This window comes from Diabrotica virgifera, chromosome 6 (genome assembly GCF_917563875.1).
Source record: "Diabrotica virgifera virgifera chromosome 6, PGI_DIABVI_V3a".
NCBI classification, from domain to species: Eukaryota; Metazoa; Arthropoda; class Insecta; order Coleoptera; family Chrysomelidae; genus Diabrotica; species Diabrotica virgifera.
In genome coordinates, this window is record NC_065448.1 from 140,285,406 (window position 1) to 140,529,198 (window position 243,793).

Genomic DNA, 243,793 nt, shown 5'->3' on the forward strand with positions numbered 1-243,793 from the left:
CAGGTTATCCCGGGCTATTTTGTAATTGTCACCTGTGAGTGGGATATGCTCGAGAAGCGTCAAAGGCTCGGAAGTTAGAAAACTTTTGAGGTAAATGAGTTTTTCCAGATCACTTAATGTAGTATCAGATCCTATTATTGTATCAAAGGTCTCAATGAATGAATTGTATTCAGTAACTAAGCCACTAAATGGTTTTAACTGAATACGAGGGAGGTTTACTGTTCGTTGCCTAGCCATAGACTGTGAGGTTAGAGAAGAATTAGGGTCAAATTGGAGGGAGGGGGTAGCAGTCACATTAGAACTTTCAATGACCTCTAACCTTTCTTCCAATAGAGAAATTGTATCCAAATATTTATCAAAAACCACAGAGGAATCAGTAGAGGGGGTAGGTTCCTCGGGGATCGTCTCCAGCACATTTTGAGCATCGCGGAAAAGTCCGTAAGAATGTTTGAGTTGTGAAATTATTTCACGAATTTTATATTTGTTTAGAGAATTAAGAGTTGTGGGAACCGAATCAGCCAACTTGGTTATATCAAGTTTTGCGGTGAGCCTCTGTCGGTTATATTTTGATCGGTCAGCCATGTTGCGAGAATGTGAGATTAGATAGATTATTTGCAAATGTCTAAACCTATAAATCGATGCGAAAATGAGAGAATATGTACAATATATTATATATTACACGTTTAATAGTGTGAGATTGGCTTAATAGTATCACCCTGTATGAGCGCAGATTAGTATATGAAATGCAAAACTATAAAATTTCAAAATATATGCAATTTTCCAAAATGGGTATTTTTCAGCAAGTGTGAGACACCCTTAACAAGTATTTAAATTAATTAAATTGAAGGAAAAAACAATTATTTATTTTCTATAGTTTTCTAGAAGTGTAAAATGAGCTTAAGCGAAGCTAAATGTAGCAAAAACTTACAATTTATGCAAGAAAACAAAATTATTTTTAATAATTTTTGTAACCTGTGAACCAGGCTTAATCGGATTCAAAATTATAAATTTAATTTAAATCAAAAGGTTGAACAAACAATGTTAAAATTATAACACCCGTACTATCAGCCAAGAAATGAGTACACTTTTTGTATACTATAAACAGAAAAATATATTTACGAAAATAAAATAATGTAATATATGCAAATATTTTTTCATACAAACAAAACGACTCCTTTATTTGAACAAAGCAAGTAGTTTCTGAAATTGCACGTGTAGACCGGGCTTAACAACCTACCAGCTATTGTAGAGACGTGCTGGGTTAAATACTGAGAATTTGAGTGCAGAAAGAGAGGAATATTTTATTTTTGTGCCGGGGCGGCGTGGCTTGGAAATTTCCAAATGCAACAGAAAGACACTATAAATGAAAAACCGTTATTCTCAGAATAGAGATTATCAAAATATGCAAATACGAAGGACCTTGAGGATTTAATTAATAAATAATTAATATGATACGGCTCGATGGAACAGAAATGTTTAGGCAATACGTAAAGTATCCTTAACAATAGTAACCTATACTTATTGTACGGTTATAGAGTATATTCCCATAGGTAAGCTGGTTAAGAGTAGATAACGATTTTTCATATGTAATTTAAAGTATTATCTGCATAAATGGCACAAAGAATATTTGCTACGAGAGGTATATGGTTCAAAATGCATACAGTATCACGACTAATAAGTTATGTTCACATACATGTAGAGTACTTACAGTTTTATTCCTTGATGACGTGTCACATCAGAGCTCTGATTGAATTCCATAATCCATTTGGTTCATTTGTAAGGCACTCACTAATACGCTAAATAAATCATCGTCGATAATACTGAGCAGATTGAATTATCTGAGCGGTATAAAACGATAGCAAAAAAAAAGCCGGTAAAATGCGGCCTTTTTACGAATAGCGGGAGCGTCGATAGATTAGAGATGATTCTCGTTAGGAAGCTTTTGACGATCTGCCCCGGCGAGGGGTTCAAATGCGAGTCTCAACAATAACCTGGAGTTTCCAGAAAGGTTACATAAATACTACTTGAATTTTAAGTAATCAGTAGTACAGGGGCGTAACTAATTATTTTAGTGAGCCGTGTATAATATATTTATTGTACACTGCTTAAATTCGCTATGGCGCATTATGTGTATAATTGCGAAAAAAACATACAAAAACAAGTATTCGCATTTTACGTTTTTCAACCATTTATGCTACACTTAGGACCTTCATATTTCACCCTGAAAAACTTTATGATACAGTAAAATAGTACTGTAAATTTCATTAAGAACGGTTTGATAGATTTTGCAAAATAAATTTTGCAATCCAGCCTTAGCAAAAATAATTCATTTTTTAAAAATATTACAGGACTAAAAATAAAGCAGATAGCAAGTTGAAACTTTTTTTGCGTATAGAAGTGTACTGTACCTTTTATTTGCAGGTTGCAAAATTAAAATCGATTAACTACCACGGTGTCAGGAATTTTTTTAAATAAACATTAATTATTGGTGCTACGCGCAGGACAGCGGATAGTTTGCTCTGATTGGGCATTCCAACGACCTTTGATAATGATTGATACATTTTAATTTTTATTACATTCGATATAAATAAATAAATTTGTTTATTACAAAATAAAAACACATACTCTTCCCTTGGAAATAACACTTTTTTTAGCAAAAACTTTCTTTGTTCATATATTTTAACTTAGAGAATAATAGTACATTGTTTACCGGGTAGGAAAAGCTTAACATTCCTGGACGACTGTGAAGATTGCTAAGTCGAGGCGCAAGCCGAGACTTAGCAACACAGAGTCCAGGAATGTGGCTTTTCCTACGAGGTAAACATACTATTTTTCCGCAAATCGTTTAAAATTCGACAGATATTGATTGATTTAAAAAAAAAACGCGATAATTTTATTCCCAAATAAATGGTGCTTTGAAATTCCTAATAAAATTACTTGGGTTACTATGGAAACGTATTGAGGTTGAATTGTCAAACTTGACGCTTATAAATTTAATTGCTGGTGTTCTCGAAAGTAAAATGATAAGTGATGATGAAATTTCCATTCCTGGGACTCCTCCAGAGCTGGTTGAGGCAGTGAATACTGCTTCATTAGAATTATTGCCAAAGAAATCAAGAGAAAAGTACGAAAATGCATACAGACGTTTTATGGATTATCGCATGAGTAAAAATACGAGTTCTTTCTCAGAAAATGTTGTAATGGCATACTTCCTAGACCTTTGTTTAAAGATGAAATCTTCAACATTATGGGCCAATTATTCAATGCTGAAGTCAACCCTTGGACTTAAACACAATGTAGATATATCTACATACTCAAAACTTCGTTCTTTATTGAAACGGCAAGCTCAAGGTTATAGGGCAAAGAAATCTAAGATTTTAACGAAGGAAGAAATTGAAAAATTTATCCAGGAAGCTCCAGATAAAGAAAATTTAATGATTAAGGTAATTTACAAGGTTTTAATAGCAATGTGTTTTCTATCATTTATGTAGAACACTAACAACTGTACGGAAATATCATTTCCTTACAGTAAGGAAATGACATTTCCTTACAGTAAGGAAGTCCTGAATTTTTCTTCAAGAAATTTTGACAGGAATGTCAAAATTTCCTGGCGATTTGCGGAAAACAATGTTCCGGACCATTTTGAGTGGGATGATAACTCAAATATTATTATTTTAGTTATTTTCAAGCAATTTCAGCAAAAAAATTTGAGTCACCTCTCAACGTCCATCTCAAAACAGATGCGCCCTGGACTATTTGTCAACGTTTATTTCACAAATTTGTGAATTCCCATTTTGAGTCGAAAGAATACATGATAAAATTTTTTATTTCTTGTGGTAGTCTTTTGTGAATATTTTTTATCTGATAACAATATTTCAACGCTATCAGGGTCATTTGCTGAAATAATGTAATGCGATCTTTTTCCATATCACAGTTAGCGTTATTATTTAAATCTATCTATCTTATACTTTTGTTCAGAGTACTTTTTCTCTTTGCGGTTATTTTTGCTGGCAGAGTTCCAATCTCGTTGTCAAAACAACAAAAATATTCACCAGTATTTTCTTCTAAATTAAAATCTCAATTAGTCAAAATTCGTGATTTTTAATTTTGGTTTGCAAAGCAGCGTTTAAATGAAAGACATAGTGATTTAACATACAAAATATAAAATTTTTTAAATAATTTTGATTCACCAATGCAGAAGCATTAAATTTAAAAAAAAAGTGGAAGAGTGTTATAATATTATATAAAACACATTAAAAATAAACGAGGTTTATGTAACTTTTACTACGAAAGTTGCTACTATGATAATTATTTATGACTACTTAGTTAGGTATCTGAAAGAAATGCTATTATCATATTATACTGCATTATAAATTACTATAATATATACTGTATTATGATTAAATTGTTTATAGTATTGCTTTTAATGTTTTCAATCATACTTATACAGGGTGTCCCAAAAAGATTGGTCATAAATTATACCACACATTCTGGGGTCAAAAATAGTTCGATTGAACCTAACTTACCTTAGTACAAATGTGCTCATAAACAAAGTTATAGCCCTTTGAAGTTACAAAATAAAAATCGATTTTTTTCAATATATCGAAAACTATTAGAGATTTTTTTTTGAAAATGGGTATGTATCATTTTTACGGCAGGAACATCTTAAAACAAAATTATAGTGAAATTTGTCCACCCCATAAAAATTTTATGGGAGTTTTGTTCCCTTAAACCCCCCCCCCCCAAACTTTTGTGTACGTTCCAATTTAATTATTATTGTGGCACCATTAGTTAAACACACTATTTTTAAAACATTTTTGCCTCTTAGGACTTTTTCGAGAAGCCAGTGTTTATCGAGATATTTTGAATATTTATCGAGTCCACCACATATTTGTATATGGTTAATAGGTCTGGATCCCGCATATGAAAAAAAAAGTTGATTAATAGCAAGCTGAAAATTTGTTAATAGCTTAAGGGTGTCTAGTCGGATAAACTTTGATATATGGGAACACTGGATCAGGGGCAGTTTTAATTGTGGAACAGGTTAAAAATTTGGAACGGTCACACCACGAAAACGGCACATTTATTTTGTCCGACAGAACAGACTTAAACTCTCCTAACAGAGATTAAACTCTCATGCAAAAATCAGACTGCTATTTATCACCAAATGGGCGTTCTAATGAGTGGAACATGTAGAATATGTCAAATGACAGGAATTATGACAGGTGATAAATAGCAGTCTGATTTTTGCATGAGAGTTTAATCTCTGTTCGGTGAGTTTAAGTCTGTTCTGTCGGACAAAATAAATGTGCCGTTTTCGTGGTGTGACCGTTCCAAATTTTTAACCTGTTCCACAATTAAAACTGCCCCTGTTCCAGTGTTCCCATATATCAAAGTTTATCCGACTAGACACCCTTAAGCTATTAACAATTTTTCAGCTTGCTATTAATCAACTTTTTTTTCATACGCGGGATCCAGACCTATAAGTACGATTATAGGGACCTGTTAATAATCTGAAAATGTATTTATAATTTACATTTTTAGGTATATTTTGAAAAAGAAGCCACATCTCGATAAAAGGTGACTTATCAAAAAAAGTATAAGAGACAAAAAAGTTTTAAAAACACTGTATTTAACTAATGGTTCCACAATAATAGTTTAATTGGAACGTACACAAACATTTGGGGGGTTTAAAGGAACCAAACTCCCATACAAATTTTATGTAAATATATTAAAAAAGAAGCTGCATCTCGATAAAAACTCACTTATCGAAAAAATACTAAGAGGCAAAAATGTTTTAAAAACGTTGTGTATAAATAATGGTACTACAATAATGAATTAATTGGAACGTACACAAAAGTTTGGGGGGGTTTAAGGGATCAAAACCCCCATAAAATTTTTATGGGGTGGACAAATCTCACTATAATTTTGTTTTAAAATGATCCTGCCATAAGAATGATTCATGTCCATTTTCAATAAAAAATCTTTAATAGTTTTCGATCTATTGAAAAAAATCGATTTTCATTTTGTAAATTCAAAGGGCTATAACTTTTTTTATGGGCACATTTGTACTAAGGTAAGTTATGTTAAATCGAACTATTTTTGACTCCAGAATGTGTGGTATAATTTATGACCAATCTTTTCGGGACACCCTGTATATTATATCAACACTTATAATTTTTGGAATATTCTCAAACTAACCTCAAAATTTTTATTGCCTTACAATGCTCATGTTGCTGATATACTTTTATTATAATTCACTTACCACAGAATTTATTCCTACATAATTTAACAAATTTTTCACTTCGTTTGGACTTCATTTTTATAAAACAAACTTATGGTAGGGGAGCAAAGTATGCTAAATGTGCAGTCACTCGAGCGCTTTGGGGACCTATTGGGTTGTGATTATTAGGTCCTAAAACCAAAAAAAGTTAAATAAAATTTTCCATTTTAGCGGGCGCTTGCCATTTTTTAATTTAATTTTCCATTTCCATTAATGGTTTTTTCCGATTATAGCGCCATCTATCCATAATTAGAAAAAATGTTTTGAATAAAAGTTACTTATTTTTATGCAGAGAATCCAAATCTGCAATAAAAAATGGGGGCTCCCATTTAAGATTTTAAAGTAACCCCCCACCCCACCTCCGCGTGGGGTCGCGTTTGGTACCATTCGATATATTTTTCAAAAATATTAAATAAGTGTATTTTGCAGTTTTTCGATCTGATGTTTATTTTGGTAAATATCGCGTGATTTGTATTTAAAATTTTAAATTTACCCCTCACCCCTCTCTGTGAGGGGTCATGTTTGGTATCTTTCGATAGATTTTTGAAAAATATTGAACGTGTAGTTTTTAGTTTTTCAATCTGACGTTCATTTCGCGAAATATTCGCTTTTTTCTTGTGAAACTTTGTGACTTACCAATTTCCTTACGCCCCGCTCAAATCGTCAGATTTTTTAAATATACACTGTTTTGCATGTACTTAACTTACCTTATCTTAATCTGACAATTTCGAGTATTTTTAAGGATAGATTTTTTATTTCGGGCCCCCCTAAACGAACTCCCCTGTGTTAAGAGCCAATATATGGCAGAGGTACATCTGCAGGGTACCACGTTTCTCCCCATATGATAATCTGACGCGCTCGAGTAACTGCAAAAATCCCCGCTTGGGCTCCCCTACCATTATAAAAAGATAATAATCACATTGTTCTATGGTTTTGTCAATTAATAAGTCAGCTTTCTTGCACGTTCCGTCAGAGTTAAGGCCATCGGTATATAATTCGCAAATATTTTACGGCTATCCCTACTTTTTCTGTCTTTCCACGTCAAATTACATGTAATAAAATTCTCACTGGTATGGATATGTAAACTTTACTTGACAATGTCATCATTAACTTTAAAGATGGCTTTTGAAGGTTCTTGGATAACTGTTACTTGTATAATTAGTTGCCTTAATTATTGATTCAGTTAATTAATATGATAATTTTTTCACTAACTATGTATTCAGTGATTGTAGTAATTTATCTACTGTACAACAAAAACTAATAATCAATCGAGAAAAGAGGAAACGTGATGATAAAGTGATTTTTTTTAGTAATATATTGTCACTATGAAAAGCTTACAATTTTGAACATATTTAACAACAAAATACTTGGATCACTGAATATATCCTGGTGTATTCTCTGCTTTGGATCTTCCATAAATAATAAATACTAAATAATTTTTTATTAAGTTCACGTCTTAAATCAATTATTTATCAAATACACTATCAATAATATTTAAGGAAAAACTCAAAATATTCCCGATGCCATGTCAAATATTTAAAATTGTCACTGATTGTCACTGTCTGACTGACAATATACTGAAAATATTCTATTCTACTGAGTGCGTTGTATGACAAAGATAGATTTGGAAAATATTACCACGGACATTGTGTTCGTTTTTTTTTTTGGAATCCTGAAAAAACCAATAAATATTTTTGAAAAATTTAAACGCAGAATGAACGACTAAATTATTACCGAGGGCCGAAAGTCCCTGAGAATAAATAAAAAGTTTATTTTTAATAAGATATTTGAAATTAAAAATAAGACTAAATTTTCTCTTAGTTTTTCACCCCTGTAATTTATTAAAATAAACATTATAGAAGTTCTCAGGGATTATCGGCCGTCTCTAAAAACGTAATCTTTCATTCCGCGTTTAAATTTTTCAAAAATACTTATTAGTTTTCTCAGGATTCGAAAAAAAAATGAATCTCATTTGAATAGCATTGGAGCAGAAACCCATCCCCTTAAGTCAGATGCAGCAGCGCTTACCAACATAGTATGCATATCGTGAAGTGGCAGTAGTAGAGATGACGTGTAAGTTAATTTCATCGAAAAATTACGGAAAAAATGTAATATAACTTATTCTGCTCGAATTAATCTTAATATTAATTTTATATTTTGAGATAGAGATCTGTTCTGCCAGAACAAATTTCTAGTTTCCATGATAGTATCACGAGGTTTTTTCTTGGTTTTCCTCGTGATTTATTATGGAATCACTAACACGGAATTACTAACATGAGAATTTTACTGCCGGATTTTACTATGATTTTTTCTGAAAGATATTCTTAAGGTATAGTTAATTTCTTGTAATCGAATGAACTATCTTTCAAATAAAGTCGTTCCAGGAACGCAACTCATAAATATTGGCCATTTCATTGTAAAGTCGTCTATTTTAAAATGTTTAATATATGTCTGAATTGTCAATATGAATGAGTCAAATAAAATTAAATTATTAGAAGGATTTTTTTACCAAGCAACATAAACAAAATTTGTGTAATTTATTAATATTTTGTATATCGATAACGATTTCCGAAGTGGAAGGCGAAACGTCAACAAAATAATTTTCCAACTTGTGTGGCTTATTTCCTAAGTAAAATAATAAATGGCATAAAGATGCCAAAAAAAATAGCTCCAGAACAATATTAAAAAAGAACCAAAGTAAAACACGTCTCATTTCAAGTAGCAAAACCTATATAAAAATTTTGCTGGGTATACCCTAAGTCAAAAAGATGACCAATGCAGCAAAATAATTTTACTTTAGGTACCTTGGAATCACAAACCTGAAAGATAAAGATCACAACTTGAACTTTAGTGGTGGTCAGATGACATAAAACAAATGGTGGACCGAAATGTACCTTCTCTTCTGATTATAGATTGCACTTAGTTTAGTCCCCGTAAAGACAAATCGTCGGTATACTGCGAAAACCAGGTAAATGACAAATTTTAAAATATTGAGTTAAGTATACCAAAGTTCTCAGCTTTTTACGCTCTACATCCAGGTAAAACCCAGTAAATGATACGACTTACCATTCAGCAGATAATTTGTGTGATAAGCAAATAAGTTACACATAACCAACTTTTTATTTTCAAGTAAAACAATATATCGCTACTTACTTCCACAAAATTAAAGTTCTGTTGCATGTAAAACCAAGTAAGCGCACATATATTATTTTGCCGGACAACAATATATTTCTACTGCTGTATACCATATTCAGTAAAAAGGTGATAAATGTCTTTAATACATTTTACGTGTATATTTTATTAAAATTTCTCATTCATATCGACTGGTAAAATATACAGTAGGGTGGAACGAAAAAAATGTTTTAATGATTTCAAAGTGTAATAGTGATAGAAAGTTGTCTATAGCCATTGTTAAGCCACAAAGAAAATATTTTTCAAAACAAAATATTTTTAGAGGTGCCGCAAAAGGGTTGAAAATCAGAATTTTTAGTTAAATTTTGCGAATTTTGATGATTTTATTTTGGTCAAAAATAGCTATTGTAATGTCTTAATTCCTATTGTAAATGATAAATACTCACTATAAAACTACACTTTATAGATAACTTTAGTTTTAACTTCCAACAATCCAATATTTATTTTTACTAAAACTGACAAATTTTGAACTAAAATTCTACATTTAAAGAAGTATTTAGTAGTAAATGTTTATTTCATTCCTTAATATAATTTAACATTCTTAGTAGCAGATGAAAGCCAAGACGTGACGAAAATGTGTATTGGTAGAGTTGACAAGATAGTTTCAAAGGTTCTGGCAACGAGGGAGGAAAGGAGGCAAAAACTAGTACAGCAGGATTTGAATTACAGACAAGAATCAGTAGCTGATGGTAACACAACTGTGAATATTACATGTGTTACATGCTGATGATCATGATCAAAGTTACGAGCAAGAATTTATTTATAATTCCAAAAAGCCCTCAAGTTCTTTAAGTATAACTAAACAAATGCGAGTAGAACTGCCAACAGTAGCTTCTATCTGTGACAGGACTGGTGTCTCAGATGCAGTCGCAGCAGCAGCAGCAATCACCAGTGCTGTAGAAGATGTTGGTACTATTATGGAAGATAATAAAATTAAGGTAATTGACAGGATGAAAATACGTCGAGCACGGTTGAAAAATCGTACAAAAGCCACAGAAATTAGCTTCACTCAAATTGGAAAAAACGCTGGGTTATTCTTTGATGGAAGAAAAGACAAAACAATTAATCAAGAAAAACGAGCGAACAAATTTTACAAAAAGACTATACTAGAAGAGCACATTTCAATAGTAGAGGAACCTGGATCAACCGTCCTAGGGCATATAACTCCTGCTTCCGGAACAGGTGAAGCTATAAAAGATGGCATAGTGGAGCATTTTCTAGGTGACAATTCTTTGAACATTTTCAATATAACAGCTGTCGGATGTGATGGAACTGCCACTATCATCGTGTTAACAATGGGGTAATTGCTTTAATCGAAAAAAGCCTAAATAAGCCGCTGCAGTGGCTGATTTGTTTGTTCCATACCAATGAATTGCCTTTGCGTCATTTGTTTTGTACATTGGATGGAAAACTAAAAACCCTAATGAATTTGAAGAGGTTTTAAGCAAAGAACTTGAAATCTGTAACCAGCTTCCTGTGGATAATTTCGCTTCCATACAAAACAACCTATTCTAGAGATTAAGGATGATCTAAACACAGATCGAAAATAATTAATTGAAATGTGCAAAGCCAGTGGCGTATGTCCTTCTGATCTTTCTTTGAAAACCCCTGGGAAATCAGCTCATTCACGATGGCTTACGTTGACTAATCACATTCTTCGGTTAAATGTTGCAACAGAGAATCCTTTAGATAATTTGAAAACTTTAACTATGTATGTGATGAAGGTATATGCCCCAGTCTTGTCTCATATCAAACTAAAACCATCTTGTGTAAATGGATCAAAACATCTGTGGGGACTCATCAAATTTTCACGTTAGACATCTTTGTGAGAAACATCTCCAAATAACTGATCCAGTAATTCAAAGTAATGATTATTTCTCTCACCCAGAAAATATGCTTCTCTACTCTTCTTCTTAAGAGAGTTAGTATAGGTCTACGGCGACTTTTGAAGGCAAGATCGGAACTCATAAATGGTGTAAGGCACTTTGTTGTCTCGACGCTTAACTTTATTGCCAATGACTACATTGATATAATTAACTGGACGGAAGAAGAAATTACTCAACCTCCTATGACAAAACATATAATTGACGAGGACTTAAAGTATATAAGTGAAGCAAGAAACCTAGTTTTCAGGTGCAGTGTGTGGATTTTCAGTGTTTTTCCTGTCATACACAGACAGTGGAAAGAGTCATAAAGCTCGTGACTGAGTCATCTCTTTGTGTCTATGGTATAGAAGCAAGAAATAGCTTTGCTAGAGCAAATATTGCTTCCCAAAAGATTATGCCGAAGTTTGAGACAAAAAAACAATGTTTTGAGTCTTAAGAGAAATATTGTAATTAAAGAAATCTTATAGCAATGTGTACATATAGCAATGATAGCAATGTTAACTATTATTAATAACAATATTTGACTAAGAAATGTTAGCTATGGCACCAGGTTAAATATATAAAATATTTGAAAATTTCTGTATTTTTTTGTTAAAAACCTATCTTTTCAATGCTCTTGCGGCACCTCAAGATGAAAACCTAGAACAAAAATATTTTGTAGTTTTATTGTAGACATGAAAAGGCAACTTTCGAGTGCTATTAGAAAGTTCTTTGAAAAAAAAATTTTTTTCCTATCCTTTCGTTCCACCCTAATATACAGTGTCAACTATGTTTCTTTGAATGGTCAAGAAGTACAGGTATGTGAGAAGTTTTTTTGTAAGACACTTTGTATATCAGCGTCGTTAATGCAAGATGTAAGAAAAATGAATATGCTATGTTGTTATGCAGATGCGGGAAAAAGAGACAAGCATATACTGCCAAATAAAAAAAGCAATGGAAACCAAAAAATTGTGAAGGCTCATATTGAGTCTTTTCCAACCATGGTCCCAGATTATATTCGCCTAAGTTCGAAGCGTAGATATTTGGACAAAAATTTGAGTATAAGGAAAATGTTTCAACTTTATATAAATGATTGTCAGCTGAAGGAACCGGAAAGTATTAGCGAAATTACATACCGAAGAATATTTTCTAACGACTATAATTTAAGCTTTTTTGTCCTAAATAAGATCATTATTTAGTTGGCAATAAATAATATTTATTAGCCCTATCATATTATGATATGGTTAATCGAACTAAGAAACCGGATTTAGAAAACAGTTACAGACAACATCAGAAAAGAAAAGAAGTATGGAATCTCTAAAAACGAAATGATATGAAAAACTCTAATCAACAACGGAATTTTGATCCACAGGCTATACTACAGATTCCAGATTAACTGGACAATTCATATATTCTTACCAAATGTAGCTTACCGTTTTGGCTGGTCAGAAATTAACGGTAGACGAGGAAATTCTGAAATAGAAAGCATTATACTCAACTAGTTATCAAAACGTGTCCCAGAATCTGTAAGCAAGTGAGATAAGTGTATTTTCTTATACCTGCAGAGGACAGTATCGTAACATAAATTTTAGAGTCGGGACATTCTTGTATGGAAGTTGGCTCTATACATAGCAGCATCTAAACCGCTAGAAATCAGGTCTCTCTATGGCATGCCAGATTACTTGCCTGTTTTTTAAAAATACAAGGGAAACTAAAAATGTCAAGGTCCGTGATAGAATAGTATGTATTGTATATAACTATACAAGTGTAAAGATTTTAAATAGGTACTACGACTTTTATGATTTAAAAAAATGGTCACACACTCTAATTAAAAACCGATCAAAAGACCAAAACGGCGAAAAAATAATGTGGTTAAAGATAAAAAGATAAGATTCGTGAAAGAAGAGACAAACAGAATTCGTTTCAATTATGACGCGTCACCAAGCTTCATTTCCTTATTGATACTGCACGGCAGTCAACAAGAAAAAAGCAAGCTGAGTTATCAACTAACATAAGCATGCTTATGTTAGTCGATAAAAACTTAAGCAACATTATGATAGAACTTCGCCAACTAGCATAGCAAAAAACAGAGATTTGTTACAGCTATTTGATAAGGGAGTGATACCGGAGGAATATATAACAGGTGGTATCGTATTTTACGATGCCAATGGCATCTTATCAGATCCTGTTTTTAGTGACTAATCTGACGAGTAATACGCATAGTAATATTATTTTCTTGTATCTATCGCACGTTCAAAACAAATTTGATTTTTCTATAAAACTGCCTATTGTTTATGTAAATAATATTCATATAACTACAAACAGCTCTGAATAAAATGTTCAGGGAGAACCAGTTAGATGTTATAATTATCGACTAATCCCTTAAAAACATTGTTATTAACTAGTTAAAGCCTCATATTCCGATCACAGAACTACAAAATATTATATTTGGTTTGTTATATTTGTTATAAATGTGTTATTTTAAGGGTAACTGATTAATTTAGATTTACAGGTAAAACCAGGTAAGTGACCGCATCTCCATCTTAAATTTAGGTTTAATCAGCTAGATGTCTTAACTTTTTCAAACTATTGATAGAATATCATTTCTGATATAAATATGCATCTTTCACTAGAATACCGAATATCAAACACAAGTTGTCCTCTTAATTCAAAATGAAACACTAAACTTTAAAAACGTTTTTTCTCGGTTTTGGTATTTCGGCATTTACCTGGTTTTCGCAGTATACCGACGAAATATTCTGTGTATGGTCACAGAGAGTATAACTGCTCTGTCGTTTATTGATACTATTAAAACATTTAGCTTACTCAAGGGTGATATCTCTTCATCGTGAAAAATTTCCCCGTACGCTACTGTTATAAATAAATTTAAATAATATTTACCTACCAATCCATCATTAAATAATAATATGAAATCTCTACGTATCCATTTCTATTGCGTAAATTTTATCTGCTTCTAGTAATTACCAGCAGAAAATCTATTACGGAAGAGCTTTGCCTAGTAAAGTGATATGTAACGAACTGGCGGAAGAATGGCTGGCGTGTATCAAAACTATTTACAATAAAAAACATGAATAGGAAATTGCTCATGATGGTTATTATATGTTGTTAGGAACGAATATCTCGTGGCGAGATATTTAAGATTAGAGCTTCGATTATGCTCGTGAATGAATTTAAATTGTTTAACATTTATATAATGCTTCCATTGTAGTAATGAACCGTATAATTTTATAATTAATGGAACATTAACATAACTTTTATTGTTTTTATATTATAGTTTAAATATTTTTTATTTATTTATAAATTAAATATATTTATGTTATTTCTGATACACTTTAGTACTTTCTTCTTCTTCTTCTTCTTCTTCTTCTTCTTCTTCTTCTTCTTCTTCTTCTTCTTCTTCTTCTTCTTCTTCTTCTTCTTCTTCTTTTTCTTCTTAAGGTGCTTTCTCCATTACTGAAAGTTGGCTATAACTACACCAAAATACTCTCTATCTTGAGCTGTTCTTAGTATTGAATGTGTGTCCATGCCTGTCCAGTCACTTATGTTTTTCAGCCAGAAGAATTTTCTTCTTCCTTCCATTTTCCCTTCCATGATGAGTTGGAAAAAGTTGTATCATTCTCTTATGTAAATATGTCCTAAATAACTCGTTTTTCTATTTTTTACAATATTTAGGTAGTCCATAATATGTGGTGAGACCGCTCCCGTCTGAAAAAATTTCTGATTCGGTTTCTTTTTGGATTCCTATTAAAAATGTCCCCTTTAAACAAATCTGAAGGGTGCCCGGCGGAATTTTTGGGCAGAAATTGTTTAAATAATTTTTTTAAACAAATATAAAAGATCACGTTTTTTTGCCCTGGAGCATATATTTTTAAGTTTTGTGGGTTATTCTAAACAAGAAAGGTATTTTGTAATTTGTCTTGAAAATTGATAGTTTTCGAGTTATAGGCGATTTAAAATCTGAAAAATGCGAAAATACGCATTTTCTAGGCTTACAAACTCATATTTAAATTAGTATTTTTGAGGTTGTCAGATACTCAAATTGAAGATTAAACATTCAGTTTCAAGATTCTGAAAAGTGATCGCATCTAACCTTAAATTATACCTTTGTTTTTTAATTGTTCAATATGCGTGTTTATCCGATTTTTTTTGCCGGTGCGGCGCGCTCTATTTCAGAAATCTCCTAATTTTCTCCGAAATATATTTTTTCTAGATTCTTTGGGATATTATAAATAAAATAAGTTTCTTGACATTTCTCTTAAAAGTTAATGGTTTTAAAGTTATAAGCGATTTAAAATCCAAAAAATGCCAAAAAACACATTTTCGGATTTTAAATCGCTTATAACTTTAAAACTGTTAACTTTCGAGAAGAATGTCAAGAAACTTATTTTATTTAGAATATCCCAAAGAATCTAGAAAAAATATCCGCCGGAGGAAAATTGGAGATTTTTGAAACAGAGCGCACCGCATCGGCAAAAAAATCGGATGGACATGCATATTTAACAATTAAAAAACGACGTTAAATTAAGGTTAGACGCGATCACTCAGGCTCACGTAGACCTGAGATTTAACAAAATCCCGAAAAATAAGAATTTAACGGGGTCTTTTTTTAATGGCATGTACTATATTATATCAATGAGCCAGTCACAACATGACTACTATATCAAGTATAATAAACATTTAAAGACCGTAAAGTCCATAAAATATCAATAACGAAGAAAAGTTAGTTCAGTTGCTGTTAAGACATAATTTAAGTACTGAAATTAAAAAGATGGTAGGTACTAAGCTGAAGTAAGCTAATTATAGCTTCTTTTCAACATCATAGGTGAGTTCAAAAACGATCTACAAAAATTTCATAACAATAACAGTAATATTAAAAATAATAAACAAGACTGTGAGGTCCTCAAAGTTCCATAGCAATTTTTTTCTTTGTTGTTGTCTTCCGCGGCTCTCTACTCAATTCGAAAGCTGCCTTGCTATGTACTGTCCAAGTTGCTCATCACATGTTCTCTATATACATATTATACATACATACACATATACAAACATATACTTTTAATACTTGACAGTACAAAACTATTTTGGTACTTGACAGAAACATCACCAATGTATTATAAATACTGTTTGGTCCTTTAGCTAAGATACTAAGGGTATTAAACGGAGCCGGTATCTTACACGTTTATGTAGCAATCTTAAGTTTATCGGGTTCAAATTGCACGATCTCGGTGGCCAGTTGAAAAGCAAGAAGGAATAATTATTAAAAAACCAATACAGAAGTAAAAACTTCGAGATGTATTCTGGTATAAAATCGCTTATTTAAAACTATAAAATGTCATGGATTGCAAAACGTTTTCGTTCTATACAGAACATCTTCAGTGCATCCTGCCGAGTATTTTGAAACTAGCAAACTGTAAATAGTGTTAACCTCATTGTATATGGTTTACATAATATAATATATTAAAATTTAATGACTACAAGTCGATGTTGATAGATAAAGTGGAACACATGCTAAAAGGGTGCCATGGTTCCCTGCTCGAAGATGCTAGGTACTTGCCAATTCAATGGGCACAGACCAACTTTGGACCACAGTTGGATTCCAGCATGTGTTCCACTTTATCTATCAACATCGACTTGTAGTCATTAAATTTTAGTATATTATATTATGTAAACCATATACAATGAGGTTAACACTATTTACAGTGTGCTAGTTTCAAACTACAGTGGAACCCCGATAAGTCGGCCCCCGATAACCCGGAAGTCCGGCTAACCCGGACCGATTTTCATCAGACAAAAATTTAACAAATAAACAATTTAACAATTTTATCAAATAAAAATGTATGTAGGCCAAATAATATTTCAGAGATAATGTGTATTTGTGTAATTTGAACACATAAGTACAATAGTAGAAATGATTCATGCACACGGCGGCAGCCAGAGCGACCGTCTCAGCTTATCGGAAAGAACAGACACCTGTCTGTATTCCTTTTTCTTTATTTATGTCAAACTGTCTTAGCATTGTTTAAAAAAGACGTGACTATTTAAAAATTCTTGTATTGTGTGTAGTACAGCCTATTAATCACTTCCGTTCTGTAATGTAATCGTGCTTCAGATTGTGTTTGCTTTGTCTACGTAATGGTAACAAAACGTAAAAATGTTGCAGTGACAATGGAAAAGAAACTAGAATAGAAACATTAGGTAGGATTGATAAAGACGAATTTTTAAAATAAATTTATTGCAGCATCATAATATGATATTATGCTACCATAGGTCTGGATCCCGCGTATGAAAAAAAAGTTGATTAATAGCAAGCTAAAAATTTATTAATAGCTTAAGGGTGTCTAGTCGGATAAACTTTGATATATGAGAACACTGGAACAGGGGCAGTTTTAATTGTGGAACAGGTCAAAAATTTGGAACGGTCAGAACACGAAAATGGCACATTTGTTTTGTCCGACAGAACAGACATAAACTCTCCGAACAGAGATTAAACTCTCATGCAAAAATCAGACTGCTATTTATCACCTGTCATAATTCCTGTCATTTGACATATTCTACATGTTCCACTCATTAAAACGCCAATTTGGTGATAAATAGCAGTCTGATTTTTGCATGAGAGTTTAATCTCTGTTCGGAGAGTTTAAGTCTGTTCTGTCGGAAAAATACATGTGCCGTTTTCGTGGTCTGACCGTTCCAAATTTTTAACCTGTTCCACAGTTAAAACTTCCCCTGTTCCAGTGTTCCCAAATATTAATGTTTGTCCGACTAGACACCCTTAAGCTAATAACAAATTTTCAGCTTGCTATTTATCAATCTTTTTTTGTACGCAGGATCCAGACCTACCATATTATGGTGTCGGTACATCTCTACAGTATGACTGAGTTTTTTACCAAGAAATGAACAAAACTCTACACTCTATACAACTATACGTAATTTAGATGTGTACTGTGCATATGTGTTTCATGTTTTTGTAATTGTAATGGAGGTTATTTATTAATTTTTACTATATTCTCCGGCTAACCCGGATTTTCGATAACCCGGATCGGCCGCGGTCCCGATTAATCCGAGTTATCGAGGTTCCACTGTACTCGGCAGGATGCACTGAAGATGTTCTGTATAGAACGAAAACGTTTTGCAATCCATGACATTTTATAGTTTTAAATAAACGATTTTATACCAGAATACATCTCGAAGTTTTTACTTCTGTATTGGTTTTTTAAACTATGGTATACAGCCAACTATTGGGATTTTCCCATTGATTTGAATAATTATTGTGAACGGTGAAGTCATCAATGATTTGCGATATGCGGACGATACAGTACTCCTAGCTTCTAGTCAAGAAGTTCTGCAAACACTACTTGTTCTACGGGCTTACTTTATGGTGTCATTTACTGGACTGTGAATAAAATCGATCTAAATTGGCTTCACACTTTTGAAATATGGTGCTATAGAAGAGTTTTAAAAGTTTCTTGGGTGGAGAAGATTCGAAACTCCACAATACTATAACGTCTCAGCAAGACTACTGAGATTATAAAAAGCATCAAGCAGAGAAAGCTGGAGTATTTCGGACATGTAATGACAGGTCCCAAATATAAGTTGCTGCAAAATATTATGCCAGGAAAAATAGCAGGCAAATGCAGTGCAGGACGAAGGAGAACCTACTGGTTGAAGAACTTGCGAGATTGATATTTTATTGATACAAACATGCTATTTAGGGTGGCAGTGAACAAAATTAAGATAGCTATGATGGTAACCAACGTTCTGAAAGGACATGATACATAAAGAAGAAGAAGGTGGCCAGATCACATCACCTTCACGCTAAATGACCATTTCCTTAAATGACGTAGCGCCCTCCTGTTGAAACCATGTGTGGCTGGTGTCAGTATTATATGACTCCCACCCAATGACTTTTTGGGATGCATTGGATGCTCTTGGATCTCATCTGGAATGATATTGTCCCAAATTCGACCATCCTGTTGACGTACTCATTCCTACAAAAATGGGCTTCGCCTCTAAAGTTGATTTTCAAGTACCTTCAGCTCCTGGGTCAGTTGAAGTTTGTAGTACAGGACCAAGTCACGACATGAAATTTACCTAGGTGTGGTCTATGAAAGGCCATGTCTTTGTGAGCGATGTGAATTCAACTATTTTGATTGTATAGATCTTATTTGATTGTATACTAAACTACTAGACTGAAATTTATTCACCACACTGTCAATAGTCCACTCAGTAGCACGATTAATGAGACCGTAAAATGAATAAAATGTTGCCTGAACAGAACACCCATTTTACTTTTGCACGGGTTATTGAAAGCTATATCCATGGTGATTTCACGAATCGGACTAAATAAATGATAGCTCATTTGACAGATGTAGTTACAATAACGGCGGCTACCAATTGTCAAAGCTCGGAATTCCCTATGGAAGACTCGTATTAAACACTTTAATATTTATATAATGAATTTTAACGCTCGTTTAACATCTGCACATTGGTAATTTGGGTTAAGCCTACCAAATCTGCGATAATCTAAAATGCATGAGACCATTATACCATTAGGATAAACTAATTTCCGGTATGTTATACAGTGTGTCCACGGATGGGGTGTCCAAGAGGAAAAACTTCTTTATTTTCAATTTTAGCGAAAAATGTCATTCTTGATAAAAAGTTTTGCTTGTTCTAAAACCCCATAAAACGAAATAAAATTCAAGTTTTTCAAATCCTGCTTAACTTTGTAGCCAATTTTATGTAAATCCCTATAAATTTTTGCACTAAGCTCGAAATTGTAACAATAAAAACTTAAGAGAATAACCCTTTCGCTTCTTTAGATAATGAAGCCAGAATTTTTCGTTCTCCTTGAAACATTTAATTATTTATTAATTAAATAATTATTAATCTAATAAGTTTAATAATGACATTTATCACAAGATAAATTCTTTATTCAACGCTTAACCACGCTTAACGTTGTCGAAAAAAAAAATGACATTTCGCAAATTATTTATCGGAGTTGACAGTTAAGTACTAAGCTATATTGTGGCTTGGCAACACTAGATTATTGTTACGATTTCGAACTTAGTGCAAAAATTTATAGGGATTTACATAAAATTGGCTACAAAATTAAGCAGGATTTGAAAAACTTGAATATTATTTCGTTTTATGGGGTTTTATAACAAGCAAAACTTTTTATCAAGAATGACATTTTTCGCTAAAATTGAAAATAAAAAAGTTTTTCCTCTTGGGCACCACAACCGTGGACACACTGTATATTACTTAACTACTTAATGCGGTTTTGAGAAACGCAGCCTAGGTACATATTATTTTACGTTGGAGAATTATTTGCAATTTTGCATTTATATTTTTGTCCCGAAATACCAAACTTATTATAGTAAAAAAAATAAATGTTTACTCATAATCACTTTAGCATTCGCAAGTGATTCATTCCTAATTTTTTTTTGTATGATAATTAGAGTAAGGACGAGAATGAATTGGCCCGCACGTATTTTTGTACGTAATTTTGTATTCATCATTATAGTCTACTAATAGTCTGAGTTTTTTTAAGAAAAAAATAGTACGCCACTGAAATATTTCAAATAAAAATTAGTTTTGTATTCTACGTCTAATTTGTGATAAAAAACCTTTCTTGTCTTTTTTCATATGGTGCACCGTTTTTATGCAGAAAAATAAAACATCTTGACGCGTACTTTTCATTTTTTAATACATTATCAAAAACTATCCAATATTCAATATAATAACACTAAACTAGAACAATAACAGAAAATATTACTAATTAAATTTTAAATAGGTGCAAAGCTACAATAAATTTTCAAAATGATCTTATCTCCTTTACAGGTAACAGAAAAATAATTTTATATTCATCATTGACGCGCGTACGGGCCATGGTCTGAATTTTTTTTAAGAAAAGAATAGTAAAAAATTATTTTTGAATTCCTCGTTCAATTTCCGACAAAAAATATTTTCCTTTTTTTCATACGAGGCGCCGCCGTTTTTATACAAAAAAATAAAACATCTTAACGCTTACAAAATATTCGAGGTAGTTTCCATATATATATATATATATATATATATGTATAGAAACTTAGTTCAAATACTTGGTAAACGTTAAGAGGTTTTATTTTTTGCATAAAAACGGCGCCGCATGTGAAAAAAAGGCAAAAAAGATGTTTTGTCGTAAATTAAACGAGCAATTGAAAAATGATTTTTTATTTGACATATTTCAGTGGCGTACTATTTTTTCTTAAAAAAATTCAAACCATTACCCGTACGCGCGCCAATGATGAATATAAAATTATTCTGTCACATCTAAAGGAGGTCATTTTTAACATTTGTTGTAGCTCTGCACCTAGTTAAAATCGTATTAGTAATATTATCTGTTGTTGCTCTAGTTTAGTATTATTATATTGGATAGTTCTTGATAATGTATTAAAAAATGAAAAATACGCGTCAAGATGTTTTATTTTTCTGCAAAGAAAGGGTACACCACATGAAAAAAAGACAAGAAAGGTTTTTTATCACAAATTAGACGTAGAATATAAAAATAGTTTTTAATTCAAAATATCTCAGTGGTGTACTATTTTTTTCTTTAAAGAAATTCAGACCATTACCCCTAGGCGCGCCAATGATGAATACAAAATTATTATATGGATGTCAAAAATGCACAATAACTACCTCTTAAAACACACCAAATTTCATTTTAATAGCTCAATTATTGGTCTTATAGCAATAAATAGATATTGGCATTTTGAAATAAAAATTTCAACACCCCGTATCTCGGAAACGAAGCATTTGCGGACATACGTTTATAGAGCAAAATGTCATTATTTTTTCATGTAGAATTGCCCCTAAAGTTTTTCAAACTTATTTACTAACACCCTGTATCATGTGACAGACAATCGTTTAGATCATGTGACAATAAACCAAGCATTATTTTGCAAGATATTATTTATTTTTGTATTGAAATATTTATAAAAACATCGCATAATTAATATTTGATAAGAGATTGAAGGTCATTTTATTGATATTGCGTTTTTAATTATGCATACCGTCATTGCAGAAAACATAATATAGGAAGGATTACTTTTCAACTGACGTGGAATAAAATATTTCTAAGTATATTAGTAGTTTAGTCCTGAAACTACACATAGTTTCAAAAGTTATGCATCACCTAAAATTATGTTTACTTTCATAGTTAATTTTTTAGTGAACAGATTAACAGATTCCGCTAATTTTTTATTATTTTCAATTTTTCTTTGGTGTTTACACAGTTGGGCAAAGGTTTACTCAACCTTCTTTTTTGAACCTATACCGCGTGGAAAAAAGAAATGTTGTTCTTGTGTTAATTGTGAGACACCCTGTAGGAAGGACAAGGCATAGCTATGGGTATACATCGAAATCGTATTGTAGTTTTGTGAAAGTATACAAAAACATTAATTTGATTTATTTTTATGTCTATAAACTAGGTAAAATCCCCAAAAACCCCCAAAGAAACAGCTTTTTGGATTTTTTAAGGGGGCAAACTTTACGGAAAAATCTAAAAAAAAAAATAAAAACATAGTGTTTGTTAAAATACACAAAATAGAAAAAAAAAAGTCCTCCAGCCACGTCCAAAAAAAAGTTACACGCTTTTTTCAAAAAAAAATATTTTAAAATTTTTTTGAGGTTATGTATACTCAACCTACTGATTTATAAAAAACAGACATGATTTGGAAAATCCTTAGATATGTTTATGAATTTTTTGGAATTTTAAAATTGATTGCATCCCACCTAAAAAAAAATAAAAACGAAAAATGAATTTTTTGATGGTGGGAGAAGGGGAAGGGGGTGGAGGGATAAAATTACGCTGAGCCTAATTGTTTAATCACATAGAACTTAAAAAAATCAAAAAAAATTATTTCTGGGAGTAACTGAGGGTACTTTTTAATATATTTATCCCGTCCATAAGTGTAAAGTTTGATGGGCCACTGTCAACGCATGTGCCACTAAAAAGTGACGGCACAGTGTCCATACGTTTTCTTTTAGGTTCTCCTATTCAAGTTATAGGGTCTTATAGTACCTAAAATTATTAGCAAATTTCACCTATACCGGCTCCTAGTATATTAGTTTTTTCATGATTTGAAAAAATGAATGCATTTAAAACACATTGGCTCCAAATTTTTCGCCTACGCCTTTAAATGTCTATTTTAATTAAGCCCATCAGAATCAAAAACTGCTAAATCCTAAATTTTTCATTCTGCTAAATCCAAATTAAAGTACAAATTTCTGAAGATGTAAAGGGCATGCAGAAAAATGGCAAATTAGTGTGCAATTTTATGATATTCATTGATGCTCCTTTGATTGAGAAATATCGGATACTTTTTGGAAAATTGACATTTTTAATGTTTTTTTAGCCTCCTGACAAAATTTTACACCATGGATCTAGCAGGTTTTGATTCTATAGGCCCCTCAATTGTAAAAAAAGTTATGGTAAATAAAGACTTATGTATGTTTTCATCATAATAATATTATGTACTATTTTGTGGACCGTGTAAAATCATAACCCACTGTATTTTTAGTGCGTAGCCTACCCTAGTTATGTTTCTTTCAATTAGCTCCATATATTTAAAACGTGATGTTGGTATAACAGTTAATTATTTTTGCCTAATGACACACGTACATAGCTAAATATAAATATAAACGGATGTAACTTTTAAAAAAACGTGTCCTTGTTTTTTAACTATGTCTATATTTTAAAATAATTATAGATATAATAATATTTAACCTACATATGAACGATTATATAGAACATTTTTTTTGTTCCAGGTACCTACATCTTAATAACTTATTCTTATCATAATATTTCGTAAGTATTAAAAACCCTGTACAGTAGTTTATTGTGTTGTTTCTTTAAAACGGCTATTATACTTTTATCGTCACAGCATACCTTGATCGGTAGAACTGATTATGTCAATCGAAAATTGGGAGCAAACCTTTTACATAACAAGATACTACTTTCCATCTGTGATATGTGTAATGGGCAAAGCCCGACTGTGTCGTTTTGTATAGGTATATACTTTCGTTTTTTAGCATCTAGTTAATTCTATGGGAAATGAAGGTAGTTCCACAGTTAGTCCGAATTATTCCACCAGTATATTTTTATAAATATACGTCGTTGATTTATGATAACTAATTTATTTCAATATTAATATACGAACTTGAAACCAAAAAAAAATATATATGTATACAGCATATTTACCTAATGCTTGGACTATGTAATAATAATGTATTATATATATTGTTATATTTCTATTTGATCTGAAAATTAAATTTTGATAATTATAAGCAGAATTCAATTTAATATAAAATATTTTCAATTTTCTCAGCCACGGGCATATAAATTTAGAACAACCTGTATACAACAAATTGTTATATTTAATTTTAAGAAGTGATTAAACGAAACTCGGGACAATGCGCTTAGAATAAACAAAGTGAATGGCGCGTACCATTATCGTTGTTCGCGGAAGGTTCGATCATTAGCCTATGCTAAATAAAACTCAAGTGAAATCGATAATAGGTCATTATCGTTGTTCGCGGAAGGTTCGATCATTAGCCTATGCTAAATAAGACTCAGTTGAAGTAGATAATAGGTCATTAAATTTTGTAAATAGTAGAAAGTAATTTTAGAATGGGAATTAACTATTTTTTTTGGAAATCCATTAAGCATATTTAGAAAGATTAAAAATTGGTTTTGAGGAATACTGCGAATGAGAGTTGGTGGTGGAAGGTTGATTTGTGAATCTGGAAGGGATATTTAGAAAGTAGGTGAATGACTGAAAAGAGAGAGCAGAATGTTTTGAGCTGTCGAGAAGTGAAGTCCAGTAGTAGACGGTAGTGTACGGAGAGTGAGAAAGCCGGTGTAGTTCCGTGAGTGTGGAGTATTTATCGTGGAACGAGAGGTAGGCCAGGTTGAGAGTAAAGAAACTCCTTGAGCCAAGAGTGTCCCGGTAGCTGATTGCAGTTTCGAAAAAGGTAGAACACAGCATCACGACAGAAGCAGGAACGAGAGCTATACGAGCTAATCTTCAAAGGAGAACATTACTGAAAGCCAGGACGAGGTTTTGATCGCAGCCAAGGATAGCAGGAAACGGGTCTTGTGTGAAGACATTCTCAGTTCACCAGAAAAAGGTCAGTCTCATTTGTTTGGACATGAATGTATGGGTTTTTCGTATTAAATACGACATTATAAATTGAAGAACATAATCAATAATATCAGAAAAGCTTCATCAAACTTAAATAGAATTGTTGCTAATAAATCCTAATAGTTAAATGTTAATAAAAACTTTCAATTGGAAACCAAAAGGAAATAAGATTCCCATTTGTAAATGTTATGTTTAAGAATAATAAGATCTAGCACATATTAAGAAATGATTGCCATTTAAATAAAATAAACAATATTTTGATTATAATTGTAACCCATATGTGTGTATTATTTTACTCTTTTCTTTCCTATCCCGATTAGGAACCATTGAGAAATACTGAGAAGCCACGTAAGTAAGTAATTAATTTTATAATTCGCCCTGAGATTGAAAACATATTGATATGTGATCTGGTTAATTAATTAAATTATTATTAATGCATTGATTAAATTAAATGACAAATAAGAATATTATCTCATATCAATAATCAAGATCACATCAACTGTCGTCCAACGTGGAAAGCATTGTAAAGTATTTCTAGTGGCAAATTTGAAGGATAGAAAGAGTAAAGCCGGTATTTGAAAATTTATATGCCTGTGGTAAAAAGTGAGATACTTACATTTGATAACATAAAATTTTAGATCTCTTTAGGTACAAATTTTACATAACTGTTAATATTTTATTTTTACGATATTTACATTTGATATATTTATTGACAATTTATAATATTTGGGTGAGAAAAAGTCGTCTTGGTAACATACTAGTAAAATTTCATATTTGGCGGGGACAGTACTTCTTGAAAACAAATGTCTGTGACAAGAAGCCAAAGCAAGGACAACAAAAAACAAAAAGAACATTCAGACCAAGAAGATATTTTAGACACGACAATCATGGCATCAGAACAGCAAGAATTATCAGGAATAGATAAACTATTACAACTTATGCAACTCCAGTCACAAAAAATGGATGAAGCAAAACGAACAATGGATAAAAATCAGGAAGAAACATCAAAGAAAATGGATGAATCACAAAAAAAATGGATGAATCACAACAAAAAATGGATCAAAAAATGGATGAAACACAACAGAAAATGGATAAAGTGGATCAAAAAATGGATGAAACACAACAAAAAATGGATTAAACACAACTAAAAATGGATGAAACACAACAAAAAATGGATGAAACACAACAAAAATTGGATCAAAAAATGGATGAAACAAAAAGAATAATGCAAGAAAATCAGAAGGAAACAAAACAAGCCATAGAAGAGAACAACAAGAAAATGGAGGAACGCATAGAAAAGTATGAAATGAAAATTCAAGATAAAATAAAGGAACTAGAAAATTTGGAAAATAAGTTGGAAAATGCTATTCAAGTAGACAGAGAAGAAGTGGAAAAAAGAATCACAGAAATAGAAAAACAAGTCACCGAAAATCGGACGCAACAAAATGTAGGAGAAAGAAGAGAAATGGTTATACATAGCACAGATGACGTGAAGATAAGGTTTGGCGGGGATGTAAGAAGATTACACCCAGTGCCGTTCATAAATAGCCTGAAAAAGAAAATACAGCACATCGGAAATTTCGAAACAGCAAAAGAAACTATCAGAAACCATCTCAAATATGAAGCAAGCCTATGGTTCGATTGCAAAGAAGAAGAATTTGACAGTTGGCAACAATTTGAACAAAAAATTTTGAATTATTTCTGGGGAAAAGTCCAACAATTGGAAATTAACAAGGAATTGCAAAATGGGAAATACAATAATAGGATGGGTATATCAGAAAGGACATATGCATTACAAATTTACTATAACGCAAAACATTTACAATATAATTACTCATCGGAACAATTAGTCGAACTGATTGCAAGACATTTCGAAGAAACGCTGGAAGACCATATCACATTGCAAAACTACAAAGACATAGATAGTTTATGCCAATTCCTACAAATAAGAGAATCACGTTTAAGAGAAAGAAAATCAAGAAGGTCGCGAGAAGATTACAGGCCCCGAGAAACACAGGATTACAGAGATAGAAATCAAAATAGGAGGGACTATACAAGACGAGATTTTAATCCCAGAAGGGAAAACGAAAATAGAGACAACGGAAGAGGAAATTATGAACAAAGAAATAGGCAATGGAATGAGGACAGAAATCGAGAATACCAGAATAGAAACACCACACTCGCAAATCAAGAAAACAGAAATAATGGTAGACAAAATGAACAGGGATATCGAGAAAACCGAAACAGATCCGACAGACCAAGATAAAATAGAAGAGAAGTAAATAATACCCAGACAGATGAATATGACGGAGAGAGACATTATGACGAAAATATAAACAACGATGAGCAACCGGCGTCTTTTCACGACGGCGCTCACTAAAAACCAAAAATCAAACAGGAATCTTTTGTAACTCCAAGGAGTTTATTAAATTGGCAAGAAACAACGAAAAGAAAAATGGAGTTAATTTAAAATTTGTAGATGGATTTATCAACGAGAAACCAATTAAAATTATGATAGACACTGGATCTGAAATAACATTGGTCAACAGAAAACTAATAGAAGAAGTTAACTTAACAAATTTAATTTACAAAATACCTAGGGTAAATTTATTGGGCGCAAACAAACGGACATTGGCAACTATAAATGAAGGCATACGAGTAATGGTACGACTGGGTAAGAAGATGTATGCACTACAATGTGTAATAATGCCAAACATGTCACATGACATGATAGTAGGAGTTGACGAATTGGCAGAAAAACATGTAGTGATAGATTTTAAAAATAATACGATGAATATAACAGAAGAAAAAGAAGAAGAACAGGACAAGGAACAGGAGAAACAAAATACGGACGAATCAGGTAAAGAACAAACAGTGGAAATGAATTTGGCAACGAAGCAAGGACAATGAAGAAAAGGGAGAAAAAGTCAGAAAAATACAAAAGAAAATGAAACCTGTGGCTCCTCAAAAGAAGAGTTGAGCCCAGAAGAAGAAAAATTGAGAGTATCAAAAGCAAAAGAAAACTGGGATTCCTCAAAAGAAGAGATGAGCTCAGGAGAAGAAGAAATAAAGCTAACAAATGAAAGCGAAAAAGATATGATCGAAACAGTGGCATTTGAAGAGGAGGCATATGAAAACGAGGATACAGAATACACGGTAAAAGTATGTGAAAAATCTGAGGAAAAAGACAGAAGATTGATATGGGAAAAGGGAAAGACAACATAATAGCCGACACTCTAACACAGGATGAGGACACTGAAAATAAGGGAACAAATACTCTACAGGTGGGACTAATTAGAGTAATACAAGAAGAAGGGGTATAAGACGTAGATTAAAGTAAGGAAATATACAGGGAGTTGGTTTTGCCTCGAGAAAATTTATTTAAAAATGCAGATAAATTTTATCGAATACAAGGCGGGGATTTGTTATATTTCTATTTGATCTGAAAATTAAATTTTGATAATTATAAGCAGAATTCAATTTAATATAAAATATTTTCAATTTTCTCAGCCACGGGCATATAAATTTAGAACAACCTGTATACAACAAATTGTTATATTTAATTTTAAGAAGTGATTAAACGAAACTCGGGACAATGCGCTTAGAATAAACAAAGTGAATGGCGCGTACCATTATCGTTGTTCGCGGAAGGTTCGATCATTAGCCTATGCTAAATAAAACTCAAGTGAAATCGATAATAGGTCATTATCGTTGTTCGCGGAAGGTTCGATCATTAGCCTATGCTAAATAAGACTCAGTTGAAGTAGATAATAGGTCATTAAATTTTGTAAATAGTAGAAAGTAATTTTAGAATGGGAATTAACTACTTTTTTTGGAAATCCATTAAGCATATTTAGAAAGATTAAAAATTGGTTTTGAGGAATACTGCGAATGAGAGTTGGTGGTGGAAGGTTGATTTGTGAATCTGGAAGGGATATTTAGAAAGTAGGTGAATGATTGAAAAGAGAGAGCAGAATGTTTTGAGCTGTCGAGAAGTGAAGTCCAGTAGTAGACGGTAGTGTACGGAGAGTGAGAAAGCCGGTGTAGTTCCGTGAGTGTGGAGTATTTATCGTGGAACGAGAGGTAGGCCAGGTTGAGAGTAAAGAACCTCCTTGAGCCAAGAGTGTCCCGGTAGCTGATTGCAGTTTCGAAAAAGGTAGAACACAGCATCACGACAGAAGCAGGAACGAGAGCTATACGAGCTAATCTTCAAAGGAGAACATTACTGAAAGCCAGGACGAGGTTTTGATCGCAGCCAAGGATAGCAGGAAACGGGTCTTGTGTGAAGACATTCTCAGTTCACCAGAAAAAGGTCAGTCTCATTTGTTTGGACATGAATGTATGGGTTTTTCGTATTAAATACCACATTATAAATTGAAGAACATAATCAATAATATCAGAAAAGCTTCATCAAACTTAAATAGAATTGTTGCTAATAAATCCTAATAGTTAAATGTTAATAAAAACTTTCAATTGGAAACCAAAAGGAAATAAGATTCCCATTTGTAAATGTTATGTTTAAGAATAATAAGATCTAGCACATATTAAGAAATGATTGCCATTTAAATAAAATAAACAATATTTTGATTATAATTGTAACCCATATGTGTGTATTATTTTACTCTTTTCTTTCCTATCCCGATTAGGAACCATTGAGAAATACTGAGAAGCCACGTAAGTAAGTAATTAATTTTATAATTCGCCCTGAGATTGAAAACATATTGATATGTGATCTGGTTAATTAATTAAATTATTATTAATGCATTGATTAAATTAAATGACAAATAAGAATATTATCTCATATCAATAATCAAGATCACATCAATATATATATACGTCATTTAATGTTATATATGTCATTTAATTTAATCAATGCATTAATAATAATCTAATTAATTTACCAGATCACATATCAATATGTTCTCAATCTCAGGGCGAATTATAAAATTAATTACTTACTTTCGTGGCTTCTAAATATTTCTCAATGGTTCCTAATCGGGATAGGAAAGAAAAAAGTAAAATAATACACACATATGGGTTACAATTATATCAAAATATTGTTTATTTTATTTAAATGGCAATCACTGCTTAATATTTGCTAGATCTTATTATTCTTAAACATAACATTTACAAATGGGAATCTTATTTCCTTTTGGTTTCCAATTGAAAGTTTTTATTAACATTTAACTATTAGGATTTATTAGCAACAATTCTATTTAAGTTTGATGAAGCTTTTCTGATATTATTGATTATGTTCTTCAATTTTTAATGTGGTATTTAATACGAAAAACCCATACATTCATGTCCAAACAAATGAGACTGACCTTTTTCTGGTGAACTGAGAATGTCTTCACACAAGACCCGTTTCCTGCTATCCTTGGCTGCGATCAAAACCTCGTCCTGGCTTTCAGTAATGTTCTCCTTTGAAAACTAGCTCGTATATAGCTCTCGTTCCTGCTTCTGTCGTAATGCTGTATTCTACCCCTTTTTCGAAACTGCAATCAGCTACCGGGACACTCTTGGCTCAAGGAGGTTCTTTTACCCTCGACCTGGCCTACCTCTCGTTCCACGATAGATACTCCACACTCACGGAACTACACCGGCTTTTTTCACTCTCCGTACACTACCGTCCACTACTGGACCTCTCTTCTCGACAGCTCAAAACATTCTGCTCTCTCTTTTCAGTCATTCACCTACTTTCTAAATATCCCTTCCAGATTCACAAATCAACCTTCCACCACCAACTCTCATTCGCAGTATTCCTCAAAACCCATTTTTAATCTTTCTAAATATGATTAATGGATTTCCAAAAAAAAATAGTTAATTCCCATTCTAAAATTACTTTCTACTATTTACAAAATTGAATGACCTATTATCTACTTCAAATGAGTCTTATTTAGCATAGGCTAATGATCGAACCTTCCGCGAACAACGATAATGATCTATTATCTATTTCAACTGAGTCTTATTTAGCATAGGCTAATGATCGAACCTTCCGCGAACAACGATAATGGTACGCGCCATTCACTTTGTTTATTCTAAGCGCATTTTCCCGAGTTTCGTTTAATCGCTTCTTAAAATTAAATATAACAATTTGTTGTATACAGGTTGTTCTACATTTATATGCCCGTGGTTGAGAAAATTGAAAATATTTTATATTAAATTGAATCCTTTTTATAATTATCAAAATTTAATTTTCAGATCAAATAGAAATATAACAAATCCCCGCCTTGTATTCGATAAAATTTATCTGCATTTTTAAATAAATTTTCTCGATGCAAAACCAACTCCCTGTATATTTCCTTACTTTAATCTACGTCTTATACCCTAACTTACTATCTACTTCATGTAATTCTGTCTTTTATTCGTGATATTCTTCACACATGTTTACCGTGCATTCTGCATCCTCGTTTGCATATACCTCCTCTTCAAATACTACTGTTTCAATCATATTCTTTTCACTTTCATTTTTTTTAGCTTTATTTCTTCTTCTCCTGAGCTCATCTCTTCTTTTGAGGAATCCCAGTTTTCTTTTGCTTTTGATACTCTCAATTTTTCTTCTTCTGGGCTCAACTCTTCTTTTGAGGAGCCACAGGTTTCATTTTCTTTTGTCTTTTCTGACTTTTTCTCCCTTTTCTTCTTTGTCCTTGCTTCGTTGCCAAATTCATTTCCACTGTTTGTTCTTTACCTGATTTGTCCGTATTTTGTTTCTCCTGTTCCTTGTCCTGTTCTTCTTCTTTACTATCGAACCATAGGCTTGCTTCATATTTTAGATGGTTTCTAATAGTTTCTTTTGCTGTTTCGAAATTTCCGATGTGTTATATTTTCTTTTTCAGGCTATTTATGAACGGCACTGGGTGTAATCTTCTTACATCCCCGCCAAACCTTATCTTCACGTCATCTGTGCTATGTATAACCATTTCTCTTCTTTCTCCTACATTTTGTTGCGTCCGGTTTTCGGTGACTTGTTTTTCTATTTCTGTGATTCTTTTTTCCACTTCTTCTCTGTCTACTTGAATAGCATTTTCCAACTTATTTTCCAAATTTTCCATTTCCTTTTTCTGGCAATTCGTTATTTCCTTTATTTTGCTTTTGATTTCTTTTTGATTGTCATCCAGTTTTTGTTGTATTTCATCCATTTTCTGTTCCATTCTTTGTGACTGGAGTTGCATCATTTGTAATAATTTATCTATTCCTGATAATTCTTGCTGTTCTGATGCCATGATTGTCGTGTCTAAAATATCTTCTTGGTCTGAATTATTCTCTTGGTTTGAATGTTCTTTTTGTTTTTTGTTGTCTTTGCTTTGGCTTCTTGTCACAGACATTTGTTTTCAAAAAGTACTGTCCCCGCCAAATATGAAATTTTACTAGTATGTTACCAAGACGACTTTTTCTCACCCAAATATTATAAATTGTCAATAAATATATCAAATGTAAATATTGTAAAAATAAAATATTAAATCAGTTATGTAAAATTTGTACCTAAAGAGATCTAAAATTTTATGTTATCAAATGTAAGTATCTCACTTTTTACCACAGGCATATAAATTTTCAAATACCGGCTTTACTCTTTCCATCCTTCAAATTTGCCACTAGAAATATTTTTCAATGCTTTCCACGTTGGACGACAGTTGTTGTGATCTTGATTATTGATATGAGATAATATTCTTATATGTCATTTAATTTAATCAATGCATTAATAATAATCTAATTAATTTACCAGATCACATATCAATATGTTCTCAATGTCAGGGCGAATTATAAAATTAATTACTTACTTTCGTGGCTTCTAAATATTTCTCAATGGTTCCTAATCGGGATAGGAAAGAAAAAAGTAAAATAATACACACATATCGGTTACAACTATATCAAAATATTGTTTATTTTATTTAAATGGCAATCACTGCTTAATATTTGCTAGATCTTATTATTCTTAAACATAACATTTACAAATGGGAATCTTATTTCCTTTTGGTTTCCAATTGAAAGTTTTTATTAACATTTAACTATTAGGATTTATTAGCAACAATTCTATTTAAGTTTGATGAAGCTTTTCTGATATTATTGATTATGTTCTTCAATTTTTAATGTGGTATTTAATACGAAAAACCCATACATTCATGTCCAAACAAATGAGACTGACCTTTTTCTGGTGAACTGAGAATGTCTTCACACAAGACCCGTTTCCTGCTATCCTTGGCTGCGATCAAAACCTCGTCCTGGCTTTCAGTAATGTTCTCCTTTGAAAACTAGCTCGTATATAGCTCTCGTTCCTGCTTCTGTCGTGATGCTGTATTCTACCTTTTTCGAAACTGCAATCAGCTACCGGGACACTCTTGGCTCAAGGAGGTTCTTTTACCCTCGACCTGGCCTACCTCTCGTTCCACGATAGATACTCCACACTCACGGAACTACACCGGCTTTTTTCACTCTCCGTACACTACCGTCCACTACTGGACCTCTCTTCTCGACAGCTCAAAACATCCTCATCTCTCTTTTCAGTCATTTACCTACTTTCTAAATATCCCTTCCAGATTCACAAATCAACCTTCCACCACCAACTCTCATTCGCAGTATTCCTCAAAACCCATTTTTAATCTTTCTAAATATGCTTAATGGATTTCCAAAAAAAATAGTTAATTCCCATTCTAAAATTACTTTCTACTATTTACAAAATTTAATGACCTATTATCTACTTCAACTGAGTCTTATTTTGCATAGGCTAATGATCGAACCTTCCGCGAACAACGATAATGATCTATTATCTATTTCAACTGAGTCTTATTTAGCATAGGCTAATGATCGAACCTTCCGCGAACAACGATAATGGTACGCGCCATTCACTTTGTTTATTCTAAGCGCATTTTCCCGAGTTTCGTTTAATCACTTCTTAAAATTAAATATAACAATTTGTTGTATACAGGTTGTTCTACATTTATATGCCCGTGGTTGAGAAAATTGAAAATATTTTATATTAAATTGAATCCTTTTTATAATTATCAAAATTTAATTTTCAGATCAAATAGAAATATAACAATATATATATATATATATATATATATATATATATATATATATATATATATATATATATATATATATATATATATATATATAATCCTAAACCCATTTACCCTAAGGTGTCGGGTGTAATGTCTTTAGTTAGTTGCATGCACAATTTTTCTCCATTACTTCTTATTCTTTGCTTGGTTTCTTGCTTGTCCTTTGCTGCAAAGAACAAGCAAGATAATAATGTATTGCTAAATTTAATTATTGTTATTTTTGAATTTAAACATGTTATTTATAAAAAAGATTATTCCCTCCAAAAAATATGTGAGAAAGATTAATCCATAAACAATAAACATTAAATTTTGCATTAATAGACATTGTGCCCTAGTAAGTCGTATATCTGCCAGTTTCATCAATTATTGCTTGACATCTTCGTGGCATACTATCTACTAAGTGATCAAAAGAATCCTGAACAATTTTCCCTATAACCGTTCTAACAGTTCCCTAAGTTGCTGCAGGGTCTGGAGAGGCGGTCGTTTGTAGTATGTTCAATGGGATTGAGGTCTGGAGAGCGCGGGGGTAACGGCAAATGAAAATCTCTGCTTTATTCGACCACTGCAGATCTATATTTAGTCGAGCATTATCGTCGAGAAAACAAATATTGTCCCCAATTGCTGCTTGGAAATTAATAATAGTGTGCTCAATAATGTCTCGCCTGAATGTAAAATCTCACCATTCCTAGTGCCCCGGCAAAGGTAGAGATCTGTTCTTCCACCGAAATAGACTCCAGGCCAAGCCATATGCCACCTCAGTGCATGTATCCATTGTAGTCAGGTCTATTATTTGACACATGGAAAATATGACTTCACATTTTTTTAAACATTTTAAACGTAATTATACTATTTTAACCCTTAAACGCCCAAGGGTGGGTAAAAAATATCCACCTAATGCGCATTTCCTTGTAATATACATATATTATTTATTACGCGTTCTAAAATAAAAAATATATACAGAGTGGGCCAAAGAAAACAGTCCACCTCGATATTTGGCAGTATTTATAAGATTTTAAGGAAATGACGAAACAGGTCGATTTTTGATCTAAGGTGACACATTTTTACGGTACTTACATCTGTCATTTGTCAATTCCCTCCCTTCCACTCCCCCACCCCTTATTTTTAAATAGGGAATAGGGGTCGTGTGCTAGCTCATTTGAAATCTTATTCAATTCTCTCTTCAGTAATACTAACATTGACATAATTATTTATACAGGGTGTCCAAGAAAAATTATTTTGAATTAAATTAATTGACACAAAAAGAAGAATTTATATAATTTATTTACCTCAAAATGCATTCTACTGCTGACAGAAAACATAAAAAAATATTTATTTGATAAATAAACATTGTTTGTAGCTTAAATTCAATATTAAACCTACCAAGAGCAGATGAGTGGCAGCTTGAACATTTAAATTAAGCGAAAAGCAATGATTATTTATCAAAAAACATTTTTTCTGTTTTGTGACAGCCGTAGAATGTATTTTGAATTAAATAAATTACATCCATTCTTCTTTTTGTGTCAATTAATATAAATAAAATATTTTTTTCTTGGACACCCTGTATAAATAATTATGTTAATATTTATATTACTGAATAGAGAATTGAATAACCTTTCAAATGAGCTAGCACACAACCCCTATTTCCTATTTAAAAAGAAAGGGTGGGGGAAGTGGAAGAGAGGGGGAATGACATATGCATGTACCGTAAAAATATGTCCCCCTTAGATCAAAAATCGACCTGTTTCGTCATTTCCTTAAAATCTAATAAATACAGCCAAATATCGAGGTGGACTCTTTTCTTTGGCCCACACTGTATATTTATTGTTAAAACAACGACCTTTTATCAAATGTTAATTTGGTTCTACCGATATTTTTGAAAAAAAAATAATATCTTAAGTTAATAAATATGGGTGGGCAGGCAAAAAATGTTCACCCTTGGTAAAACTTGTTAACAAAGGATTCTATATAATTTCTCGTTGGCAGGGATTTGTTTAGAGTTGTCTCTCCTTTTAAAGGAATTGGTTCATCTCGCATTTCTGCATTTTGCTTATTTACAATTATTAACCACCCACAATCGAATATAAAAAACGTTATAGATGGGATATTTTCCTCCAGGAGTTAGGCATCGAACTAACAAAGGTTCTTGTCCAACCAAGGTCTAAGAATCTGAAGGTGTTGCATCTTCACATTGTAGTTTCAATGGAGGATATCTTGGGGTAAAAACTTAAGGGTATAAATGAAGCTAAATCTGCGATAGACCTCACACTTCAAAAACGCCGTGTTACAGTTGCGTCAAAGAAGCTGTTAGTAGAAATGAAGGTGCAAAAAACAGTCAAAGACAACCACCGTGTGTGCGAAGTGCACACACTTATGCGTTACCATGCGTTATCGATGACATGCATACGAATCAAATCAAAAATTTCTAGTAAAAACAATGTCTAAACTAAGTTATTACTGTAAAAAAACGGATGTGACTACTACCCCACCGTACGATTTCACCGTCGCAACAAAAATGTGTCAAAAAAATTTTGTGATGTTATTCTTTTTCTGATAATAGCTATATATTTATTGGTAATAAATGTTACTTTTACTACCGTAATTACTTATTTGATATAGATTAAAAATACAAAAATAATGAGTAAGCAAATATAGTATCATGAATTTCTCCATGTTAAAGTTGCCGGACGTAAATATTAACAGGAATTTAAAAAATGTCGTTTATGTCAGCTGCAATAAGTGACTTGAATGAAAGTAAACCTAATGAATTCAGATCATTTTGGTTTCCAGATCATTTTCCAGACATTATCTGCAAATATACAGGGTGAGTTTTTAGTGCGGGATCGGTCGATAATTCCATTACGGTATAGAATATCGAAAAAAGTTATTTAGAAAAAATATAGGCAATGATATTCTCCACACTTGGAAAATATGTCCATTTCTACAGGGTGGTCAATAACAGCGTGGTATATCAAACATATAATTTTTTAAATGGGAAACCCTATATATTTTTTCATATTTATATTCCCCTTATAATTCTTGTTCATATAATATAGGGTTTTGCATTATTATACAGAGTATTTAACAAGTTATGACCATTTTTATTTCGAAATCCCTATGAGATTAACACCCTGTATATAAAGAAGTAATTCATAGACAATAATTTGTTTTATGTAGTAAGGTAAACAAGATACTGTAGTTTTTAAATTAAGTCCAATTGAAATAATTGACGAATGTTTGTATACAGGGTGAACTACAAAACCAAATTACGATTTTCTCTATTTTTTTAAAGGGATCACCCTATATTTTATTTTTCAAAAATATTGTATTTATTATACTCTTTCATTTTTATATAGCATTCCCTATATCTAAACTTATTACTTTTCTTTCAACTTTCGGGAATACATTCAATTTTTCTAGTAGAAATAAGTTGGTATTGAATGATAATTAAAAACAAAATTATTTTTATTCAATAAATAACTAACACAAAATATAAACCATAGCAATATGCAATGAATGTATCAATAAATGTGATATTAAGGAATTATCATATTTCCCTAATATACAAGAATCATACAATTCCTACAAAAAATATATTGTGTATAATAAAATTACAAGATTATTTTTATTTAATAAACAACTCACACAAAACATAAATTAAAAAAATATACAACTAATTTAATAGTTTTTAGATTATTATATCAAAATCATTCTAAGCCAAGAAGTTTTTAGTAACACATTCCTAATTGCAGATTGTGACCCGCAGTTATTAATAATATAATTTTCATATTAAATTTCATTAATATGCATCAAGAAATCCCTACTTTGTTAACACTCAAACTAGGTGATCTATAAATGTTTAAGGTGATATTGTTAGAGATTATGTGATTGGTTCACATTTTTTGTTGGTTGAGGTTTTTATACGACGGTGCTCCAGTTCTTCCAAAATTGATTTTTTTCAAGTGGGGCTATATAAAAAACCTTGTATACCAGAAGCATCCAACAACGCTTGATGATATGAAAAATAGAATAAAAGAAGCTTTTAATAATATTGACTTACAAAAATGTTAGAATTGTGGCTCGGTCATTTGAATATCGGTTACAAAATTGCATATACGTTGAACGTGGTCATTTTCAACATTTACTTTAGACTTATACCCTTAACATCACATTAGTTGGTACAGTCATTAAATTTTGTTATGGTTTATTATTTTTTTGTTAGTTATTTATTGAATGAAAACGTTTGTTATATTATTACATAATACTTATTTGTTAAGTTATTTATATTTTTAAGAATTGAATGTATTCCCGGCAAATGAAGAAAACTAAAAATATCTCAGAAACTAATAAGTTTAGGTATAGGAGATGCTATATAAAAATGAAAGAGCATCATAAATACAATATTTCAAAAAAAAATAAAATATAGGATCTATTAAAAAAAATTGAGAAAATCGTAATTTTGTTTTGTAGTTTAAAAGTGCTTATAAAAATGAATGTTCTACTAAAAAATTCTTGGCTTAGAATGCTGTTCATATACCAATCTAAAAACTGTTACATCAGTTGTATATTGTTTTGATTTATGTTTCATTTATTCAATAAAAATAATCTTGTTATATTATTATATACAATACAAAGAATTTTACGATTCCTGTAAATTAGGGAAATATGATAATTTCTTAATATCACATTTATTGGTATATTCACTGCATATTGCTATGGTTTTATTTTGTGTAATAGTCCAGAAAGCCACTGCGGATCTGCTAGGAAAAATATTCTAATTCGGATTTTTTGCACAATCTTACTCAAAAAGGACTCCTTTTTAACAAATTTGCATGTTGCCAGGACCAAAAGGTGGTAAAAAATTTTTTAAACGTTTTTTTTTGTTTTTTTCCTAAAATTATTTTTTTGCATGGAAAAAAGTTTTTTTAGGTTTTTTGGATCATTCCAAACAGAAAAGATCTTTAGTGACTTTTCTCTAAAGTTGATAGTTTTTGACATATAAGCGATTAAAAATTGAAAAATTGCGAAATCGGCCATTTTTAACCCTCAAAAACTATATGAAAAACTGAAAATTTGAATGTTGCCAAGGTAGGTAGACATTCTATAAACATCAATTGATGAAACCCCGAAGAGTTTTTTGCAATACAATATTCCAAACTCCTTTGTTTTTTAATTGCTTTGTTTTTTAATAAAAATCGACCTCTTTCGGGATTTTTCCTTAAAGTTGCCTCTTTACGAAATAACGAATTTATTCCTTTCATTTGCACCATACTGTTGGTGGAAAATAGTGTCGCACACGCTTGATTAGCAATTAAAAAACAAAGGAGTTTGGAATATTGTATTGCAAGAAACTCTTCGGGGTTTCATCAATCGATGTTTAAAGAATGTCTACCTACCTTGGCAACATTCAAATTTTCAGATTTTCATATAGTTTTTGAGGGTTAAAAATGGCAATTTTTCGCAATTTTTCAATTTTTAATCGCTTATATGTCAAAATCTATCAACTTTAGAGAAAAGTCACTAAAGACCTCTTCTGTTTGGAATGATCCAAAAAACCTAAAAAAACTTTTTTCCATGCAAAAAAAATAATTTTAGGAAAAAAACAAAAAAAAACGTTTAAAAAATTTTTGACCACCTTTTGGTCCTGGCAACATGCAAATTTGTTAAAAGGAGTCCTTTTTGAGTAAGATTGTGCAAAAAATCCGAATTAGAATATTTTTCCTAGCGGATGCGCAGTGGCTTTCTGGACTATTAGTTATTTATCTAATAAAAATAATTTTGTTTAATTATCACTCAATACTAACTTATTTCTACTAGAAAAATTGAATGTATTCCCGAAATTTGAAGAAAACTAAAAATATCTCGGAAAGTAATCAGTTTAGATATAGGAAATGCTATATAAAAATGAAAGAGTAGATTAAATACAATAATGTTGAAAAATAAAATATAGGGTGATCCATTTTAAAAAAAAAATAGAGAAAATCGTAATTTGGTTTTTTAGTTCACCCTGTATACAAATATTCGTCAATGATGTGAATTGGACTTAATTTAAAAACTACAGTATATTTTTTATCTTATTACATAAAACAAATTATTGTCTACGAATTACTTCTTTATATACAGGGTGTTAATCTCATAGTGATTTCGAAATAAAAATGGTCATAACTTGTTAAATACTCTGTATAGTAATTCAAAACCATATATTATATGAACAAGAATTATGAGGGGAATATAGATATGAAAAAATATATAGGGTGTCCCATTTAAAAAATTATATATTTGATATACCACGCAGTTACTGATCACCCTGTAGAAATGGACATATTTTCCAAGCGTGGAGAATATCATTGCCTACATTTTTTTTAAATAACTTTTCTCGATATTTTATACCATAATGGAGTTATCGACCGATCCCGCACTAAAAACTCACCCTGTATGTACATTCGTAATAATATACTAATCTGTACTTTTATACACTATGATTGAAAAGTCAGAGTAGTATTTACACGTTTGGCAAACTCATAGACAAAAGTTAACCATATTGACAGATGATTACTTACAAATTTTATTGACTTATTGTTTTCACCCAATTTTGAAAAAATGTGAAAACTTTGAATTATCCACGTCCGTCTGTCCGTCTGTCTGTCTGTACGTCTGTAATCACAAATACTCGGTCAATATACCAGCTAGAATGACAAATGAGGTGTCAAATGAAAGCTTATAATCCAAGGATGGTACTAAAGGTGAGATATTTGACGTAGGCTGTCTGTCCGTCGAACAGTGGTTCCAAATGCTGAAAACGTGGTCGTGAGACGAAGAAAAATGTCCCTATCTAGGGATTTTCATGTTTACATTTGTTTTATCATACTATCGTAGAGTCGTAATACGCACGTATAAGGATCAGACTGGATATATTGTGGCTCATAGCTCAGGAACAAGTGAGCCATGTACGAGAGTATTTTGGCCGGCAGAGAAACTGAAAAGAACGCTTATATTGAAAACGCTGTAAAACGTTTTATAGTTTATCAATTTTATCAGTGTAAAGCAGATTCTTCTTTTCAAGTATGTAGTAATGTAAGATGTAAGTTAACTTAATATTTAGTAACAATAAATATCTTAAATTTGTTAATGCATAAATAGTGAAAATATACTTGAAATAATTAAACTTTAATAAAGATACATTCAAAAAGTACAAAATTCTCCATAATTCTGCGACTAATTTTTATTAATCTTAAAGTATAATATGTAGTAAGAAGATACAGAATCACTTTAATTTAGCTGCCTATAACTGCCTATGCATTGCTGGCAGTTGTTTGAATATAAAAGTGGGAAATGAGGCATATTACATGATTCTGGCAATTGTTGAGTATGTTTGGGCGGTTGTACATAAGTAATAGTTTCTGGATACCTACTGCACTTCATAAACAAAATGTATTGGTAATCATCAATTTTAAAACACCCTTATAATATAAAATTTTAAATAAATATGCGTTTAAAATAAAATTTTCGAATTTATTTCGGCCTTATTGGATCCACCATTTTGTTTTTAAAAATAGTAATGTTAGATTTGTGATCAGGGACCTTAAACAACCAAATTTAATAAAAAAAATTGCGTTTTGATTGATATTTTCGATTTCTTTCCGCCATGTTGAATCCGCCATTTTGTTTTTCAGAAAAAATGTCAGATTCGTAATCAGCGATGCCAAAAACCCTTAAAAACGAAAATAATTCCGAAGTGCATGAACAATAAACGCTTTTAAAGGTTCATGACTACGTTTTCGGCATTTGGAACCACTGTGCGTCGGTCCGTCCGATCGCGAATATAACTCCTTCGTCATTATACCAGGTAGAATTACAAATGAGGTGTCAAATGAAAGCTTATAATCCAAGGATGGTACTAAAGGTGAAATATTTGACCAAGGCTGTCTGTCCGTCGGTCCGTCCGACCGCGAATATAACTCCTCCGTCATTATACCAGCTAGAATGAAAAATGAGGTGTCAAATGAAAGCTTATAATCCAAGGATGGTACTAAAGGTGAGATATTTGACGTAGGCTGTCTGTTTGTCGGTCCGTCCGATCGCGAATATAACTCCTCCGTCATTATACCAGGTATAATTACAAATGAGGTGTCAAATGAAAGCTTATAATCCAAGGATGGTACTAAAGGTGAGATATTTGACCGAGGCTGTCTGTCCGTTGGTCCGTCCGACCGCGAATATACCTCCTCCGTCATTATACCAGGTAGAATTACAAATGAGGTGTCAAATAAAAGCTTATAATCCAAGGATGTTACTAAAGGTGAGATATTTAACGTAGGCTGTCTATCCGTCGGTCCGTCCGACCGCGAATATAACTCCTCCGTCATTATACCAGGTAGAATTACAAATGAGGTCAAATGAAAGCTTATAATCCAAGGATGGTACTAAAGGTGAGATATTTGACCGAGGCTGTCTGTCCGTCGGTCTGTCCGACCGCAAATATAACTCCTCCGTCATTATACCAGGTATAATGACAAATGAGGTGTCAAATGAAAGCTTATAATCCAAGTATGGTACTAAAGGTGAGATATTTCGCCTTCGAGGTATTCGCCCGACCGCGAATACGACTCCTCCGTCATTATACCAGGTAAAATGACAAATGAGGTGTCAAACGAAAGCTTATAATCCAAGGATGGTACTAAAGGTGATAACTTTGACCTAGGCTGTCTGTCCGTCTGTCCGTCTGACCGCAAATATAAGTCCTCCGTCATTATACCAGGTAGAATGACAAATGAGGTGTCAAATGAAAGCTTATAATCCAAGAATGGTACTACAGGTGAGAAATTTTTACTACTTAATTTTTAATTTTAGCAAAAATGACTCAAAATTATTAAATTCGTATATCAATCCACGCAAAGTTACACGAAGAATTCAAATAACATCTTCCAGTTCTACTTTCGATTACTTTGGTGGAAAACCTAGAACTTACGAAGTCCAATTACTGGTTTTAATTAAATAAATACTTACCAAACCAAAAATACAATATAATATCAAAATAGCTTTTAAAAGAACTGAGTTTATTAAAGTAAATACGACTGACTATTAAAATTTAAAAACTCTACCGACCCTAACCCAGTTTCACTGTCAAAGTGACAGAAATTAAATCTGTCAGATTATAGTTGACCAGCACGATTACTCGAATAGTAGTTTATACAATTATTATCTCTACTGACGTTGAATGTTTTTTTAACAATTACATTAGAAGTACAGAAATAGTCAAGTGTGAGTTTAAATTTTCTACTTAATAATTAAGAGGCGCTCAGAGCAACAGTGGCCTAACCCACATCCCACAATTTTACCAAAATGCTTTTATTACATTAAAGTTATGCATTACTTAAATATTTTCATATGCAGAGTGGCTCAAGCAACCATTGTTTGAGCTACTCTGCATCTGAAAATACTTAAATAAGGGATAACTTTAATGTAATTAAAGTCTTTAGCCAAAATTGTGAGATGTGGGTTAGGCCACTGTTGCTCTGAGTGCCTCAATTAATATAACTACGTTGAACAATTGTATCGCCGTTTCACTCTGTCAATTATAAATATGTAACTACGTATGTCTTGGATAACATTTTTGCTTAGTAGACAACACTTAATAATCTATCTCTCTCGTTTGTTATTTATAGAAAAAGGCAGCAAATCCAAAATATGTGTTTGATATGATCGTTCTTGGGTATTCTTTCATTTTTCCGACTGTATGTGTGTGGCAAACACAGTGAAAACATTGTGAGTCAGATTAGCCTTCTTGTTTCAGGCTGCTTTTTTTAATAGTTCAATAGTTTCGTAAGGTTTGTACATCGTTTATAACAATATTTTAGACAATGCTGTAAAAATATGTTAGAAATTTTCGAGGTGGACGTTTTTTACCCACCCTTGAGCATACATGGAACCTACACATTGCTGGTCACTTAAGTGTTAACGAAATAATATGTACATTCTAAATAATCTATTTCAAATTTACTTTTACATTTATAAGCGATATCGCCGCTAATTTTCTCGAAATAGACAACCTAAAATGTTAGCAAGTTCAAATATTAGTGCACGTAAGGTGTTAACACTAAACATACTGATCCCATACTAAACAAGACACTATACAAACTTAAAACTTGAAAAACTGTAAAACTGAACAAAATCGTGGGGCTTTAAGCCTCGTATTCACTAGTGATGTTGAAGAAATAACTATTCGTTACAAAGTACTCGTTACTTACGAATACCGAAAGTAACGATTACTATACAGAGAGGTAAATTGTTACTTTGATTACTCTGATTATTTCGTTACTTCGTATCAATCGTATCAGAGCGAGTACCTATTTTGATTTTGAGTATTGTATCTACTCGGTTGATATCAGTTATCAGTATCTCGGTATCAGTACTGTTAACTAAAATTTTATCTATGAAGGGCGAAGGCTATGAAGAGTTTTACAGTATTACAGGCGCTGTGAAGTAGCTGAAACAGAGGTAGGTATATCATTTAACAAAGCATGCACCCAGAAACAGATGTCTATACCATTTGTCGAGGTAGATAATTCACAAAATTTCACAGATATTAGTTCTTTTGAAAATAAAAATGCAACACATTAGATTTTAATAATAAATACACACTATTCTTATCAGGCCTAGAAAAAAATAGCTTAGATTGACGGGAAAATATGTAGAAATGATAATATTTCTAGACTATGATCATCAACTTTAATTTTACATGTAGGTATGGCATTGTTTTTATTATACCAGGGCATTTAACACTAAAAACATAGGAATAAATATATTTTTAAATATAGTAGGTACAGAGAGACTACTATATATAGTAGGTACATAGGTGCAACTTCTACAATAAAAAAATTTGTGGAAATGCATTATTACATTTAAAGTGTATTGGCGGTGTGCAAGTACTCGGAAGGGATAAGCGAAACGATCGTGCGAGAATAGCGGAGAAATATTGCAACTTTCTTAAATAATTCATATTGTCAATTGAAATTGTCAAATTGACGTACATTTCATACCTATTGTCATTTAAGAAGAAAAAATATATATTGCTTCAAAATATTGATATGATATGCAATTATTATATAAAGCTAAATTTAATTAATTGTATTTTGCTTCCAGTACTGCATTTTAATAACTAATTTTATTTACTACATACAATTGTTTACGTTTCAATAACATAACCTAAATCTTATTTTTTCTTCTTATTATTTTTTTTGGACTATGGCCTTGACAATTATCCAGTAACCAGGGCCATATGATTGGCCAATATAATTTAAAAGTGCGAATAAAAGTGCCGAGCGAAGAAACCAGGTGCCGCTTTTCCGAACTTGCACGGTCCCAATAAATCGCATCGAAAAATGCATAAACATGTTAAAATCAGTATATTAATATTTTTTTATTTCGGGGTATTTGGGGTCACTGAACACGAATTTGCAATCAGAACCGACCTCCGAGGCGCCTCGGTGCCCAGGGTTACTGCTAAGTTGCGTCATCTAAGGTTTCGAGGGTTTGTTTTTGGCACTTAATTGATTCAAACAGATTACTCGAGATTACTGGCATTGTGGAGCAGCAATGACAGAACAATTACGTATCATTTAATTTCTATCCATTAAATACATCTGTGAAGGTCGTTATATCGGATCTTATACTTATACGAAATACTGAGAAATGCGATTCTCGATATGATTACCGGTACTCAAATACAAAAGTAACAAACGTAATCAAAGTAATCAAAGTAACGAATACTTTAAATGATTACTTTATACAAAAGTAACGATTTGTAACGAATACTCGAAAGTAACTATAATCAACATGACTAGTATTCACTTGTAAACCACGTTGCATGGCGGCCTCGCAACGGTCTCGCGACCGACGGCGACGGTCTAAACTTGAGAGATAGAAATGGTCCAGAGACGCCGATCTTTGTCTCGTCTAGCGTCTACACTGTGATGTTAATTTTTGAGTCTCATCTTCACCAACAACCATGGCGGACATTGGTTTGTGCGGAATAACTGCCTGTTTGGTAATAATCTGTACCAAAACTTACAAAATTTAAATTATAGGAAAATGTTAGATAATTTACATAAAATTAAAAATAGTAACAGACTGTTGTACATGTTGTAACAGCATTAAAAAAAAGTAAATTAAAAAATTAAGTTTTTCGTTATTTTGTGTTATGACAGTCATACACATTTTAATTTTTTTCTCTTATTGCATTGTAGAATTTCTTGAAAAAGAAAATCAACGTTTCCGAAAGCTTGAATATTCAGATAATAGTCTTTTTTAAGCTCCAGTCAGGTTTTTTTATTTCCTGACGGTAAGAGGTAAGATTAATAATAATAATTATGTAATAAGGTTAATAATTGATGGATTCGACCGTTACTTGATGGAAGTTCATTTTATCTAATAATAAAACCCTGAAAACGTTTGTTTTCTATACTTCCACAGAATTTATTATAACTAAGTGACTACAGCTGTTTCGGCAGAGTGCCTTTCTCAAGTGATATAGTTTACAATGTGTTTACCTTTTTAAGTCTTCAACTGAAGAGGTTGAGAAGTGGGGAGCTGTTTGTCTCGAGTTGGGCATTCAGAATTATATCTGTATTTTTCAGTTTATTAATTTCCATAGATTCTAAAAAAGATAGCTTAAGACCTTTATTTTGAATATGCAGAATTTGAAACTCTTCATTGAAAGAATGATTATGATCTAGAAGGTGAAGTGCGTATGTAGAAGTGTCTGTTTTTCTATTGTTGAATGCCCTTTTGTGTTCTGCTATCCGTTTGTCAAAAGTTCTGCCAGTTTGACCGATGTACGTTTTCGGACAGTCACCACACGTTAGTTTGTAGACACCACTCTGTAGTTGCTTTCTCTTTCGGCTTTTATTGTTCTTAATATATTTACTTAAGTTGTTGTTAGTTTTGAAAGCTGGTGTTACTCCTTTCTTTTTTATGTATCTGGCTATTTTTGTTGTTATCGTGACAGACAACTTGACCAATTTCTATCATATATTAATTCACTTCATAATAATATTGAGTTTACAATAGAAACAGAACATAATAACTCCATAAACTTTCTAGATGTAACGATTTCCAGACTACACAACAAACATGAGTTCTCCGTATATCATAAACCTACCCATACTGACACAACTATACACAATTCATCACCCCATCCTACACAACACAAATTAGCAGCCTACCATAGCATGATACATAGACTGACAGAAATTCCCATGACAAAAAATAACTTCGAGATAGAACTAAACATCATTAAACAAATAGCAGTAAACAACGGCTATAACGAACAAACAGTTAACAAAATTTTAAACCAAAAACTCCATAAGAAAGCCCTGAAATTAGTGTATTCACCACCACAGAAAGAACCCAGTACCTTCTGCTCTCTCACATATACTGGCAAGATAACAACAAAAATAGCCAGATACATAAAAAAGAAAGGAATAACACCAGCTTTCAGAACTAACAACAACTTAAGCAAATATATTAAGAACAATAAAAGCCGAAAGAGAAAGCAACTACAGAGTGGTGTGTACAAACTAACGTGTGGTGACTGTCCGAAAACGTACATCGGTCAAACTGGCAGAACTTTTGACAAACGGATAGCAGAACACAAAAGGGCATTTAACAATAGAAAAACAGACACTTCTACATACGCACTTCACCTTCTAGATCATAATCATTCTTTCAATGAAGAGTTTCAAATTCTGCATATTCAAAATAAAGGCCTGAAGCTATCTTTTTTAGAATCTATGGAAATTAATAAACTGAAAAATACAGATATAATTCTGAATGACCAACTCGAGACAAACAGCTCCCCACTCCTCAACCTCTTCAGTTGAAGACTTAAAAAGGCAAACACATTGTAAACTATATCACTTGAGAAAGGCACTCTGCCGAAACAGCTGTAGTCACTTAGTTATAATAAATTATGTGGAAGTATAGAAAACAAATGTTTTCAGGGTTTTATTATTAAATAAGGTTAATAATATATTTTCTAAAAAAGGAAACATTTTAATTCCTGGGTTTGTCAAAAATTAACCGACGTTGCAGGTCGTTGCATCAAGTCTCCCATTTCAATCGGGAGACTTTATACATGCGATTTTTGGTCTCGCAACGGCACGTAGTCCGAGTTTAGTTTCGCAACATCCCTACTGAGACATTCTGAGACACGTTTCTTAGACTAAAATCGAGCAACGTGTCTATTGGTATGGACGTAGCTTTTAGGAATAGGGCTTTTCATTCACAGTCATTTGTTTCGAGCTTCTGTCATGTGTCACATAATATTAATATATCTACGTCATACGTTATTGATATAGCCAATGATACAAACAAAAGACGTATGGCGTAGATATATTAATATTATGTGACACATGACAGAAGCTCGAAACAAATGACAATCGATGAAAAGCCCTATAAGGAGAATATGAACAATGTTCAATGTTACAAAAAATATCTTATCTTATGCAAACCAAAATTACACACCATAATCATTTCACAAAAACCAAAATTCTGAAACAATTCCATTTTTACAATAAATTTAAAATCAAAAACCAAAAAATATCAGGAAACTTGTAAACCAGGTATGTTGGTATAGTCATTTTAAATTTTCTCACGATATATCAAAACAGTTTTGTCGAATTAACACCATTTGAAATGGACTCACATATCCAATTGATCATTTAATTAGGTATATTATAATTAATTTCAAATTTGAGAAATCGATTGATGGTATTTTTAATGAAGTGTATCCAAATATGTATGTGATAACGTAGACACTATTGCAGGTTAATTAAAAATTGTTGTAATATTTTAACATCGCAGGACCCTCAGGCGGTAAATCGTGAAATTTTATCAAACACTGCGTGTAACGCGGAACAAATTATAATCTAATTCTTTAGAAAGTTGAATTCTTATTTAATTATTTAACTATTAAGTAATATCGCCCTAATTCAAAAATGCAAGTATTTGGTGGAATAAATTATTTCATTCATTCAAAACGATTTTGTCGCTTTTAGTCCAATCAACAGCCATTTTCTCATGAAATTTTGAGAATCAAAGTCGATTTCCTTGAAAATTTGGATTTAGACGGTATTTATAAATTTTGTCAAAATCTATCCTACGCCGAAGCGGGCTTTTACCTGGGGGTGAAAACAACCCCATCTAGATGAAAATTGATTTAATCAAAATAACTATGGCAGTCAATATACTGACCAATTCTGAGTAAATTTGCTCAATAAATTTTTTTGCAAAGTTGATACTTTCCTAGTTATTAGCGATTGAAACTATGGATTTCCTATACTCAGTGGAAACTCACGTTGTACCTATATATATATATATATATAACCGTTTTTCATTAATAACTTAATTTTAGAGAAAAAATAATTAAGAACAAAATAATTGTTAGATAATAAAAAAAATAAAAATGTTCGCGTCGGGAAGACCTATGTAAACCCAATAACGACTGAGTTGTTGCTCTTTAAAGGATGGTTATTTTGGAAGAACCTCGAAATGGAGAACCTTCAATCTCGAATAACTCGAATGTGGTGCAATTTTTTGGGAAACTTTTTTTTTGGCCCTTGGGAGCTATGCCCATTTAGCCAGCACCAAATCCTAATCCAGCACCAAACTAAAAACATCCGTAAAAAAACATTTTTTTTAGCATCCGTGTACACTTGTATATGGTTAGGGTATCTAGCAGTATATAATTTTTAAGTATGCATTTGCTAAGTAGCATATTTTCAGAGTATATCGGAATTTCGATTTTTGAGATCTCTAAGGACTTAAAAAATTCGGACTTCGGTGGATTTTTAATAATGTTACTAATATTACAAGTATTTCGAAAAGCTGTGCATAAAGTGGGAGACGGCTTTTTTGACCAATACTTTATTGTTAGATCGAAAGTGTTTAACATAGAAATTTTATGGATCAAATTCAGATCTTTTATATATGATTTTAGAACAAACTTTTCCGCTAACATTTGTTTTCGGAGATCTAAAGGAGGTTCCAAAGCTTCCGCTAGCAAAGGTTCATTAGGGGTAGAGCACATAGCCCCCAAACACAGTCTTAAAGCAGCGTTTTGTATCACCTCTAGTCGTTTTAAAATGTACAAACTAGCCGATCCATAGAAAAGACACCCATAGTCCAAACCTGACCTGATGAAGGACTTATAAAACACTAAACATGTTTGTGGGTCTGATCCCCAACATGTTTTTCGAATAAGCTTTAGAAAGTTTATTCCTTTGCTAACCTGTTGTTTCTATTTTGTTAATGAATGGTTTCCAGTTCAGTTTCTTGTCTAAAATAATGCCGAGATAAGTTACTATATTCATAGAAGAATGTTCATTTCATTAATGCTGATATCTATTTGTGGTGTATTGTGTCTTGTAAAAAACAAAATATTTTATTTTTCTGTTGATAGTGAAAAACCAATTGAATTAAATTTTGCTATGAGTGCATTTATGTTTAACTTCAGATTCGGTTTACATTTTTCGAGATTTTTTTCAGTGTTATATATGACAAAGTCATCAGCATATTGTATGATGTTATAATTATTAGTTTTTACATGCATTTCTCTAGTAAATATGTTAAAAAGAAGAGGAGACATGACGGAGCCCTGTGGTAAACCCACCGAAGCTAAACGGGGGCCTATTAATGAGTTGTTAACCGACCTAATATATATTTCTCTCTCCAATACCATTTGGCATAACTTATTGCAAATTCTAGGAGGAATTTCTACATTTAATAGTTTTTCCCGCAATATTAATGTATCTACACAATCATAGGCACCTTTAATGTCAAGAAAACCTGCTCCTAAATACTGATTTTTCGAATAACACAACTGAATATCTAGAACCAAATGGGATACTGCATCTATAGTACCGCAACCTTTTCTGAATCCAAATTGTCGTGCAGGCAAATAAGAATTAGAATATAGATGAAATTCAAGTCTGTATTTAATGATACGCTCAAATGTTTTACAAACATATGATAGTAAGGAAATAGGGCGGTAAGAGTCGGCATGGTTAGGATTTTTTTAATGTTTGAGTATTGGGAGTACTATAATTTGTTTCCATATAAATATCTCAAGTATAAATAATTTTGCCCTGCTAGATAAATACCAGATCATATCGTAAGTGACGTGGTCCAAACCAGGAGCTGAGTTGTTTGAGTTTTTTAATCCAAACGTCAATTCATTAAAACTAATTGACTCGTCAAATTTTTAATATTATTGCATACGTAATCCGGTGAAATTTTTTGGAGAAATGGTTCTTGCCATTCGAAATTGTTACATTTATAAGTAGATATTGGGATTCTCTTCATTTTTTTGGCTTGCTGCCAAAGCTCAGTTGCTCAGTTTTTGTTCAACTTAGTACAATACTGCATCCAGTAATATTTAGCTTTAGATTTTAAAACCAAATTTTTATTAGCTATTTCCTTTTTCACAAGTAGAAAATTTTCTACTGTACTATTATTTTTATACACGCGTATCATTTCTTTATTTCCAGCGGTGGATAGAGTAAAGATAGTGATGATGATATCCAACCTCCGATTAGGAGACGGCACTTGAAGAAGAAGAATCATTTCTTTCCTTCGACCGACTGCAATGTTGCATTCCTCGTCCCACCACGGTGGCGGCAAACGTTTATTTTTAAAAGGTTTATTAAGAAGGATTGATTGATTAGCCGCAAATTCGATACCTTTTAATAGAAATTCGTATTTTTCATTAGTATTGAGTAAACTAGGCATATTATTGTAATATATGTCAGAAAAGTAATGGATTGTTGCCAATTGGCCTTTTTTGTATTCCATTAAGTTTTGGGATATATTGTATCATCCTGTGTTACTACAGATAAATTAAGTTTCATGATAAAGGAAAAATGATCGGAACCTAGTGTGTCTGACTTAACTGACCAGTCTATTTGGTTCACGATATCTGCAGAGCAGACTGTTAAATCTATTGCGGATTTGTAACCGAATCTAGAGATTTTTGTCGGTGAACCGTCACTGAGGAGAACTAGAGGTGACTGATTTAAAGTATTAACAAAATTTGCGCCAGAAGTATTAACTTTGTATGACCCCCATAAATCATGTATTGTTTAAAAGATGGTTATAATTTTTTGTTGATACTGTGATATTAGGTGGGCAGTAAAGGGATATAAAAGAAATATTAGAATGTTGCATTTAACTACCACTGAACATGCTTGTAAACCCTCTGCAATATTGCTTAGAGTGACTTTGTTAAAACTAAATTTATTTTTTATTAGTATTGCAACTCCAGTAGTGCCATTAACTCGATCTTCCCGGACAACCGAGAAGCCCGAGAACTGATAATTCCGGTTTGGTTTAAACCACGTCTCGCTAATCAAAGCTATATCAATTTTATACTCATACAAGGCTTTAATTAAACTAAGTTTATTAGACACCGCTGAACGGGCATTTCGTTGTATAATATTAAGTGTGTTAGTACTCGTCATCAGATATGTATATCTTCGGCTTGTTCCGATGCAATATTTTTAATATAATTAATATCAATGTTTGAAAGGTCCTTGACAGAGTTAACTTCTTTAATTACCTTTTGAAATATAACAAAGAAATACTTTATGAATTCATCTCCAGACAAATCTGGTACGGGTTGTTCTCTAGGAGGAATAGTAATTGATTTTTCAGGACCAAAGCTAAAAGGAAACATGGGCTGGAATCTCGGATCCACTACGGGAGAAGCTTTACGTTTTTTCTTGGGATTTTCTTCTGCTGACGGGTGTTCTCGTCTTTGTGAACTAAGCGAAGAAGTGGATGCAGAAGTATGTGAAGAAAATTGTTTTGATTGAAACTGAGATCTTACTCGGGGTTGTGGAAGGGAGGGAAATTCTCTATCTATTGTGTTAGACAACAACTGGAAATTGTTCTGCAATTTGAGGGAGTTAGCATACGAAGTTTTATTGAGACGTTTTGCTTCGGAAAATGTTAAATTTTCTTCAGCCATTTTCTTTTTAATCTCATATTGTTTCATATGGGTTGGACAATATTTTGAGATTTATTTGTGTGTGCTAGTTTTGCAGTATATGCAACAAGTATCTTATTGGTCACGACAAGAATGTATGTCCCCTTTTTCTTTACTGCAGTTTATGCAAAGTTTTGTTGCACTACGACAATGCTGGGCCACGTGGCCATATTTCAAACATCGACAACACTGAGTCACCCTCTACCGGGCATGAAACAGAATTAATATACAGAGAGAGTCTGTAAAGTGGAATAAATTCAATATCTCAAATACTAATTGTTTTTTTGGAAAATGCTCAGACCCGTCGATTAGTATTTCAAATTGTCCTTTTTGACATTCAATAAAAATGTATACAGGGTGTCCCAATTTAGAGATATGACGTCATCGTCGATTTTCTTAAATGGCAACACTGTCATTTTGATAGCTAATTTGATAGGGTTTGTAAAGTTATACATAACTGCAAAATATCAAATTTTTATTCTCTACCATTTACAAGATAAGAGAAAATAACAAAGTTATATCTGTAATTTGGAATATATTCAATAATTAAAATACTAACTGTTTTTTTGAAAATGCTCAGACCCGTCGATTAGTATATCAAATTGTCATTTTTGACATATAATAATAATGTATACAGGGTGTCCCAATTTAGAGATATGACGTCATCGTTGATTTTCTTAAATGGCAACACTATCATTTTGATAGCTATTTTGATAGCGTGTGTAAAGTTATACACATCTGAAAAATTTCAAATTTTTATTCCCTACCATTTACAAGATAATAAAAAATAACAAAGTTATGAAGAACAAGAAGTAATCAAATAATAATTGAATTTATTTATTTCAATTAAGCAAATGCTCATAACGTTGCCCATTGACAATTGGACAATAATTGAGGGCAACATTATGAGTTTTTGCTTAATTTATTGAAATAATTAAACTCAATTATTAGTTGATTACTTCTTTTTCATAACTTTGTTATTTTTTATTATCATCTAAATGGTACAGAATACAAATTTGAAATTTTGCAGTTGTGTATAACTTTACACACCCTATCAAAATATCTATCAAAATGACAGTGTTGCCATTTAAGAAAATCAACGATAACGTCATATCTCTAAATTGGGACACCCTGTATAAATTATTATTATATGTCAAAAAGGACAATTTGATATACTAATCGACGGGTCTGAGCATTTTTCAAAAAAACAGTTAGTATTTTAATTATTGAATATATTCCAAATTACAGATATAACTTTGTTATTTTCTATTATCTTGTAAATGGTAGAGAATAAAGATTTGATATTTTGCAGTTATGTATAACTTTACAAACCCTATCAAATTAGCTATCAAAATGACAGTGTTGCCATTTAAGAAAATCGACGATGACGTCATATCTCTAAATTGGGACACCCTGTATACATTATTATTGAATGTCAAAAAGGACAATTTGAAATACTAATCGACGGGTCTGAGTATTTTCCAAAAAACCAATTAGTATTTGAGATATTGAATTTATTCCACTTTACAGACTCTCTCTGTATATGTGCTTTGGTAAAACATTTCCCTCGAATGTAACAATCCCCGTTGGTCTCGGAACAAAAATTGTCTCACCATTTGATATAATTTTGCCAACGGGGATTGTTACATTCGAGGGAAATGTTTTACCAAAGCACATATACAGAGAGAGTCTGTAAAGTGGAATAAATTCAATATCTCAAATACTAATTGGTTTTTTGGAAAATGCTCAGACCCGTCGATTAGTATTTCAAATTGTCCTTTTTGACATTCAATAATAATGTATACAGGGTGTCCCAATTTAGAGATATGACGTCATCGTCGATTTTCTTAAATGGCAACACTGTCATTTTGATAGCTAATTTGATAGGGTTTGTAAAGTTATACATAACTGCAAAATATCAAATTTTTATTCTCTACCATTTACAAGATAATAGAAAATAACAAAGTTATATCTGTAATTTGGAATATATTCAATAATTAAAATACTAACTGTTTTTTTGAAAAATGCTCAGACCCGTCGATTAGTATATCAAATTGTCCTTTTTGACATATAATAATAATTTATACAGGGCGTCCCAATTTAGAGATATGACGTTATCGTTGATTTTCTTAAATGGCAACACTGTCATTTTGACAGCTATTTTGATAGGGTGTGTAAAGTTATACACAACTGCAAAATTTCAAATTTGTATTCTGTACCATTTAGATGATAATAAAAAATAACAAAGTTATGAAAAAGAAGTAATCAACTAATAATTGAGTTTAATTATTTCAATAAATTAAGCAAAAACTCATAATGTTGCCCTCAATTATTGTCCAATTGTCAATGGGCAACGTTATGAGCATTTGCTTAATTGAAATAAATAAATTCAATTATTATTTGATTACTTCTTGTTCTTCATAACTTTGTTATTTTTTATTATCTTGTAAATGGTAGGGAATAAAAATTTGAAATTTTTCAGATGTGTATAACTTTACACACGCTATCAAAATAGCTATCAAAATGATAGTGTTGCCATTTAAGAAAATCAACGATGACGTCATATCTCTAAATTGGGACACCCTGTATACATTATTATTATATGTCAAAAATGACAATTTGATATACTAATCGACGGGTCTGAGCATTTTCAAAAAAACAGTTAGTATTTTAATTATTGAATATATTCCAAATTACAGATATAACTTTGTTATTTTCTCTTATCTTGTAAATGGTAATGGTAGAGAATAAAAATTTGATATTTTGCAGTTATGTATAACTTTACAAACCCTATCAAATTAGCTATCAAAATGACAGTGTTGCCATTTAAGAAAATCGACGATGACGTCATATCTCTAAATTGGGACACCCTGTATACATTATTATTGAATGTCAAAAAGGACAATTTGAAATACTAATCGACGGGTCTGAGCATTTTCCAAAAAACCAATTAGTATTTGAGATATTGAATTTATTCCACTTTACAGACTCTCTCTGTATATGTGCTTTGGTAAAACATTTCCCTCGAATGTAACAATCCCCGTTGGTCTCGGAACAAAAATTGTCTCACCATTTGATATAATTTTGCGTTTAACTCTCTAAATTTCAGTAATAGCTACATGTGATAAAACATTTTTAAATACATATTGTTCATCAAAGGTGGTGTCAACGTGTTTGACAACGCCTTTTCTAGATAATAAGTTATTAGGTATACACGCTTTTAGGTTTTCTTTTCAAGATTTTTATTATTAATTAAATTATTAGCATCTCTGATAGTTTTTAATTATACTCTAATTCTACTTTTTCCTATACGGTCTATCTTAAGAATGTTTTGAATAGCAAGTTTTTTGTGGAGAATATGTGGAAAATTGAAATATTACGGTCATTGGTACTTTCAATGAAAACATAAACAAAGTTCGAGTAAATATGTGGTTTTTGTAAATTAAAACCTTACTTTTTTATTGCAACGTTTGTTCAGAACTGCTTTCCTTATCGCTGTTGTTTTTACCGCTGTTGTGTTGATCGGTGTTTTCGATAATCATAGAATCCTGTGTGTCGTCAAATTCTTTCCCCCTGTGTCGGGGGAGAATCGTCGGACATTTTAATAATTCACCTAAACTTATTCACTGATATTCACTGATTCGTAAAAATAACGAGTGAAGAAAGATATTTATCACACACTACACTTTTAAAACAAGAGGCACTGTAAATCACTGTTCACTGGTCGACTCTCGCAAGCGTACTCGACCAATTGGGAAGACTTAAAAGACATATTTTAAAGTTCATTAAAAACCTCTTAAATGAGATACAATAAAGACAACAATAAACAATATTTTAAATCTAAAACTTTTCGTCAAAAGAGACTGATTTCTGGTTTTCCATAATTCCAAATGTTGTTTATTGTTTCATTTCAATTATTTTTATTTGTTTTATTACAGTAAACTTTGTATTGGAGATTTTTCGTCTTCCTCGTTTTTACGAAAGATGTCCCTCTTTTGCGTCTCAAAGGTGGAATTATTGCATCTTGGTAATTTCCCTTAAATAGGCAGGCTTGTTGATGTTTGATTAAGAGTTGTGACTGCATAGCTCCACTGATGACGCCTGATAGGTAGAAATAGCTATCTGGAGATGGTGGTCCAACTCTGAATCAAATAAGAACAAAAACTGCCTTTCCCCCTTGTTCATCTTTACTCAGATATTTGAGTACTCGAAACTGTCTTTCGGCTCTTTTCCTAGACGAAAAGAGAGCAGATACGTGACCGTGGTCCTTTCTGCCTTCTTCTATACAGGGTGTCCCGGAAAATAGTGCGTTCCTTTAAGGTATGGAGAGAATACACAAGTTGGAACAAAAAAGTCCTATACCATTTTTTTCTAAAGTTAACCGTTTCCAAAAAAAAGTTAACATTGTTTTCCATATACCTGTATTTTAATGTTTGGGAATTTTGATAAACTGGCAACATCGTACGCACTACGGAATAATAACATAATAAGAACTCGTTTGTGATTGTGATTAACAGTATTTAAAATAATCCAACCTAATAGTAGGTAATGCTTATGTATTTACTATTTGTTTACTAAAATTATTTTCTTTTGAAATGTATTGAAATACCTATTGCATAATTTTAAACGAATTACACATCTTTTAACATAAAAACACATCTTTTAACTGAACTAGTATTATGTATTTAGTAAGGTTTAAATGGATTGAATGCTGAGTATTGCTGAGGGCTTTAACTTAATTACATAGTTTTAATAGTTTACAGTGGAACTTAAATACACCAGATAATGTCTCAGTAATTTGTTTACTTGTGAACTGAAATAACTAAGTTGTACTTACTTGAAAATAATTATTATACCGAATAGATGTTTCAAATAACCTTTCACAAACACCATTCATAGGTAATAACATAATAGGTAATACACTCACTATTCGAAAACATTTTCGGCATTGACACTAAACAGGATTCTTTAAAACTATCTGTTTACTATCTATCTTCTATCTATTTATTTACATATGACTGTCCGACTGTCTATGCTTAAATTTGCGTACCGCACATAGTTGTCAGATTTAAATTTGCCTACCAAAATACATTTTAATTTTTTGGTCAAACGGTTGAATTTAGAAAAAAATGTTATAAGAGTTTTTTGTTCTACATGGTGCCTTCTACCTATACCTTTAAGGAACGCACTATTTTCCGGGACACTCTGTATTCGTCGTCTCCGTGCTTATCAATTTTTACAGCCGGAGATTCAGGATATAACCAGAAAGCAGTTTCATTTGACGAAAAGTCTTAGATTTAAAATATTGTTTATTGTCTCATTTCAATTATTTTTATTTGTTTTATTACAGTAAACTTTGTATAGGAGATTTTTCGTCTTCCTCGTTTTTATAAAAATGTCATTGTCGACTTAATCAACTATTCTAAACTAAGCATTCCAAACCAGTTAAATCACATGGATCGTATCAATTCTACCTAAATAAAGTTAATTTCAAGTGGGAAGCCATTTATTTCTATTAGGATTGTAGACAACTTTAAAAGATGTCTCCTAAGTTTTCACAAAAAATTGCACCACATTCAAGTTATTTGAGATTGAAGGTTTTCCATTTCTTGATTCTTCGAAAATAGCCATCTTTTGAAGAGCAATAACTCAGTCGTTATTGGGTTTTGATAGATCTTTCCAACTACAGTATCTTTGGTTTTTATTAGCTACAATTTTGTTCTTAATAATTTTTTCTATAAAATTAATTTTTTTTAAGTTATTTATGAAAAATGGTTATAAAACGTAAGTTTTTTCAAAGAAAAATCCATAGCTTCAATCGCTAATAACTTAGAAAGCATTAACTTTAAAAGAAACTTTTATAGAATATAATTTGCTCATAACTGGTCAATCTATCGACTTCAATAGTTATTTTGATTAAAAAAATTTTAGTCCCCTAGATGGGGTCGTTTTCACCCCCTAGTCAAAAGCCCCGTTCGTCATAGGATAGATTTTGAAGAAGAAGGTCAACCGAGCTTGAATCGAAATTTTCATTAAAATCGGTGTTGATTCTCAAAATTCCACGGTGTTACAGTTTTTTACCGCTGAAAACTGGTCTATAAGCTGTTGATATAAATCTGATGTTAAGTTTTTGATCTGATTCACTCATACGTAAAAAAACTAGTTTAGGTAATTTGAAAGCGTCTTGTGTGTAGAAAGACACCAATTCGTTTTCTTTTCTTTTCTTTTCTTTTTGTAAAAGAGTAATCTTCAATTTATCTTACACAATCTGATAATCTAAGGTTGGGCAGAGTAGATTATAATTTATGTGTTTGTTTTCTGGGTTAGTTATATTAATTGCCAGAACGTTCCTGTTGATGCTGTTATAATATCGGCATTTTAGATGCTTATTATTAAAGGCCCATTAGCATAAATCTTCGCTTTTAACATTTCAATTAAAAAAGGCTCACGTATTTTAACGTTTCGATGTGTTAATATAAATGTATAAATTTTACGTTATCAACTTTACACCACGAAGCTTACTTACATACTTACTTATTCCTCTTCGCTATATGCGGAGCATAGAGCGTCAACTGTCTGTCTCCATTCTGTCCGATCCTTTACACTGATTTTTATTTCTGTCAAGGTTTTCACAATAGCAGTAACTTCTTTCTCGACACTTCTTTTCCACGTTTCTACGGGTCTACCTGGTCTTCTCTTTCCATGTGGTGTGTATTCTAGGGCTTACCTCGCTATATCTGTGTCAGGTCTCTTTAGTGTGTGCCCCATCTAATTCCATTTTCTTTTACATATTGTCTTAGATATAGGTTCCTGGTTAATTCTTGTCCACAACTCCTGGTTTGATATTCGGTTTGGCCAATAAATGTTAAAAATCTTCCTTATGCATTTATAAATATGATCACCTGCATCTGCCCGATACATTTTCTTCGCACTTTCCAAGTTTCTGCTCCGTATAATATCACAGTCTTCACGTTGCTGTTGAGTAATCGTATTTTGCTTTTACTTGTCATGTGACGTGAAGACCACATTTTCCTTAGAATTTTAAATGCGTTTTGTGCTATTCCTATTCTCCGTTTTACTTCCTACTCCCTCTCCTTTGTTGTTCAAAATGCTGCCCATGTAGTTAAATTTGTCTACCGTTTCTAATTCCTTGTCTACCAGGAATATTCCCAATTCTATTGGTGTATTTATTTTCATTTTCAGAATTTTTCTGACGTTTAGTCGGACCTTCTTCCCTGCCTCTTCTACTTTTTCAGTTTTGCGTTGCATGTGTTGTCTTTTTTCTGTTAGAAAGCAATAATATCATCAGCAAGTTCCAAGTCCTCAAGTTGGTTAAAAACATTCCATCTAATTCCAGTTTTATTACTAGTAGGTAGCTTTAGACATGATCCAGTCGATTATTATCAGGAATAAGGTCGGAGAGAGCACACAGCCTTGCCTTACTCCTGTACAAATATATATGTGTTCTGTTAAGTTTCCTTCGTGGAGTATGCGTGCTGTGAACCCTTGGTAGAACAGTTTAATAATTCTGATATACTTGAGAGGCATTCCGTATTTCTCTAGTAGTTTCCATAAGTCTTTGCGATCTACACGATCAAACGTTTTCTCGAAATCTATATCGAGAAGTTCACATATAGCTTATTCTGCCACTGTAATGATTGCTCTATAATTATTCTCATCTTACAAATGTGGTCAATGCAGGATCTTCGTGGCCGGAATCCAGCTTGGTTTTCTCTTACAACTTTATCAAATTCATTCTTTATTCTTTCAAGCATGATTAGGGTCGTTATTTTGCTTGTTGTGCATAGCAGGGTGATCGGTCTCCAATGTTCACAATTGCATGTGCCATGTCGCCTTTCTTAGAAATTTTTACAATTAAGCCTGGCGTCCATTTTTTGGGTAGCTCTTCGGTTCTCCAAATTTTATTTAAAAGTGTGTACAATATAGAGGTCGACGTTTCGATGTCTGCTTTGATTAATTCAGCACGGATATTGTCTATTCCGGTAGCTTTTACTCTTTTTAATTGTTTAATTGTGCATCTTTTATCTCTTCATGGGTGAATTCTTCGGTGTTCATGTTTATTGGCTGTCTGTTAGGTTCCGCTCCTATTTCGTTTGTTACATTCTGTTCTTCATAAACAATCGGCTCTGTTCAATTTTATCAAACACTGCGTGTAACGCGGAACAAATTATAATGTACCTAATTCTTTAGAATGTAGAATTCTTATTCAATGATTTAACTGTTAAGTAATATCGCCCTAATTCAAAAATTCAAAATTTTTGGTGGAATAAATTATACATTTCATTCAAAACGATTTTGTCGCTTTATATTAAGCTGTTGATATAAATTTGATGTCAAGTTTTTTGATCTTATTCACTCGTACGTAGAAAACGAGTTTAGGTAATTTGAAAGCCTCTTGTGTGTAGGAAGACACCAATCTCTTTTCTTTTCTTTTTGTAAAAGTGTAATCTTCAATTTGTCTTACACAATCTGAGAATCTAAGGTTGGGCAGAGTAGATTCTTATTTATGTTTGTTTTCTGGGTTAGTTATATTAATTGCCAGAACATTCCTTTTAATGCTGTTATAATAGCATTTTAGATGCTTATTATTAAAGGCCCATTAGCATAAATCTTCGCTTTTAACATTTCAATTGAAAAAATTCCCACGCATTTCAACATTTAGTTTTGTTAATATAAATGCATGCATAAACTTGGATTAAAACATATCGAGATGCAACTTTATGACGCCATGAACCAATGCACTACCACTATGGCGCAAAAGGAAATCAACAATTTTATCGTCTAAAGAGTACCCCCTTAACCCTTAAACGCCAAAGGGTGAGTAAAAAATGTCCACCTAATGCGTATTCCCATTATTACGCGTTCCAAAATTTTTCAAAGAATATTTATTGTTAAAAAGATAACCCTCTATCGAATATTAATTTGATACTACCGACATTTTTCAAAATAAAAGAAATATCTTAAATTAACTATGGAGTGGGTTCAAAATGTCCACCCCTGGTAAAACTTGTTACTAAAGGTTTCTGTATAATTTCTCGTTGACAGGAACATAACCTACATAATTATCGACGTCGTAGGACATAATTATCCTCGACAGTGATGAGTAGGAAAGGAAGAATGTGGAGAAAATCGACAAATATGAATTATTGGCTTTTACTGGTATTTTAATTTTGATGTATATCGTAAAGTTGTAAGATTTGTACATCATTTATATTAATATTTTAGAAGATCCTGTGTTTACTCTGTGTTTACTAAGCATAAGATTCTTAAGTTTAATCCATTTCTAACATTTGTAACAACCCTTGTTGGCGTTTAAGAGTTAAGGTAGCAAAAATGCCCTCACTCCCCAAATGTTTTTCATTTTTTTTACACTCTATGTGATTAAAAATTAGAGTCAGCTCAATTTCAACCTTCCATTCCCCTCCCCCCTCCCATTGCCACCCATGTATATTTTTATAGACCTGTAGGTTGAGTGTACATCACTTAAAATGCATTTTTATTTGTTTATTTTCTTTATTTTTTAAGCATATAATTCTTTTTGGACATGTCTGAGGTATAATTTTTTTATTTAGTGTATTGTATAAAAAACTATATTTTTAATTTTTTTCATATCTTTCTACATGAAGCTATTACAAATAATCCCAGGACAAGTAATCACGGACAAAAAATCCCCGCAGATTTTCCTTGGACAAAAATTCCCAGACAAAAGATCCCCTCAAAAAATCCTCACAAATAATCCCCATCCCCACAAATAATCCCCGGAGGAATAATCCCCGGACAAAAAAATTCCCACAAAAAATTCCGGAGAAATAATCTCCACAAATTTTTTTTGACAAAATATCCCCACAAACAATCCCGGACAAAAAATCCCCAAGAAGTATTTGCTGCATAATAGTTCTATAAAATATCCCCTCAAAAAATCTCGAAGAAAACATTCCCAAGAAGAATTTGCTGCCGAATAGTTTTCCCGCGAATTTTTTGAAAACATTTTTATGGATGCCTACAGAACCTCAGTTACGTTTTTTTAGTGGAAATTTCAATTATTTTGATACATATAGTAGGGGTGCCCAAGAGGCGATTTTTGCAGTTACTCGAGCGCGTCAGATTATTATATGGGGAGAAACCTTATACCCTGAAAATGTACCTCTACCATATATTGACTCCTCATAATGCAGGGGAGTCCGGTAAGGAGGGGGGGGCGGCGGAAAAAAATATCTATCCTTAGAAAAACTCGAAATCGTCAGACTAAGTAAGATAAGGTAAGTTAAGTACATGCAAAACAGTGTATATTTTTAAAAAGATCCAAAGTTTCACAAGAAAAAAGCGAATATTTCGCGAAATGAATGACAGATCGAAAAACTAAAAAATACGTGCTCAATATTTTTCAAAAATTTATCGAATGATACCAAACACGACTTCCCACAGTGAGGGGTGGGGGTAAATTTAAAATTTTTAAATACGAATCCCGCGATATTTCGCGAAATGAACATTAGATCGAAAAACTGAAAAATACACGTATTCAGTATTTTCGAAACATCTATCGAATGGCACCAAACACCACCCACCACGGAGGTGGGGTGGGGGGTTACTTTAAAATCTTAAATGGGAGCCCCCATTTTTAATTGCAGATGTGGATTGCTTACGTAAAAATAAGTAACTTTTATTTAAGACATTTTTTCGAATTATGGATAGATGGCGCTATAATCTAAAAAAAACCATTGTTGGAAATGGAAAATGAAATTAAAAATGGAAAGTCTCCACTAAAATGGAAAACTTTATTTAACTTTTTTTGGTTTTAAGACCTACTCTTCACAACCCAACAGGTCCCCATAACGCTCGAGTGACTGCACATTTAGCATACTTTGTTCCCCTACCAATACTACATACAAAATCTTATACTGATATATCTGCTCTCTAATGTTGTTTGCCCAGGACCGATAAAGATGGAAGGCAGTAGTAAACGCGCCAAAAACTCTCGAAGAGTTATAATTGCCATTGATGATGATGATGACTAACTACTTTTGACGTTAAATTTACAAGAAGGAACAGGTTTTTGTACTACAATCAAGATTTTCTTCTTTTTTTTCCGAACCGGCCATTATCGTCACGAAAATACCATGTTTTGAACAGAGTTGCAACATGATTCCCACAGCCTTAGTTCATTCCCCATAACTTCCACGATTTTTGAAAAAAATTCAAACTCAAAGTAAGTTATCAATCGAAGTAGCACAGAAAACGACAATAAATATCGTCTTCATACCATCAGATTGACAACAGGTGAAATACTTTCTTTGGTTATACCTCCTGAGATTTTCAAACTTTATAAATCATTCAAGATGCCGAGGAAATTAAGATGAGAGAATTTTAAATAGTTCACAACTCATCTGCTCAGCGTGGTAAAAGCTCCAACAAGAAAGATTCCTTAATACTCAAACAAAAGAGTAAATGAATTACAAATGTTTATATATTTTTAAATTCAAACTCTTTTATCATGTAAAATTTGAAATTTTCGGCATGGAGTTGGAATTGGAATTCGAAATTTGGTAGTCAAAATTCATGATTAATCTTAATTGCTTAATCTCATGCACTGAGACAGAAAAAAATCTGCGTCGATTGCATTCACGTAAAAACTTTTAGAGAACTATTCGGCAACAAATATATTTCTTGGGGATTTTTGTGCGGGATTTTTGGTGGGGATTAATTGTCCGGAATTTTTTGTGGAGATATTTTGTCCGGCGATTATTTGTCCGGGGACTATTTGTGGAGATTATTTGTGGCGCTTTTTCGTCTGGGGATTTTTTGTCCAGGGATAATTTGTGGAGATTTTTGTCCAGGGATAATTAATTTGGGGCATTTTTTGTCCGCGATTATTTGTCTAAACCTCTTCCATAAACATTATTTTTGGGGATTTTCTCCATCTTATGGACTTCAAAATAGATCAAATTGGGGTTTTTTATAGGTTCTATATAATTTGAAGAAGCTCCTTGAGAACATTGAAAAATGGAAGAAACACGTTCAAAGACTCCAAAAGCGTTGGGGTTTTATGGGGTTTTTGGAGGGTTTGAACGTGTTTCTCCCACTTTTAAATGTCCTAAACGACTCGGTTACTTCAAATTATATCTAAACTATAAAAAAAATTTGGTTTGATTTATTTTGATGCTATAAGATGTACAAAATCCTCAATAACACCCTAAAAAATAAGCGCACCTTACGAAAAAATCTAAAAAAAATTAAAATATAGTTTCTGATAAAATTATTTTAAAATTATTGCATTCCACCTAAAAAAATAAAACGAACAAAAGACGTCGTTGGCAGTGTGGAGTGAGGGGAGTGGTGTAGAGGGTTGAAATTTTTTTTTTTTTTTAACATCCCATTTATTTACAATCTGTAATAATGATTACAATAAGTAAATTGTTTAACAATTAAAAGAGACTTGCAGGAGACTGTCCAGTGACAATAACCTATAAAATCATAATTTTAGTACTTAACAAAATTATTTGTGACTAATAAATAAAACCCTATAAATAAAACTCTATAATAAATAAAATATTTTTGAAAATTTAAAATTTAAAATCTTGTTCGTAGATCGCTTGGAGTGTGGCGCTTTAGCCTTCTGTTTGCCTGGGGTCTCATTAGGTTCTTCGCTAGCCTGTTGGGGTGGTTTTGTAGTCGGATGTCGTATTTTTGGGCGTAACTGGCAATTTCTTCTTTGACAGTCTTCATTTGGAGATCACGATTGATGTGTTCATTGGGCATGTACCACGGTGCATTTGTGATAATGCGCAAGGTTTTCGATTGGAATCTCTCCAGGATGTCGATATTGGATCTCGACGCAGATCCCCACAGTTGGATACCATAGCTCCATATTGGCTTAATCACTGCCTTGTATACTAAAATTTTATTGTACAAACTCAGTTGTGACCTTTTTCCTATCAGCCAGTACATTTTATTGAGTTTCAGACCCAACTGTTTTCTTTTCGTGAATATGTGTTTCTTCCACGTTAATCTGCGGTCCAAGTGCATACCTAGGTATTTTACGTCATTCTTTTGTTGTAGTACTTGATTATTTATTGAGACGGTTGGGCACGTATCTTTTCGATTAGTGAACGTTATATGTACTGACTTGCTTTCGTTTACTTTAATTCGCCATGTTTGTAACCAGATATTTATACTGTCGATATTTGTCTGGAGCAGTTGCGAGGCGATGTACGGGTTTGAGTGAGCTGCAATGATTGCTGTGTCATCTGCATATGTGGCTGTGATGATGTTTTGGCTTGTAGGAAGATCTGCTGTGTAGAGTAGGTAGAGAACTGGTCCAAGGACACTACCCTGAGGTACTCCAGCGTTGATTGGATATAAGTTAGTGCACTGATCTTTAACTTTTACAAGGAAATGGCGGTCGGAGAGATAGGACTTGAGGATTAGAAAGTAGTTGAGAGGAAGGACTTTTCTTATTTTGTATAGCAAGCCAGTGTGCCAGACTTTATCAAAAGCCTGCGAGACATCCAAAAAGGCTGCAGAGCAGTATTGCTTCTCTTCTAAGGCTTTGTTTATGGAATTGCAGACTCGATGAATTTGCTCGGTGGTAGCATGTTGTTGTCTAAATCCAAACTGGTGGTTGGGTATTAGCTGCTTTTCCACGAGGATTGGCTGTAATCTGTCTAGTAAGAGTTTTTCAAAAACCTTTGACATCACTGAAAGTAGACTGATAGGTCTATAGGACTTAACTTCTTCTACAGGCTTGCCTGGTTTGGGTATTAAGATGATTTGTGCCACTTTCCACAAAAGGGGATAGTAACCAGTTCTTAAGATTGCGTTAAAAATCTGTGTCAAATATTGCACGCCTTTCTTGGGAAGTTCTTTTAAAATTCTTGCAGTGATTAAGTCGAACCCTGGGGACTTTTTCGGATTCATATCTGTTTGGATTTTGTTGAAAACTTGTTTGGCTGTGAATTTCTCCAACGGTGCTTCTAGTTGGTATGGATATTCTAAATACAATTGAATATTATCTTCTGCATCAGAGTTGTTGTTTTGGGCATGTGGTTGGAACACTTCCTCCAGGTATTTGGCAAAGACTGTAGCTTTTTCGTTGTTACTTTTAGCCCATCGTCCGTTACTGGCCCGGATAGGCGGATTAGAGAGTTGTGGTCTGTTAATCTTTCGTGTTGCCTTCCATAGCGAGTATTCGGAGGTTTCCGTAGCAGATAGATTTTGTAGATATCGTTTTATGTCGTTGTTTTTATTGTTGTTTAACAAAGTTTTTAGTCGCGCTGTAGCTTGGTTTAATCTATTTTTATCCTGGGGTGCACGGGTTCTTTGCCATACTTTCCTTAGTCTTCTTTTTTCTGCGATTTTTTCTTTTATTTCGTTGGGTAAATCTTTGTGTATGATTGTTCTTGGTTGTTTAGGTGTTGACTGCCAACCAGCTTCCTGAATTATCCTACTTAATTGATTTACTGCTTCGTCAATTTCGCCATCCGATTTTAGTGGGATGTTTAGGTCCAGTCTCTCATCAAGGATAGCCCGGAATTTAATCCAATTGGTATATTTACTACTTAGATATGGTGGAGGTTGTGTTTCGAGGATATTCGTAGATATCATGACCAAGACAGGAGAGTGGTCGGATGAAAGATCGAAACAAGATTGTGCTGTCTGGGATTCAAGTGGTATTCCTTTAGTCACACAGAAATCAACCAAATCTGGAATTTTGTTTGTGTCTGTGGGCCAGTATGTGGGTTCGCCAGTAGATATGTATTTAAGGTTGTTGGTTTCCATTGCCATGTATAATTGCCTACCTTTCGGAGTTATTAGCCTGGATCCCCAGTGAGTGTGTTTTGCGTTATAATCGCCGCCTGCTAGAAACCTGTTTCCAAGTGTGTTGAAGAATTCTTGGTATTGATTTTTGGCTATAGTATGTCGTGGTGGACTATATATTGCAGTTACTGTTAAAGGACCGTTCCAGTCTTCTATGCTAATACTTGTTGCTTGTATATAGTCTCTTTTAAACTTATTTAACTCGTGGTGTTTTATAGATGACTTAATTATGATTGCAGTTCCTCCATGTGCAGTGCCATCTGGATGTTTGGTGTTATATATTGCATAGTTGGGAATTCTCAGATAGCTTCTATTTGTAAAGTGTGTTTCAGATATTAACATTATGTCGATGTTGTGTATTAGTATAAAAGCTTTAACTTCTTGAGCATGATTTGTTAGCCCGTTGGCATTCCAAATAGCTATTTTCAAGAATTTGATCATTTTGTTAATTTAGTGACGACGGTGGTGAGAAGGTTTAACAGTGTACCCATTTGTTCCATCAGGACTTTTAACATATTCTTTAGTTCAGCCATGTCATTTTGAGGCGGGAGTATTGGTAGTAATTACTTCTGTTTGGTTTGTATTACTATTCGTAATTTGTTGTGAGTTATTAACGATTTGGGCGTAGGTAACTCCTGCTTGGACATGTTGTGCATGATTAATTGGCATGCTAGGCCTGGGTCTAATCGTTGGGAATTTTTTCGTTTGTAGCTCCTTGTATACCCTGCAACCTTTGTAGTTTGCTGGGTGGTCTCCCTCGCAGAGTACACACTTGACGTTGGCACTTCTTTCTTTATTAGTGCATTGCTCTGTTGCATGATCCCCTGTGCACTTTACACATCGTGGTCTAAGGTGGCAGTATGATTTGGTATGTCCGTATCGTTGACATCTAGAACATTGTGGTATCTCTCTTTTCTGGTATGGTGGTTCAATTTTAATCTTATGGTTTAATAGGAACTCAATGTCATATATATTTCTATTATTATCAGAAGGTTCCAAGTCGACGAAAAATAGTGATAGCTGATCTTTAGTTTTAGGGTGTTTGATGTTCCAAATGTTTCTAACAGTGTGGCCTTTCTCTTCTATTTCCTTTTTTATAAGATTTTTGTCCATCGAGTAATGCATGTTCTTAAGAACAACCCTGAAACTGCGCTCGTTTTTTATTTGATAAGTATGAAACTCTGTCTTTTTTTCCGATAGGGCTTTTGTTATTGTACTATAGTAGTCAGCAGATTTCGGCTGAAGTTTAACTTGATCGGAGCTAAGAACTTTTAATTCGTAATTATTTTCAGCAATTTGGTTTAGTAATTCGATAAGTGGGGGTATGTGTTTAACCCCCTTAATAAATATTGGAGGCGGTTTGGTTATTTTCTCTTTTTCACTTGTGCTTTCATTGTCATTTATTTCATCATCTTTTGACTCGCTATTAAGTGCCTCGAATCTGTTAGAAGTGGTAGTCGGCGAGTTCAGCCAGTAATCGTTTATTTTTGTTTGCTTTACAATTCTTTTGTCTGGACTAGTTCGATGTCTTTTGTTGGAGTTTTCGACTGTTTTCCATTCGGTTTGATTTAATGAGGTGGAAGGTGGGTTAGTATATTGGGGTTGCTTTAAGGGTTGAGAGTAAGATGTGTTTAATGGTTGAGAAATTTGCATATTACCTTGTAATTGTTGATCAGTGCACATTTGGTATTTTGGAGCGTACGCCACTGGCTGCTGACTAGTACCCATTGCGTCGCACTGCATAGGTTCGTTAGATTGCAGAATATTCCGATTTATCGCCGTCGAAGCGGAATCCATTTTCGCTTTTTGGGTTGAAATTGCGCGGAGTATTTTTTTAATCACATAGAACTTAAAAAAATGAAAAAAATTGAATTCTGGGAGTGGAGTAATTTTGCCCTCACGGGGATATCCTTTAACTACGTTAAATTACCTAAATGCTGCATAAAAATTCTGTTGCCAAATATAATACGTGCTTATTCGTCAAATTCCAAATCAAATATTATATCAACGTGAAATGCCAAAAAAAAACAAGGAGCAAATTTCGGGGTAAAAAAAAGGCTTCATTTTTATTTTTTTATAAAAGTTTCTAGCATCAAAGCTACCTGAGTTATGCTTAAAATAAAGTTGGTACCTTTTATTTGGAAAAAAAATCGTGAAAATCTTCCCCTATTTGCACACCAAATGAAATTAGTCGTTACCGCTTTACAATCTACCTCCTTTACTTATGTGTTTCTTATATGATCTGTAAGTTTCACCGGTTCAAAGTGCTTATTTTTGAAAGGGTTGTAGTTTACAGGGCTTGAATGAGTCACTAATGACGAGTGTTAGGTTAGTCACAAGTGTATCCAAATTTGGAACAACCATATCTTAACTATTTTTTTGCTTACAGGAAAACAAAATAAAACCAGCATATTTATATAGCAAAACCTACATTTTTTACTGTTTGAGATTTATCATATCACTGATACTTTTAAGTTGTTTTGAAAAAAGGGCATTTTTGCTAAAATTAAATAAAAATTACTATAAGCCATTTTTTTTTAAATAAGCACTTCAACGAGTGAAACTTACAGATCATATAAACAATACTCATAAAAAAAGTAAATGGTAAAGCGACAACGATTAATCATTGCATTTGGGGCACTAAATAGGGGGAGATTTTCACGATTTTTTTACCATAAAAAAGGGCCAACTTTATTTTTAGCGTAACTTAAAAAAGTTTTATTGAGTTTCCTCTGAAAAGTGCTTCATTTTTTGGTTATTTCACGTTGAAATTTTCGATTTGGAATTTGACGAACGTATTTTTATTTAATTGGTACCCCCATTTGCATATTTAAAATATGCCTCACTGTGTTTAAATCCAACTTTTAAAGACGCGCGTGTTTTAAAGTTATGGCAACAATAGTTTTAGTTATTGATCTGACCTGACATAGGCAAGCGGCACACCGCTAATTTGAGGCTTAGAAATCGAAAAAGTTACCATGATAGGTGAATGGCAAATGTTGGTCATTCTTTATATATTCGAGGTTGCTGAATCCGAATATGAAGTTTATTTTTATCTAGAATTGGTGGAACATGTTCAAAATTCAAATTTTATGTAAAAATGCGAAAAATAAGTTTTGAAATCTTTTCTTTTGAAAATTTTACTGTGTCATCTTTGAAGTATTACGATATCAACGAGCTTTGTTCAAAATGTTTAGACAAATTAAAAGAGGAGTTGTTAATTTTTAAACATTTTGTCGTCAGGTTTAGTTAGTTTCATGTTTACTTAAAAAGTTAAGTGTCAAATTTTTTAGTTTTTAGTTTTAACTAACACAGCAATACAATAAATATGATTCATGAAGACGTTTTCTGGAAAATCTCAAGTAAAAATATGCAGTGGGAAAAAAGTTATGTGGCTTTACAGACGAATCTCACTCCCGCAAAAATACGCTTATTTCTCGAGATACTAACCACGGTGTGAAAAATGGCTAATTTTCATCTTATTTTATATTTTTGATGGTACTGAAAACGAAAATTCGGTTTATTTTGAATTTTAGATGGGGGAACATTGTCGAAATTTTACCCTAAAAAATAAAAAAAGTGAAATTTCTTAAAATTAAAAGTTGCACCATTTTTTTATAATACTTATTTATGAAACAGTTCGTAAAGTATGATTTTTTCGAAGGCACGCGATTTTTAGAGCACGAGCGACAACGGAGCGAGTGCTATACATCGCGTAAGTTCGCAAAAAGTACTTCACGCACAGTTTCATACAATATTTTATCTATGATGAACAAATAAAAAAACTGTAACTCTTCGTCACTGGAATTTATTTCTATTCTACAATTTTTAGAACTTTGACATTTAAAAATTCTAAGTTTCAAACCACAAAACTGTCAAATCTTTTGTCGTAATTTATTGCTCATTATGTCATCACCATGACAACGCGAAAGTTAAGGATATTTGATTATATGAATGTGTGTCAAAAACAGTGCGAAAAAGTAAGTCCCATTTAAAATACATTGTTACTTCACGCACACTTTAAACACTTCACGCTCTACTATCTATAATGACAGATTTCACAAACTAAAAACTTATACATAATATGACATAGAGTAGATAAAACATTTTATTCTATGAACCCAATATTTTAACATCAACTTGATTAAAAAGCCAAATTTCAAATTTGGTCACTCAACTTTTTCGATTAAACTTTGCAATTTAGGGATCTACATATTTTGCTTTCAACAATTCATAACTTTTATTATAATAAAACAGAAAGATTGAAACAGATACAATTGCCTTCAGGAAGGTAACAAATATATACTATTATTTCAGAAAAAAATATTAAAATTAAACAGAGTTGTAGCGAGTTAAACGCAAAAAAAGTGACTTCATTTTTTATTATTTTTATGGTAAAATTGCGATTGTGCCCATGTTCCCCCACGTAATTCAAAATAAACCTAATATTCGTTTTCAGCACCATCAAAAACATAAAATGACCAAAATTAGCCATTCACCACACCCTGGTCATCACACCACACAGTATCTCGAGAAATAAGCATTTTTTGGAGTGTACCACTCGTCTATAAAGTTACATAACTTTTTTTCTATTGCAGACTTTGACTTAAAATTTTCCAGAAAACTTTTTTATGAACTATATTTTATTCCAGTGTTGGTTAAAATTATAAACTAAAAAGTTTGTTACTTAACTTTTTTAAGTAAACATTAGACTAACGAAATCTGACAGCAAAATGTTTAAATATTAAAAACTTCTCTTTTAATTCGTGTAAACAGTTTTTACAAAGCTCGTTGTTATCTAAATTCTCGAAAAATGACACAGTAAAATTTTCAAAAGGAAATATTTAAAGCGACCAAAGATACAGCGAAGTAACGTTGAAAAATAGTCAACATTGATTTTTCGCATTCTTGCATAAAATTTGAGGTTTGAACATGTTCCACCAATTGCAGATAAAAATCAACCTCATACTCAGATTCAGCGACCTCGAAAACATAAATAATCACCAAAACTGGTCATTCACCTGGAAGTTGATTTTCGTGGTCGGTATAACGGAATTTTAAGGGTTGCTCCCGCTCGCTTAACAGGAGTACATACCCTGTAACGTCAAATAAATCAAATATGAATAAAATATTACTAAGAAATGATTCAAAAGCTTTATTCAAATATTTGAAAATCTTAATATTTTAACACGTCCTCTGCGTATATTTTTTTAAGTACTTCTCCCACAACCTGAAATAATTTTTGTAATGTAATGTAAGTGACCACATGTCGCCTATCGGCGACATCAGCACTCAAGAGAGAAGTCGCTGATGAGCGACATACGCATCTAACGTGTTAAAAAAATGTAAAAATTATAGTTAGTATTTGAAATATTTATACTTCCTTTCATTCGATTAGAGGAAATGCTGTCCAAATTGACACTACCGACATTCTCGGAAGATTTTTGGAAGATCTGCATCTGTTACCATTTGCTCTTCCATCCATTTAATGAATTGGTCGTATTCTTTTTTATACGCGTCTTCCGATTTGTGTGGTATTAACCGCGATTCTGCCTTACTATCCGAGTAATCATTGTTAGAACTCATTTTTAAGCAATTAAATTTTTAAGCGTATTATTAGCTCTTATTTCAATTTGTTGTAATATTATTACATTATTTCAATAAAAAAATAACAAGTATTCGTGGATAAATGGTCTTTAAAACGAAAACGCACAAAAAATCGCGCGTGTTTTAAGACCTTAATATCAACTTATACTTTAATATACACTATTTCATGAGCAACAACTGTATTATTACTGGGTCTATAGAGTTAATGAATACTAGGGATGGGAAAAACCTACCGGTTTAAACCTAAAACCGGTTTTTTTACTTCGCAATAACCGGTTTTACCGGTTATTTTTTTGTCCCGGTTATAACCGGTTTTTTCTTTTTAAAGTAAAAACCGGTTATTAGGTTTTTACGGTGATTAGGATTAGGTTAGGTATTATTTTTTATCCCAATCATAATTATTATTCTCAAGTAATTATTCCCAACAAAACCATAATTCAAATTTTATTTTATTTTATAAATACAGAAGCAAACTGAAAGTGCAATCTCACATCAGCCAGAAGCAGTTATTTTTATTATAATATTTCCTTGAAAAGGTATCTCTAATCATAATATTTATATAAGAAGTGTCTGTTTGAATTAGATGCAAACATCATCCATTTTTCACACTAAACTCTTAACTCTTGACATTAAAAGTGGTTGAATGACTTTTTCTGATTACCAAAAATAATGCTCTGACTATGCATATCGTATTACTGATTACGAATACGAATCTCCAAGAATTTCGCTACGTTTTCAAAACGATACATGCATACAGGAAGTATTAAATGAGTTAAAATGTACCTATTCTACAAATATATACAAACGTGTTAAAAGTAATACATGATAATTTTTTTTTGATGGTAATAAAAATAAAAGATAAATTGCATTATCCAATTTAGTTTTAAGTAAAATGGTTATGTTGATATTATTTTTTTTAAATCCCATTTCAAAGAGGGAAATTTTTTATAAGTTGAAATGGTTGGGGAATTTTTTAAGTTTGGGAGGAGAGGAAAATTGGTGGGTATTTTAGATAATAAATAAATATATTAATTAATAGAATAAAATGGTTTTATTAAAAATTATGTTTTATTTATATTGATATTGATGTTCTTTCGATAGTACTAATTTTGATCATATTGATATCGAGTCGAATGGATATCGCAAACTAAAGTGCATTGTAAATGTAACTTTGTAACCTATTGGATTAAAAAAACCGATAACCGGTTTTTTCAAAAACCGGTTTTTTTCGACCGGTTATAACCGCCAGGTTAAACCGTAAGCAAAAAAACCGGTATAACCGAAAACCGGTGTTTTGTCAAAAACCGCCATCCCTAATGAATACACCATATTTTTCGTTTTTTTTATAAGATACATTTTTGCTATGAATTTTTTTTTCGATAAAATACTTACTTTTTGAGTTATTTGCGAAAAACAGCCTAAAATTGTGGTTTTTGTTAAAAATTAAACATTTTCACTCGCAAATAACTCGAATAGTATTGGCTATATAAAAACTGAAAAGGTAAAAATACGCTATAGAACAAAAGTTGCTTAGAATTAGTAAATTGATCCATTTTCAGACTTGTTTTAAACGTATGTTTTTCACCATCGAAAAGAGGGGACTGTCAACCCCCTAAGTAAAAGCAACCAACGGCATTAAAGTCCAACTTTGAAGTAGAGGGTAAGTAAAACCTAAATAAAAATTTTCAAGCAAATCTCCAAAACAATCATTTACCGATATGATTGCTAAGAAAATCTTAATGCTGACAAAATTTATCTCAATACGTTCTTTAGATTTTCATCATAAGTATATAAAATTTAATTAGAGTGTATGATCGTAACCTGAAAGTAATGTTCTTTAATGAATATCCGAAGGTTAGTTATATAGTCCAGGCTGTATCGTCGCCCCCATTAATTAAATTATTCTGATTCGATTTTTTTGTACAAACTTACTCAAAAAGAGGTCCTTATAACAAATCCATAGGGTGACAGGCGGTTCCGTGGTCAAAAAAATTTTTAAACATTCTGAGCAAAAAGTTCTAGTGTAATTTTTCTCTAAAATTGATTGTTAAAATCGTTGTGAAAAACGTTAAAATAGCCATTTCAAGGCTTAATAACTCGTTTAAAAATTATTATTATGAAAGTCAGGAAGTGACCAAATCAAAGTTTAAATTCTCCCTCTAAAAGATCCTGAAGAAATTTGTGTCATTGTATTACTTATTTTTAATTATTATTAATTTAATTAAGCTGTTATTTTTAATTATTAAAAATGGGCGCTAAGCGTGTATTAGGCGGCCGTCAATGGTGAGTGCGTAAAAGATGCACCATTCCGGCCGTCCAATGGTGCATCTAACTCGCACTCACATTGACGGCCGCCTCAATGCGCTATTAGCGCTTATTGTCAACAATTAAAAATAACAGCTTAGTAATAACATAATATTAAGTAATATTATTGGCTGTTATGGACTGGGCGATAGAAATGAAAGGGGAGACTATTTCGCAGATTTTTGCAAAGAACATAATCTATGTATAATGAATGCCTTTTTCATATTACCTAAAAGGAGATTATATACGTGGAAATCTCCAGCAGATACCCCCAATAATATCGTAAGAAACCAAATTGACTACATAACCATCAGTGAGCGTTACAGAAATGCAGTAAAGTCTGTAAAAACCTATCCTGGCGCCGATGTGCCATCTGATCACAATCTATTGTTAGCCGAAATAAAACTAAAACTTAAACGGATAAAACAACAACGATCCTCTAACAAACTGGATACCGATTTTATTAGAAACAACAGTCAGGAGATTTCAAACAATTTAGAGAGCAATTTTGAGAATAGCGAACAACAAGAATCCATCGAGGATCATTGGAACCAAATCAAAACGATTATAAGCAACTCAACTCCAAACTTCAAAGAGAAAAATCAAAAGAAGCAACAGTGGATGAACGATGAGATTTTTAATTTGATGGAAAAAAGACGCAAATTTAAGAATCAAAACATCGAAATGTATAAACGCATTAATAAAGAGATAAGGACTAAAATACGAGCGGCAAAAGAAACATACTTTGAAAAAAAATGTTTAGAAATTGAAGAGTTGCAGAGAAAACATGATTCATTTAATATGTATAAAAAAATAAAAGAACTCACCGGTCAGAACAAAAAATATGCAAATAACATCGTTGATAGAGACGGAAAACTGATTATCACTGATTTGGATAAAATAGACAGATGGAAAGAATGCATTGAGGAACTGTTTAATGATGAAAGGCCCGAGCTTGAAATTAACGAAGTAGTTACAGGACCTGACATAACTATGGACGAAATTGAACAAGCAATAAGATTAGCAAAGACCAGAAAAGCGACGGGACCAGACGAAATACCGAATGAAATAATAAAGCTCTTCGAAAATTCAGGTAAAAGATCTCTCCTTCATCTTTTTAATAAAGTTTATCAAACTGGCTATATACCAACGGATTGCCTGCTGTCGACTTTTGTGACGATACCTAAAAAAGCAAACGCGAAAAGATGTAGTGACTACCGAACCATTAGCTTGATGAGTCATGTTTTAAAGATATTTCTACGAATTTTGCACTCTAGGATGTACCAAAAAATAGAAGAACAGCTTGGTGATACACAGTTTGGATTCCGCAATAACCTTGGGACCAGAGAAGCACTGTTTAGTATTCAGGTTATGGTACAGAGATGCAGAGATGTCGGACATCCGGTTTATATGTGTTTCATTGACTTTGAGAAGGCCTTTGATCGGGTAAAACATACGGAAATTATTGCTATTCTTCAGAAAGTGGGTATTGATGATAAAGACCTACGCATTATCAAAAATCTTTACTGGCATCAACGTGCAAACATCAGGATTGGCTGGGACACGTCTGAAGAACTTCAAATACGAAGAGGAGTAAGGCAGGGCTGCGTTTTGTCCCCACTAATACTTAACATCTATTCTGAGTTTGTTTTCAATAAAGCAGTGGATAATGCTCAATGTGGTATCAAAATGAATGGCGTCAATATTAATAATTTGAGATATGCGGATGACACGGTGTTAATTGCGAGCAATTATGAAGAACTTCAACATCTGATTAATAGGATTAAGTACCACAACGTGTGATGAATATGGACTCAAGCTAAACACCGCAAAGACCAAGGTGATGGTTGTCAGTAAGACGCCAATACAACCGGAAGTAGTAACAGCTTATGGTGAACAATTAGAGAGAACTAACAATATCACCTACCTTGGTTGTAATCTAAATGAGAACTGGGACATGAGCAAAGAAATTAGAATACGTATAGAGAATGCCAGAGCTGCATTCTTTAAGATAAAGAAACTTTTATGTGGAAACAACATTACTTTGAATCTTAAAATTAGATTAGTGAGATGTTATGTGTTCACTACTCTTTTGTACGGTGTCGAAGGTTGGACTTTAACAGATACTCTTCTCAAGAAATTGGAAGCCTTTGAAATTTGGGTATACCGAAGAATCCTACGAATAAGTTGGGTGGATAGAGTTCGTAACGAAGTTGTTTTGCACCGGATGGGAAAAGTCACAGAAGTCGTCAGAACAGTTAAAAATCGAAAACTTGAATATTTTGGCCATGTTATGCGACACCCAGAGAGATATAATATACTCCATTTAATAATACAAGGCAAGGTAGACGGAAGAAGAGGGCCAGGTCGAAGAAGAACGTCATGGCTTAAAAACCTGAGAGAATGGTATAACAGATCCTCTGCATCCCTTTTCCGAGCTGCCGTTAACACAATTGCTATAGCCAATTTGATAGCCAACGTTCGATAATCGAGCACGGCACATGAAGAAGAAGAATAAAATAATGACAAAAATTTCTTCAGGATCTTGTAGGGGGGAGGTTTAAACTTTGATTTGGTCACTTTCTGACTTTCATAATAATAAGTTTTAACCTAGTTATTAAGCCTCGAAAATAGTCATTTTCGCATTTCTCAAATTTTAAATCGCTTATAACACAACAACCATTTTAGATAAAAATACAAGAGACATTTTTTGCACTAAATATTATTATTTTTGTGAATGTGTTTAACAAAAAATTGTTTAAACATTTTTCCCCCAACGGTACCCTATGGCACCCTGTGGCTTTGTTATAAGAACCTCTTTTTGAGTAAATTTGTGCAAAAAACATCGAATCGGAATAATTTACCACTAGGGCGACGATACAGTCTGGACTAATAATCTTTTTCAAATCTCAAAAGGTGTAAAGATATTACCATATTATGCCACAATTTCATACAAATCTTAGTGATTAATATTTAATTAAACATTTATTCAAGAAAGTCTAGATCAGTGTACGTTTTGATTATTTAATTATTTTATTAATGATTAAAAACCTTTTTTAAGTCACTTTAAAATAAATTTAATTAAAAGGTGTTGAAATAGAGTGTTATGAATAAGTGTTATAATTATATTTGGCGAGCAGGTGGTTTGATAAAAAGTTGTTATTTCTACAGGGTAATTAAACAATTTTCTGTTGCGATTTTTTTCTTTGCTTAAAGTTAAATATATACCCATGCGGAAAAAGATTTCCTGTAGTTGGCTGTATTGGGACTGTGCAAGTTCGGTAAAGCGACACCTGGTTTCTACGCCCAGCAACATTATTCGCACTTTTAATTATATTGACTAATTATATTAGTCCTGGTTACTGGATAATTGTCAAGACCATAGTCCAAAAAAATAATAAAAAGAAAAAATAAGATATTATTTTATTTTTATTTTATTTATTTATTTACGGGAAACCCCCATTAACAGAATAAAAACATAAGTTAAATTTTTAAGACAGGTTAGATCTTATAACTAGCTATATCCAAGTTAAAAAAATTCAAAGTAATTATAATTGTATCAGACTTAATGAATTTAGATCATTGAGATAACTAGTACATAGGCTATTTTTAAAATAATAATTTTAAACTATTAAAACAAAAACTTTTAAAACAAACCTAATACTATGTAATACAAGATAGGTACCTCTTTAGTTGGTTCAAACTGTATTTAAATAAGTCGATCTGCAGATTATTGGCCAAAGGCATGCATCTGTCAAGAGTATTATTCACACCATAAGTTGTTCTATGAAAGGGAATTCGAAAAGTTGGTTGTTGCCTTAAATCACGACGTGGTATGTGGAAAGTAACATATTCTAAGATATTAGGACAATCTAACAGACCATTAACCAACTTAAATAAGAATATTAGTGAAAATCTATCTCTACGGATGCTTAGTGGAGTCAATGAAATGTGTTGCTTGATCTCCATGTAATTATGATTAGCTATAGTAATTCCACATTTAAAAGCACACACTCTTAAGAATCTATGTTGTACTCTTTCCAAATAAATCATTTGATTTTGAAAATAAGGAGACCAAATTATTGAACAGTATTCCAAAATTGATCTGACCAAACAACAATAAACAAACCTGACAGTATGAACTAAAAAGTATTGTAGACCAGGGCGCATCTGTAAAAATATTAGTATATTTGGACGTTGAGAGGTGACTTAAATTTTTTTGCAGAAATTGCTTGAAAATTACTCAAATAATATTATTTGAGTTATCCTCCCTCTCAAATAGGTCCGGAACATTGTTTAAATAATCAAAATGTCAAAAAATAAAGGAAAAAATCGATTATTTTCTTCGTTTTTTGATTATAACGTTAAAAGTATTCATTTTCGAGAAAAGTTGTACTGACATAAAAGTTGCGTAATTCAATTTGCTACAATATAAAATTGGTAAACAATTTAAAAAATAGTCATCCTTGTTGCAAAATAGCAATAATTGCGAAAAAAACCGTACAAAAACTAGTATTCGCATTTTACGTTTTTCAACCATTTATGCAAGACTTAGGACCTTCATGTTTCACCCAGAAAAACTTTATGGTACAGTTAAACAACACTGTAAATTTCATTAAGATCGGTTTAATAGATTTTGCAAAATAAATTTTAAAATCCAGCTTTCGCAAAAAAAATTCATTTTTTTTTAAATGTTACAGGAGTCCAAATAAAGCAGATATCAAGTTGATTTTTTTTGCGTATAGAAGTGTACTGTACCTTTCATTAGCAATTTGCAAAACTAAAATCCATTAACTACCGCGGCGTCAGGAATTTTTTTAATAAACATTAATTATTGGTGCTACGCGCAGGACAGCGGATAGTTTGCTCTGATTGGGCATTCCAATGACCTTTGATAATGATTGATACATTTTAATTTTTATTACATTTCGACATAAATAAATAAATTTGTTTATTGCAAAATAAAAACACATACTCTATCATTTGAAATAACACTTTTTTAGCAAAAACTTTCTTTGTTCATATATTTTAACTTTAGAGAATAAAAGTTTATTATTTCCAAACATATGCAATTGTTTAAAAAATATTTAACAAACAATAATAAAATTAGTTTGATTTTTGTGGTATTAAAATACAACAAAATGTAGAGTAAGAAAATAATATATTAGATAAAGATTGAAAGAAATTTTGGTGGAAATCAACTTGTGTGAATCGAACATCGCTGTCCTGCGCGTAGCACCAAAAATTAATGTTTATTTAAAAAATTTCCTGACGCCGTGGTAATTAATCGATTTTAATTTTGCAAACTGTAAATGAAAGATAGAGTACATTTCTATAAGCAGAAAAAAAATTCAACTTGATATTTGCTTTATTTTCAGTCCTGCAACATTTTTAAAAAATGAATTTTTTTTGAGAAAGCTGGATTGCAAAATTGATTTTGCAAAATTTATTAAACCCATCTTAATGGAATTTACAGTGTTGTTTTAATATATCATAAAGTTTTGCTGTATAAAATATGAAGGTCCTAAGTGTAGCATAAATGGTTGAAAAACGTAAAATGCGAATACTTGTCTTTGTATGTTTTTTTTTTGCAATTATTGCTATTTTACAACAAGGGTGACAAGGGTTAAATTTTTAACAAATTCTGTATTATGGGAAATTTAATTACGCAACTTTTATGTTAGTACAACTTTTCTCAGAAATGAATAGTTTTAAAGTTATAATCAAAAAACCAATAAAAAAATCGAATTTTTCCTTCATATTTTGACATTTTGATTATTTAAACAATGTTCCGGACCATTTTGAGTGGGAGGATAGCTCAAATATTATTATTTGAGTTATTTTCAAGCAATTTCTGCAAAAAAATTTGAGTCACCTCTCAACGTCCATCTCAAAACAGATGCGCCCTGGACTATTGGCAATTTCTTAGCACAAAACCAAACACTTTACTACTCTTTACAGCTATTGAATTAATATGATTTATAAAAGTTAATTTCTCATCAATTATGATTCCCAAGTCTTTGATAGTAGTAACATATTTAAGTGGTTGATTATCAATGACATATGAAGACTGGTATTTGATTATTTTACGTGTAATAGTATATTATTCAACGAGCATGTAATGATGGCTATTACTCACGATGTTGAAGTTTGCGACACAAGCCGTAGGCGAGTGTCGTAATTCATCAGAGTGAGTAATAGCCATTACATGCGTGTAGAATACTATACTTTTTCTACGACTTTTTTTTTATTTTACTTAGTAAAAAATTTAATTATCAGCTACTCGAGATTTAAATTATTATAATTTACAAAAATACAAAAATGGTTGCCTACTATTACTAAATTCCTATTGTAAAAATACAACTAGAAATAGTCAATATAAGTTCTATTCGTTTCCCAAAAATTATAAGCTTAAATTATTTGTACTTACTGTCAGTGAATCTAATAAATAGGAAATGGTTGTTGTCGGTGGACGTATTGCATAATATATAGTTATAATGTATATTTACATTTAACTATATAGGTCTGGATCCCGCGTATGAAAAAAAAGTTGATTAATAGCAAGCTGAAAATTTGTTAATAGCTTAAGGGTATATAATGTTTAATTAAATGTCATAATTCCTGTCATTTGACATATTCTACATGTTCCACTCATTAAAACGCCCATTTGGTGATAAATAGCAGCCTGATTTTTGCATGAGAGTTTAATCTCTGTTCGAAGAGTTTAAGTCTGTTCTGTCGGACAAAATAAATGTGCCGTTTTCGTGCTGTGACCGTTCCAAATTTTTAACCTGTTCCACAATTAAAACTACCCCAGTTCCAGTGTTCACACATATCAAAGTTTATTCGACTAGACACCCTTAAGTTATTAACAAATTTTCAGCTTGCTATTAATCAACTTTTTTTTCATACGCGGGATCCAGACCTAATATATAATATAATAATATATAACTATACATAATATGTTATAACATATTTAACACAATATAACTTGACAAACAAACACAATATTAGTTATAAATTCCAATTAACATAAACAAAATGCGCTAATGTCACTGTCACTAAATTAAATGATAAACGTCAAAATTATTAGTAAACAAGATATAAACGTACAAAATATACTGACATTGTTACAGTTAAAATTCCTTTAAAAAATTTTCAAAGTTAATTATTGGTATAAATTACAATAATTTTAAAAGAGGCATGCGACACTTGAATCTAATTTCAGCCCGTGAGTAATGACCCGTGAGTAACTTCAGCCCGTGAGTAACGAATTATTACTCACGGGTACAGTAATAGGTGCTATTATCTATGAAAAAATAGCGAATAATGAGCTTGTTATTAAACGGTCGTAGAAAAAACTAATAAAACAACATATTTTAACATTGAGATCCAGCTTATTAACCCGACACCAACAGTTTAATTGGTCTAAATCATTCTGTAAAAGCAACTGATCGTCTGGGCCCTCAACAATCCTCCAAAGTTTTAAATCATCTGCAAATATTAAACAGTGACTATGTTTAAAACAATTAACGATATCATTAACAAAGACATTGAGCTTTAACAAGATTCAGGTTATGTTATTAAAACGTAAACAATTGTATGTAGTAAATAAAATTAGTTATTAAAATGCAGTACTGCAAGCAAAATACAATTAATTAAATTTACCTTTATATAATAAGTGCATATCATATCAATATTGTGGAGCAATATGTATATAATTTTTCTTCTTCAATGACAGTAGGAATGAAATATACGTCAATTTGACAATTTCAATTGACAACATGAATTATTTAAGAAAGTTGCAATATTTCTTCGCAATTCTCGCACGATCGTTTCTCGTATCCCCTCCAAGTACTTGCACACCGCGAATACCATATATTACAAAAACGACAAAATCCTTTATAAAAGGTATATTTGTTAAAGTCCCTAAAAAGGGCTACATCACAGAACAGAACTAGTTTTCGATCGGATGACCGATTATCATCAGTGTTTACGTGAATCTAACATCTTCTTATTCAGGTGCCATCTCCTATACGGAGGTTGGCAATCATCATAGCTATTTAATTTTTGAGGCAGTAGTTCTAAATAGTTGTTTTGAGCTGCATCCAAACCATTCTCGCAGGTTCTTCAGCCATGAATCTAACATGCCAACCACCAAAATAAAAACTATGTGGGTAAAAACCCTTTACAATTGATCCATCATAGGAACATAGATGAAAGATATGGAATGAAACTTGGATGTTTAAAATATCCAATGTTTGATGCTCTAAGTACCATTGAGCTCGAGTTTGGCCTGTTCATATCATGACTATATGGTAGCAAGTGACCATCACATATTTTTTATTTTGGTGGTTAGCATGTTAGATTCACGTAAACACTGATATGATCGGTCATCCGATCGAAAACTAGTTTTGTTCTGTAATGTAGCCCTTTTTAGGGATTTTAACAAATATACCTTTCATAAAGGATTTTATCGTTTTTTTTTAATATACATTAAATTAAGTACTTAACTATTCAGTCATACAATGCATTCAGGATTCCTTCAGTATTAAGAAGTAAGACTTTCAATATTACTGTTTTCACTCATTTGAAAAAATTAGAAAACCATGAGTTATCTGTATCTGACTATCCGTCTGTAAAGCGCGTGATACACACGCAAACTTTAAGTACGCGGGTTTAAAGATCGCGGACTTACTCGGCTCACCGTCGGTGATACACGGCAGACTTAAAGTACGCGGTTTTAAAGATCGCGGTCGCCGTCGGTGGTTTGTGCTATTTAGGAATTTTATCGTATTACAATATAGTATTTTTACTACAAAAGCAAGATTACGTAGGTCAAAATTTCTGACGTAAAAGCACTGTCAAAACATTAGAATGTGAAAAAAAAATCAATGGGAAAATCCCAATAGTTGGCTCTATACCATAGTTTAAAAAACCAATACAGAAGTAAACCACAAAGTAGACCACTGAAGTGGTCTTTCAGTTGGTCTGTGCCCATTGAATTGGCAAGTACCTAGCATCTTCGAGCAGGGAACCATGGCACCCTTTTAGCATGTGTTCCACTTTATCCATTAACATCGACTTGTAGTCATAACATTTTAACATATTACATTATGTAAACCATATATGATGATGTTAACACTATTTACACTGTGCTAGTTTCAAAATACTCGGCAGGATGCACTGAAGATGTTCTGTTTAGAACGAAAACGTTCTGCAATCGATGACATTTTATAGTTTTAAATAAACGATTTTATACCAGAATACATCTCGAAGTTTTTACTTCTGTATTGGTTTATTAGAATGTGACTTTTCATCATGGACACGTTAATGTCATTACTTGTCAGATATTTTTCTTTGTTTTTTTTTACTATAAAAATAATATCTGGCTATAATTCTTTATTCTAATTAATGATGTCAATCGGATTTCATCAATTGACGAAATATATTAATCATATGCCAAAATATTTGTTAATGTTAACGAAAATAATGATATTCCATAACATCGATGTTTGTTTATACGAAGCTGAAGAAAAAGGTTGATGGGTGGTCGTAAATCACTTCGCACTTGTTAATATTTTTGAATTTAAACGTATATTGAGTAAACTAGATATATAACAGTATTAAAAAATAAAAGGTTAATATGTGTGTTGCTTCTCTGAATGTTTTGACTCGAAATGGGGTTCTGGAATCTGCCTTTGGTGAACTTCAATCCCCTCTGCTTGAGAGCGTGGGGTAGTAAAAAATGAACCATATATGTATTAATATTAGCCGCATTGGCGTACTGGTTCGTATTGTCAGATATCAGTATAAATGTGCGTAAACATAAGTCCCCCCTTGAAACCATCGGGTTTCAATTGGTTACTTACAGTAAAGTCACCAAAAACAGTCAGATCCTTTACATTCTTTGTACTAGTAATAAAGCATGTAAATGTAAGTAAAATAGTAATAAAGTAGGATATATACAAAAACGAAAGTAAAATAGCAAATTAAAGGTATTTAAAATAAAGTAAATTTAAATTGTTCAAAGTAAAGTAAAATCAAAATTGTTCGACGAACAGTAAAATTAAAATTGTTCAAATAATTGCTCACTACGCTTCACTGTCCGAGCTAAATAGTAACAAAGCGTAGAGTCAGTAAAGTTAAAATTGTGCAAAATAAAATAAAAAAATTAAGATTGTTTAAAATAAATGTCTCACTGCGATTCACCTTGAGACGGTAACACGCACAGCTTCACCACAGGTCTCTTGAAGATGCTGGATGCGGTCTTCACCGTCACGGAGCGGATAACGCCGTCCTTACCGGGATGAGTTTCGAGGATGCGTCCGAGCTTCCATCTCAAAGGTGGTAGACCATCTTCTTTGATCAGAACCAATGTTCCGATATGTAAGTGTTGTTGACAGTTCTGCTTCCACTTTACTCGTTGTTGCAAAGTGGAAATGTACTCCTTGGACCACCTGGTCCAAAAATGTAGGTGTAGTAGATTGTATGTGTGCATAACGAGAAAGTCTATTTTCCTTGATGTTGTAGCTAATTAGGTCAGGGATTAACATAAGGGTGTCTCCAATAAGGAAATGTGTAGGTATCAAGGCAGTAGGATCACTATGATCGGAGGAAAGAGGACAAATGGACCTTGAATTTAAACGTGTTTCCACCTGACACAGAAAAGCGGTAAAATATTTGTGATTTTAGACATCAAGGGTGTTAGAATTTAAGAAGTTTTTTTATCTCGTTATTTGCTCCAACAAATGTGCTCCCATTGTCTGAATATATTGTTGTGCATTTACCTCGTCTAGACATAAACCGACGTAGGTAAGGCTGCTAAGAAACAATCAGTCGTTAAGTCGCTTACAACTTCCAAATGGATGGCCTTAGTTGCAAAGCAAACGAATAATAAAATATATGCTTTGGTAGTTTTGAAGTTTCTTCCCGTCCTGTCACGATAAAGGAAATGTTCCAGCATAGTCAATGCCGGATGTAGAAAATACCCAGATAGAAATAAGAAGAAGTTAAGCGTGAAAATTGATTTCCATGAGAGGAGATTTGTCTCTTAGATTCAATTGATAAGTGAGGATAAGTATTATATCCAAGCAAGTACAATTGTTGTAGAGTCGTACCCATTGTACGTGTTCTCTAAATTGAGTCTAATTGTAAATTGTAAAGTGTAAGTTGTAAAGCGTAAATTGTAAAGTGTAAATTATAAGTAGTAAAGGAAGTAATGAAGTAGTAAAAGTATTACAGAAAGTAAAAGTAATACAGAGTACTATATACACTCTAAGTAGTAGTATTAAAGAAAAAGAACACCGGATAGTTGAAGTTCGTATACGGTGACGCTCTTAATTGAAGCTACCTTTATTTAGGAGCAAAATAAGTTTAAGATTAATTTTCTCAAGTTGTGTCAGTACATCGTAGGCCAAACGCATACTCCAATGCATCACAAAATCTATGCAGTTGAATGGAGATATGATTTTGGTAAAGAAAGGTGTGTGTATTTTAAGATCGTTAAGTATGGACAACAACTGTGAGCTGTAGTTTGACCACAAACTGTGTAGGTCATGGGGCAAAGACTCATCCCATGAAATCTTTAATCTCCAAAGTTTTTGAAGTATAATTTTAGAAGTAGTGGTAAAAATAGTAAATAATAATAGTAATATTAATAGTAGTAAGTTGAGAAATTGTTTTGTAAAGTCCACCCAAGAGGAAAAGCGGTGTAAGTTAATATGTTGTTTGGTAGAGTCCCCCCAAGAGGAAAGGGGATGTTTGTAAGAAATTGATAAAGTAAATATACCGTCTTGTTTTGTGAAGTCGTCTCCTTGAAATAAGTTTCACAGAATTTGCCGTAGTGTGTATGTGTTTCGTTGAAGTCAGTTTCAGTCGAAACGTAGCAATTCTGTGCATCATTAGAAGACTTAGTAGCAGAAATAGGGCCTGAAATAATCCAACCCAGTTTAGTTTTGTGTAACATGGGACCATAGTTGGTTCCCAATTTAATTTGACCAATGCACAGTAAGTCCCAAAACGTGTCCGCACCAATAAGTAGGTCAATATTGGCGGGTTTGTAAAAAAGTTTGTCTGCAAGAGTAATATGATTTGGGATATTCAGAGTGGCAGGGTCACATGAAAATTGTGGCGTGCATCCTGTGATGTTAGGCAGTATTAAGCAAGTCAGTTTCTTGTTAAAATCATTTATTGTCGATTTCATTTCAACAGACACACAATAGTTAATGTTTTTGTGCATTTGAGCGATACCAAATATAGATGTGTTAGTCTTTGTTTTAGGCAATTGTAAAATGTTGTGTAAACGTTGACTAATAAAGTTAGATTGGCTAGCGCTGTCAAGTAAAACTCTACAATCGTGTAGATTGCCATTTTTATCAGCTACTTTAACCATGGCAGTAGAGAGTAAAATTTTTGATTTGGCAGGTGAATGACATGTTAAAGAAGAATAGTTAGAAGAAGTCTCGTTGGCCTGTGGAATGTCAATAGGAATGTCAGCCTCTACAGAAGTTTGTTGAACTGGCTGCTTTGGAAAATGCAACAGAGTGTTGTGGACCTTACCACATTTCTTGCAACCGGAAGAGTGACATTGTTTTGTGGAATGATTGTTGTTTAGACAATTAATGCACAATCGTAAACCTTTAGCTTTATTTAAACGTTCAGAAGGTGTTAATTTTAAAAATGATTCACAATGGTAAATGTTATGTTCATTGTTACAAAAAACGCATTGTTTTGTTGCGTTAGTAAGAAATGTCTTTGTTTTTTCCCTTTGTTTAAAGTTACTATTAGATTTATTACTTGACTGTTTGGTTTCGGTTTCCAACGTTTGTAGCATTCGACATTTATCTTTTAGGAAGTCAGTCAACTGAGAGAGTGTGCGAATTTCGCTAGCATTAATTTTGTTTTCCCAGGAGCGTCTGGTAGCGTTATCGAATTTGCTGGCCAATAAGTATATTAAAATATCATCCCAATGTTCGGTGGGACGTTCCAAAACTTCCAAAGCATTTAAATGTTTTTGTAACCCGTTTAAAAGTTGCCTAAGTCCAGTGTGTGACTCGTGTTGTAATGCCGGTAGGTTAAATAAAGATTTGATGTGAAAATTTATTAGAAATTGCTTGTTTTCAAACCGTTCTTTAATAAGCGACCATGCTACTTCATAATTTGCATCACATATTTGCAACGAGCTGATTGTTTCTGCAGCCTCCCCTTTTAAGGAGAGCTGTAGGTAATGGAATTTTTGGACATTTGCTAGAGCATCGTTTTCATGTATTATGGATGAAAAACTGTCACGGAAAAACATCCAGGTTTCCAGGCTCCCGTCATACGAAGGCAAATTCAGGATAGGCAGCTTTACCGAATGTAGAAGGTTGCCCGCCCGAGAACCTGATGTGCTAGCACTGTCTTGATGGTCGACAGGGTTATCAGGAGCTTTAGTGTTTAAAAAGTGTGTTACCTCGGCCATTAGCGCATGAAACATGTTCTCAAAACTACATCGTTCTGGCTCATGAAAAGTTCTATAATTTTCATCACACTTACTGTCCAAATTTTCGATGATTTGTTGAGCTTCTTCAAATTGGTCAATCAATTTTTCAGCCCTTACAAGCCTAGCATTTAACTCCGTTAAATCAGGCTGATCTTGTGTTTTAATGGTGTTAAAGTATGCGCTAAATCTCGTAAGGTGATTTTTGATAGTTGTTCGTTTGTTCTGTTCTGTTTGTAAACGCTCTGATTCCTTTTTGTTTTGTTTTGACATTGTGATCAATATTCAAATAAAAAGATAAATGTAAAAGGAAATGTAAAATGCAAAAATACCTACTATAATATTTGTTAAAGAAGAAGAAAGGTGTAAAATAAAATGTAAAATAAATTATAGTATGTACCTAATGTAGATAATGTCAAAAAATGTAAAAATTGTAAAATGCAACAATTATAAAATGTAAAAATACCTACTACCTATAATAATTGATAAAAGAAGAAGAAGCGTCTAAAGAAAAATATAAATGTAATTAAATGTATTATTGTGTAATGATTCGAACCCAACGTATTTGTAAAATAAATGTTTAAATAACCCTTAAAAAATGTTTGTAAAGTTTGTGAAATAAATGTTTAAATAACCCTTAAAAATGTTCAAAATTCGAAACTATAAATATTTAAAATGTCAAAGATAAAAATGACACCCCGTCTATGACATAAAAAAGATAAAAATGCAGTTTGCCCGTGAAGCAATTAAATCTTTTAACATAAACTCAAAAATGTCTTATCGTAAATAAAATACCACGTTTCTGTTATCAGATTTCAGTACTTATAAATCAAGATATTTTAAGGGTAGGTATATGAAAATGTGAACACTGACCTTTTTTAAACTGGGCGTGTCTGTCTGCCTGTCTGCGATCACTAGGACACTGGTAATTAATTATATATTTGCTCGAAGAACCAAAATGTTTGTTTATACGAAGCTGAAGAAAAAGGTTGATGGGTGGTCGTAAATCACTTCGCACTTGTTAATATTTTTGAATTTAAACGTATATTGAGTAAACTAGATATATAACAGTATTAAAAAATAAAAGGTTAATATGTGTGTTGCTTCTCTGAATGTTTTGACTCGAAATGGGGTTCTGGAATCTGCCTTTGGTGAACTTCAATCCCCTCTGCTTGAGAGCGTGGGGTAGTAAAAAATGAACCATATATGTATTAATATTAGCCGCATTGGCGTACTGGTTCGTATTGTCAGATATCAGTATAAATGTGCGTAAACAATCGACTCTAGAATTGAACTTTGTGTAGCACAGCTAAAATACGACACCAATGATATTAATTAAATAACCAAAAACATTTATTATTATCAATAATATAAATTTTCTAAAAAAATTATTTAAGTTCAATATTCCAAAGATACTAATTTTAGTTAAATATTTTAGACATTCGTACACTACTCTTACATTTAAACGCAAATGACAGTTCAGTGTTGCTGGTTGCGGTCAATTATGCTGTGAGCTGTGAAATAATATATTTTAATGATTATACCTCCAGTTGAGTCCGCGAATCTTTACCCGTGCGTCATCATTTAAAGCATACGAGATAAGTAGATGATAAATCGGAAATTGAAATTTACTAAACGCAACAGCAAGTCACTTACTATCACTTGCTGTTGCGTTTAGTAAATTTCAATTTCCGACTTATCATCGACTTATTTCGTATGCTTTAAATGATGACGCACGGGTAAAGATTCGCGGACTCAACTGTACACTATGATAATATTGTTGCTAATAAATATATTTCGGCAAGTAATGAAAACCAATTGACATCATTAATTAGAATAAATAATTATAGATATTATTTTTATAGTAAACAAGAACAAAGAAAAATATCTCTCACAAGTAATGACATAAACGTAACCATGATGAAAAGTCACATTCTAATATTTTGACAGTGCTCATACGTCAAAAATTTTGACCTACGTAATCTTGCTTTTGTAGTAAAAATACTATACTTCGTATCGTATCCTATCGCTCGCGGCTCGCGGCTCGTGGCAGAGATACATGTACGGGTTACGAGTAAGATTTCAAACTTGTTGGATCGACGGCGTACTTACTCGGCGGTCTTAAAGTACGCGTACTTGCTGTGATACACGCGCGAAAAAGGTCGTCGAGCCATAAGTTCGCGTACTTACTCTCGTGTGTATCACCCCTTTAAAAGGGGTGATACACACGATAACACAACTTCTCCGTCATTAGACCAGATAGAATGACAAATGAAGTGTCGAATTAGAGCTTATAATCCAAGAATGGTATTAAAGGTCAGAAATTTGACCTCGGACTTTCGGTTACCGGAAGTGCATTTTCTAAGTCGCCGAAATAGTACAAGCGATATATTATTCGGCTCACCTTAGGAAGACAAGAACAAATATATACTTTCAGTTTCATTCCTGTCGGTCCGTCCGTCTGTCTGTCTGAGAATATAAGGCATCCGTTATTAAACAGATATAATAAGGTGTCGAAGAGGGCTTATACTCATTCTATTGGTGGGTACTGTTTTAAAGTTGCCGACATAGTACAAGCAATTTATTATTCGACGCGCCTTAGCATGAGAACAAATACATTATACTTTCGGTTTTATGCTTGTCTGTCGGTCCGTCCAGATTTCTGTCCGTACATATAACTCCCCCGTCATTAAAACAGATAGAGTGACAAGTAAGGTGTCGAATGAGAACTGAGAATGTTATTGATACATTATCCATTAATTCGAATTCCGGTTTCATCTTGAACATCATCCACTGCTTTTTAAAAGATTGTATCCGAATGTGTTGAACAGTGTAGTGGTGATAGTGTCAGTGGCGGCTGGTCCTATGAGGCAGGTGAGGCAGTGCCTCACCAGTATATCAATACACTATTTACGTTATTTCTTTATCCCATCATCAAATCATTAAATACAATTTAACTTTTTGAAATTTGTTAGATAACTTCATTTTTCTGATAACGAATAAAAATAGGTACGGCCCTGATCTCTGTAGTCCTTGTGCGAGAAAACATCTCATTTTCACTTTCTCAAATTAATGGTTACAGGAGAGGCATGCTTGCGCCAGCCTCTCATGGGTTCTATATCTACAAAACGGGCTAGACCGAGCAACAAGAAAATTCAACTTCTGAGAACAATTCCGAACGCTGATTCAAATATCCTGCCTGAAGCATGCCTCAGTAGTGTAAAATACGATATAATATATAAGCGGTGTGCAAGTACTTGGAAAGGGAAACGAGAAACGACCGTGCGCGAGTCGCGGAGAAATATTGCATCTATCTTAAATAATTCATATTGTCAATTGAAATTGTCAAATTGACGTATATTTCATACCTTCTGTCATTGACGCAGAAAAATTATATATTGCTCCACAATATTGATATGATATGCAATTATTATATAAAGGTAAATTTAATTAATTGTATTTTGCTTGCAGTACTGCATTTTAATAACTGATTTTATTTACTACATACAATTGTTTACGTTTGCTAAACATAACCTGCATCTTATTTTTTCTTCTTATTATTTTTTTGGACCATGGTCTTGACAATTATCCAGCAACCAGGACTAATATAATTGGCCAATATAATTAAAAGTGCGAATAAAAGTACAGAGCGTAGAAATAGAGGTCGCTTTGCCGAACTTGCACGGTCCCAATAGGGTTGAACTGCACCGATCTGTTTAATGGATAAAAATTATTGGATATGTAATTTAGTATGTTAACAATTATAAAAAGCAAAAAAGCAAGAGGTGTCCGATTTAATTTTTTTCTGACTATAATTAATAATAATTATTTAATTATTAAAAAAATACTTTTTCTATAAAGTAAAAAACATTTCGGTCCAGGCAGATATTATTTTAGATTTTTTGGATCATTCGAAATAAAAAACGTCGTCTTTTGTAATTTTCTCTTAAGTTGATCGTTTTCGAGTTAATAATTTAAAACCGTTTGATCTTATATCGGATCCTCTTCTGAGACTTTTTTCGCGATAATGATTTAAAACTTTATATGCCAGTTTTTAAATTATTATACATTTGTGTTGTTAATAATTATATCAGAAATACAGCTGCATAGACACGATTTAGTAATTATGGTAAAAATATCAATTGAAAAATCATTTATAAAATCACAGGATGAGAACGCTTTTATAGACGAGGTAATAGATCATTTTTCAGAACAGAAGTATCGCAAAGTTTCTTTAATTAATAAAAAAAAAAGAAGTTAGAACTCAGTTTTCTATTTACCATTTATATTTTATGAAATTTTTTTACTAAAATAATTTCAAAATAGGAAGTGGTTCCAATATATGAATTTTACGAAATAAAAGGCAGATATCGAGCATTGAGTTTTATTTAATCTTGCTCAAGTATTCTTTCGCTCCTAGAGCATCTTCAGGGGCATTTCGTCAAAAAAGGAAGGTATCCTCGAATGTCATTAATTGTCTGAAGTTGTGGCAACTTAAATTAACATATCTAACAAATACTTAACTTACACAACACTGTAACGTACAAATAGATACATTTATCTGTTTGTACCACCATCTTCAAAATGTATAAGTACCTACCAAAATTACCTGCATTCAAATTTATCTGTTCGTCCTTCGTGTAGTGTACGTTAAGTATTTTTTAGATATATGTTAATTTAAGTTGCCACCACTTCAGACAATAATTAATCACTTTCGAGGATACCTTCCTTTTTTTACGAAATGCCCCTGTAGATGCTCTAAGAGCGAAAGTATACTTGGACAAGATTGAATAAAACTCAGTGCTCGATATCTTCCTTTTATTTCGTAAAAAATAACTTTATTTTATTTATTTACATTTTATTATTATAATTTCATAATAATTAATTTTCTTTTACGCTTTTTATATAAAAAAACAAAATTTAACCCTTAGTTTATTTAACATAAAAATTAATCTTATAATATAACAATAATTTGTTTCTTGATTGTTTGTATTGCCCTATATTCAATAGGATTTACAATATAAGATTGGTTCTAATATTAAATTATCACGTGTTTTTTGGTATATTGTTTGCGTACAACAATTTCATTTTGGCAACTGATTAAACAAAATCAGTTATTGTCCGCTCTTCTCATGTAGTTTCTAATATAAATTTTGCTTAATATGGCTGTACAACGCTGATGAGACCCAGGCAGGAAGGACGAAATATCTGATGGATACTGTTTTGATATGTGGTATTAGTAATTATTATTAGCTAAAAAACTAGTACTATGAGTATGAACCTATCACAGACTTGGCCAGAAAATAATTTGTCTCTTTCTAAATACCACGTAAAATGGTATCCGAGCTTTCGTTTCTATTTTTGCCAATAAAATATTTATTTAATATAATTTGCAAGGGTTAAAATAAATACAGCAATGTTCTGTAGAAGGCCTCGCGTTATGACGTCACAAAATTGACCTTTCGCTCATTAAAGAGAAGCTAACCACAATATTATTCATCAAGTGTAGTGTGCCTCACCATCTTGTACTATCACTAGCCGCCCCTGGATAGTGTACATCCATGACGGACCCACGTTTGGTTTTGATATCGTCGTATTCTCCTTCCTCTGTCCGAGTAGACAATGTTTGATTCCAGTAAAGATTGTTAATAATTCTTAGATTACAGATGTTTATTCCAATATTGGTTAATATATCCACCAGCTTATCTTGCTTTACTGTATCCCCCCATAAATATAATAATATAGCATTTACCCCCATAAATTTACAAACATATACTTTCTTTGTTTAATTATTTGTGTAAGCTACTTTTGAAATAAAATAATATTGTCTGTTGTTTGCCATTATATAATTGTTACAAGGAAGTCTTACTTATGCGTCGCATCGCGCAATACCGGTTTGTCTTTAATAATATTAGCGAATAATCCAATCCCCCTTATACGGATTAAATTGGTATCACTTACATTCGCGATAAAGCTTCCTTTATTGGTACATCCTATAAAAGAAATTTAATGGATTACACAATTTTTTCTATGCTAAATGAGTAATATAAATATTTATATAATACTTTTTATACGAGTACACCAACTGAAACTTCAATGTATTTAAATATACATTCACCAGCACAAAATTCCGCCACCCAAAATTTTTGACTAAGTTTGACAATTTATAACTTTGATAATTTATAACATTACAAAATTTAAAAAATAAAGGAGCAAGCAGGAAAGAATGGAAAAGAATAATAAACCAAGCCATGGGCTGAAAAATAACCACGTTTTTAGACGGTTTTTCGCAAATAACTCAAAAGTAGGCATTTTGTCGAAAAAATATTCTTAGTAAAATTATAGCCTATAAAAAGTGTAAAAAATGGTTTATATATTAGGTCTCTATACCTAGCAAAAGCAGAGTTATAGCTAATGAAAAATAGGTTCATATTCAAAAAATTCCAAATAGAATAATTCAATGTAAAATATTCAATAAATGGAGCATTCTTGGGGAAAACACATTACAACTTTCTTAAAGTGTTTAAAAAAAGCTTTAATTCTGTTTTTATAAAAACAATTTCTAGCATCAAATGTAAGCAAGTTACGCTCAAAATAAAGTCGGTCCCTTGTTGTTTTCGAAAAAAAAATCAGGAAGATTAACCCCCAATTATATATTAGCAATTTAAATGAAATTAATCGTTACCGCTTCACAAGTTACTTTACTTGTATTGTGTTTATATGATCTGTAAGTTTCATCGATGCAAAGTGCTTATTTTTGAAAAAATTTGGTTTTGAAGTAAAATTTTTTCAAATTTTACTAAATATATTAAACAGATAGTAAAAAAGATAAAAGTTAGATACTAAAAATATTAAACAATAAAAAAAGTCGGCTTAATTTTTTTGAATATTTTGTATTTTTTGTTTATCTGTAAGAGAAAAATTGGTTAAGATTCGGTGTTTCTAAATTTGCATACACTCGTGATAAGTGACTCGTTCAAGCCCTTTTAACTACAGCTCTTTCAAAAATAAGGGCTTTGAACCTATGAAACTTACATATTATATGATTAATACATACGCAAGTAAGAAACTTGTGAAGTGGTAACAATTAAGTTCATTTGAAATGCTAATTAGGGGGTTATTTTCCCGATTTCTTACCAAAAAAAAGGAACCAACTTTATTTTGAGCGTAAATTGTTTACTTTTGATGCCAAAAATTTTTTTAAAAAACAAAAATAAGCATTTTAAACACTTTAAAAAAGTTAAAATGAACTTTCCCCAAAAAAGTGCTTCGTTTTTTGGTTATGGCACGTTAAAATATTCGATTTGAAATTTGACGAATATGAACCTATTTTTTATTAGCTATAACTCTGCTTCTACTAGGTATAGTGACCTAATATATACACCATGTTTTTCACTTTTATAAGTGCTATATTTTTGATAAAAAATTTTTTTTCGACCAAATATTTCCTTTTTGAGTTATTTGCGAAAAATCTTCTGAAAGCGTGGTTATTTTGTAGAAAAATTAACATATTCACTCGCAAATAACTCGAAAAGTATTAACTTGGTGAAAAAACTATATAGAACAAAGGTTGCTTAGAATTAGTAATTTTATCCATTTCCAGACTTATTTCGGACATATATTTTTCACCCCCAAAATGGGGTGAAACTCTCCCCTAGGACAAAAGCACACATCGGCACAATATCACTTTTTTTCTGTGACTTGTTAGCTATGTGTATGCCAAATTTCATGTCAATCCAAGCGGTTCTTTAAAATTTAGAGGTCTTGCAATATTTTACCTTTAAAGAAAGTACTATAATAGTAAATAATATGGTAACATCAAAAAATGTAATAAATTTTAATTTAGAACACATTGCTCAATCCTTTTGACATTATACAAAAGCTTAAATTACAAAGTCAAGAAGAATGGATATGTTTCATAAGATTACGAATGAACCACTTACATATATGTGTGAAATATCATGGATTGGCGTTTTTCACGGTACTCACTTAGAGTTGACAACATGTATGTAACTCCCGGAGGCGTAACAATAACTTTCTCGGTTACTTGCAGTTGTAGAAACATATATCGTAATTATTGCAGGTCTAAAACACGTTCTTCAATTCATTATTTTGTATAATCGGTATTAAGTCAGTCTAGTTCCACAAGCAATAGTTTAAGATTTTCATACACAGGTAGTTACCTACTTATTTTGGTATTTTAACTTCTTGAATTTAGGTCAACACTTTGATATGTAGTATGATTAGTGTGACCAAATTTTCCGAAAAATACGTGACATGGCCCGAATTACGATGTCGTGTCCCGGCGTCCCGGACAAGGCTTCCGGGCCATCCGAATTTTCAACGATTTGGTAAAACAGTTTTGAGAAAGTTTGAATACGTTATTTATCTAACAATTCGCATCAAATTAAACGGTGGGCGAAAAAAGCCGACAATTTCTACAAATGGACACAATTGCAACTTGACATTTTTTTCTTTCTTTATGGCCTTGGCATAGCCAATTAGCCAGTCTAGTTTAGTCTTAACGCAATTTCACAAGTTAAATTACAATATATTACACTTTTTGATACATCATATAATATACAGACACATACACATACATATATACATTTTTATTTATTTATTATATATACATATATTTTTCCGCAAATCGCCAGGAAATTTTGACATTCCTGTCAAAATTTCTTGAAGAAAAAGTCAGGACTTCCTTACTGTAAGGAAATGTCATTTCCTTGCTGTAAGGAAATGATATTTCCGTACAGTTGTTAGTGTTCTACATAAATGATAGAAAACACATTGCTATTAAAACCTTGTAAATTACCTTAATCATTAAATTTTCTTTATCTGGAGCTTCCTGGATAAATTTTTCAATTTCTTCCTTCGTTAAAATCTTAGATTTCTTTGCCCTATAACCTTGAGCTTGCCGTTTCAATAAAGAACGAAGTTTTGAGTATGTAGATATATCTACATTGTGTTTAAGTGCAAGGGTTGACTTCAGCATTGAATAATTGGCCCATAATGTTGAAGATTTCATCTTTAAACAAAGGTCTAGGAAGTATGCCATTACAACATTTTCTGAGAAAGAACTCGTATTTTTACTCATGCGATAATCCATAAAACGTATGTATGCATTTTCGTACTTTTCTCTTAATTTCTTTGGCAATAATTCTAATGAAGCAGTATTCACTGCCTCAACCAGCTCTGGAGGAGTCCCAGGAATGGAAATTTCATCATCACTTATCATTTTACTTTCGAGAACACCAGCAATTAAATTTATAAGCGTCAAGTTTGACAATTCAACCTCAATACGTTTCCATAGTAACCCAAGTAATTTTATTAGGAATTTCAAAGCACCATTTATTTGGGAATAAAATTATCGCGTTTTTTTTAAATCAATCAATATTTGTCGAATTTTAAACGATTTGCGGAAAAATAGTATGTTTACCTCGTAGGAAAAGCCACATTCCTGGACTCTGTGTTGCTAAGTCTCGGCTTGCGCCTCGACTTAGCAATCTTCACAGTCGTCCAGGAATGTTAAGCTTTTCCTACCCGGTAAACAATGTACTATTGTTTATTATATTTATTATTATTTTTTTTGTTTTTTTTGTTTTATATTTATAAATGTGTTTATACTAAAACTAAAGCAGGAAAATTTTAGGGAAACATGAAAGAAAACTGGGTAACATAATTTCTCGTCCAGGGGCAACTTGGCATTGAAACCTTAAAAAATATAAATAATAAAAAAATATCAGTTCTTAAAAGAGTCGTCGTTGTTAAAGAAAATTTCATCGTAAGACAATTAGGATTTTAAGAAACAAACAATGTAAACAATGAATATATTAGTGGAGTCACTGAAGATTTTCACCTCCGATTTCGTTGAACCTCCATCGATTTTCATGAAAATTGGTGAGTAATTAGAGAATATCTCAAGGAACAAAGGTGACATGATTCCAACTTGCGCTTTTACCCTGGGGGTGGATGCCATCCCTTCTCGGGGGTGAAAAATATTTTATTAAAAATAATACCATAAGTCGATAGAGGGACAAATTATACGCAAAATTTGTTAAAATAGTTATTAATATAAATCAACACTTTTTGAGTTATTAAAGACCAAAAATTTTATTTTTTAGTAAAAAAAATGCATATTTTAAATTGGTTTTTCACGTATAATTCAAAAACTATAAACTTTTCACCCCCTCTTGGGGGTGAAAAAATATATGTCCAAAATAAATCCGGAAATGGGTAAACTGACTAATTTTAAGTAACTTTTGTTCTATAGAGCTTTTTCGCCAAGTCAACTCTTTTCGAGTTATTTGCAAGTGAATATGTTCATTTTTCAACAAAATAACCACATTTTTGGACGGTTTTTCGCAAATAACTCAAAAAGTAAGTATTTTGTCGAAAAAACGTTCTTAGCAAAAATATAGCCTATAAAAAAGAAAAAAAAATCGGGTACGCGTTAGGTCTCTGGATCTCGTAGAACCAGAGTTATAGCCAATGAAAAATAGATTCATATTCACCAAATTTCAAATAAAATATTTCGGCGTGAAATATCCAAAAAATTAAGCACTTTTTGGCGAAAGTCGATTATAACTTTTTTAAAGTGTTTAAAAAAAGCTTTATTTCTGCTTCTACAAAAAGTTTCTAGCATTAAATTTAAGCAAGTTACGCTCAAAATATAGTTGGTCCCTTTTGTTTTTGTAAAAAAAATCGGGAAGACCACCCCCTAATTAGCAACTTAAATTAAATTAATCGTTACCGCTCCACAAATTATTTTACTTATGTTGTGTTTATATGATCTGTAAGTTTCATCGATTCAAAGTGCTTATTTTTGAAAAAATTTGGTTTCAAAATAAAATTTTTAAATATTTAAATTTTGAAAAATATGCTTTTTTTCAAAATAACTTAAAAATTGTTAGAGATACCAAAAATCACGAAAAACAAAAAAAGTCAGATTTGCTTTTCTGAATATCATGTATTTTTTTGTTTTTCTGTTAGACAAAAATTGATTAAGATTTGGTGTTTCTAAATTTGCATACATTCGTGATCAGTGACTCGTTCAACCCCTTTTAACTACAGCCCTTTCAATAATAAGGACTTTGAACCGATGAAACTTACAGATCTTATAAACAATATATACATGAGTCAAGAAACTTGTGAAGTCGTAACGATTAAGTTAATTTAAGATACTAATTAGGGGGTGATTTTCTCGATTTTTTTACCAAAACCAAAAGGGACTAACTTTATTTTGAGCGTAACTTGTTTAATTTTGATGCTAGAAATTTATTTTATAAAACAAAAATGAAGCTTTTTTTAAACACTTTAAATAAATTTTAATGAGTTTTCCCCGAAATGTGCTTCATTTTTGGTTATTTCACGTTAAAGTATTCCATTTGGAATTTGACGAATATGAACCTATATTTCATTAGCTATAACTCTGCTTCTACTGGGTGTAGAGACGTGATATATACACCATTTTTTTTAAATTGTTTACAGGCTATATTTCTGCTGATAATGTTTTTTCGACAAAATACTTACTATTTGAGTTATTTGCGAAAAAGCGTCTAAAAGTGTGGTTATTTTGTTGAAAAAATGAACATATTCACTGCCAAATAACTCGAAAAGTATTGACTTAGTGAAAAAACTCTATAGAACAAAAGTTACTTAAAATTAGCCAGTTTATCCATTTCCTGACTTTCTTTGGACGAATATTTTTTCACCCCCAAGAGGGGGTGAAAACCACCCCCAGGGCAAAAGCAGATATCGGCACAATATCACTTTTTTTCTTTGACTTGTTAGCTATGTGTTTGCCAAATTTCATGTCAATCCAAGCGGTTCTTTAAAATTTAGAGGTTTTGCAATATTTTACCGTTAAAGAACGGACTATTTTACAAATAAAAAAATTATTCCTAGACGTTAATGGAACAGTTAAAAGATACTGATTTATAATTTACCCGGAGTCTTCGGCTTCAGTGAAATTGGCATCATCGTAGGATACAGAAACATCTGACTTCTTGCTGTGCTGACCGCATACATACCTCTGGCATTTTGATCAAACAAGGTTTTTTTTGTGCACTGATTGGTCTTATTTTCTTTTAGATTTTGATAATTTGCAACATGAGTGGTATCATCCCTTTCCATTTTGGAATGGTGTTGAAGGTATTCAAGGGTGATTATTTATAGTCCTTCTTCTTCTTTAGGTACCGCCTCCTCTAACGAGGTTGATGATCGTCCCAGCTATTTTCACGTTTGAGATTGCGGCTCTGAACAAGTCGACGGAACTGCAATTATACAACTTTCTCAGATTGTTTAGCCAGGAGATGAGTCTTCTTCCAATACTTCGTTTTCCCTGTATTTTTCCCTGCATTTTTCCCTGTATTATCGTTTGTAGCAACACATATTATTATCCCCTCTCATAACGTGGCCGAGATATTGTAACTTTCTTATTTTAATCGTATTCATGATTTCCTTTTCCCTTTTCATCTTTCAAAGTACCTCAACATTTGTTATTCTATCTACCCAACTTATTTTTAAGGCCGTCCGCACATGGAGCGACGCTCGAAGTAATCGACTCGATTCCAATCGCGTAGATCTCTCCCCGTCACTTAAGTTCCTTCGTTGTGGCATTGAGCTCCGTACACGGAGCGTTTAGAATTGCAAATCTCCTCGTCTTGTACGACTCTCGTTCCGTGCGATCTGAAGCGCACGAGAAATTTCGAGTGAGACGCACGTTTACAGTCATTATTTTATTTATTTGCTTCGTTTTTGTTGATTGTTGTCCTAAATTCAATTTTAGTCTTTTTAAAGATCGGTGAATATTAGTTCGTTGATTGTAGTACTATTAGCTTTGTGGAAATATATTGTTTGTAATGTAAAATTCTGAAAACATTGAACTTCTGTTTCTAGGTGTTTATTATAAAATTCGTTGAGGAAGTAGAAAAATACCCTCAACTGTATAATGCAACTGTATAAAAATGTAATAAAACCGTACTTTTCACAGATCGAAATAGTCGTTTTGGTTACTAAGTATATAAAAAATGCGTTAATTTATAAAAACAGAATCGACTAGTGTGCGGAGGGCAATCGCTTGTGTCGCAGGGTTCGTACAAGACGAGCAAGACGCGCGAACTTCGAGACGTGTCTTCGATCGACCCTTGAGCGGACGGCCTAATATTCTTCGGTAGGTCCACATCTCGAATGCTTGAACTCGATCGCTTATTTCTTTCTGTATGGTCCAGGCCTCCACCACATACCAGGCACCGAAAACACATATGAAGAGTTTATATGTTTTTCCCCTTTACTCTTCATATGAACGTAATATTCGTATTTTGAGTTGCAAACTAAGGTCTCTACTGCATAATACTTTTCTCATCTTGTTGAATGTTGCTCTAGCTTGGCCAATTCTCACGTCCAATTTATAAGTCCACTGTCAAGTTTTATAAAAGTATGAGGAAATAAATTAAATTATAGAAATGCTAATTATGGCATCTAATAGGGCAGTAGTACGTCGACAACTACTAATTATTTGAGATTTTTAGGAACAAAGGTATTTAGAAAATCGGATGTAATAAAATGTTGTGGATACTCTTTAACACCCCTTGGTCCTTATAGGATTAAATCAGTTGAATAAAGAAAAGAATATAACCCAAATCTATGCTTTGTCTTAAAAGATACCAATCATAAACCACTAACAACTACTCGAAGTAGTCTTGCAGAATTCCCACATACTCAAAATCGCCCTGTGCTTTTCACCACCGGCAAATCAATCCCAATAATTAGATCATATCCTTGACCAAGATGGAATCTTAGAAAAGCGAACTGGAAATTTTCTGAATAACTAGACCACACCTTGAGGCGGAGTCTTTGGCGGAGTTTCTGAAACATTTGAAGACTTATAATATGAGTAGTTTTCGAAAGTGGTGACCGAGAGATAGCCGACAAGCTCTTACACACAATCTATACAGCTAGACGTTGCCAAACATGAATAGACACTGTCGAAAACCTGGACTTCAAAAAATCAAGGCAGGATTGGTCCCTTTTACGAAAAGTCGGAGGAGTTAACCAACTGGACAGCAAAGGGTATGTACAGTATCTCTATTCAGAGCTCCACGATTTCGAACACCTACTACCACGCTGAAAAGAGACTTAAAGGCATTAAAACAAATGAACACAAAGGACTCAGAATACTCAACAAGAATTCTTATTTGTGGAAACACACATGCGCTAAAAGAAGTGAAATCTGGTAGAGCACCTGGGTTTGATGTCATTCATCCTGAGTTACTGATTCACAGTGGTGTATTTACGAAACAGCAGCTTGCAAAGTTCTATACAGATATACTTCACTTTGAGCACAACGTTTGAGCTCTGGAAGGGACTGTTTCCGTGTTATCGACTGTTATAAATTCAGGAAATTTTCTTACCGATCTCGACGTCATGAGCAGTAACATTTTTTGAATGGTCTTCACTGTGACCAAAGATACGTTCATTGTTCAGTAAGATCAAATTTGTTGATGATTCATAAAAAGGTCTTCTGAATAATACCAGTATTTGATAAGATTACAGGAATGGCATGGGGACTTTCCATTCTCCATTCTTTACTTAATTATATTTTCAGATTTCAAGATTTTAAATACCCATATTATTTTTATGCAGGAAATGAAGTATCGAGGAAATATTTGGTGATAAGGAAAATGGTCGGTTTGGAGAAGTCCCAGTTTGTTAGCTAGTTCTTGATGACCTTTCATTTTTATTTATATATAAGTATTCTTTTCTACATCCATCACACCGCATCAATTTTGATTATTGTTCATCTTCAATTTAAATAAAGTCCTGATATACTTAATGCTTAATCGAACCTTAAAAAAAGATAAGTTCTGCCGAAGCTGTCTTCTCTTACGAGCTATATCCTTTTACATTCTGCAGTAGATAAGCTAGTAGACTACAGGCCCAGTCCAAAAATGGATGTGTCATATGAACCACCAGGTGACGCATATACGACGATATAACAGCATAAAATAATATGATTCAGCACTATGCTGTCACTTGTAAGCTGTCCAACTGAGTGCTGGTGAGAATTCAAAAGTGGAGTGAGTACATTTTGGTCGTATATTTTTGTACGGTATTTTTACCATCGATAGATATATGAGAAATAATAAGAAAGCGCTCAGTGCCGTAAAAAAATGGTGCGCCACAAAGTTGGTACATTTTTTTTAAATTTCTGACAATTTCCAGGGTAAATTTGGTCATTTCATTCTGTACGGCATCAGTTTCACACTGTTTCAATACAGCTTCTAATCCATTATTCCGCAACGCCGTACAAAAATCATGCGACAAGGGGAAAAATCGAGGGTTGCAATCCCCTCTCTTTCCGTTGTCCGAGGGGTGATTTGAAAAAGTACGGCTTCGGTTCCAAAACATTATCAAGCACTCAAAAGTACTATTAAAAATAATGCCGTCAAAAAATGATTGTCCATTTGAATGTATATTAATAATTATCTTAATTTCATGGTATACTTCTTGATTTATTTAAAGCTGTAAAATCAATGGACTCTGTACGGCAACTTTTTTTTTAATATGATATTTTAAAATACAATTGTTATACTTATAGTATTGCCGTTCTAAAAAAATTATGGAGAAATACAAAAACAGAAATTTTTTAAATTAATGAAAAAGTTTAAATATTCATAGATTAAAAAAGTATAGCAATTGTCTACATTTTTCCCTTGTTTTAAATAGTATTAAGATAAATAAATTAGGAAAAAATGATGCCGTACATTTTAATGCAGACCATATCTTTTAGGCTGATGAAAATGACGCTACCATTTAAAGGGTGTAGTACTTAATGGTCACCTGATACCGTAGTTTGCCGTAGTTAACGGTATTAACATATTTTTGACGAGAACAATTGATAATATAATAAAATTATTATGACGTCTAACTGAAGTAAAAGGGTGTGTATATAATATCCAGGCTTGGCAACGTGGCATTGGAACGCAAATAAAGTGTTTAAATTTACTCCTGCATTTTCCCCGAATATCGCGTGGTGTAGTGAAATTTAAATACAAAGCAAGTGCGAAACGTAAATTATAAAAGTGAAGATGTTCTATTGGGACAAAAAAAGTGGAAATAGACAAACATAAACAGAACAGCGTTTTTATAAGGTAACTATTGTGGTTGATAAATAATAAACATTGGAACACTACAAAAAGCTAAGTGGTTAAGCAGATAAGAAAACCAGTATACCAGAGGCGAAGTTCTGCTTGAATTTTAAGCAGTGTTGCCGGATTTAAAATAAAAAGAACAATCTACAGAAAATAAAAATAAGAATACTTTCGAAAAATAAGAATATTTTTGGTGCGTGGATAAGTGGACACACCTCCGCGTGGTTGAAACGGGTGTGGCTCATTTTACGCTACGTAACAAAATAATAAAATTCTAATCTCTGAGATTGGATAAAAGCAAAGTCTTACGAACCGTCGAAGTGAGAACGATTCTAACGCTAGCCTAGAGATATAGAAAAATAATCCATAGTCGAAAAAAGATGGAGGAAATGATGAAAAAGATGAGTGGAAAATTAGATTGTATGGATAATAGAGGCATAAGAATAGAACAAGAACTAAATGAAGTGCAAAATGATTTACAGCTCATGAAACTGGAAATCGCAGAATTAAAAGCTGAAAATATAGCATTAAAATCAGAAAATAAAGTACACGAAAAAAGAATAGAAGATCTAGAAAGAGAGGTAAGAAAGAAAAATATTATAGTATACGGTATAACAGAGAAAGAAGGTGAACAAGAAAATGATATGATAAAAAGTATACAAAATATGGCAATTAAAATCCAAGTTCCACTAAATGAACACACAGACATAATAGACATAAAACGCGTTGGTATACAAAGAGATCCCCTAAGACAGTTACCGAGACCTATACTACTGGAACTTAAAAGCGGTTCCAAAATAACTGAAATATTGAACCAATCGAAAAGACTAAAAGGAACAGACATTTACCTAAGTGAAGATTACTCCAAGGAGATACAAGACCAGAGAAAAATACTGAAACAACACTTAAAGGAAGCAAGAGAAAGGGGTCAGAAGGCATCGCTAAATTATAATAAGCTAAAAATAAACGACAAAACATATACTGTGGAAAGCTTAGGATACAAGAGGACACAAAGCGAAACGATGAATACTAAAACACCTCAAGGAAAACCCAGAGGAAGAACATATACTGAAAGATCACCAGGAGATGACGAAAATGAATCAGAAAATATGGCGAAAATAACCAAGACTGCCAATAATTCCGGCACAAAGCCAAAAAACTGAGATTGTATGTAAAAGTAGCACATAGTAAAGAACAAACGACTAGTATCACTAAAACATACCGGCAAACGAATATGGAAAACGCATTTATGGAATGTAAAGAGACTGTAAAGAAAATGGATGAAAACCTGAAGACGAAACTAGCACAGAAAAAGAACAACGAATCAAACATAAGAAACAGAGATAGAAAAAGAAAAACCAATAAGAAAAATAGAGTAAAAGTAGGAAGCTGGAACGTTCAAACATTATTGAGACCAGGAAAAATGGAAGAGGTAGCAAGAGAAATGCAAAGATACAGAATAGACATACTAGCACTACAAGAAGTACGATGGAAAGGAGAAGGAAATATCAAAAAGAAAAACTACATAATATACTACTCGGGAGAAAACAAGCAAGGGAAAAACGGTACAGCATTCATGGTTAACAGTAAGATTAGGGACAAAGTTATAGAATTTAAAACGATAAATGGACGAATGTCGTATATAAAAGTAGAAAACAAACAAGCCAATATGACAATCATAAACATATATGCACCCACAGAAAATGCACCAGAAAATGATAAAATTGAATTGTATGAACAACTGGAAGAATTATATGAAAGATTACCCAGAAATGATATAGTACTAATGCTTGGTGACTTCAATGCAAAAGTAGGCAAAGAAATCCAGTATAAGGAAGTAGCAGGGAAAGAAACTATTCATGACGAGACAAATGATAACGGAAGAAAATTATGCCAACTAGCAGCAATAGCAAACAGTTACATTATAAGTACAAACTTCATGCACAGAAGAGAGCATAAAGTAACATGGTTGATACCTGGCAAAACAGATGGCAATCAGATAGATCACATACTAATATCCAAAAAATGGAAAGCAATAATGCACGATGTCAGATCATATAGAGGAGCAAACGCGGACACAGACCATTTTCTAGTAACAGGAGAAATCAAAATGAAGATAATTAAAGCAGAGATAACAAGACAAAACAAAAGAAGAATCTGGAGAAGTTAAAAGTACAGGAACTAAGAGAACAATATGAGACAACCCTAAAGGAAAACCTAACACAAGCAAATAACACAGAGGACATATGGAAAAATATAAAAGAATCCATTTTGAATTCAGCTGAAGAGGTGCTAGGACAGAGGGAAATAAAAAGAAGGAAAGAGTGGTTTGATGCAGAATGCGAAAACAAAAACAAACAGAAAAACCAAGCAAGAGATAAATGGATATCAACTAAAGAAGTGCATCATCGAAACGAATATAAAGAAAAAAAGAAAGCAGCCGATAATTGTTGCAAGAACAAAAAAAAACTGTGGATCGAAGAGCTGTTAAAGGAACTAGAAATGAATAGTAAAGACAGCGCCAAACTATTTGGATACCTAAAAGCTCAGCAAAGAAAAGGCAGACCAGTAGTTAAAATTGACAATAGATCATGGGAAACACACTTCACAGAACTATATAGATGCAAAGAAAGCCCGAAAGAGGAGGTAGGCGCAATGGAAGACATTAGAGATAATGAAATAGGGATGCCAACACATGATGAATATTTAGCCATCATTCAAAAAATGAAACAGAAAAGAACACCAGGCCCAGATGAAATTCCCAATGAGCTCATTAAAAACGGAGGGGAAAAGTTATTAACAAGCATCTACAACCTAATAGTTAGAATATGGGAAGCAGAAGAAATGCCCGAGGATTGGAAAGAAGGCAGAATTATACCAATATTTAAGAAAGGAGAAGTAACAAACTGTAACAATTATAGAGCAATATCTCTACTGAGTACAACATATAAAATTCTAACAGCCCTCATCAAACAAAAACTCAATCAATTCACAGAGAAAAAAATTGGGGACTACCAGCAAGGATTCAGAGAAGGCAGATCCACTACAGATGCGATCCACATAGTTACACAAACAATCGAAAAATGCCACGAACACAACACAGAACTCCACATCCTCTTCGTAGACTTCAGACAAGCATTTAACTGTATTGGAAGAAATAAATTATTTATTGAAATGAAAAATCAAGATATACCAGCAAAATTAATCAGATTAACAAAAATGACCATGGCTGGAGCTCGAGCCAAAGTAACAACAGAAGAAGGTAGCACAAAATCAATTGCAATAGAAACAGGAGTGCGACAAGGCGACTCCCTGTCAACCACATTATTCAACATAGCACTAGAAGGAACAGTCAAGGCCAGCAAAATTAAAGGAACTATAGCCCACTCCTCAACACAAATAGTTGCATATGCAGATGATTTAGTTCTTATGGGAAGAGACAAGGAAAGATTAAAATAAGCAGTAACAATCCTGGCAAAAGAAGCACGGAAAAGAGGTCTAGAAATTAACGAAGGAAAAACAAAATATCTACTCTGCTCTAGAAGAGAAGATAACAGGATGAGAGAAATCAAAATAAAAAACTACACTTTTGAAAGAGTCCAACAATTTAAATATTTGGGAGTAATAGCGAATGGCTAAAACAAGAGAAGTGAAGAAGTAACGAAACGAATACTAACAGGCAACAAAACATACTGGAGATATCATAGGCTTATGAAGGACAAGAACTTATCCAGAAATACAAAACTGAAAATATACAGAGTTGCAATCAGACCAGTAGTTACGTACGCAGCTGAGACAATGTGCCTCACGGAAAAAGATGAAGAAAAATTGAGAATATTCGAAAGGAAAATCCTCAGACGCATCATGGGCCCGATAAGAATGGACAACGGAGAAATGAGAAGAAGAATGAACCATGAACTAAGAGACATAATGAAGGGAGAAGATATAGTTAGATTTATTAAATCACAGAGGCTGAGATGGCTGGGACACATAGAAAGAAGGAAAAACGACCGACTGATTAAGAAGATCACCAGATGGAAACCGGCAACTGAAAGACCAAGAGGAAGACCCAGAGAGAGATGGGAGGACCAGGTCATGAGAGATATCAAAATTCTGGAAGTGAGAAACTGGAGGGAACTATGCACATATCGAAATGAGTGGAAGAAAATAGTAACGAAAGCCAAGTCATACAACAAACTTTGACAACATACAAGTGGAATGCGGAGTGATTCACCGCAATAAGCGAATCTGAGAGCTCTAAGTAAGAGCGGCAAACATGCCACCTGGAATGAAAAGCCCTGATGATGATGATATAATATCCAAGAATTGAAACTGTAAATCGCAGTATCAACAATTTTGTATACTTTTTGGTTTAGCTTTTTGGTTTGTAGACTTAAAACATATATATTTATTTAATATTTTTATTACTTTTTTATCAATATGAACTTTCAGATTTGTACGGCAATAAGTTTTTATAAATTATTGCATTAAGTAGGTACAAATAAACTATCTAAATGCCGTATAAAAAACTATAGTTATGAATTTCACCATACATTTCGTTATATGGATATTTCTTACATTTCGTTCTATGGATTTTTCCTTGGATTTTTCCCGTACAAACCTTTGAACCAACGAAAATGTACGACATGTAAAAAAATATTACCTATGCATAGAATACTTTCAAAATAAATTAATTTTATGTTGTTTCAAATCACCCCCTGGACCACGGAAAGATAGGGGATTGTAACCCTCGATTTTTCCCCTTGTCGCATGATTTTTGTACGGCGTTGCGGAATAATGGATTAGAAGCTGTATTGAAACAGTATGAAACTGATGCCGTACAGAATGAAATGACAAAATTTACCCTGGAAATTGTCAGAAAATCAAAAAAAAATTACCAACTTTGTGGCGCACCATTTTTTACGGCACTGTGCGCTTTCTTGTTATTTTTCATGGATCTGTCGATGGTAAAAATGCCGTACAAAAATATATGACCAAAATGTACTCACTCTACCTGCACTTTTGAATTCCCACCAGCACTTAGTTGGACAGCTTACAAGTGACGGCATAGTGCTGAATCTTGTTATTTTATGCTATTCTATCGTCCTATATACGTCACCTGGTGTTCATATTATGATCCATCCATTTTTGGACATGGGCCAGTAATCCATTCGAGGTGTGCAAGTACTTGGTGGGGATAGAGAAACGATCGTGCGCGAATAGCGGAGAAATATTGCAACTTTCTTAAATAATTCATATTGTCAATTGAAAATGTCAAATTGACGTATATTTCATACCTACTGTCATTGGAGAAGAAAAATTATATATTGCTTCACAATAATATTGATATGATATGCAATTATTATATAAAGGTAAATCTAATTAATTGTATTTTGCTTGCAGTACTGCATTTTAATAACCAATTTTACTTACTACATACATAACAATTGTTTACGTTTTAATAACATAACCTGAATCTGACTTTTTCTTCTTATTATTTTTTTGGACTATGGCCTTAACAATTATCCAGTAACCAGGACTAATATAATTGGCCAATATAATTGAGAGTGCGAAAAATGTTGCTGAGCGTAGAAACCAGGTGTCGCTTTGCCGAACTTGCACGGTCCCAATAGCTGCGGTGTGGTAGTCTGGTCTTTTGTCCATTACGCGTGATGTAAATTTATATGGGTGCATTTGTATTTTTTGTCATGTTCAGCCAATAAAACTACAGTTAACAACTCGCTTGCTACCCCTATATCATATTTACTCCGTGATGAGTCATTTTGGTTTTTAGAAAAACATTGTTTTTGAATTAGTTGAAAATGAAGAGAATTAATTCTGCCTCTTCCTGATGTTCGACGAGAACTGATTTCGAGACTAGCCAGTCGTCGTTCATAAAAGGAATTTTTATTTTAGGGGTTGAAGTTTGACTTTGTGTCCGTGAGTCCGTGTTTAGGATTCTTCATCCTCTTCAGGGTTTGCGTTGAATTTTGTTTGTTCTACTACGCAAAATCAGAGTAGGAAAAAGCCATTAGGATAGTCTTTGGCTGGCGCATGTCTTTTGTGAGCATGTATATGAGACCGTTGTTAATTCGGAGCCATGGAATCACAGAAAATCGGTTTCCTGGAATTTATTGAAATTAATTGAGAAAATAGTTGCGGGAAAGCAAAAGCCAATCTCACTTTATGGTTGCCTAAATACCTTGCTGAGCTCTTTGTGATAAGTCCTGTGGATACGCTTTCCATAGAGGTGGGAGCCTTTGGGCATGGTCTCTTGTATTTAAATTTTTTGGATGTTTTGCAATTTCTTTTGCTTCCCTGATTACACGTTTGGTCCTATTTTCAATGTTAGCCTACCATCGTTGTTTCATTTAAGTTTATTTTATGTTCTCTGTTTATGACATGCTGTGCTATTAGTAACATCTCTTTTTTTTCAGTGGCACTTCGAAATGCCTTAGATATGTTTAGTGTATGTTCTACAGTTATAAAATATATTCTACGTTTTTCCCCTGTTACTGATCTTGTGGTGAAACAACCTTAAATGTTATGCGCTTTTAAAGTTCCTTTAATTACAAAACGCAGTACTAAAATTTAGTATGTTGGTAGTTTTAATTACAAAAAACCTTGGTCGATAACATTCTGGTGTTGTCGCAATAACGCTGGTAATAATTAGGTTAGTTACTATAAGCCGCAATATTATGAAATAGTTGGTTGAAGCATACTCTAAAATTAATATAGAAGTAATGAGTTTTAATACTAGTGGAGTTATTTGGCAGAAGATAAATTTTAAATAGCGGCAGGCAAACTGAATAATTTTTCACAAAGCGTATTCATTCGATTTGTGCAGTTACTGAAGGTATTCACCTCCGATTTCGTTGAACCTCCATCGGTTTTCATGAAAATGGGTGAGTAATTAGAGGATACCTCAAGAAACAAAGGTGACATGATGCCAACTTGAGCTTTTACCCTGGGGTGGATTCCACCCCTTCTCGGGGGTAAAAATTATTGTATTAAAAATAATATCACAAATCGATAGAGGGACAAATTCTAAGCAAAATGTGTTAAGTATACAAAGTTATTAACATAAACCAATACTTTTTGAGTTATTAACGATCAAATATTTTTGTGTGGAGAGATGTCGCTAGATTGCATCTCAAAAGGTGGAATCGTTGTATCGCGATGGTTTCCATTAAATGGGCAGATTGTTTATATTCCTTTCAATGGATAGCTTCACTGAGGAGGCATGAGGATGCTGAAATAGCTATATGGAGATGGTGGTCCAACTCTGAATCGAATATAAACAAAAACTGCCTTTATCTTTTCCATTTTACTCAGTTTTGAGTATTTAGAGACTGTCTTTCGGTCCTTTTTCTAGACGAAGAGAAGGTAAATGCGTGGCCTAAGTGTCCTCTATTTGCTTTCTCCTATTTTCGTCGTCTCTGTGATTATATATTGTAAAATCCGGAGATACGGGATGCAGCCAGAAAGCAGTTTATTAACGAAAAGTCTTAGATTTAAAATATTGTTTATTATATTTTTATTTCAATTATTCTAATTGTCTAAAAAGTAGTGAACTTTGTATCTAGGGATTTTCGTTGTTTTCCTCGTAATACGAGAGATGTCGCTAGATTGCGTCTCAAATTGTGGAATCGTTGTATCGCGATGGTTTCCCTTAAATGAGCAGATTGTTTATATTCCTTTCAGAGTTGTGACTGCATAGCTTCACTGAGGAGGCATGAGGATGCTGAAATAGCTATATTATGGAGATGGTGGTCCAACTCTGAATCGAATATAAACAAAAACTGCCTTTATCTTATCAAATATTTTTTTTTCGTAAAAAAGTGCATGTTTTAGAGCTGTTTTTCACGTATAACTCAAAAACTATAAGCTTTTGAAAAAATTTTATTATTACCAAAATTGAAGATAATAAAAAATTGAATAAAATTTTCACTTAAAAACTAAACTTATGTCAATTCAAAGTGAGTTAGGGGTAATTAAATGTATATTTTTTTCAACGAGTACTCAAAACTAAGTATTCAAGCTTAAATAACGGGACAACGATGCATTTTATAAAATATACCTGTTCAACACTTGTCAAAGAACTTTGGAATACCTATCAAATAAGCCCCAGAAGAAGCTAATAGCATCAAAATTAAGCAAATTATGATAAAAATAAGAAAACCCTTTGGAATTTTCTAGGAAAAAGTGAAAAATAAAACATACGTCATTTCCACAAAAAATAAAATTTATAGTAATCCTAACAACAATTTCTTTATATTAGCATAGGTAATGCTTTCAATAATTTTGACCGGTTAGAATGCATATTTTGGAAAAAGGATAGGATTTAAAAAAAAATCAGAATGTTGTAAGATGATCGTAATTTTTATTTTCTTTTGATAATAACTCCAAAAATACTCAATATACTTAAAAAATGATACATAACCAAATTTTAATTTTTTCTTTATCAAGTATTTTACCTGTTTTTCTATTTCTATAGTGTAAAAAATAACCGAGATATAAACGTTTAAAGCTTAAATTTTGCTGCGAGAACCATGTAACTGGGGCCATTTAACCTTTTATTTTTAAAAAAGTTAAAGGTTTAAAAGATTAAATTGACCAAGATTTAATAGCCTTTGGAATTAGTTTTCAAATGGTTTTTAAGTAAATCAGATGTTTTAAAAATTAACGGAGTTATTCAAAAAAACAATAACATTTTTTGGAAAAATTTTTAAAAGATAAATTTTGAAAATTTTTTAGAAGCATAAATTTTAATGCTATAAACCTGTTAGGGTGCTCGCTTGATAGAATTTTTTATGTACTTTTACATAATTTATTAATATATTTATTAATTAATACTTAATTATTTTACATAATTTTCCCGTTATTTAAGCTTGAATACTTAAACTTGGGTACCCGCCAAAAAAATATATTCAATCACCTCCTGTAACTCACTTTTACTTAACATTAAAAGGTTTTTCTAGTAATGCTAGGGGAGCAAAGTATGCTAAATGTGCAGTCACTCGAGCGTTATGGGGACCTATTGGGTTGTGAAGAGTAGGTCCTAAAACCAAAAAAAGTTAAGTAAAGTTTTCCATTTTAGCGGGCGCTTGCCATTTAATTTTCCATTTCCAACAATAGTTTTTTCCGATTATAACGCCATCTCTCCATAATTCGAAAAAAATTTCGAATAAAACTTACTTATTTTTACGTAAGGAATCCAAGTCTGTAATAAAAAATGGGGGCTCCCATTTAAGATTTTAAAGTAACCCCCGCCCCACGTCCGTGGGGGGTCGTGTTTGGTACCACTAGATAGATTTTTCAAAAATATTGAATGTGTATTTTACAGTTTTTCGATCTGATGTTCATTTCGCAAAATATCGCGGGATTCGTATTTAAAATAATAAATTTACCCCCCACCTCTCGCCCTGGGAAGTCGTGTTTGGTATCATTCGATAGATTTTTAAAAAATATTAAGTACATATTTTTTAGTTTTTCGATCTGTCATTCATTTCGCGAAATATTCGCTTTTTTCTTGTGAAATTTTGGGACTCACTCATTTCCTTAGGCCCGCCTCAAATCATCAGATTTTTGAAATATACACTCTTTTGCATGTAGGTACTTAACTTACCTTAGGTATCTTAATCTGACAATTTCGAGTTTTTTTAATGATAGATTTTTTCTTTCGGGCCCCCCTTAACGAACTTCCCTGTGTTAAGAGCCAATATATGGTAGAGGTACATCTGCCGGGTACCAGGTTTCTCCCCATATGATAATCTGACGCGCTCGAGTAACTGCAAAAATCCCCGCTTGGGCTCCCCTACCATAAGCAGTTTATTTTATATGTTATTAGCTTCAATTTTGGCAATTATAACATTTTTGTAAAAACTTACAGTTTTTGAGTTATTTATGAAAAATCGGTTAAAAACATGCATTTTCCTCACGAACAATTAAAATCTTTGATTTTTAATAACTCAAAAAGTCTGACTTTATTTTAATAACTTTATATAACAGATTTTGCTAACAATTTGTCCCTCTATCGAATTATGGGGTTATTTAAAAATAATTATTTTCACCCCAGAGAAGGGGTGGCATCCACACCCAGGGTAAAAGCGCAAGTTGGCACCATGTCACCTTTGTTCCTTGAGATATCGTCTAATCACTCACCAATTTTCGTGCAAATCGATGGAGGTTCAACGAGATCGGAGGTAATAGCTCATCTCCACCTTCAGTGACTGCACTACCAGTGAACCAACTTCGTACAGTTGATTCCAGGGTTCTTTATCCGTGTGTCATCATTTAAAGCGTACGAAGTCGGTTTACTAAACGCAACAGCAAGTGACAGAAAGTTGCTACTGCTCCGATCACGGGTTATACATAAATATTATAAAATTTGACGTTATTCTACTCGTATAAATAGAATATCAAGAAATGTAAGTTTGATGAAGGTTAACCGAAATTAAATCCCGAAATAATTTTCTAATTCATTTTAAGTACAACTCTCCCTTAAGCCGGGAAGATGGGGTGGTTTTCTTGCGAAGGAGTTGTAGCTCAATTATCGAAATGCGCGTGATTTAAGAGTTTATTCTTAGAATATATTATAAGCACAAGAATCTACAGGTCGAGCAAGTCTCGTAAATTTCACGATTGCGAGCCACGCTTCACGCAACCGTGTTTGCGTACTTGTGTTTCGAGTTGCGTGGTCGTGCAGAGTTATATTTACCAATTCGCGCAATCGTACTTGAGACGCTGTGTCAGGTGAGGTGTTTGAAAATTTGTGTAACTTGATTGCTTGATTCTGTGGTGTGAAGGTGGTTAAACTTTTGTTTTATTTTTTTTTGTTTTGTTTGTTTTTGTTGTTGCGAATATATCGCAGAAAGTTTTTAGATGAAGTAATTGTATGATGAAGATAACACAGAAAATACAAGAGGGCAGCATACTTTGCAAAACAACTGTTACAATTTGAAATCAACAATTTGTTAAGTTGTTGTCTTGCAGAGGAATATTTATAATCAATGCTTGCAGGTAAAAAAAGTGACTTTTTAAAAAAGTATATCTTGGAAACTAAAAATTATTTTTATTTATAATTGAAACATGTAAAAGTATAGTACTCTCAAAAAAATTTCAGCCAAAAATATTCATTTTTGTAGAGTTGACTGCAATTTTTCGACAACAGCCCTTTTTTGCCGTGAGCAGCATAACAAGTCCAGTCTCATCTGAAATCAAAGTTTCTTGTAGTTTATACCTCTGGCTAGTGAATCAACAAAGGATTTTTTATTAGATGAGGTCATTTTTGTTTTATAAAAAAAAACTACTTTAAAAATGAGAAAAATTGGGGTCAAAAATGTGTTTAAACTTATGTAAAATCTTCAAATTTCATTTTTTTTTAATTCCTTCGTTCATATTCTAGCCAGAGGTATAAACTACAAGAAACTTTTTGATTTCAGATGAGACTGGACTTAGTTATGCTCCCAACGCAAAAAAACTTAAACTCTACAAAAATGAATATTTTTGGCTGAAACTTTTTTTGAGACTACCTTAAGTACTATACTTTTACATGTTCCAATTATAAATAAAAATAAATTTTAGTTTTCGAGATATAATTTTTTTAAAAAGTCACTTTTTTTACCCACAAGACCCCTTAAAAAAATGTTTGGAAGAATATGTTTGATGGCCAAGATGCATACATATATTTAGAAGGAAAGTTCCTGATTTCTGTAGTATAATACATAATACCGAAGAGGAAGTAGCCCTAAGCGCCGGACTCCACTTGCGATTTGTAGTTGTGAAGATTGAACACATTCTTTCAAATAGAAGTCAATCCATGATTATTTAGTCACAAATGGATTGACTTGTATTTGAAACAATGTGTTCAATCTTCCTGATTACAAATCGCAAGTGGAGTGCGGCGGTAATAACACCAAAATATTCCATATAGGTCCATAGAAGGTACACAGACATTGAAAAATTCCTGGAATATCCCCGAAAACATGTTCCCTGAGAACATCCCAGGAAAATCCTGTGTCAGCAAACATTACCTGAGTGTTTAAACATTACCTGAATGTCTTATTGGAACATTCCATGAATGTCCACGAATGTTCTCTGGACATTCAAAATATATTTTATAGACATTCCCTGGATATACCAGAAATACAGTGATGAGCGCTCTAATAACCGGCAAAATAGCACAAAAGATGTATTAAGTAGTGAGATAAAAAGACATGAAACTAGTCGAGCTGGGAAATTTAGCGATATTAACTTATACATTTAGATTGTATTGATTGTGTACCACCTTCAGACGTATCAGACGAGTTTGGAAACTACCACTGTCACAGTGACAGTTTTAGTTGACATACTCCTCCGATATGTGTAAAGGTGGGATCAATATAACGTAAATTTAAAGGTTAATTTCGCTAAATTTCCCAGCTCGACTAGTTTCATTTCTTTTTATCTCACAACTAAATATTTTGCCGGTTATTAGGGCACTCATCACTGTACATCCTTGCTGATGTGACAATACCTCCTATCTGTTTTTTCATGAGTTTTGTATGAGAGATGGAAAAACATGTTTTAAGGTCACCTCCTGTGTTCATATGTAAGTTTGACTTGTTTTGTAGTTCATAGTTTAATTTACTACAAAACAAGTCAAAAAATATCATATGAAAACAGGAGGTGACCCTAAGACAAGTTTTTAGTCTCTCTTACAAAACTCATGAAAAAACAGATAGGATGTATTATTACATCACTGACGATATGTGGCCATACCAAATAATACATCCTTGATAAATATAAACATTTTTATTGAACAAAATCTTTTCATACATTTTTTTAATGCAATTTACTGATATTCCTAAATATTTCAAAAAAATGTGTCACATTTGCTTTGTAAACCTTTCTTTTGCCTTTCGTAGCCACATATTCCGTTTCCTTCCTGGTTTTTTTGTAGACCACTTCTCTCAGCTGATTCTAAAAAAAATAAAATAAATGGTAATTTTTCTATCCTTTACAATTAACAATCAGAAGAAATATTATTTACAGATAATGATATGTATAATAATAATAGGTTTGTTCTAGCATCAGTTTGAAACCATCAGCGAATAGTGGACCAGCGCGAGTAGAGGGGATCGCACTGGTGACTGTATTATGTTCTTTTACTGACCAACTGTTTGCTGATGGTTTTTGACTAGTTTGACCGTTTGCTAGAACAAACCTAATAATAATGAATATTTTGTATTTTGACAATGACATCTGATGTGGAAGTCAAAACATTAATAAAATTATTTTTTCAAGTTAACTTTCACATGCGCGTCTTAAAATTTAATACTTATATCATAAATAACTATTAAAACTATCTTAAGAGGAAACAGTATAGATCAACAGGTAGCGAAAATGTGTTCCAAGATTGCGGCTGTAATTTTGAATATTTTTTCAAGATATTTGGCACACATATTCGTAATATAATAAAGAATGGCGGTACAGAGCCCAATTTGAAAAATATATTAATATGTGGAAATTACTCTGTAATTAAATACAATATAAAAAAAAACGAGCTTGTACCGCCATTAAGAAGAACAAAAAAATACACTTTTTTCAAATACAACTTTTTTATCCGATTTTGTGTTATTTTGGAACTACTAAAATTTTTTATTTCATTAGTAGTTCCAAAATTACACAAAATCTAGGCATCGGATAAAAAAGTTTATTTGAAGAAAGTGTATTTTTTTGTTCTTCTTAATGGCGGTACAGGCTCATTTTTTAAATATTGTATAATTACAGAGTAATTTCCACATATTAATATATTTTTCAAATTGGGCTCTGTACCGCCATTCTTTATTATTTTACGAATACGTGTGCCAAATGCCTCGAAAAAATATTCAAAATTACAGTGACAATCTTGGAACACGTTTAGGCTACCTGTTTATCGCTACTGTATTACCTTAAAACATTGCAATTTGCTAAACCAGTATATTTTACTCTACTACTACTCTACTAGCTACCTCATTTTCCACTGTTTCTAAAGACTTGTTTACATGGGTAGAGTTTTGAGGAGAGTAGAGTAGTGGTAGTACTCTACCAAAAATGGCTTGATACCATTCACGTGAGGAGAGTACAAGTATAGTACTGATGCTAGTATAGTGAAACCGATTTTTGTATTTTTAAACACTCTTGATTATAAGTGCACCTTAAATTCTTAATTTTTTGCTTAAGCTTGTTTACTCCAAAGCCCCCTTTGCCGTTCTTTCGACGATTTCATCCTCCGCAGCTTGCTGCAAACTTTTATTTCTGTAGTATACACTACCTAAATTCCATAAACACTGGTATTCGCCGTATTATAGCTCTACAAGTTTTAAAGTTTCATCTTCGGTGAACTTCATTTTCACTATTTACACAAAACACAATTCCAGCCAGAATGACAGCGCCCCCATGTACTCTCCTACCTACTCTATTCTGCCATAATTGAGCGTGTTCCATGGGTAGAGTGTGCAGCCGAGTAGACATTTTGGCAGTAGTGGTGGTCATAGAGTAGTTACTTTGCCATAGGTTGCTAGTCACTCTACTTTAACTCCAACTATACACTCTACCAGCTATTCTACTGTGCTGAGCATTTTTACAGGTAGAGTTACTCTACTCTATCAAGTACTTGCATCATTACTCTACCCGTGTAAACAAGTCTTAAATCTACTGAATGAAAATCTACTTAATCTTAATCTACTCTTAATGAAAAATGTCTAAAATCATTTACCCACCTAGTATTATTGTAGAATTTAAGACAGTCCAGTGCCTTATAAATAATTTCAATATGAATATTTTTCCCTTTAATTCTCCTTTGATACCACTCCATTTTAGATTTTGGGGAACTTATTTCATTGTGTTTATAGACCATATTTATTGAAGGAACCCAATCTGGAGATTGTTATTATCTATTAAGTCGGCTGGTTTTCCTATAAGATTAAAATGTTAACATCTTCAAAAATCGTTACTGTTGTAATTGTAACTTACCAGATATAAAATGATTACAGCAGACAGGACAGGAAAATTTTCATTTCGCTAGTAAAACCTGTACATTGTATTGCATTTAACCATTGTTGTCTCTCAGATACCTTATTTAGTTCAGTTTAAAAGTGAACTTTATCTTGACTTTATCACATTTCACACTTCAAAACACAACACCAATGAAGCATATTATCTTTCTAAATTAATACTTCCAGAGAAAATGTTAAATTAATCTTTGTACAACACAAAATTACAAAGAAATACAACTAAAATTATCTAAAACTCATTAAGAACAGATAGAATAAGATTTATCTTTTACACCCAGTAGCCATATTGACATATTGATTTAATTTTGAAAACGATTATATTTAAATTTGGTAAATATAACTCCGTACGACCACGCAACTTGAAACACAAGTACGCAAACACGGTTGCGTGAAGCGTGGCTCGCAATCGTGAAATTTACGAGACTTGCTCGACCTGTAGATTCTTGTATTATAAGCTGTATATAAGCATTTTTCTCTTTAGTTAAATCAATTAAAGGGCTGTTTAGGGGTGAAGGGGATGAGCTCAAAAATCGAAAGTATATCACTTCGAGAGCCCATAAATAGCTCGTTATTCTTCTTCTTTACGTGCCATCTCCACGACGAAGGTTGGCAATCATCATTGCTATTCTCACTTGTGATACTACAGCCCAACGAGTTCAGTTGAGCTGCATCCAAACCATTCTCTGAGATTTCTCAGCCAATGAGCCAATTAATAGCTCGTAATTCTGCCGCAAAGATCGATTCAGTATCAATACACAAGCTCGAAACAAATGACTGTGAATGAAAAGCCCTATATGTAAACAAACTACTTAATTTGTTTGCGTTACAAAATTAATAAATTTTAATATATTTTTTGTTGTGAATGATCATAGAAACAATCGTGTATACAACTTGTATTTAATTATCATTATGAAGCTCGTACTCTATACGTATCAATCATACTCACTTCATTAATGACTATCATTAAAATTCTCGTTGCATAATATGTATATGTACTATTAATAATGTTGATTACTGTTTAGCATATCCACAACAGGACATAAAGACATAAACCATTATGAATCCTTCCTTCTTTTTGTCTTAGGTATGTTCTGATCTCACAACTAAAATTAAATATTGCCATTGTTACCTACGTCGCGGTCGGAAGAAAATCTTCATTTCTCTATTTTATCCTTCATAATACTAAGAAATTAAACGGCTGTCAGCGCTCATAAAAAATTATATTTATTTTTTTATTTAATTTTGCAATAATTCTATTTTTGATTCCATTTAGTTTGAATGTTGTGTTAGTGTAAGAAAATTTCAAACTTAGGCAACACCGCAAAACGAACGAAACAATGGTTGTCTACATTTGGCGCAGCACATTGGCGCAAAATTAAAGTAATCCTAAATCAGTATTATAACGAATATTTTACAGTATTATTTACGCTTTTAATAATTAAATTCTATGGTAAATTGCAAAGCAATGATTATTTAAATGCGTTTGCAGTCCGTGAGCTATCGATAGTTTTCATCATCGAAAACGATCGAGAGATGAAAACGACTTGGCAAACAAGGTTGCCACTCATTGAAATATTCGGGCCGGGCGTTGTCACTGGTTACGTGGTTACCACGCGTTGTTCGTATTGGGCTGATCATAATCGCATGTATTCCCATATAAAACTCTTAGAACTAGACGTCGAAAACATTTAATAACGAATAGTTTATAAAAATATTGAAATTTTTTTTTTAATTTTATCAAAGGCATCACAAAACAATATATATTGGTATCTCCTACTATCAGTCCTGACAAGTGACAGATTAAAATATATGTTGGCATTACAGAAAGTATTCATCTATTCATCTGTCACTGTCATCTTTTCATTCCTTTTTGTAAAAAAATTGTCACGTTTTAGGTGATAGTTTATAGAAATCAAGAAAATAAACAAAAGTAAGTGATTTATAAATGATATTTTAAATATTTTTCGTGCTAGAAACAAATTTGAATCCAATAAGACACAAATTGTGAAATTTCCTAAAGTTGCCTTCTTTTATTTTAGGTTATCAAAATGGGTCGATATGCACGTGAACCCGAAAATGCTGCAAAAACCTGCAAAGCTAAAGGTTCAAACTTGAGAGTACATTTTAAGAACACATGTGAGACTGCAAATGCAATCAAAAAGATGCCCCTCAAAAGAGCTGTAGCCTATTTAAAGAATGTAGTAATCCAGAAGGAATGTATTCCATTTAGAAGATTCAATGGTGGAGTTGGTAGGTGTTCTCAAGCTAAACAGTTTGGTACTACTCAAGGAAGGTGGCCCAAAAAATCAGCAGAATTTCTTTTACAACTCTTAAGAAATGCTGAAAGCAATGCTGATTATAGTGGACTTGATGTAGATAGACTAGTTATAGAACATATTCAAGTAAACAGAGCTGCTAGTTTAAGACGTCGTACATACAGAGCTCATGGTAGGATCAACCCTTACATGTCTTCACCCTGCCACATTGAATTATGGTTGACTGAAGGAGAATCTACACCAGAAGCTCCCAAAAAGTCTTCCCAGAAGAAATCGGCTCTTAATAAAATTAAGAAACCAAAAGCACCTCAAGCTGTATCAAATTAAACAGTTTGTTATTTAATTAAAATATATTTTCTGTATTCTGAGCTTCTTTTTAATCCATGTCTTAGCTGTTAGTAATTTTCAAATCGTTGTAGATTTACACCAACTGTAAAAGTTTATAGACCTTGTCGAAATAAAAAATGTGTTAGCAGGCTATGTGAAGACCTACCTGAGCTACACATACAGGAATGGCACAAGCAGTTGAGGTTATGAAATCAATTACAGATGAGAAGTGTCTGGAAGGTATAAGTTATTATTCTATGTTTGTTATTATTCTACTACCAAGTAGTTAAACTATCTTTTTGCTGTTAGAAATATTTCTGCTAGTATTCAGTTAATTGTGAATTTATAGTTTTCAGTGTTTTTTGTATGCTCACTCTATTTCTGAAGTTTTAATATGGTTCTAAAACTGGACTTGTGGCATGTTTGGATTAAATATTATGTTTATATGGGATTAGCGACAGATTACAATTTTTTAGCTGAAATACTTGAGCTTTGGATTTCTTCTTCGGAAATCATGTCAAAAGTTATACAGTAGAACCCCACATATCCGAACTAATTGGGGGGACAGCATGTTCGGTTTCCGTAAAGTTCGGATTATCCGAAAGTTAGCGTAACTTATAATTCAAAGTAAATTTAATGAACAATTCGTCTTGGTAAAAGGTATATTAATTTAAAAAGCCCCTAGAAGGGCTACAAATATATATTTTTTTTAATTAATATACCTTTTACCAAGACGAATTTGTGATTAAATTTACTTGTAATTAATGATATTCAGCCAGCTACAGGAAATCTTCCTTGTGGATAAATAATTCAAAGCTTTCATTGCTGTTGATTTTGAGTTGCAGAACGTTCTCGCAAGACTGTGGACAATATTTTTGGATTTAAGTTGACTGCAAGAGAATCGAAGTAAGTTTATACTTAACCTTTATAAGCACTACGTATAGAGTATGTATTGATTTTTAAAAAATGTTAAATATCAAAGTCCTATTGTTCAATTGTATGGTTTTACTCTGTATAATAAACATGCGTTTAAGTTTTTGTTGTGAATTTTTAAAAAATTTTCACTTTCTGTTGGTTTGGATTAGCGGGGTTCTACTGTATAACTTTTTACAATGATTTTCAGAGTGGAAATCCAAACATTGTTTGTTTAGGATCTACACTGTTTCCATTTGATATTAGTTTTTTCCAAAGTGCACATTATTACATTTGCAATATTATTTCTGCAGCAGATGAGTTTAAAAGTTCGCAGTGTCATTGTAATAGTGGACGTATCGGAAACTAATTTTATCATCTACTGGTTACACGAATGCGTTTAGCTGTGTTGGGTTTTGTCATCATATTCTTCATCGCTCAATGTAGAGGAAAGTCGCCAAATATGGAATACCATTTTGTTTTGGATGATATAAAAAAATACCTTTATAGAAATGAAAATAGTTTAATGTTATGACAAATCAGTCATACATTTGTATGTAGTAGATAATTAAAAGCCTTCCATTAAATATCTTAATTAACAAAAAAAAATCGAACAAAAAAACAAAATCCCAAATGACTAACCAAATATGGAATAGGTAACCATGTATGGAATATAAGGATAAACCAACATAGCAATAACAAAAATAGACATAAACATCTGAGATCAAATAAATTTAAATAAGAAAATTGTGAAAAATGAAAGAAGTAGCTTAATTCACTTGCAGACATCACAGATCCATGTATCAAACTCCACAATCATAATGAGCCCACACATTATGCACATATTCCATAATTAGGCACCACCAACTGTCCATATTTGGATTTGTACATTAGTTCAAACTAGTATCAACATTTTTTCAAGACGTAATGTTTTAATTACAGAAGTTCATAAAATATTTAATAAATAAAGATACTATCGATATACTCAATAGCATAACAAGTCGGTATTCATGCATAATAACCAATAATACTCGTTGAATATATTTACCTTTGAAAATTTCTGCATGACGATGAAACAAAATGTGCCTGCCAGACACGTATCGTTCATGCCTCTGACACAGATGTTTGAATACGATAATAAAGAGAGGGACTGAAATAGAGGATGGTCTTGTAGTGCGCTTCCAACTTATATTTTCGGAGAAATCAAGGAATTCCATATTAGGGCACTATTCCATATTTGGATACTTTCCTCTACATATTGGCACTAAAAACGAAAAATCAATAATTTTTGACATATCGGGTTTTGCCTTAGTACCACAGATTTATGTTGTCAAGTTTGTCTTCTTGTTTTTTTTTTGTTTAGACATGACTGTTTTTGTGTGTGTTTTGTGTTTTATTGGCACTGGTTTTCACAACCAACTGGCCGGTCAATTTCATAATGATTTTTTAGACTATAACTTATCACTAACTCAGGGGAGTAATGTGTAGTGTGTGTGTTGCGTAAGTGTCTTGTTACGTTGCAAAGTCAACTTCATTGTCTTTGCAAAGAGACGCTAATTGTATCTGAACATCTGCGGTTCGTCCTGTGAGTACCGATCCCACAAGGACAGAAACTATTTTCATTTATTATAAAAATTTCTGACCCTGGTGAGATTCAAACTCACGACCATTCAGACCTTTCTATCCAAATATAGGCGCTCTTACCACTGAGCCACAGAGGGGGTACTGTCTGTTTTTCAATATGCCTCCAATAAGTTTTCATGGTCTTGCCACTGATTATCTCCAGTTGGGGAACCACCTCTCAAAGTTTTTACTAGTCTATTTGTTATCATTTGGCTTATAAAATCATTCCATGCTATTCTTCTATTTCTTATGCAATTCTTGATGTTCTCCACCTTCTTTTTCTTCTACGGCACTACAGCCCAACTTCAGCCTTGGCCTCCTTTATTTTTTGCCTTCACTCTTGTTTGTCTGTGGCTGCTCTTCTGCATACACGGACTGATAAAATGGCTTGTGCGTTGCTGTTTACTGTGTCTTCCCAGCGCTTTCTTGGCTTTCCGACTGCATTCCCTGTGTTCTAGCATTTGGTGCTCTTTTTGGTAGCCTATCCTCTCCCATTCTTTTTCACCTTGCATCTCTATTATGGATGGGGTTCTTGAATACCAATCAATTCCTGAATGTTCTCGAAATATTTCCAGTGCTTAAACCAAAGCTGTCTCTATTTTATTAAGGCATTCGGTCTCAGTACTCGAATGTCAGCAGCTTACTTTTAAATGCGGTCTGATTAGGGGATAAGTTTTATAAACAAACCTTTTTGGGAGGTCAAATAATGTAATGAATATCTGGGATACAAAAAAAGGCCATACGGCTGCACAACTACTGATATTAATCTTAATAGGATTCCCCATTCAACAAAGAAAACTTCTCAAAGCTTCTTAAGATCATCTAAAGGACCAATTCAGCGTATCACATTTCTGTAAACATATTTCAGTGAGTGTGAGAGCCATTAATGAATTTAAGCATTAAACAAATCAGGAATTAATGAATTTAAACAGTATTTATTATTTTAAATAAAATCAATGGGAAAAGACCCAATAGTTGGCTGTATACCATAGTTTAAAAAACTCATTTTATACTAGAATACAAGTTGAAGTTTTTTACTTCTATGAGTTATTTATTTCTTAATTCCACTTCAAAATGAGTATGGTTCTCAGTACTTTCTCGATTCTTAGGAAGTTCTCATGTACTCAGTCTTCGATCCTTAATAAAAGTATTTTAATGACTCAGACGAGAGGAAATATAGTCCCACAAAACATACATGAGGATGACATTGAAACGGTTGGAAAGTTTACATACCTGGGAGTAGAAACATATGCCGACGGATCAGAAGAGAATAACACAGACAAACAGAGCTTATTTTGCCTCTCCCATATATTTCAGTCTAAAACGGTCCACTGAAATACAAAGATGACCAATAACCATGCTATGGCAGTGAAGCCTGGATCCTGAAAGAAACATCCAAAAACAAACTCGACACATTTGTAAGGAAAGTACTGAGGAGAATACTAGGACCTGTGAGGGAAAACGGAATCTTCAGAAGTTGATACAACAACAAGCTTTATCAGGAAAACATCCCTTTCAGACTTCATTAGAACACAAAGATTGCAATGGTCCGGACATGTGAAATGAATGGGAGAGGATAGGCTACCAAAAAGAGCACTGAATGCTAGAATGCAAGGAAAGAGACCGGTTGGAAAGCCAAGAAAGCGCTGGGAAGATACAGTAAACAGCGATGCTCAAGCCCATTTAGGAGTCCGTGTATGGAGAAGAGCAGCCACAGACAAGCAAGTGTGGAGGCAAAAAATAAAGGAGGCCAAGGCTCAATTTGGTCTGTAGTGTCGTAGAAGAAGAAGAATAAAAGTATTTGATTCTGCCCATTACCAATCTCTATCATGTATCTTTACTTCTAGCTCTGTACCATAATGTCCTACCAACAACTTTTCTAAAGGGTTTCATCTCTGCTGTTTCTAGCAATCTTTTTGTTCTCACTGCATCAGGTTGTGTTTCTGTGTGTATATCAGTATTGGTCTGGTGACGATTTTGTGAATTATGTCTTTTTTTTTCTTCATATTGTTTCATTTGCCATCCTGCAGCTCTTTTTGCTTGTTCTTTTTTGACAGTTATATAAAATTGGTGCAGAGTAAGTATCATATTCACTTAGGAGATTAGTATTTCGTCAATGGCTTAGCAGATTATTTTGTTGTTTTTTTCTCCCATTTGGTAACCTTATAGTTGTTTTGGAAAAAACAACAAATAATTTTAATAAAAAAAATAAGGTTACCAAATAGGAGAAAAAACAACATAAAATAATCTGCTAAGCCATTGACGTAAAGCCATTTTTTTTATTATTGCCTTACACCACTATGTGGTAAAAAATTTTTTTTTTGAAAATATTTTTTTTATTAGTTATTTTTTTTTATTATTTCATCCATGATCAGGTTCAATAATAGAGGACTCTGGGAATCTCCCTGTTTTATCTTATCCCCAGTTATGGTAGGGGAGCCCAAGCGGTGATTTTTGCAGTTACTCGAGCGTGTCAGATTATCATATGGGAGAAACCTTGTACCCCTGCCATATATTGGATCTTAATATAGGGGAGTTCGTTAAGGGGGTCCGAAAAAAAAAATCTATCCTTAGAAAATCTTGAAATCGTCAGGTTAAGATAAGGTAAGTTAAGTACATTCAAAAAAGTGTATATTTCAAAAATCTGACGGTTTGAGCGGGGTGTAAGGAAATGGGTAGGTCACAAAGTTTCACAAGAAAAAAGCGAATATCGATTATCTAGGTGTAATAATTGAACAGGCAGGCACTCAAGATGATGAAGTAAACAATAGAATAAACAAAACAATAAAGCTGTACCATGCAATGAATAAAAAATTTATCAGTAGAAAAGAAATTTCAAGAGAAACAAAAATAAAAGTGTTCAAATCAATTTTTAGAAGTACTAACCTTCGGCAGCGAATCTTGGGTCTTAACAAACCGACAAAAAAGCAAGATCCAAGCCATGGAAATGAAGTTCCTGAGAAGGGTAAAAGGCGTCACTAAATTAGACCGACTACGGAATGTAGACATAAGAAGCGAGTTAAAAATACCATCCACATTGGAGTACCTATATAGAGCAAAGACAATTATGTTGGTGGGGACATTTACAACGAATGAAAGAAACTAGACAAGTTCGAAGAGTATGGGAAGCAAAAATATCAAAAAATAGGAAGAGAGGAAGACCCAGACAAACATGGGATAAAGCAATAGGAGCCATTCTGCAAAAGAAAAGATCAAACTGGATAGATGCCAAAGCGATAGCACAAGACAGAAAAGGGTGGAAAAAATTTGTATATAGATAATTGATACTTTTGTAGAATTAATGAAATTGATTTTAGAAATGTAGAATTAGATGTAAAAGCGTAATTTGTATATTTGTAACCCTAATAACACAAAACATTCCATGAATGTTCCTAGAATGTACACACAGGACATTGAAAACATTCCTGGAATGTCCCCAAATGCACACGAATGTCCCTGGAAAGTCCCAGGAAAGTGCTGTGTCAGCATTTTAAATATTCTTAGAATGTTCTGTTGGAACATTCCATGAATGTCTACGAATGTTCTTTGGACATTCACAGTCTATTTTTTAGACTGAATGTCTTGTTGGAACATTCCATGAATGTTCTTTAGACATTCACAGTATATTTTTAGACTGAATGTCTTGTTAGAACATTCCATGAATGTCTACGAACGTTCTTTGAACATTCACAGTATATTTTTTAGACATTCACTGAAATATATCGTCAGTAATGTGACAATACCTCCTATATGTTTTTTCATGAGGTTTGCAGGAGACGAAAAACATTTTTTAAGGTCACTTTCTGTTTTCGTACGTATTCTGACTTTTTTGTAGTAAATAGATAGTTGAATTTACTGCAAAACAAGTCAAAAAATATATGAAAACAGGAGGTGGCCGAAACAAGTTTTTAGTCTATCTTACAAATCTCTTGAAAAAAACAGATAGGAGGTATTGTCACATCACTGACGATATGTGGCCATACCAAATAATACATCCTTGATAAATATAAACATTTTTATTGCAAAAAATCTTTACATACATTTTTTAATGTAATTTACTGACATTCCTAAATATTATAAAAAAATGTGTCACATTTGCTTTGTAAACCTTTCTTTTGCTTTTCGTAGCCACATATTCCGTTTCCTTTCTGGTTTTTTGTAGACCACTTCTCTCAGCTGATTCTAAAAGAAAATAAAATAAAAGGTAATTTTTCTATCCTTTACAATTAACAATCAGAAGAAATATTATTTACAGGTAATAATATGCATAAATAATAATAATAAAAAAATAAATATTAAATAATATTTAAATAAATAATAAATAATATTTAATAAATAAAATAATAATAATGAACATTTTGTATTTTGACAACGACATCCGACGTGGAAGTGGAAACCTTAATAAAATTATTTTTTCAAGTAAATTGTGGCTTATTTCCTCATTAGAATAGTTAATTACAAAAAAGCCACAAAGAAATAGATTTTTCACAAACAAATAAGTATTTAGTATTCATTATATTTATTGTTTTTATTATTTACTTTAATGTCCTACTGGTACATTATTTGACAAATAATGACATTTCGAAGTCTGTTAAGTACGATATAACGCCCTTGGGCATTAAATTTAAATAACGACTTAGATACTGTCAAGTTGACAAATATCAACCTAAGTAAAACTATGGTTACCACAATTATGTTACTATTGTTACTGGTATTCTTTTTCTCATGATCATCTTTCAGTGCGTCACAGTTTTTCGATTTCTCTCTAACGCATTAAATTGTATGTGACAGAAAAAAAGGCACGTCTGGGAATACTTCGGTAATTATTCTAGTTCGGTGATTATTCTAGTTGTCGATAGATGGCGCCATAATCAAAAAAGAATTATTTATTAAATAAAATAATAATATTATCAATATAATCTGTACAATTTATAAGACTATACAAATGAAAGAAAATACCATTTTATAAATGCAATAGACACAATTGATTTGGTTTTATTCCAAATTGAAAATAAAATTTGACAACTGTCAGATTTAACTAAAATGTCACGTTAGAATAAATGTCATAAATATGTATTATCACGGACTTACCTTTTTTTCTATAATTTGTGACGCACTGAAAAATGTCCATGAAAAGGAGAATAAATGTACTTATTTAAAAACTAATCAATTCAAAATTCATTCAAATTTTTCGCATATAAAGAATAATTTAGTCAGACATTAAACGTTGAAGGCACCACAGGTATTATAATAATAACGCTTTCGGTCAACGTATATCCCTCAGGCCCTTGTTAAAAACACCATTGACCTCAAGCGTTATTATCCTTATAATACCCTTGGTACCTTAATAACTGTAACATAAGATTATACCTTAATTCTTGTTTTCTATTTCTGATGTTTTTATTTATTTACATTGAATATTAATCTGTTTTGTTGTATAATCTACTTCGCAATAATTATGTGATATATTTGACTTAAAATGAATTCAAAAATTTTTTGCAGTTGGGCAACAATGTCAACTTAGATCTCCGATGTAGATAATGAATTACAACAGTATCTATATTGTACAGACTGTATTATTAATTAGGTTATTTATTTATTTATTTATTGAAATATACATCCACCAGGCATAAACCCATAAAGGTGTACATAAGAAAACTACATACATTGACTGAACACTTGATGACAAAATATAAAATAAAATAAAGAATAACCAAAAATGTTTCTGTTGTTAATACACATACACAATAATAAACAAAGACCTTAATAAAGAAAAATAACATGGCATCAATTCGATAAGCTATTGCGTATTTCGCGTTTAAAGATGTTAAAACCAAGAAAAAAAATGCATATACCTGTGTGACATAAGCTATTGGAACAGCACAGTCTCTTAAACGAACAGATGAAAGTGAAGTTCTGTCAATATCTTTTTCTAAAAAGTGTTTTGAACATACTCCTCTATTAACAAATCTGATCTATACTTCATGTCTTCTTCGCAGGATCTTCTGGAAAGCTAAAAATACAAAATATATGCATTACTAAGCATTATTAACAAATTTTAGTTTTAAATAAAAAATATGATTAATGGACTCGCAAAATATTATAAAACAGCTTAGAAATTGTTTATTAGTATAGTCGGTTCCCCAAACTCTGACACAACTGGCTAGTGATTTTAGTAGGTAATTTTTTTTGTTTTTGGCCAATTTTACCAAATTGGCAAAATTATTTACTAAAATCACTAGCCAGTTGTGTCTGAGACTCAGTAGTACTGAGACTGAGTTTAGCAAATCGACTATAATATTCTGTGTATTCATTAGTTGGTACTGCATATTATAGTGTGTGGTCTACCATCCTATTTATAAAGGCATACATTAGCAAAAACGCAAAAAGAATTACTTTAGTTTTACAAATCCTATTGTTATTATCTCTATTTACTATTTTAGTTAGGAATAAGCGAAGTTTGTGGCTTATTCACAATTATTATTAAAATAATAAATGGATATGACCAATTATTAACTTATAAAATAAAATAAGAATTCTTCTGATTTATGCCTTTTATTCACTTTGTTATATCTAGGTTACTTAAAAGATTTTTTATGAATAGTATTATTAGGGTATTAATAGTATTAATTTATTTTCTGAAATACAGGGCATGCCTTCGTTTACATATTTGCATACTAACCTTTTAATAGGGCTTTTCATTCACAGTCATTTGTTTGGAGCTTCTGTCATAATTGAAACGTTATTCCTGCAGATTTTTTTATCTACATTTGTTTCTGCTACTCCAACTGCGTTAAAAACAGGACACCATTTTATTCACTATGTTAATAATACTATTAAAGCTATTATAAAAGTATCCGAATTAAAAAAATATTCTTAAAAGGCACAAAAATAATACAAACAACCATCCACCCACGGCAAAGCAAGGTGAAGGTGGCAAGGTGGCCAAGATGAAGATGCCAAGATGGCCGAAACGAGGTCGTTGGTTGGTCGTTTTTAGTCACGTGATGCCCTCTCAAGCGCCATGCACAAAAATATATGCACGGCGAATTTGAAAATGAACGCAAAAGAAATAAATATAAATGCCTCTCTTGGGTTTTGCATAAGTTATAAGTATTTTTTTTATTAACAAAATCGCATTCCAAATTGAATATTCGCGAACAATAATTTTTATTATATTTGTATGTTTATAATTTGTATTAATTGAACTTGGGAAACTCTTTAAATTTGACATATTATTGCACTGTAGGCCTAAAGTGTCACTTAGTTTGTCTGGTATGTTATAAGTAATGTTGTATCTGTTACACGTATGTATTATTTCGCAACTTAAAATATAGGAACATTGGTAGTATGTTCACAGAATGTCTTATGGTAACATTCCAGGAATAATTTAAACAGATGTTCACCGAATGTTCCCTAAATGTCCAGGACATTCAAATATTGATAGAACTTTGGTAGTACATTCCTGGAATGTTGTGTGTTGTTAGGGAAGTACCTATGTAAAACTAGATATGTTAATTTGGTAGATTAATGTTGCAACCCTACACCATTGCAAGAAGGGATATGATTAGGTATATACCTATACAAATTTTCACAAGAAAAAAGCGAATATTGTGAGAAATAAACGTCAGGTCGAAAAACTAAAAAATACATGTTTAATATTTCTCAGAAATCTATCGAAAGATACCAAACATGACACCCACGGAGAGGGGTGGAGAATTTTAAATAGGAATCCCGCGATATTTCGCGAAATAAACATCAGATCGAAAAACTGCAAAATACATGTATTCTATATTTTTGAAAAATCTATTTAGTGACTCTAAACATGACCCCCACGGGGGTGGGCGGGGTTTTACTTTAAAATCTTAAATAGAAGCCATCATTTTTTTTATTGCAGATTTGGATTCCTTACGTCAAAATAAGCAACTTTCATTCGAGACATTTTTTCGAATTATGAATAGATCGCGCTATAATCGGAAAAAACGATTGTTGGAAATGGAAAATTCAATTAAAAAATGGAAAGTCCCCACTTAAATGGAAAACTTTATTAACTTTTTTTGGTTTTAGGACCTACTCTTCACAACCAAATAGGTTTCAATGACGCTGGAGTGACTGCAAATTTAGCATACTTTCCTCCCTTATTATTAGTTTTTCTTCTACTTTTATTGTATTGTTCTGGTAGATATTTTCGACGGTTCTGATTATTTATAAATAGCATATAATTATACCTAGCGTCAGTGCATGATCTTCCCAACATAAAACCCTGTTTATTCAGTTTATTTGTTATCACTTTGGTTGTTAATTTTAGTGTTGTGTTTAATAAATTTATTTATCTGTAATTTTCTAGGTCTGATTTGTCTTCCTTTTTGAGAAGTATTAGGATGCTTGATCTCCAGTATTCTGGTATTCTGCTATTTTCAATTTTTTAATTTCCTTAATTATTCTTCCTTTACCTCTCCCTCCTTTATATGTTTATTTCTTCGTGTATCATCACTTCTGCTGTTGTTGGTTCATTACTTTCACCTATAATAAATAGGGATCAGTTCTTTTTTGACGAATGTTAATGTTCATTACTTTTGCTCTCTCCAAGTGATTTTGTTACTGCGTTAACTATTTTATCCTAAGTTTTTCCTGATTTCTTCGATTTTGATCATTTTCTAATATTTCATCCTCAGCAATATTTTCTGATATTCTTTTTCTGTACAAGTATTCCATGGATTCCATATTTAGTTCTTCAACTCTGATTTTTGTTTTGTGTTTGTGCCGCTCTCTTGGATATGAAGTATTTCATGATGAGTTTTAGTTTAGTTCACACAATACTACGCTATCGTTGCTACCTACATCTGATGAGTTGAGGTCAGCAGAGTTGATCTATGTCAATTATATTTGATGATTGTACATATATCTCTGTTGGATATAACATAATCTTTCATAGATCTTTGTCACATATGTTATTAAATGTATATTTGTGTTTGTTTTTGTGGTCCAAAAATGTGTTGTTTATTCTAAGTTTGTCATGTGTGTAGTAGTTTATCATCAGTTCTCCATTTTCGTTTTTATGTTCCCCATTCTCGTTATGTTTTTGTTCAATTCCGGCTATTATCATATGCCGTTTGACTTAATCGTCTACTCATTGTAATTTGTCATAAAATGTTTCCCTTGTTGTTTGATGCTTGTTATTTTCTGAGGTGTATACTCCGATGATGTTCAGGTCTTCTTTTTTCCATTCTTATCTTTGTTGTTACAATCCTTTCTGATACATATTGACACTCTTTGATGTGATTTTGGTGTATTTTGTTTCTGCTAATATATTCAACACTTCAGGAAGTATAATTTTATATAAAATTTTCAAGTTATTGTGTTCTATGTGTCAGTTGTCTGTCGCAAATTTTCTATATCTCTTAACTGTTAGGTAGGAAACATAATTTTTTGCTGTTCATGTCTGGTTGTTCTTTTTATTTTACCTTTGTTTCCTGTCGAAACTATTTTCATCATTCAAAAAAGAAAGCATCTTTGTGATTGTAATGATGATGTGTGCTGATACTTTTTTCGTGGTTTTGATCCACAGGTGGTCTTTCTCTGTTATGGGAGTGCAATTGTAAATTCTCATTATGTTGTGTGTCAGTAGTGTTTCATTTCTAAGTTCACTCCTGAAATTAGAGTTCAATTGATAAGATGAAAACAATTTTCACACAATGATATTCATTGGACAAGTAACGATATCATGTGATTTGCCTTTATTAATACCATATTTAAGCATTACAGCAAAACTGTTAAAAAGTTCCATAAGTATGTATAGTTAGAGAAAAATCGTGTTGCTCTCGTAACAGTAAGTATGTTTTCAAATACTGTCACACTGTAAACTTTTTTTATTTTTCTTTTACTTCTGAAAACACCGGTGTGCGGCCTAAAGGAGGTCCATTATTGCTGTTTTTTTAATCGTTCCTGAAGGGTATTTTGTGTAATCTCGAATACTCTGGATTCGTCCCTAACACTCCTACCATTTCTGACGGCGTTTATGGCTGTCTTTAACTGTTCACCATCACCATTCCAAGTCACTTCTTTAGTTTGCTTATGATAGGTCCTTAAATCAGCTGTGAAGGCCCAAGGCTTGGTTTACGATCAATTCCTCTCCAGACTCTCCTATTCAGTGCTTCAGTTTCCCGAGCTCTTATCTTAAGTTCTTTGAGATCTTCTACCGCATCTATCCGTTTTCTTTTAGGCCTCCCCGTTTTTCCCCTTTAGTATTTTCTCATCATTTGTTTGGTTGCTGTTCGTTAAGGGAGTCTTTTTACATGCCCCAGCCATCTTATTCTTTGGGCTTTAACTTTAGCTATTATTGATGGACTATCATAAAGTTCCATTAGGTACCTTTTTATTGGTTCTTCTACCCCGTATGTCTTCTATTTTCTTTCCTCCGTATATTCTGCATAAACCTTTTCATTTCCATACTTCTAGCTTTGGTATTTCTGCTTTGTTTAGCGTCCATGGTTCGCACCCATAAAGCACAACAACTGGTCTTGTGCCAGTTCTGTAGCGCCTTTCTTTTGCTTTTCTTGATAGTATCTTCGATTTTTTAACATTTTCATCATTTCTCCCGCGTTTCTGTCACCTTTAATTCGTGGCTTGATGCTAAAAGAGCCAATTTTTGCTGTTTTGTTTTGTCAATATTGAATTCGAAAAAAGCAAAATATTGACATTGGCTCTTAAAAGCTGGCCACTCACGATACTGCGGTGTAGTTCGACAAAATCGTCGATAATTATCAATTCTGTAGTACGGCAGCAAACAGGCCAGTATCTGTGTGGGTGGTCAAATTGTAACGATTTTTTGGATGCACGGTCACACACGATCAAAACTTTTGTCAGTTGAATTCGAAAAAATTTAACTACGCCGCAGTAGGTATCGTAAGTGGCCCGATTTAGAACCAAGCCACAGAATTAATATTAAATTCTGTCATTGACTTCTCTACTTTCTACGATGACAGTTCCTTGGCATCTGAAAAAACCATTACTTGAACAGAATGAAAACATATTTTTTCTACGAGCGTGCAAAAATGTCTACTTTCGCGCACGCATTTTAGTTCAGAAAGTTTCACTTTTCCGCACGCGTGTTACTTTTCCGCACGCTTGTTACTTTTCCGCACACGGTTTTTACTTTTCCGCACGCGTGTTAATTTAATTACTTAAAGTAATTATAATACATGCAATAAACTAATATTTAGATATTATTTACTAATTTATTTCAAATATATCTTATTGTGTTCCTGTTTTAATGAAATTAACGCGACCATTCGATGAAATAAAATTATTTTGACATAATATTCGAAAGTCAAATCGGTAGACAATAACAGTCGTTTTGAATCATCGTCATGGAAACCAAGATCGTCGTCATGCTAACTAATTATATTGAAAGTTTGGTTGTGACAACCTTGTCAAAGAATTAATTTGTGTATGTATTTTCATATTAATTAAATTAATTGATTAAGATTTGGTAATTTTTTAAAGACTTAGAAAAAATATTGTTCCTAACTCTTGCAGAAAGTCTCTATTCCGCACTCGACTGCTTGCCGAACTCCCGCTTCGCGTCGTTCGGCAAACTGCAGTCGCGTGCGGAAAAGAATGACTTTCTGCACTTGTTAGGAAAATAACTATTAACATGTTCGCAAACCGTGAGTAAATTATTATTAATATTAACGTCTTGTTTATCTGATATAAATAGAACTTAGAATATAATTGTGAGTGAATTTTGAGTGAAACATATGAATAGAATAGAATTTTGAGAGCTAATATTTGTAGATAATACAAGAATAAAAAACCGCTAAACGCCGTAAAATGAGTGGCGCATACAATATTCCATCTACAAAAGATCTGATATGAATATTACGTGGCGCGAAAATGTATTTTCATTTTGATGCAAAATAAAATTTTAGTTTTATTTTAGAAGATTTTTTCACAATATTTGACCAATTTAAAGTAAAACGCGCCACAAAAGAGTAACTTTGATACAGTTTGAATTTTGAAACTCTTTTGTGGCGCGTTTACTTCAAATTTAGCAAATATTATGAAAAAATCTTTAAAAGAAATTTTTATTGCATCAAAATGAAAATACATTTTCGCGCCACGTAATATTCATATCAGATCTTTTGTAGCTAGAATATTGTATGCGCCACTCATTTTTACGGCGTTTAGCGGTTTTTATTCTTGTAATCAGGAGTTTTTCAAAGTTATTTATAAATTAAATATATAAAGTTGAATCCAATGTTTTTAGATTACACGTTAAGCTTTATAAATGGTCGCCTTTGTCGCATTATTTTCCAAATGATCTAGTGTCCATCGAATGTACACTAGATTTTTTTTCTATTCGAAATAGATTGAAAAAATATTGGGATGGCTGGTAAATGAACTCGGATTGCCCGTTGCCAGATCAAATTAGCGTCGTAACCACTACAACTACATAAACCATTTAGGAAATAATCGTTAATTGGATTATACTGTTGTAGCTTAATAACTTCTAAACGGCTTAACCGATTTTGTTCACTAAACATGAGTTTGAAACGTATTGACAAGTAGTATCTTATGCATCTACGGTCAAGTATGATAACTGAAGCTATTACAGGAATTATTGAGCTTGAAAAACCGTTTTTCCCATAAGAAATAGATTTGGTCATACTTACGAAGCCTATAACTTAAAAATTCGAATTTTCCCGGATATAAGGTATACACACTTAGATTCGTCTAGAGTCCTTCTAGAAACGCTCAGTTATTGGCGTAATTCGTAGGTTGAAATTTTGAGTAATTCTCGAAAAACCAAAATTTTCAAAGTTTAGTTTTTCAGTTTTTCGGCCATACTGAGCCGTGTGTATGTCTGATCCTGACAGCTTAGACACCATTTGAAAGCTCAACTTAACGCTATTGATTTGGTGTATTTACTGTTCTCCTGTCTCTTCTTGAACCGAAGATATATACCGCCAAAAAATATGCCGTTTTGTACCTACTAAGTGCTATAGCTGGCTTATGGGTAGCGAAAACTCACAAACTACACCGGTTCTGAATCGGCCCTCACCCCCTCTTCAAACATAGAAAAAAAATTCAGATCGGTTTAACTTTTCCACATACATACATACATACATATCCACAAACATTTTCCCTTTTTTAAATAAAAATTGACTCATATTTCTGAGCTCGGTAACTTTTGAACGGTATAACCGATTTTCAAAATTAGACATGCGTTGGAAAGGTAATGATCGGTTCTATTAGAAGCCGCAAAGATCGGAGTTAAATTTTTGAAGTTTTTGGGAGTTTTGGGGACAAGAACCAAAAACAGACCCTAAATAGGAAGGACCGTAAAATCCACACCCTTGGACCAAAATGGATGGTTGACATATGAATGGGTGAGTCTTTTCCTGAACTTTAAGATGGGAGTTGGCCCAATTTTCAATTCAGTCAGATTTAGAAAATCGAAAATTTCGTGTATATATATAGTGTCGCGTGTAGGGGGTGTAGGTGTGCGCCACTGGCGAGAACTGCCGTTCTCTGGTAATAGCGGTTAATATAAAAAAAAACATGGCTTTCCTTTCCACAGCTTTTTTTTCGAAACATCGTTTGGTTTTATATATCGAGACCGAATAAACATCGACGACAGAAAAAATTAAGTACCTAGTGTTTCAGAGATCACATTTATGTATTAAATTAAGAACAAGATTTCTCCCGAAAAAGTCATGCATTAAATGCTTTTAAATATCTAAGCTATGAGGCAAAACCAGGGTAGTGCCAATGTTTTTAGACAAATAATACTGAATCGAATCTCTGTAACAATCGATGAGAAACTGATACATGAACAAGCTGGAAAATCTTGCTGCAATCATACATTCAACTTTGCACCGTAGGTTCGATATAGTTTGCACCTATATTGAAAATGGGTTTGGTTGGATGAAAGAAAATGACTGGCGTCGCATACGTTGACTTAACTGTTGCTTATGCTACGATCAACGAGCAAATTTTGTTAAATAAAAGTATACAATCTAACCAGGGATTGCATATTGTCAAAATGCATTCCTTAAAATCGTCGGTTTTACGGTAATTTTCCTTCTAAGGATAGTGGTTGGATGGATAAGAAAAGCTGGTCTACCTAGGGGAGTATATGTGCACTCCTTTTTTATAGCATCTATACAATCGATTTACCGAGTTACTTTGGAACTAGTGGCTTTATTTGTGCTGATGATATGGCATGATTGCGCAGTGATAATAATTCGAAAAAATAGAAAAGAAATTGTCCGCTGTTTTAATACGATTTAATTATTAAGAACATACTCGTTAGGTCCTTCAAATCGTGTCTTTGTCTCTCAATCTGTGAGATAATTATTGAAGGAAAAGTCTTCGAAATCGAAAGTATGTATTGAAATCGAAAGTATGAAAGTATATATGATGAGAGTATCGAAACTTGTTCCTCATTCCTCATCTCGTTTAAAATAAAAGATCTTATTAACTTGAATCTGGAGTCAATACGTCGCAGGTCACTAAAGCTACAGGCAAATTCCTGAGCGAGAAAGAAATAGCGTAGAGTCTTTAGAGAACAATTTCAGTTAGAGGTTACATCGCCTGGTGAGAACAATAGTGACGAAACTTCAAAATGAACATTTAGAGATAATCGTATTTGAAGTTTTGATGAAACTGCTAAACAGTATAACTGACTTATAGGTAATCATTTTGCAAAATTTTTCTAATAATGTGTTTTCTAGATATGTAAACCAATTAGTAGAAGTAATTTTATTTGAAGAAAAGATAGATATTGTATTTATTTTTGATTTTTTTTCTGCGTTACGCCATTATTGCATTATCGAAGATGTTTAATTTGATGTTTCGCCACTATACTTTAATACTACTATACTACCACAGTTTAGTTTCTGTTTTAAATAATTAAAAAATTTACTTTTAAAAATAAATTAAACGCATCAAATAAAATATTTTATTGTACACACCAGTTATGCGCAAAATAAAAGTAAAGTACAATAGAAAAATAACAAAATAAGATCTTAAGTAATAATTATGAAAACGATAAACATGATAAACGATAAAAAGTAAGCAAAAGAACTATGAATAGTAAAATTAAATTCATCATTACACTCACATATGTTTCGTATTTCAAACTACTAAAGAAATGATTGTGGGCAGAAGGAATTGATTTATTTTTTAAGACTTCTTTTTAGAAATGAATATTGGTTCTCGATAGTGTGGAATTAAACAATACTGATCCAAAGTGGATAGACGCTTTCTTGATTTGCTATTTCTAAGTACCTAAGAACGATTGAAACTGAGTTTCTCTGTAAGAAGTTTTATAAAAAAAAACACAAAAGTAAAAACTACCACACAGACAAAAGTGCTCATTCGCCACTATTGCACATTGTACTACTATCTTTAATAAAATATCTAATATTTCAAATACATGTAGGCACGGCGTAATTACAGATTCGCCAGTATTGATGTAAAGTTTGGTGTGCTTTCGTCGTTAACGCATCAAAATATTTGACAAATTTACAACACCATAAAGACTTGTAGGCGCCCTCTAGTAATAAGGAAATTAAATAATTGTTAGCCGATATTGCACATAAAAGAGGGCATATTTAGATGTCGATTGATGGACTTAACTCAAAAACGTTAATTTTCGAGTTTCGCCACTATTGTTCTCACTAGGCGACATGTTCAGCAAATGATTTTATTACGTTCTGGAAATTCGTCGACTACTTTTGATACTCCGTTTATTTTTATTACCTACCTTTAATTTTAATTTAAATAAAACAACTATTATTAAAATTTAACTTCAATGTATAATTTACAAGTCGAGTTAAATATATTTTTGTGTATTTTAACAATTTTTTACTATGTATATTAAGTACTGTCATAGTACTATAAAAGGAGCTGTTCAAGTATTAAACGTACGCATTATAGGGGGAGGGTGGGTCTTTGTTTTGCTTATTTTTGATGACAAGGGGCGGGTGGGTCCAGGTGGTGATTACGTCAGCAATTGTTATTTACTTTTTTAACACATATTGCAACCCCTCTACACGACACGTACTTAAAAATAATGTATTCGTTTAAGTACTCGCCTTAAAATCAAGTAGGGGAATTACCGCACACTATTCACTTTTCTATATTTCTTCAGTCAATCTGTCGTTTCGTTTCGGTACGATTGACGATTCGGTAAGTTAGTGTTTGTGTTACACATAAGTCACTTTCACTGAAGATGAATTGTTTAGTTATTAAGATGTAGTTTGAAATACACAAATCCAAGTTATAACGGTTATACCAATAATCGTTCTAAGTTTTACAGGAAATGTGTTAGCTGAAGTACAAAGCTGAATGGAAATTGATTGCTATCATAGTACTCCAAAATATGGGCCGAGCGAACAAGATCTTAATTCCACAGGTATTAAATGGTATTCAGAACATGTCGTAAAAACAAATACTTCAAATTGTAAAATGTAGAAACATAGAATGATGTCATCCAAGAGGTGGTTTATTCAGATTACAATTGAGAAATTCACACCGAGAATGCAGTACGGCTAAGATAGGGTAATACATTTCTAATGGGGAATAAACGCACAGGGTTGTCGGTCTTCACCAGTTGTTGATTGCTCTCTCAAGAGCGTCGCACAGGAACTGTGGCAACACTGAATGCGCATTCCTATCTTAACCGTACTGCAATCTCAGTGTGAATTTCACGTTAGACAACAGGTTGCTTCCACCACCAATAAAAGTAAAACAAACAGTTCATGACTTGGTTTTGGATGATTTCTTCACACTCGGAGATAGGATACGAAACGACGACACATTAAGAGAGCTAGGCGTTCAAGACGAAGTGAGATGGACAAGAGCACGAAGACGCATGTGGAGAGACCACGTAGATTGGATGGACCCTGAACGTATGGCGAAATGGGCAAAGACACAGAAGCCCAACACCAATCGACCCATAGAAAGACGAGATGGAAGGAGAGACGATGGTACAAGAGCTGGAGCTCCGGATCGAAGCAGAGACTGTAACAGAAGAGACAGGACATAGTCTATTAAAATTTTATCCTTCTTCTATTAAAAGAAGAGGAAGGTAAAATTAAAGCTATTAAATCGAACATGCAAAACGTTGTGGTCTTTATCCATGAAGTCACTAAATCGTCACATCGAGAAGAGAGAAGAAAGTTAACTGGCACACCGATATGAAAGTTAGGCCTATAAGAGTCGCTCTCGTCGTGCTAATGAACTTATATGCATTATTCAAAATTTAGAGCACCAGGATGTTGAATGGCTCGATGAGAACGACGTAGTCATTCAAAGTCGGATGAATTTGTACACAGATCATCCGCTCTTGGTGTTGTATACTCGGCAGCTGAATATGCTTCCCCGGTATGGCTCAATAACAAACACACGAAGATTATTGACACTCAATTAAACCAGACAATGCGAATGATCTCAGGTACAATTAGACCAACAACGAACTATTGGCTTCCCATTGTGAGTCAGTTTTCACCACAGAAACTACGAAGAAGTCATTCTCTTCTCAGAGAATATCGAAAAAGCCAGGCTAAAAACTACTTATCCATCATGCTAAGCTTGATATCGAAATGAACAGACTGTGCTACAGATATCCTCCATTGTTAAGGGCTACCTCCTTACATCAGGAACATTTCGACCTCACCAACGCTTGAAGAACACAATGGGAGAGCGACTCAACACAGGAAGCCCACCAAATGGCCTGTATCGATCAGAAACCGCCAGGCTTTAAACTGCCCCGCAATACATGGAAACGCTAAACAGAATAAGAACAAGCAGCGATAGATGTTTACATAGATGGAGAAAAGTCCTTCTCCCGAGTGTGACTGTGGTGCGCAATGACAGATCGTCGGTCACATTGTTGAAGAATGCCCCTGAAGGCGATTTTCTGGAGATTTTGATGAGTTCCTGAATGCGACCGAAAATGTCTTAGATTGTATTAATACATTAGATGTTCTCGTTTGTAATACATATTCCACGTAACGTTTTATATTGCTTTTAATTAAATACGTGTTAATATTGTATGCCATATGATAAATAAAATAAATAAATCGGCTGAAAGTGAGCAGACACAACATTGAGCAGCAAACACATAATAACATCGAAACTTAAAATTATGGATTCGGATGCTTACCAGAAATTTAAAAACAAGTTTGTTCTGTTCGTAATCTTGCTTAAGATTGTCATATTTGAGGCCTATAGAATCAAAACCTGCTAGATCCATGTTTTGAAATTTTTCAGGAGACTAAAAAACCATTAAAAATATAAATTTTCCAAAAAGTATCCGTCATTTCTCAATCAAAGGGGCATCAATAAATGTTATAAAATGGTTCACTAATTTGGTATAGAGTCATTTTTCGGCATACCCTTTACATCTTCAGAAATTTGTACTTTTAGTTTGCATTTAACAGATTTTGATTCTAAGCTCACATAATATCGTTCAAATTCCTCATATTCAACTGCTTTTAGGAACAATAAAATGAATGCACTAAAAGTGGGTATTGAACCACTGATATAATTGATAGAAAAACACAAAATATAAAAGAAAAGAAAGTATTTTATTGTTCATAAAGGAAATGGACATAACACGTCAAGATTCCACTGGTATTTTAAATCGGATTTAGAAGGTTTTGAGCCGAAACGTTATGCCTATAGATTAATATATACTTGAACTTTGAAAATGTGTAAAAGAAGGGAAATCGAAAAATTTGGGATTTAGCAGGTTTTGATTCTAATGGGCTCAATTGTACCTTATTCTATTGAGCGGGAGCTGGTAAGCGCTTTGCTTCGTTATGTTAATAAGGGGATGGGGGGACGGTAATTAATTGTAATAAATCTGCTTAAGTAATACTTGAACTGCCCCGAAGTACTATATACACACACCCAAACTTATATGGAATCACCATGTATTTCAAAGTAATATTTATTTCTTTTGAAAAAACTTGATATTGTTGCGAAGATTAAAGGTTTTTATTGAAAATAAACAAATATACAAGACAATCGGATAGTACAGCCCGGTACGGTATAGATTATTTGCTTGAGTTGCAAGTTGAACGAAAATAAATAAACTAATTTTTGCGTCAAAAAACGAAAATATGCCTCATGTGGGGTTATAGAACTTACAAAGAGGAAAGATTATTGGTCTTGTGGAGAAAGTAATGTTCTCAGATGGATATAGCTGCAGAGCTAGGCGTAATACAGGGCGTTCTGTCCAAAACATATGCTAGGTAACAGGAACTAGGAAAGCTCAAAAATAAAGCCAGGAAATGTCGCCAAAAGTAATAACGGCTCTCCATGATCGTTTAATTGTCCAATCAGCTGGAAGACACCCAACCATTTCTCACCTGCAGCTCCAAAGGCAGCTTTTGGAAGCTACATGTGTATCTGTTTCAGTTAAAAGGATAAGAAGAAGAGTTCGTACCAAGAAGTATACAGCAGGTGACAGTTATAGGTTCTCGAGTTATCCAGGCAGCACAAGATTGATCGCCTAAATTGGTGTCTTCACCACCAAAACTGGAACATTGGGAATTGACAAAATGTGCTATTTTCAAAAACAGTCAGAATTTAATGTAATCAGATGGAAAATCAGATGACCCACGAAATTGTTGCGAAGATTAAAGGTTTTTATTGAAAATTAACAAATATACAAGACAATCGGATAGTACAGCCCGGTACGGTATAGATTATTTGCTTGAGTTGCAAGTTGAACGAAAATAAATAAACTAATTTTTGCGTCAAAAAACGAAAATATGCCTCATGTGGGGTTATAGAACTTACAACGAGGAAAGATTATTGGTCTTGTGGAGAAAGTAATGTTCTCAGATGGACATAGCTGCAGAGCTAGGCGTAATACAGGGCGTTCTGTCCAAAACATATGCTAGGTAACAGGAACTAGGAAAGCTCAAAAATAAAGCCAGGAAATGTCGCCAAAAGTAATAACGGCTCTCCATGATCGTTTAATTGTCCAATCAGCTGGAAGACACCCAACCATTTCTCACCTGCAGCTCCAAAGGCAGCTTTTGGAAGCTACATGTGTATCTGTTTCAGTTAAAAGGATAAGAAGAAGAGTTCGTACCAAGAAGTATACAGCAGGTGACAGTTATAGGTTCTCGAGTTATCCAGGCAGCACAAGATTGATCGCCTAAATTGGTGTCTTCACCACCAAAACTGGAACATTGGGAATTGACAAAATGTGCTATTTTCAAAAACAGTCAGAATTTAATGTAATCAGATGGAAAATCAGATGACCCACGAAATCGTCTACTTAGAGGTTGAGGAAGACAAGCAAGAACGAAAACTGTCAGATCTGTTCACAAATATACAAGGGGAAGTGTAATGTTCTGGAGAGGAATTGCGATCCGTAAAAAAGCTCCTTTAATTTTCATACAATCAATTTCAACTGCTCACAGGTATGTTGATAACCTGTAGTCAGGCTCTGGAGAGGCGCAACAGGAGAAAATTTAATTTTATTGCATGGTAATGGACCTCTACATACCATTAGAGTGACTACAGACATCATTGAAGCAGAAGGTATCCCTTGTTTGGAGTGGCCTGCTTGCGCACCCGAGCTTAATCCTATAGAGTATTTGTGGGATACGCCTAAAAGAAAAAATTAGAGTTCGCCGGGATAATCCACAAAACACCGCACGGCTAGTACAAGCTGCTTTTAAAGGATAGAGCAACCTACCACAACAAAATGTTGATATTTGATTAGGAGCGTGCCCACGCAAACTGAAGCTTGAATAAGGACTAGAGGTGATAACACTGACTACCACAAAATACAAAAAAAATAAATTAAAACAAGTTAAACGTTATTCGTTTGACATTGAAATTTTGAATGCTATTGACTTTAAAACAACTACTTTCAATTTGTTTTTTAAATACGTTATTGTTTTATTTAATTGTTATGTATTTGTTATTAAATTGCTTTAAAATAAATATTGTTTGACTTCGTGTGTTCGTTTTTTTAAATTCGCCCGAAATAATAAGAAATAGCAGGTGATTCCATATAAGTTTCGATGTGTGTAGGTATAGTTTGGAATCTATTCCTTAATTCTTAATCTAGTAATTTTACAAAAACATAGCTAATCTAGTCAATAATGCCTACCTAAAATAACACGCAATATACATTAAGTACACTATATAGCACATACACTTCAAACATTAACAAGATTAAGAGGACTGACTTTCTTTCTTTTGTTCTCTTAAATTTAGCGCTAATTTATAACCTAGCTCTGGTCGTCTGTCGTTACCTTCAACCATATTTCTTACTCTGTCTGAACTAACTACGACGCCGTGGTTTTTCATCATCGTATTTTTAGTCTTTTCAATATCTAGCAGGTCTACTCCTCTACAACAGTCGTCCAGTAATATTGTTCGGAAGCCGCTACATATGGCATCTATTGCAGTCGCACCTAGAAAAGATTAACACTATAATAATATTCAGTGTGTTTCGCAACGACCTACCAGTATCTATAGGTATATCAAAAACTACACGATATTCATGAAAATTGGTTTAGGTATGGGTATTTAAATGTATGACGAAGAAAATATTTTGACAGGTATGTCATTTCCGGTTACACCAGAAATGAACAACAAATTTGGTAGGTATTTTAAATGGAACACCCTATATGGGTCATTCTACGAAAGAGTGGTAATTTGAGATATCTATATATATATTTTAAATTTGTGTTAAAATTAATTCAATTTGCTAATAAAATCTAGATTATATCTAGAGATTTCATAATCCAAAGTCAGCAAATCAGTAGCTCTACCAGATGGCCTGCAATGACCATTTTCTTTGTGCGTGGTGACAGGGGAGAGAAAGAAAGCACAGGGGAGAGAATAATTTCTCATAGAAATTGTTTTTATATGTAAATCTCTCCAAATGAACTTATTATACTTGGTGAAATAGGTAGTGTTATCATAATATTTTCATGTAAGAAAGTTGATAGCTCAACTTGATGGCTTATAATGACAAAAAATTCACTTTTATCTTATGAAACAGGGGAGAGAAAGAAAATACACACGACGGGCGTATGTTTATTTATTATGATAACAAACAAATTAAACAAATTTTGATTTCATACTTATAAGTTAGTACAAACAAAACTTAACCAATGAACAAATAAACACAAACAAAACAAAACAGAAAAAAACAAGAAACAACTTGCAAAAACACAATAAAAATGGATTCCGTGTTTCAAATTAAAAAGAAACATTTTTTCACTTTCATAATACTTTTATGTGAATAAACAAAAAACGATAAGTACAAATAAATTGTATGCAACACCTGAGCATATATTTATTTTTCATTCACATTGATTGATTCGGGGAACACATAGGTTATTACCCTCTTCTTCAGAAGAATAGTAGGAGCAGGCAAAATTTGAATTACGTCTTTGTGAAAAACGGTGAAAATGTCATTATTTCTAATGACAAAATCAGTCTTCTCGGGGTTCGAAACGCGCAATCCCTGAACTTTCAGTTCTTGACCTTCTTCTTCTTCTTCTTCTTCTTCTTCTTTAGATTGTACTTCCAAAATAGAACAAACATAACGATATTCTTGATTTTTGAACCTCATCTTTATCAAAACGGTATCTCCTGGTTTTACATTTTCCAAATGTGTTTCCTGTACGTTGTTTTGCTCAATGTATGGACTAGGAGACAATTCAGGCAGCAGTGATTCACAAGAAATAAGTTCAGCTTCCTCATTAAAATAATCTTGAAGTTGTGTTCTTCTAGAAGGATATTTAATTTTTCCTAATTCATAGTGGGGGCACTCGCTGTCTTTGTGTTCAGGGTTTAAATCCACGTCTCTGCAACACTGAAAACAACTCATTGTTTTCATAGAAAGAGTTATGGGGTCACTCATGATATGCTTTTGAGTAACCTGATGCACCTTCATTGTACCAAGAAAAGGAATAGTTTTTGATCTACAAGCTTCTATTTTAGTTGCCATCGTTGTCATACTATCTGTTTCTATAACATGTATTGTTATATTTCTAAGTCTTTCCCTCAGTTTGCTTACTAGAATGTCAAAAGTACTCAGATCATTACCTTCACCCACTAACCGATCTGCGGTTCTTTTCACTGTGCCTCCTATACCGTCACAGGTCCCCTTTCCATGTCCGGTTTCATAATAATTCCAAGTGGAATATACAAGTGAAGGAAAATACGAGTCCAACATGTACCCTGTATATTATTGCATTTTCTGAATTTTTAAATTTTGCTTAAAATTCTAGACACAATAATTGGTTAAAGAGGCCAAAGATCAAAACTTCCTAATATTGTTTGAATTTCATTTTAAAAAACAATTAACATATTGTCACAAACTTTCCATAATAGCTCATTCACTTACAAACAGAATGTCTTGAAAACCTTTGCACACAAAGATTAGGTAACGTTCTGAAAAAAATTTATATCGAATTTCTAATTACAGGGTGTTCACAAATAATACGCCATTTCTTTAAACTTCAAACCACACTGACTCAATAGTTTTAAATGAAACACCACTGGTCAAATATTTGATCTGCAATTAAACATAAAAGACAAAGATCATGATAGTGGATAGACTACATAACAATAATCCACACATAACCACAATTGACCCGTTTGAGGTTGTGAGCTCATATTTATATCTGGGTTGATCACAAGCACGGGGTCATTACAAGATGTGATTAAACGTAGATGTGATCTAGCAAAAGTTGCCACAGCAAAAATGGCCAAAGTGTGGAAGGACTGTCAAATTTTAAGAGCGTTACAGAAGAGGTTGATCAACTGCTTAATATTCCCAACAGTGACCTACGGATGTGAAGTTTGGACCCTGAGACAATCGTAAAGAAGAAAAATAGACACCACTGAAATGTTCTGTTGGAGACGAATGTTACGAATTTCTTGGACGACCGTAGGACAAATAGTTCATTTTTAAAAGAGCTAAAAGTTATAGCCAACTACTCTTCAGTAAGGTCCATCTCCGACAATTAAAATACTTTGGACATGTTATAAGAGCAAACACAGAAAACAAACATGGAAAGACTCATTATACAGGAAAAGGTGGAAGGCCAAAGATCACGAGGAAGATCCCTAACAAGATGGATCGATCAAATTAGAGGAATATGAAAAAGACCTATGCATGAGTTAAAATAAATGACCAAAGACAGAGATCTTTAGAGACGGACAATACACGACATCACGCCGACGGTTGAAGAGAGATAAAATAACAGTGCTTTATTTTCTGCAAAGTATCAAGATCGGCCATGACCTATCCGTAGTATCGTGAAGAGTATATATACAGTGGAACCTCGATAAGTCGAATTAATCGGGACCGCGGCCGATCCGGGTTATCGAAAATCCGGGTTAGCCGGAGAATATGGTAAAAATTAAAAAGTACGGTATACTTACAGATAAACTCCATTATAATTCCAAAAACATGAAATATACAGTATGGTGCAAATGAAAGGAATAAATTCCTTATTTCGTAAACCGGCGCCTTTACGGAAAAATCTCGAAACAGGTCGATTTTTATTTTTAAATTATAATGTTTTGGCATATATACCACACGAGTGACGTCATCCATTTGGGCGTGATGACGTAATCAACGATTTTTTTAAATGAGAATAGGGGTCGTGTGCTAGCTCATTCGAAAGGTTATCCAATTGTCTATTCAGTTATATAAACATTAACATCATTATTTATACGGGGTGTCCAAAAACAATTTTTTTAAATTAAATTAATTGACAGAAAGAGAAGAATGTATGTAATTTTTTAATTCAAAATACATTTACTACTGTCAGAAAACAGGAAAAAAATGTTTATTTGAAAAATAAACTTTGCTTTTCGCTTAAATTAAATGTTCAAACTTCCAAAAAGCAGGTGCCTAGCGGGAGCTGGCTTGAACATTGAATTTGAGCGGAAATCAACGTTTATTTTTCAAATAACCATTTTTTTTCTATTTTATGATAAGAGTAAAAAGTATTTTGAATTAAATAAATTACATACATTCTTCTTTTTTTGTCAATTTAATTTAAAATATTGTTTTTGGACACCCTGTATATATAATTATGTTAATGTTTACATTACTGAGTAGAGAATTGAATAGCCTTTCAAATGAGCTAGCACACGGCCCCTATTCTTATTTAATAAAATCATCGATTACATCAACACGCCCAGATAGATGACGTCACTTGTGTAATATATACGCTAAAATATCAAAATTTAAAAATAAAAATCGAACCTGTTTCGGGATTTTTCCTTAATGTCGCTGGTTTACGAAATATCGAATTTATTCCTTTCATTTGCACCATACTGTATGCACAGTACATCTAAATTACCTACAGTTGTATACTTAACCTCAGTCAAATTGAAAAAAAAATGTTTTGTCTGATAAAAATCGGTCCGGGTTATCCGGACTTCCGGGTTATCGGAGGCCGACTTATCGGGGTTCCACTGGACTTTTAACTAAATTTAACATATTTTGGTTGTCTTTAACAAGAAGTTAAAAAAGTGAAGCACACAATTTTTCGGTTCAATTCCACATATACATACCTACCCACATTATAACATGTGCTCAAAGTTTTGTCCTTGAACTTCCAAGCACTTATATATCCCTTTTATCCATGGACGTATAAATAATAAAGATCTTTATTTATACGTCCATGCTTTTATCACTCTTTCGTTTGTAATCATTGTCGCAGGGAGAGAATTGAATGCATTGCGAACTCGTAAGTCCACAATCTTCCTTTATTGCAAGGGGATGGGAATATATTCATTTTTTATGTAGCACCACATAAAAAAAATCAAGAGATCTTATGTTTGGTGGTCGAGGGGGCCACCATTGTTGGCTGCCCACCTCTTTTCAAATGTCTTATCTACAAATTGGTTTACAATTTTGGAACAATGATCGAGAGCTCGATCGTGATGAAAAAATAGTAAAATAGTGAAACAGATTCATGAAAAAATGTTATCAGAAAATTATTTAACCGCAATTTCTAGCAGTTTACGTTTATTATGTTACCATCATAAAAATAGAGAGCTACAACCTGGCCACAGTACCTGGCTATTGAGCTACGAAAGACATTAAACTCACATTGCTCGAGCGATAAAAAATTTGGTCCTGCAAACTATGTAGGTACGCTTGTTAAATGTTCCTTCCAATAGGTAATGCGAATTGTGCTTATTAAACATTATGTTTTATTAAGTCGATGAATAGGGCATAGGTAAATTGAGTCCCGTATACCTGAATTAAGAAGGGTCAAAATATTTAGATGGTCGAATTGAGTCCCGGGCATCGTAATCCTTATAATTACCTTTTAATAGCTTTTTAATTTGTAAGTATTTTATTGGTTAGGCATTTATGTTAATCAAATATAAAAAGTAATATATGTACACCACAAAATATTTAGTAGAGAGTGCGATCTATCTGTATATGATACGGTGATTGCCAAAATGAGTTCTGTGAAAATTGTTCTTAATGAAAAAGGAAAACAATTGATTGTGTTGAATGGCTTCAAATATCGTTTTCACAAATCTTTTTGTGCGCAGATGAAAGAAAAATGTAAAGCATTTTTAAAAACTCAAGGGGACAACGTAGTGACGGAAATTATCCATGACCACAATCATGGTGAATTAAACGAAGAAGTACTCAATCGTCAAATTTTAAGTAACTCCTTGAAGCGAATAGTGAACGACCTATGAACATTTTGCATGAGAAGTTACGAAATGACGATATTGTTTTCCTGCAACAGCAATTTACAATTTTTAGCAGATTTGCCCACCATTTATATAGATGGAACTTTTGAATATTGCCCAAAGTTCTTTAAGCAAATATTCTCCATCCATGGTCTAAAAGAAGATCATTTATATACCTTTGGTTTTCTTTCTATTGCCAAATAAACAAAAATATACATATACACTGGCACTTAAATACCTTACAGAACAAATTGGGAAATGCAATAAAAAACTCGCTTTAAGAACGGTATTTGCAGATTTTGAACAAACAATTCAGCAAAGTGTCATGTCACTGAGGTTTGGAAATATATGGGCGGATATGTCAAGCAGTTTACAGCGGACGACGAACGCATGTAAGCGTTTTGAATCCGGGTTTAACTCATCATTTTATTTTGCTCATCCTCATATTTTTCAATTTTTAACAGTTTTATTGTCCGACTGGTTTATTATTTGACAAATAATGACATTATTTTGAAGTCTATTAAGTACGATATAACGCTCAAGGGCGTGTTATTGAAAAATAACGCCCTAGGGCCTATTAAATTTAAATAACGAGTTAAATACTGTCAAGTTGACAAATAAAACTCGTAAGTAAAACTGTGATTACCACAATTACGTTAGGACAATTTCTGGTAAATGTACTTATTTAAAAACTAATTACTTAAAAATTCATTCAAATTTTTTGCATATAAAGAATAATTTAGTCGGATATTAAACGTTGAAGGCACCACGGGTATTATAATAATGACGCTTTCGATCAACGTATATACCTCGGGGCGAAGGCCCTCGGTCTATACACCATTGACCTCAAACGTTATTATCCTTATAATACCCTTGGTACCTTAATAACTATAATATACTTGTTAAATGAAAAGTATGTTAATATCTAGTACAAAAAAAGTAAAAAAATATTCTGCACAAACCCTTACATAAAAAAATTGTAAATGAACAAATTTAAAATTAAATAATAGATTAATATCAAAATTTGATTTCCTCAAAATTGGAAGTGAAAAATTTAGAATAGTTAAATAAATGATTTAGCATGTAATTGTGGGTTATATTTTTTACTGTAAATATTTTAGGTATATATTTTTACAATAAAATTATGTTCCAAAATAAATTACTGTTTTCTAATTCCTACAAATCATTACGTACACCGACTAAGCCCCAGGTAGGCCGGGACTCAATTTACCCATCTTCGGGACTCAACTCGGCTATTAGAACGACGGATTATAAATTCTGGGACTCAACTAGGTTACTCCGGATGAATATATGGCATTGGTAGGTATGGCTATAAAACTCTATCTCACTACAACTACAACTACTATCAAACTACAACTACAACGTAATGACGCTTCGGGATAAGCAGCATCGTAACCGAGAACAATAGTATGATCATTATTAATAAGAATAGACTACAGCTTGTTTCCTTTTTGTCAATTTTTGAGTAGCTAATCACTTCACGTTATCAAGAGTAGGAGATATTTTGTAGTAGATAGTTCTAGATAGACATGTTCTAGTAACAATTGTCATATTTCCCAAGAATTAAAAATATATTTTGGCAATCTTCACTGTTTAATTCTAACTGAGCCATTTCTACCACTTTTTATAGTGTCAGTACAGTGGCGTAGCTGACAGGCCCGCAGGGCCCGCAAGGCAGGGGGCCCCGACCTTAGGAGGGGCCCCACAAAGCCTTCAAGCTTAATACTTCTACTTTCTTAAATTGGGGACCAAAACATATTTTCCTAATAAGCATCAAAATAATAACTAAGAAGTGGCAACTCCGCATCACTACCAGCACCGTGTCTTTATTACTGGGAATCCCCGGTGGTAGGGGAGAACAAACCGTCCGATTGAATTCGGCAAAATGCACACTCAGCATTAACTTATCCATTTCGGTTTCGCCTCATGTGGAAATCGTGACAGAAGTTTAATAGGTATTTTGTCTGTGAATTTCACTGAGTTAACAAATCCAAAACCAAGTAGGTACCGACCTAGTTATATTTTATAATTGTGAATTAAGTGTAATACAAATTTTCTGGTGAGTTTCTTACCACGTTTTTTCACGTACGTATGTCTGTGGTTTTGTTTGTGACGCATACACGCATATTAGCAAGTAGGTATGAGTATCTATTATCTCCATTTCCTTGTGAAATGTTTGATTCTTTTAAAAACTTGCCTAGTGTTGGAATATGTAGGTTAATCTGCAGAGCACATTAATATTCATAACAGAATAATCTCGCAAGGCAATATTTATTAATAAAAATACAGAGTGATCTTTCTTACCGCGTGTCTCAGAAATGTATACCTATGGTAAAATTTTGAATAGGTATCAGGGGTGTAGTGGAGCGCCGGACGGAACGCACCGGAACGCCGTTCCAGTACTGCTATTTTTTTAAGGAGATTGTAGGGAACTGAACCCACGCGAAAAATTTACCACTGCACTGACAAGTAATATCACAAAGTCATAGCGTTCCGGTACTGCTTAATTTGCGACTACACCCCTGATAGGTATGCATAAACTTTTTTTTTTGTTCAGGCACTGTTAAATATAGAAAATGATTTTTCTATAGAAAAATAATAGTAGCCCAGTAAACGAACGGGAAATACGACGAAACCGTGTAAATTTAAAGGTCAACTCCAAATTATATGAAAATTTGGATTTTAGTTTCTATTACCCTCCACTTCAAAGTTGAACTTGTGATGTTGGTTGCTTTTACCTGGGGGTGACAGTCACCCCTTCTCGGGGGTGAAAAACAGGCGTTTAAAATAAGTCCGAAAATGAATAAACTGACTAATTCTAAAAAAATTTCGTTCTATAGAGTTTTTTAAGTACCCAAGTCAATACTTATTTGCGATTGAAAATATATTTTTCAACAAAAAACCACGTTTTCTGGCGGTTCTTCGCAAATAACTCAAAACTAAGTATTTTATCGAGAAAAATATTCTTAGCGAAAATGTAGCATAGAAACAAACAAAAAAAGTTGTGTATTCGTAAGTACATAGACCCAGTGCAAGCAAAGTTGGAGCTCATAAAAATATGTTTTTATTCGTTAAATTTCCAATCGAATATTTCAACGTGAAATAACCAAAGAATGAAGAAGCACTTTCAAGGAAAAGCGCATTAAAACTTTTTGAAAGTGTTCAAAAAAAGCTTTATTTTTATTTTTAAAAAAGTTTATAGCATTAAAACTAAGTGAGTTATGCTCAACATAAAGTTGCTCCTCTTTTTTTGGAAAAAAAAATCGTGAAAATCTCCCCCTGTTTAGCACCACATATAAAATTAGTTGTTGCCGCTTTACAAACAATTTACTTATGTATGTTTTATATGATCTGTAAGTGTCATCGTTTAAAGTGCTTATTTTTGAAAGGATTATAGCTGAAAGGGATTGACCGAGTCACTAATCACGAATGTATGCAAACTTTCAACAGCCATATCTTAACCAGTTTTTGTCTTTTGTCCAGAAAAACAAAATGAATCTATCATATTTGTAAAATCAAAACCTATATTTTTTACTCTTTGTATCACTAATACTTTTTAAAATATTTTGAAAAATATTTTTTTCTATAAAAGTTCATTTATTTAAAAATCGGTCAAACTTACAGATCGTATAAACAATACACATACATGTTATTATTTATACCTAGAGTTAAATGTAAATTATAAAGTAACGATTAATTTTATTTAGGGTGCTAAATAGAGGGAGATTTTCACGTTTTTTTAACAAAAAAAGGCCAAATTTATTTTGCGCGTAACTCGTTTAGTTTTGGTGCTAGAAACTATTATAGAAAACAAAGATAAAGCTATTTTTAAATAGGTACCTAATTTAAAAAATTTTAATAGGTTTTTCCCGAAATTTGCTTAATTTTTTAATTTTTTTCGTTTTTTTTATAAGCTACATTTTTGCTAGGAACATTTTTTCGATAAAATATTTTCTTTTTTGAGTTATTTGCGAAAAACAGCTTGAAAACGTTGTTTTTTTTTTGTCGAAAAATCAACATTTTTAATCGCAAATAACTTAAAAAGGATTCACTTATAAAAACTCTATAGAACTAAATTTGCTTAGAATTAGCTAATTTATCTATTTCCGGACTTACTTTAAACTCGCGTTTTTCACCTCCAAGAAGGGGTGAATATCACCCCTCAAGTAAAAGCAACCAACGGCGCAAATTCAACTTTGAATTAAGTAGAACCTAAATCCAAATTTTTATCCAATTTGGAGTTGACCCTGAAGATTACACTCCAAAACGGTCATTTACTGGGCTTATAGTAGTAATATATAATATACTAACACTTATTTCTTTTTTGTCATTTATTTTTTTACTTAGTCTCTTTCATTTACACATATTTTAGTAATTATACTGTTATTAGTTGTCGTCATGTTTATAATACATAATTAATACATAAATAATACGTAATTGTGGGGGCCCAGAAAAATTGTTGCGGGGGGCCCCCCAATCTTCAGCTACGCCACTGTGTCAGTATAATCCAAGTAATGAAGCTTAAATTAGGACAAAACCTCACAATTTTTGCAGAATGGATCGATTTGCATGAAAATTTGGAAATAAGTTCACCTTACCCTCTACTTCAAAATCTATATTGTGCTAACGGGCGACGGGCGCTTTTTATTTTTAAGGGTGAAAACTACCTATAGAAAAGCTTAAAAAGGGTGAACTTTGTTCAGATGCATTACATAATGATTGTCTAATACTTACACTATATTTATTAACTATTTTGACCCTTTAAAAGCTAATTTTTAAGGGTGAAAACACCCCTAATTACTCAAAAATGCTTAAGCATAAAATTTGATTCGGATGATTTATGTATAAAGGTTTGATATTATTAATATAGTTTAATTCTGAGTATTTCAACCCTTAAAAATTTATTTTTGAAGGTTGAAAACTATTCCATATTGCTAAAACCTATAAAAAAGCTTAAAAATAGTGAAAATTGTTCAGACGCTTCAGATTCATAATGATTGTTTAATACTCTAACTATATTTATTGACTATTTAGACCCTTTAAACGCTCATTTTTAAGGGTGCAAACTAACCCTAATTGCTCAAACTTGCTCAAAATTGCTCAAAAAGTGCTGAAGGGAGATAAAATTTGATTCGGATGATTTATGTAATAATTATATTCATTTATATTCGTCCCGCCTAAAATTTACGGATACACGCATACACAAATATGTATACGTATTAGTATGTGTTATATAGTTCCATGAGTCGAGTAAGAATCAATGTATGCGCGTATATCTCATATATCTGCTTTTTCATGAGTTTTGTAAGAGAGACTTAAAGCTTTTGTCTATTTTTGATTTTGCCTGTTTGGTTGGTTTTCGTCTCTTCTATAAAACTCGTGAAAAAGCATATAGGAGGGTATTGTCACACCACCGACAATATTTATATAAGTTTATAACGTACCCCATACAAAAAAAAACCGCTAACTTGCATTATTATGCTACCAACTGGATTTCTCCATTTAAAAAAATATTGGTTTTTTAACTTTTTTATTTTTTATCTTAGAAATTTTTATTCTATTAATATTAAATTCTTTTAAAACCATCAGTCGCAAAAAGAGACGACTTTTAAAGGGTTGGTAAAGGTGGTTTTTCAAGTTTACATTGTTAATAGCTCACTCAATTTTTGCCGTAGAAAAAATTTTTGCAAACCAAGTCCTTGGGAATTAAATAAGCTGCAGTTTCATATCTAAACATTTTTTTGTAACTATGATGTTAATCTTTCTATTCTCAAGAAAAGAATATTTCTTACCAAACTACAAAAATTCTACTACGCTTATAACTCCAGTTTTTTAATAACTAATCATTTTAAGCCAATCAAACTTCTAGAATCTATTAATAACACATAAATTAAGAAGACTGAATAAGGCTATTGACTAAAAACACCGCTAACTTACATTATTCTGCTTCCAATTGGATTTCTCCATTTTTTTGTCAAGAAATATATTGTTTTTTAACCGTAACTTTTTATTTTTATCTTAGAAAGTTTGGTAAAAATGTTATCCATAGGCTTTTATAAGATCTATAAGGCTATTATTATTAATTTTTTTTAAAATCCTCAGTCGCAAAAAGAGGTGACTTTGAAAGGGTTGGTAAAGGTGGTTTTTGCATGTTATTACAAGTTTTAATTGTCAATAGCTCACTCAAGTTTTACCGTAGAAAAAATTTTCTCAAACCAATTTCTTGGGAATTCAATAAGCCATAATTTCAAATCTAAATATTTTTTCGTATCTCTGATGCTAATCTTTCTGTTCTGAAAAAAGGGCATCTACCAAACTACAAAAATTCGTTATTCGTTTTAACTCCATTTTTTTTTAACTAATCATTCTAAGCCGGTCAAACTTATAGAATCTATTAATAATAGATACATAAAGAAGACCGAGTAAGGTTAATGACTAGTTTTAATCAGTGGGGTAATTAGAGGGCTGTTTCCGATCACTTTTTCTTTTAAAAAAATAGGGTCTGACATTATTTTCATTATATCACTTAATTTTTGAGCTAGAAATATTTTTTTTTATTTTTGGAGATATATCTTTTAATATACCTACTTTAAATTAGTTTCGATAAGTTATCCTCGAAAAATTCATAGTTTTCCCGTCTTTTAATTTTGCAACTACAATAAGTATTTAGCATTTGACGAAGAATAGCTAACATATAATAGAGTATAGCTCGATTGGTATTAGACTGGTATAGAGAAAATAAAAAAAAACCGTTTTGTTTATTTTTTCAGAAGGTACATTTTTGTTAAGCTAAGTTGTTTTGATAAAACCAAAAATTTTTTGGAGTTATTAGCAGAAAATTGATTAAAAACATTGAATTTTTCGAAATAAAACTAACACTTTCGATAGCGAATAAATCGAAAACCATTAATTTTATCAAAAAGATGTATAGAACCATTTTTGCTTAGAATTAATGTTTTTATCAACTTTTGCGACCAAAATATAACAAAAAATTTCCACCCTCGATATGGGGTGGCAACCACCTCCATAGTTAAAGCGCCTTTCAGCATGATATAGATTTTGATCGTTGGACTATCAAATTTCTTATTAATACTTATTCTCAAATTTCCAAGCATATCGATCCATTCTGTAAAAATTGCGGGGTGAAAAGCTTCGGTTCCTGGACTAGTAAGCAGAAACAATGACAATTATAACATCTTCATAAACGGCCCGCTAAAATAAAACAATAAATATCTCACCTTAAACATTAAATCACAATTATGTCCAAAAGTACTAACTTTAGGTAAAGGGATCTCTAACACTATCTGAAAGATTGATAACTGGTTCCTTTTTTCATTAAAATTATAAAACATACCTAGTGTGTTCCATTTAGACGTACCTACCTCTTTGAAAAATCGATTTCGATGTCAATTCCTGTAAGAACATTACCTACTCTTTGCGTGAAAAGATTTTCAAGACAGTAGACTTGTAAATGGATGAGCTATTAACTTTGAAAAGTTTGTCTCTGTCAAAATTTTTGAAAAAAGATGAATAACTGGAAAAATATGAAATTTTGACTTATTGGTACTTTTTATGTAAGTTAAATTAAGTTTTAATGATACCGTAGGCATTTTATTGTTATTATATCCTATTGTGGTGAATAAATATGTGTAATTTTTTATGTCTATTTTCGTGTTTTTACTATATCTGAGGTTATTATCCAATAGATATAAATGTTTTATGGCTACTACATTTGACTTTATTTTATGGATTCACCTTGACATGGTGTTTTACTTATACTTAACATCAATGTTGAACATTTATACTGATATTTAACTATGATGGATAATTAATTGACATACCTACACATACATCATATGCCACGCCGCAGACATATACGTCGGTTATGTTTCTGATTTTGAGTTGTGCCGCAAGCTTTGTATCTGTTAGTTTCGAATTATCCCAGAACGCTGAATAAGAGTCCACTTCCGGATTGGTTCCTTTGTATATTTTTGTTGCATTTTCAGCAACCTAAAAACAAATAATCGTATTATTAACCAAACATTGAGATTGTTTAAATACACAAAAAATATTAATCATGTTTATAAAAAAATATTTACCATTATAATATTGATGAAAATATATTTTTTTTAAATATCATACCTATAATGGAAAAAATTTAAGCAAAATTTGAACTAAAAAGAAAACGCTGTTTTTTTTAAATTTTTTAAATTAATCATATACACACAAGATAGGACTATGTATAGAATATCACATTAGACAAATGTCCTCCACGGTTTTGGTAGTACATAGAAATTTTCTATGACCATTTTTCATAAATGTTACTGAGTTTCATTGATGCAGCGTTGAATTTCCTTCTTCAATACACGGGTGGTTGTAGGATTATTGGCATAGACCTTTGACAGTAAATAACCCCATAAAAAGAAATTCAATGGTCCACAAGGAAGAGAAATTCCTTGTAGCTGGCTTTGGCTTATACCATAAATCACAAAAAATAAAAAAATTTATGTGAAAGGTAGGTATACTTAAAATCCCTAGAAAGGGGGTTACATCATAACAAACAGAAAATTTTTGGAATCAGTATTCCATCATCGGTGTTATCACCTAAAATAAGTATAAAATATAAGTTAAATTTTGACTAAGGTTAAAAAAATTATTAAATGACTATACTTACAGGTTACATATGTTTTAAGGCACGAATATATACAGGTGAAAAACCCTTGAGTTATTTTAAAGTTGTTAAGAGTTTACATTATATTATGAAAAATTTAAGGGATGTTAAATATATTCCTAAATTAACTCCCGGCATCACAAGACTGCAACCATGTATGGTTGCGGTCTTGCCACCCACCTGCCTTTTGGCAGTTTGAACATTTAATTTAAGCGAAAAGTAATGCTTATTTTTGAGATAAACATTTTTTTTATATCCTCTGACATCAGTAAAATGAATTTTGAGTTGAATAAATTACATACATTCTTCGTTTTTGCATCAATTAATTTAATTCAAAAAATGAGTTTTTGGCAACCTTGTATAAATAATGATGTTAATGTTTATGTTACTAAATAGAGAAATAAATAACCTTTCAAATGACCTACCACACGACCCCTATTCATATTTAAAAAAATCGTCGATTACCTCATCACGCCCAGATGGATGACGTCACTAGTATGATACATATTATGCCAAAGAATCATAATTTAAAAATAAAATTCGACCTGTCTCGGGATTTTTCTCCAAAGTGGCCTATTCTCGAAAAAATCAATTTATTCCATAATTTAGAACCTCTCTGTATATAATTTGTATCGGTTATTAATTTTTTTTTATTTTATTTCAGGTATGGCAATTTTAGATCTCTCCTACTTGGTGAGTAGAATTCAATACTAAAAGTATAATGCAGATTTATTAGCAACGCACAAGATAGAAAAGATATAATATCCTAGTACTTAACCTGATTTTTATGGGTATTGATAACTCACGACATTTGAATAGCTTAGCCTTTTTTTTTAAATGCACATCTTGCTTTCTCTCTCCTACATTTGATTTCTAGGGGGTCCCAATTTTCATTGATTTCGTACCAAGGTAGGTGTAGTTTTACTCTTTCTATTTGTTGACCATTCACAATGATTCGTCCAAATTGCTGTTCCTTCTTAGAGATCATCATACATTTGGTTTTCTTAGGGCCAATTTCTCATATCGAGTTCCACTCCAGTTTAACCTGAACTTCTAGTAAACGTCAGTTTAAAGTCAAAATCATCTTTCTCGATTCGCACGTTCAACCGATGGCAGTTTAAACTTGAACGATGCTTGAACGGTGGAATTCGGCCGTTCAAAGATGTCAGAACTAAGTTCAGATGATTTCATGGACTACGCATGCGTTGTATTAACACGAAACGCTGTCATAATATAAATATATTCTATTTTATTATATTAAGCCTAACGATAAACGATAACATTATTTTTGTTTTTATAATATTTATTTATAATTATTAAAATGACTATTTTACTATAAATACTTAAATTTAACTTTATTCAAAAACAGCATAAAAAAGGTAGTTCAAAATGGCGACAGTTGTTTACTGTTTGCCATCTATTGGCATTTCTCGAAAGCTGTAGAACGAGCGCTGACATGAACGTGCAATGAGAAATGCATTCCCAACAAAACCGTAGATCACCGGTGAACCTGGTTCAACTGAACCATATGTAGATTACCGCAGGTATGAGAAATCGACCCAATGTTTAGTGAAAGTCCATATATTATGACTTACTTTCTGTCATTCTATTCATGAACTCCTGGAGGGCTTCAGAACTGTCAGCGAATACCACCTTGTGGTCTGCGTGTCCTTATGTTATTGATAATTCATTCTCTGTGAATTCGTAGGAAATATCGATACTCACACGAAATATTATTCAGTACGCCTCACTCAACACATTTTTAAACCAACAAATAATTAAATGTTTAGGTAACTAAACTATGATACCTGCTCATATCTATTTTCCATGACGTTTTAGTAAATCTTTAAAAATATCGACGTGGGACGTGGGTGTCATTTTCTAAAATGATTTTGATTGGGATCATATTGCAAGTAATATCTTTATGTTCAGAAAATATGTTGGCATTCGAGGAGATTAAAACGCGTACTGTTAAAGACAATACCTACATAAATAAGTGCTGACAAATACGTGGTAAAAGACTTATAATCCAGATATTATATATTCCACGAAAACAGTATTATATATTTAATAATATATTTATATTTAAGCTCCTTTTAGAGTCTTACTTCTGACGAGTAAACTTTAAAATTATTTCAGCTCAGGTTTAGTTGCCGGAAGTTAGCTAGTTTACTTTTAAATTAAAGCCATGTTGTTCAAAGAAGAAATGCTTTCTCAAACTTCGTACCTACTTTGTTAAGGAAATACTGAACAAAGCTATAAATCGCTGAGACATAATAGCAAATCCATCAAGTGTAATAATCTTAAAATTTAAATTAGTTGGAGGATCGCGTGAATTTATACAGGGTGTCCCGAAAGGATTAGCCATAAATTATACCAGATATTCTGGGGTCAAAAATAGGTTGATTGGACCTCACTTACCTATATACAATAGTGCACACAAAAAAAGTTACAGCCCTTTGAAGTTACAAAATGAAAATCGATTTTTTTTTTCATATATCGAAAACACTTAAAGATTTTTTATTGAAAATAGGCATGTGGAATTTTTATGGCAGCAACATCTTAAAAAAAATTAAAGTTAAATTTGTGCACCCCATAAAAATTTTATGGGGGTTTTGTTCCCTTAAACCCCCCAAACTTTTGTGTACGTTCCAATTAAATTATTCTTGTGGCACCATTAGTTAAACACAATGTTTCTAAAACTTTTTTGCCTCTAAGTACTTTTTTAATAAGCCAGTGTTTATCGAGATATTTTGAATATTTGTCGAATCCACCACATATTTGTATATGGTTAAGTATGATTATAGACACCTGTTAATAATCTGAAAATTTACTTATAACTGTGTTTAACTAATGGGACCACAATAATAGTTTAATTGGAACATACACAACCATTTGGGGGGTTTAAAGGAACAAAACCCCCATAAAAATTTTATGTAAATATATTAAAAAAGAAGCCGCATCTCGGTAAAAAATGGTTTATCGAAAAAATACCAAGATGCAAAAAAGTTTTAAAAACGTTGTGTTTAACTAATGGTACCACAATAACGGATTAATTGGAAGGTACACAAAAGTTTGGGGAGGTTTAAGGGAACAAAACCCCCATAAAATTCTATGGGGTGTACAAATTTTACTATAATTTCTTTTTAAGATGTTCCTGCCATAAGAATGATACATGTCCATTTTCAATAAAAAATCTTTAATAGTTTTCGATATATTGAAAAAAATCGAATTTCATTTTGTAACTTCAAAGGGCTGTAATTTTTTATGAGCACATTTGTACAAAGGTAAGTTAGGTTCAATTGAACTATTTTTGACCCCAGAATGTGTGGTATAATTTATGACCAATCTTTTCGGGACACCCTGTATAATAGGTACATTAATACAGTCTTAAGTTTTATTGAAAAGTCATCATCTTCTTCTTCTACGGCACTACAGCCCTAACTAAGCCTTGTCCTCCTTTATTTTTTGCCTTCACCCTTGTTTGTATGTGGCTGCTGTTCTCCATAGACGGAGTCCTAAAAATGCTTATGCGTTGCTGTTTATTGTTTCTTCCCAGCGCTTTCTTGGCTTTTCAACCGCAACCGCTTGGCTTTTTCTCTTACGTATTTCTCCATCTTCTGATCCGTCGGCAGATATTTTTACTCCCAGGTATGTAAACTTTCCCACCGTTTCAATTTCATCTTCATGTATAATGTCTTGTGGGGCTATATTTCTTCTCGTCTGTATATATTTTTGCTTTTTCTGTATTAATTTCCAGACCTAGGCTTTTTGTTTGAGTTTTTAACTCTGCCTATGACTCCTGTGTTCCTCTTGATGTTCTATTCATAATATTAATATCATCGACATAAGCGGCCAGTTGAACCGTTCGGTTGGTCAGTAGGTTTCCTCGTCCAGTGTGCATTTGCCTAACCGCATACTCCAGTGCCAGGGTAAACAATGTTGGGGCCAGCCCATCTCCCTGCTTCACTCCCTGCCAAATTTTGAAAAAATCTGTCCGGTGGGTTTGTATTCGTACACCTGCCTGAGTTTCATCCATTTTGGCTTTAAATGAACTATGATACCTGCTCCTATCTAGTTTCGCTGACATTTTAGTAAATTTTTATATGTAAGTGTCCCTATATCGACGTGGGTGTCATTTTGTAAACTTTGATTAGGATCATATTGGCAGGGGAGCCCAAGCGGGGATTTTTGGCAGTTACTCGAGCGCGGCAGATTATCATATGGGGAGAAACCTTGTAATACTCTGTAAATGTACCTCTACCATAATTATATCGGCTCTTAATACAGGTGAGTTTGTTAAGTGGAGTCCGAAAAAACATCTATCCTTAGAAAAACTGGAAATCGTCGTATTAAGATAAGGTAAGTTAAGGAGATGCACAAGATAGTCCAGGGCTCATCTGTTTTGAGATGGACGTTGAGAGGTGACTCAAATTTTTTTGCAGAAATTGCTTAAAAATAACTCAAATAATAATATTTGAGTTATCCTCCCACTCAAAATGGTCCGGAACATTGTTTAAATAATCAAAATATGAAGGAAAAATTCGATTTTTTATTGATTTTTTGAATATAACTTTAAAACTGTTCATTTCTGAGAAAAGTTGTACTGACATGAACGTTGCGTAATTAAATTTACCATAATATAGAATTGGTTAAAAATTTAAAAAATAGTCACCCTTGTTGCAAAATAGCGATACTTGCGAAAAAACCATACAAAACCAAGTATTCGCATTTTACGTTTTTCAACCATTTATGCTACACTTAGGACCTTCATATTTTACTCAGAAAAACTTTATGATATAGTAAAACAACACTGTAAATTTCATTAAGATCGGTTTAATAGATTTTGCAAAATAAATTTTGCAATCCAGCTTTCGCAAAAAAAAACTCATTTTTTAAAAATGTTGCAGGACTGAAAATAAAGCAGATAGTAGGTTGAATTTTTTTGCTTATATAAGTGTAGTGTACCGTTCATTTGCAATTTGCAAAATTAAAATCGAATAATTACCACGGCGTCAGGAAATTTTTAAAATAAATATTAATTTTTGGTGCTGAGTGCAGGACAGCGGTGTTCGATTCACACAAGTTGATTTCCATCAAAATTTCTTCTAATCTTTATTTAATATATTATTTTCTTACTCTATATTTTGTTGAATTTTAATATTTTAATTCCACAAAAATCAAACTAATTTTCTTATTGTTTGTGAAATATTGTTTAAACAATTACATATGTTTAAAAATAATAAACTTTTATTCTCTAAGTTAGAATATATGAACAAAGAAAGTTTTTGCTAAAAAAAGTGTTATTTCAAAGGATAGAGTATGTGTTTTTATTTTGCAATAAACAAATTTATTTATTTATATCGAAATGTAATAAAAATTAAAATCTATCAATCATTATCAAAGGTCATTGAAATGCCCAATCAGAGCAAACTATCCGCTGTCCTGCGCGTAGCACCAATAATTAATGTTTATTTAAAAAAATTCCTGACGACGTGGCAATTAATCGATTTTAATTTTGCAAATTGCAAATAAAAGGTACAGTACACTTCTATACGCAAAAAAAAATTGAACTTGCTATCTGCTTTATTTTCAGTCCTGTAACAATTTAAAAAACGAATTTTTTTTGCGAAAGCTGGATTGCAAAATTTATTTTGCAAAATCTGTTGAACCGATCTTAATGAAATTTATAGTATTGTTTTACTATATCATAAAGTTTTTCTGGGTGAAATATGAAGTTCCTAAGTGTAGCATAAATGGTTGAAAAAACGTAAAATGCGAATACTTGTTTTTGTATAGTTTTTTCGCAATTATTGCTATTTTGCAACAAGGGTGACTATTTTTTAAATTTTTAGCCAATTCTATATTGTAGGAAATTTAATTATGCAACTTTTATGTCAGTACAACTTTTCTCGGAAATGAATACTTTTAAAGTTATAATCAAAAAACCAAGAAAAAAATCGAATTTTTCCTTCATTTTTTGAAATTTTGATTATTTAAACAATGTTCCGGACCTTTTTGAGAGGGAGGATAACTCAAATATTATTATTTGAGTTATTGTCAAGCAATTTCTGTAAAAAAATTTGAGTCACCTCTCAACGTCCAAATGTACTAATATTTTTACAGATCCGCCCTGGTCTAAAGAGTGTATATTTCAAAAATCTGACGATTTGAGCGGTAAGGAAGTGGGTGAGTCACAAAGTTTCACCAAAAAAAGCGAATATTTCGCGAAATGAATATCAGATTGAAAAACTAAAAAATACGTCTTCAATATTTTTAACAACTCTATCGAATGATACCAAACACGACTCCCACGGAGATGGGTGGGGGATAAATTAAAAATTTTATATACGAACCCCGCGATATTTCGCGAAATGAACATCAGATCGAATAACTAAAAAATACACGTATTAAATATATTTTTAAAATATATCGAATGGCACCAAACACGACCCCCTACGGAGGTGGGTCGGGGTTACTTAAAAATCTTAAATTGGAGCCCCCAATTTTTATGACAGATTTGGATTCTTTACGTAGAAATAAGCAACTTTTCTTCGAGACATTTTTTCGAATTATGGATAGATGGCGCTATAATCGGAAAAAAACGATTGTTGGAAATTAAATTAAAAAATGGAAAGTCCCCACTAAAATGGAAAATTTTACTTAACTTTTTTTGGTTTTAGGACCTACTCTTCACAACCCAGTTGGTCCCCATAATGCTTAAGTAACTGCAAATTTAGCATACTTTCCTCCCCTACTATATTGCCAGTAATACTTTTATGTTAAGAAAATATATGGTATCGGAGGAGATTAAAACGCGTAATGTTTTAGATAATACAGAAACAAGTGCTGACAAACACAAGGTAAAACATTAATTTGTAATCCTGGCATATTCTCCAAAATTCGTTTTATATATTTAGTAATATATTTATTCTTAAGCTCATTTTAGAGTCTTATTTCTGACAAATAAACATCAAATTATTTTAGCTCGGGTTTAGTGACGGAAGTTAGCTAGTTTACTTTTAAATTAAAGCCATGTCGTTCGAAGAAGAAATGCTTTCTCAAACTTCGTACTTAGTTAAGGAAATACTGAAAAAAGCCATAGATCGCTGAGAAATATAGCAAATCCATCAAGTGTAATAATCTTAAAAGTTAAATTAGTCGGAGGATCGCGTGAATTTATATAATAGGTATATTAATACAGTCTCAAGTTTTGTTGAAAAGTTCTCTCGTAAACTTATATGGCACTACAGCCCTAATTGAGCCTTGGCCTCCTTTATTTTTTGCCTTCACCTTGTTTGTCTGTGTCTCCTGTTTTCCATAGACGGACTCCTAAAAGGGCTTATGCGTCGCTGTTTATTGTTTCTTCCCAGCGCTTTCTTGGCTTTTCAACCGCAAACGCTTAGCTTTTTCTCTTACGTATTTCTTCATCTTCTGATCCGTCGGCAGATATTTCTACTCCCAGGCATGTAAACTATCCAACCGTTTCAAAGTCATCTTCATGTATATGTGGAGTTATTTCTTCTCGTCTTTATCATTATTTTTGCTATTTCTGTGTTATTTTCCAAACCTAGGCTTTTTGTTTGCATTTTTAGCTCTGCCTATGATTACTGTGCTCATCTTGATGTTCTACTCATAATATTAATATTATCGGCATAAGCGGCCAGTTGAACCGTTCGGTTGGTCAGAGTAGGTTTCCTCGTCCAGTGTGCATTTGCCTAACCGCATCCTACAGTGTCAGGGTAAACAATGTTGGGGCTAGCCGATATCCCTGCTTCAGTCCCTGCGACATTTTAAAAAAATCTGTCCGGTGGTTTTGTATTCGTACACCTGCCTGAGTTTCATCCATTGTGGCTTTAAATGTTTTGATACCTGAACTATGTTACCTGCTCCTATCTAATTTCGCTCACGTTTTATTAAATTTTTATATGTAAAATTTGATTAGGATCATATTGGTTGGGGAGCCCAAGCCTTGTAATGGCACCTATGTACGCCGTTGCTCCCGCCTGGCGGCGCTAGTGTAGTTGGAGGTCAAAGTTTTGACTATTCGTTAAGTTTGTATATGGTGTTTTTGATTACGATTTAATAAATAATAAATTATGGCCGAAATATACGGATCTTGGAGACTGTTTGTGCGTTGAAAAACGAATTGAGAAGGGATGCGAGAGATATTGGAAAAAGGAAACACTTATCGAGTGATAAACTATATTAATCATCGTCTCAATGTTTTATTTCTATAGCTCAAAGGGTATTTAGTTGGTATTGATTAACTCCCCACACGAGTCTGACAACTGTGTATAATATGATATGTGCGATCTGCCTTACTTTTTTTATCAATTTAAAATTCACAATTAAGTGCGCTCAGCATTAATTTTTGTGTTTATCTTATTTAAAAATTTGATATTTTCAAAATATGGCTTCCATAATAGTTGCGCATTTGGTATAAATTTGGTTTAAGCATGGGGTGAGCGCAGTTGATTCTGCAATGTTGTCTTAGTTAAAAAAAATTATAATTCCTTATGGAAATATAGAATGTGTTAATTTAATTAAGTATAATTATTTGGGTGTTTGTCTACGTGAAAGGCGACCTTAAATTTAAGGTGAAATTAAAAAAAATTAGGGATAGGTTTGATCAGGTTATGTTTTAGTCACTAAAGAATATTTGAATGGTACTAGGTCACTTTAATTTTCAGTTATTAACTTATTTATATTATTTTCGATTAGGTTAGGTTTGCTCAGGTTATGTTTCAGTCATTTTAAAGCATATTTTAAAGATAATATATCACTAAAATGTTCAGGTATTAACTTTTTTTATATTAGGTTTGTTCGTAGAACGATCAGCAACCGTTGCCAACCATCAGACGCATGCGCGTTCTGAGTATACGAACGCTAACTGTTAACTGCGCATGCGTCTGATGGTTGGCAACGGTTGCTGATCGTTTGGATCGTACTACGACTACGAACAAACCCAATATTTTCGATGACGCTAGGTTAGGTTTGGTCAGGTTATGTTTTAGTCACTAAAAAATATTGAGAACTTGAGAAATATTTAAAATTAGTATTTCACATTTTTCTATATTATTACTTCAAATATAAATTTTTTTACATGTTCACTCCATAAAAAGCGATTGTAGATGTGGCAACAGTGTGAATGTATACAAAATTGCATATCTTAATCCGTGCGTTTATAATAGATTTTGATCTGAATTTTATAGTGAAGTATTCTATTTTTTACAGTCGAATCTGGGGGCAATACTTAATCCGTTTCAACAAAATGTTTATTGCAGATACGTGCATTTATTCTCGGCACATATTTATCCCTTCTTATTGCTACAATCCACTTTTTTCTCATCAGAATATCTTTGGGAAACCTGTGTCCTGATGTTCTCGATGAGCACAAATGCACAGCACAACATTGAGGGATTTTATTTTCTCAAGTTTAATTCACACAGCGAAACAAATATGCAATATTTACTTGGAAATAGATTGATTTGAAGTATTGACGTAAGTTGACATGACCTCCAACGACACGAGCGCCACCTACGTTGAGCTTTCCAGATTAGCTGCCATACTCTGTAAATGTACCTCTAGCATATATTGGCTTTTAATTCAGGAGAGTTCGTTAAGGGGAGTCCGAAAAAATCTATTCTTAGAAAAACTCGAAATCGTCCTATTAAGATAAGGTAAGTTAAGGACATGCACAAGAGTGTATATTTCAAAAATCTCACGATTTAAGCGGTAAGGAAGTGGGTGAGTCACAAAGTTTTACCAAAAAAAGCGAATGTCAGATCGAAAAACTAAAAAATACTTCTTCAATATTTTTCAAAAATCTATCGAATGATACCAAACACGACCCCAAGGAGATGGGTGGGGAATAAATTTACAATTTTAAATACGAACCCCGCGATATTTCGCGAAATGAACAGCAGATCGAATAACTGAAAAATACACGTATTAAATATTTTTTAAAAATCTATCGAATGGCACCAAACACGACCCCCCACGAAGGTGGGGTCGGGGTTACTTTAAAATCTTAAATTGGAGCCCCCAATTTTTATTGCACATTTGGATTCTTTACGTAAAATAAGCAACTTTTATTCGAGACATTTTTTTCGAATTATGGATAGATGGCGCTATAATCGGAAAAAACTATTGTTGGAAATGGAAAATTAAATTAAAAATTGAAAGTGCCCACTAAAATGGAAAATTTTACTTAACTTTTTTTGGTTTTAGGACCTACTCTTCACAACCCAATCGGTCCCCATAACGCTTAAGTAACTGCAAATTTAACATATTTTTCTCCCCTACTATACTGCAAGTAGTACTTTTATGTTAAGAAAATATATTGGTATTGGAGGAGATTCAAACGCGTAGTGTTTTAGATAATACAGAAACAAGTGCTTATTCTTAAGCTCATTTTCGAGTCTTATTTCTGACGAATAAACTTCAAAATATTTTAGCTCAGGTTTAGTGCCGGAAGTTAGCTAGTTTACTTTTGAATTAAAGCCATGTCGCTGGAAGAAGAAATGCTTTCTCAAAGTTTGTACTTAGTTAAGGAAATACTGAACAAAGCCATAAATCGCTAAGAAATATAGCAAATCCATTAAGTGTAATAATCTTAAAAGTTAAATTAGTTGGAGAATCGCGTGAATTTATATAATAGGTACATTAATACAGTCTTAAGTTTTATTGACAAGTCATCATCTTCTTCTTCTACGGCACTACAGCCCAAATTGAGCCTTGGCCTCCTTTATTTTTTGCCTTCACCCTTGTTTGTCTGTGGCTGCTGTTCTCCATAGACGGACTCCTAAAAGGGCTTATGCGTCGCTGTTTATTGTGTCTTCCCAGCGCTTTCTTGGCTTTTCAACCGCAACCGCTTGGCTTTTTCTCTTACGAATTTCTCCATCTTCTGATCCGTCAGCAGATATTTCTACTCCCATGTATGTAAACTTTTCAAGCATTTCAATGTCATCTTTATGTATAATGTCTTGTGGGGCTATATTTCTTCTCGTCTGTATCATTATTTTTGCTTTTTCTGTGTTAATTTCCAGACTTAGCCTTTTTGTTTGCGTTTTTAACTGTGCCTATGATTCCTGTGCTCCTCTTGATGTTCTACTCATAATATTAATATCATTGGCATAAGCGGCCAGTTGAACCGTTCGGTTGGTCAGTAGGTTTCGTCGTGCAGTGTGCATTTGCTTAACCGCATACTCCAGTGCCAGGGTAAACAATGTTGGGGCTAGTCCATCTCCCTGCTTCAGTCCCTGCGAAATTTGGAGAAAATCTGTCCGGTGGTTTTGTATTCGTACACCTGCCTGAGTTTCATCCATTGTGGCTTTAAATGTTTTGATACCTGAACTATATAATACCTGCTCCTATCTAGTTTCGCTGACGTTTTTGTAAATTTTTATATGTTAGTGTCCCTATGTCGATGTGGGTGTCATTTTGTAAACTTAGATTAGGATCATATTGGCAGGGGAGCCTAAGCGGGGATTTTTGCAGTTACTCGAGTGCGGCAGATTATCATATAGGGAGAGACCTTGTAATACTCTGTAAATGTACCTCTACCATATATTGGCTCTTAATACAGGGGACTTCGTTAAGGGGAGCCCGAAAAAAATCTATCCTTAGAAAAACTCGAAATCGTCGTATTAAGATAAGGTATTAATATTTCGCGAAATTAATGTCAGACCGAAAAAATAAAAAAAATTCGTCCTCAATATTTTTCAAAAATCTATCGAATGATACCAAACACGACCCCCACGGAGATGGGGTCAAGGTTACGTTAAAATCTTAAATTGGAGCCCCCAATTTTTATGGCAGATTTGGATTCTTTACGTAGAAATAAGCAACTTTTGTTTGAGACATTTTTTCGAATAATTATGGATAGATATAATCGAAAAAAAAAACGATTGTTGGAAATGGAAAATTAAATTAAAAAATGAAAAGTCCCCACTAAAATGGAAAATTTTACTTAACTTTTTTTGGTTTTAGGACCTACTCTTCACAACCCAATCGGTCCCCATAACGCTTAAGTAACTGCAAATTTAGTATACTTTCCTCCCCTACTATATTGCAAGTAATACTTTTATGTTACAAAATATATTTGTACTGGAGGAGATTCAAACGCGTAGTGTTTTAGATAATACAGAAACAAGTGCTGACAAACACGAGGTAAAACATTAATTTGTAATCCTGACATATTCTCCAAAAACCGTTTTATATATTTAGTAATATATTTATTCTTAAGCTCATTTTAGAGTCTTATTTCTGACGAATAAACTTCAAATAATTATTTTAGCTCAGGTTTAGTGCCGGAAGTTAGCTAGTTTACTTTTAAATTAAAGCCATGTCGTTCGAAGAAGAAATGCTTTCTCAAACTTCGTACTTAGTTAAGGAAATACTGAACAAAGCCATAGATCGCTGAGAAATATAGCAAATCCATCAAGTGTAATAATCTTAAAAGTTAAATTAGTTAGAGGATCGCGTGAATTTATATAATAGGTACATTAATACAGTCTCAAGTTTTGTTGAAAAGTCCTCTCGTAAACTTATATGGCGGTAATAAATTTCGAGTTGGCTCATTTTGATTTCGTGTTGCTGAGCAATTGTAGTTGTCAACATTTAAGAAGTTTTCAGTCTGTCTTCCAGAATATCGGGCGCCAATTAAGAATAGTGGAAGAAATTGTAATTAATTACAAATAAAACGCTGGCTCTGCTGGCAGTATTCTAGCATTTTGTTTGAGGGTAATTAAACTTTGGTGTTCTCTTTTATGATTCGAATCTAATAAGAAATAAACAAGAAAACGCTAAATTAAAATAAATTGTAAGGAAGTTATTAAACATAATAAACGTTACTAATCCATGTTTTTTTTTAATTATACTTCCTACTACAGGTCTATTGTGCGATTTCGACATTGCTGTGCCATTTTCTGTCGTATTTCTTTTGTTTACCATTTTGTTTTTTGTCTATTATTTTCAAATGTTTGAGCCATTGTCCTCATTGGGTCTATTGAATAAAAATAAGTATTTGCTTTTACTTCCTCGTATTTAAGTATTTACTTAATAGTAATTAAATAAAGCATTAAGGAAATGACTTTATTCAATTACTATTAAGTAACTACTTGAATACTTGTAAGTAAAAGCAAATACTTCTTTTTATTCAATAGACCCATTTTTCTTCACCACTTGACTCCATCATGTACCGTACACTATCCCTTTAAGCAACGTTTTAAGTCTATATTAATCATCTAACCTCGTCTTCTCAGTCTACTATGATCTTTCCTCTTAGCATGTCTTATATATTTTTTTCATTTAACTGATATATTTTATATTTTTTTAATTTACTAATATTTTATTAACTAGACTCAGAGATTGGGTTGAAGAAAATAATGTTCTTCGGGAGTGTAAATTAGGGTTCAGGGGATCAAGGGATTGCATTGATAATATATTTGATTATTAACCCTCACTTCTGCTGTACAACTGCAACTGCGATTGAAAAAAGGCAAAGTGTACGCTGCCTTTGTAGATTATAAACGGGCTTTTGACTCCCTTTGCTGTGGCAATAGCTATTTGGCCTCGGGGTGAGTTTTAAAATAATAGCCACTTTGAAAACCATATATAATCCGTACGCTATAACTTTTCCCATGCGGTACGATTTATTGTCAATCAAATTAAGTCAAAACAGAAAGTGAAACGTACGCCGATGTGTGTAGTATATAGTATACAGTATACGCAATGTATATACACATCGACGTTCGTTTCAATTTATGTTTTGACTTAATTTGATTGAAAATTAATCGTACCGCATGGGAAAAGTTATAGCGGACGGACTATAGGTATGATAATGCTAGGGTGTACATCAAAACTATAAACGGCTACACAAGACCATTTTATAGCACAAGAGGAGACTTATAGAGAGAACCTCTGAGTCTATTATTATTTAGTTTGTTTATTGCTGATATAGAACAATTTTGTGTTAGTCAAGGATCAAAAGCTATCTCCATTGATAGCAAAAAACAAATTATAATGCTACTGTACGCTGATGATTTGGTCATTCTTTCTAACTCGGAAGTTGAACTCGGTAAATATTTAAGTACCTATGCTAGAAAAACACAGTAAGAAAAACAGCTAACTGCAAATGTTAACAAAAGCAACATTATATTTGTCCGGAGCGGTCAAATTGGCAATAGAGCTGTTGAATTCCTATATAAGAACGAAAACATTGAAGTCAACAAAGGACCCGCAGAAACCTTATGGGAAATGGTTCTCTGTCAAATGCTCTGAAACTTTGGGTTCTGGTAGTCCTTGATGTGTAGAACAAAAGACTCAATGGGCGTGTAGCTCCAGAAAATCATGGTTTTAAGATAAAAGCCTCTGAAGTTATAGGTACAGTAAGGTCGTTTGAGTTGAAATAAATTCATTTTCTCGAGAATGGGCCCCTCTGGAGAAAAATTACGAATCAGGTGGATTTTTATTTTAAAATTATAATTTATTGGCATATATAATATATCATACTAGTGACGTCATCCATCTGGGCGTGATGACGTAATCGATGATTTTTTTAAATAAGAATAAGGGTCGTGTGATAGCTCATTTGAAAGGTTATTCAATTCCCTATTCACTAATTTAAACATTGCCATAATTATTTATACATGGTGTCCAAAAATTTTTTTTGAATTAAATTAATTGAGACAAAAAGAGAAATGTCAGAAAACAGAAAAAATATTAATTTGAAAAATAAACATTGCTTTTCGCTTAAATTAAATGTTCAAACTGCTAAGAGGCCGGTGGGTGGCAGCTTTAATATTGATTTTAAGCGAAAAACAGTATTTATTTATCAAATAAACATTTTTTCCTATTTTCGGACAACAGTAAAATGTATTTCGAATTAAATAAATTCTATACATTCTTCTTTTTGTGTCAATTAATTTAATTAAAAAAAATTTTTTGGGCACCCTGTATAAATAATTATGTTAATGTTTAAATTATTGAATAGAGGATTAAATAACCTTTTAAATGAGCTATCAATCACACGATCCCTATTCTTATTTGAAAATATCATCGATTGCGTCATCACGCCCAGATGGATGACGTCAATAGTATGATATATATGTCAAAAAATTATAATTTAAATAAAAAAATCGGCCTGATTCGTAATTTATCTCCAGAGTCGCCCATTCTCGAGAAAATGAATTTATTCCAACTCGAACGTACTCACTGTACTTCGGAGGCTTATATCTTAAAACCATGATTTTTTGGAGCTACGCGCCCATTGAGACTTTCGTTCTACACATCAAGGATTACCAGAACCCAACGTTTCAGAGCATTTGACAGAGAGCCATTTCCCATAAGGTTTCTGCGGGTTCCTTTGTATACCTAGGAGTTGCCCTAACCACAACATCACTTTTTAAAACAATGGCGGACACAACATTGAAAAGAGCAAAACACGCAATTGGTAATGTAATAGGTTTAATGGCTAAAACCAAAATGAATTCTTGGACATCTCGTGTGCAACTTTTCGATTCGTTAGTTCAAAGCCTTGCTATGGACTATGTCTATTTGGGGAATAAATTCTTGTCATGGCGCAACTTAAATCATCTAATCGCTATGTGTTAAAATTTATCTATAAAGTCACGTATCCATAACGTCGGTGCTACTTGTAACTGCTCCACATAGTGGATACGTTGGTGCTCCCAGCCATGACAGTCTTTGACTTTTCACAAATCTTATAATATCATACTCTTCATTCAATTCACCAATCTTGTCGTTTCTAATGATTCTCCATGTGCCGCCTTCCTTTTGCACCGGCCCATATACTTTTCCAGTATCTTTCTCTCAAATGTCCTGAGTTGGGCTTCATCTTATTTCGTCATTACTCATTACCCAGGGTCTAATGAATGTTCTGTAGATAGTCATTTTGGTTCTTTTATCTAATAACTTTGATGTCATCAAACTTTTATTAGCGTAGTATGTACGATTCCCACTGGAAATACATGCATTAATTTTGCTATTTACGGAATTCTTGTGATTGATTTCTGTGTCCTGATATCTAAAGGCATCCACACGTTCAATAGTGTAGTTATCTATTGCGATATTATTTTCATTGTCAGTTGTTCTTTTGATGGTCATGTACTTAGTTTTGACGGAACCCATAGTGGTGTCAAACTTATACTCTAGTAAAGTGGCTGCTTAATGAGATAATAGATTTTAACAAACAACATTCAAAGATCAGTTGTAAGATGGGATTACCTTTATACAAATAACAATTATGAGGAAAGATAAAGTAAAATACAGGTTTTCATGTAATACGAAAATTTTTACTACTACAACAGTACTAATAGACCAATGCGCATCTGTAAAAATACTAGTACATTTGGACGTTGAGAGGTGACTCAGGTGACTTTTTTGCAGAAATTGCTTGAAAATATCTCAAATAATAATATTTGAGTTATCCTCCCTCTCAAAAAGGTCCGAAACATTGTTTAAACAATCAAAATGTCAAAAAATGAAGAAAAAATTCGATTTTTTTCTTCGTTTTTTGATTATAACTTTAAAAGTATTCATTTACGGGAAAAGTTGTACTGATATAAAAGTTGCGTAACTAAATTTCCTATAATATAGAATTGGTTAAAAATTTAAAAAATGGTCACCCTTGTTGCAAAATAGCAATAATTGCGAAAAAACCATACAAAAACAAGAATTCGCATTTTACGTTTTTCAACCATTTATGCTACATTTAGGACCTTCATATTTTAATTATTGGTGCTACGCGCAGGACAGCGGATAGTTTGCTCTGATTGGGCATTCCAATGACCCATTTTAATTTTTATTACATTTCGATATAAATAAATAAATTTGTTTATTGCAAAATAAAAACACATACTCTATTCTTTGAAATAACACTTTTTTTAGCAAAAACTTTCTATGTTCATATATTTTAACTTAGAGAATAAAAGTTTATTATTTTTAAACATATGCAATTGTTTATGTTACAGGACTGAAAATAAAGCAGATAGCAACTTGAATTTTTTTTGCGTATAGAAGTGTACTGTACGTGTCATTTGCAATTTGCAAAACTAAAATCGATTAACTACCACGGTGTCAGGAATTTTTATACATAAACATTAATTATTGGTGCTACGCGCAGGACAGCGGATAGTTTGCTCTGATTGGGCATTCCAATGACCCATTTTAATTTTTATTACATTTCGATATAAATAAATAAATTTGTTTATTGCAAAATAAAAACACATACTCTATTCTTTGAAATAACACTTTTTTTAGCAAAAACTTTCTATGTTCATATATTTTAACTTAGAGAATAAAAGTTTATTATTTTTAAACATATGCAATTGTTTAAACAATATTTCACAAACAATAATAAGATTAGTTTGATTTTTGTGGAATTAAAATATTAAAATACAACTAAATATAGAGTAAGAAAATAATATATTAGATAAAGATTGGAAGAAATTTTGGTGAAAATCAACTTGTGTGAATCGAACACCGCTGTCCTACGCGTAGCACCAAAAATTAATGTTTATTTAAAAAATTTCCTGACACCGTGGTAATTAATCGATTTTAATTTTGCAAATTGCAAATGAAAGGTACAGTACACTTCTATAAGCAAACAAAAATCAACTTGCTATCTGCATAATTTTCAGTCCTGCAACATTTTAAAAAAATGATTTTTTTTGCGAAAGCTGGATTGCAAAATTTATTTTGCAAAATCTATTAAACCAATCTTAATGAAATTTACAGTGTTGTTTTACTATATCATAAAGTTTTTCTGGGTAAAATATGAAGGTCCTAAGTGTAGCGTAAATGGTTGAAAAACCGTTTTTTTCACAATTATTGCTATTTTGCAACAAGGGTGACTATTTTTTAAATTTTTAACCAATTCTATATTGTAGGAAATTTAATTACGCCACTTTTATGTCAGTACAACTTTTCTCAGAAATGAATAGTTTTAAAATTATAATCAAAAAACCAATAAAAAAATCGAATTTTTCCTTCATATTTTGACATTTTGATTATTTAAACAATGTTCCGGACCATGTTGAGTGGGAGGATAACTCACATATTATTATTTGAGTTATTTTTAAGCAATTTCTGCAAAAAAATTTTAGTCACCTCTCAACGTCCATCTCAAAACAGATGCGCCCTGGACTATAAATGTTTTAAAGTATTTAGTTTCAAAAGATCTTACTTACCTTCAGGTCTTTATGTAGCTCACTCCCCCAAGTATTCTGCACACAATGTCTTGGCCATAGTCTTTGGGTCATTGGAGGATCACCCTCAAATATCACCGTATCATACATTTGCACTTTCTCGGGATCGGTAATAGGACTACTTTCGTGTAATTTCCTCAAATTTATATTGTCGATGAAAGACACATGATCACTAGGATGCCAGTCGTACGAATAAAATATGGCATCAAATTCTATGGTATCCAGAAGATTGTTAATTGGTGGAATAATTTCTTCGGGGTTCTGCTTAGCTGGACAGTTCCGGATGTCCAAAGTGCCGCAGATAAAATCATTTTGGACGTCAATTACTAGGATTGCTGAGATGGGTCGCACAATCTAAAGAAAACATATATTTTTTTAATTGTTGATAGAAGTGTCACTTAATATACAGTGTTAGTCAAAAGCCTCATCCCCCATTCGTATCTTTTGACTGGTTATACAAGGGTTATACTTATAATAGTGAAGGGTTATACTTTGGAGGGAGAAAATAAGCTGACGTAAGCTTCTCAAATAGTTTTAACAGGTGACGTAATAGTGACCGATGATGTTAGAGAGCCACATTGACCGATAATTTTAAATGGGACCTAACGGCAAGTGATATCTGGTTTGAAAAGTAAGTACCTATTGAAAATTTCGTTTTAGGGAATTTTTGCAGTTACTCGAGCGCGTCAGATTATCGCACGGGGAGAATTCTTGTATTCTGTAAATGTACCTGTACCATATATTGGCTCTTAATACAGGGAAGTTCGTTAAGGGGGATCAGAAAAAAATCTATCCTTAGAAAAACTCGATATCGTCAGATTAAGATAAGGTAAGTTAAGTAGGTACATGCAAAACAGTTTATATTTCAAAAATCTGACGATTTGAGCGGGGCGTAAGAAAATGGGTGAGTCACAAAATTTCACAAAAAGAAAGCGAATATTTCGCAAAATGAGCATCAGATCGAAAAACTAAAAAAAAAAAACGTTTTCAATATTTTTCAAAAATCTATCGAATAATACCAAACACGACACCCCCGGAGAGGGGTGGGGGTAAATTTAAAATTTTAAATACGAACCCCGCTATATTTCGCGAAATGAACATCAGATCGAAAAACTGAAAAATATACGTATTCGAGGTACTAAAAGGTAGGGATGGCGGTTTTTACAAAACACCGGTTTTCGATTATACCGTTTTTTTTTTGCTTACGGTTTAACCTGGCGGTTATAACCGGCCAAAAAAAACTGTTTTTGGAAAAACCGGTTTTCGGTTTTTGTAATCCAATAGGTTAGAAAGTTACATTTACAATACATTTTAGTTTGCGATACTCCATTCGACTCGATATCAATATGATCAAAATTAGTATTTACTATCGAAAGAACATGTATTACTTTTAACACGTTTGTATATTTGTAGAATATGTACATTTTAATTTATTTAATGCTTCCTGTATGAGTGTATCGTTTTGAAAACGTAGCGAAATTCTTGGAGATTCGTATTCGTAATCAGTAATTCGATATTCATAGTCAGAGCATTATTTTTGGTAATCAGAAAAAGTCATTCGCCCACTTTCAATGTCAAGAGTTAAGTGTGAAAAATAGATGATGTTTGCGTCTAATTCAACCAGATCACTTCTTATGTAAATATTATGATTACAAATAACTTTTCAAGGAAATATTATAATAAAACTTAATAATTGTTTCTGGCTGATGTGAGATTACACTTTCAGTTTGCTTCTGTATTTTATAAAATAAAATAAAATTTCAATTATGGTTTTGTTTGGAATAATTACTTGAGAATAATAATTATGATTGGGATCCAAAATAATACCTAACCTAATCCTAATCACCGTAAAAACCTAATAACCGGCTTTTACTTGAAAAAGAAAAATCGGTTATAACCGGGACAAAAAAACAACCGGTATAACCGGTTATTGCGAAGTAAAAAAACCGGTTTTAGGTTTAAACCGGTAGGTTTTTCCCATCCCTACTAAAAGGTACGTAATAAGTACCTTTTATTCGAGGCAATTTTTCGAATTATGGATAGATGGCGCTATAATTGGAAAAAACGATTCTTAGAAATGGAAAATTAAATTAAAAAATGGAAATCCCCCAGTTATGGAAAGCTTAACTTAACCTTTTTTTTTTGTTGTACGACCTACTCCTTACTGTCCTTACGACACAATAGGTCCCCATAACGCCCGAGTAACTGCAAATTTAGCATACTTTCCTCCCCTACTATAAAGACTTAAACGTCAGCCTATGGTTATTTATCATAAAAGTTGACGTTGACGTAAAAATAACTATAGAATTTTAAAACACGTTCGTGACCTCTGTGTGAAATATGGTAACTACTATTTTTGTAATTTGAAAAGGCAAACTTAAGGTTCTTTTATCATAAAGCCATTCCCGTATCTATATTTGAACTTTGTATTTCCAGAAACATGACACTTTCAACTGCTAATTAATTATGGTAATTATGGTGTTTATAAAAAATTATAGAAATATTTTTAAAAATATACAGGGATCTACGACTGAAGGTGTCGATTTCCGTTTCAACTTCCGGTAACGTTGGGTGAAAACCTAAAATTTAAGAAATCCAATAAAATAATTCCTTGGTATATTTTTAATATTTTAAAGTATCTAGTTTCTCAGTACTAATAACAGAACTACTACAGTGATTAAATTTAATTGTTTTCTGTTTTCATTTTATGATCGTCATTAACGCAGTAGAGATACAAATAATTTTCATGTTCAACCATCAATTTATCTAGTATAATTAAAACCGGCTTAAAGTAATACTTTTCGGGCAAAACCGCATTTTAATTAAATTAATTGTTTATCAGTTTTTTGGCAAACTACAAACTACCGACCATGCAGACAAACTATCTGGTAATCTGCAGCACTTTTTAAGTGGTATTTATTATTATTATTATCCAGATTTAGCCATACGGCTTTTACTCCATCTAAGGGGAAAATTCACTCATCCTAGATACCTAGGGTATCAAAAGGATTGAGCTCTGGTGGGACTCTTTCCGTGTTATCGAGCCCTAGGTGACTTGGTACGTCGGAGTATCTCCCAAAAAAATGTGTACGCGTCTGGACGTTCAAAGTAGCACAGCTTTCTGCATGGTCTTATATACTGTTATGATCTGCTTTCTATTACTTTTATTTTAATTGAGTATTTATTTAATTAATTATTAAATTGACGCAAATCATACATAAACAATTAATAAAAAATCTCAGGGTGCCTTTTTGTCTTAAAAATTAACTAAAATTATCTTAGATTATACTTATCCTTTCTCGTGGCTTCAGTATCTCTTAGTTGATCCTTATCGGGATAAAATAGGAAAAGGAAATAAATAGAAAAATCATAAATAAGCACATTAGTGCAGTCACTGAAGGTGGATATGAGCTATTACCTCCGATTTCGTTGAACCTCCATCGATTTGCATGAAAATTGGTGAGTGGTTAGAGGATATCTCAAGGAACAAAGGTGACATGGTGCCAACCTGCGCTGTTACCCTGGAGGTGGATGCCACCCCTCCTCGTGGGTGAAAATTACTTTAATAGAAGTAACCCCACAATTCGATAGAGGGACAAATTATAAGCAAAATTTGTTATATAAAGTTATTAAAATAAATCAAAACTCTTTGAGTTATTAAAGATCAAAAATTTTAATTTTTCGTGAGAAAAATGCATGTTTTTAACCGATTTTTCATAAATAACTCAAAAACTATAAGTTTTTACAAAAAAGTTATTATTATCAAAATTGAGGCAAATAAAAAATTAAATAAACTCCTTACTAGAAAAACCTTTCAATGTTAACTAACAGTGAGTTATAGGTAATTTAATATATATTTCTTTCGTCGAGTACCCAAATCTAAGTATTCAAGCTTAAATACCGGGAAAATGAAGCATTTTATAACATAAACTTATTAAACATTTGTCAAAGTTCTTAGAAATATCTATCAAATAAGCCCTCGAACAAGTTGATAGCATTAAAATTTATGCACCAAAAATTTTTCAAAATTTATCTTTTAAAAATTTTTCCAAAAAATGTTATTGTTTTTTTGTAAATAACTTCGTCAATTTTTAAGATATCAGGTTCACCTAAAAACTAATTAAAAGTTGGTTCCAAGAGCTATTAAAAAACTTCAAATTTAGTCTTTTAGACCTCTTACTTTTTTTTTAAATAAAAGGTTAAATGGCCCCGGTTACATGGTTCTCGCAGCAAATATGAAATTTTAAACGTTTCTACCTCGGTTATTTTTTACTCAATGGAAACAGTAAAATGGATAAAGTATTTGGAGCAGAAAAAACTAAAATTTAGTTATATGTCATTTTTTACGTATCTTGAGTATTTTTGAAGTTACTATCAGCAGAAAATTAAAAGTACGATAATTTAAAAAATTCTGAGTTTTTTAAATTGTACCTTTTTTTCAAAAATATGCATTCTAAACCGGTCAAAATTGTTGAAATCATTAACTATGTTAACCTAAAGAACTTCTTGTGAGGATTACTACAAATTTTAATTTTTGTGGAAATGGCGTATGTTTTATTTTTCACTTTTTCCTAAAAAAATCGAAAGGGTTCTCTTATTTTCATCATAACTTGCTTAATTTTGACGCTATTAACTTATACTGGAGCTCACTTGATAGGTATTCCGAAGTACTTTGACAAGTGATTAACAAGTGTATTCCATAAAATGCATCGTTTTCCAGTTATGTAAGCTCGAATACTTAGATTTGAGTACTCGTCAAAAAAAATATACCATTCAATTAATTGAAATAACATTAGTTTAGTTCTTTAAGTGCGGAGTGTATTAAATTTTTTATTATCTTTAATTTTGGTAATAATAACTTTTTTACAAAAGCTTATAGTTTTTGAGTAATACGTGAAAAACAGCTTTAAAACATGCATTTTTTTAAAGAACAAATAAAATTTTTGATATTTAGTAACTCAAAAAGTATTGATTTATGTTAATAATTTATATAACAAAGTTTGCTTAGAAGTTGCCACTCTATCGATTTCTGGTATTATTTTTAATAAAAAAAATTTCGCCCCCGAGAAGGGGTGGCATCCACCCCAGGGTAAAAGCGCAAGTTGGCATTATGTCACCTTTGTTACTTGAAGTATTTTCTAACTACTCACCAATTTTCATGAAAATCGATGAAGGTTTAACGAAATCGGAGGTGAAAACCTTCAGTGACTCCACTACATACAAATACCTTTATTATCAAAAGCAATGCTCTGAAAATCTATCAATTAAATCCTGTGGGCATAATTGTCCAAATGAAACTTTTACCATATAATTAATCTAATTTAAACAAATATTTATCGCTTTGTTCCTGATACCATTTATAAAATAAGCTAAACAAACAAATTTAGTTATTTGCAAAACTACTTATACTTCCTATTAAATTATTGAAATGTTGGAACCCTAATTCATATGCTTTTACGCAAATATTTTAACTTCTGATTATAAAAAACATCTATCACATAAGTTATTGACTGACCTTTTTGATTCACACACAATGATGTCTCCTCTTGGCCCAAACAGCTCTTCCTTGTTGATTATGTTAGGCTACCAATCAAAGCCCTCTCCGTTCTCAGCATCAATCCAGCAGCATACCAGCAACTATTTCTCCAAAACACAAGCCAGGCCGCTTTTGACCAGTACTCGTTCAATAAACTCCAAAACTCTCTCCTCTCTTTCTCTCAATAATAATCTCCTGAGACCCAAGTATCTTTTTAACTTGGTGTCACAAATAATTTTAATAACGATAAATCTTGTAACTTACTCTCTTGGACTTTACAGAATCAAAGAGGTATTTCTTCTCGATTTGATTTGTCTCTCGTTCCACTTTTCAGCTACTCTCCACTAACAAACAAAACCACTAGTACTTGCTTCTGAACTATCCGCGAAAACTTTCGACTGCCTTTCTCGGATGCCGACTACACAATAATCTTTCTTTTCCAAACTGTCAGAACATTCAAAACCTCCCTTTCCCCATTCCAAATTGCCAAGCCGATCAGAAACATTTCTCTTTTTTATTCGAAAAAACCAGGCATTCTTTCAAACAATACTTCTACTCATCCTAATCACTTTCCGGAAATTATACAAATACTCTTGTGCTTAAAACAAACAGACTTAAAATTCCAAATCTCTCTACCTTTATTTTTCTAAAAACTAATAATTACAGCTACCTGTGGATCTTACCTTTCCCGTAACAAACAATCTTTTTAAATTATATTCCGAAATAAATTGTCACTTCACTTCATTGTATTTACAAATGTCTTTAAGTCTTCAGGGAAAAACTCATTAAGGAGAAACCCACTGCGTAAAAGCTACCTTCTACTAAATAGTTACAAATCAATATACAGGGTATATCAAATTTATGTGCCCGCGTTATAATTAAAATTAAAATTTTTACTCTATCTTTGATTGATAAAGTGATACATAATAATACATTACATATTATATGTTAATATGTTCATTAAGACCCAGTTGTTTTATGTTCTCTAAGATGCTCTTCGAAATGATTCCAGTAGTAGAGAGAATAATCGGTATTATCTGGGTACTTTGCATTCTCCATTGTCTTCGTATTTGAATTTCCAGATCTCTGTACTTAACAATCTTTTCAGTAAATTTAGTAAATTTAAGTAGTATGTACTTAATAATTAATTAATTAATTAATTTAAGTACTTAATAATCTTTTCAGTAAATTATTATTGTTAGGTATCGCTACATGAATTAGTGTTGTTTGTCTTGTTAATTTATTAACTAGTATGAGATCTGGTCTATTATCTGCCACTGTTTTGTCTGTGAGTACAGTGCGGTCCCAGTATAGCTTGTAGTTGTTATTCTCAAGCATACTCTCCGGAATATGTTGATAGTATGGAAGAAGTCCGTTGTCCGTTTGGAGAAGTCCGTTGTCCAGTTTGATAGCTATCTCTTGATGAAGTATCTTTCCTACTGAGTCATGCCGTTCCTTGTATTCAGTTGCAGCAAATGCTTGGCAGCCTCCGGTAAGATGTTAATTGGTTTCTCGGGCTTGACATTCATAACGGCATTTGTTGTTTTGGACCTAAGGGTATTTGACGATATATTTCAGGTAATTTTTGGTTGGTATAACCTGATCCTAAGTGGTCAGTAATGAAACTTCTGTTTTTTCTTTTTCTGTTTCTTTCCTGATGTCAACCATAGTTCGACGCTGTATTGTCGACATAGTCTTGGGAGACCTCATTGGGATGCCGCCCGTGCAGATGCTTACCCATCCAGGTGCGCATATTTTCGACCTTAGTAAGTTAGTTTATGTGCATTTCTGGTTCTCTCAGTTTGATCTGTGCTGTGTCTACTGCGCAAATAGCGCGATGTAGAGTAGATGTCTCAGCCTGCATCTGACAATAAGTTCGTAAATTAGCAATATGTTTATCCATACTGCATTGCTGCATACTATTGCTCACCTGTATCCATAAGTTCTCTTCCTCCTAAATACCGCGATAATGTCGTTATTTCTACTGCACTTCGAGGATTGCGTTTTTTTGCCTTTGTGAGGTGTGTTCGTAGTCTTCTCTGAAGATTTTCTATATCCGTTTCTTTCCACATTAAATAAATTTATTATTGTAATTTATTATTTTTTAATATTATTTATTATTTTTTACCATTATTATTTATTATATTTAAAAATGTACAGGGCCTCATGACTAAGGGTGACTGCTAAGTCGGTTGGTTCTTAGCCTCCGTCAGTTAATTCGGTTGACAGTCTGACAGTTAAAAAGTTAACTTCAATCTTTGCTATATCTCTTTTGATATTTGCCACAACGGTAGACGAAACGCCAGGAAAAAATATTTCTGGACCACGCTTAGTTACAGTGTTTCATTACAGTTATTGAGTGTATTTTTAAACGCTTTTCTTTAGTTCAATAGTTTGCGTCAAATCCTTAGACGTTAATTTCACTGCCTTTTCTCCAATGCAAATAAATGAAAATTTGCAGACATATGTATTCGCGGGAAAAATACACGAATAGTCAATAATTTTTTTATGTTTATTAATTGTTTAAATAAGAAAATATGATTTTAATGGAAAATGCTTAAATTCTCTTGTTTTTACAATCTAAAATCTTAAAACTTTTACGGATTGTAGCCAATAATATGAACTACATAAAATTTCACTTTTTACGTTAATTGTTTACGTTATACTTCATAAATAAACAATAAAGTTTCAAATTTTGAATGCTCATATATTTGTTTATATAAAAATCGACGCTTATTCGTGTCAAATTTCAATACGATACGAAATAAAACTTCAACCAAAACTCAAATTAAAAAAATTCGTGTTTTAATCGTAGTCTTAGAAAAACCACCGGTAGAGACGTTTTGTGCTACAATTAACATTAGAATTCGTTTTGGCGTATTAATTAAACGCTTTTCTTTAGCTCAATCGTTTGGGTCAAATCTTTAGACGTTAATTTGACTGCCTTTTCTTCAATGCAAATGACTGAAAATTTGCAGACATATGCATTCGTGGGAACAATACACGAATAGTCAATAAAAAAAATTTTATGTTTATTAATAATTGTTTAATAAATAAAAAAACGATTTTAACGCAAAATGTTTAAATTCTCTTGTTTTTTACAACAAAGAAACTTTAAACTTTTACAGGTTGTAGCTAATTATATGAACTATACATAATTTAACTTTTTACGTTAATTTTTTTTACGATATGCTTCATAAATAAACAATAAAGTTTCAAATTTTTTGCTGATTCCGACTACTTTTCATGTTAGTACATCATAATATTATGTTTTATACATATTTTAATAAACATGACGATATATTTTAATGTTTGAAAAGTGTAAGACTAAAAAGTAAAAAATAAAAAAATATGAAAATAAAATTTTGTAAGAAACGCTTTTCTTTAGTTACTAGCAACTAAAATTAGAAATATTATAAAAAAAAATCAACCAAAAAGCAAAAAATAAAAAAAATTGCAAAAATCTAACAGATTCGTTAAAGAAAAGCGTGGGGCGAAAACTGTTTATTCGATGAAGACGCGCCACGCTTTTCTTTGACATATGTGTTAGATTTGTTATTTTTTTTTATTTTTGCTTTTTAGTTGATTTTTTTAAAATATTTCTAAATTTTAGTCGCTCGTAACTAAAGAAAAGCGTTTCTTAGAAAAATTTTTTTTTTCATATTTTTTTATTATATTTTGTATTTAATTTATTTTAACGTAGTTTCTTAGAAATACTAACTACCAACGAATAAATTTAAATCGTCTTCTGTTTTCATTTTATGATCATCATTAACGCAGTGTAGATAAAAATAATTTTCATGTCCAACAATCAATTTATCTCGTGTAATTAAAACTGACTCAAAGTAATACTTTTCCGGTAAACACCGCATTTCAATTAAATTAATTGATTAACAGTTTTTTGGCAAACTAACCACCATGCAGGCAAACTATCTGTTAATCTGTACCACTTTTTTAAGTGGTATTTAGGTCGTTAGCTTTCCCGCGATAATATTGATTGTAGCCGCTATGTGAGAAGGTTCATACAATTTATAATGAACTCCAATTCACCCCTAATCGCAGTTCTATTAACCGGGGTAATTACGTTTTATATGTCGAAGGTTAAAGCTGATATCAGCCGTGCATGAAATTTGATTGAATAGGGTTTAAGTTGAGGGAAACGTGTTGTATACTTTGTCATTAACTTAGGAAAGATTGATTGTATTACGTACTACAGCATTAAACTGCTCTGAGTACATGTATGTAGAGGTTTCGTTATTTGGGAAGGCACTAATTTGCATATTATGGTGCATCTAAAAGTGGTCTAAGAACCATCTTTAACGTTGGTGATTGGTTACTGACATTGAAACTTTGCTCCTGGGTATTGAAATTATTTAATGCTAAGGCGTGGCTTAGGAAGAAACTTCAAATTTTGACTTCTATACAAGTGCAATGATATGCAAATTAGTGCCTTCGCAAATGACGGTATCTCTACCTCTATATAGTAATCACTTTAAATAAAATACGGTCTTTATTTTTTTACAAAATATTAAAAATTTATGATATTTAGGTCCGGTTTGCATAATGCTCCTATACTACAGCACCAGAGTGCTGAAATCGATTAGCCTTTGATGTATGTACACTATTACGCTACAAACTCTCATTGATTTAGGCACCTACTAAATTATAAGACATCTATTAAATTATGGTGCCTAAGTTTTTATTGCCATTAATATTATTGTAAGTATTGTATATTTTAATTTATTGTATTCAAATAGAAATGTCCAAACTGCAATAAACCTAGCATACTTAAGACTGTGTTTTGACCCTAACCCGAGAAACAAATAAAACAAAAATTAAAAAGAAAAACGCCAATGAATAAAAACAAATTAATATTTCTTATTTTTATTTATTTATAAGTACAGATATAATAACTCGCATACAGTGCGTCCATAAAGTAACGCATAAATTCATTATTAACTAAATAAACAATATTGTTAGAAATTACCCAAACAGGTCGATTTTTGATTTTCATTTGTGATTTTTTGTCATGTATATCATGCTAGTGACGTCATCCGTCTGGACGTGATGACGTAATCGATGATGTTTTCAATAAGAATAGGGGTCGTGTGATAGCTCATTTAAAAGGCAATTCAATTCTCTATTTAGTAATATAAACATTAATATAATTATTTATACAGGATGTCCAAAAACAACTTTTTAATTAAATTGATTGACACAAAAAGAAGACTTTGCGTAGTTTACTTAATTCAAAATGCATTTTACTGCTGTCAGAAAACAGAAATAAAATGTTTATTTCAAATATAAACATTGCTTCTTGCTTAAATTCCATGTTTAAGCTGCCACCCACCTGCCTCTTGACAGTTTGAACATTTAACTTAAGCGAAAGGCAATGTTTATTTGCCAAATAAAAATTTTATTTCTGTTTAATGACAGCAGTAAAATGTATTTTAAATTAAATAAATTACGCAAATTCGTCTTTTTGTCAATTAATATAATATAAAAAAAATTGGACACCCTGTATAATTAATTATGTTAATGCTTATCTTATTGCATAGATAATTGAATTGCCTTTCAAATGAGCTAGCACACGACCCCTATTCTCCTTTAACAAATCATCGATTACGTCATCACGTCCAGACGGATGACGTCACTAGTATGATATATATGCCAAATATCATAAATTAAAATCAAAAGTAGTCGACCTGTTTCGGTAATTTCTAAGAATGTTGTTTATTTAGCTAATAATGAATTTATGCGATACTTTATGGACGCACTGTATACGAATAATTATATCTGTACCTATAAATAAATAAAAATAATAAATATTTATTTCTTTTTTATTCAATGGCGTTTTTTATAATTGTTGTTTTATTTGTTTCTCGGGTTAGGGCCAAAAAACACATTCTTAAATACGCTAGGTTTATTGCAGTTTAGACATTTCTATAAAAAAATAATAAAAGTAAAGCAACAAAATGTACTTATGTATCTATAAAAATAATATTGTAGTACTTATGTTATGAAATAAGAAATTTATGACTATGAATCTGCAATCAATCACAAACAAGTCTGGCTAATTGGCTCTGCCAAAGACATTTTTCAGAAAAGAAAAGACATTTCAATTCCTGTTTTTCAAGCAATAAATTGAAATATAAATATACAATACTTACAATAATATTAATTGCAATAAAAACTTAGGCACCATAATTTAATAGTAATGTCTTATAATTTAATAGGTGCCTAAATCAATGAGGGTTTGTAGCGTAATAGTGTATATCAAATTTTAACCGATTTCAGCACTCTGGTGCCATAGTATAGGAGCATCTGTAAATTTGCGTCCGGTTTCACCAACAGCAAATAAATCAATGAATATTTATTCGCAGAATAAAATTTATTAGACGTTTATATTTTTATTTTGTTTCAATATAATTTTGATAATAATTTAAAGGTAAACTGACTTATTTACTTTCTTATAGATATTTACAGCGAGATTAACTTACCAATTTATTCGAAAAATAAATATTTATTTGATAAATAAAATAATTCATATTTGACGTTAGTAAAATAGAGAAATGTCAGTTTATTGGTCGAATAACTTTACTCGTAGAATAAACTACTATTTGTCGTTGGTGAAACCGGCCATCATCTGTATTTACTATCGTACCATATTTTATTCTTAGATATAGGCCCCCGTTTCTCTATTGTCTCGTTCACTATTGTTTTCTATAGTCTATTTCACTTGTCTCTATTTTATGTACTCTGCATTTTGTTTGAAGATCATCTGCACATTCTATCTATCATGGTAACACGGTAAATGTTGACATTTATAGCGTTTACATTATATCTTTTTTAGTTATTATATTTTCTAATTTTTAACAACGTATGTATGTTCTACAACTGAATCTTCATCCAAAAACCTCAATAATAAACTGAAAATCAACAAAATATTTCACCGGAAGTGCAAAACTTTTATGACCTGAAGTTAACCAAGACACGGTTTAGACGTTGTTTTACAGACTGATCACGAAGCCGTTGTCAAAATAAATGTATTTATCGTTATTTATGAATAAGTTTAAAGTTTTTACTAATTCTCTCAAACACAGAAGTGAGTATTTTACTTCCGTGACAATTGACTGACTTCCATATTTTGACAATTTTTGCCGTAATAACTTTAGGTGCTGAGGAATCCGTCATCAGTTTTCTCTACCTATACGCTGTGAGCCCGTACGTAGAGGGGATATTTATAAATTCGTGAGCGCCAGTAGTGACAAGTCTGTAAACGTTTACCGGAAATTTGACATAAATGTCAAAGTGATTAATTTTAAATTAAAATTAAAAACATTAATTATAAAAAATATTAGTTGATCAAAGCTGTGGTTTATATTTTTACCTTAAATATACTTACGTTTTAAATACTGAATTTGCGTTTTTTAATGTTCTGTAATATGTAATTAAAAATTAATCTTGGCGCCATCTACATGATAATTGTGAAAGTATCCGAAGTAAGAAATTAATATTTCATCAATAGAACGTCAAAATGATTAGCAAAATCTTTAAAAAAACTATTACAATTTAATTACTTTTTAGCGTTGTAAATATTAAGCGATAACAATAAATTTAAAAATTACCGGTGAAAGTTGAATTAGTAACCACTAGGAACGACACCAGCGAAGCTCAGAGCGTATTACAGTTTTTTTCAATTTAAGACTGGACAGACAGACGGACAGAAAAACATTATCTATAGGACTGAAATTTTATCTTCGTATTATTAATTACTGTCCGTCCGTAAACACAACTCCTCTCATGTGTCTAAAGAGAGCTTATAATTCAACGATGGTATTAAAGGTGAGCAATTTTACCTCGGACTTGCGGTTCAAGAGTACAATCGGAAGTACTGTTTTAAAGTCCCAGTAATAGTACCAATAATATATTATTCGACGTGCCTTAGCAAGGCGAAAACAAACATATACTTCCGGTCTTTATATCAATTCCACCTAAAAAGTTGTAATCAGAAGTGGTACATTGTACATAGTTGCAGAAACAGTGCATGTATTTATCAATTGACGCCATTGAAAATGGAGTTCGTATTTAGTTGCGATTTTGATGTAATTTCCGGTTAAAAAGTAATAACCGGAAGTTTGGCAAAAATTACTCAAAATTAGTTAAATCGTATATTAATCGATGTAAAGTTACACGAAGCGTTCAAATATCGACTTCCAGTTCTACTTCTGGTCACGTTGAATGAAAACCTAGCAATTACGAAGTCCAATTAACTGGTTTTGATTTAAAACCTTTAGAAATATTTCTGCTTATTAAGTACATAGCTATACAATATTGATTTTATAAGCTATAGTCTAGGCGCCAAATAGAGGTCACCGTGTCCTTTTCAATTCTGATGGACAAACTCAACGGTTTCTTATGGATTTTTGGCTGCTGATTAGGAATTTCGAGGGTGGATTTCGATCCGAGTGGTCAAAAAATTGTTATAAACAATTTAATGGTTTATAAGGCTCTTGCTCATAAACTAAAAGAGATAAAAAAATGTTTCAAATAAAATTTGTTCCTTAATAAAAAACGAAGAAAAAACGTTTACTAAACTTAAATCCAACAATTATAACTCAAGATATTGTAAAATTAGTGCACAATACAAATTGCAAATTGCAAAATAAGTATTTTTCGAAGCTTTATCGATCGTAACTCGGCTTCTACGAATTCAAATGAACCTTAGAATACCTCATTTTAAAGCTTAATTAATAGGCTTCCAAAAAAAGTTGGTTAAATTACTTTATCTTTATTTGTTTTTAAGTTATACCCGTTTGAAATTATAATTTTCTTAAAAAAATTATACATTAAAATGTTTGTAAGGGTTTCAAGCAAATTTGATCTTTAACATTTATACTTTAATTAACAATCATGATAGAAGAACTCAAAAAGAACAATTTGAGCTTAGAAAATGTTCGTAAGTTTTTTTTGGCCAAGATATCGATATTTTGGCTACGAATTTCGTCACTTACTTGACTGTGAGCCGATCTTGCGCCTCATAGCGCGCCATTAAAATATCGATATCTTGGCCAAAAATACACTTACGAACATTTTCGTAAGCTCAAATTGTTTCTTTTAAGTTCTTATAGCATTATTGTCAATTAAAGTATTATTGGTTATAGCTCAAATTTGTTTGAAACCCTTATAAACAAATTAATGTATATTTTTTAAGAAAATTATAACTTCAAACGGGTACAACTTTAAAACAAATAAAGATAGAGTAATTTAACAAACTTTGTTTGGAAGCCTATTAATTAAGCTTTAAAATGGGATCTTCTAAGGCTCATTTTCATTTGTAGAAGCCGAGTTACGATCGATAAAGCTAAACGAATTTCATCACTTACTTGACTGTGAGCCGATCTTGCGCCTCATAGAGCACCATTAAAATATCGATATCTTGGCCAAAAATACACTTACGAACATTTTCATAAGCTCAAATTGTTCCTGTTGAGTTCTTCTATCATTATTGTTAATTAAAGTATAATTGTTTATAGCTCAAATTTGTTTGAAACCCTTATAAACAAATTAATGTACAATTTTTTTAAGAAAATTATAACTTCAACGCGTATAACTTTAAAAGAAAAAATAAAGTAATTCGATAAACTTTGTTTGAAAGCCTATTAATTAGGCTTTAAAATGAGATCTTCTAATGCTCATTTGAATTCGTAGAAGCCGAGTTACGATCGATAAAGGTTCGAAAAATACTTATTTTGCAATTTGCAATTTGTATTGTGCACTAATTTTACAATATCTTGAGTTATAATTGTTGGATTTAAGTTTAGTAAACGTTTTTTTCTTCGTTCTTTATTAAGGAACAAATTTTATTTGAAACATTTTTTTGTATCTCTTTTAGTTTATAAGCCAGAGCCTTATAAACAATTAAATTGTTTATAACGATTTTTTGACCACTCGGATCGAAATCCACCCTCGAAATTCGTAATCAGCAGCCAAAAATCCATAAGAAACCGTTGAGTTTGTCCATCAGAATTGAAAAGGACACGGTGACCCCTCTGGCGCCTAGACTACTATGAAGGATAAGGCCAAATAAGAGTTAAATGGTAGATAATAGTTAAACAATTCTTTACGTTATTTTTAAAACTTATACTTATCTCTTTGGAATTATGTACATTCCAAAAAACTTTAGGTAATTGAATGGAATAATATATTCCAAATTACATAATATATATCATTTTTGAACCACTAAATACATGGCATTGGCAATATGATTTTTTTACAAACAAATCATCAAAAAAAGGGTAACCCCGTTAAGATGCCGAAGCAAAATGACCTCACTACCAGAATTCAATTTTTTTCATCTTTTACGTTCTGTTATTAAAAAATGACACTAAAAATAAGGCTCAATTTTAACCTTCTACTCCCTGCCGCTTCCCCCCACTACCAAAAACGTAATTTTTTGGTTTTTTGGGTGGGATGCAATAAATTCCAAAATTTCAAAAAATTCACACGCGTTGTTGAGACTTTTACAAAACATGTCTATTCTTTATAAACCCGTAGGTTGTACATAACCTCAAAAAATTTTGTTAATTTTTTTTGAAATGGCGGCAGGTCTAATTTTTTATATTGTGTATTTTATAAAAAACTATATTTCTAATCTTTTTCAGATTTTTCGGAAGGTTCTACACCTTCGGTAATAAAAAAAAATGGTTTTTTTATGTGATTTTGGGGGATTTTCCCAATTTTATAGACTTCAAAATAGATCAAATCAAGGTTTTTATGGGTTGTAATTTGACATTCAAAATGAGAGAAACCCGTTCAAACCCCAAAAGAAGGGTACCAAAAAAAACCCGTATGTTTTTGGGAGGTTTGAACGTGTTTTTCCCATTTTTGAATGACCTAAAGAACACAGTTACTTCAAATTATATAATATAACCTATATAAAAAAAACCTTGATTTGATCTATGTTAGAGCCTATAAAATGGGACAAATCCCAAAAAAAAGAATGTGTGTGTGTGTACTTTGTACGCACGTAAGAAGTTATACTTCTATTATATGATTACATGATTATAAACGAAATTAATATACTTTTTATTTATATTTTATTTAAATATTAAATTAATTTATACTTACTACTTCTCAAACATTTTTATTAAAACAGTGCCAAAAATTAAAATAATAAAAAAATAAAACACACACAAACACATTAAAAATGCCACAAATGATTTCTGAACATTAATTGTCGGAAATTTTTTTAACTAAATACGTATTTTCTGAAAATAAAATTATATAATAAATATACTTACAATCATAAAATGTATAAAAAAAATAAAAAAATAAAAGTTTCTATTGGGATTCGAACCAACTTACCACGCGGCTGGTATTTGCGTTGTATTGGGATTCACTCGCATTAAAACTTCGCCACAGAGACAGCTTGTCATTATGTGCGAAGATCGTCTAACTAAACAGATTAACCTTTTGACATTTTTAACTTATGTAAATCAAATTATTTTGATTTTGAATTGAAATGATTTAGAATTGAAAAAATACAACAAAACATAGAGTAAGAAAACAATATATTAGGTGAATATTGATAGAAATTTTGATGGTAATCAAATTATGTAAATAAAAGTATTACATACTACTTATGTATTTTGGTAGGTTCAAGGTAGCTATCGGAGCCCGTATAACGACTAATTTTCGCAATCACTTGCGTCGTGCAAAGTGGCTATGTTCAAATATCATAACAAAATTTGATCAACTATTTATAAAACACTTACCAGTGAAAGATTCTTTAGCTTTGAATAAGCGAGATCTGCGGCACTCATACTAGTCACAGTTTGATGAGCTTTCACATTGGCATGCAACAATCATCTCTTCTATGTAAATAAGTCCAAAAATATAATATGAAAACTATTTAAAAAGGCAGTATAACCATTAACTAACTTTTTGTTTGTTGTTTCTCTTCCTACAAATTTTAAAACGCAACAAGCATACATTATAACCAAACCACAGTCCCACAGCTGTGCCACAGCTGCCATATTGGATAATTTTTGTCATGTCATTTGAACATCCAATCAGAACAAAGTTATAATGCGCATGCGCCCGGTCGCTAGGTTTTACCATATAAAATTTCACCGTCATTACGCCCGTAAAGAAGTATAACTTCAAAAAATCTCTAAAAATTTTTTCGGATTTTTGAAGGTGGCACACTTTACGGAAAAATACGAAAAAAATTAGAAATATAGTCTTTGATAAAATATATAAAATAAGAAAAAATAGACCTGTAGCCGTATCAAAAAAGATATACGCATTTTTTACAAAAAATATAAATAAAAATGCATTTTGAGGTTATGTACACTCAATCTACGGGTCTATGAAAATAGACATGTTTGGTAAAAAGCTCAACTATGCGTGTGAATTTTTTGAAATTTTTAAATTAATTGCATGCCACCTAAAAAAAACAAAAACGAAAAAATTACGTTTTTGTTGGTAGGGGGAGGGGAACGAGATAGAGGGACAAAATTGAGCTGAGTTTTATTCTTATAGATATCACATAGAACGTAAAAAATGAAAACAATTGAATTCTGGAGTGAGGGCATTTTGACTACCTTAACGGAGGGTTGCAAAGTTTTCTCTTATCATTAAAGAAGATTATTATAACCAAAAATATTACGTACGACTTTAATCCAGTTATGCCAACAGTAGGTAAACTCCTGCCTGTCAATGTACTGGTCGTTATTTGCATCGAAAATCGTGAATATATCTCGTAGTTCTTCATTTTTTAGTTCGTACGTTTCTCCTTTATTGTTTCTGAATAAGGCTTGACAGAGTACTCCGAATTCTTCTAAATCTAATTTATTATCACTGAAACAAAATAAAAATATATAAAAACCTAATAAAGTATGCATTAAATATATATTTTTTAAATCATTGAAGAGAGATTCAAAATGTGGCAACAAGTAGCATTTGCAAAGTATTAATGTATTAAACCTATTGAAAATTTAGTACATATACAGAACCATTCCATAAATTTAATAATTCAAATCGGCTTAATATAGCCCAGTATATTTCATTTATTATTGTCGCTAGTAAAATATCACAAAATATTAATTTTATACTACTTCCACTCATCTGTTAAATAATATTAAAGTTTATTATAATAACGAGGCTAAAATATATTAAATGTTATGTTAATATGGGATTGTAGTTATAGTGTATGTAGTTTATCAAGTTTATGAACACCTGGACCCCTAAATACAATGTATGTAGGTACTCTAATTTTATTTTTATGGTTTGTATGATTTCTGTTTACTGGCTTAGTTCATTTAGTACTTTGTGTTTGGAATCATGCTTATCCAGGATATTTGATAGTACTTCACATATTATCGAAGGATCCAGTTTCTTATACATGGCCTCTGTTGGTGTTCATATTTATGGTACATACAATAATATATCAGATAGGTATTTATAATGTTCAAGAATGAATAGTTGTATCCTTACTAATATATTGATATAGGAGCTGCATAGATCAGACATCATTTTTATTAAAGCCGCTTGAGATTGTTCGATTCGTGATCTAATCTCTTGTATGCCGACCTCATCAAGTAAAAAGCCAAAATATTTTTTGCTGCTGAAACGTACCTTATTAATAATAATAGTCTCCCGTTTTATACCGCACGCGGCTTTGGGAGTATAGCAGGGTAGTCTGCTATATCTAGGGCCTACGGTATACAAGGAAGGTAACAGGGCCAGTGCTACGCTTCAACCGCCTATTATTACCCCTGGTTTTACCCAAGGTACTCATTTTATTCAGGCTGAGTTTTTTGTATTTTTTCTATTTTTTTGGGGGGTTCTAGTACAGCTGCCCAATTAGATGTTATTTTTAAATTACAAAAAAGAGCAATAAGGTATCTGTTTGGCCTCAGAAGAACAACACATTGCAGAAGTTACTGCAAAGATCACGGAATTTTAACCCTTACATCTTTATATATTTTAGAAACTGTTTGCTTAATTCGTAAACACATGCATGTCTTTCCAAGAAGGCCTCATCATGACTACTCCACCAGAAATTCAAATTTTGATGTCTATTTACCGATCCCGTCCTCTGAGTTCAGTAGAAGAATTTCTTAATGACTAACTAGGAAATTACAGTAATGTACAAGTAGCCAAACTTATCTATATTTGGGTGTCACATGCAGCAGCTTAAACTTATTAGTTCCTATGTCTATAGTTTACTTTGTTGTATGTTCCTTTGCAATTTCTATAAATTGTTGCAATATATCGATTTTGTTTTTTTTTTCTTTACTTTATTAATTTATATTTTGTATTTTTGTATTTTTTTTATATTGACGATTTATCAAATTTCAGAAAATTGTATTTGTTATTGTTATTGTTAGATATTATTTATTTATTTTTTCTGACTTTATATTAAGCTTTGTCCATAAAATTTGTATAATTTTCAGTGACAATAAAGCATATTTCTATTCTATTCTATTCTAACCGTGTTAAAAATGCAATTTTTAGCACTCCATGCGTGCGTTAAAAATGCTACTTTAAGGCACTAGTGCTTTAAACAATTTTTAAGGCACTGCAGTTCGTATTGACCGTGTAGGCAATTTTGATGTAATGCCCAAAAAATATAAAAATGGAATGTCAGTCAAGTTCAAGTAAAAGTTTTTGTAGATATTGTCCTGTAATTACGTTTGTAGAAAAAATATTGTATGATATGCGTGTTAAAAAGTACATTTTTAAGGCACTCATGTGAATTCTGCAAACTTTCACATGCGTGCCTTAAACGTGTACTTTTAACACTTATATCATAAATAACTATTATAGAAAATTAAAATCAAAACTGAAATAAAATTTCAAAGAATTTCTCACATCAAATATTTCTCCTCCAATATCAGCCTTTTTCTAGCAGAAAGTTGAATGAATAAAACAGACATGACTTGCAGATCTAAATGTTGAATGTAACAAAAAATCAAAATAGATGGCAGGTAGTGATAGTATTTGTGATTGCGCCATTTAGTATTTTGATGTCGGTGTTAAGGGTTTATGAACCCAGATTGAATCGCGTGCCAGATATTAATATAGATAGGTTAATAATTTTCAGAGAGCGACTTCATTTAGACAACTTCAACCCAATACACTTGCAATATTCTATTATATCATTTCTGGAGTTCTTGAATATAAAAAAATGTATTTTGTGTGAATAAAATTATGAAATTGGAAGGTATTGAAAATATTCATTTTAATTTTATATTCAGCGTCGTTTAACTTAATATAGTGCGGCCGATATGTGAAACAATTGCACATTTAATGATACAAGCATATAATTTGGACCACATATACTACACATATAAAGGTTTAAATTTAGATATGAGGCCATTTCAGATTTTGCCTTTTACAAAAATGGCGGGCATTCAAAATGGCGGCTATACATATGTGTTTAATAGTATCATAACTTTTGAACGAAAAGCCCGATTTCAACCAAATTTGGTATGTAGGTTCTCTTTTTGATTTATAAGATGGATGTGGTGAACCAGAAGAATCGGTTTACCAGAAGTTGTGTTTTACTGGTTGTTTGTGTAAAAATATGTTTTTTTTTTCAATTTTTTCCCTCTGTATATATTAATTTTTCAAAAAGGTAATACCGCAATTGAAAAGAGCGTAAAAATATTTTGCAGAAAATATTTTGATCTTTTTAGTTATGCTAATTACCATTTAATAAATGCATAACGTATCTTCACATATACCTATGTGTGGCAGATTCGTGCAAATATTATAAGAAATATTGTGCATTTAATGGTAGAAGCATATAATTTGGACCACATGTACTAAGCATATCAAGGTTCAAATTAAGATATAAGGCCATTTCAGATTCTACCTTTTACAAAAATGGCGGGCATTCAAAATGGCGACTATACATATGTGACTAATAGCACGATAACTTTTGAACGAAATTTCCGATTTTACCAAAATTTGGTATGTATGTTCTTCTTTTGATGTGTAAGACCAAGGTCTTGAACCGGAAGAATCGATTTACCAGAAGTTGTTTTTTACCGATGTCTATGTAAAAGCATGTTGCTTTTTTACCAATTCTTTCACCCTGTATATATTAATTTTTCCAAAAAGTTAATACCGACGTTAAAAATGGCGTAAAAATATTTTTTAGGAAATATTTTGAACTCTTTAGTTATGTTAATTACCAATTAATAAATGCATAACGTATTTTCACATGTACCTATTCACCCATGTGCGGCCGATTCGTGCAAATAATATAAGAATTATTGTGCATTTAATGATAAAATCATATAATTTGGACCACACACACTACACACACAAAGATTCAAATTTAGATATGAGGCCATCTCAGATTTTGTTTTTTTTTACAAAAATGGCGGGCATTCAAAATGAATCTGCCGCACATAGGTAATAGGTACAAGTGAAGATACGTTATGCATTTATTAAATGGTAATTACCATAATTAAAAATTTCAAAATCTTTCCTAAAAAATATTTTTACACTATTTTCAATGGCGGTATTACCTTTTTGAAAAATTATTATATACAGGGTGAAAAAATTGAAAAAAAACCAACATATTTTTACATAAGAAATAGTAAAAACACAACTTCTGGTAAACCGATTCTTCCGGTTCAGGACTTCAATCTTATCCATAAAAAAAAAGAACCTGGATGCCAAATTTGGCTGAAATCGGACTTTTCGTTCAAAAGTTATCGTGCTATTAGTCACATATGTATAGCCACCATTTTGAATGCTCGCCATTTTTGTAAAACGCAAAATCTGAGATGATCTCATATCTAAATTTAAACTTTTGTATGTGTAGTATATGTGGTCCAAATTATATGCTTCTACTATTAAATTCACAATAATTCTTATAATATTTGCACGCATCTGTCACACATAGGTACATGTGCAGATACGTTATGCATTTATTAAATGGTAATTCACATATGTAACTAAAAAGTTCAAAATATTTCCTAAAACATATTCTTACGCTCTTTTCAATGGTGGTATGACAATTTTGAAAAATACTATATACAGGGTGAAAAAATTGGAAATAAATTATTTATATAATATAAAATAGTTTTACATAAAAAACCAGGAAAACACAACTTCTAGTAAACCGATTCTTCCAGTTCACGACAACGATCTTGTAAATCACAAAAAGAACCTATATACCAAATTTGGTTATAATCGGACTTTCCATTCAAAAGATATCGTGCTATTAGTCACATATGTATAGTCGCCCATTTTGAATGACCGCCATTTTTGTAAAAGGCAAAATCTGAGATGGGCTCATATCTAAATTTGAACTTTTATACGTGCAGTATATGTGGACCAAATTATATGCTTGTATCATTAAATGTGCAATTCTTAATAATATTTGCACGAATCTGCCGCACTAATAAAAATATAAAGCACAATAAATTACTTGCGACAAACAATAATTGATTTTAATCATAACTTATGTACGTAAAGTAATATCGTTTTTATTTATTTTTTAATTAGTAATTTATATATTACTAATTAAAATTTATTAAAATATATTATCGAGGGATTCGAGCGAAACCCCGATAACTAACAAAACCATTGTTTAGAGATAATCGCGATTAAAGATTTTAGGAAGTTTGAAGAAGATTTAAAATCGTCATAGGGAGTTTTATCAAATATTTGTTATAGCCAAATGGCAGAGAATTTAATATTTAGTTAAAATAATTTATTTTAAATTTAATTTATAAAAACGTCTTTACAAAAAAATAATAAAACGTGATATTTATCGGGGTTTACCTCGTTGAATGAGTATAAGATTTGGCTTTATTGGTTTTTATTTTGAATTTTTTTAATTATAAAATAAAAGTTAATTGTATATTATTCCAACAAAAATAAATTAATCTGCATTCTTTTTAAAAAATTAAAAGGTAAAATGTGTCTTCTTCTGATTATTCTCACATCATTACGTCTGGAATTCGATCTACGATATAATTACCGGTTTTTAAATTTGTTATTCAAGCATCACCTCTTGTGGAAAATATTTTCTTGGCACATCTTTATCAAATCGGTTTTCTTTGCTTCACTTATTGGAAAGGTACTTTTATACAACTTTGGTAAATTGCCCGGAGTTGGTAAGTCTATGGTTGCTTTTTGGGATGAAATTTGTTTTAGCCTTTTAGGGCGTAGAGTAGGAGTTTTTTTTTTAATTCAAACCAATATCTTCTGATATTTTTATTAACTGGTTACCGTTTTCCGCTATTGTCCTCTTTAGAATATCATCCAGTAGAATCACTATTAGCTACAGCATTTATTATATCATTTGAGAATATATACACCGTTTTTTAAAAAACTTTTGACAAACTGGAATTCATTCATGGTAAGCTAGTGGAAAGAAACATTTCTTACTACATGTTCGTTCCTTTCTTTGGGAAGTTTTAGGGACTTCTTTTAAGTCTAGTCCTAATTAGTTTAACAGTTATATTGTACAAAATAAAAAATTTTCTAGACTAAACTACTACTACTAGACTCCAGTAATTTCTACAGAGTTTCAATAGTCTTCAGACAACTGTTCAGTACACTTAAATTTAAATTTACTACGATTGATTTACTGTGATACCTTGGTAGTTCTGAGTTTGTTTTTCATTATAAATATAGCCCCATTCTAACCGCTTTTTTATTTTCGTAATACGTGCGGAATCTGCACGGTATAATAATTATCCTGCATTTGATATCCGAGTCCATTCACGAATGTTTTTTAACCAAGAAACTTGTTTTCTTCCTACACTCCTATGGCCCTCTATTTTGTCTTTAAGGATTAGTTGTAGTATTCTATATCGATTTTTCCTCACTAAGTCACTATGTGTTCTAGATAAGACATTTTCCGGTGTCTAACAGTCTTTAGCAGTTCTGTATCTTTGTTGAGATCTTTGCAAACTTCAACAGAAAATATACGAAAACCTTGATAAATTAGATACTAACACCTACGAGATAAACCATCAATGGGAAACACTAAAAAATTGCCTACTTGTTCCATGCGAAGAGATATTAAAAGAACCGATAAGAAAGAGAGACAACTGGATGACCGACGAGATACTCGGCATGATGGACCAACGAAGACAAGCCAAGAACAAAGGCAATCACAATTACAAAATAATTAACAATGAAATCAGAAAAAAGATAAGAGAGACAAAACAAACTTACTATGAGGAAAAATGTAAAGAGAAGATCTTCAAAACAAATACGATCTATTCAACCTGCATAAAAAGGTTAAAGAAATGGCTGGGCTGCAAAAAAGAAACCACAACACAACTCTTTTAGACAAAAATGGAAACACTATTATAACGACTGACGAAAAGCTAAAACGATGGAAAGAATATATGGAAGAGCTTTTCGACGACGAAAGAGGAAACCTACAAGACATATCTTTCGAAAACAGAGAAACAAGTGTAGAAATTACAAAGGAAGAAATATTGTATGCACTAAAAAACACCAGTAACAGAAAAAGCCCGGGGCCAGATCAACTGCATATTGATATCCTTAAAATAATAGAAAATGAGTACATAGATATCCTCTTAATAGTCTAAGAGCTAGTGAACCCTCCGACTAACGGTCGGTCAAGGCTAAAAACCATGACCTGGCAGGCATCAGCGGTGCACGTGTATCTACCAGGTGAATCGAAAAGTGCAAATTTAGAGGGTAAAATAAACTTTCTCCTGTAAGGTTTAAATTTAAGTATATGTTTGAGTAAGTCATTTAGAAGAAATGTGTACAATGACAGGCGATTCTGAAGAGCATAAGACCTTGCCAGGCGAGGGGAAAGATTAGGGGTTTTTTCTAAAATAATTTTTTTTGCATCGAACAAATTTTTTTTAGGTTTTTTGAATCATTCCAAACAGAAAAGGTATTTAGTGATTTTTCTCTTAAGTTAATAGTTTTTGTTATACAGTGCTAGTCAAAAGTCCGTACCCCCCCTCGTATCTTTTGAACGGTTATACTTATAATAGTGAAATTAGGAGGGAGGAAATAAACGGATGTAGGCTTCTTAACCAATCATGACAGGTGACGTAATAGTGACAGATGACGTTACAGCGCCACTATGACAGATAATTTTAAATGGGACCTTATGGCAAGTGATACCTCGTTTGAAAGGTATTGAAAATACCTATTCAGTCATACTAATTTTGTTTGAGTTTAAGCTCATTTTGATGAATAAATGAAATAATATAAAATTGTAGTTTCGCATTTAATTAATAAAAATTCAAACCTCCGCCTATGATTACTTGTCAAAAAGGTTGACGTTGACGTAAAAACTACTAGAGAACTGAAAAACGTCAACTTTTTTGACAAAAAAACCATAGGCGGACATTTGAATTTTTATTAGTTAAATACGAAACTACAATGTTATATTTATTTAATTTATTCACCAAAATCAAAATCAACTTAAACCCAAAAAAAATATTATGACTGGACAGGTATTTTCAATACCTTTCAAACGAGGTATCACTTGCCATAAGGTCCCATTTAAAATTATCTGTCATAGTGGCGCTGTAACGTCATCTGTCACTATTACGTCACCTGTCATGACTAGTTAAGAAGCCTATATCCGTTTATTTCCTCCCTCCAAATTCCACTATTATAGGTATAACCGTTCAAAAGATACGAGAGGGGGTACGGACTTTTGACTAGCACTGTATAAGCGATTGAAAATTTTGTAAATTGCGAAATCGGCCATTTTTAACCCTAAATCGGACATTTATCTAAAAATTTCAAAGTTGCCAAGGTAGGTAGATATTCTTTAGACATTGATTGATGAAATCTCAAAGAGTTTTTTGCAATACAATATCGGAAACCCCTTTGTTTTTTAATTGCTGCTCAAGCGGCGCGACACTGTAGTACAAGTGAGGACGTTTGTGTTGACATAAATTCATTATCTCGAGAATGGGCAAATTTCAAGAGAAATCCTCAGACAGGTCGATTTTTATTTTTAAATTAGGACTTTTTGGAATATATATGTTACAGTTCAAGTTGATTATCCAGTTGGAGTTGACTCCAACTAGTTGGAGTCAACTCTAACGGCTGGTTTCAGTAAAAGTTGATTATACATATAAAATGAAGATTTATATTCAACATTTACTAGTAAAAGTAGACTCCAACTAGGAAAAGTATACTCTTCCCAATGCCATTCAGTAAAAGTTGATTCTGATTCACACAAACAGCCGATTCTAGAAATTAAATGTTACTGAATATGTTCAAATTAGTCTAGGCTATATCGTCGCCCCCGTTAGGTAAATTACTCTGATTCGAATTTTTTGCACAAACTTACTCAAAAGAGGTCCTTATAACAAATCTACTGGGTGCCAGGCAGTACCTTGATCGATAAATTGTTTAAACAATTTTTTTAGACAAATTCACAAAAATAATTTTTTCACTTCGAATAATTTTTTTTAGATCATTTGGGTTATTCTGAGCAAAAAAAGGTATTTTGTGATTTTTCTCTAAAATTGATTGTTGTCCAGTTATACGCGATTTAAAATTTGAAAAATGCGAAAATAGCCATTTTCAAGGCTTAATAACTCGGTTAAAATCCACTATTATGAAAGTGAGAAAGTGACCAAATCAAAGTTTATAGCCTCCTCTACAAGATCCAGCAGAAATTTTTGTCACTATTTTATTACTAAGCTGTTATCTTTAATTATTAACAATGAGCGCTAAGTGCGTATTAGGCGGCCGTCAATGGTGAGTGCTAAAGAGATGCACCATTACGGCCGTCCAATGGTAAATCTCACTCGCACTCACATTGACGGCCGCCTCAATACACGCTTAGCGCTCATTGTTGATAATTAAAAATAATATCTTATTAATGAAATAATGACGAAAATTTCTTCAGGATCTTAGAGAGGTAGGTTTAATCTTTGATTTTTTTTAGTTTCTGACTTTCATAATATATAATATCGTATGGCATTTTTGCCTTCGGACAGTTCCGGCGCCAATTACATCTTTAACCCTGTTTCAAGTAACTAGTGTCGATGTACACTAGCCCAGGGGGACCGACGGCTTAACGTGCTCTCCGAGGCACGGTGAGACGGCTCGTGTCATTATTGTAAATGAAAATGGTTTGTCTTTGGCAGGGCTCGAACCCACGTGCCCTGGCGTATGAGACCAGCGATTATGCCGTTACTCCACGGCCGCTCGCTTGACTTTAACAATAATTATCTTTAACCGAGTTATTAAACCTTGAAAATGGTTATTTTGGCGTTTTTCAAATTTTAAGTCGCTAATAACTCGACAACAGTCAATTTTAGAGAAAAAAGCCCCAAATATCTAAAAAAAATTTGTACGAAGTGAAAAAATTATTTTTGCGAATTTTTTAAAATCATTGTTTATCGCCAAACGTCACTAAAATCATTCATTATTGTACTCATTTGCCCTCCTTTTTGGCAGTAAAGTAACACTTTGTTGTATTAAAAGAAGAATGTTACTTTACCTGCCGCGATTAGTAACCCGTTCTCAGTAGTTACTGAGAGTTTATCAACTCTCAGTATCCCTATCCAACAGTATCTGCAACTATGGTCCGAATCAGTCATTAATACTGTGTCGTCTGCATAGCGGATGTTATTTACTCTCTGACCGTTTATCTTGATTCCTTCTGAAGAGTGCTATAAAGAGTTCGCAAATATTACCTCAGAGTAGACGTTAAAAGTATGGGTGATAGCACACAACCCTGTCTAACACCTCGTTGTATTTCAATTGGCCTTGACGTATTACCATTGGTCTTTATGATTGCTGTCTGATTCCAATAAATAGCCTCTATAATTTTAGAATCTCTTTTGTCGACTCCGATGTCGTTCAATCTTTCTGTCAAGGTCTTGTGCTTCACCCTATCGAACGCTTTCTCAAAATCTATGAAACAGATAAAAAGGTCTGATTGCTGATCTTTGTATCTTTGTGCCAGAGTTTGAAGACAGAATATTGCTTCTCGTGTCCCCATACCTTTCCTGAAGCCAAATTGTTCTTGACCGCTGACCTCATCACATTTTTTATAATATATTCTGTTCTGTATGATACGCAAGAAAAGCTTCAGAAAATAGACTTATAAGGCGGAAGTCCTGGCATAATTTGGCGTTCTTCTTTTTAGGCAGTGGTATGAAGACTTATTCAAGCCATATTTTAGGGATAGTCCCAGTATTGTAAACATTATTAAATAGTCCAAGAAGAAGGTCTAAGATTTCCTCGTTGATTAACTTCAATAGATCAGCTGGTATTTCATCTTTTCCTACAGATTTGTTGTTTTTTAGTTGACGTAGAGCATATTCCAGTTCGGACTTCAGTATTGGAAGACCTTCGTCGTTTTCGGTATTTAATGTAGGAGGTTCTCTGATGTCATAGAAGAGTTCCTTTATATAGTCTTCCCACATGTTTATTTGTTCTTCAGGGCTTGAAATCAGTTTGCCTTCTGCGTTGATTAGATTATTTGGTCCTTGTGAGTATGTCGTGCCTGTGAATTCCTTGAGTTTCTTATACAGATGGAAGTCATCATGTTTTTTATATAAATTTTCGATTTCTTCACATTGTTCTGTTATCCATTTTTCTTTTGCAATTTTTATTTTTTGTTTAATGGTTCTATTTAATACTTTGTACATTGATTTGTGCTGTTTGCATTTTCTTCTTTCATCCATTAAATCCAATATTTCCTCTGTCATCCATCTTTGCTTCCGTGGTCGCTGTTTTGTGAGCATTTCAGTTGCCGTTGCAAGGGCGTGTCTGATTTCCTCCCGAAGGCGAAAGTTAAGGATGTTTAATTATATGAAAGTGTGCTAAAAACAGTGCGAAAAAGTAAAACCCGTTTAAAATACATTGTTTACACACTTTAAACCCTTCATGTACTGCTATGTATATTTACAATTTTCACACAATAAAACCTTTACACTTTACATAATATGAGATAGAGTAGATAAAAATTATTTTTGTGAATTTGGTTAACAAAAATTGGTTAAACAATTTTTCGACCGGGGTACCGCGTGACACCCTGTGTATTTGTTATAAGGATTGTTATACGGATGTATTTCTTTGAGTAAGTTTGTGCAAAAAATCGAATCAGAATAATTTACCTAACGGGGGCGACGTTACAGACTGTACTAATAAGTAGTTGAAACGGTCAAAACAAAGAAACGCACACTCATCAAAAATGCACTTGAGATTCTCGTATAATCAACATTTACTGAATCGATCCAGGAAGAGTCAACTCCAACTAGTAAAAGTTGATTTAAATTTTTAAAATCAACTTTTACTGCTCGTTTCAGTTGGAGTTGACTCCAACTAGTTGGAGTCAACTCTAACTGAGAATCAACTTGAACTGTAACATATATAATACTAGTGACGTCATCCATCTGAGCGTGATGACGTAATCGATGATTTTCTTAAATGAGAGTAGGGTTTGTGTGATAGCTCATTTGAAAGGTTATTTAATTCTCTATTCAGTAATATAAACATTAACATAATTATTTATACAGGGTGTACAAAAAAAAATTTTTTTATTAAATTAACTTTGATTAAATTTGACAAATAGAAGAAAATTTTTTTTTTGTACACACTGTATAAATAATTATGTTAATGTTTATATTACTGAATAGAAAATTAAATAACCTCTCAAATGAGCTATCACACAACCCCTACTCTCATTTAAAAAAATCATCGATTACGTCATCACGCTCAGATGGATGACGTCACTAGTATTATATATATGCCAAAAAGTCCTAATTTAAAAATAAAAATCGACTTGTCTGAGGATTTCTCTTGAAATTTGCCCATTCTCGAGATAATGAATTTATGCCAACTCAAACGTCCTCACTTATACTACAGTGTCGCGCCCGCTTGATCAGCAATTAAAAAACAAAGGGGTTTCCGATATTGTATTCCAAAAAACTCTTAGGGATTTCATCAATCAATGTTTAAAGAATATCTACCTACCTTGGCAACTTTGAAATTTTTAGATAAAAGTCCGATTTAGGGTTAAAAATGGCCGATTTCGCAATTTTCAATTGCTTATATAACAAAAACTGTTAACTTAAGAAAAAAATCACTAATAACCTTTTCTGTTTGAAATGATTCAAAAAACCTAAAAAAAATTTGTTCGATGCAAAAAAAAAATAATTTTAGGAAAAACCCCTAATCTTTCCCCTCACCTGGCAAGGTCTTATGCTCTTCAGAATCGCCTGTCATTGTACACATTTCCTCTAAATGACTTACTCAAACACATACTTAAATTTAAACCTTACAGGAGAAAGTTTATTTTACGCCCTAAATTTGCACTTTTCGATTCACCTGGTAGATACACGTGCACCGCTGATGCCTGCCAGGTCATGGTTTTTAGCCTTAGTGTGCTATGAATTATCACTAGACAAATTTCTAGCTCTACAGGCGACCGTTAGTCGGAGGGTTCACTAGCTCTTAGACTATAAAGCTCTTTAATGAAATTTATCAGTCGGGTGACATACCCAATGAATGGTTGACCTCAACATTTATTTGTTTTCCAAAAAAGAAATATGCTAGAGAATGCACCGACCACCGCACCATAAGTCTGATGTCTCATACACTTAAAATGTTCTTAAAGATCATTCATAAACACATTTACCAAACACTTGATATGGATATTGAAGAAACCCAATTTTAATTCCGTAGAGGCGTAAGTACCCGTGAAGCTCTCTTTACATTCAACGTACTAATCCAGAGATGCTTGGACGTGAACCAGGATATGTACGTCTGTTTCATAGATTACAACAAGGCTTTCGATAAAGTCCGCCACAAACAGCTAATGGACGTCCTCAAAGCAAAACAATTACAATACAATGACCTTTATAACAAATCTATATTATAAACAGCAAGCACACATACGCATTAACGTACACACATCAGAAGAGTTCGAAATTAAAAGAGGAGTGCGACAGGGGTGTGTATTATCACCACTACTATTCAATGCATATCTACTCTGAAGAAATTATGAAAAGAGCTCTTGAGGGAGAAACAGCAAGAATAAAGGTAAATGGAACGCCAATTAACAACATTAGATATGCGGACGATACTATCATAATAGCAGACAAGAAAACTAAATTTATGAGGATATTAAAAACCCAAAATAATGATGAAAGCCTTTCCATTAAAGGTAAAACTTTAGAACAAGTAGAAAACTACAACTATCTTGGCACAATAATTAATCACACAAACGATTACTCCAAAGAAATCAAAGTTCGAATAGAGAAAGCAAGAACAAACTTCAATAAAATGAGAAAGGTACTTTGTGAAAGAGAACTGAAATTAGACTTGAGAGTTAGGCTGGCAAGGTGTTATATTTTCTCGACTCTGCTTTACGGAATAGAAGCATGGACACTTAACGCATGGACTACTAAAAAGTTTAAAGCATTTGAACTGTGGGTGTATAGAAGAATCCTGAAGATATCATGGACCGAGCATATAACAAACAACGAAGTCATGAGAAGAGTCAACAAAAGACTGGAAATATTGGAAACCATCAAGACACGAAAGCTGCAGTACCTGGGGCATATTATGCGTAATGAGAGATACAACATACTTCAGTTGATTATACAGGGGAAAATCCAGGACAAGAGAAGTGTAGGAAGGAGACGAATCCCGTGGTTGCGTAACTTGAGGGAATGGTACGGATGCACATCAACCGAACTATTCAGAGCAGCAGCATCTAAGATCAGAATAGCCATGATGATTGCCAACCTCCGTCGCGGGAGATGGCACGTGAAGAAGAAGATCTTTGTTGACCCTCCTTAGCTCTTCCTCATTAGTTTTTTTTTGTTGTCCTTGTCTAGATATCTTCATCAAGTCTTCATTAGCTTGAAATCTTTGAAAATGTATTGCCATGGTTTATTCCATTCCGGAAAAGGTAGATAGCGTTACTTTGGATTCTATGAAAAATAAGATAAATGCAACAGTAGGAAGTATGTTTTATAACTCTTTATCATTGTATGGACGCCGAAGGTCATCAGTTTTACTATTTGGTAAATTAAAGACCCCCGTTCACGTTGAGATCGGTATCGATACACGTCGCAAGTATCAGTATCGCGATACAAATCTCATAGTGTATTTGGCTGTCTCAGTATCGCTGTATTAGTATCACAACTCTCTATCTTCGTCGTCTACAACTATATCGCCGTCTGTATCACTGTCGTGAGATATATACATATCTCATGATACGTGTATCGCCACTTGTCGCGATACATGTATCAATACCGATCTCAACGTGACTGGAGCCCTTAAGAACTAAGTAATCAGCTAAAAATGTTAATTTAATTTTTTTTAATAAATCAAAAAATACTGGACCGAATTTAAAAATTTAAAGATTAATGTACTTATAGGGATTAATTGCAAGGGCTTTCAAACGACAGGTACATTATTTGGCCTCCATTCCTAATAAAAATGTTGGAGTGATTCTTACCCTGCCTTAGGGGCGAAAGAAAAATAATCGAAAATACCGGGAAAATGTGTCCCCCTTTAATCCGTTTCTTTAATTTAATATTTAATCCCTTTTAGTCCCTCTCCCGCTGAAATTTCAAAAATTATCAAATTACATTTTAAAATGATAAATTTGATTCTGATTTTCCATATTACTCATATATTTACTTTTTATTCAGAAATTATTGTGTTTTGAAACCTTCTGTTTATATTTTTCTATTATTGTGTCAATTTTTGTTATATAAGTTTTATTATTCTCAGATTTCTGATCTTCATAATGTTTTCTCCGTCATAATCTTTATTAAAATAGCGATAAACATGAAATTTTGACAAGGTTTTGATTTGGAAACCAAAATATTATACTAAGGTTTATAGTATCCTTTCCATTTTCTTAATTTAGTTTTCCATTTCCAACAATAGTTTTTTCCGATTATATGTCCATATCTAACCATAATTCGAAAAAATGTTTGGAATAAAAGTTATTACTTGTTTTTACGTAAGGAATCCAAGTCTGCAATAAAAAAATGGAGGCTCCTATTTAAGATTTTAAAGTAACCCCCCACCTTTGTGGGGGTCGTGTTTGGTGCCATTCGATAGATTTTTCAAAAATATTGAATACGTGTATTTTTCAGTTTTTCGATCTGATGTTCAGTTCACAAAATATCGCGGGATTCCTATTTAAAATTTTAAATTCACCCCCACCCCTCTCCGTGGGGGGTCGTGTTTGGTATCATTCGATAGATTTTTGAAAAATATTAAATAAGTTGTTTTTAGTTTTTCTATCTGACGTTTATTCCTCGAAATATTCGCTTTTTCCTTATGACACTTTGTGAAACCCATTTCCTTACGCCTCGCTCAAACCGTCAGATTTTTGAAATATACACTGTTCTGTATGTGCTTAACTTACCTTATCTTAATCTGATGATTTTGAGTTTTTCTAAAGATAGACTTTTTTCAGACCCCCCTTAACGAAATATGGTAGGGGCAAGGGTACATTTACAGGGTACAAGGTTTTTCTCCATGTGATTTTCTGACGCGCTCGAGTAACTGCAAAAATCACCGCTTGGGCTCCCCTGCCATTATTATTTTGCACAGTTTACGCTCAATCGACTGTTTAGACCACGTTTAGAATGTCGAGAGATACGAAAGGGAAATTAATATTAAAACCAAACAAGCAAAAAGTTACACAATAAACAATTACACTTTTATGAAACCACTTATTTTGTATACTATAGTTATTGTCATTTATGATTCTCTGATGTATCCGCTTTTATGGAATCTTATACATATATTGCTTCTTTATAATTGTAGTAGGATAAGCGGTATCTTTGCAATAAATTATAATAAAACTCTGATATCATCGCTCGATGAACACCTGGATTGTACCACAATCAGCATGCAAAATACCGCTATGCATTGCCAAGAAAATTATTAGTGCAGGTACAAAGGGTTACGTAACAGTATACATAAAGGATCGTTTTACGGACAAATGATGTTTTAACCATAGTTCCTAATCGTACACAAAAACTACACCTAATGATATTTTATGTAATAGATAAAACTAATGAAGGGTATACTGTTGCAATTGATAAAATTCCCTTTGAAAGTTGAAAATGATTGCATCAATAGAATTATAAAAATAGGTAATAAAAGAAACCAATACAAAAAGTTGCGTAATATTGAAACAATTAATAAGCCACAAAAATAATTATTTATTTTAAAAATTATAAATTTAAAAAGCCCACCGCACCACTCCTTATAGACCAGGAAGGATCTGTTTTTAGGTGGATGTGAGAGGTGGCATTCGGATTTTTGCGGATAAAGTTAGGTGATAACTTCGTTAATAATAATAATTGACTTATGCTCCTTCTCAAATATGCCCGGAACATTAATAAAAAAAAGTAAAATATTTAAAAATTTCAAAAAATTTCGTTTTTTTTTTACTTTCTTTGCTTATAACTTTAAAACGATTCATTTTGGAAAAAAGTCGTATAGGAATAAAACAAAGATAATTAAATTTTCTATCAGATACCATTGGTTAAAAATGTCTTAATTTAACAGCCTTGCTGCAAAATAGCAATAAATATAAAATAAGGGGGCAAAACAAGCCTGTCCTTATTCAATGTTTTTCCATCACTTAGGTTACACTTGGAACCTTCCTGATTCGCTTAGAAAATTTTTGTAATGTGCTAAAACCGTCCACCAAATTTTATTAAAATTGACTTACTATATTTTGCATAATAATTTCGCAATCTAAACTTTTTTTAAAAAATTAAAATTTTTTAAAATCTTGCACAACAAAAACTAGACCATACAGCGATTTGTCAATTTTTTTACATATAAAGAAGCACTCCACCAATCTAATGCACTTTACAGAATTGAAATCGGATTGTTTAAGCAGCCTCAGCAATGTTTAAATTTATAAACAATTTTTTGGCTTATAAACAAATTAGTGCTGTGTCCAGGAGGGGGTGCTACGGGCTCCTTTATTTAGATAGACTTACCCAAGTTTTTTTATGTAGGTATTTTGACCCGTAGAACACGAATCTTTTGGGTAACAGTTGATCCGGATGTCGATAAGATTGTTATAAACAAAGAACTTGAGGAATTACATAACATCTATTTTTCGCATTATTAAAACATTTTTTTGTATTTCTTGGGTTTGAACTCTAAGCAAAAAATGTTCGTACAAGTTTTTTCGTAGGATGCATAGTTTTCGAGATAAACGCGGTAAAACATTCAAAAAATCGAAAAATTGCAATTTTTGAACGAGAATAACTTTTGACTAAAAAATCAAATAGCAATTCTGCTGACAGCATTTGAAAGTTTAAGTCACATTATACCGGTTTTAATTATTTGCATTGCTAAAAATTAATTTTTTATTATTAAACAAAGCTATTTGTTTATAAGCCAAAAAATTGTTTGTAATTTTAAAACATTGCTGAGGCCTGTTAAATAATCCGATTTTAATTTTGTAAAGTGTATTAGATAGGTAGAGCACCTCTTTATATGTAAAAAAAATAGCCAACTTCTAAATGGTCTACTTTTTGTTCAGAAAGATTTTAAAAAATTTGAACTTTTTAAAAAAAAATTACATTGCAAATTTATTATGCAAAATCTATTGGGTCGATTTTAATGAAATTTGTTAGACCATTTAAGTAAGTTATAAGAATTTTCTAAGCGAATTACTAAGGTTCTAAGTGCCACCAAAATGGTTAAGAAACATTGAATAACAACAGGCGTATTTTGCCCTCTTATTTTGTATTTATTGCTATATTGCAGAAAAGGTAATACCTTAAGACATTTTTGACCAGTCACATATTATACAAAATTCAATTATCTTGATTTTATTTCTCCACGACTTTGTTCCAAAACGAACCGTTTTGAAGTTATAAGCAAAGAAAGCAAAAAAAATCGATGTTTTTCGAAATTTTTTAATATTTTAATTTGTTTATTAATGTTTCGGGCATATTTGAGAAGGAGCATAAGTCAATTATTATTACTGAAGGTGTCACCTAACTTTATCTGCAAAAATCCGAATGCCACCTCTCGCATCCAAAAATACACGTTTTTTTACAGATTAGTCCTGGTCTATTATGGAAAGTGGCCCCGGTCAAATTTACCGGAAGTTCGGTCAATGATAGTTCTCAGTGCTTAGATTAAAAGTCCATGGGACCTAGGTCTGAAAAACTATTATTCTGAAGCTACAGCCTTCTGAATTTATTGGATTCAGGTGCTCGGTTTCGAGGACAGAGGGAAGAAGAGGGATTCATTTTCTTCATGCATATTTGCGTGTTGTATAATATGAGTTCGTGCTCAAAAATAGATCCACCGCATTTTAGTCTTCCGAAAACTTCCGAAAAGTCCACAGAAAACTGAACAAGCGCGACATAATTGTTATGTTTTCATGAATGCTTCACATTGGCGGATCCAGATAGGGGCCACGGTGTCATGACCCCCCCCCCCAAACGAAAATATAAATTCAATAATCATAAAAAAAGGAGCTATCAAACAAAAAAAATTAGGCCCATCCAAAAAATAATTGAAACCCCACTTATCCTAGGAGTGATAAGACTAAGTGACCTTACATCAGAGACAAGTAATTAAATCACTCTCAAGATCCATGACCCCCCCCCCAAATTTCTGGATCCGCCACTGATGCTTCGCACTTGTTTAATACCAGCATAGCTGCAGTTTAGTTTTATCTGGAGAAAACTACTGAACAGTGGCGGATCTACGGGGGGAATAGGGGAATTCTTCCGTAACACTACCCAGAATTACAGAAAAAATTGTTGAAAGAAAAAAAATACATTATTAGCTGAAATCAAACTTAAACTACACACAGACAAATTCAACCCAATAAACTCGACAGTTAGGTAAGGGAAATTATTGCATGTAAGTTATGAATTATGATCTATTTATTTTATGTAGTTTGGGTTTATCTATTTTATGTTTTTTGGTTGGTGATTTATTAAAAGTCTCCCCTTCCAAGGAAAATGTGTAGATCCGTCACTGCTAATGAAGAATACTGCCTGAAGCATAATGAAGCGCCTTAATAAAACTGGGGAACAACCATAACAAGGGCTGCTAGAGCCGCATAAGACTTCTCACGTTTTCACGCATGCAGAATATAAACCTGATTTCAGAAACAGCATCATTTGATTTTCAAAAAAACGCTAATTCACAATTTAAAAAACGCTGGACGGAATGGCCGCCCGAAACTTTTTTGGTACCGATATATTATCGTAATCGTTCTAGATACTGGGATTCTATAAAAATAACAAAGTTGCTCGTTATTTTGATATTTTAGAGATATCTTGTATACTGGAAAATATTTTATGCTTCTACGCATCATTTTTTCTGCAAATTTTATAAAAAGTTTTTGTAAAATTTTCAATAGATTTTGAGAAAATGTTTGATGCCATATTTCGGGGAACACCCTATATATTATTGCATAAATCAATAGAATATTAGTCATTCTTTCATTTCAAATTAGTTCATTTTTCTGAGAAATTAATAGTTTACATGACATATATTTGCGTTTCATTGTATTTCTATTATGCCAATCAATGAGAGTAAGAACAGGATATTACCTCCCAATTCTATCCTACTTCATGGATTTTAATGAAATTTTGGGAGTAGCCTCTTCTTATCTCCTAATTCAAAGTCTTTTAAAGAAATAATCGACAAGGGAAATCTAAAATTGCATTTCACGTCCTGTCATTAACCGTGATAATAATTTTAGCCAATTATTTCCTTTAATATCCACAAAAGTGAATAAAGTATAAACTAAAAGAAAAGAAAAGATGGTTCAGATTTGATTACAGTACGGAGCCTCTACTATGTGCTTATACGTATGTCGGAATAACCATTTTCTCATCGGAGCACCTAGGTAGAGGCACTGAACTGCAATCAAATCCTTTCATCCTTTCGGGGTAATTATCAAAATAATTACCAAATATGCTACTAGCACCATCTATGAATCGAAAGTCAAATATGACAGGAAATAAAATTCGAAATTATTTATCCTCTGAGCTTTTTAAGTTGGAACAATAAAGCATAACAGAGTGGCGAAATACTCGACAACGGAAATCTAAAATTGCATCTCACGTCCTGTCATTCACCGTGATAATAATTTTCGCCACTCTGTTATGCTTTATTTTTCCAACTTAAAAAGCTCAGAGGATAAATAGTTTCGAATTTTATTTCCTGACTTATTTGACTTTCGTTTAATAACGAAATTAAACATTTAGCAAAAACTGTGTGCCCTAATATTGACGATTTTTAAATTTGTAGTTTAATAATTTACTACGTTTAAAAAACAAGTACGATAAAGATTACAGTTGAGACTTGATAGTCTAGGCACAGATTAATGCTATCGAATCAGTTAGATCACTCCCGAATTTTAACGGTTCAAATATTTTGCAACCCACTCCTGAGACAAAATTTAGAATACGCGACGATAACTACCAATCACGGCAAATGTGCGACGTTAACGACCAATCACGGCAAACGTAGCATGCCGTTAACTGTCATTCATCTGCGCGAAGAATTAAAATTTTTGAAGAATTGGGTGACGTTGTCACCAAAATAGAATATCGAGAACAAAGGATTTTCTCGAAGTGACCCTACTGATACGCTGATGATACTGTCATTTTTGCAGACAGTCTTGAAGGTCTGCAGACACTTGTCTCCAGGGTGGCAGAAGTAAGTAGCAGGTTTGGGCTTGATTTTAACATCAAAAAAACCAAATACATGGTTATAAGCAAAAATAGGATACCACCTGGTCAATTACTAGTTAACCAACAACCTATAACACAAATCACCAACTTTTGTTATTTGGGTGCAAACTTAAATGAACAGTGGGACCAATCGACGGAAATTAAGATAAGGATCGAGAAGGCAAGATCAGCCTTCGTCAAAATGAAAAAATCTTTAACAGCCACGATATAAAATTGGAAATAAAAATTCGTTTACTAAAGTGCTACGTATTCTCCGTTCTTTTATATGGCGTGGAGTCATGGACCTTAACTGAAGCATCATTGAAGAGACTCGAAGCATTTGAGATGTGGTGCTATAGACACATGTTGCGGATTTCCTGGATAGACAGAGTTACCAACGAAGAAGTTCTACATAGAATGGGTAAAGAGCGCGAACTAGTCGTAACCATAAAACGTCGCAAACTGGAATACCTGGGCCATGTAATGCGCAATGAACAACGATATGACCTACTTCGGACCATACTTCAAGGTAAAGTGCATGGTAAAAGAGGTCCAGGACGAAGAAGAATATCCTGGCTGCATAACCTGCGAAAATGGTTTAACTTAACCACTACCGGACTTTTCAGGGCAGCAGTCAACAAAGTCAGAATAGCCATGTTAGTGTCCAACATCCGTAACGGATAGGCACCATAAGAAGAAGAAGACCCTACTGATTCGTTAGAATTATACTGTGGTCTAGGTCTAGCATTTATTTCAATAGAAAATGATACGTGTAATATATTAAATTTTAATAATCTTATTGACTTATAAGATTTTGATTTATATCATACATCTATATTCAGTCCATCAAAGGTAAGCTTCTAAGAAATTCTTTTATCCATGGGTATAGGAGAGACCGAGAGAGGTGTTAGACAAGGATGCGTGTTGTCACCTGACTTATTTAACATTTATGGTGAACATGTCATGAGGATGGTTTTAGAAGGATGAGCCGGTGGAGTAACAGTATCTGGTAGGAAAATCTCCAGTTTAAGATTTGCTGATGACACTACACTTATAGCAGCAAATGAGCAAGAAATGGTTGATCTTCTGCGAAGAGTTGAGTACGAAAGCAATAAAGTTGGTCGACAGATTCGACACTATTCAACTGACTAACATGTTACGGGAATACCAGATAGTAAACACCTTTGTCTATTTCGGGTCTAGTATAACTAACGATGGTAACTATGAAGCAGAAGTTCGGAGACGTATTGGTATGGCAAAAAATGCGATGAGTCGCCTAACTAAAGTTTGGAAAGACAGATCTATCTCTTAAAATATCAAGATGAGACTGGTGAATGCCCTTGTATTCTCAATATTTCTATACGGAGCAGATACTTAGATTCTTCGCGCATGCGAGCGCCAAAAAATTGATGCCTTTGAGATGTGGTGCTGGAGAAGAATGCTACGCATACCTTGGATAGCTCATAGGACAAACGTTTCCATTCTAGACCAACTCAATATTAAAAAAAGGCTGTCCACAATATGTCTGCAACGAATTCTGCAATTCTTTGGTCACGTGGTTCGCAAAGGTGACGACAGTTTAGAGAGATTAATTGTTTCTGGAAACGTTCCGGGGAGAAGATCAAGAGGACGATCACCAACTAGATGATCTGACCAAATTAAACATTCAGCTGGAAACTCATTCTGCGAAGCTCTTAGAGCAGCTGAAGATAGAGACCAATGGAGAAACATTGTTAGGAATATTGGAAGAAATCACGATCCTCAGTAATGGGGAAACGACAAGAGAGAGAGATAGGAGAGATATTTTTTACCAGGTCAGTAAAAGTACCTGTTCAAGATACCTTTGGCGTTGGTGAACAATTAATCTTTGGTGAAGTTGAAATGATTACCATCATCCAAAGAATAAACAAAGAATTAGGATTTCAGATCAACATCTGAAAAACAGAAATAATGATCGTAGACATGGCAAATAATAATCTACCGCACATACACCAAGTGGCGAATTTCGAAGTAGTAGACAGATTTATCTACTTGGGCTCCCTGATTACCAACAATGGCGATTGCTCCACAGAAATCAAGCGTAGACTAGAAAGGTCTGAAACGCAATAGCTAACTTAATTAGAATATGCAAAGACCGAACAATAATAAATTTAAGCAAGTTGGTCAAATCGTTTACCTTGGATATCAGTTAAATTCTTCCGCAGAGAGTCACGGTGAAGTTAGAACAGAGACCTAAAATTGGCGTTAAGGATCCGCCTACTTTGCTGCTTCGATTTTTCGGTCTTAAGGCGGCTGCACAATTGACCGGGAACGAGAACGGAAACGGGAACGAGAACGGAAACTGAAAGCATCAGCAGATTCACAATTAAATGGTAAACAGCTGTTTTGTGTCACTGTCACTTGTGCTATTAATTATTTTTCTTCTCAAAATAAATTTTGTGGAACGATCTTTTTCTAATTTTATTAAAAGAACATGTCTGTTAACTCTAAAAATATGGATTTATTTGATGGCTTTTAATATTTTCGTTTTTGATGATCTTGGAACTAATTTACACAATATGTGTGCAATCGCAAAGGTTTGTCAGCATAAAGATAAAAAGCATATCATTTAAATATTTATATTATTATTGTATCTAATTACCATATAAGTAAGTACTATGATCTACATCATCATACGGATGAGGACATTTTTCCAATAAAGAAGTCCATCGTTCGTCATTTATTTTAATGCAAAATGTATAAAAATTGTCACTAAAACTTGGTCACACACTTCTAATAACAAATTTTTATTGGGCATTTGACAGTATTTTTAATACTGCCTTCTGATTGGTTCCGGGAATACAACGGGAACGAGAAAGTTAAAACATGGTCAACTTTCCCGTTCCCGTTACCGGACAGCTTCTCGTTCTCGGTTATTGTGCATCTACAACATTAATTTACGTAGAGGTTAACTTTTTTCCCGTTCCCGGGCAATTGTGCAGCCGCCTTTACTTTATGTTGTCAAGTCTTGGACTGTGAATAAAATCGATCTAAATCGTCTTGAGGCTATCGAAATGTAGTGCTATCGAAGAATTTTAAGAGGATCTTGGGTGGAGAAGATTCGATACTCCACAATACTAGAACGACTCAGCAAAACTACTGAGATTATAAAAAGCATCAAGAAGGAGTATTCCGGATATGTAATGAGAATGAGAGGTCCCAAATATAGGTTGCTACAAAATATTATGCAACGGAAAATAGCAGACAAACGCAGTCCTGGACGAAGAAGAACTTCATGGTTGAAGTTCCAAGTAACAAACGTTCTGAAAGGACATGGTACATGAAGAAGAACAACAGCAAGAAGTACTAAGCTCAAGTTAGTCAATGCTCTTATTTTTTTCGTTGCTACGTACGCAGCTGAAGCATGGACTCTCAAAACATCGATACGAGTAAGATCGAAAGTCTTCGAAATATGGGTCTACAGAATAATTCTACACGTGTCCTCGACGGAACACAGAACCATCTGTCAATTCTAGAAGATGTATACCGGAACATATATAAAAGGTAGCCTAATAAAAAGAAGTACATCGAGCATACCTAAATTACTTTGTCTACATAGCCAGAAGAACGGAGAACATGGAACTATTGGTATTAGAAATAAAAAAATATGAAAAGAAATTTTTTAAGAAACGCTTTTCTTTACTTAAAACTAAACTAAAAAGCAAAAAAGAAAAAAAATTGAAAAAATCTAACACATTCGTTAAAGAAAAGCGTGGCGCGTCTTCATCGAATAAACAGTTTTCGCCCACGCTTTTCTTTAACGAAATTGTTAGATTTTTTCAATTTTTTTTGCTTTTTAGTTGATTTTTTATAATATTTTTAATTTTAGGCACTCACAACTAAAGAAAAGCGTTTCTTAAAAATTTTTTTTTCATATTTTTTTATTTTTTACTTTTTATTCTTACACTTTTCAAACATTAAAATATATCGTCATGTTATTAAAATATGTATAAAACATATTTATGATGTAGGTACAAACATGAAAAGTAGTCGGAATCGGCAAAAAATTTGAAACTTTATTGCATAACGTAAACAATTAACGTAAAAAGTGAAATTATGTATAGCTCATATAACTAGCTACAATCTGTAAAAGTTTCAAGTTTCTTCATTGTAAAAAACAAGAGATTTTAATCATTTTCCGTAAAAATCGTTTTTTTATTTAGACAATTAATAAACATAAACAATTTTTTTATTGATTATTCGTGTATTGTTTCCGCGAATGCATATGTCTGCAAATTTTTAGTCATTTGCATTGAGCAAAAAGTAGTCAATTTAACGTCCAAAGATTTGACCCAAACGACTGAACTAAAGAAAAACGTTTAATTAATACGCCAAAACGAATGCGTTAATGTTAATTGTAGCACAAAACCTCTCTACCTGTGGTTTTTCTAAGACTACGATAAAAACAGGATTTTTTTTAATTCGAGGTTTGGTTGAACGATGGCTTAGTGTGAAAACGTCGTATCTCATTGTACAGAAAATTTTACATGAGTGACTTTAAACTGAATTTCTGCATACTCTAACCCAAAATATATATGAAAAATGTATGTGTAATGATCTAAACATACTCAGAACCAAAAATATGTAAACATAGTTTTTTTGTTTTAAGTTATAGTATGCAGAAATTAAGTTTAAAGTCTCTCCTGTAAAATTTTCTCTGAAATGAGATACGAGGTTTTCACACAAAGCTATCGTTTTGTTTCGTATCATATTGAAACTTGACACGAATAATAGGGGAGCAAAGTATGCTAAATTTGCAGTCACTCGAGCGTTATGGGGACCTATTGGGTTGTGATTATTAGGTCCTAAAACCAAAAAAAGTTAAGTAAATTTTTCCATTTTAGTGAAACTTTCCACTTTTTAATTTAATTTTCCATTTCCAACAATCGCTTTTTCCGATTATAGCGCCATCTATCCATAGCTTGAAAAAATGTCTCGAATAAAAGTTGCCTATTTTTACGTAAAGAATACAAATCTACAATAAAAATTTTAGGCTTCTATTTAAGATTTTAAAGTAACCTCCAACCCCACCTCCCTGTGAGGTCATGTTTGATACCATTCGATAGATTTTTCAAAAACATAATGAAATTGTATTTTGCAGTTTTTCGATGTGATGTTTATTTTGCGAAATATCGCGGGTTTGAATTTAAAATTTTAAATTTACTCCCCATGTTTGGTACCATTCAATCGATTTTTGAAAAATATTGAAGACGTATTTTTTAGTTTTTCGATCTGACGTTCATTTCGCGAAATATTCGCTTTTTTTTTGTGAAACTTTTTGATTCACGCATTTCATTACGCCCCGCTCAAATCGTCAGATTTTTTAAATATTACACTCTTTTGCATGTACTTAACTTACCTTATCTTAATCTGACAATTTCGAATATTTTTAAGGATAGATTTTTTTTTCGGGTCCCCCATAACGAACTTCCCTGTGTTAAGAGCCAATATATGGTAGAGGTACATCTACATATAAAATCTTCGGCAATGTTTTGTTTGAAAGACTTAAACTTTTTACAAAGGACATTGTAGGTCAATACCAATGCGGATTTACTGCTGGAAAGTCAACTATACATCAAATTCAAGCACATAGGCAGATTCTAGAAAAGTCACTAGAATATAACATAGATACCCACCATCTCTTCGTCGACTTCAAAGCAGCCTATGACAGTGTTAAAAGAAGTGCATTATATAATGCAATGATAGACTTTGGGATCCCACCTAAGTTAGTTAAGTTGACCCAATTAACAATGCAAAACGTAAGCTCGTGCGTTAGAATTCAAGGAGAAAACTCTACGTTCTTTGACGTTAATAATGGTTTAAGACAGGGAGAGGCGCTGGCGTGTCTCCTCTTTAATATTGCCTTGGAAAAGGTAGTCAGACAATTAAATATTAGAATGAATGGAACTATTTTTAATAGATCGACGCAAATTGTCGCATTCGCTGACGATATAGTTATAGTGGGCAGAAGTATGAGAGACATGGTGCAGTGTTTTACAAGGCTTGCGGACGCGGCAAGTGAATTAGGACTTGTGGTAAACGAGGAAAAAACCAAATATATGTTGGTTTCTAAAACCTCCCGAAATATCCAACAGAGAATTCAAATTAACAATCACACCTTTGAGCAAGTCAAGGAATTCACATATCTTGGATCGCTAGTAAACTCAATAAACACGACAAGCGATGAAATAAAAAGACGCATAGCAATAGCAAACAGAACTGTTCACGGTCTCCATAAACATTTAAAAAATAAAAATATAAAACGTGCAGTAAAGCTCAATATATACAAGACTCGATAACTCGAAGCTCGATATAGACAAAATTCTTAGAAAGATTTTTGGGGCAGTAAATGAAAATGGCGTCGAAGATACAACTTTGAACTGCATTAGTTATACACCGATCCAGATATTGTGAAATTCGTTAAAGTGCAGAGACTTAGATGGGCTGGACACATTGCTAGGATGTCAGATCACGAATACACTAAGAGATTAACATTTTCAAAACCAGAGGGCACAAGAAGTAGAGGACGACCACGAAGAAGATGGATTGATGATGTGGAAGAAGACCTAAAGATTCTAGGGTTCAGAAGATGGAGGGAAGTTGCCAGGAATCGATAGGAGTGGCGACTTCTTTGTGAGCAGGCCAAGATCCACAACGGATTGTCGAGCCACTTATGATGATGATGACATCTGCAGGGTACCAGCTTTCTCCCCCAGATGATAATCTGACGCGTTCAAGTAACTGCAAAAATCCCCGCTTGGACTCCACTACCATAAGCGCCGATTTTTATATAAACAAATATGAGCGTTCAAAATTTGAAACTTCATTGTTTATCTATGAAGCATAACGTAATAGACCAAGAGGCAGCGCTGAAAAATCTATTTGAATTTACTAAAGCTAGATTTTTCACAGTTGATTACTGTGAGTGTATAGAGAAACATACTGCGGTCGGACAAGCGAAACGTAGAACAGGGGTTACTGAGAGGGTATCAAAGTTGCTTTCCTACGAAGGTAATTATGTCCATTTACTAAGGCTGAAAATCAGTACACACATTCTAAATTAAATATAAATAAAAGTGATTATAGTCGGTCAGCTGTATGACGGGACAGAGCCGGTCGGTCGGCCCCAATAGTCGATTGAGGAAATGAAGCATTTTGGCTCGCAATTTTTTCGTGCAGCATGGATTTACTTGAAATTTTCACAGAAGGTAGGGAATAGTCCAAGGATAATTTTTTATATCATGCCGCTATCATACGCTAAATCCTTGGGGGTGCACTGGCGGATCCAGGGGGGTGTCATGGGGGTCATGAACCCCCCATAATTGTAAACCCACGTATCCTAAGGTTGGTAGGACTAATGCCTGGTTGCACCAACAGATCTTAAGCTCCAGCTTAGCTAAGTTCTGCTTATAGATAGGGCCACCGGAAGTATCACTTACATTGCCCCATAATTTTGGATTCTTACCTTGCTATCAAGTATATCTATTATTATATTATGATATTCCTATTATATTTTGTTGTAATTATATTACAGTAATTCTTATGATATTTTCGGCTTAAGCCTAAGATCTGTTGGTGCAACCAGGCATAAGTCACCTTGAATCAGAGATAGGTAATTAAATCACCCTCAAGACCCATGACCCCCCCCCCAAACAAAATTTCTGGATCCGCCACTGTGGGGGTGGGAATTTTTTATTACATTTTAACCATGTAATTCGATGGAAAAAGTGATTCTAAGAAAAAAATATTTTTTACATTTTTTTCGTAAAACTAAGATTTTTCGAGTTACTCGCGCTTGAAAATAACAGTTTTTCGACGAAAAAATCGACTTATTTACAGGGTTCTTTGAGAATACCTCGAAAAATATGCATTTAATCAAAAAAATTGTAGATATCGAAATTGTATCTTTTAGTAACACAAACCAAATTCTTTTCCTATAATATCTTTAAGACCAATACAAACCGAGATACGGCATGTTAAAAGTTAGCTTTTTTCGCCAAATGCATAATTTGAAATATTCAAAGCCAAATAATGGGAAAAATTTGCATTATTCGAGGAAAACTTAAATAATCTTTCTTTAAGTATACAATTAGACCTTTCAAAAAAAAAATAATAAAAAGTTTCTAGCATGAAAATTAAGCGACTCAAAAAAATGTCGGTATATGCTTTTCTCTACGAAAAAATCAGTGAAACAACCCAGTAACTACCTTCCTAATTCAAAATTGGTCTTCACCTTTCTGTATTTCCTTTTATATTTATATTATCAATACACTCAAGGAGTTTGACCTATTTAAAATGCCTAATTTTGGAGAAATTGGAGTTTAAAAAAAATTGATTTTTTGCAATTTGGTATTTTTTACCTTTTACTTCAAAATATCTTCGAAAATACTGAAGATATGAAAAAAATTATAAACTACTAAATTGTAGCTTTTTTAACGACTAAAATTACCCTGTGCATAGATTTTTATTACAGTGAATATTTAGCCAGATATAGCTGTTTAAAACCTCTATTTACCAGCAAACACCCCCTTATTCGAGCCCTTTAAACCCGCCCCAATTAAAAACTAAGGCATCTTACGGAATTTCATTTACACAGTCTTATATCTCTTTAAAAATCCTACAAATTCATTTTTGAGGGGTCTCATTACTGAGAGGGTATCAAGGTTGCTTTCCTACGAAGGTAATTAAATCCATTTACTAAGGCTGAAAATCAGTAAACAGTGAGATATAATATTTTTCCAAAATTAGGCATTTTAAATAGGACAAACTCCTTGAGTGTATTGATATTACAAATGTAAAAGGAACTACAGAAAGGTGAAGGCCAATTTTGAATTAGGAAGGTAGTTAGGGGGTTGTTTTCACTGATTTTTTCATAGACATAGGTACCGACATTTTTTTGATTATAAGTCGCTTAATTTTCATGCTAGAAACTTTTTATTATTTTTTTTGAAAGGTCTAATTGTATACTTAAAAAAGATTATTCAAGTTTTCCTCGAAAAATGCAAATTTTTCCCATTACTTGGCTTTGAATATTTCAAATTATGCATTTGACGAAAAAAGCGAACATTTAACATGTTCTCGGTTTGTATTGGTCTTAAAGATATTATTGGAAAAGAATTTGGTTTGTGTTACTAAAACATACAATTTTGATATCTAAAGTTTTTTTGATTAAATGATTATTTTAAAGTCGATCAACCGAACGACCGCTTATCCGAACTCCCAACTTGTGTAAAAACTCGATTGAAAATGCCTAAACGAAAGCGTATTGTCCTTTCTATGAAATTTTTTAATGCTTAAAAATCTTCATTTTGTTGCAAATACAGCACTTTTTTGTTTAATTTCTATGCTATTTGTCACTAAAGATATGTAAATAAGGCTTTCGTTCGAATATGGATAAATAATATTGCTATATCAATGCAGTTCGATTATCCTAAAAATCGATTTTCCGAACACCTCTGTCCCCCAATTAGTTCGGATAATCGACGCTCTACTGTATTCTCAAAAAACCCTCTAAAAAAGTCGATTTTTTCGTCGAAAAACTATTATTTTCAAGCGCGAATAACTCGAAAAATCTTAGTCTTAGGAAGAAAATGTAAACAACATTTTTTTCTTAGAATCACTTTTTTCATCGAATTACATGGTTAAAATGTAATAAAAAATTCCCACTTCCGAGATGGGGTGGCAACCACCCCCAAGGTTTTAGCGTATGATAGCGGCATGATATAGAAAATGATCCTTGGACTATTCCCTACCTTCTGTGAAAATTTCAAGTAAATCCATGCTGGACGAAAAAATTGCGAGCCAAAATGCTTCCTTTCCTCAATCGACTATTGGGGCCGACCGACCGGCTCTGTCCCGTCATACAGCTGACCGACTATAATAACTTTTATTTATATTTAATTTAGAATGTGTGTACCGATTTTCAGCCTTAGTAAATGGAAATAATTACCTTCGTAGGAAAGCAACTTTGATACCCTCTCAGTAACCCCTGTTCTACGTTTCGCTTGACCGACCGCAGTATGTTTCTCTACACACTCACAGTAATCAACTGTGAGAAATCTAGCTTTAGTAAATTCAAATAGATTTTTCAGCGCTGCCTCTCCGTCTATAAACAATTAACGTAAACATTCGAAATTATGTGTAGTTCATATCATTAGCTACAAAAGGTAAAAGTTTTAAGTTTCTGCATTGTAAAAAACAAGAGAATTTAAGCATTTTCCATTAAAATCGTTTTTTTTTTTATTTAAACAATTAATAAACATAAAAACAATTATTTTATTGACTATTCGTGTATTGTTCCCGCGAATAAATATGTCTGCAAATTTTCATTCATTTGCATTGGGGAAAAGGCAGTCAAATTAACGTCTAAAGATTTGATGCAAACTATTGAACTAAATAAAAGCGTTTAAAGAAGGTAGAAGGCCGAAGTCCAGGATGAATATCTCCAACACGATAGGCAGACCAAATGAAGATTCTGGTGGGGAAATCCCTACTTGAAGCCGTCATGAATGGGGACAGCAAGCTAACAATAGTTAAAGTGTAATCACGCCCTGATATGGGCTCAAAGAATGATGTGTTGGAGGAAATATTATACTGCAGTTGGAGATAACATGTTCGGCCGCTTTCTTCGCACGTTCGCAGAACGAATTAAACCAGCTAATAGTAATCCGTCATGCCTTAACCATTAAGTTATACAATCCAGAGTTTCTCAAGGTAGTGTCCTCGGTCACTTCCTTTATCTCCTTTATACTGCTGGCATAGGTACCTGCTGATGATGACATTACTATGGCCATATTTGCGGACGATACAGGAATCCTTACCTACATCAGACGAAAACCCAGATAGAGCTTCTCACAAACTGCTAAACTATTTAAATTCGCTTCAAACTTGGTTAAAAAATGGAAGATTTGGGTAAATGGTGAAAAGTCTTCACAAATTAGAGTTATGAAATTGCAGCAAACCGAGCAAGCAACACTAAAATACTGCAAACTTTCCAATCAAAGACGCTGCTCATGATAGGAAATGCATTCTAATTCAAATTTCGACTCAAAACAAGTCGCAATCAATATGGCGACGTTGAAATGCGACTGTGCGAGCCTTGTGGATTTAAAATGAACTAACGAAATGATGTCATGAAATAGCGACTTATAGAAATTAATTGTGACTCCAAAAAAGTGGTTGATATTATAATTTTGAGTCGAGATTATTGTGACACGGACATGAATGAATGGCCGAAAGCGAGGTTACGTTTAGTTTAGGAGATTAGGGTTTTGTTTGTTTCTTGCAAGGAAAACTAAAGCAAAAGGTATTAATATGGCTGGGTTTTATGGAAATTTGCTGGTTTTGAAGGAATTAGATAGAATAGTATTAAATTAGAAATATAATAATTGAGAATGTTCACAACGTGAATTATCAACTCGATAAAAGATGTAAGGTAATAATCTGGGAAAATTAGTATAAAACAAGGAAAACTATGTACCAGTTATTTTATTGCTGGACATGCTGGAATCAAATCTTAAGATTTCATGTATTATTAATATAGCTATGCAAAGTCCGTAGATTTATTTTATTTAGCGTATGGCTTAAGTATATCACAGAATATATTTAGATTTATGCATTATACAATGCATCACAAACAGATGTCCAATTTTTTTATATATTCGATTGACCCTTCGGTTGCCATTACAAAGTCTATAGGGTCGCCTGTGTATGCTCTGCGTGGGCAGTCCTGAACAATGTGACTGATCGTCTGTCTTGCAGCGCCGCAGTCACAAGAAGGCGAGGGGAGTTTACCCCATATGTGGAGGGAGTCGGCGCATCTTCCACAGTTTGTTCGAATTCGATTAAGGGCTGCCCAAATCTTACGGGGACGTTCAAATTCGCCAGGTTTCCCTATGATGTCCGGTAGACAGTGGTAATGCGGATCTGTCCTACTTTCCCAATCTTCTCTCCATCGGGTATTTAAGTCAAAGTTGGATTGCTGCAGCGCTTGAGCAGACTGTAGAGGGGGTAACCTGGATCGGAGACGGTTTCCAATAATATCGGGGATGTCGTTGTGGACTAGAAGCTGGCGACTGTCCATTATTTTGTTATATTCTTTAACCAATGCATGTTCGCGGCGTAGGTTGGGTGGTGCTATATTACTAAGGGTAGGTAGCCACATTGTAGGGGTGGGCTTAATTGTGCCTGTTATCATACGCATAGTACGGTTTAGTTGGGTGTCGACCAGGTGGGTATGCCTGCTATTTAGCCACACTGGAGCACAGTATTCTGCCACCGGATATATCAGGCCAAGAGCAGAGGATCTTAATGTTGATGCTGTGGACCCCCATGTAGTGCCGCAGAGTTTCTGTATTATATTGTTGCGTGTTTTCAATTTTGCTGCTGTTTTCGTCAGGTGTTCTCTGAATGTGAGCGTTCTGTCTAGAGTAACCCCAAGGTATTTCGGGTATTTATTGTGTTTTAACAGCTTGTTATTAAAATACACTCGCAATGCTCTGTTTGCCAACTTGTTATTTAGATGAAAAGCTGATACTTCAGTTTTTGTAGTACTTGGCTGTAGTCTCCATTTCTTAAGGTATTCGCTGAGGATGGATAAGTCATTCGTGAGAGTGATTTCTGTAGTTTCTAAAGATTGGTAGCTTGTTGCAAGGGTCCAGTCGTCAGCATATCCAAACTTCCGAGATTCGGTTTCAGGCATGTCAGCAATATAGAGGCTGAAAAGTAAAGGGGCAAGGACAGAACCCTGTGGAAGGCCATTGTTAAGTTTCATCTGTCTACTCGTCTCCTTTCCCATTATAACCTGGAAGGCTCTGTTGGTCAGCATGTTGTCAATGAGGTTAATTATCTTTCTGCAGGGGATAATGCGGGCCAGTTTATATATTAATCCCTGTCTCCAAACAGTATCATATGCTGCTGTTAGATCTATAAATACTGTTGCTGTCTTTTGTTTCTTTTGAAAACTAGCTTCTATAAAAGTTGTTAATGACAGCACTTGGTCCGTACAGCTTCGATGAGGGCGGAAGCCAGCTTGTTCAATGGGGACATTTTCTAGTATCCTGTGACTAATTCTGTTGAGTAGAAGCTTTTCTAATAGTTTATATACCATGCTGAGTAGAGCTATGGGGCGGTAGTTTTCTGGCTTATCGTTTGATTTGCCCGGTTTCGGAATTGCAATTATCTTTGTTCGCTTAAGTGAGAAAGGAATGTTACCTGACTGAAGTATATCAATAAAGAACATTGCAAGCCACTGTTTCGTGTATGCACCACTGTGTATTAAGAACTCTGGATGGATACCATCAAAGCCAGGTGCTTTACCTGATTTCATTTCTTTCAGCGCATGTGTGATTTCAGAAATAAGTATTTATGCTGAATATTCGGAGTTCGTTCTGTTAATTTGTTTTAATGCCCTTAAGTCTCTTTTCACGTTGGTAGTATGTGTTCGATCTCGTGGAGCTCTGGATAGAGATACTATATGGGAGGCAACCTTGTTAGGAGACATTTTAGACTCTCTGGATTCCAGCTGGTTAGCTCCTCCAATTTTCCGCAACAAGGACCATGCCTGCCGGCTTGATTTTTTGAAGTCAAGGTTTTCGACAGTCTTTATCCATTTTTGGCGTCTAGCTGTATCGATGTTGTGTAAAAGCTCATCGGCTATTTCTCGATCACCACTTTCGAGAAACTTCGTGTATAAGTCTTCACATGTTTCAGTCCATCCAGGCACATATTCTTTGCGATACCCCCTAGGGATGGTTTTCTTGGCAGTGCTTATTACTGCGCCCACAAACCTCTCATAATGTTTGCTGGTTGGAGGGACCCAGTTCAAGGTCCGGTCTAGTTGTTCAGAGAACTTCTTCCAGTTTGCTTTTCTAAGATTCCACCTGGGTCGAGGATATGATCTAATTATTGGAATTGATATTCCGATGGTGATAAGCACCGGACGATGTTGAGTATGTGAGAAGTCTGAAAGGACACTTCTCGCAGTTGTTAGTGGTCTGTCATTGGTATCTTTTGAGACAAAACATAGGTCTGGGTTATATTCTTTTCTCCATGCAGCTGATTTAAATGTTCCTCTGTCTTTGGCATCAAAAACTAGATATGTGTTTTGCTCTTCGGACCATTCTACTAGTGCCTCCCCATTTTCATCATTCGTGGTGTACTTCCACATTTCGTGGTGGCTGTTGAAGTCGCCGATGTATATAGTAGGATGTGGATGAGTCTTTAGCACTTCTGGGTTCCATGTAGTGGCTGGAGGTTTGTATATGTTAACTACGGTAATATCTCCAATCTTGGTGACTACTTCATGTATATTATTTTCATTGGAAGCAGAAAGTAGGAAACCATTTTCTATATTGCAGCGAATGTAGGTTGCGACGCCGTAATGTTTATCATAGGTGGCTCCCAGTAAATCGTAGCCAGGTATCTTTCCCCTTAAATCAAGCTGGACTTTGTCTTCAGTATGGGTCTCTTGTATGGCAACCAGGTCAATGTCGTTATCGTGTAGGATTTTTTGCAACACTTGGCATTTTGCCTGGCTTATGCCCTCGATGTTAAGGTGACAAACTCGGATACACGGTCCGAGATCTCTAGTCAGTTGGTTCTGAGAAGAACCTTTATTTGTTCCCATCGTATGTTTACGTATAGATAAGATTTCTGTTTGTGATCTGTGATGTTGGCAGGATATTGTTTTTGTTTTTCGTTCGTCTGCCGTAGAAAGTCCGTAGAAAGTGTGCTATTTGGTGTATAAACAAATTAGCGGTCCGAAATCTTTGTTTCAATTGTTGCTCTGTAACTCAGAAGATTTTAACGCTAAACCAAAAACACTCACATAAAAATTCACTGTAATTTAATTCTGCACATAGATATTTTTTTTCGATTTCCTTCGGCGAAAATTTTCCTCGGAAAATTCGGGTTTTCCAAACAAAATCTTTAATTTTCAGCTAAAATTTTAGGGAAGTAATTATTTATCAATAATTAAATAACTTGGTGACAAATCTTTTTTGTTATGAGTGCCTTGAAGATATGAAAATTTGTATGTACAAAGAGGACCGGAATAAAAAGGTAATGGTTCAAAGATTGAAATCCTGTTGTTTATAACTCTGTCGCAAATGCCGGTCAAATTTGACCGGTTATACCTGGAACCACTCATCGATTTTTTTTCTTCGAAGAAGAAGCCGTGCCCTTTTCAACAGCGTTAACTTAATTTAATTTAATCTGATTTTTTCTGAGGGGTTCCATTTGTTTATAAGCCAAAAAATTGTTTCTTTATAACATTCCTGAGACCGCTCAAATAGTCCAATTTCAATTCTGTAAAGTACGTTGAATAGGTATAGAGCTTTTTTATACGAAAATCATAGTTATTCTGGTGTATCATAATCTTTCGGGTTATTATTTCGACCGAAATTTTTTAATTAACATTTTAATTATTGCTAAACTATTGGTTAGATTGTCGCCGTCTCCTGATATATAATCTACTAGGTATAAAAAATCTTTCATGTCAACAATTTATTTAATTACATATTGATAAATAATTACTTTCCTAAAATTTTAATTGAAAATTGCAGATTTTTTTGGAAAACTCGGATTTTCCGAGTAAAATTTTTGTTGCAAGGAAACCGGAAAAAATAACTTTGTGCAGAACTAAATTGCGGTGAATTTTTATTTGAGTGTTTTTGGTTTAAAGGAAAAATCTTAGGAGTTACCAAGCACTAATTGAAAAAATAGAAGATTTAGGAGTGTTAATTTGTTTATAAATAAAATAACACACTTTCGGCGGACTTGTCAAACCCCATATTACTAATATATGCAATCTTAAGATTCGATTTCAGCAATAAAATAGCTGGTAAATAACTTTTCACAAAATGACATTTTTTCGATAATTTGCCCAGACTATCAACAAACGTTGCGGTGGTTGCATAGCCAATCAATCCAATAAACAGGAGGACCAACCCAAATTCTGAGCAGTGTCAAAATGATAACGTTAATAGGGAGATTTTGTTGCTACGTAACGTAACGCATCTCCGTATACGTAAAGCAACTAACGTGTCGTAGAGGATGAATGTTAAAATAGGTAGTTTTTGTAACTGCCTTAACGTAACGTAAAGCAAATCGAGTCGTAAAGTCATTTTTAAATTCCGTTGACATTTAAAAAAAATAAAACAATGTTCACACAATATACAATTAATATACAAATGTAAAAAAAGATAAATGAATGATGAAATTGTATGGTTTCAATTGCTTCTATTTAAATATAAAAATGTTATTTTTCCTTAGGTTAAATTTTTTTTATTTTTGTTTATACCTACTTATTAGTTGTAAATTATTGTACCTAGATCAGAATTCCAGTATAATGTAAATAGTTTGGTAATATTTATTTTAAAATTTTACTGAAACTAGGTCATTTGTTTATCTAGTTATTAATTGTGGTGATCACTGTATTTCTTACAGATTTGTTTTGTCTCAAGATTTGTTTGTTTTGCTTTATTAATAGACAACTTAAAAACAATAAAATTTTAAATCTATTATGAAGTTCCAATTTCCAATTACAAACACAGGATAATTTTACTCAAATAGACTAAACCAATAAATAATATAACCTTAAAATGTTTATAAACGGGTAGTACGCTGATGAAATGTTCATTTGGTAGGTAATCGGGCAAGATCCTCGTGTGCATTCGGTGACTTTCGTCTCGATAGGGAGGCGTTCTCACGTACGTATCAGAGCGTTACTTTAGGTAATACGTATCGAGATACGACAGTTCAACCATTAATGCGCAAGCGTACATGTCAAAAAGATGCGTTACGTTTACGTATTTGTGTGCACAAAAACTCCCTAATATCCCCAGTTGGAACTAATATCGAAATGAATAAGAATCGCTATAAATTGCATCTGTCATGGCGGAGTCGAAGTTAAATTGCGAGATCGAAATGAATTGGAATCAGGCCCCTGGTAAATACGTTTCCAATATCCATACTGACCTTGAGATACTGTTCACCGAAGAAGTTATTAAATTACATGCAAACAAAGCTCAAGATAGAAATTTCACCCATGAAAATCAAACGATAAACTACCAGCCGCTACTGTGGGAACAAAACTGAAAAGGTGATGGCCAGAAGACCTAACTAATTAGGTCTATTGGAGAACCATCGATGGATGGTGCTCAAAGCATGTCACGATTCAAACCTATTTGCTACTATTTGCTAAATACTCTGTGTTGTAATTAGAGTGGATTGTGAATTTGCACCTATAGTCCAGGAACCGAAGCTTTTCACCTCGCAATTTTTACAGAATGGATCGATTTGCTAAAAAATTTGAGAATAGGTAGTGGATAGTCCAAGGATCAAAATCTATATGATCCTGAAAGGCGCTTTTACCACGGGGGTGGTTGCCACCCCATTTCGTGGGTGTAAATTTTTATTATATTTTGATCGCAAAAATTGATAAAAACATTCATTCTAAGCTAAAAATGTTCCATACATTTTTTTGATTAAATTAATAGTTTTCGATTTATTCGCTATCGAAAGTGTTAGTTTTATATAGATATACTCATTATTACGATTCACTCAATTTTTGCCGTAGAATTTTTTTTAAAACCAAGTTCTTGGGAATTAAATAACCTACAATTTCAAATTTAAACATTTTTTCGTATCTCTGATGCTAATCTTTCTATTCTGAAGAAAATGGCATTTTTTACCAAACTACAAAAATTCGTTATTTGCTTTTAGCTCCAGTTTTTTAAAAAGTAATCATTCTAATCCAGTCAAACTTCTATAATATATTAATAATACATAAATAAAGAAGAATGAACAAGGCCAATGACTAAAAGCACCGGTAACTTACATTATTATGGTTCCAATTGGATTTCTCCTTTTTTGTTTTCAAAAAAATATACTGATTTTTTAACCGCAACTTTCTTATTTTTTATCTTAGAAAGAGTTTGTTAAAAAATAATTTTGTAGGTTTTTGTAAGGCCTATAAGGGTGATAATATTAATTATTTTTAAAATCCCCCGTCGCAAAAATAAGTGACTGAAAGGGTTGGTAAAGGTGATTTTTGCAGGTTACTACAAGTTTTAATTGTCAACAGCTCACTCAATTTTTGCCGCAGGAAAAATTTTTTCAAACCAGGTTCTTGGGAATGAAATAATCTACAATTTCATATTTCAACATTTTTTCGTATCTCTATTGCTAATCTTTCTATTCTGAAGAAAATAGCCCTTTTTTCCAAACTACAAAAATTCGTTATTCGTTGTAACTCCATTGTTGTTTTAAAATAATCACTCTAAGCCGGTCAAACTTTTAGAACCTATTAATAATACATAAATAAAGACGACCAAATAAGGTCAATGACTAATTTTAATTAGGATGGTGATTAGGGAGTTGCTTCCGATCACTTTTTAGCTGAAAAAAATAGGGACTGACATTCTTTTCATTATAAATCACTTAATTTTTGAGCTAGAGACTTTTTTTCTATTTCTGGAGGTAGATGTTTTTAAATACTTTAAACTAGTTTAAACAAGTTATTCTCGAAAAATGCTTAGTTTTCCCGTCTTTTGACTCTGAAACTACAATATTTAGCATTTGACGAAGAAGAACTAACATATAATAAAGTATAGCTCGATTACTATTGGTCTTAAAGAAAATTAAAACAAACGGTTTTGTTTATTTTTTAAAAGGTACATTTTTGTTAGGTAAAGTTGTTTTGATAAAACGAAAACTTTTGGAGTTATTAGCAGAAAACTTATTAAAAACATTGATTTTTTCGATATAAAACTAACACTTTCGATAGCGAATAAATTGAAAACTATTAATTTTATCAAAAAAATGTATAGAACATTTTTTGCTTAGAATGAATGTTTTTACCAACTTTTGCGGTCAAAATATAATAACAATTTCCACCCCCGAGATGGGGTGGCAACCACCCCCATGGTAAAAGCGCATTTCGGCATCATATAGATTTTGATCCTTGGACTATGTACTACTTATTCTCAAATTTTCAAGCAAATCCATCCATTCTGTAAAAATTGCGAGGTTTTGTCCTGTTTTAAGCTTCATTACTTGGACTACTAATAAAATGATAAAAAAAAATTAATTCATATAATATGTATGTATTTATAACATATAATCCTAGACAAGTCGAAAACAGCAAGTTCGTTGGAAAAAACATTCCCATGAGATTTGTTTGCATAATCACAGTCGTGATACATCTCAGAATAAGGTTCAAGAAGTCGCCCACGCGAAAAGTGGTCCAAATTTTTTTTAATGATTTTTTTTAATCAAATTGCAAAAATCAATGTTTTCGGCATGGACAAATTTTTTTAGATATTTCGGATCATTCGATACAAAAAAGGTCTCTTGTAATTTTTCTCTAAAGTTGATCGTGTTCGAGTTATAAGCAATTTAAAATTTGAAAAACGCGAAAATGGCCATTTTTAAGACTTAATACCTCGGTTAAAAATTATTATTATGACAGTCAGAAAGTGACTAAATCAAATCTAAAGCCCCCCCTACATGATCCTAAAGAAATTTGTATCATTAATTTATTACTAAGCTGTTATTTTTAATTATTAATAATGAGCGGTAACATCGTATTGACGCAGCTGTAAATGTGAGTGCGAGTGAGACGCGCCATTGGACTGCCTGAATGGCATCTCTTTCGCACTCATCATGGACGGCCGCCTAATACGTGCATGGCGCTCATTATTATTACTTAAAAATAACAGCTTAGTAATCAAATAATGACAAAAATTTCTTCAGGATCTTATAAGGGGGGCTTTAAACTTTGATTTAGTCACTTTCTGACTTTCATAGTAATAACTTTTAACTGAGTTATTAAGCCTTGAAAATCGCCATTTTTCGTTTTTCGTTTTTTTTTTTCAATTTTAAAATGCTTTTACCTCGAAAACGATAAACTTTAGTGAAAAATTACAAGAGAACTTTTTTATCCAGTATGGTCCAAAAAACCTTAAAAAAATTGCCCGGGCCGAAAATACTGATTTTTTGCAATTTGATAAAAAAAATTGTTAAAAAAAATTTGGACCGCTTTTCGCGTGGGCGACTTCTTGAATCTTATTCTGGAATGTCTCACGGATGTGATTATGCAAAAAAATCTCATGGGGGTATTTTCTCCAAAGAACCCGCCGTTTTCGCCGTGTCTATCCGTTTATTTACATTTATACGAGTAATCCTCATAGTTAAAAGACTTACACTTATTGTAACAATATTATACACCTCCTAATAGTAGGCAACCAATTATTCAGCAATTTAGTATTGGTGAACTACACTTGGTTTTGTAAATTTTTTAATATTGTAATCAATAGCAGTTGATAATTATATTTTTTTATTAATAGTTCGGCTATTAAAAAAGAAGGTCGTAGAAAAAGTATAGTATTTTACTCGCATGTAATGGCTATTACTTACGCTAATGAATAACGACACTCGCCTTCGACTCGTGTCGCAAATTTCATCATCGTGAGTAATGTCCATCATTATATGCTCGTTGAATAATATACTATTATTATTTTTACAGTGCGTCCATAAAGTAACGCATAAATTCATTATTTCGTAAGCGGGCGACTTTAAGGAAAAATCTCGAAACAGGTCGATTTTTATTTTTAAAATACAATTTTTTGGTATATACACATACCGGCAAAAATTAGCTGAACACCTTAAAAATGGGACATGTTTGATGTCTCGAATTTCCTAAACCTGTCGTCCGATTTGAGTGATTCTTTTAGTATGTTATAGCCTTATTCTCTAAGAATATCGATGTAGTAATAATGTTGCTAGACAGGTACATGTCATTTTATACCGGGTGTTACAATCATACTCTGTTTTTTTCTTAAAGTTCGGAACACCCTGTGGAATATTCTAGCATATATAAAATATTAAAATTAAAACTCGATTGTAGACTTAGGCTTTCTTAACATTTTATTTTTTGACTCATTTGCTTATGTTAGAAAATAAAAAAAGTTATGTGCTTTAACAACTAGCCATGTTTTTATCAATAAATCCTCATAGTAGGGGAGGAAAGTATGCTAAATTTGCAGTTACTCGAGCTTTATGGGGACCTATTGGATTGTGAAGAGTGGGTGCTAAAACCAAAAAAAGTTAAGTTAAGTTTTCCATAAAGTGTGGGACTCTCCATTTTTTAATTTAATTTTCCATTTCCACCAATCGTTTTTTCCAATTATAGCGCCATCTATCCATAATTGGAAAAAATGATGCGAATAAAAGTTGCTCATTTTTACGTCAAGGATCCAAATCTGCAATAAAATTGGGGGCTCCTATTTAAGATTTTAAAGTAACCGCCCACCCCACCTCCGTGGGGGGTCGTGTTTGGTGGCATTCAATAGATTTTTGAAAAATATTGATAAAGGTGTATTTTGCAGTTTTACGATCTGATGTTCATTTCGCGAAATATCGCAGGGTTCGTATTTAAAATTTTTTATTTACCCCCACCCCTCTCCGTGGGGTGTCACGAGCCCCCACGGAAGTGAGGTGGGGATTTAATTTAAAATCTTAAATAGGAGCCCTCAATTTTTATTACATATTTGGATTCTTTACGTAAAAATAAGCAACTTATATTCGACACATTTTTTCGAATTATGGATAGATAGCGCTATAATCGGAGAAAAATGATTATTTCAAATGGAAAATTAAATTAAAAATGAGAAGTCCCCCACTTTATGGCAAAACTTAACCTTTTTCTGATTTTAGCACATACGCTTCACAATCCAATAGGTCCCCATAACGCTCGAGTAACTGCAAATTTAGTATACTTCCCTCCCTACTATGAGGATTTATTGATGAAAAACATGGATAGTTGTTAACGCACATAACTTTTTTATTATTTCACATAAATAAATGAATCAAAAAGGAAAATGTTAAGAAAGCCAAAGTCTACAATCGAGTATTAATTTTAATATTTTACATATGCTAGAATATTCCACAGGGTGTTCCAAACTTTAAGAAAAAAAAACACAGTATGATTGGCACACCCGGTATAAAATGATATTTACGTGTCTAGCAACAATATTATTACAACGATGTTCTTAAATAATAAGGCTATAACATACTACAAGAATCACTCAAATCGGACCAGTGGTTTAGGAAGTTCGAGACATCAAACATGTCCCATTTTTAAGGTGTTCGGCTAATTTTGCCGGTGTCGGTATATATTATACTAGTGACGTCATCCATCTGGAATTGATGACGTAATCGATGATTTTTTTAAATGAGAATAGGGGTCATGTGATAGCTCATTTGAAAGGGTATTCAATTCTCTATTCACTAGTATAAACATTAACATAATTATTTATACAGGGTGTCCAAACAATGCTTTTTTATTTAAATTAATTGAGACAAAAAGAAGAATGTATGTAATTTATTTAATTCAGAATACGTTTTACGGTTGTCAGAAAACAGGAAAAACATGTTTATTTGACAAATAAATTGCTTTTCGCTTAAAATCAATGTTAAAGCTGCCACCCACCTGCCTCTTGGAAATTTGAACATTATGTTTAAGCGAAAATCAATGTTTATTTTTTCAAATTAAGCACTTTTATGTTTTCTGAGAGAAGTAAAATGTATTTAGAATCAAACAAATTACATAGGTACATTTATCTTTTTGTGTCAATTAATTTAATTTAAACAATTTTTTTGGACACCCTGTATAAATAATTATTTTATTGTTTATATTAGTGAATAGAGAATTAATACCCTTTCAAATCAGCTATCACATGACCCCTATTCTTATTTAAAAAAATCATCAATTACGTCATCACGCCCAGATGGATGACGTCACTAGTATGATATATATGCCAAAAAATCGTAATTTAAAAATAAAAATCGACCCGTTTCGGGATTTTTCCTTGAAGTCGCCGGTTTACGAAATAATTAATTTATGCGTTACTTTATGGACGCACTGTATAACAAACTGAAAATATAAACAGAAACAAGACAAACTAAAGCTACAAAAAACCCTTGTTAATCTTATTTTAATTATAAATACCTATCACCTATCACACTGAATATTTAAAAATTGTCATTTTTTTAATTTACCAATTAATATTAAAAACATTGGAGTTGTCTTGTTACCACAACCAATAATAATCACTTTCAAAGTTAAAAGCACCTTTAAAAAGTTTAGTTAGCGCCACCTATGTACACAAGCTACTATCAATGGCGCATAAAAGTTTGCTGATAGTTAATGACAACAAAAAACGGCAATGTACACAAAACGAATACAAATTCTATGAAAGCTCTCCAACCAAAAATGATTATCTGGTGTACCCTGAAGTGCAACAAACTGGCAAAATATGTGTCTGTGTATTTAAACATTAGTATAATATTTACCAGTTCTTGTCAAAGGCGGTGAAGCACGCGTCCATACCGCACGTGGTGTTGGTGTTCACAAAATCAATGAAATTTGTGCTAGACATGACGCTGCAGCTGAGGTATAACTGGTGAAACTACGCGCCAAGCGCAAAGTATTTTATGTTTAACTTGGTCAATATTGTAAGCGACGTTGCCAGAATTGCTTTAACGGTCGTCAAAGGGATGAACGATAGGTTGACGAGCTTTCGTTGATAGGGAGTTGATAGGAATTATCGGGATTTCTTTTTTCTAGTCTATCGGCATTTCTTTTTTCTAATCTATCGGGATTTCTACTATTTTTCATTATTAGTATTCATTTTATCTTTTTTATAGTACCGGATGTCTCACCAGGCAAGGGCGGATCCAGGGCACATTTTCGGGAGGGGCCATGCATGAACTTTTTTTAGAGAGAGATACCGGGGACACAGAAAGTTAGTAATTCTGTGCTGGGGGTATGGGGGAAAATTTTTAAAAATTTGTGTTAAAACTGTGTATTTTAAGGCACTTTTCACACACTTGTAAGTGCCATAAAGACATTCAAAACGTTATTAAAGTATTTTTATTTGTCTAGCTCAGTCTGCAAATATATACATTTACATTTATGTTTTTTTTATTCTCGGAGGGGCCATGGATCCACCCTTGTCACCAGTGTAAATTGGCTATGGAAAGGAAGTAACAATTAATTTCTTTAATTGTTTAATTCTAATCTTTTAATTTAGTTTTTAATATTTAATATCTGTTTAGATAGGCAAATGTTTAGTTTTAGGTATTACGTTGTAGTAGGGGAGAAAAGTATGCTAAATGTGCAGTCACTCGAGCGCTTTGGGGACCTATTGGGTTGTGAAGAGTAGGTTCTAAAACCAAAAAAAGTTAAGTTAGGTTTGCCATTTTAGTGGGGACTTTCCATTTTTAATTTAATTTTCCATTTCCAACAATCGTTTTTTCCGATTATAGCTCCATCTATCCATAATTAGAAAAAATGTTTTAAATAAAAGTTACTTATTTTTACGTAAGGAATCCGAATCTGCAATAAAAAATGGGGGCTCCTATTTAAAATTTTAAAGTAACCCCCACCCCACATCCGTGGGGGTCGTGTTTGGTGCCATTCGAGAGATTTTTCAAACATACTGAATAAGTGTATTTTTCAGTTTTTCGATCTGATGTTCATTTCGCGAAATATCGTGGGATTTGTATTTAAAATTTTAAATTTACCCCCCACCCCTCGCCGTGGGCAGTCGTGTTTGGTATCATTCGATAGATTTTTGAC

At 32.6% G+C, this 243,793-nt stretch overlaps 3 protein-coding genes and 1 long non-coding RNA gene across 4 annotated transcripts; 1 reads left to right on the forward strand and 3 right to left on the reverse strand.

The window, feature by feature from the left end:
• Nucleotides 1-57,103: 57,103 nt before the first annotated feature.
• On the reverse strand, nucleotides 57,104-89,868 carry LOC126886203 (uncharacterized). Its single transcript, XM_050653063.1, has 2 exons — nucleotides 88,611-89,868; nucleotides 57,104-57,258 (listed from the first exon to the last, which is right to left on the reverse strand). The coding sequence occupies exons 1-2, from the start codon at nucleotides 89,866-89,868 to the stop codon at nucleotides 57,104-57,106; spliced, it is 1,413 nt and encodes a 470-aa protein (XP_050509020.1).
• Nucleotides 89,869-122,662: 32,794 nt separating this feature from the next.
• Nucleotides 122,663-123,713, forward strand: LOC114325324 (60S ribosomal protein L17). Its single transcript, XM_028273367.2, has 2 exons — nucleotides 122,663-122,999; nucleotides 123,109-123,713. Exon 2 carries the CDS (start codon nucleotides 123,118-123,120, stop codon nucleotides 123,670-123,672), a length of 555 nt encoding a protein of 184 aa, XP_028129168.1. The 5' UTR covers nucleotides 122,663-122,999; nucleotides 123,109-123,117; the 3' UTR covers nucleotides 123,673-123,713.
• A 6,495-nt stretch (nucleotides 123,714-130,208) lies between these two features.
• Nucleotides 130,209-133,693, reverse strand: LOC126886905 (uncharacterized). Its single transcript, XR_007698821.1, has 3 exons — nucleotides 132,890-133,693; nucleotides 132,063-132,220; nucleotides 130,209-130,389 (listed from the first exon to the last, which is right to left on the reverse strand). It is a non-coding gene; the product is annotated as an uncharacterized LOC126886905 (long non-coding RNA).
• An 8,315-nt stretch (nucleotides 133,694-142,008) lies between these two features.
• On the reverse strand, nucleotides 142,009-242,607 carry LOC114325323 (nicotinamidase). Its single transcript, XM_028273366.2, has 5 exons — nucleotides 242,506-242,607; nucleotides 198,076-198,262; nucleotides 179,845-180,216; nucleotides 160,800-160,968; nucleotides 142,009-147,662 (listed from the first exon to the last, which is right to left on the reverse strand). Exons 1-5 carry the CDS (start codon nucleotides 242,589-242,591, stop codon nucleotides 147,421-147,423), a joined length of 1,056 nt encoding a protein of 351 aa, XP_028129167.2. The 5' UTR covers nucleotides 242,592-242,607; the 3' UTR covers nucleotides 142,009-147,420.
• Between the last annotated feature and the right edge of the window lie 1,186 nt (nucleotides 242,608-243,793).

What these genes read in the sequence shown, in the direction of transcription:
- LOC114325323 (XM_028273366.2), bottom strand. Translation starts at nt 242,591, where the DNA reads ATGTCTAGCACAAATTTCATTGATTTTGTGAACACCAACACCACGTGC. An exon ending in ACCGCCTTTGACAAGAACTG is followed by an intron (nt 198,263 to 242,505) that starts GTAAATATTATA and finishes ATTTTGTTTCAG; the next exon opens with TGATAATAAATTAGATTTAG. An exon ending in GGCATATGATGTATGTGTAG is followed by an intron (nt 147,663 to 160,799) that starts GTATGTCAATTA and finishes AATCTTTTCTAG; the next exon opens with GTGCGACTGCAATAGATGCC.
- LOC126886203 (XM_050653063.1), bottom strand. Translation starts at nt 89,868, where the DNA reads ATGTTTCATGCGCTAATGGCCGAGGTAACACACTTTTTAAACACTAAA. An exon ending in GCACAAAAACATTAACTATT is followed by an intron (nt 57,259 to 88,610) that starts GTGTGTCTGTTG and finishes GAATAAGTTTAG; the next exon opens with GTGAATTATTAAAATGTCCG.
- LOC114325324 (XM_028273367.2), top strand. Translation starts at nt 123,118, where the DNA reads ATGGGTCGATATGCACGTGAACCCGAAAATGCTGCAAAAACCTGCAAA.